The 288,358-nt window shown below is 37.6% G+C and overlaps 2 protein-coding genes across 4 annotated transcripts; both read left to right on the top strand.

Moving 5' to 3' along the window:
• Nucleotides 1–12,518: 12,518 nt before the first annotated feature.
• Nucleotides 12,519–235,871, top strand: LOC131033219 (uncharacterized). 3 transcript variants are annotated; one of them, XM_057964382.2, is made up of 8 exons: nt 12,524–12,893; nt 61,200–61,349; nt 99,803–99,982; nt 172,762–172,850; nt 172,972–173,036; nt 173,315–173,417; nt 235,192–235,302; nt 235,521–235,871. In XM_057964382.2, the coding sequence occupies exons 1-8, from the start codon at nt 12,749–12,751 to the stop codon at nt 235,650–235,652; spliced, it is 975 nt and encodes a 324-aa protein (XP_057820365.2). In that variant the 5' UTR covers nt 12,524–12,748; the 3' UTR covers nt 235,653–235,871. The 3 variants fall into 3 exon arrangements, with proteins under 3 accessions (XP_057820367.2, XP_057820366.1, XP_057820365.2); XM_057964384.2 differs by lacking the exon at nt 61,200–61,349 and having other exon boundaries at nt 12,519–12,893; XM_057964383.2 differs by lacking the exons at nt 235,192–235,302; nt 235,521–235,871 and adding an exon at nt 173,808–173,952 and having other exon boundaries at nt 12,519–12,893.
• Nucleotides 124,200–126,490, top strand: LOC131033220 (uncharacterized). Its single transcript, XM_059209815.1, has 4 exons — nt 124,200–124,437; nt 124,538–124,686; nt 124,797–125,709; nt 125,823–126,490. The coding sequence occupies exons 3-4, from the start codon at nt 125,343–125,345 to the stop codon at nt 126,218–126,220; spliced, it is 765 nt and encodes a 254-aa protein (XP_059065798.1). The 5' UTR covers nt 124,200–124,437; nt 124,538–124,686; nt 124,797–125,342; the 3' UTR covers nt 126,221–126,490.
• Nucleotides 235,872–288,358: the final 52,487 nt, after the last annotated feature.

Here is a 288,358-nt window from a genome sequence, read left to right on the forward strand (position 1 = left end):
CCACGGTGGGAAGCCTACCCACAGTCAGATGATACTTCTGTAGAAAGTATGTGATACAATAAGGGGCTTGCACATGCAGGAAGGCACATTGCCTAAAGCGTACAACTGATTACAAAGGAGTCTCACTGACTAGAGAGAGGTTATAACCACCTCAAGATAATTGGGCAACAATCCAAAAGAATGAACTGCCAATGATAGCATCTACCATGCCTGATGACAATCTCTGTTAAGCTCAATACCGGAGGCCTTTGACCTCTTACATAAACCCAATTCGATCACCTATGATCAACCAAATCTCCTTCACATATGATATTTCATTCCACAACCACGATACCCGATCTACAATGAGATCTAACATCAATTTATACAAACCCTAAGGCCTAAACCAATTAGGTCGGCCACCTAAAAGATATTACAATAAGATCATTACATACATCCATATTACAATGATATGCCATGTTGTCTTTAGACCAAACCAACATTAACCAATCCATAAATCATCTCGGTAACATGTAGAGAACACGTTAACATGATACCGGTCCATAACCTAGAAAGGCACCAGTCTTAATCTGGGTCCACCACACCAAAGCGATGTCTCCAATCAGTCGAGGCACGATCAAGGATCACCTTCTAAATCTTGAATTCCATCTAGAAGCCGCACCAACACCACTTATGCATCCTGTCAAAGATTCTCAATAAAAGCTCTGCCAGTAAAACCTTAAACCCTTACTGGTAACACAAGTTCTTCTATCGGTAACCAAAACCTATCTACCGGTAGCCAACCATAACAACTAGTGTTGACATCAATGACAAAACATCAATGCAACACATAATCAATTCCTTCATATTGCCAACAACATGAAATAAGTGAAGATGACAAAGATCCTATCAAGAAGGGTGAAAACGTGAAAAATGAAACATAACAAACAAGGGATACTAAAAAAGCCAAAGTAAGGGGTGCAAAAATATAATAATTATAGATAAAGAAGAAAGGGTAAGCACAAGGTGTAAACATAAGGAAAACTAAGCTATATAAAATAATATAATATTAATCATGAGGGGGACAATGGGTTGATCCCGCAATGCAATGGTTAAGTTGCAAGTGTGTTGATACACTGTTCACGATTTGAATCCTTGTAGGTTTGTGATTGTTCTTGGAGGCTAATGGTGGTGTGCATTGGAGTTGTTATTCCCTGCTTTGGATAGAATGTTGCATCAAATGGAAAGGAGTGCTTGAGAACCCTAAAATCACCTGCCAAATCGTCAAAATTGGGCAAAGTTGATTATGAGGATTTTTTTTTGTGTTGGCACATATTTTTGTACAACTATACAAATTTTTATAGCGTATAGATTCATACCATAGTCACATCATCCTTTTCCACATATTTTGATGGGTAATAATACTTACATGAGTGTTAATGGAAGTGGTTCTATTGAAGTTGATGGTGACACGTTCAATAATGTTCTTTGTGTCCATGCATTATCTTCAAATCTTCTTTCCATCTATCGGATTACTCACAATTGGACAAGTAATATTTGCATTCATCCTTCATTTAGTGCTCATCAAAGATCTATATAGTAGATAGATTGTTGTAGTTTAGGGTTGATCATCCATCATGGTTGTATCAGTTCTCTCATTTTGCTTCCATTAAGCATGTAGTTCCATTGACTGGTCCTACCTCTCATGGATTGAGAATGGATCAAAAATCTGAGGAGAGTTTTGGTCAAGCTTGAACCTATGTGTGCTTCAGTCATCCACAGTGATTCCTAAGACTTGTTTTGATCCTCATCCACCTTATTCTTCTTCTTCAGAGATCAGTTCAATTCAGGAGGTTGTTTGTTCCCTTCCAGTTTTAACAAAGTGGGATGAGTACTTGTCAAATATTGTAGGAATGTTTAATACATCACACACTCTAGAAATTAGGGACATGATTGAGGATATTCCATTCCTCCTTGATGGCAATTTGAGCATTCTTGTCATCCCATCTTTAGTGCCTTCAGTGATTGTTCAATCGGTATCTTCACAATAGTTTGGATTTGCTTGAGTTGATATGGCACATCATAATTCAAATAGCTGGACAACTGAGTAGTCTTCCATGACACATATTTTGAGACTATTCCTTCCATCTCCTTTCATGTGGAGTTGTTTCAGCCTCTTCCACTTGATTTGTTTCTTCGTAAGGGGAGGAACTTGGTTTGTTGCTCTTGGATCTCCATCAACATTCATCCTTGAGCCTTCATCTTTAGCATTGGAGATTCTTCATTATAGGGGAGATGCATTGTCTCTTCTTTTCTCTTTTATGGGGGGATATTGATTATACTTCTATGATTGATTATGTACTTGGGGGGTCACTTGGAGTCTTTCAACTTAGTCACATGTAGTACCATTTTCATTGCATCTCTAGATTTTGGAGAGGGGTATTTTCTCCTGTGTTTTTTCTCTTTTTCTTTGTTTAGAGAGACCTCATTGGTGTGAGTTGCATTGCTTTGCATCGGTTTGTACGTGAGTACCTGATCAAGCCTTAGTCACTAAGACTCATTTATGCATGAATTTTGCACTCATCATTAACTCTTTAGCTTATCCCTAAGTTAATCTTAAGGGGAGGGGGTGTGGGAGTAATTAGGACAATTATCTAATTATTTATTACTTTTTCACTTAAGCTAAACTTGGATTCTTTTTATGATCTAGAGTTTTCTTTTATAGAATTAGTTCTACATGTAGTTAAGCTTAATTTAGCTCCTACTTTACATTACTTTAATTATCCTAATTTTAGCATTAGGGTTTTCACATAAGGTTTCATTCATCCTTTATAAGGATTCATTCATTCATTGTAATTGTATCTCCAATATTATTTTGTGCAATAATATAGAATTCTCTAGTTGTCATATAGCATACAATCTTTGTTTGATCTCTTTTGTGTGATAGGTGTTTTGCTTGCAGATGAATCTCGGTTCATATGGTTGATCATCAACTTCTACAAGAAGTGCCAAGGAAAATAGAAACAAAGGAAAGAAAAATAGGACATGAAAAAAATATTCATGACCACTTGTGTTAATATACACCATGAAAGATGGGTTTGTATTATCCATGTGTTGGTGTGAAACAAGTGTTTTACCTAGCTAGTTCATCACCTGGGTTCTATTCAGACTTGTTACATAATTTTCTTAAGGTGCACATATGATAGTTACCACTTCATGTCTCAAGTCATAATATTAAGGAACATGCCATAATATTATCCAATCTTATGTCTCATCTTGGCTTATATAACCAAGAGATTCCCTTTGTAATTATTGGTATAATTATTTATTCATCTTGGATATAATTACACTTTACTTAAGTCTACTTAGGTACATGCATAACATTGTAGTTTGCATATGAGACACCTAGGGAGATGTGCTACATTGGGAGTGTGTATGTAGGAGAATTTCCACCTTTTATGGTGTGATCTTGTTATTACTATATCATATCCACTTATTGTGGAGTGATAATTCCACCTTCGGTGGGTGATCCACCTCATGTGGAATATTTTACTATTTCTCCTACCTACCCCTACCTACCCTTACATCTCATTGAGCCATGTGTCATCATTGTGTGTTCTCTTGTCTCTTAGCCTTGCCTTTATAAGCAGGCTCATATACATTATATGTAATGATTCTGATGATCCAGTTGATCTCTTTTGCATCTTGATAGGAATATAGTTTATTCTTGTCATATTTTATCTCTCTTGTCATTGTGCTATCTTATGGTCTCTTTGATCTTGGTTACTTCAAGCATAATCTCACATGGTATTAGAGTGGTTGGAGTGCCTTTGTATAGCCTAGAAGAGATTTTAAAGGAGGTCAAGAGGCAGATCTGAGGAGCAGTATCTTTTGGAGGCATCCTAGACCAGATCCGACCTCACCATTGAGTTTGGGTGACTGTTTCCATGAATTTTGACTATAAATTTGTCTATATTGGGTGAAAGTCAATTTCAGAGCTTGGAGAAATTTTTTGCCCAATTAGGGCGGTATGGTACGGATTTAAAAAAAAAATTCTATTTTTTGCGAAAAATATGTATTTTTGAATTATTATTATTTTCGCAATTTTTTTTATTATCATTGTAAAATTTGTTAAATCAAAAAATCAAAAAATATATATAAATTATGGGGGGGTACGTTGACCCCACCCCCCATATCGATCCTGCCTGTTTCAGGACTGTACCGCCATCCCCATCGGGCCTCGTGCTTTCCCGTGTTGGCCACCGGTTATGTGCTTTCCTATGCCGACCTCCGCCACTACTTCATGACAACCTCTGACCACTCCTCCTCGCCGAGTTCCTCAACCTTCGACCGTGTATTGTTTCATTGTTTATTGTCGGCTCGACGCTAATTGTCGCCGACTGCATCCTGATGACCCCCCGAGTTCCTCTAACGTTTGTCTTCTGGTCACCGTAGACTCGCTGGTTCCTTGTATCTCCTGACAATCGTGCTCCCTGCAGCTTCTTGCTCATGACCCAAGCACACCACCGCTGACCGAATCCTCCCACCAATGTTTTGTTCTTCACAGAAGCAACTTCTGTTGGAATTTCCTCCCACTGGCCTCTGTCGGCTTCTCCAGCTCCCCCAATAGCCAAGGTGCCAAGCAGGTCACCATGCAACAACTTGTCATAAGACACATGGAGCCTAGTCACCTAGCCACTCAGCATACATAGTCAACAGTATTTTATGCCATGATAGAGACACGTAAGCGACTGTACATTGCCACATATCTGCCCACATCAACATTTTGTACGGAATGTAAAGTACGAAACCTATTATAGCACGACACGTGTCAAGTCTATACTCTACGAACATCATGTGCAAGAGGGTGTGAATTTTTCTTTTAAGGGAAGATGACCATCAAATTTCAATTTTAAAAGAAATTTAGCAGGCCCCTCTCATTGAGCTTTTTGATTTTGTAGTTCAACTTCAAAAGGCCATATCTTGCTCATTTTTGCTCCCTTTTGGGTGAATTTTTTTTTGAAATGGGATAAATTTTCATGTACTTTCACGTGGTGGTGTTATTTTCTAATTTGGGTGAACATATTTTTTAGAAAATTCAGTTTCTGGTGACTATACATGTCCAATCCATGTTTCTGCAACTCCCGGGACTCCATTTGGGCTCATACGAACTCCTTTTCAAGTGTCATTTTTTTTGAAAGTGCATATTTTTTTTGTCTACTCTCACAATATGCTATCATTTTGTAGTGATTTTGAGTGGAAATTGTACTTTCAAGATATGGTCTTTTTTGGCCAATTTGGCACTTGTATTGCATAGATCTATCTTGTTGGTCTTTTGCATTGTAGTTCTAAGCCTATTGGGGTAGTTGTGAAATAAAATCAGAAGTCCACTTTGTCTTTGTTTGCAAGTGGCCTATTGTACACGCACTACATATAAAGTGCCAAAATGATCATTTTTTTTGGGGGGGGGTACTTCGATTGAGTGAATTTTGGGGGGCGTCTCTTGTGCTCTTGTTCTCTTATTTTATTTCCTTTTGCTGCTATGGGTTCTTCTAAGTTTCCTCTCTTAACTCCTCATAATTATGCTACTTGGAAAATTGACGCATGGAGTAAACTTATGGAAAAAGGACTAACTCATTACATTGATATAACTATTATTGCTCCTATTGATCCTAAGGCTGATCCCAATGGTCACTTGGATTGGATCACTAAGAACATCATGGCAATTGGTACCTTAAGAATCTCATCTTTCATATTGAAAAATATACCTTAATTAAGGATGCTTGGCAAAAGTTTCAAGACTTGTATGGTCAAGTTGATGAGATTAGGGGATATCAAATTGATAGTGATCTTACCAAATTAGATCCCAAGAACTTTGATACTATACAAGATTATGTCACTAAGGCAAAAGAGTTGAGGGCACAACTCAAGGATTGTGGCATTGATAAGAAGGATACTCAATTGATCTTCAATTTGATGGGCAAGCTGCCACAAGAATATGCAGCATTTGTTTCTTGTTTCCAAACCCATAGGATGACAATGAGTTCAAGCTACACAATACCTACATTTGATGCTTTCACTGAAATATTGATGATGGAACAAACTAAGTTGATAAGCATGGGCATTCTTAAGGCTTCTAAGTCTCAAGCATTAGTGGCAAACTGAGGGAACAAAGGAAATCAAGGAAAGGACAACTCAAACAAGGAGAAAGGCAAACCAAAGCCTAAGGACAAAGCACCACCTTCTCCACAACAAGGGGACTCATCCTCTTCCAAGAAGGATAATTCACCAAAGAAGGAGAGACCTACTTGTGCCTATTGTAAAAAGGTTGGTCATGAGGAGCATCATTGCCATTCTAAGAAGATTGATGAGCTCATACATATCCTTAAAAAGCACAACATTGATTTGCCTAATGCCTACAAAAAGGAGGATTCATCACCTTCTACTTCCTCACAATCAAAAGGGAAAAGGCAAGCATTCATGACCTCTACAAGTGGGAAGACGCGCTCTTTTGGGACAAGAAAAGGAAAAGCTCTTTGTGCTTCTACAAGTCATGATTCATGGAGATGGCTTCTAGATTCAAGGGTTTCTCATCATATGACATCTTCACAGTCTATGTTTTCTACATTTGAGCCTTGCACCATGCCACAAATTTTGATGGGAAATCATACATACATGGATGTGATTGGGAAAGGATCTATTGCCATTGGGGATAACTCCTTCAATGATGTGTTGTGTGTACCCCATTTGACAAACAATCTTCTTTCCATCTATCAAATCACACATGGGGCAACAAAGAAAATTGTAGAGTTCACACCTGAGTCGGTTTTCATTAGAAACTTGGAGACTAGAGCTATCATTGTGACTGGGGTGGTGGATCATGCATCTTGGTTATACTCCTTTTCAGATTTTGTTCCTAGTGATGAGTATGATTCTTCACATGATGATTCTATATATGATGATCACACTTCTTGTGATGATTTAGATTTTGAGGATAACTTTGGGTACTTGAACTTGGGGATTCTCAACTTGAACTTGGGGATTCTCACATGTGACCCCGTTCTTGAGCCTTGCATTTCATCTCCTCCTATTGATATCACATCACCTATTGCACCTGATAATGCGGATAGTGCGACAGTTTTGCCTTCTTGTGATTCAGTGTGAACAAGATATATCTTGTCTTCCAACTTCAGTTCATTGGGATGACTACTTGACAGACATTGCAGGTTTGTTTGTGGAGTCCTACACTACAAATTTGGGAGACATCATTGATGATATTCATCTTCTCTTTGATGAAGATTATTGCGAGGGCACACTCTGACCGTCTTGTTCATTCTCTACATGATCATTCTTTCGAGGTTGACATGATCGTGGATTCTTATGCACAATAGTTGGAGGAGGTCTCTTTATCCTTAGAGGAGACATGTGATTCTTTGGGACTTGTTCCACATTCTTCTCCACTAGATCTTGGAGTACCTTTTTCAACAACGTGGAGCAGTTCACCACCTTTGGAGGGGGTATCTTTTAGCATCGACATGGGGACACTTGATCAATTTTTAGAGACTTCCTACATCATGAGCTTTTTTCCTACATCTTCCCTTCATGATTGGGGAGACTTCATGCATACACCATTGGTTTTGTTCCTTCCTAAGGGGAGGAACATTGTTTGCCATTCGTGGAGCAGTTTCTTCATTCATCTTTGAGCTTCTACCATTGGTGCATATTCTACATTGAGGGGGGGCTACCTAGATTCTCTTCTTCTCTCATAAGGGGGGGGGGGATTTTTCCTCACATGGGGTTTGGTCCTTCATGTACTTCTATGAGAGTTCTCTTGTATGTTTTCATCTCTCTTTTTGGGGAGGGTTTTTTCCCATTGGGTTTTTCTCTCTTTCCTTGCTTTATGAGATATTGCATTGCATTACATTTGCATTTGTACATGGGTACCTAACATGGCCTTGTAGCCGGGACCCATCTTGCATTGCTTAGTTGCATTGTAGACTTAAGTGCATTCCCCTACGTTGCACTTAAGGGGGGCTGTTGGTGTAATTATTTATTCATCTTGGATATAATTAGACTTTACTTAAGTTTACTTAGGTACATGCATAACATTGTAGTTTTCATATGAAACACCTAGGGAGATGTGCTACATCGGGAGTGTGTATGTAGGAGAATTTCTACTTTTTATGGTGTGATCTTGTTATTACTATATCATAGCCACTTATTGTGGAGTGATAATTCCACCTTTGGTGGGTATTCCACCTCATGCGGAATATTTTACTATTTCTCCTACCTACCCCTACCTACCCTTACATCTCATTGAGCCACATGTCATCACTGTGTGTTCTCTTGTCTCTTAGACTTGCCTTTATAAGTAGGCACATCTACATTGTATGTAATGATTCTGATGATCCGGTTGATCTGTTTTACATCTTGATAGGAATAAAATTTATTCTTGTCATGTTTTATCTCTCTTGTCATTGTGCTATCTTATGGTCTCTTTGATTGTGGTTGCTTCAAGCATAATCTCATAGTAATCTCAATTTTATGTAATATATCATTTGCAACCATTGATATAATATAATTATTCTCTCATCTTTGATCTCTCTTTTTCTTTCATAGAAGTTCCTATATCTTGGGTGGATACAATATTCAACCAAATTTTGTATGACATAAAGCATTCTATAACAACTTTTATATGGTATCAAAAGCTTGTGGGATTGTTTCTTGTTGGTTTTAATTGAGAGATCTAGGTTGCAATTCTTAGTGGATCCTGAAAAATTGAGTATGCTCTCTTGCATTAAGTGATTATCTAGAGAATAAAACATTGATAGAAATTCTAGGTTTGGGGGTTCCTCTTTGTGGTATTTTATTAAAGGTTCATTTTGGTGCTCATTGGTGTAAATTTGTGCTCATTGTTGAGTTCAGGATGTCCAAGAAAGTCAAAATTTTCCTTTTATTTTTTCCAAATCAGATGTGTGATGCTATACCTATGAGGGTTCAAATTTGTAAGGTGGTTGCTAGATCTAGAAGGTAGCTATGATTTTGGACCATTTTGGGCCAAAAGAGACCCTTCCATTGCATCTAAAAAGCCTAAGTACTATTAGATTGACTATCAATTTGTCAAAATCAAACACTTTTGCTTAAAACCATTAGAATTTTTCTCTCTCCTTAGTTGTACAAATCATAGGGAATATTTTGTAAAATCTTGGAAAGATTTAGTTGGTGTCATGATTGTACTAGTTTGCATAGGTCTGGTACAATTTTATTTAATCCTATTTTAAAAAATTAAAAAAATAATAATAAATTTACAAATACATTGCCTACACAAACTTGCATAGGCAATTACTCACACAACATACATGGACCCAAGAGCATGCCAAATAGAACCTCTTTGTAGGCCCAACATGACCACTACAATCCTACCAACATGGTAGTAAACTATGCATCATATTCCTATAAGATTTTGGCACCAAGATTCCACCAAGAATATTTTGCAGCATCTACCAAGATTCTATCACGCCTAAAGTATTTTGTGGTATGTCAATATTTTAGCACCTTAGAGAATACTCTATTGAATATTCTATCAAGGGAATATGTCATTAACAAAGAAGAATATTCTATTAGCTAGAGGTCGTTGATGTTAGCAAGTAAACCCCCAATTTGGCCAACCCCTCACTGGTGCAATTTTTGAATTTATATTCCAACTTTGAACGCTCATAACTTAGTTATTTGACCTTCCATTTTTTTGAGCAATTTTTTTTGATTTAGGGTAGAATTTCATGCTCTTCATAATAGTACAATCAATTTTTAATATCGGTGCTTGATTTTTTCAAAAATAACAAATTCTTAGAAGTGTTTATGAACCATTTTTAGTTTGAGAACTTTCGAGGCTCCTTCTTGCTCTTATAGTAACATTTTTTTAAAGTGCATGTTTTTTCTTGTGCTTTATAGTGGTATGATCATATTGTCTCATTGTACATAAAAATTATGGTTTGAGTTTGAATTTTGTATCCACTAAGATCAAGTCCACTTCACAATTTTTTGACAATTGGCACTTATAATCACATTGAACATAAAATTCTAGATCATAAATTATTGCTGGGGAGATTCTTGATTGAGTAATTTGGGGAGGGGGGCTAATCTATGGTAGTCAATTACTTTCTTTTCCTTGTTGTGCTCATGTAATGGGAAAATATCAAATTGAACTCCTAACTCCATATAATTATGCTTCATGAAAAAATACAATATGGAATTATCACATTGGAAAGGGTTATCTTTGCTATCTAAAAGAAAACATTTCTTAACCTATTTATCCTAAAGAAAAGACGAGATGCGAGATCAATCACAAGAAAACACTTGGATACATTTATTCATTAGTATCTTTAAATTTACAATTTCATATTGAATCATGCAAAGCACCTAAGGAGGCCCGGGATACTTTAAAAAAATTATGTGATAAAATTGATAAGATTAGGAGATATTAGATCGATAATGATTTGATGAGTCTTGATCCAAAAGGTTGTAACCACATCTAAGACTACATATCCAAGATCAAACAATTAAAAATAGAACTAAAAATATTGCAATATTGTTAAGGAGGATTTACAATTGATTCTTAATATATTATCTAAGCTAAGTATTGAGTATTAGGATCAATATGGATTGATCTAGAATGATATATTAAAGCACCAATAACATGGGGTTATCATGAATTACATGAGAAGTGTCATCATCGTTAAACATAAACAACATAATGTGAGGGGAAAGACAAATACATTTATTATCTATGCAATTATATTGGAATTCATTCTTAAATATATAATGAAAAGAAGGAGAAATGGTAGAATATTGCAAAAGGATATCTAGAGGTGATCTATCAATTATAATAGTATCCATTATAAGTTATAAGGAATGGTTGCTAGATGGAAAGATATGTAAATCATGAGACAAACACATTGTAGGCCATCTATATTTGAAGCATCGCATATAATTTATCTTCTAAACAATAATACAAAATAAAACAAGCATTAACTAGCATACACACTGTGAAACATGTAAATTTGAAATGAAATAAACATTGAAATAACATCATATACATCCAAGTGAGATGAACCCCTTAAGAGTTTGTGTAGAGCTAGACATCATCAACCAAATCAAAGTCAAGGTTTTATATATTATATATGGATGATAAGGATCTTAAACCTTTTAGGGGGAGACATAAAAGTGAATAAGATCATAGACATCCAACCATTTCCCAATATATCATTAAATGTATCATCATAAGAGTGTTATGAGTTTGGAGCAAGGCTATCATGATGGATTATGCACAAATAATGAAAAAAATAGATTTAAAAAATACAAAATGGAAGAATGTAAGCATTTAGGACAAAGCACTAAGTATGTCTATAAAGTCATGGTTCACCAAAATGTAGGGAAATAAATCACATTGCATGATTCATTTAGGGGATAATCTAATTGATAAATTCATTTGAGTACAATAATAGCTAAATTAATTGAAATTTGAGTTTGATAAATGCATTTATGAGAATTGCGAGATATAAAAAGGGCTTAATTCCATGTTAATTTTTTTTAGTCAATGATGAATGTTTTGATGTATGTTGTTTTCAATGACTGAAATTAAAATTTTGTAATTGGAACCACACTTCTTATCTACTAAAATAGCCTTGTATTGCTGCTGTAGAATAAGGCTATGCCCATCATTTAGTCCTTGTCACACTAATATATCCTTTGCTACTTGTTTGCCTTTGATTATGCCTGTGCTAGAGAACACCTTGGGGCTTTGTTATGTTTAAAGGGAAGGTCTATAACTTCCTTGTTAATATGTCAAACTCCTTTTTGGTGTACAATGATTATATACATGCCAAATACAAAATGCAGGTGTTTATGACGTCATTGTGATGATGTAATGTTAACGTAAGAGTGTGGATTATATTTGGCGATGACTCCTTTCTATATAGCTTTTAGATGAGTACTAAGACTATGCTTAGATATAAGATCCTAAATGTTGATTTAGAGGTGTTTTGACATGCAAGCCAACAAGAAATAATCAAATTTTAGAAAGATCAATCCTAAGCACAAGAAATTTGAAATTTAAATTAGAGAAATAGAACATAGTATAGATTAGTTTGAGGGACATATTCACTCTTCTAATTTAATTTAGAATAATTAGAAGGCTACAAAGATGATCAATCTAGATCATTAAAAGTTAAAACAAATAATTACACAATAAATTTAAAATTAAAATTAACTTTTTTTTAATAAAACGAAACTTAATAAACAATTCAATAACACTTAAAATAATTTTCTTGTATGAAATAAAATAAATTAAATAGTAAGTTAATAAATTTTTTTTACAAATAAAATGAAAATTTGAAAAGGTAGGTTATGCACGTTTACCTCATGTTGTTACAGACTTTAAAGATGAATGGATGAGAATCATTCTAATTTCCTAAACATGAGATTACCAACTGAAAACGGAACCATGAAACATAAATAAGACATGTTTTAAATTTCAAAGCCAAGAGTGGGGTTTGATTAGCGTTGATCAACTTTCTGTGTTTGGATTAACAAAGATCAACACAATTATACAAATGGAGGACGAAAGAGATGAAATTCAACCTTAGTCGAAACAAAACTATAGCTATCAACGTCACTTGCCGAGAAACTCGCAGATAAAATTTCAAGTGTCGCTCCTCCTTCCAGCCATTCTTGGACACTTGAACACAACAAGAGTAGAGTTTGTAGTAGAATGGAGAAAGCTACGGCGCTGCTCGGCTCTTTATTTGGCAGAGGAGTAGCCGAGCAAGATGCTGCCAAAGTGAAGGAATTATTTGTGTATCCCATTAAGGGTTGCCGAGGGATTTCTGTGCCTTTCGCCTGCGTTTCCCCCACCGGTAACAAAATCATCTTATTTCAAAATGATATTTTTGTCACCCTTGTAATAAGTCTTTCATTTACTGTATCTTGACAGAGTGTAATGCTTATGGGAAAGAAAAAATGTTTATGTTAGTTAAAATTACATATAGTGATCCATGATCAGGATGAGGAAACACTGATATGTAGATTATGAAGTATGAAACAGTCTTTTACAGAAGCTTCAGACTGAATTCTTATGGACTGTGAATGCCGTCTTGTTTATAATAACTTAATAATTAGCGTACACATGTAGCCAACTTGTCAGAGCGCAATCTGATAAATTTTAGTAGCCTCTGTCTGCTGAAGTTACTCCTGTTTGGCAAAGAATCTACCCTTGATTGCCCGGTCTTCACAATGTTAGTCTTACTTTTCTGCCGGCATAATTAATAGCATAGCGTTGCTTAATTTTTTTTTGAGCTCAGAGTCAAGTCAGGTGCCGATTTGGGGTAAGAGGCCCGATGTGGAAGCGACAAGGAGGATTTTTTCTGTTTACGACATTAAATTGTTTGAGTTTCGTCCCTTGAATTCGATCTCATAGCCAAGCTCTGCAGAAACGTATCCCATCATTAGGTTTTAATTGCGTTCTTTTTTCTTTTATGCTGTTAAAGTATTCCTGTAGAACTTCTCAGGCAATTCGCGTGGTCAAGCCATGCACGAATTTTAGGTTTGAGGCCTTTGTCAAAAAGCACAAAGGAGATTTCTTTCCATTTACCTTATAATTCTCTACCCTTGATGTTGACCTCGCGAGAAACTTCTGGAGATAAGTGCCTCATGGTAAGTTTTTAGTCCTTTTCTTTTTCCTACTACGCTTGTTAAAGTCTTCCTGTTAAGCTTCACAGACAATTCTTATGGTCAAGCTAAGCACCGATCCGGAGTATGAGGCCTGTGTAAAAAGACGTAAAGTAGGTTTCTTTCAGTTTACCACATACATTTTTTGAATTTTCCTCCCTTGGATTTTGACCTCATGAGCAAGTTCTGGAGAAAAGTAACCCATGATAAGGATTTAATCCTTTTCTTTTTCCTAGTATGCTGTTAAAGTCTTCCTGTTGAGCTTCAAAGGCGACTGAGTATGGGAGATTTTATTCCTCTTTGTAAGTGTCACCTAAGGTACTTTAGAAAGCTTAATTTAATCTACTTGGCTGCAGTTATTACTTTAATATAGTTTAATCTGTAACATTGGAATATGCCCATTGATCCAAGGTGACATGAATTGAGGTATTAAATATAGAGACTTTTTCTATAAAATATCATTTTACTTGTAAATGTAAATCCACATCCAAAGACAAAACAGCAGTCCTTGGTGACACGCTTATAATTTGATGTTATTGAAGCTTCTTTTCAGCAAGGTTTTTAACTAGATCATCTTATGTTATGTGCTTAGAGCGGTTGATGATATTTCAGCTCATATCTTCAACAATTAACTTTTTTGTGAAGAGACCACTGGACCAGAGTCATGAATGATGAATCATTTTTACCCTTTCCACTTTCACCGTCTTTCACAACACCCCTTGTGGAAACAAAAAATATTTTGGGAAGTGTTCAATTTCGACCATCAAACATTATATTTTAGCAGTCAGCCCTTCTCTCTCCACATGGCACGTTGTTGTTCAACCAATGAATCTATATCTGCTACCTTCTCATTCAATTGGATTTGAATCTTGGGTGAGTCAACGCCAAGGAGTTAGCCATTGCTGGCCAATAGGTGACATAAACATGGAAATAAAAACTCTACCGGTAATTGACTTAAATAATAACCTATGTTGCTAGTTCGTGCCTTTTACGTCCTAGATTTGGGTTTGTTTCAAACCCAGTTTGGATTCCAAGTCAATCTGGGTGGAGGTTTTGTTAGGGCACATTTTTTTCTACATGGTTTTTTCCCAGCTAAACCCGGTGAACTTGAGATGAATTTTCTAGAAACTAAATAAATCCAAGTCAAATATGTAAAAAACACAAATTGGAAGTACGTTGAAATGATACAATAGGTTCAAAGTGGTGGGGGATGCGTTTTTCGCAGTGGGTGTGGTGTTGAATATACAAGCTTATATTGTTATGTGAAAGCCCATTAATGTGCCATCCTTGGAATGGGTATCCAAGCTTGCCTCAGAAAGAATGGTGTACTTGTGCCATAGGCTCAAGTGATAGAATATATTAGAGAAGAACAAGAGCAAGTATATGAAGTAATAGGTCATAGATCGAATCATCCTTTGGCAAAGAAATCTTATTAAGTAATGAAACCTCCTCTTCATCTAATCTTGAAGTTATGGTAGAGAGCCACTTGTTTTTGGCCACTCCTCAAGAACAACCCCTTACACATAAGAGACCAAAGGGACCATTGGAAATGGGACTTCAAACTGCGTCTTGAGAGATTGTTGATCAACACATTGCTATGTGCATCAATGCAAATAGATTATTATTATCTTACAATGTTAGATGCTCACCATACTCACCATATTGGAAAGAAATGGTAGAAAAATTAATGAGGCTACAACAAGGTACAAGGGCTCAAGTTATTAGTGTTGGAATTCGATAGCTAGAATTGGATTATATGTGGCAATTAAAATATAAACACATATTGTAATCATGAGCAAATTACTTGTAATGTTTTGGGCTGGGCCCAAATTGAAAAATAACATAACTTGTAATCATACTAAAGCAGATGAAACATGCTTATTAATAGAGGCCCCAAATTGGACGCTAAAGGCAGATTATAAAATATAATTTGAATATGTATTAGCTGACTTGAGCAAATTATGAGGATGAATCTTGTATATAAACAAGATTCATCCTAGGCATCATACACAATCATCAAGCGGATTCATCTTCAGCGAATATTTGCTCTGCCATTCAGCAATCTTCTTCTAGCGAATTTGTCATTCTTATCTGATTTTGTGGCTGGACAAATCAGTCTACCTGAGCGAACTCCAGTCAGATCCGAACTTGGTCATCTTTGTGCGAGTTGTGTTGCTGGACGAATTAGAGCAGCGAACTCTCTTTCATTGTAGCGCCAAATCTCTACAAGATCAATCAGCAATAAGTCTGCACTTCTATGATTTGAATTGGACAAAGTTCTGCACTAACTGGATGTTTGAATCAGATAAGTAATCTGATCTGAACTATACTTGTAATTTGCTCATGAATTAAAGATTTGATCTGGATCCTTGATGCTGGGTTTTTCCTCCAAGAGGGAGGTTTTCCTAGGGTATTTTGGTGTCTCTTGTGCTGTGTGTGTATGCTTTTCTTTTAATTTCTGAGTTTCTGAGTTTACATAATTCTGATCACTAAAGTTAAGATTGTTGGCAAATGCACACTCCAATGAGAAATTGTAGGTGATTGAAGGTATTGTCATTGATGGCAACCTTACAATCCTATGGCACTGGCAGACACCGGCACAGGCATAGACACCGGCAGTGGCAAAGATTGATTACCGGCATCTTGGCCGACAGGATTTTATTTATTGTATTTTGTAATTAATTGTAATATCTTTTTGAAAGCCTACAAGGCATATTGTAATAAGGCTCATATATAAGTATGAGATCTTAGAGAACATTTGGATATAGGATATATGATGGATAATATGTGCGAATACTAAGGCAGAGTTTGGAATAAGGTTTTGGAAGTTGCAGAGCTTAAACCGGTACTGGATCTGGCATAGCAGATGCCCTTTTGTAGCAGTACATGACATTGGAATTTTATAATCCATTTTTGTAAGTCAGTGAGACTTCTCTTTTTGTATTTAAGCAGTGAGCTTTAGGCAGTTGGCCTTCCTGCATGTGCAAGCCCCTATTGTAACAGTAATATTCTCTTATTGGCCAGTTAGCGAATATTGTGGGTCACAAATCCCACCGAGGTTTTTCCCACACCGGGTTTCCTCGTTAAAAATATTGTGTTATGGTGTGTCTTTCATGTTGTGGTTGTTGTTGTTATTTACTGCATTAATTTTGGTTTACCGGTACACAGTTTTGGAATGCTTTTCATTTAATAAGCTAAGAAAATCCATTAACCGACAAGATACTGATTCATCCCCCCCTCTCAGTATCTTTGGGAATCCTAACAAAGATGATATCCGAGCTTGGTTCGTAAATAGTTGTGATCAGATTTGTCAATCTTTTATTATCTTTCAGTCTAACCCACTGTTCAAAGTTTAGACTACATGGCTTCTTCTCTTAGGGCTGAAGACAGGTTGGAAGGTTCTGCGAATTACACATCTTGGAAGGTTCGTATGATGATGGCATTAAATGATCTTGCTGAGTATGTCAGCAAGGATGCTAAAGAACCTACCAATGAAAAGGAAAAAGAAGAATGGCTCAAGAAGGACTTTCAGGCTCGAAGGTTGATCATTGATTCCGTCAAAGATCATATTGTGTCATCTATCTCCAAGATGAAGTCCGCTAGAGAGATGTTCAACACATTGGAGAAGATGTATGAAGTCAACAACACTAGCCGCATTCTTGCCTTGAGGAATCAACTCACTCACATCCGATTGGAGAAAGGGGAATCTATCACCTCCTACTTAATGAGGATGATTGATCTTAAGGATCAACTTTCAGCAATTGGGAAGGAAGTTGAAGACAACGATCTTATTTTGACAGCCCTCAATGGTCTTCCTCCAACTTGGGAACCATTCATTCAAGGAATCAGTGCGAGGATTGAGCTTCCCAAGTTTGAAAGATTGAGGGGAGATTGCATCCAAGAAGAATCTCGACTGGTTGCTAAGGGAGCAATTAGGAGCTCTCATGGAGGAGATCATCACATGTTTGCAACTCAATGAGTCAAGAAGAAAGGTGGAAATTGGAAGAAGGGCAACTTCAAGAGGAATAGAGATTTCAGACCTTCTGCAAGTCATGATTCAAGGAAGAAGCCAAGAGATCTCTCACGCATTTGCTGCTTCAGATGTGACAAATTTGGTCACTATGCGAAGGAATGTCAAAATCAACTCAGCAAGGAGAAGCGAATCTCAATGAAGTTGCAAAACAGAAGAACAATGAAGACTTCCTCTTCATCTTTGCCTTGTCAAGGAATGTGCCGACTGACTACAACACATGGCTGATCGACAGCGGCACATCTAGACACATCACAGGCTACCGAGAGCATCTTTCAGACTTGATAGAGAAAGGATCCAATCTTCATGTGGTAATTGGTGATGATGCTCGATATTCGGTAAGGGGTTTCAGTACTACTTCCTTAAAACTTAGATTCTGGTATCTCTCTACATCTCAGTGATATTCTATTTGTGCCTAGAATTAAAAGGAATCTTATCTCCATTTCTGCACTAGAAGATAAGGGTTATCAAGTAGCATTTTTTGAGGGTAGAGTACTTGCATGGCCTAATAAATCTAGTTTTAAATCTGCTTGTGTCATTGGTAATAGATATGATAGCTTATACAAAATTTCAGCTAAACCTGTTCAAGCTCTCATTCATGAGGCTCCTGAGATCAGCGAACTATGGCATAGGAGGCTTGGTCATTTACAATTCCAAGCACTTCCCTCACTTGAGAAGATGGTCAAAGGTATGCCTAAACTTAGTCAATTTCATGATGATACTTGCAAAGGATGTGCTTTAGGTAAGAACACTAAAAGTCCATTTTATAAAAGTGAAAATAGAGCTAAAGAAAATTAGCACTTGTTCATTTTGATTTATGTGGACCTATGTCTGTTGCTACACCTAGTGGATGCCTATACTATGTTATATTCATAGATGATTTCTCTAGAAAGACTTGGATTTACTTTTTGAAAACTAAAGAATCTGATGAAGTATTAAGTAGGTTCAAAGGATTTAAGGCTTTAGTTGAAAATCTATTTGGAAAAAGAATTGAAGTGTTAAGATCTGATAATGGAGGTGAATACACCTCAAGTAGCTTTCATGACTTTTGTGTAGAGACAGGAATTAAGAGGGAGTTCTGTGTCCCCTACAATCCTCAACAAAATGGGGTGGCTGAAAGAAAGAATAGATCCATTGTTGAAGCAGCTAAAGCAATGATTCATGATCAGGATCTACAAACCTTCTTATGGGCCGAGGCATCTAAGACTGTAGCATATATTCAGAATAGATGCCCTCATCGTGTGTTGAAGAACATGACTCCTGAAGAAGCCTTCACTGGAGACAAACCTGATATCAACCTCCTAAGGATCTTCAGAAGCCCTGTCTATGTTCATATACCAAAGGAGAAGAGAACTAAGCTAGAGCCATCTGGGAAGAAGGGCATCCTTGTTGGATACAATGAATCCTCCAAAGCATTCCGAGTCTACATCCCAAGACAAAGGTACATTGAGGTAAGTAGAGATGTAACTTTTGAAGAAAATATTGCCCTTAAGAAATCTAAAGGTTCCTTGGTTGACGATGATAAAGAACTTAATGGAAATCAAGATATGGGTGTTGATACTAACCCTGAGATTCAGAGGGAGTCTATTGAGCCCTCTGAATATATTGAGCCTTGTGATCCTTCTGAGCCTCTAGATCCAACTGATGGACCCAGAGACATTGCAGTTAGTAAGAAGAGACCACTTTGGGTTAGGAACACCATCCAAGAAGCCAAAAAGTTTGCTACTCCCCAAGGAACATTCAGAGAAAGTAAGAGACCTCAGAAGCTCTCCAACTATGTTGAAATGATGTGCAACATTATTGAGACCGAACCATCAAATGTAGAAGAAGCCATGACCAGCAAGCGTGGAATTTGGCCATGGACGAAGAATATCAATCCATCATCAAGAATGATGTCTGGGATATTGTGCCTAGATCTAAAGGTAAGTCTATTGTATCCTCTAAATGGTTGTTTAAATTTAAACATACTGCTGATGGAAGTATTGAGAAATATAAAGCTAGATTTGTAGCTCGTGGTTTCTCTCAAAAGGAAGACACAAATTGCTAGATATACTTCTATTAGAACTATTATAGCTATTGCTGCAGCTAAGGGTTGGAAGTTACATCAAATGGATGTAAAGACTGTTTTCCTTAATGGTGTCATTGAGGAAGAAGTCTATATTGAGCAACCAGAAGGATATGAGATTCATAATAGAGAATCTCATGTATGCAGATTGAAGAAAGCTCTTTACAGCCTCAAGTAGGCTCATCGAGCTTGGTATGAAAGAATTGATAAGTATTTGGTTAGTCTAGGATTTTGTAAGGATGATGTTGATTCTAATCTTTACTTTAAATTATTTGATGGTAAAATGCTAATTCTAGTTTTGTATGTGGATGACTTATTTCTAACCGGTGAAGATAGTCTCATCATTAGATGTAAGAAAGAATTAGCTACAGAATTTGAAATGAAGGATCTAGGCCTAATGCATTACTTTCTAGGTTTAGAAGTATGGCAAAGATCTAATGAAATCATCCTTAGTCAAGGAAAATATACTATTGATATATTGAAAAGGTTTGGAATGATGGACTGCAAACCTATGTCTACTCCTATGGAAACTAATTTGAAGAAATTAAGTTTATCTGCAGCTAACTCTGATTTTGCAGATCCATCGGAGTACAGACAGCTGATTGGATGCTTAATGTATCTAGTTAACACTAGACCGGATATTTGTTATGCAGGGAGTGCCCTCAGCCAGTTCATGAACAAACCGAAGCATGTTCATCTTGTTGCAGCCAAGCATATTTTGAGATATTTGCGAGACACAGTTGGCTACGGCTTGAAGTATCCAATCAACACTATCATCACCTTGGAAGGCTACTCTGATTCTGATTGGGCAAGAAGTGTAACCGATAGGAAGAGCACTTCAGGAATTTGTTTCAGTCTGGAATTCGCTGTTATCTCCTGGGCCAGCAGGAAACAGTCCTTAGTTGCATTAAGTATTGCAGAAGCTGAGTACATTGCGTCAAGTGTGGTGTCAAGAGAAGCAGTGTGGCTTCACAAGCTTCTTGCCGGGTTGTTCAGACAACTTTGGGAATCCATCGTCATTCATTGTGACAATCAGAGTTGTATTAAGATGTCTGCTAATCCCGTGTTTCATGACAGGTCAAAACATGTGGAAACTCATTATCACTATATTTGTGATATGGTACAGAGAGGTTCCATTCAGCTGAAATATGTCAGCACTGATGAGCAGAGTGCAGATGTTCTCACCAAGCCTCTAGCTCGTGTGAAGTTTGAATACTTCAAAGAGAGACTTGGAGTTGTTGAGAACACAACTTTGGCTGAAAGGGAGTCTCAGTCCCAGTGATGCACTAAGTTGCATCTTCCACCCTCTGCGGGAAATGCAAGGTGGAGTCACCCTCTGCGGGCAATGCAAGGTGACATTGGATCCTTCTCAGGGAGAAGGTTGAGGTGAAAGACCACCTCCACCCTTCGCGGGCAATGCAAGGTGGATCCATCCTCTGCAGGCAATGCAAGATGGATGTAATGAAAAAGATCCATGATGTGTTAATGTGTCTTGCTATAATCCTCCCTAGCTAAGAGGGAGTGTTGGAATTCGATAGCTAGAATCGGATTATATGTGGCAATTAAAATATAAACACATATTGTAATCATGAGCAAATTACTTGTAATTATTGGGCTGGGCCCAAATTGAAAAATAACATAACTTGTAATCATACTAAAGCACATGAAACATGCTTATTAATAGAGGCCCCAAATTGGGCGCTAAAGGCAGATTATAAAATATAATTTGAATATGTATTATCTGACTTGAGCAAATTATGAGGATGAATCTTGTATATAAACAAGATTCATCCTAGGCATCATACACAATCATCAAGCGAATTCATCTTCAGCGAATATTTGCTTTGCCATTCAGCAATCTTCTTCTAGCGAATTTGTCATTCTTATCTGATTTTGTGGCTGGACAAATGAGTCTACCTGAGTGAACTCCAATCAGATCCGAACTTGGTCATCTTTGTGCAAGTTGTGTTGCTGGACGAATTAGAGCAGTGAACTCTCCTTCATTGTAGCGCCAAATCTCTACAAGATCAATCAGCAATAAGTCTGCACTTTTATGATTTGAATTGGACAAAGTTCTGCACTAACTGGATGTTTGAATCAGATAAGTAATCTGATCTGAACTATACTTGTAATTTGCTAATGAATTAAAGATTTGATTTGGATCCTTGATGCTGGGTTTTTCCTCCAAGAGGGAGGTTTTCCTAGGGTATTTTGGTGTCTCTTGTGCTGTGTGTGTATGTTTTTCATTTAATTTCTGAGTTTACTTAATTCTGATCACTAAAGTTAACAATTAGAAGGTGCATAGTATCTTACTGGAAAAGGAGGTGAAACATGTAGAAGATTTATTGAAGCCCATTAACAATTCATAGGTTGAGAATCGAGATAGAGGTGTCCATTGTTTTCAATAGATAGAAGGATGGCAAAAATTGCCCCTTGATCAATGTAATTCCAATGCCCCTAATGGGTAATGTTTTCCAAAGTTATGGATTGTTAGGGGAAGGTGAAAGATGCCCAGTTTATTGCACATATCCTCATAGTAGCCATTGAGGAAGTGTGGCGTTGTAAAATTTTCAAGTCATAATGAACTGCAGAACATTGTAGAGAGTTTGTTTTGCTGGTTGAAGCATGTTATTCACATCTTTTGGACACCCTGTGATGTTCACTCCCTAAACCTTATGCTACAAAGATTGGCACCAAAAAATATTGGATCAAATAGGTGTATGTTGTGGCTGAAGATATCTAATGTTCATTACCAACCATCACATGTCATAGGGTATATTAAAAACATTCACGAAAAATGGAGCTGCTAAGTGAAACGATGTAAAATTTTATGCTTCACTTTACTAATTTAATTTTTAAATTTAAGTATGTTTTCTTCTTTGCCTTTAGTGTTTTTAATTTTTTAATTTTTGAATAGGTTGTTGAGACCCATTTCACCTCCAACATAGTCATCTTGAAAGGACTTGTTATGGTTTAGGAGGCAATTCGTAACATTGTCTTTAGGTGTTACATCCCTCTTTCCTGACTTTGGAATTATGCTTATTATGTTATTATGATTGGATAATTGTGATGAACCATTGCTGGTTCAACTCTTCAACCTGCTGCAATTTGTAGATTTTCTTTGTAATTTTAATTATTAAGATGGTCTTTCAGAAATAGACAGAAGTTGTAGAAGGGGGTTTCTTTAATTTGCAACACATATTGAAATAATACATGAAATTAATCAACTGAAACAATAAACTGGATAATTTAGAAGCATACCCGTAGGTCCTTAGCCAATTTATTGAATTAAAAGAATTCAATCAGCAACTTACAAAGTTCTGTTTTTATTTTGAAACAATTCAGATCTGCTCTTATTTAATACTAAGACACCCAAACAGTGGAAGATGGCGCCAATAAATGAGCAAGCCGTGTGTTTGGGAAAAGAAGCTTCCAAACCACAAAAAAATTAACAACAAAACAGTAAATAGGAAACCTACAACAAATCTGCCTTGTAAGAAGCCAAATCTGCCCCAATTTAATTCAATATGACTTCTGAATGAAACCAACCAAGCTGCAACAATTCGATTGATCTTTCACAATCTCAAAGCTACTGAATTCTGAAGAATGCATGCTCTCTAAAACAGGTTCAAACCCTAGCCGCCATAGCCAAGTGCTTAGAAGAAATGTCAAATGCTCAATATCAATGAATGAGGTTCAATTTCCTCTTGGCTGCCTAAATACCCAAAAAGTACGATTTTTGGCAATTAGGTTTTTAAAAATCATAACTTGCTTTTAGGGTTCCCAACTTAACCCTAAAAGCAACGCCCAACTTAGGAGATATTAAATTCACTTAAATAAATTTAAGTGATGCACTTTGTGGTTTTATTTTAATATTTCATTAAAACATTAATTGCTTGTGGGAATCACTTAAAAATTCATATCTCCCTCATTATTACTCAGAAACTGGGGCCACAGTTCGCCATGCCAATGAAAATAGGACCATGTCTATTTTTAGCAGTTTTTCCCTAAAAAACAGGAAATCCTCATATAATGTCAGAAATTGATGAAACGAAGACCAGAACTGAACTGAACACTAAACTAGAACAAATCGATAGACCACTCCTCAAGATACTGCATCACTGACCCCCCTTATCCATACCCTGTTAGCCTACAAGGGTCTAAAAATAGGTTAACTCCTCAAACCACTGTCCCTGACTAGGATGGGGACATCACAATAATCAAGGTTTAATAAATTTATTTTCTCATATGGATGAAAACTCTTAATGAGTAGGAATTGATTGAAGAATTAATTTTGATAATTGATATTTCATCTTTAAAAGTTATTATTGGTTAAGATCTGACTAATTGATTTCCTTTCATGCAACTAAGTGGATACAGGATGCACACTAGCCTCAGGAGGGAGGGAGAGTATCATCAAGGAGAGGGTTGTAAATATTAGAAATGAGCATTGCCAATGAGACTTGGGTCCGGTTAATCGGACGTACATTCTGAGCACCTCGACCTTGGTAGAGTAAGGTCTATATTGCCTATTGATGTTGACCTTGAGTCTGTTTGTCACCCTTGTACCATCAGGTTGCCGGATACCCTTAGTCTGAGTTTATCCTCTTGATATATATATACACACACGTATGATGTGTGTATCATGCTTAGTATCGCACTATTGCCTTACACTATGTTTTAAGACCACTGACCTTGGTCATGGTGGCCACCTTTTGTATGGCAAAAGCTTTCTTGTAATTGATGGACATTATGATTGAAGAAGTCGATGCTCGCTCATCGAGCTAGCCCATCAATAACAAGTTCTATGTTTATTTATTTGGCATTCGAATATGATTTGGGGGTTGTTGTCACATTGTTCTTTTGTGATATGGTTATTGTGCTCTGCTAAAATTTGTAAGCTCTCTATATCGAGGCTGTTGGGAATTTCAAAGGTTTTGGGAGCGGATCACTGTGTTGTTGCTGTGGACATAGTTTGCTTGGAAAGTTTTCTGTTTGTGTGGGATCGAGCTGATTGTCTTGAGCTCGTAGGAAGTCTCGTAGCATTCTCCTCTTTGTCATTTCTCAGGCAAGGAGACGTTACTCTGCCTCTGTTAATTTTGAACTGAAGCTTTCTTTTCATCATTTAATGAATGAATCATTTGAAATGGTAGCTTGCATGATAAGGCCTAAATAGGAAAGAATTGATTAGTTTGTTACTTCTGATTTGCATTATGTTTTGAGAGCCACTGCATAGTGATTGAATCGCAAAGTGCTTAACGATCATACTAATTGATAAATAAATCTGCCAGCTCCAAACGAGCCATGATTTAGTCTGTCTTTTGATGATTAAGCTGAGGGTGAACTGTAGAACCCGATTGTTCTATCTATTATTAAGTAATTTGAATTTTGCATATGTTTCTACTTACTGTGTTGCATTATTTCATTTGAATAATTTTGGACTGTGACAGTTCCTATTCTTGGATTATGCTGTTCTGAATGTCAATATGTATATGGTCCAGCCAACCGTAAACTTGGTCAAATCTATTTTCTACCTTTGTTTGGTTTGGTAGTAAGCCAAACTTAGATCAGCATTTAATACCCTTGAGCAGCTGTATAATTTGATAGATAATCATACCTAGCATGTTATCGACAACACCCTCCCTTAAAGAGTATAGGATAGTCTCTCCATATTTGGAGTTAATCAATACCCTTTTGGTTTAATTCTTCTGAAGGCCAGTTGGACCCTTGAGTTAGTTGCAAGTATGCAACCGTTTCTAAGTAAGCTAGGCAAGGGTGGTGAACATGGACAACACTCATCGTGCTAATTATGGAAACCTTGGCCAAGGTGGCACAACAGTTTGGATGCGTCCGTCAGTTCATAAGAGTCAGATGAATTGCTAGCCAGAGTGTCATACAAGTTAGGAGGTACTGTTGACGTGTCTGAAATCGCATTGCTGCAAACTCCATACGGCCAACGCAGAATAGAATAGCCGACTGATTATCCTACTCTCTCTTGAGATAAGGAAGTCTCTAATGCTGTTTCCTAAGTTTGATCAAAGGAGACTACCTCAAGGTTTCTTTTGTCAGGTCTTGACTGCGGGATCTCTCAGTGGCTTTATGTGTTTATGCTGGAAACACAAGGGGACTTACGATGTGCAACAAGCTAGTCTGCTGTGATTCTCGAATTACGTAATAAAGAGCAAAAGGAAAGGGTTAGGAGATCTAAAACTAACAACACGGGTATGCGGGTAGACGGATTCCACATAACCAATTCCTGCTTGGCCAGAATGGCTCACAACCTTGCAGGAACGGTGCAATCTTCAAAGGAACTTGGAAGATTTTCAGATTGGAGACGCACGGCTAAGCACCCAATTCTGGCGCAGCTCGGACGGACACCTGCAATTGAACTAAGCACAATCGAAGGCTCAGGTTAACCACACAAAAGGATACACAATCAGTATATCCTCAGTGGTATGAGCCCGAATCTATCAAATACCTGCATACCCAAAATAGAAAGATCTATCTAAAATGCTGAAGGAAACCATGCAAACAGGATGAAAACAAGACAATAAACACCAAATCAATGTTTATATATTGATCTCATCTGCCTATTACAACAATTTCTGTAGCATCTCTATGCTACTGCTAAGATCTAACCTATTCTAACTCTAAAATCTAACTATCTAGCAATTTCCAACCCTTTTTCTAACAATCTCTCAATCTCTAACAATCTCTAACAATCTAACCCTTTACAGAAGAAAGGCCTCTGCCTTTTATAGATATTACAATTTTGAATCAGAGGCCAGGATGGACTGCATCCAAGGGCCCTGATCTGTCTTCCAGAAGCTGGCAGCCTTGACCCATGCCTAATTAATTCTCAGTTATCCAACCAGCAACTATCTCAACTACCTGCCACTATTTGGCTTTAATTCAGGTCTATCCAATCTTCTTGGTGGTTGGGAATAGTTATCCACAAAAATATCTTGCACGGGACCCATAGGCAGTTTGCAATAAAGTAGTTTCAGCTTTAAGACTGAATTTTTTGGATTTAAATCCAACTGTGCCTTCTGAGAATGCATAAACTTGCAGCATTCAGAGTGTTCTTTGGTTTGTGGTCCTGGTGGTGGACTTCATCTTTGTTCAGCGGCACGGTTCCCAATGTTTGGTTGCTCTTGCGCTCCTGCATCTTTTCTTTTCCAATCTTCAGCACCTGGCCTTGAATTGCGATCCTTCTTTGATTTGCATTTTCAGGTCTTTCTCCTGGTTCTTCGATGACGTCTTGCGATCAACCAACTTCATTTCATTAAATTAATTTGAAAAAATTAAATAATTTAATTTTAACAAACATTAAATTTAGTTACGACGTCTGGCTTGAGAAGCTCTTTGCGGGATGTATCTTGAAAATGCTTCTCTTTCTCTTCGATTGTGAAATCTGATCCTTGGTTTTTTATTTCTGCGTATTTTACCTTTGGAGTCTTGGATGTTTTAAATGGGTTTATGGCGCGATTCTGGAGGTTTGGAGAACTTCTGCAAATTTTAAAACTCTAACTCTCATGCTTTTCTGGTAAATTTCGGAGAACGGAGGGCACCTTTTGAAATTTGCAAAAAATTTCGGACCCTTTGGCGTTATTGCAAAATTGGAGCATTTGAACTTTTGAATTTTCAAAACCTTTCACTTTTGGCTCATGGGTCCGAAGTCTGAGGACTTAAGGCAAATTTCGGACCTTGCCATCCTTTTGCAAATTTCGGAGCTTACATATATTTCGCAAATCGCGATTTTCAAACATTTCGCCCCTAGGGTCCGAAAATGGGACTTCACGTTTTTGGTGAACTCTCATTTTCGGAGCTAAACCACCTTTTGCAAAATAAGTGAACTTCGGACCTAAACATGTTTACAAAATTGGAGTTTGAAGGCGTTTTACAAATTTCTGAGCTTTAAAATTTCGGGGCTGGGGTCCGAAAATGGGTGTCCAAGGCAAACTTCGGATCTGGAGGAGCTTTGTAGGATTTCGCACCTTTATACCTTTTTTTTCGATTTCGCCCCATGGTCCGAAAATGGACACTTAAACGATTTTCGGGGCTTGAAGCGCTTTTGGTAAATTTCGGATCTAAAATGCGTTTTTTTTTTTTTTTTTTTGTGTTTCCTAAACTCGACGCACTTTCTATTTACCTCCGAGGGTCCGAAAATGAGGGCGCTTAAGTGGTTTTCGGACCTTGTAACATATTTCGCAAAATCGCGTTTTCACTTTTCGAACCTAAAAACGCGTTTGGAAATTTAGAAGAAACTTCGAATTTCGGCCCTAGGGTCCGAAATTGGTGCTTTAAGTGAAATTCGGACATGAAGGCACGTTTGCAACATTTCACTTTTTCGGACCTCCTGCCAGTTTTATCAACTTTTTCACTTTTTGGCCCAGGGTCCAAAATTGGACAACTTAAGTGATTTTCGGACCTCTGGGGCATTTTCGCAACTTTTGAACTTTTTCACATTTTGGCCCCAGGGTCCGAAATTGGGCATTTTGGGCGATTTTAAACGTTTCCTCAAGAAGTGCGAGCTTGGGCACTTGGGCAAGTTTGCCCAGATTTCCATATGTCTTTCTCCTTTCTTATACTTTAAGTTATATTCCATATATACTTTCAGGATGTTTGAGAGTGGTTTCGGCCCTCCAAGAGTTATATTGCAAATTCTAGTTTTTGGAGGTTTCCTCAGTTTTCAGAGTTAGCCAAATTTCAGGATCAAGGAATTCCAGACTTAGCCAAATTTCAGGATCAGGACAAAAAGGCACAAACTGGGGGGTCCCTGTCCAAGACGGGGATGGGTGTGCGATTCGCACAACAGGTACCTATAGTGTATGATCGGTTCGTAAGTGCAGATTCTAAACACCAGGCTCAGAGGCTCATTGGCATTTGTTCTATCTTTTATCTGCTTCCCTCGTGAAGGGTCGGGCTCTTCTAGTAGGAAGCAGCATGGTGGACTTAGGTTTGTGGTTGGGCGGAAAAGCCCTCGATGATGCTCTCCCTCTCCCTTATGTAATGTGAAAAGCTTCCGTCTTTGGAAAGATTAAACTTTGTAAACTCTCTCTCTCTCTCTCTTTACTTTATGTTATGAAATTGAAAGATATTTTTTATTGTTTCCTTTCTACTGAAATGGTAGTTAATTACAGTTATGTTAGTTTTAACAGTTTCAAATTCAGCTAAACATGTAATCTATGAATTTATTTTATTACTTTATTTTTTTTAAATTTTAGAAATTTTGGCTGTTACATATTGTATCAGAGCTACCAGGTTCGACACTGAACCTTGGGCTCTCCACTTGAACTTAGATAGAAATTGAACCCTAGCCGTTGTGTTTCACAGGATGTGGATCCGTTGAACACCTCGAAAAAAAGCCTGACATGTTGTGTGTACCCATCTCTAGAAAATTTGGTTAAAGCATGACTACACTTGTTGCTCTACCCCCTTCGATACGGAGACCATGGTTGAGGCACTTAAGCGGCTTCGCAAAGAAAGTCGAGAATGGACAGTCGCTAGTAAGGCGACAGTCAAGGTAGCCATTGTGAAGAAATTCAGAATATAAACTAAACCCGTGTTAGAGAAACCCATGAGAAAGAGGAAATCTAGACTGAATCTGTGAAATGTTGAGTACCTACCCTTGGCTACAGACTTGTCCCTTTCTTTGAGTATAGTGATCAAGAAGAACCTATCATAGGAAGTGATAGCGACTCCTGAATGAGAGTCGAAGAAATTTTGTAATTAATGAATGTAATTCATTTGAATTGAGGAATAAAGTTAAATTTTTGGATTGCATTCTATTTGATATTAAAATACACTCTTGTTATGATTAGATTAAAGGAAAACAAAAATGAATCTAATATGCAAAACATAATTCTTAGTCAGGAGAATAGTTAGGTAATGGACCATTCTAGAAACAATAGAGGAGATTTCAAAGACACTAACATGGCCATGATGGGGCAACTTTTGGAAGCCATGAACAAAACCCATTCTAGATTAGATGACCTCCAATAGAAGTTCAAGAGTTAGCGAGAATATAAGGATGATGAATCCGAAACTGAGTCTAGGGTTAATGCTAATAGACAAGATCAATCTAGGACAACTCGTCAACATGAGGAAGAGTAGTCAGAGACTTTAGATTTCAATACCAAGAAGTATCAGTTAGTAGTTGATTTGTCCAATGACATGAAGAAGATCAAACCCCCAAAGTTTGAAGGATTTGCATCAAGGCACGCCGCTAAGGCTTGTCTTACTGAGACGGAAAAAATTTCGAAATTCAAAATTACTTTGACAACTCCAAATGGCCTGGGGTGCTTATCAACTTTCAAGAGAGGCCGCCACCTGGTGAGAAAGTAAGAAGGTGGAGATGGGACTTAAGATAACAAAAATTTCTTGGGAATAGTTTGTGGGAGTTTTTAGACAAAGATGGCTTCCATAAATTCTCTATGACCAAAATCTACAAGATTTTCAAGACCTCAAGCAAGGGGAAATTTTAGTCAATGAATATTGGGAAAATTTTACTAGGGTGATCAAGTACATGTCCCTTGTACATCAAGGGGATAATTACCGAGTCAGGAAGTTCGTCATGGGACTCAACCACAGGATAGGAGGCATAGATGTACTTGCACCCCGAACCATGGGCGAGGCATATGAGAAGGCGGTGAGGCAGGAGAAAAGGGATGATACCTTTTGTGATAAGAACCATAAAAAGTTCAACTAGAATCAATCCACTCCACATTTTAAGAAGAGTTTCAAAGGGAACAAACTTGATCATAAGAGGGTTAGAAAAGGGTTCAATAATAACAACTAGAATGAAGGTGATTATAGCAACAAGGGTTTTGAAAAACGACGACCCCTTGGTGAGTGCTTTACTTGTGGAGGAGACCACTATGCTAATCAGTGCACTACGAATGGCCAAGGTGGCCAATAGCAACGAAACCCATTGTCGCTCCAACATACAACATTTCAGTAGAGGATCCACACAATGGTAGATAACAAGAAAGCGGAGTACCTAGTTATACCAGTTTAAGTGTCAGGTAAGCTCTACGATAACTCCATCACAGTGTTGATAGATACTGATGGTACAAAATATTTTATTTCACTTAAACTTCTTAGTAGATTCCCAAAGAGAACTAGTTTCATGGCTAATACCTGGACTATAGAGTATGCCAACCAGATGAGAGCTTGGGTAGAGCAATGTCTGTTCGAAGCTAGGGTTGAGCTACCAAAGTTCGTAACTGAATTAAACTTTTATGTGGCTCCCTTAGGGTCTTATGACATAATATTAGGAAAGAACTGGCTGAGAGAACATAAGGCGGTTGTGGACTATTTCACCAAGAAGGTAGAATGCAATGATGATATAGGAAACCAGGTATGCATCCAAGGAATCTAGCACGAAATCAGAGTACGAAAAATATCCACCATGCAAATGAAATGATGCAAAAGAAAAGGTTGTCGGATGTTTGTTGTTAAGATGGAAGAAGTTCAGGAGCATGGGAAGACTATATACCAAGATGATATGGAATATGAGACAACTAGTTATAGTGGTAAAAGGACAATAGAAGATGACAAGAAAAAAGAGACCTTTGCAAAAAAATATCCTTACCTGCAGGATTTTTAGGATGTTTTTCCTAAGGAGTTGCCCAGACTACCCCCAAGAGAGTGTTTGACTTCTCAATCGAACTAGTGCCAGGAGTTGAACTAGTATCTAAAATTCTCTATCAGAAGACGATAGTGGAGCTAACAGAGTTAAAAGCACAATTACAAGAACTCATTGAGAATGGATTAATTCGACTAAGTGTATCACCATGGGGAGCCCCTGTGATTTTTGCTAAGAAGAAAGATGGGACACTGCGGCTATGCATAGATTATCAGATGCTCAATAAGCTTACCTTTAGGAATAAGTACCTACTACCTAGAATAGATGACTTGTTTGATCAGATGAGAGGTGTCGCAGTGTTCTCCAAGATAGATTTACGGTCAGGTTATCATCAGTTGTGTTTGAAGGAGGAAGATATTTATAAGACGACATTAAGAACAAGATACGGTCACTTTGAATTCATAGTAGTACCCTTCAAACTCACCAATGCTCTTGTAGTATTCATGAATTTAATGAACAATGTGTTTAAAGATTGTTTGGACAAGTTTGTGTTAGTATTCCTAGATGATATTCTAATCTACTAAAGGATTGAGGAGGAACACCTTCAACACTCGCGAATAGTTCTTTAACGTCTATGTGAGCATAAATTGTATGGAAAGTTATCTAACTGCACCTTCTTCTAAAAGGAGGTACAATACTTAGGACATATAATATTTGTAGAAGGAATAGCTATGGACCCAACAAAGATAAAAGCTATCGTGGAATGGTCAGTACCTAAAAATGTACAAGAAGTGAGGAGCTTCATGGGATTAGCGGGGTATTACAGGATGTTTGTGATGTATTTTTCCAGAATATCTCATCTCATCACCTTCCTCCAATGGAAGGGAAAGAGATTCAAATGGACAAAAAAGTGTTAAAAGGTGTTTGAATATCATAAGGAGAAACTGACTACTGCACCTATTTTGAAGGTACTAGATCTTGAAGGCAAATTTGTGGTAATTATAGACACATCGAGTGAGGGTTAGGATGGGTCCTCATGCAGAATGATCAAGTGATTGTACCGCACTATCTGGACTTAGCAACGATAGTGTGCGCTCTACAAATGTGGTGACATTACCTTATGGTAAAGCCCTTCAAACTTCAGATTGACCATCAGGGTCTAAAGTATATATATACTCAACCTAACTTGAACGCTCGACAAAGAAGATAGGTGGAGTTAATCTCAGACTGACTTTGAAATTAGCTATATCAAAGGGAAGAAAATAGGGTAGCTAACGCATTAAGTTGTCAGAAGCATTTGTCATTAATTCGTTGGAGACATTTGTTAGCTATGGCAACCGTGAATACGGATCTCAAAATTTAGGTACTGCAGAACTTGGAAAGTGATGAATTATACAATCAAGTACGAGGGGCCTTACGAAGTGATTCCCAAGACCCCCGATATGAAGGATATAGCATGGAACTAGATGGCTTATTAAGGTATCAAGGAAGGATGTACATACCTGACCTATTGGAATTAATGAAACTGATATGTAAGGAGGTACATACAACACCATACTCAGGACATCCCAGTATGACAAAGATGTTAGCAGATGTTAAACCCTTATATTTTTGGAAGGGAATGAAGGACACAACAAGATTTTTAGCGGGTTGCTTTGAGTGTCAAAATTAAAAATGGAACATTAGTATCCAACATGACTACTGCAACCCCATGCCATACAAGATTGGAAGTGGCAAATTATTAGTATGGATTTCGTGCAAGGTTTACCCATGACTAGAAACAGGCATAATGCGATTCTTGTGGTAGTTGACAAGCTTACCAAAGTAGCACATTTCATACTTGGGAATCTGACTGATGGAGCACATATTATTTCTTGAAAATTTATTCAAGAAATCTTTCGACTACATGGAGTACCTGAGAAAATTATCTCAGACAAAGATGCTAAAATGACGTCTAGATTTTGGCAAACGTTGTTTGCAGCATTGGGAACACAACTAAATATCAACTCAGCATATCATCCAGAAACAAACAGTCAAATAGAGAGAGTAAATCAAGTTTTGGAAGACCACTTAAGGATGTATTGCATGGAATAGCAATATAAATGGGAAGAGTACCTTCCTCTAGTAGAATTTGCTTATAACAATTCATATCAATCTGCCATAAAGATGACACCTTTTGAAGCATTGTATGGAAGGAAATGCAAAACCCCCATTAGTTATGTTATTTTTGGTTGCCTTCGAAGGCATTTTATGGATTTATGTATTTAGATATATATATTCATACCGACACACGTACGTAGATAACGTACACGTATGGATATGAATATATCTTTTTTGGTGTTGATGTGTGTATCATGCGAAGTATCGCATTATTGCCTTGCACTATGTTTTAAGACCATCGACCTTGGTCGTGGTGGCCACCTTTTGCGTGTTGAAAGCTTTCTTGTAACTGATGGATGTTATGATTGAAGAAGTCAATGCTCATTCACCGAGCTAGCATATCAATAGCAAGTTCTATGTTTATTCATTTGGGATTCGAATATGATTTGGGGGTTGTTGTTGCATTGTTCTTTTGTGATATGTTTATTGTGCTCTGCTAAAATTTGTAAGCTCTCTTTATTGAGGTTGTTGAGAATTTCGAAGGTTTTGGGGGCGAATCACTGTGTTATTGCTGTGGACGTAGTTTGCTTTGAAAGTTTGTTGTTTGTGTGGGATCGAGCCGACTGTCTTGAGCTCGTAGGAAGTCCCGTATCATTCTCTTCTCTGCCATTTCTTAGGCAAGGAGACGTTACTCTGCCTCAGCTGATTTTGAATTGAAGCTTTCTTTTTATCATTTAACAAATGAATCATTTGAAATGGTAGCTTGCATTATAAGGCATAAATAGGAAATAATTGATTAGTTTGTTACTTATGATCTGCATTATGTTTTGAGAGCCATTGCATAGTGATTGAATCGTAGAGTGCTTAATAATCATACTAATTGATAGTATGATTGATAAGTAAATCTGCCAGCTCCAAACGAGCCATGATTTAGTCGATTCACTCTGCCTTTTAATGATTAAGATGAGGGTGAGCTGTAGAACCTGTCATGCCCCCATTCAAGACCTAGGGTTAATAAGAGTCAATATATGATTGAATAAGTTTTAATTAAAGATTTAAACTTATTATTAAAAGAACAAGCATGATATCAAGGAACCATTGAAACTATTACTATTCCATCATCCATATTCTTAAGATCAGACATGATAGAATTACATATAAAAGTTAAAAATATCAAGTATGAAATAGAAATCAAGTGATTTGATAAGCTTGTTGTCCTCATTTTTGTTTTCAAAAATGATGGAGCATTACATAAAATTTTTGTCAAAAAATGAAAATTTTACTCTATGGCACTCTTCCCGAGGCTGAATTTCGCCTTATCTTTGGACTGGACTAATCCTCAGTCCATACTCGAACCACGTTTTAAATTTCATCGCAATCTGAGTTCGTTTGCTATGTTTTTCCTTCAATTTTGGGTTTTTTCTCTCTAAGGTGGGAAATTTTCCTTAAGTTGCAAGTTTTATGTTTTCCTTTGTTTTAGTGTTTGTAGGGAAATTTTTAGTTAATTACAAGTGCACTTTATGAAAAATAGAACTTGTAACTTATTTTTTATTTCCTCCTTGTTGCTTTTTGGCTTTTTAGTCATTGTAGGAACTTTTTGGACATTTTACAAGTGAACTTTAAATTATAAAGTTTAAATAAAACTTGTAATTCTTTTAAAAAGTTCCACTTAAGTGATTTTAAGTTATGGTAGGGGTTTTTTCTCCTCCATTACAAGTTTTATAAAGTCACTTTAAGTTGTAATAGGGATTTTATTTCCCTAATACAAGTTTTATTTTTAAGTTATTTTTGTGACTTGTAAAAGGAATTTTATTTTCCCTTTGCTTGTCTTTTGTTGAGTTGTTTAAAACTTGTAAAGGGAGTTTATTTCCCTTTTACATGTATTTTAAACTTGTAGTTTGCTCTCACAAACCCGATTGCAAGTGAGATGAAAATAGTTGATCTTCCCCTTTGGTTGGAAAATCTTAACCATCTTTTGGTGAAATTCCAAGTTTCTAAGTTGGAAAATGCTCATCCTTTCGAAATCGGGTTTTTAAAACTTGATTACAAGTTGAAAGTTCTTCCCATTTTCATAAAGATGATCTTCCCAAAATCTTTTCATTTTCACTCATATTCATTGCCATCATCCGTACATACCATTCCTGCCATTTCCTACATGTCAAATCTCATTTTTCACCCGCTACTTCATTTTCCTTTTTACAAGTATACTTGCATTCGGGTTTTAAAAGTCCGATTGCACATTTGTTCTTCCCCACTTGTAAAACGTTCATCCAAAACCCGAAATTGGTCTAAAATGCACTCAAAAAACACTTAAAAATGAGTTTTAAAGGTCCAAATACAAGTGCAAACTTGTAGTTACCCAGTACACATATGAAGTTGCATGTTTGTTCTCCATGTAAGTTAATGCTCTTGTTTTTCCCACACATGTAATGCAGATTCCAAAACCCGAAATTCACTTGTGAGCCCATTTTTGCATCAGTTTATTCCTTCCCTTGTTAGTTCGGTTTGCACACACGATCTACCAAATCAATGGATTAAGGCATGGGCCTTATTTTGCAAGAAGATTTCAAGATTGGAGGATGATACAAAGAAGAGATACAACAACAATTCATGGTTGAAAGCATATAATGCTTTCAAGATAGAGATGGTCATGACATGAAAAGAGGAAGGCAACCCTTTCCCTCCTGAAATCCAGTACTACCCCAAGCAAGAAGATAAGGTTGAAGTTCATTGGCCAAGGACACAAAGATCATTAAGGATGCAAGTTCTTGTTCTGGATCAAGATGTCTTCATTGATCCAGAATATTTCAAGTTCTAGCATCCTGAAGTAGCATGAAAATTATCACAGACAAAGGATGAAGCAGTTAGAGTCGTGTCTTTGGACACGAATAGTTTTAATTATGCATTTGTAATTTTGTTTTGACAAGTTACATGTAAAAAAAATAACTTTGTAATTGCAAGTTAACTCATCACTTGCACTTTTGTAATTACATGTAAAGCAACTACAAGTTGAGTTCAATTATGATTGTAGTTGGAATAAGTCATGGTGGTTGAGAGAATTTCTTAAGTTAGTTAGGATCCTCCCACCTTTTTCTCAAGGCTCCTCTCCTATAAATACTTGAGGGGATCTATTGTAATGAATATCTTTTGGCAACACAACAAACTTCTGCCAGTTTGTATGTGAAATCTAAGACTTTGAGCTTAGATGTAAATTATATTGCTTTCAATAAAAGAGGCAAGTTGTGTTGAGACTTTGTGCCAATTCAAGTTGTTATGTGACGACATTTTCTGGAGTTGATTGTGAGTTTTGTTCTATTGTGAAAGAGGGATTTAAATCCAATTTTGTAGACTTTGAGCTGCTAATTGTATTTCGAATTATATGTTTGGTTTTCAGATTTGGTCTTGTAGACTTTTAGCTGCTTATCATATCTGAAACTAGTGTGGAAAGATAAAGTGAGAAGATAGCTTGTAGACTTTGTGCTGCTTCTATTTTTAAGACTTGTGCATGTAAGGTTAAGTGCATCATGTAGTTAGACTTTGAGCTGCTACATATTGTGCTTAGTTAGTAGAAAATCATCTAAAAAGGTTGATAGAAGAATAGATAGTTGAAGACTCTGAGCTTTCATTTTGTTTTCCCGTCCCAAGGAAGTGACGGAGGTCTTTGCGCCTTCATGGAAACTTTGCTTCCCTTTATGTTCCAGAAATCCTACAAAAAAGTCTCATTTCTGTATTTGTTTTTGATTACAGGAAAAACAGGTTTTAAAGGGATCCCGAAACCCTTTACAAAATATCCTTAAGAGATAAAAGCATTACGCAACAAGAAAAGACAAACTGCCAAAAAACCAACACGGTCATGGGCATAAATCAACAAAAAAGCCCAACAAAACCAGCCAAGTCCAACTAAAACATAAACGAGAAAAGAAAAGAGTATAGTTTTTCTTGAAAGAAGAAGAAAGACTGCTGTCCCATCCATATTAGGTTAGTTTAGTTTGTAGATAGGGGGATCCTTCCCTAAATTAGGAGAGTATCATACTCACACACTGTGGTTGAAACCACAATTCTGCAAATTCTCCAGGTGTACAAAATTTTCAACCAACAAAGCTATACCTCATCCTCATAATCAAGGAATACATACTCTAAGAACATTACAACTAAACAAAAGATAACAAAGAACGTGTTCGGAGGTCATATCTTTATCATCAACAATAAGAAGCCAATAATACATTATCAATCGATCCACTGAGGCAGGTATATAAAGAAAGAGGATAAGTTCGAAGGTAAGTATTGATCCCATAAACGGATGGAGTTATTGAAGGTATCGATTAATAGAGATCTGCATACCCTCCATAAACAATCAAATTATCATACTGAATCGATAATCTATGTCAATGATAATATGATAAAAGGCGCATTACTAATATCAATCAAGGGAATCGATTTAGTAAGAAGACTAAGCGATTAGCATACTAATGGAATGGTGTGATTGGTATACAATAGTTAGCATTTGTTATTAATGTAGTTTGTAATCATTCTAAAGAAGTGCGATAATGAAGGGAGTTGTCTCATCATTACCAAAGGGTGCGATCCTTTCAGTTTGAAGATATATAAGCAAGATCTTTCCCCACTCTATTGGGGGATCATGGGATGATTTCTCATTTTTATTTATATCCTTGTTAGAACGCTCAGTGGAACCATACAAATTAGATCATCATATCATCAGGGATCATTTAGAACGGCACCCTCAGCGATAAAAGTTAATACACAACGATCAACAGTCCATTAGCAGACTTAGCAGCCAGTCATTCAGTAGAGATAATCGATCAGATCCTCATTGATGGATTGAGACTTGTTGTAAGAAATATCTAGAACAATTGGAGTAACTGTGTTAGTGGCAAATTCTAGGATGGATCAAAAGGGGACATAGAAACTCAGCTGTGCTATAAGGGATTGGAAAGATAATCATGTTGAAGATCATCCTTGCACAAAGTGACATCATAGATAATCTTATCATTGTTGCATTGCACTAAATGTAGATATAGGGATCAGAATCATCTTGCATATATCTAATTTTTTGAATCAATGGCAACAACGATATTGATATTAATATGATATAAAGAACAATCAGCTAAGGAATGGAGTCATAGGCAATTATTCTCACTTTAATCATTATCATATAAATTTTGTTTGAGACTTTAAGGAAAGAAATCACTTGCAATTGGTTATTGGAAGTTAATTGTCCCCATTCTTTAATACCTAACGAACGGGGACATTACAGAACCCGATTGTTCTATCTATTATTAAGTAATTCAAATTTTGCATACGTTTCTACTTGCTGTGCTGCATAATTTCATTTGAATAATTTTGGACTGTGACAGTCCATGTTCTTGGATTATGCTGTTCTGAATGTCAATATGTATATGGTCTAGCCAATTGTAAACTTGGTCAAATCTGGTTTGTACCTTTGTTTCGTTTGGTAGTAAGCCAAACTTAGATCAGTGTTTAATACCCTTGAGTAGCTGTATAATTTGATAGATAATCATACCTAGCATGTTATTGACAACACCCTTGCTTAAGGAGTATAGGATAGTCTCTCCATATTCAGACTTAATTAATACCCTTTTGGTTTAAGTCTTTTGAAGGTCAGTTGGACCCTTGATTTAGTTGCAATTACACAACTGTTTCTAAGTAACCCAAGTAAGGGTGGTGAACATGGACAACAATCATTGTGCTAATTATGGAAACCTTGGCCAAGGTGGCGCAATAGTTTGCATGGGTTTTCCAGTTCATAAGAGTCAGATGTACTGCTAGCCAGAGTGTCATACAAGTTAGGAGGTACCTACAATGTATGACTAGTTAGTAAGTGCAGATTCTAAACACCAAGCTAAGAGGCTCATTGGCATTTGTTCTATCTTTGATTTGCTTCCATCGTGAAGGGTCGGGCCCTTCTAGTAGGAAGCGGCACGGGGGATTTAGGTCCATGGTTGGGCGGAAAAGCCCTTGATGATGCTCTCCCTCTCCCTTATGTAATGTGAAAAGCTTCTGTCTTCGGAAAGATTAAACTCAGTAAACTCTCTATCTCTGTCATGATCCCACATTTTTGTAATAAACATTTCCATTTTTCAATATTATTGTAACTTAATTAATAATGACTCCTTATTTCTTAATATATCTATTGATCATATTTTTAATTAAATAATGTTAAATATTAAATGAGCTTTATCCTAAAATATTAACACATAATATAATATAACAATCATACAAAACAAAATAAATTATCATATTAATATAACATTATATTCATCATATAATAATAATTAAACAAAACATAAACTACGATATTAAAATCGCCCAAGAAATACTTTATAAAGTGTTATGAAAATAACCTCCTAAAGCACCATACAATATTAACACTATCGCACATAATCTAAAAATCATTATATTAACAAGTTGTGATTAAAACTTATGTTAAGAAAGGGACGCAGCATGGAAAACAGCGGCATCGATTAACAGGGGCGTCCACGAGGGTAGCGACTGGAAGAGGGAGCCGTCACCACCGCTCACCACCAGCAGACACGTCCCGTGGAGGTATCCACTCCAAACGCCTCCCCCCGCGGGTATAAGGATGCGAGCCGAAAGGGAGGAAGGGGGGAAGGAGACGGACAAGGATTTAGCGCGGGATAACAGCGAAAGAACCAGGTAAGAGCCATGACCCGTTAAATGTTCATTTTGCAATAGAAGTTAATAAATAAAGGAAACTCAGGCAGAATAGATAGGCAATTAAATACTAAATAAATGAATGAATACATATGGACATTAAATTAGGCATTTGCATATATAGATATAGTCAGATTTCAACTATATATAAATTGAGGAAAAAAAATACAATAGGAGTTACTATAGTTACATAATTTTAATATATATATATATATATATGGTTGTGCAAGTGTGAATAAATTCTCATGAATAAACAAGTTAATAAATAAGTTAATAAATAAATTGATTAATAAACTACAACTCCTGATTAAGGAATAAACAACATTATGCAATTAAGGACTTTTAGGTATGATATGCGTTACTACCAAAATTATGAATAAAGCAATTGCATATCCAAACCTAGTGGGGTAGATGAGGAATTAGGCAACAGGGATAGCAGGAACTAGGCCTCTGCCAGGTAGGCCACCCACTGCAGTTGACAAAAGGGCTTCTGATAGTAGGGCCAAGGGGGAGTGTTCCGCCCTTGGGCCTGATAAGCGCTACGGGCATCCTAAGGTAGCTTATCCTTTTTATCCCACTAGGAATTAAATATGGAATTGACTTATTGATAACAAATGAACTCAAATGAAATTTTGACTAAATTACACCCTAGATGAATTAATCAAACATTAAAATTCATTGTTTACGTGTTTTCTTAGATTTGCGAAGTTGGGACATTACAATTGGTATCAGAGCCTGATTCTGCCATCCTGTTAAGGGTTGTTAATGCAAACTTATCAAAGGAGAACCAGAGGAAGTAGTAACCACATGGGTGAACCATTGGAAAATGAACTTAGAACATTCATGGAAAATAATGATAGAAAAACTCAAGCTCTAATAGAGCAAAATGAAAAAACAAGTCAGGCTTTGCTTCAAGCCTTACAAGATATGAATACCACCATGAACACTCTTAGAAATCATCCCAATGGCAGAGAAGAAAACTCTAATCATTCTGAAAACACTCATAACACATCTTCCAGCTCCAGGATACAAAAACCCAATTTCCTACCTAGAGAGGGAAATAATAGAGAAGAAACAAATAACTCCTCCTTGAATAACACAGAAGAAATGGCCGTAGCCTATGCTGGATTAGGACCAGAAGTAAGAGAGGTTGTATCTTTTAGGGAGTTTTGTGAAGCAAAGAAAAATGAGGCCCCTAGGAGAAAACCATTTAGCAGGGATCTAAAACACAAAGTGAATAAACTATCAATACCTAACTTTGATGGCTCCGGAAAAATATCAGCTCAAGCATGGATACAAAATCTAAATACATATTTAAATCTCAGCCCCATGACGGAAGACGATGCAGTCCAATTTGCCATTTTACACCTAGAAGGTTTAGCCCATGAGTGGTGGTATCATGGCACCCTCACACAAGGTCATGACGGTATAACAACATATGACGAGTTCACTCAGAAACTCATTAAGAGATTTGAGAGGAAACACCCACAAAAAGATTTCAAAGAATTAACTCTCTTAAGACAAAGGGGAACAGTGGAAGAATACATCACTGAATTTCAAAAAATTTCTGTAAGGGTCTCAAGAGTGGATGAAGACAGGCTCACCTATCTTTTTGTGGAGGGACTCAAAGACTCCATTAAAGGATTGATGAGAGCATTAAAACCCCCTACCCTAGACGATGCCATAGATAAAGCTTTGGGCCTAGAAGACACTTCAACTTGGGAGAAACCCTCCAAAACATTCACTAAAAATACACATACTAAAGAATGGCCTAGGAAGGGAAACACCTTTAAAGAAAGGGAAGAGCTTAAGAGAAAGAACGTATGTTACCATTGCCATGAGAAATGGGAATATGGTCACAGTTGCAAAGAGGGTAATGAAAGAGATGTGCTTAAGAAAAAAAATCTATGCTTTAAGTGCAAAGAAAAGTGGCAACCGGGTCACATATGTGGGAGGAAGAGCCAAGCCCACAACTTGGAAGCCTTATCTAGTGATGAAGAAGAAGAACTCAATGAACCCCCAAGCAAAAGAGAAAAAATTACCGAAGAGGTGCAAGTATCATTAGCAGCAATTTCCGTAGCCTCAAAACACCATCCCTTTAGAATCAAAAGTGCGATCAAAGGGCAAAGAGTAATTGCACTACTGGATAGCGGGGCTACCCACAACTTTATTGATAAAAGCTTAGTTAAGAGATTGAAGTTGACAACACAAGAATTTAAGGGTTTCCAAGTAGCCCTTGCCGATGGATCCACTTCCTCATGTAACCAAAAAATCCTTCAATTGAGCATAACATTAGGGAAATACCCTACCAAAGAAGATTTCTATGTGGTCGAGTTAGGGGATTCAGATGTAATCCTAGGAATTCCTTGGATACATTCCTTGGGAAGATTCTATCTCGATCACCCCAAATTGGAACTATGTTTCACTCAAAATGGACAGGAAGTGTTAATCAAAGGGTTGCATGATGGCACAACCAGAATGGTAACCTCCAAAAGAATGGAAAGGATTTTTAGACGTAGTCAAGGGGAGTGGGCTGCCCAATGCATGATACTAGACCAAAATTCAAACCAAGGGGAAGCCATTCATGTTGATATTAAACCCATTATTAGAAAACATAAAAGGGTGTTTGAAGACATCCCAAAAGGACTGCCACCCAAGAGAGGGTTTGAACACACTATTGAACTTGAAGAAGGTGCCAAACCAGTGATCTCCACCCCTTATCGCCACCCAAGGGGCTATAAGGAAGAAATTGAGAAAGCTATCAAAGAGCTTCTAGAAATGGGGCACATTCAACCTAGCTCCAGTCCTTTCGCCTCCTCCGTTGTACTGGTAAAAAAGAAGGATGGGACCATGCGGATGTGCATTGATTATAGAGCACTCAATAAGAAGACTATAAAAAACCGATACCCCATCCCTAGGGTGGACGAACTTATAGATGAATTACATGGAGCAGTATACTTTTCAAAAATAGATTTGAGATCGGGATACCATCAGATAAGATTGAGGAAGGAAGATGTTCCCAAAACAGCTTTCCGATGCCACTATGGTCACTTTGAGTTTTTGGTCCTTCCATTTGGCCTTACAAATGCCCCTGCCACCTTCCAGTCATGCATGAACCACATCTTCAGGGGACAGTTAAGGAAGTTCCTGTTAGTATTTTTTGATGACATATTGATTTACAGCAAAACTTGGGAAGCACACTTAAGACATATAGATGAAATATTGGGCCTACTTGAACAACATTCTCTTTTTGCCAAAATGTCAAAATGTGAGTTTGGGATGGAAGAAATTTTGTATCTTGGTCATAAGATCAGTGCCCATGGAGTTAAGGTGGATGAAAAAAAAATTGAAGCCATCAAAAATTGGCCAAAACCCCGAACCCTCACTCATCTCAGAGGTTTCCTAGGTTTATGCAGCTACTATAGAAGATTTGTTAAAGGATTTTCGAAGCTAACTTCTCCCTTAACAAATTTAACTAAGAAAGGAGCATTCTTATGGTCAGATGAAGCCCAATCCGCATTTGAAAAACTTAAAGAACTAATGAGTTCTTGCCCCGTCTTAGCAATTCCGGATTTTTCAGCACCTTTTGAGCTTTATTGTGATGCCTCAGGAGAAGGCATCGGAGCTGTCTTAATGCAAAAGAAACATCCCATAGCCTTTGAAAGCAGGAAACTTCGAGACACAGAAAGAGCCTATTCAGTTTATGATAAAGAAATGCTAGCTATTATGCATGCATTAGAGAAGTTCAGACAATACCTGATCTGTGGGAAGTTTATAGTTAAAACTGATCATAACAGCTTGAAGTTCTTTCTCAATCAAAAAGATTTGAATGATAGACAACAGAAATGGGTGAGTAAACTTCAGGCATATAATTTCGACATAGAATATATGAAAGGGAAATATAATGTTGTGGCAGATGCCCTCTCAAGGAAACCCTACTTGGGGTCTTTATCAGTCCTATCTATAGATTGGAAGGCAGCTCTAAGTACCGATTATGCCAAAGACAAATTCTCTAGCAGCATTCTAGAGGGGAAAGAAACATATGAGAATTACCAGGTAATTGATGACCTCATCCTCTACAAAAACAGAATCTATGTTCCATCAGGGTCAAATATGAAAGAAGACATTATAAGGACTTATCATGACCTTCCTTTAGCAGGACATCAAGGGTATTATAAGACCTACAAACAGATCAGAGAAAGATTTTCATGGAAGGGGCTGAAGGAAGATGTACTGAGGTACACCCAAGAATGCATGGTGTGTCAAAGAAATAAAGAAGAACACACTTTTCCTTCAGGATTACTCCAACCACTACCCATCCCAAATCAGAAGTGGGAGAGTATATCAATGGACTTCATAACAGGACTCCCAAAGGTACAGAATAAAGATTGCATTTTTGTAGTAGTAGACAGATTAACGAAGTATGCACATTTTATGGCCATTCCTTAAAGTTTCGGAGCCTCACATGTAGCCGACATCTTCTTTAAGGAAATCTTTAAGTTACATGGTTTACCCAAGAATATTGTAAGTGACAGAGATAGACGATTTCTTAGCATATTTTGGCAAGAACTATTCAAACTAGCAGGGACAGAGCTAACACCAAGCACCAGTTATCATCCACAGACCGATGGGCAAACGGAAATCGTAAACAAATGGATAGAAGGTTATCTAAGGAATTATGTTTCAGGTCAGCAGAATGCTTGGGTAAAATGGCTGCATCTTGGAGAGTATTGTTACAACACAACCCATCATATGTCAATTCGAATGAGTCCCTTTAAAGCCCTCTATGGGTATGAAGCAACATCATTTGGGGATCTCATCCGATCAGAAAGTCATGTACCAGGTGCAAAAGATTTCCTCCAACAGAACACAGATATCATGAATGCCCTTAGAGATAATCTTCACCAAGCACAGCACCAACAAAAACTTTATGTGGACAAAAAAAAGGATTGAAAGATCTTTTGAAGTAGGAGACTTGGTATTTTTGAGACTCCAACCTTATAAACAGTCATCCATTAAAATCAGTGGAGCTGAGAAATTGAAACCACGATTCTATGGTCCTTATAAAATTTTGAGAAGGATAGGTGAAGTGGCCTATGAATTGGAGCTACCTGATCACAGCAAAATACACAATGTATTTCATGTATCCCGACTAAAAAAGGTTTTGGGTTTACACATTTCCCCTTGTACCGAGCTACCCCCAATTGATAATGAAGGGAAGTTGATTTTAGAACCTGAGCTCATCCTTGATAAACGAGAAAGAGAATTAAGAAGGAGAACCATAACAGAATACTTAGTCAAATGGAAGAACCTTCCTAGGGAAGATGCCACATGGGAGGGAGATGAGACCATTAATCATCTTAACCCCAGATTGCTTGAGGACAAGCAATTTTGAGTGGGGAGGACTGTCATGATCCCACATTTTTGTAATAAAACATTTCCATTTTTCAATATTATTGTAACTTAATTAATAATGACTCCTTATTTCTTAATATATCTATTGATCATATTTTTAATTAAATAATGTTAAATATTAAATGAGCTTTATCCTAAAATATTAACACATAATATAATATAACAATCATACAAAACAAAATAAATTATCATATTAATATAACATTATATTCATCATATAATAATAATTAAACAAAACATAAACTACGATATTAAAATCGCCCAAGAAATACTTTATAAAGTGTTATGAAAATAACCTCCTAAAGCACCATACGATATTAACACTATCGCACATAATCTAAAAATCATTATATTAACAAGTTGTGATTAAAACTTATGTTAAGAAAGGGACGCAGCATGGAAAACAGCGGCATCGATTAACAGGGGCGTCCATGAGGGTAGCGACTGGAAGAGGGAGCCGTCACCACCGCTCACCACCAGCAGACACGTCCCGTGGAGGTATCCACTCCAAACGCCTCCCCCCGTGGGTATAAGGATGCGAGCCGAAAGGGAGGAAGGGGGGAAGGAGACGGACAAGGATTTAGCGCGGGATAACAGCGAAAGAACCAGGTAAGAGCCATGACCCGTTAAATGTTCATTTTGCAGTAGAAGTTAATAAATAAAGGAAACTCAGGCAGAATAGATAGGCAATTAAATACTAAATAAATGAATGAATACATATGGACATTAAATTAGGCATTTGCATATATAGATATAGTCAGATTTCAACTATATATAAATTGAGGAAAAAAAATACAATAGGAGTTACTATAGTTACATAATTTTAATATATATATATATATATATATATATATATATATATATATATATATATATATATATATATATATATATATATATATATATATATATATGGTTGTGCAAGTGTGAATAAATTCTCATGAATAAACAAGTTAATAAATAAGTTAATAAATAAATTGATTAATAAACTACAACTCCTGATTAAGGAATAAACAACATTATGCAATTAAGGACTAATAGGTATGATATGCGTTACTACCAAAATTATGAATAAAGCAATTGCATATCCAAACCTAGTGGGGTAGATGAGGAATTAGGCAATAGGGATAGCAGGAACTAGGCCTCTGCCAGGTAGGCCACCCACTGCAGTTGACAAAAGGGCTTCTGACAGTAGGGCCAAGGGGGAGTGTTCCGCCCTTGGGCCTGATAAGCGCTACGGGCATCCTAAGGTAGCTTATCCTTTTTATCCCACTAGGAATTAAATATGGAATTGACTTATTGATAACAAATGAACTCAAATGAAATTTTGACTAAATTACACCCTAGATGAATTAATCAAACATTAAAATTCATTGTTTACGTGTTTTCTTAGATTTGCGAAGTTGGGACATTACACTCTCTCTCTCTCTCTCTCTACTTTATGTTATGAAATTGAAAGATGTTAGTTATTTTTTCCTTTCTGCTGAAATGGTAGTTAATCACAGTTATGTTAGTTTTAATGGTTTCAAATTCAGCTAAACATGTAATCTATGAATTTATTTTATTAGATTTAGGAAAATTTAATTTTTTTTTCCATTTTAGAAATGTTGGCTGTAACATCAGGAAACTTTGGTCCATATGGAGTCAATCCAACATAGAGGGGACATCCAATATTAAGTGAATGATTTGAAATGACACTTGGTGGGATCATGTGGAATATTTGTTTAGTTTTACTGATCCCATTTTGAGTAGAATCTGTTATGTTCACATGGATAATCTTTGTTTGGGAGAGATACATGATGGCATTGACTCAATGATTGAGGAAGTGAAAACCATCATAAATGAAAAAGAGGAAGATCTTGAAGACACTTACTTCATACATATGAACAAAATTATTGTTGAGAGATGGAACAAATTGACCACCCTACTACATCTTTCCTTTTCATCGAGTCCACAAATATTGTAGAGTCAAGACCTTGCCAAGCTGATGAGGATTTCACTATATGAAGGTTTTGAAGTCAATAAAGTATACAACATAGGGTTTTGTATACTCTTCATTGATCTTGTTTCGGAGTATGCCATCATAAGTGATTTTATTGATTTTGTACACCTCAATGGTCAACGTATTTTTGCTTTTCGTGACAATTTTAAGGACGCTCATAGTTGGTGGTACTTGCATGGGCAAGCATACTAACACTGGCAATCTCTATCAATCAAATTTTTATCCCTAGTAAGTTTTTTAATTTTTTAATATTTTCAAGTTTGAAGTTTTGTTTATAATTTAGAATTCATAGTTCATTATTGAAAGCAAAGTAACTTGATTATTGTTTTTGCCAACTAGAATCCATCTTTCCTCCCTTCCCTTGTGTTCAATTGGCCTTTAGAAAACCATGGAGTAGTGGCGGGTTCCATCAAGCCTCGATCCAATTGGTGGGCCTCAGTAATGACTTTGTCTACATCTCTCCCAAGCATCAAAATGGATGCCTCTCATCATTGAATTGGACGTGCCAAAGTTTAATCATGACCAGGTGGACTACTTGAAGGTAGCAATTTGAACAATGATGGTCACTACTAGAGTCTCCATGTGGCATATCTGGATATTGACTAGATCATTTAGTGTAGCATTCCTATGCCTCAATTGTTCATAGGCCTTCCCTCATATTTGGCCTAATTTAAAAGTATAATGAAATTTGATAAAGTAAAGTGCACTCTTCGATGTAATCAATGCTATCTTTAGGTGACTACACTATAGTTGCTTTGGAATGGGATTTTCTATGACTAATACAAGATCTTGATTTGCATTAGTGACAAGGATTGTTTACTCTATTATTGTAACTTAAATTCTCTAACTTCGCCTAAATAGTATACTGGTTCATCTCCATCTATGTGAAATTGAATAACATACTCCATCCATTTAGTAAATAGCAATTGATTACAATGAAGACAGACAAATGAATTAGTTTATGTTCATTCCAAACAAATAAATTAGTTTACGTGCATTCCAACTTGCACCTCCTTTCATACAAACAAAACGACTACAAGGGTAGAAAAAGATTTGGGGTATAGAACTAGAGCATATTGACTTGGATGTTTCCAATTCCCAACATGCTACATTTGCGGAGGAGCTAGATAGGGAGTATTCTTTTAGTGCAATTTCTAGAGACACTACTTGTGGTTCTTCTAATCTACCTGCATCATCAAATGTCAATGATGTTGATATTGTTGTCCTCATTTTTGTTTCCAAAAATGAAGGACCACTACGGTGAAATTTTTATGAAAAAATGAAAATTTTTACTCTATGGCACGCTTCCCGAGGCAAAATTTATGGGTTCGTTTGCTATGCCTTTCCTTAAATTTCGGGTTTTAAAACCCAGACTGCAGGTGGAGAATTTTCTTCAAATTGCAAGTTTTAATGATATTCATTGTTTTGGTCTTTATAGGGGAATTTTTGACCAATTACATGTGCACTTTTATTTTAAATATGTCACTTGTAATTTATTTTAAGTTTCCCCTTTGATGTTTTTATCTTTTTATTGTTTTTTGGTCATTTTTAGTTAAAATAGGGATTTTTTGGCTCAACTGCAAGTAAACTGGCAGTTTGGTCAAAAAACCCCTACTTTAATGGTTTTTACATGTAATAGGGATTTTAAATCCCCATTACATATGTGCAAGTGTTTCTAACTTGTTGTAGGGATTTTATTTCTCTTTTACAAGTATTTTAAACTTGTAGTTTGCTCCAAAAAACCCGATTTTGCCTTGCAAGTGCATTTTTGGCAATTTTTTTTAAACTTGTCATTTGTCCAAAAAATCCCGATTTTGGCTTGGTAAGTGAAAAAGTGAATTTTTAAACTTGCCATTTGTCTTAAAAAACCCGATTTTGGCATGTAAGTGAAAAAGTGAATTTTTAAACTTACCATTTGTCTTAAAAAACCCGATTTTGGCATGTAAGTGGAAAAAGTGAAAATAAAACTTGTTATTTTCTCTCTAAAACCCGATTTGCTTCATTTTGGGCAATTCGAACTTGTCATGTGTCTTCTAAAACCTGATTTGCATGGAAAATGGATTTGTTGAAGATGTCAAAGCGATTTTTTGGGGAGATTTGTTGGAGATGCAAGGCGTTTAGGATTCTATCCTATTCTCATGCTTTCACAAACACATTTTTCGCCATTTAGAATTTATTGTTGCTGGTTTTTGGTGCCAAATCAGCAAAACGTGGTTCTTCTAATCCACTTTTTGGGTGTTTTTAATCCACTCTCCTAAATCGTTTTGCCTTTTTCTACCTAGGCGTGGAGGGTGAGAGGATTTTCGCACCATTTAATGATGCCGTTGGAGTTTATAATGGTGGCCACGTGATTCCCTTTGGCAACGTTTTCAACCTTTGGCAACATTTTCAAACATTTGGCATCATTGCTTCTTCTTCTACCTTAGGCGTTTTGCTCTAATAAACTTGGATGCACACTCTCATTGGCATTTTGGTCCTCCAAGTTTGAGATTGCTGCTATATTTATCAGTTTGGGGCATTTTTACAAAAAACGTGATAAGGGTTTGACATTCCGGATTGCTCCTTTTCACCGGTTTTGCTTCTTCATTTCAAGAATTCTTGCATTATTGGAGAAGCATTTTGCATTTTTAAGAAAGGTATGTTCTCTTTCCTTTGTTCCCTTCATTTTATTATTTTCTTGTTTTCTTTATTTTTCGTTATTAGTTGCATTTTTGGCATGTGATGTTCTTCCCCTATAAATTGGTTTTTGTGAAAGAAATCTTCCCCTTAATATGCAATTGTTGAATTGCATTGTTCTTCCCAAAATTCCCTCCTAACTTGTATTCGGGATTTTTAATCTCGATTACAAGTTCGCTCGAAATTCTTGTTCTTCCCCTACGGTTAAGGAATTTAATCATTTTTGGTTAAAATTCCAAGCTTGAAAAGTGTGAAATACCCCTCCCTTGCAAATTGAGGTTTTAAAAACTGGATTACATGTTGAAGAGTTCTTCCCATTTTCATGAAAATGACTTTCCTGGATATTCCCATTTCTATCCATTCATGTTCCCCATATCCGTACTTCCCATTTCCATCATTTCCCGCAAGTCAAAATCTCATTTTTCGTCCATTTCTCCATTTTCGAATTTACAAGTGTACTTGTATTCGGGTTTTAAAACCCCGATTGCATGTATGTCCTTTCCAACTTGTATACTTGCGAAAATTCTCCCAAGATCCGAAATTGGTCAAAGTCAAGATTTTCCCATTTCTACATATCTCCCTTCTTCCTCTCACAAAACTGTGAAATTCAGAAATCAAAGTTTTACCCATTTGAAGAAGGAAGAATGATATTTGCAGCTGACTATGATGTTGCCTTAACTCTTTTAAGTCTTCATCACAGCAAACAAGGTTCACAATCAATGTCAGATTTGCCGGCATCTCCAACTCCAAAGAAAATGAAATACAAATATGACAAATACCAGAATGAGGTTGCACCTTCCCAGGTTTCTTCTCCTTTGGATCACATCAGGGACACGGAAATAGGGCATGTTGATATGGCAGAATTCATCAACAGGGTAGAAGATCCACAGGATAACAACTTGCAGCGGCTATTGGACAGCCATATCCATCATGCATCTTCCTTCCCAGTGGCTGCCCTAGAACCTGAGTTCGTTCTTGCATGCGCCCATCATTTTGGCAAAGAGTCAAGAGTCATTAAAAATGATGATGGTGAAGCTATAATTCGTCTTGATGCGGATACAATCGAGAAGGTCTTCAAAATACCTCCTGCACCTGTTTATATGGAAATCACCAAAGAAAGTGCAGCAGAGTATTATGTGAAAAGGGAAAAAGATTGCAAGCGACACATCAATAGGTGGATCCAAGAGCCACGTCCTTCCTTCTCAAGATGGGCAAAGTTGTACCGTTGTGATTTCAAGTGGGAGATAGGAGACACCATCACTCTTCTCAGCAGGATGATGGGCCTTGAGCACTCCAATGTCTTTGAGCCATGGATGTATCAATTCATTATGTTCATACGGCAGTCGCATCACATTTCATGGGGTGAAATCATCAGCAATGCCTTGTGCGAACAATTTGCAGCAGTTCCTACCACTATGACCTTCTTCATCAATTCTTATTTGGTATATTTAGCAACGTCACTTAGACACTTTCCAGGTCTTTCTACTAAGGGTGATCGCTCGCTTATACCAGTTTGGGAATATTATGACCAGTTGCCATTGAAACCTAGCAGATTGCATTTCAGAAGAGTCCAAGATGCATTCTTCGGATATTTCATGTGTCAGTTTGACGTGGATCTCAGAAACAAAAGAGTATTAGATGAGGCATGGGTCAAGGTGTCTGAGTATGGGTGTTTGTTCCTGCAATTTCCCACCTTCACCTATATGAGGATTGGATGCTATGATGGTCAGCCATACATGCTTCCAAGATACCCAACCGATAAGATAATTCTTATGGAGTTGGGAAGACAGATCATGGCTGTTCATACTTTTCAGTCTGCTAGACACAAGGTTGGAATGGAGATCTCTAGCACAAACCCATTGAAAATTGGTCGATACTCCCTTGTCACATCTGTGAAGGCTAAGGCCATGGAGGCTGGATTGCAGGAAATCAAGCTTAAGAGGTTCAAACCTAGAGCTGATTTTGATTATAGAGTGTAGCGTCGTAAATTGTACGCACTTGCTAGGGTGGTACAATTTCACACCTAGTTTAGCACCCGCCTTGGCGCATTTTGCATTTGCATTGCATTTCCCCTTTAGCACTTAATTAATTAAATTAATTAGGTCTAAGGTCCTATTTTATCATCTCCCATATCATAAAGTTGGGCCCTTTTCATTAAAGTGTGCCCCTTTCATTTTATTCCTCCAATACATCATTTAATCAAAAACCCTAATAAGGTCCTATTTTGAACTTGGGGGCTTGATTTCGGGGGTCAAAACATCTCGAAATCACCTGTAACTTCGGGATTCTCTCTAAAATCATCATATCCGATGGCCCTGAAAATTTGGTGAAAAGTTGTCGGGACCATGGCGCCCGGAGTGCAACATGGTCCCGGACATTTTTCCTGAAATTTTAGGAGCGCAATCTAATCATAAAATAAAGCTTAACCCCAAGAAATTGGCGGGAGATTCAATCTCTAGGTCGGCCAAAAGACGAAATTACGACCTAGGGTTTCCTACTTAAGAGCTCTCTTTCTTCATTTGAAAGGAGCCAGAATTTTGGTTTTCAGGGGACCTTCTATGCAGCGAAAGAGCAGATCTTTGAAGACTTCAACAACAATCAACATCCATCCATCAAGCATTCATCAATTTCATTCATTCATTTAGGGCTTGGAAGACATTGAAGAATAATAGGAGATTACCGACTGAAGATTGGCTTGTACCCCTCCCTTGAGGGTTGGGTATGATTTCATGTTGTTTTCATGTCTTTGCATAAGCTTCAATATATCATTTATTCATGCTTTAGATCACTTTGCATCTTGATTTAGAGCATTTACATTATCATTTACAAGCAATTAGGGTTTACTTTCTAGGTTGCTCTAGTTTGCTTTCTTGCAGTTTAGGACCTTGCACACACACTAGGTCTGCACACACAATACATTTTACAATACAACTTGGCTATTCGTGGAGGTGGAAATCACCGAAGCGGGGGTTTGACTAAGGCAAAACCCTATATAGCCGCCCAAAACACCTTTTTAGATATAAGTGCAGGTTTCGGAATTCGGACGACGCCGCAAGTTGCAGATCCGGAAGAAGCAGACGGAAACAGACCTTCCCACCAAATTTCAGAGAAAAAGACTAGGACAGGGGCGTGGGGCGCCCTGGTCTTGCTAGGATAGGGGCGCTGGGCGCCCTGGTCCCTGGGACAGGGGCGTTGGGCGCCCTGGTCCTCCTGACAGACAACATTTTCAGCATTTTTGACAGCTTTTTCCAAAGTGCAAAATTGCAGTTTCCGGAGCAGTTTCAGGGGCAGAATCAGGACAGTGGCGCCCGCGCCCCCGTCTCGAACATTTTCAGTCAGATTTCAACTCCGGGTACACATTTGCATTCTTGTCTTATCCTTGTATTTACAGCTTTCCATTATTTAAGTTCAATTCTGCAAATCTTGTTATTAGTTCATACTTGCACTTTGGGGTTTTGGGTTGAACTTGCATCATTTCATCTTTCAATTACAACAAAGGAATAGAAATCCTAATAGGTAGCCCGTGGCTCTCTCTTCCACAAAAAAGAAGTAGCCAATTGTGTGATACCTCTAGGCTCTTTCGTATTCCACAAATGTGTGCTTGAAAGTGAGATTAGGGCATGTTTGCTTAAGTGTCACTTTTTTTTCCCACACATAGAGGTATGAAGGAGAAGATTAAGAAATCCTTTGTGCATGTTCATCGCATTGAAGACATCTGGGTAGATCTCTGCACGGAAGCCGAAGTTCTTAAGATGGATTATTGCAGGCTCACTGTTGAGCAAATTGTTGACTTGAACTTGGCGGATATCCCACAAGGGATGATCGATGACGGGCATATACTTGATCCTGAATACACTTCACGAAGGGTTGAGGAAGCTCCACTTCCTTTGATCCAATGGTCACACAAGGAGTGCGTCTCCATCCTTGACAGATTTCAGCCTATCTTGGCCAACACTAACTCATGGCTGAAAAGTAATGCTGTTAGACTTATCAAAATCAAGGTTGGTAAAGAAGATGATTCTACAGGGCCTCTTGGACGGAAGTCTGAGATTCAGATTGATAACAAGGAGGGTGCTTCATCTTCAGGCACAAGGATCAAGTTACAAGTTAGTCGTGCAGTAGTGCTTCCTCCTGAGGAGATGACTACTCGTGGGAAGGAGAAATCATGGTTCCATGTTTGGGTGATCGATCTGGATAATCCAGAAGAGGGGCAGCAATCTGACGATGCGCCTAAGTCCAGTTTTAGACTCGCCTCACGAGGTCATTCCTCCAGTTTCCATTGAGATGCCTCTTTCTCCTCCTGATTTGCTCGTAGATGAGTCTCCTCAGAATGCAGTTCCCATTTCAGCATACGAGCCTTCTCCTGATCGACAACAAGAAAGTGTGTTGAAAGTTCTTGAAGATAATCCCACTTGCATTCAGTTATCAGAAATTGATACTTCCACTTCTGGTTTTGAAGAATTCATGAGGCAATCTTCATGTCCATTGGTAACTGAGCAAACCGTGGTCGCCATTCAAATAGATATTCCTCCCAGGGTGACCACGATAATTCAAACAGAAACTGCTTCTCCTTTGCCTACGACTTCTACTGAAAGTGAGTTGATGACTTTGCCTCCATGGCTTAGTTCTTTCACCCCGAAAAGGAAGAAGCAAGAGATCTCACCTGATGCCTTTGACTACCAACAACTCAAACAGTCCAGATCCAAAGTTGCTAAGAAGGCAAAGACTATCTCTAGGGTAACTGTTGATAGCAACAAGATGAAAGTAGCTGAAATTGTGGAACCTATTGCAGATAAACCACTTGATGAAATGTCAGCTGCTGATTATAAGGTTACAAGGGTAGAATTGGGCAGACAAACACATGAGGTCATTAAACATGATGCTCAGTTTTCTGTTGCTTCACTAGTGCAAAGGTGTGACGATCTTCTTGCAAAGAAAGACAAGCTAGAAGAAGAAAACCGACAGCTCATGGCAGCCATTCATAAAATCACAAAACCTGCTGCTGAAGGGAGTAACTCCATAGGTTCTTCTGGTTCCCAAGAATCGATTCGTGGAGTGGAAAGGGCTGCTCAGAAAGTACAAGCACTGGATTCCTGGGTTGATCAGCTTCATGATCAATGTGTACAAGTGGTAAAAGGCGTTTTTCAAATAATGTCTAAGTTGGAAACCATTGAGGAGAAACTGGATCAGACTTCTAACACTTTCAAAAAGAATCTGGAAAGTGTTGAGAAAAGTCTGGCAATTTGGCATACCATGCCCCAACAACAGCTGAGTATTTTGCAGGAGCACGCCATCATCTCTTCCAGGGTCATGTACTTGGAATTTGAAGAACTCATGGAAAACAAGACCCTTGTTCTTAAATCCCTCATTGAGGAGATCAGTGATGCAAGGAGATTCCGGGATGAAGTCTATCGAGGTATTGTCTCACATTGTGAAAGGGCCTCTTTCAATATAGTAAGTCAGGATGGAGAGCTGATTCCAGAAGAAGAGGTTCTTGCTGATTTACAGATGAGGATTCATAATGAATGGAGGAGCGAACAATTCTCGGCAGCTTCAATTCAAGCATTGATGAAACACCAAGCCTTTTTGCATGAGATCCAGTCTATCCTGGATAAAGACAATTCCACGCTCTTCCGCTGTCACGACACTATTGTAAAGAGTATGGTTGTTGCCAAGAACACCTATGAACAAAATCCTGAGGAACTACAAGCGAGCATCCGGAAATTTCAAGGATTCGTGTCTTCACAAAATGCAACTTAAGTGTTTTTCAACACTTAGTTGAATTTTCCCTCTTTTGTAATCTTTAGTTGTAATTTTGTTTTGACAAGTTACATGTAAAAGTATTTTTTGTACAATGCAAGTTACACATTACTTGCACTATTGTAATTACATGTAAGGCAACTACAAGTTGTGTCCGATTAGGACTGTAGTTGGAATAAGTCTTAGTTAGTTAATGAAGTCTCAGTTATTTATTGAATGAGTCTTGGAGGTTGAGAGAATCTCTCAAGTTAGTTAGGATCCTCCCACCTTTTTCTCAAGGCTCCTCTTCTATAAATACTTGAGAGGTCCATTGTAAATATATCTTTTGGAAAGCAAGCAAAAACTCTGCCAAATTTACAGCAAGAAGTCTTTGAGCTTATGTATGTGAATTGAAGGTTTTGAAGAATAAGAAAGAAGGATTACTCAAGTTTTGAGTCGTTGAGCTACATGTTTGAGTTTGAATCTTTTTATTTTTTCTATGCAAAGTGTTTCTAAAGGAGCTTAGTCCAATCTGATTTGAAGTCTTTGAGCTGCAAGTAGAGAAGATTAATTAAAATAGGAAAATCTCTAGAAGGAGCAGCAAGTCTTTGAGCTTGCATCCATTCTTGAGAAAAATTATTGTTTGATAAGAAATAGCAGCAAGTCTTTGAGCTTGCATTAGTTCTTGTCTTTGTGTTGAAAGAATAGATTATTCCAGTCTTTGAGCTGTTATCTTTTATTCGTTGTAAATTTTAGTATAGCAAAGGGTAGATAGGACTTCACATATTCAAGTCTTTGAGCTTGATATTGCTGTCCCGTCCCGAAGGAAGTGACGAAAGTCTTTGCGCTTTCAGGAAACTTCATTTCCTTTCTCTCATTTCACTTGAAAGTAGTTACTGCTGTTCATTTTCAATCGCTATCCTTTTCTGTGAAGAGAAAAGGATATTGTCTTTCTTGAAGAAAGAAGGAAGACTGCTGTCCCATCCTGTTTTTATTTCAGTTTTAGTTAGATAGGGGGAGCCTTCCCTTAATTAGGAGAGTTTTTACTCGTGTGCTGTGGTTGAAACCACAATTTTGTATATTTCCCCCAAGTGTACAAAATTTTCAACCAACAGATATCTCTTTGTAGATCCATGACACTGATTGCTGATTAGTGATTATACTATTTTAATATTAAACAATGAATATCTATTAGACATTCAAGTTTGACTAATTGACATTAAAGTAGTGTTTTCAATTATGGTGGGTTGGTTTTGTTTATTATATGATGCCCTGGTATTTTGAAGTTAATTCCTCTTTTTAGGTTGCATAATGTACATATATATGTATCTGATTTTCATATGTTTTTTTGTACGGATGAACCCAAAATGGACCCAATAACAACTTTTCTTTTATTTTGAACTCCCATACTAAACCCAAACCCGAATCCAAATTGGCAACTTAGATGATAATAAAAAATAAAGCAAATAAATAAGTGCTCACCTAGTCATGTTGAAATGTACATTGGAAAATTTCCAAAGACTTCCAAATTCTCTCTTTTCTGTCTTGTGTTTGACGTTGTTTCAAAAGGTACTTTTGAGTGATGGTTGAAAAATGAAATAAAATAGGGCCCTATATATGATCCCCCAACTAATCTCTTATTACGGATTCCAAGAACAATGATAGAAGACATAGTCATTGATGGGTGTGGAAGAGGAGAGACTGATGTCTCCATCTCTATCTTCTATCTTCTAGTATGCTCTTTTTCTCAAAGGTGTAGAAGAACAATCATCTCCCTTATAACCTTAGCTTTAGTAGGTTTGCATGGATAATCACCATGGTCTATAAACACCTTTTGGGTCAAAATGAAGCCCTTTATCTCATCATCTCATCATTAGGGGCTTTGAACCTTGACCCACAAACAATAATGGCATCTATTATATTTTGTCAATAAGGAGACCTAAAACAAATGAAATAAGAAAAATAAGTATTATTAAAGCTAGAGTTTAAAATTTAAATTCTACAAATAAAAACCCCTAGGTTCAAAAATTCAAGAGACAAAGAAATCAAATAACACACTTTAAACATAAAAATAATCAATTACCTGACAATATGAAATGGAATGTTACAATAAAACGAAAAGTCTCCAATTGCACTACTTGCCACATCATTTTATCTTTATTTCAATCCATATTCTCAAGTGATGGTTGAGAACTTGGAAAAGTGTTTGGTATAATATATTAATCTAATTTAGATCCACGAACTCTAGGCCCAACACTAGCACAATCATTGCCACTCAAAGATCTAAAGAATGGAAGAATCAAAGAGTAAGAGTCTTTAAGAATGGCTGTGATCTCTTATCTTTGTCTCAGTTTTAGTTTTTTTATTGCTTAAAAGGACTCTATTTGGATTTGTATTTCATGTACAACTTTTGGAGGTGCACTTGGACACGCTTTAGCATCTTGGCATGGTATTTATGTAAGGTGATATTTCAACTAGTTAGTGCTTTCCTCTAGCATTTTTGTTTTGCAACGTGCGTGGATTATCTCTCCTTTCTTTGTCCTAGGGATGACATGTTTTCAACAAGGGTCCCTTTTAACTGGGGTCAACATTGAAAATTTTTACAAATATAAAGTATGTTGCAATAAAAAATATAAAATAAATTAACATTTACAATTCCTAGATAAATTAAGATAAAAATATTAGAAAAAGTAAAAATAGTTAGGGTTTGCAGCCATAGAATATAATTTCTTCAGAAAACTAGCTATGTTTCTGATAAAGAATAAATAATGATAGCTAGGGTTTCTTCTTTGTTCTATGAATCTTTTAAAGAAGAATAAAACAAATGCAGAAGACAAATGAAATTAAAAAAACAAAACAAAATATATAAAATAGAAAATTGTCTCTTCAAACTGGCTTGAGATTGATGGTGAATTGCTCCAAACTAACGATGGACTCTCCTAAATGCTTGGCAGGATCCTCTCAACATGCTCAGGACTGGTACAAACCTTCCCAAATGACATTCAATCAATATTTCTTGCTCAACTTCTGTGCTGGTTTCTCCTTCTCTAGAATGTAATTTTGGGTCCAATATTTTTTAATCTTCTTCTTGTGCTTGCAAATAGAACGAGTGTGTTTTTTGGCATGTAAAAGTTAATTTTGAGTCATTAGCTTCAATATATTTTATTGGTTATGTTTTTAACTTTTTTTTGATAATTTTGTTAGATAGACTTCCTATTGAGACTTGCCGGGTCCGGCAGGTTTGTTAGATTGGGTGAGTTGGTTCATATTCATTGGTTACCCAAGTATGAGTCCCTAGGACCTGTTTTGCTCCACTTTCTTTGATACTTGCCAAGTCTTGGCAATTTGGGTCGAGTCTTGTAACATCGATTTAATTGCATTGAGCCAATCCAATTCAATTTTTATGACTGTACTTGAGTATATTTTTTTTTGCTATGCTTGGAAATGCATAATTTGTTGTTTGAAACTTGATGAATACTTTAAAGAAGTTTCAAAAGAGACATTGGTAATCAATTCTAATCACTTGAGTGGCTTTGTTTATGATAGAGTCTCAACATATATTGATCCTCATAAGTAACATTTTGTGATAGTAACCCATATGTAGTAGTGGAGTAAATCAAGAGCTAAGTAATGATAACGAGTTTGCTTCATAAAATAGGTTTTTTATCAAGAGTTTGTTTTGTGTTTTCCTTGGATATGAATACCACTGATAGTTAACATCTCTAGCATAGACACTTGGAAAGAAGCTATTGTTTAAATACTTGAGGATGCCTACAATAAGATGAGGTTTTGTGAATGCCATTTTTTTGGTGTCTTTAGAGTTTGAGGTTTGAACAATAGAGCACATAAAAAACCTAATCTATACGTGTACAGTCCAATATTAATAAAAAATCTTAGAGAGAAACCTAATCAACATAATCTATATATGTGAACGATGCAACACCCCTTTCTTAAACTTCGTTGCTTTTGCAGCAACTTTCTTCCACGAGAAAAGTATTGTTGTTCTAAAAAGAATATTGGCAATTGGCTACTTATATATTGCTGGAGTTTTGTACTAATTTAAAGCTTGTTTGTGAGTTCAATTAATCTACTATACTCACGTAGTGAATTTTGATGATTTACATGTTTTTATTACTTTGGTCATTGGTACCTAGAAAATAAATGCACATGAATTGATTTTGGCTGGCAAGCAATTTCGTATCAATTTACAAAAAAGGAAATTGGATATCACAGCCTTTTTGAATGATTAACTCCTGAACATTTTTCATTATCATGAAATATATTTGGACTAGTTTTTACATTTTTGTATATATATATATATTGCTATGGAATTTTCTTTCATGTTGCAAGAGTAAACTTACTATTAGTTGCAGTAGCACCAAATGCACATTTTTTTGATAAACTATATTTCAACCCCTTGTTTTATGTTTGAATTACACATTAAATGCTAGGGTTTCTATTCTTTTATGCATCTTCTAGTGAAATCCATGTTTCTTATGCTGTTGCTACTCAATGTGATATATCCTCTTGGCCTAGCACCACAGAAAACTCACATGTCTACTGCCACTACTATTTCTTGTACTATCAATAATAATTAGAATTGTAGGGGCTATTTTTATATATATATTTATATTGCTATGGAAATATTTTCATTCATGTTGCAAGAGTAAACTTACTATTAGTTGCAGTAGCACCAAATGCACATTTTTTTGATAAATTATATTTCAATCCCTTGTTTTATGTTTGAATTACACATTAAATGCTAGGGTTTCTATTCTTTTATGCATCTTCTAGTGAAATCCATGTTTCTTATGCTGTTGCTACTCAATGTGATATATCCTCTTGGCCTAGCACTACAGAAAACTCACATGTCTACTACCACTACTATTTGTTGTACTATCAATAATAATTAGAATTGTAGGGGCTATGTGGTTCAGTTTTGAACCAATAATATGTTAATACAATTAATGGAATGTACAACTACTTTCCTTGTTGAATGAGCATGTGAATCATGAAAATATATTATATGCATGTAATGAACTGTAAAACTAAATGCTGTACACGAAAAGATTTATTGATGAAAATGTTAACTTATTTACAACACAGAGGCTAATATAAACACGTGTATGCATATTATTCTTATTGTTTCTTTTGTTATGTGTAGGGTTTAGATGGGATAGACAATGGTTGATAGTAAATTCAAAGTGTCGAGCATACACCCAAAGAGTGGAACCAAAACTTGCATTAGTTCAAGTATCCTTACCAATGGAGGCTTTTACTGAGGATTTCAAACCAAAATCCGATACATTTATGAGTATATTCATTTTGTCCATGTCTACATTTAATATGCTTGATTTTATTTTCAGAGATATTGAACCCTAGTTGTGTTATTCTACTATAATGTTGCAAGATACTTATTCATGAGGACAGACTATGCTGGAAACATTTATATATGAATCAAATAATTTAGGTTGGCAGACTCATTGGCTTGTGATAACTATTGAATTTCTGTTATAGATATAAGATGCTTATCATAATTGGATTGTTTGATATCTCTAACTCTGAATGGATTAAATCTAGTTGTACCAATTAGAGTGGCAAAAGTGCCTCTTGAAACTCCTCTACTAATATGATCTTCTTGTTTAGCTTCTTCTTCATGATCACTCCTTTAACCAACCTCCTATCTTTCCTCTTGATTAATGGAGATAACCTCAATGTAATGAACCTTGCCTCTTCCTAGGCACCTATGACATGGTTCCCATGACTCTTTGCATGAAAAACATAATTTCTTTCTTTCCAGCTCATTCTTTGTTTCCTCATCCAAGGTTGCCTTCTTAAGCTATTCTTTCTGAGAAGGTTTTTTTTCTTTCTTCAATGGAAATGACTTCGGCTGAAATTTTGTAATATACACCCCTATTTTTTAAAAAAATTATTCAATTGAAGTTGATATGCATTGCAACTATCTTTCCACTTTTTGATCACCTAGTTCTCGATATGAGCAAGGAGAGAGCATATGGTGTTCAAAATTATATAATTGAACTGAAATGCTACAACTGAAAAGAAATTCACTAGGCAGAAAACCAACCAATAAAACTTATTCAGTGGAGTGCTTATGCAATACTAGAAATGTAAACAAGCTCTTCCACTTATTCAGTTGTGAGCCAAAAAAAACCTCCACTTATTATGTACGAAACAAGAGGGCAAATCTGTTGGTGTTGAAAATAAGCCACACCCGGACCGACGATGGACTGGTCCAAGAGGGGCCAGTAGCTCAGTGCTAGAGCACTCCAACAACGTATGGAAGGTCCTAGGTTTGAGTCCTAGCTGGTCCATGTCTCAACATGGTATCAGAGCCAGGTCCAGGCTAGGAGCTCCAAGCACATGAGAGGTGTGGCTTAAGGGGGGGTGTTGGTGTTGAAAATAAGCCACACCCGGACCGACGATGGACTGCTCCAAGAGGGGACAGTAGCTCAGTGGTAGAGCACTCCAGGAGCGTATGGAAGGTCCTAGGTTCGAGTCCTAGCTGGTCCATGTCTCAACAAACCCCACTTATGCAGTGGGAAAGAAAGAGGGCACTTCCACTTATTCAGTGGGAAAGCTTAATACAAAATAACTGCTTGTTCACTGGGGTCAACATCAACCAAATCACCCACTTATTCATTGGGTAAGTACAATAATCAAAGAACTTATGCCAAATACACTGGCAGTACTACCATCCAGTGTTACTCTTCAGTGGTATGACTGTTCGAAGTAAGAAAAGTTAGTTCAGAACTATGTAATGTCTCCTTTTCCGCTCTAGTTTGTTTTGGGGACTGTTGGCCAATTCCGAGACCCGTTGGTTAGTCAAAGGCAGAATTAGGGTTTTCCTATTTTCTAGGAGGATGTTTTGGCATTTTTGGTGGCTTGCATGTTGGAATTTCACAGTTCTGATTCTGGATACCTTCTGGGTTTTCAGAGAGCTTCGCGATGGTGTGACATGCAACTGAATCTGAGGATTTTTCCGAACTTACTATTTTTAGTAAGTGGGGGCGAAGACAACTTATTTTTCTGGGTTTTTTTGGGTTTTCAACGAGCCTTGCGATGGTGTGACATGCAAAAGAATCCGAAGACTCTTCCGGACTTACTATTTTTAGTAAGTTGTGATGGCTGCTCTGAATGTGGTTAAAATGCATTTGGACACACTTACTATTTTTAGCAGTATGCTATTTTTAGCAGGGTTTCAACAGGTCAGTTCAGATGGCTATTTCGGGCAGGTCAGTTTGAGCAGTTGGTCTTCCAGCATTTTTGGAGCTATTTTGGCAAGTCTGAGCTTATGTTGGATGACTTCATGGTTGAGGAAAAATATTTTATAAGTGAATTATTTTTAAGGCATGATGGACGCCTTAGAAAGAAGTTAATTTTATGAAATAATTCACTTTATTGCCTTGGACGCCATAACACACTTTATTGATATTTTTATGAAGTATATTTGCTTCCTTGAGGGGGTCGATTTGTTGGAAAATGTTGTTTAAAGTTGGATTATAACTTAAGGCAATATGGATGATTTATTAAAGGGAGTGCTTAAGTTATATTAAAGTCGTTTTCTCAATTATATGTTGGGCGTTCACATTATGTGTTATTTGCATTTTAATAAAGTGTCTTGTCTAGGCAAGATGGGATGACTTGATGAAAGGGATGAAATGAAATGCAAATTGAAGTGAATTTGAATGTCATTGTTTAGTCCCACATTGGAGGGAAAAGGAGGTTTGTTTTGGGAGAAGGTTATAAATGAGTGCGTTGGCCTTCATTTGAGACTATCTATTGCTTATCATAACGAAGTGGTGCTGAAATCATTTCAGACTTTGCTTCGAGGGATGCTTACCTCCTAGTCTCCTTCAGTTTCGAGCTTGAAAGATAGCCCCTAGCTGAATATTGTGACTGTTTCTCACTCAGAGGAGCATATTAAGCTTAAGGAAGATGAAGTTATTTGATGCTTGATTTTTGGAGTGTTGTTTTCAGTGCTGGAGTTTGCTGTTTGGTATGGAGCTGATCGTGAAAATCATTCATAAGTCTCTGGGAGTCCAGTCGCTGCTTCTAGGTATCTTTCCAATGTCTTCCTCCGTGTTAGGTGATTCATTTTGCTAAGTTGCATGGGTTTTGGAGTTGATTTGGATTTTCTAGAGAAGATCGCTCTACTTCCCATGTCGTACCATGCTGGAGTTGTCTAGAAATGCATGCATTAATGTTTTAGGCAAGTTTGCTGCTGTTTGTTGGTCTTAATCAAGTCGCCTCCTTCTTAGAAATCATTTGCAATCGGTCTCGAGTGTTTCTGTTGTGTTTTGGAGTTGTGTGCATTTTAGTGTGGTTAGAAGTTGTTGGTCTGTGTTATGCAGCTTGCTGGAAAAAGTATTTCAGATTATGAAATTTGGAGTGTGAGGATGTTTTTGGGGGTAGTTGGTCTTTAGTAGCTTGTGGAGGGCATTAAACATTATTTACAGTTTTGGACAACGATATCTTTGATCTGAAAATCTATGATATGTATTGTAAAGTTAATTAGCAAGGTTGCAGGGAAACATACCCTAGACCCCTGGAGACCCGAACCGGAGATTGGTACCCGTATCCTGTGTGGGAGACGTGGGTGGAGGCGTTTCCAGTTGCAGAAGACGTGGGTAGGAGTCGGCAGTGCGTCTCCTGACAAATCCGCCCAAAAAAAATTAAAAAATCCTAAAACGCGTGAAAAAATTTAAAAAACCCTTTAAAATGCGACGTCACGGGGCCAAAAAGTCAACAAAGTTACAAACCCTAAACGCGCAAAGTCATTTACAGCCGCGCGAACACAAATCGTAGTGCTTTGCAGCCGTGCGAAGTCATTCTGCCGCTGCGTGAAGTCAAACCGTAGTCATTTGGCAGCCGCCCGAACAGAAATTGCAGCCACCTGAAGTTGTTTTACCGCCGAAGACAAATCGCGCGAACGCCTTCACACAAAAATCGAAAACCAGGTTTTTAAATTTTCGTTTTTGTCTCATTTTTTAAACGCCCATAGTCATACCTCATTTTCGAGTCTCATTTTTTGATTTTGTCTCATTTTTATTTTTTAAATGCCGATAATTTGTTTTATAATTTAATAAATTTATAGGTTTATTAATTTTATAAATTTATAAAGTTATAATGTTTTTTTGTCTTTTAATAAAAACTGTGAATGTATTTTTTATTTCACAGTATAGAAACTGTGAATGTATCAAACATTCACAGTTTATAAAACTGTGAAATACATGAAAAGTTGAAAACAGAAAAATAATTCACACTCACAGGCATTAAAAAAAAATTAATATATTTCAGAATTTACAATTAATATTATCAATTTTTCATTGTTTATTGTTTCCTAATAGTATAAAATAAGACAATATAGTGTATACTTCTAATTTAATTTTTAAATTTTTTTAATATACTAATAGTCTAATACAGTATTACTATTAGTGTATTACTTAGTAGTATAATTTTTTTACCAGAAATTACTGTTAAATTAGTAAAAAAAAATCTAGTAAATTAAAAAATTATATATTATATAATAATTTCAGAATTTCTTGTAAATTTAAAATTACTAAAAAAATTATATACTCAACCCTGCAAATACACGTTTTGGGTAGAATAACAGGGGTACCAGGTAAATTAGGTAGTCAATCAACTATTTTTTTGTTTTTAACATTTTAATTCTTTATTTTTTATTCAGATTCATCATTCAAAATGTCAAGTGGAGGAAGACAAGGGTTGTACCCACTATGGAAGTATGTTGATTGTGTTCTGGGGCCGAAAGGATCAGGTGGAACAACCACTATCAAATGCAAACTTTGTAATTTGGGATGGAAAGGTACGTACACGAGGGTGAAGGCTCATTTCCTCCACTTGCCATGTAATGGTGTTGAATTTTGTACAAATGAGTGTGAAAGATATGATGCTGTGAGAGAATAAGAAAGGGCTGATGGGAAAGTTGTCATGCAAAGCTCTCATGCTTCAACAATAGGGGTAGCTACTACAACTTACAGTCATGATATAGAGTCAGAGGTGGATGTGACTTCCAGAGGTTTAGCAACTGAACCGGCTCCCAAAAGACCACACATTGTAGCGCAAACCCCATTGGAAGATTTTTTGATGTGCAAGGACAAGAAGCAGTTGATGCAGCCATTGGACGATTCTTTTATGCAAATGGAATATCATTCAATATGGCTCGCTCTCCATTCTATGAAGAGATGGTTCGTGCTATCAATAATGCACCAGCAGGCTATAAACCACCTGGGTATGAGAAGCTTCGCACTACTCTTGTTGATAAAGAAAAAAGTCAATTAGAGGAACAAACTGCACCATTGAAAAGAGTTTGGGCTTAAGAAGGATGTAGTATTGTGATGGATGGGTGGATAGATGCTAGGAATCGTCCACTACTTAATATCATGGTAACATGTAGCAAAGGGCCTTATTTTTTGAAGGCAATAGATTGTTCAGGGCAAGAAAAAAATATAGAATTTCTTCATAGCCAGCTATGTGACAGCATTGAGGAGGTGGGGGCATCACATGTAGTCCAAGTTGTTACTGATGCTGCCCCTGTTTGTAAAGCAGCAGGCATGTTGGTGCAAAAGAGGTACAGGCAGATATTTTGGACACCATGTTGTGTGCATTCATTAAATAATGCTCTCAAGGATATTGGCAAGTTCCAATGGATTTCAGATCTCATAGAGAAGGGCAGGAATATACAAATGTTCATATGTAACCATCACCACACACAAGCCATTTATCGTAAATTTGCCAAGGTGGAACTTCTCAAACCTGCAAACACACGATTTGCTTCTTACTTCATTCTTCTTGACCGCCTTTGTGAAGTCAAAGGAGCTTTGTGTTCCACGGTTGTTAGTGATGCATGGGCAGCTTGGAAATAATCTACATCAGATATTGCAGTTGAGGTGAGAGCTATGGTCCTTGATGAGCATTTTTGGGCTGATGTTAAGTTTGTTGTGGATTTTATTAAGCCCATATGTGAGGTGATCAAATTTGTAGATTCAGATAAGGAATGTTTGGGAGAGGTTTATGAAGCAATAGATTCCATGTGTGAAAGAGTAAAGAAGATAACTGATGCAAAAGATATTTCTCTATATCCTTTGATAGAAGAAAAGTTACATGGAAGGTGGAACAAACTTAACACACCTCTTCATTGTGCTGCCTATGCCCTTAATCCTAAATGGCATGATATAGAAGTGACCAAAAAGAGAGCTCCACATCAGGATAGAGAGGTAATGAAGGGCTTTTGAGCTGCAGTTAAAAAAATCTATGGCCGAGGTGAAGAAGCTTCAGTTATGAGGACTCAATGGAATAAGTTTTCATGTGGGCAAGGTGATTTTGCTTCTGTGGAAGCTATATAAGATATGAAAGTAAAGAAAGACCCTATAGAGTGGTGGTGGAATCATGGAAGTGAAGCCCCTGAATTGCAATCATTTGCAATACGATTGCTCTCACAAGTGGCTAGCTCTTCATCTTGTGAGAGAAATTGGAGCACTTATGGGTTCATTCATTCACTGAAGAGGAATCGATTAGGATCAAAGAAAGCAGAGAACCTGGTGTACATTCATAGCTCACTTCATCTTCTCTCTCGTGTAGATCTTGGATACAATGAGGGTCCTTCGGCAAAATGGGATCAAATTTCACCTGATGGAGAAGTTGCAGCCATTGTAGATGAAGTGGTTGAAGCAGATGGACTGGCTGATTTACCTCCTGTTATTCTACCATCAGAGGAACCTGAATTCGAGAGTGATGACTATTTGGAGAGCCTCATAGCTGATGACCTTGATATGGATGATCATGGCAAAGAAGAGTAGATTATAAATATAAAATTTCTGATTTTTGCTTTCAGTTTTTGGTTTGCGTATCAGCTTGTTGTTTATCAAGCTATCTTCAATATGTAATCAGTATCACTAATCAGTTTGAAACTATGACACAATGATTGTATGGCTTTTTGATCCTAAACTTCATAGTTAATAGTTAATACTTATTGTTATTTCTTGTTTTGAAAGTTCAATGTCATCATATTTTCTATAAATTATTAAATTATATTAAAAAAAAAAAATTTGGCATCTCCAAGTACCCATGTCTCCTATTTTGAAAAAATAGCTATACCAGTACCTGACGTCTCCAAGAACCCCCGTACCCATGCAACCTTGCTAATTAGTAGTACTAACTGTTAATTTTAAGCAATCAGATGTTAATCTTAAATAATCAGGTTATAACAAAACATTAACAACAATAAAAAACACAAAACAAGACACACCAATACCCTGAGAAAACCTCCCTCTTGGAGGTGAAAAACCTAGCCACAAAGTACAATGTGTATTATCTCAAGTGTAGGCAATTACAAGGCAAGTGTGCTTATCTCAGATTGTTGTTCAACCAGCAAGATAGCAGATTTGAATTCCTCTTTATATGATAATGGAGATGACAGCCCTTATCATCAACATCAAATTCGCTCAAGGCAAGTCTTCATTAGCTTCGCAAGATCTTGATAGCATCACCTAACAACCAGCCTTCACACAATGGATGAGGAGCAAGTTCGCACAAGAGAGAGAGAGAGAGAGAGAGAGAGAGAGAGAGAGAGAGAGAGAGAGCCAAATGTTGGAGAGCAGATTACATGTGTTGACAGCCTTAAGAATGATTCGCCTTGTATGTAAAATTGATTCATTATGCTATGCAAATGACTTGCTTATATACTTGACTTGTGGTGTCAAGTCTCAAGTCGGCCTGCCTTGTTAATTTAATAATAATATTATGTATATCGTCCAAATAGGTCTTGACCTATTAAGATGTTATTGCTTGATTGCCTTTACCACACGCTACATGAGTTTGGGCCCAACCCAATTAAATAATCACTCAAAATACATATTGGGCATACCCTATCTACAAGTTACATTCAATCTAGGACCACAAGTTACATCGCCCAATTAGGGTCAGACCAAATTACAAGTTACATTTATAGGGCTTGTCCTATCCACAAGTTACATTATATATAGGTCTTGCCCAAGCAAGACATAATTACAAGTTACATGTATTTCGGCCCAGACCTAAGTTCGATTTACATAATAGATAATACATGTGTATTTTAATTGTCATTGACAACATTAAAATACAATAGATAGGTATCCGAGCTAGCTACTATTTCAACACTAACAACTTTCTTATTTCTAGATTGTATCACATCCCCCACTGAATAAGTGGAAGAGGCTGGCTTTGCTGCCTATCTTATTTCATTATACTTTTTTCCTCCCGCCGAATAAGCGGTTGAGTGGATTGTTATTAAGTGTTTTAGTCCTCCCATTGCATAAGTTGTTGAGTTATCTATTTCCTTGTAATAGTTGTCCTCCCTTTGAAAAGTGGTTGAGTGATTCTCTTTTAGTTGTTCTTGCCCACTGGACAAGCAGAAGGGGCTGGTGAAGAAGTTGAGAAATACAACCTCAGAGATCCCAAGAACACCTGCAATCAAAATACCTGTCACAAGAGAAGAATGGAGGCAAAAACACAATAATGGCTCTGAAGAAAAAGAATATCATTCAGAGAGGGAATCAATGAAAAAGTACAATACAATCCTTATAAAAGGATATTAGCAACCCTAAAGAAACCCTAAATGGATAATGTGTACCTACAATATTATTAAAATGCCTAAGTTTAACTTAAGCGTAGAGTATAATAGACTAATAATTAAATAAATATTTATTAGCTAATACAAGATAACTCTAACAGCTGGCTTGCCGCCCCGACATTGTAATTTTAGTTGATTATTGGAGCTAATGATCCCCTATTCACCGTATGCTCTCACCTTCCCACATTGGGCTCTTGGTGATGAGAAAGTGGAAGGGTTATATTTCAGCAGTATTGAGTTTATATTCCTAACCTTAACGGGTGTTTGTGGAGTTTGAAAACTGATTTTTTTTTTTTAAAGTGAGGGGATATTTCAATCTGCATTTCTAAACACCATAAAGAAAGATAACTGCTGGTTTAAAGTGCTAATCACAACAAATCTGTTGTAGCACTCCATTAAGCATCAGTAATCAATGGATTTCAAGTATATAATGAGAAGGAACCTCAGATAGATAAGGAACTGATGAAGGTCTGATACACTTATTCCCTTGCTGATAAACTGTTATTGCAGGTCTGTACCATTGCTGCTAGTGCTTATGAAACATTGAAATTGAGTAAAGCACACATCCAAAACTGCATATCAGAAAGAATACTCCAAACACCTGATCACAGACCCAAACAACACTGCTAAAGAAAAATAACAATCTGATATGGGAATATTAGTCATCTACATGTCTGAAAACAGTGATAAATGTTGATGACAGTGATAAATGCTGATGGTACGCAAAGGTCGGCAGCAACAAATTGCATATAACTCAGCAAATGCCCATATTTCCACCATGGAATAATTTGAAATCGACAAACAATTGTGACAAACAATTTGGTTGCAGCCAATAATATTTTCCAGACTGTGATATGAATTGTATGTTCCAGTCTTGATATTAAGTCGACAAATTAAAAAGGACATTCAACTTGAAGATTTAATGATCTAACTGTAAATGAATACTTATTTCAATATTTCAAATGTACAGAACAGACCACAATGCACGTGATCAACATTCCTAACCTCATAAGCTGCCCAAGCACTGATAGTTTATCAATTTTGACACCCACCATGGACAGTAAGAAGTAGCATCTGCTCCTTCAAGATTATTGATTCCTCCAACACCTTCCAAGACTTGTTTAGATCTGTAATTGGTTTTCGAGAACTGCTGAAGCTAATTTTATCTTCCTCCAAGGTCTGCAAACTTTGCTAAGTGCTGCTGTAGGTATTTTCTGTTCACAAGCTTCAGTGACCAACTACAGAAATATAATGATGCATAGTCCCAGCCATGATGTAAGAGCCAAGTATTGATACAGATTATCCTCAGAAGATCCATGCCAAGTATCACCAGAGGCTCACGTCAAGTATGTCCTTTTTCTAGAACTTAATGCCAAGGAAATAGAGTATTCAAAGAGCTCCTCTCAGACAATCTCCAGCGCCAAAGGAAGGATGAATAAACCTCCACACCAAAAAGTACAAACTCATGCCAAGAAAAGATGCACCAGTCTTGTCCAATGGAGCTCCCACCAAAGGAAAGGGAAGCTCATGTCTATGAAGAAGAAACTGACTCCAAAGAAAGAAGCTTGCACCTTCGACAAAGGTTCACAACTTGGAAAAGAAACTCCTGCTAGGTTGAAAGAAATTTGCACTAGGGAAATAGACTTCGGCCTGCAGAAATAAGGAGGAATAGCATGCCCGACAAGCACATAAACACCAACTCATCTTGCCTTCAAATCGCATGCAGCTACATAGAAAACACCAAAAATGGCATCGCTTTCTCAGCTAAAACAAACTTTATCTCTAATGGTCTTCTGCGATTTGTTCTGTATTTTTCCCAGAGAATCACTCTCCAATTCAGCTCTTTTACAAGAAATAAAAACTCATGATACCTTCAATCTCCACTCTGCCACATGCCAAATTAAACTTCAACACAAGAGATTGCACCAATGAAATAAACGGCCAGGAAGTATTACTTTGATTATTTCAATATGATTCCATTCAGGACTTCACATTTGTGCCCACCTCAAGCCACGATGGTTAATAAATTTCACTCTTAATATTTTCGGCCAGTATTAAGAAGATGAATACATTAAACCCTTACGACTTTTCAGAATTATTTCTACTTATGTTTTCATAGGTTGAAAAGGCTCAAAATGAAGGCACACATTATGTAGGTTTAAACCATTAGTGATCTCTACTTGATGGCAATAACTTAGCAAATTCCTACTCAAGAAAGAAATGGTGGTACGCATTTAGGAGGGTGCAACTGCTCAGTTTTGCTGTGTAAAACTTGGTTAAGACTCAAGAAGATTATAACCATCTAGGGACAACAAAGTAAACACAAAAGTGGTGCACATTTCCACTAGCTTTGTCATCTGTCCTTTCCTCCCAACATGCTAAAACATGGCAAATGTGAGTAATCTTCATCTAATTTCATAAAATACACCATGGCACACTTTAGGAATTGTAAAAGGTACCTGCATGTTTAAGTGTAATGCCCCACTAAGGAGCCCCTGAGGAAACAAGCCAAGAAAACTTTGAATATATATTTTTTGAAACATTCCAGATAAACTTAACTACCTCAATGCCAAAGATATGACACAACATGTCACACTTGCATGACAACTGTACACAAGTGTCGCAAGGGAGAACACAACACACAAGAACATCTACACAAGATCACACCATTGCACAAGCAAGGTGTCCACAGTGGAAGACTAATAACAAAACCACACACCACTATGAAATGACAAAAAGGAGAGAGAGAAGATGACTCTCCTACGATGATCAACATATACCACGATCACATCCTCTCACAAAAGACACTAGGATGGGATGAGGGAATCATCAACCTCCAATTCAGATCTGAACAAGTTGTCCAACTTGAGCCCAAACACTCTTGGTACATGCAAGAGTCAACTAGCTCAACTAACACCATACGACATCCTATCACAACTCAGCAATGCACAAGAAGAAGATTGAAGTCCCTAGATGTGGACCAACCATAGGGGAAGGCTTAGGACACCTTAAGGATGATCAACAAGGGGTTTCAACCCTTACAAGACAACACAAGACTTTACAAGTCTTCTCTTGGCAAACTAGGATTCCTCCTAGGTCCCAGGGTGTGATGATCGACTTCTTATAGGGATAATCACGTAAATTGATGCCATTGACACCACTACAACTCAAAGACAACACACTTGGACTACCTTATAGGTTCTCTTGACTCTACAAGCCCTAACGAGCAACTCTAGTGGCTAAGAAATGCCCATCTGGGGCCCTGAAAAGTCCGCCTTCAACCATCACTGGACTATGGTGCCCACAAAGGGCTAGGGCACTCAGACAATACACATGTGCACCGCTGATAGGACACATGTGCACTAGAAGGAATCTTGACAAGTGTTTATTACTATCTCTAATAAATTAAGTATATGAAATAATAATACAAATGATAATGCTTATTAGACACGATAGTAAAATATATCTTTATTCGCACATGAACTTATTATAGAGAAGAAGACCAAAGGTGGTCGGCCAAGGAATACAATAGATCCGACTATACCATACTACCTTCCTTGGCGGTGCACAACATATTTAAAGGATTTGATGGTTGCGAGAAGAACGCAGGTGTCAACCAACTGACACATTAACTACTCAAGAGTGACAACCCACTTAATACAAACAATTAATACATTGGCAGATAACAAATATTATAAAACATAACAATAGGCATTTTATGCCAACTACATCATCCCCCCCAAAAGAAAAAGTCGTCTTCCAGACAATAAGTATAGATCAAGAAATATTTGGAAAGACTAATGCCAAGAGTGTAGGAAATGACTTGTACTGGACAAACCCAACTTGTAGCGTACCTGCCAAATCAAATGGGGGTTTGGGGCAACACCCCCAATGGGGTCAACGGGTAGCACCCCTTGTAGGGGTCTAGGGGTAGTGCACATCAATTTTCTGATTTTTTGAGACGCCAAAAACATTGTTGATGAAGCCAAAAATTAGAGATTTCACTCTTACCATCTGCTTGTTTTGTCCTTCCTTCACATATGGCATGACCATGTATGACTCCCCTCACTTCATGTATGGCTTTAGGTACGACATGAACACGTGTGGCTCCCCTCACTTCACGTACGACCTGATACACATCATGTACAGTTTGATATAAATCACATACAATTTGAAACCTTAGTTACAGGCTTGACTGCCTTGATTTGTTTTCCACGTATGGCTTAGTGTTTCCGTACAGTGTCTCTGAATTTGAGTATGGCTCCTCCACACCATACGGCTTGTACTCTACTCTGTACGGGCATAACTTCTCCACTGTCAACTTCGTGTACGACATCAACCTGTACGACCTCTTCTTTTGTTTGTATGACGAGTGTAAATATGTTCCCGTGTTTACGTATGGTCTTTCATGTCCATACGACGTGTAATTGTTCTCTACAACAAGGTTTGGCAACAATCTTTGTCTTCTCATAATCTAATTTCTATTCTAATTGCTATTCTATTCTCTCCTATTACTAACTATTAGCTATTCTCCTTGCTATTAGCTAACTATTCTCCAACTATTAACTATTAACCTTTACAAATGAGAGACTCTGAGCTTTTATAGAGAGCTCAATACAATTCAATGGCTTAGATCCATTTGAAATCAATGGCCGAGATTTTACAATGAAAACCCTAATTAGGGTTTGTTACAACAAACTTAGCTCGGCCAATGAAATAATTACATTCAGAAATTGTGGACCAATAGATATCAAGGGTAGGTGCCTCGGAGTTTGTGCCATCATTGGTGAGTCAGGGACATTGCATCTAGACATGCTGATGTGGAACCCCTCTAATGGGTGAGTGGTGACTGGGATGCCACCTCAACTCGCACTTTGTAGGTTTGACAGATCATCATGAAGGAATATCTCTTGATACTCAACATTATTCAGCCTCAACGATGATGATGATGATCTTCTAACTTTGATTAACTCTTCTGAAACTGTCTTCTCGAATGCCTTGATCATGGAAGTGCAAGGTATAGATCTTAGTTTTGAAGTATTGATGATGCCTTGGAACGACCTCTTGATGTCACTATTGCCTTTCTCCTTCGGAGTTTCAAACTCCTTCTCTTGTGACTCCCTTCGTGTTGTTGATGTTGTAGATCATGTCTTTGTGTAAGTGAATGCCTTGTGTGATCTCCTTATTTCTTTCTTCATTTCCTGCAAAACAAACAGACGAGTATCAAATATACTTGATATTTAGATTTAATTAAAGCAAATAAAGAGAATTTGCCCTCATAAAGGGACACTTGAAGTTGCTTTTTTGCTTGCGAAGAGGAGCTCTTGAAGTGTATCCCATCCTTGATGTTCATTAAGTTTCCCTCGCCTTATTCTTCTTCATTTTCTTGAACTTCGCTCATATCTTTCAAATTGTGAAGTTTGCTCATGTAGGTCAAATCTTGAAGTTTACTCTTGCATGTTGAGCTTGTGAAGTTCATGAAGTTGAGATTTGCTTTTTTGGGCTTGAGCATGTAGATCACTCTAAGTGGCGTGCACTTGAAGCTTGTTTCAATCACCTCCCTTGCTTGTCTTTCTCAATTCATGAAGTTTACTTGTATGAAATTCGCTCCAAACCTTGAACTTATCGCTCCAGAGTGGCAACTCATGAAGTTGCAAAAAATTCGCTCCAAAACAGCAACTCATGAAGTTGTAAATTTCAATCTAAGGGGTATGCACATGAAGTCTTATTTCCATTGCCTTGGCTGCTACGCTTGCTGGTCTTTCCCAAACATGAAATCCGCTCCAAACTCTTCAAACCTGAAGTTCGCTTGTGATTATCAACTCATGAAGTTCAGTCTTGCATGAAATTCACTCCTCCTTGATTCATGAAGTTCGCTCCCAACGTTGAGGTCATGAAGTATCTTCATGTGGGAATTTCGCTCCAAACTTCTTGAACCTGAAGTTCGCTCCTAATCACTCAAACCTGAAGTTCGCTCCAAAACAGCAACTCATGAAGTTGTAAACTTCCCTCCTAACCATCAACTCATGAAGTTCAAGCTCGCTCCAAAGTAGCAATTCATGAAGCTCGCTCCAAAGTAGCAATTCATGAAGTTCGCTTCACTTTGCCAAGTCATGAAGTATACTTGCAATTTGCAACTCATGAAGTTCATGTTGTCTAATTTGCTTCATCCCTTTATTCCTAACTTTGCTCATGAAGACTTGACGATGTAAATCGGCCCAATCATGAATTTCGCTCCTAAATTCCAATTTATGAAGTTCAACTTCGCTCCAATACATGAAATCATGAAGTTCAAGTTCGCTCCTCTACATGAAGTCATGAAGTTCAAGTTCGCTCCTCTTCATGAAGTCATGAAGTTCGCTCCTAAAGGCAAAGTCACGAAGTTGTGAATTTCGCTCCTAACCATCAACTCATGAATTAGGAATTTCGCTCCAATATGTCTTAGTATGAAGTAGAAATTTCGCTTGAAGCTTGCAACTCATGAAGTAGGGAATTTCGTTCCTAAAGGTAAACTCATGAAGTTCACTTCAAACTACAAAGTCATGAAGTCCGCTCCAAAACTCAAACTCATGAAGTAGGCACTTCGCTCCAAAACTCAAACTCATGAAGTAGGCACTTTTCTCCAAAACTCAAACTCATGAAGTTTGCTTCAAAAGCCTCAAACCTGAAGTTCACATTTTGCTCCAAAATACTAACTCATGAAGTTCAAGTTCGCTCCAAGGGGTGAAATCATGAAGTTCGCTTCAAATGTGGAATTCCTGAAGTTCGCTTGGAATCTTAAAGTCATGAAATTGACATCCATCTATGTAGTCTCGAGCATGAAGTTTGTTTCAATCACCTTGCAACTCCATGGAATCATGAAATTCGCTCCAAATCTGTCAAACCTGAATTTGGCTCCAAAACAGCAACTCATGAAGTAGGAGATTCGCTCCAAAACACAAAGTCATGAAGTTCGCTCCAAATCTTAAGGTCATTAAGTTCGCTTGGAATTGCTAAGTCATGAAATTGACATCCATCTATGTAGTCTCGAGCATGGAGTTTGTTTCAATCACCTTGCAACTCCATGGAATCATGAAATTCGCTCCAAATCTGTCAAACCTGAATTTCGCTCCAAAACAGCAACTCATGAAGTAGGAGATTTGCTCCAAAACACAAAGTCATTTGTTTCAATCACCTTGCAACTCCATGGAATCATGAAATTCGCTCCAAATCTGTCAAACCTGAGATTCGCTCCAAAACAGCAACTCATGAAGTAGGAGATTCGCTCCAAAACACAAAGTCATGAAGTTCGCTCCAAATCTTAAGGTCATGAAGTTCGCTCGGAACTGCTAAGTCATGAAGTATACTTTCAAGTTGAATCCATTCAAGGTGAAATGTCATTCATAATCCTTCTCTCTACTCCAACTTCGCTCATGTGGACTTGCTCATATGTGTTCATTGATGAAATTCGCTCTAAAAGCTTAAGTCCTGAAGTTTGCTCCAAAGTTGCAACTCATGAAGTTTGCCTCATGACATGAAGTTCATCTCTGTGTGAAACTTGCTCCATTTCCTTGATTCATGAAGTTGATATGAGGTTCACTCCAAAATTCTAGCCCATGAAGCTGATTCTTGATTTCTCCAACATGAAGTGAGTGCTCACAGATTTCTCAATTCTTCCATCTTCATCATGAAGAAGTTCGCTCCAGATCCTTCAAACATGAGTTTCGCTCTGATTTGTTAGTTCACGAAGCTTGCTTCAAGGTAGCAATTCATGAAGTTGACTTGCTTCATTGAGCTTGTGAAGTCCACTTAGGATTGTTCCCTTGAAGGTAAATGTTATCACTTCACCTCTTCAAATCCACTTATGAAGGCTTGAGTAGGAAGTTCGCCCCAAATCTCTCCAACATGAAGCTCACTCCAAAGTTGCAACTGCTGAAGTTTGACATGAATTTTAGTTACTTACATAAGCGGCATTCGTGAAGTGAAATTTGCTCCCCAAGAGAAGCATTTGAAGAGACCCTTAAATAACAAATCTTCCTCACTCATGATTGAACTCATTATATCTAGACTTTGCAAACCTACCTACTTCACACTTATGTAAAATTATCCACCTGACTCCTAGCCATTTAAGCGTTTATACCTCTCTAATGCAAAGGCTAATAGCTAAGACTCGACACTACCTAGAAAGCAGGAAAAAAGTGGGGGTCCCCATTTGCAATGGGGCGATGTGTGAATACCTCACAAGACCACCGTTTCTCATTTTGCAAGTATTATGACTTACAATCGGGTATCAAGGACCTGATTGCAAGATGATCTTTCATACAAACTTATGCTGATTTGCAGTTGGGTTCTTGAGACCCGATTGAAAGCATTCACTTACCATATTATCACTTGTTCAATTGCAATCGGGTCTCTAAGACCCAACTGCAAGTTCAATGTCATACTTCCCTAGCTTGCAAGATGTATTTTGGATCTCGAGCTTCTAGTTGCAAATTCATCCTTCCCATTCAATGGCAATTACATGCTTGCGTTTGGATCTCCAAGACTCGATTGCAAGTGAAAGTTTTAGCTCTTTTCCATGACTTTGCACTTTCCCGCTTGCACATTCAGAGTTCATTCCACTTGCAGTCTTACCCACAAGATCCGAAATTCCACCCTTGTCATTGTCAAAGCCTAATCCATAATGTGTTGCTCAAGCTTGTCCATTCATTTTTCCTTTCTTAACGATAAATATCATGATAGGTCTAAGGTTGAGCATTGTTTTTCCAAGCTTTAGTATCATGGCTTCTGCAATAGCTTTTGTAGATATCTTAACTCTTTGGAGTTTCCTTGCAGTGTTGCAGATTCTTGTTCGATGACAGAAGAACCGACTTCTCCTACCAACAAAAGGATGGTATACAAGTATGATAAGTATCAAAATGAGATTGCTCCTTCTCAAGTGAGCTCTTCGGTGGATGAGATTAAGGATACGGAGATTAGACATGTTGACATGTCTAAGTTTCTTGAAAGGGCAGAGGGATCACCAAGCCATGGCATGCAGTTACTCCTGAATAGTCACATCCATCTGGTTTCCACCTTCCCAGTGGCTGCCTTGGAGCCAGTTTTTGTTCTTGTCTGTGCTGCTCATTTTGACAGAGGATCCAAAACGATCAAGGATGATGACAACAATACCATTATCAGGTTGGATGCAAAAACTATTGATTAGATCTTCAAGGTTCTTGCTGCCTCGGTATGTGCAAATAGCTCAATGAAGAGTTCTCTAGATCAAAGAAGCATTAGTCGGCAAAAAATCGCATCTGATCGCGAATTGGCTTAGGGCACGATTTTTTCCCCCAAAAAATCGTGGAAAAATCGGTCAACGATTTTCCATGATTTTATTGGGTTTAAATCACGTTTAAATCATGCGAATAATCGTCCCAAAAAATTGCAAAAAACTAGTAACCCTAGAAACAATGGGAAAACACTAAAAAGACTGTCAAACAGTGAAAAAACCCTTGAATGTGCATTTACTAGTGTTGTGCGACGTCTTCACTGCATTGTCTTTCTTCTCTAGTGTAATCATGTGCCATCTATGTTATTATCCGTGTATATTGGTAACAGATTACTTGAATACGGATTTTCAGGGGTCATTTTGCTTGCGACTTCTCTCGTCCCATTTCCCCAACTCTCATTAAGGTTAAGCAGCAAATCAACGCAAGAGAATCCAGCTCTACTCCCGCTAAATAAGGATCAGGGAGGGGAGAAAGTGACATTAGATCGATCTAGATTGAATCAGTAGTAAACCATGCTCAAATATAAAATTAGACTATAAATATATGTTTTAATTATTGATTTTTTAATATTTTTTAGAAGTTAAGATAATAATAATTTTAATTTTAACTTAAAAAAACTAGATCTTATTAAAAAATTAATTAGATATATTTTAATTAATAATTAAGAATATATTTATTTTATTATTGATTTTTAAAATATTTTTTAGAAGTTCAAATAATAATTTTAATTTTAATTTTTTAAAATTAAATCTTAGTTTAAAATTAATTAAATATATTTTAATTAATTATAATCATAATATTATATTTTTATAATTATTGATTTTTTAATATTTTTTAGAAATTTAGATAATAATAATTTTAATTATAAAAAATTAGATCTTATTCAAAAATTAATTAGATATATTTTAATTAATAATTAACTGGTTGAAGGGACCCACGCTCTCTCAAGCCATCAAAGACAGCTATCTGTTCATCGACCCGTTATTATTGATTTTTTAAAAGTTCAAATAATAATTTTAATTTTAATTTTAAAAATAAATAAATCTTAGTTTAAAATTAAATCATAATATTAATTTAATAAAAAATTGCAAATTAATTTTTTATAGAGTTGTAGATTGAAGGTCTAGTGAAGGATCATCATTTCATGTCTAGCTATTCAAATATTCACTCCCATTTCATTTAGAATCACACAAAAAAATCAGTTTGATGTTGAATAGAATTTATTTGATTCTTAATCTCAAAATGCATTGGAGATTTTCTTTAGCCATTTTGAGATTCTAATGGATGCCAACTTGGATCCACTTATTATTTAATCATATTAATTATGTTTTGTACAATGTAATATAACCCGCATGAATATGAACATGAATAATCTATTTTCAACAATTTATGGGTTAAACTCTTTATTTAATTCTCTCTATATTTCTATGCTATGGAAATGCTCTTAAATTTTTTAAAAAAAGAGTAGTTCTGTACCTTTTCTACAACTTTTTATGTATTTTGAAATCCGATTTTTCCCCTTTTTTTGCTGATTTTTTCAAAAAATCTTACACTTTTGATTTGCCGATTTATTCCCCAAACGATTTTTGCTACTATGCTCTAGATCATTACAACCAGAAGAGGTCAGATTGCATAAGACACATCAACTCAGAATGGCTCAAGACTCCCTGGACTTGTTTCTCAAGAAGGCCCAAATTATGTTGGTTTGATTTCATTGAGGAAGTCAGCGATATGATCATACTTCTAAGCAAAATAATGGGGATGAAACAGTCCAATGTATTTGAGATCTAGATGTACAAATACATTGTAGTCACGAGGAAAGGGCAATCTCATACATTCCAGGGTGAAGTCATCAGTGATAACCTGTGTGAGCAGCTGTCACAAGTTTCAACCACTCTTACCTTCTACATGAATTCCTACCTTGTGTACATAGCAGCGTCACTTTGACAATTTCCTGATCTTTCTACCAAAGGTGACAAATCGCTAGTACCAATATGGAAATACTATGAGCAACTCACTTCGATACCCAATAGGATTCATTACAGGATTGTGTAGGATGCTTTCTTTGGCCATTTCATGTGTTTATTTGATAAAACACTTAAGTACAACAGAGTGTCCAAGGCACTACGAGTCCAAAGACGAGTCGGAACTCTAGTTTAACATGGCCATATCATGGCCATAACATGGGAAATCATACTTTAATTCAGTACGATAGGTTAAGACTAATATATATGACAATGTGACATCTCATAACCATCTCTAGGGTACGCTCAAACCTATGTAGCCAAGTGAAGTTGATACCCGATGCCTACAACCACTCAACACACATCAAAGGTACTTGTGCATATATATATATAAATAGCCGAACCACATATAATTTCCCTAAATTGGGTCAAATATAATATATATTAATCTATTCCATTTAATTGATTCAAAACACATTATCATTTAATTTTAACATCAACATTAATATCTCAACATAATAAATCATCATCACATTATTATTTCATCTCAATGTGCATATCAATGCTAGAATCACATTAAATCCACATTCAACAAACATCTCGAACATTCCTAAATTAAGCATGATTAACATTAAGCATAATATCATTTCACGAGCATCACATGAAATATCATCACCCAAAAGCACATCAAGTCCACACAAGAAACCCAACACAATACTACACATGCACACATCTTAATGCAATCACAAAAATGATCGACAGTCCGAATACATCATGAGTCATAAAGAGCACCATACAAGCATTGAAACAAAACATAGAAATAGCATTCAAGAGCAAAACACACCTGCAATCCATGCATCTCTAGGCACAAAGCCAAAATGTCACCGAGATAAGCACATCTCAAAACTGCAAACGGGTGAGGCATCACAGTAAGAATAGCTTGAACAACAATATAAGGCTCTTGTTTAAAGCTTGTTTCAGTTAGATTTGCATGAGTTTCAATATCTTCAAAACAATGAAAGCTAGTAATTTTAGTCGTTTGGAGTAGTGACACCTTGTTTTGGCATGATGGTAGCTTAATTGATTTCATCATTTCCCTATTTGTAGGTGAAATATTCCGCTTAATTTTTTTTTGATTTTCTCAATAAGATTACAAAGCAAACACAATAACCTGTTAAGGTTAGAGAAATAAGCCACAACAACCGAAAGGGGAACCCTTCCACCTTTTGTTCACCGAGAGCCCAATTTGGGAGGGTGAGAGCATACGGTGTTCTGGGGATCGTTAGCACCATAAACTGAACTGAAATTACAATGCACGGGCGGCAAGCCAGCCCCTTCTGCTTATCCAGTAGGATAGAAACTAAACTTCTTGGTAGTGAACCAGCCAAGGGAATCAACAAAGATTTTCAACACAATCACTCTACCACATATTTCAGCAGGAGGACAATTCATAGAACCTATCACTCCATCGCATATTTCAGCGGGAGGACAATATCACTCAACCACTTACTCAGTGGGAGGACAAAAGCTACAAACTGAATTACAAACAAGAAGGCGACTAAGCCATCCTCTTCCACTTGCATAGTGGGAATTACAAAAGAAGAAGCAATAAGAATTATTGTTTAGTACTATTGAAACAATCTTACAAATAGAGATATAAGCATAGATAAGAAGTTAAGTGCAGATCTCAAACTATCCAAAATCACACAACATAAACACTACTTGCTGTTCTGAAACTGAAAATCAATGACACGCAAAACCAGCCACACTAGGCAACACCAAAAAACTCACAACTCACTCAATTTTACACCAAATCACATCAAATCTGAAACAAATGAAAGAAATGACATAGGCGATCAATCCCCAAACCTCAAACCAGTAATGTGGAAGCTTCAAGAGTGTTGCACGCAACCCGAGGCACCTCCCAAATGGTACGGCCTGCTGTAGATTTCGATTTGCAGCTAAAAATCAGAATCACCACATCCCCTTTTGCAAATTGGTGAGTTATATCGCCCAGGGAGTATGGTTGGATAGAGCCAATACCCAAAATGTAATGATCAACAGGCAAGGAGATATGAATGAAATAATGCTTCAGCCACCACGTCCAACAACACCAAAAAATTACAGCAGCAAATAAAACTCTCCAAATCCATACAAAACGCAATCCACAAGAAACAACCAAGCAATCCAACAAAATCGAACCATAGCTAGGAGTGATTTCTCACACTCAAAACTGCAAAGGATACTCTAGGAGGTTTTGACCCTCGAAGAAGTCTGGAGTCATTTTGACAGCATAACAATGTAAATTCTCTGGATGATCAAATGAGAGGCCAAGCACCTGTATTTATAGATTTCCCAGTCTGAAATTCAAATCCAAATTACTGCCAAATTCACCCCCTTCAATTTACATTTCATTTCCCCAAGGTGGACCCAAGTATGGCGTCCCACTCATAAGTCAAAATTACGCCTAGAGGGAAAAGATCATGATTTTTTAGCATGTAAATACACTTTGTAAAATAAAATAACGTCTCCACATTCACTCTTTGGCGTCCCCCTTCAGAACACAAATATTTTGCCCAACAGACTTAGGAAAACAACATTATGCACAATTCTCAATAAAATTAATCAGTAATAAAATAACTAAATATTAAACCTTAAGATAAGGAAATAATATTTAATTGAATAACTTATAACTCCAATACTGATTATCATCAAAATCAAGGATGAAGCTGAGCAATGAAAACCTCTGAACTGAATTGGATCAGGACCTTGTCCAAGACTGCCAAAAATAGCAACGCTCAGACTGCTACTTACTAAAAATATTAAGTCATGAAATACTGCTCCGAAAGCATGATCTTCGCACCCAGAGAAAGAGCTTGGAAAGCTTGGTAAAACTGTACCATCCAGTCAGCCAAACCCTAACTTACTAAAAATAGTAAGTATGCGAACCTCAGCTGAATGCAATGCATGTATCATCACTGTGAAGCTCTATGAAAACCCAGAAAAACTTCACAATCAGAAACTCCAGAATCCAACTTCTTCCCACTCAAAATCCTCCCGGAAGATGGAAATCCTAATTCTGCCAAAAATAGCCTACAGGTCTCCTGAATAGGCTATTCTCCACCAAGAATGATCACTAGCTGGAAGGGGACATTACAGTAGGTGTATAGCAGTAATGAAATAGTCTAAATGACAGAGTTTTTGTCCATGCAATATCATATCGTTTGATCTAAAAATCAAGGGTTGGATTGAGTTTCAAGTGTGCAACATTGAAGGGTTTTCAAAATTAAAGAGTTTCAAATTTATGAAGAGTTTTGCTACGGATTTTCGTTGGGGTTTTGTTGATCTTAAACTATATTCTAAAATTGATCCAGCCACTTGGTGTTTTAGATATTTTGATGCAGATTTGTGGAAAAATCTATGGTTTCAGCAGAATCCTTGAATGGATTGCAGATATTTGGAGTAGGGTCTCAATATTCCTCAAAAAATCCAAAGGTTCACTAGTTCCAATGCAAAAATTGCTTCAAACTCCCAAAAGGTCACACATGCAAATTGCTATTTGTAATCATAGCTTGTAGACTCATCAAGTACTTGTCAAAGCTCGCCAAACTCGCAAGTCTTTGAGTTGGCCAAGCCGAGTCGACTAGATTCTCAAGCTGAGTTTGGTTAGGTACTCGGACGATTCTCGCTCCAAGACTCACAAGTCTTAGGCTCGTTGGCGCTTGAACATAACAGATATAGCGATTGAAATTTGAAATTTTGAGAGTTTGAGGGTCATATTACATGTGTAATGTTCGAATTATGAAAAATTTATAATCAAAGTAGATTTTTATGTTCTCTAAATGCATTGATTTCTTTTTTTGTGTGTGTAATTATGAGGTGTTTTTTTGCCGAGTCCATGCTGAATCTCAAGTCAGAGTCAAATTTTTGGGCTTTGAGTCAAGTCTGAGTTTGAGTTTTCAAACTATGTTTTTAATAGTGACCTTATTTGGTAGTGATTGTTTCTAGTGTTTGTAGGGTTCAAACCCTAATTTTTACACAACTTAAATAATTACACATTTTCCACATAAATAAGGTAACTAAGTGATTTAACTCCAATATCTACAAAATGCCATAATTACAATTTCAAAGGTTTAAATGCTTATTCCCGGTAATATCACATATATCTGATCTACATTGTTACAATATTGGCTCTCAACTTATGTAAACATCAATAATATAACTATGAAGTACAAGTACAATAATGATAAAAGATCATAATCGATGTCCTTGGTTGCCACTCACCCACATGGTCTTTTGCAAAGCTGTAGGACGGGAACATGGCTTAGGTGCTTTTCCACCCAACCACGAAGCTACACTTTCCCAAAGTTCTTCTTGCTTCAAGGAACAACTGACCCTTGCACGAAATGCCTAGCTACTTGGAAACAATGGTAGGATGGAAGCCCCATGCTGCAACTTGATATATCTACATGCATATCTAAATCATGATCATGGAATGCCCTACTATCAGGATATGGCAGAGAAACATATCAACAAATTTTGGTAGGCTAATTCCATCTATTTCAATGATTACATGGATTTGGCCAAAGCACTTAAAAGTATCCGTTTTTTCCTGAAAAGAGGATCAACCTTCTCTATTTACCCATATTCGACGCCCTTTAAATCATAGCTCAATCACACAAAGAGAATTTAAACTACTTTTAAATGTAGGCAATCAGTCAAACATGCATGTGCCCAAATAAAATAAAATTCTTTCTCTATTCATGCATATGATAAATATCATGAATCTAATGCTTTTCTTTTCCTAATATGATATTATGCAAGATTAAACATAAAAACATACTATTATTCATGCATCAAGGGATCTACATGAATCATGTGCATATTGAACATCAAAAATGAATATTCATAAGTCATTCTATTTCAAATACAATTATATCTAAATTCTTGTATCAATAATCATGCGAATTTTATAACAAAAATAATAGAGAATTCAGCCATAAACAAGATTATGCAAATATTTATTTTAGAAGGTATATCACATGTATGTATATATTAATATACATATCTGATTGTATATACATATATATGTGTATGCATTCTTAAGCTATTTTTAATTATATCATGAATATGTCAACATCATGGATAGAATGAAAATACACATGCACACAAATGCTAAGGAAAACCAGACTCGTTTATCAGTTTTGCAATCTTTTAAATTTCTTACTTTATTTCAAAGATATCTCCTAAGTGCATCTTATAAAAAATGGGCTATCATGATTACCACAATGTACAGACTGTTTCGACAAACTCCTTAAAAGCGTGTGGCCTCATGGAGTCTTAATACTAGAGTTCATCGAATATGGTTAAATAAAATTAACTAAAAACTTTAGAAAACTCCCTGCAACTTGAGAATAAATGTAAAGTCGACTTCCTCAATCCTGCCACTATGTATTAATTAACATCTATAGTTTTGCTTGACTTGCATGCAAGATACGAAAGCATCGACAAGGCATATGAACTGTTTGATAGCATGTCTCTAGGAAAATAGGCCACATAAAATGTGATGATTATAGGTTATGATGCATGGAATGGGTTTGGTGAAAGGGATTAAGACTTATTTCAAGCGAATGCAAAGATTGAATCGACTTCCTTCATAGTTTTGTGACATTGTAATTGCTCTTGAACTTTATAAGCCAAGATGCAGAGAAATTATTGCGGTGCATAAATTGTTTGACAAAATGCCTCAAAGAATTGTAGGCTCATGAGATGGTATTGCAAAGAATAATGGCTAGAATCCTCAATAGGTAGTCATGCCAAAAGGTAAAGCCTGCACAAAGGAAAGATGAAGGTTTCTATTAGTAACACTCAATATATTTTGATGAGTTGGCATGCATACATGCAATATATGATTCCAAGAATAGTTAAGTCAGACCAAGATTTGGGTGATAAGAGAATCAAGAAGATAGTCATGTTAATGAAAAGGTGTAAAAGGACCCTCAATTGATTCATTATAGTTTCTAATCCCATGTTATGATAATGTATGATTTACATTTTATATAATACCAGATACTATCTTATTGCATGTGAACATTATAACTGATGAAAGAGGCAAAATTTCCTACCAGGTGAAGTGATTTCCACCTTTGGAACAAGCTACCCCTCACAGATATGAGAGAAAGTTAACAAAATATGGTGAGGCTATGATTTGCTCATGGAGAGCATGGCCACCACCCTGCTTAGGGTTCTTGCCTCTACTTTTGTAATGTCCCCTTTTCCGCTCTAGTTTTTTTTGTGGTTTGTTGGCCAATTCTGAGACCCGTTGATCAGTCAGAGGTAGAATTAGGGTTTCCTATTTTATAGGAGGATGTTTTGGCATTTTTGGTGGCCTGCATGTTGGAGTTTGTCAGTTTGGGTTCTAGATTCCTTTTGGGTTTTCGGAAAGCTTCGCAATGATGGTACATGCATAGCAAGCTGTGGAGTCTGGCAAACTTACTATTTTTAGTAAGTGGAGGCGAGAGCAGCTTATTTCTTTGGGTTTTCAGAGAGCTTCGCGATGGTGTAACATGCAAATGAATTTGACTACTTTTTCGGACTTACTATTTTTAGTAAGTTGTGACAATTGGTCAAAATGTGGTAAAAATCACTTTGGAAACACTCACTATTTTTAGAAGTGTGCTATTTATAGTAAGTACTATTTCTGGTAGGTTGCTGTGGTCCAGTTTAGAAGCTATGACATGCAGTACAGTTTTCAGGATTCCAACCTCAAGATTTTTTTGAGCAGTATTCAGTATATGACAATTAAAGTATTTTTTTAATATTTTATTATTTTCCCCTTGGCCTAGGCGTAAATGGTGTATGACATAAAGGGGGTCGATTTGATATTTAATTTATTAACTTATAGCCTAAGTCTGGATGCCCTTGGAGGTGTTTTTCATTAAAAGGGATTATGACTTTATAATATATTTGATATTTGCTTAAGGGAGAAATACATTGTTGCTAAATCAAATATTTAAAAGTCATTTCCCTAAGTTTATGTTGAGCGCTCACTTATTATATTATTGACAATTTTAATAAAGTGACTCATCTATGCACTTGGGCGATTTGGGAAGGAGATGGAATGAAATGAAATGAAAGGCAAATTAAAAGTAATTTGAATGTCAGTGTTAATCCCATATTGGAGGGAAAGGAAGTTCGATTTGGAGAGAAGATTATAAATAAAGGCCTTGGGCTCTCATTTTGGGTATCCATGAATATTTGCAACGAAGTGTTGCCGGAATTTCGATTGATTGCTTTGGGGAATGCTTACCTCCTAGCTGAGTCTTAGCTTCTCGCTTGAAAGATAGCAACTAGTTGAGACTGTGAGACTATTCTTTCCTCAGAAGAATAGACAGAGTTCATTGAGGAGATTATGTTTGATGTGTTTTTGATTTTGGTGTGGAGTGTTTGAGTTGTAGGTTGCTGGTTTTTTCAATGTGGCTGTAGGTGTGATTTATTCATAAGTCTCTGTGTGGATCTCTGTTGTTTCTAGGTACTCGCTCTTGATCTTTCTCAAGTCTAGGCGACATCTATTGCTGGTTTGCTGGGTTATTCTCTCTGATTTGGATTTAACTGAGCAAGTCGAACTTCATGCCCTAGCCGCACTATGCTGGAGAGTGCCTTGGGTTGTGTGTTAATTGTTTTCTCAGTGTTTGTTGCTGTTTCTCAGCTCTATCTGGGTCACCTCATGTCTAGGGATCATTTGATTGTGTTTTGAACTTATTTGGTTGGGTTATGAGTGAGTTAGGAGTGAATTTGTGGAGTTTAGTGTTGCTAGTCTGAGTTTTCCAGCTTGCTGTTCATGTATATCAGATTTTAGAACTTGGATTAATTTTTGGGAGTGTGAGTTCTTTGGTATTGTGGGAAAGGAACTGATTATCATTTGCAGCTGTTAGACTTGTTATCAGCACTTGATGTGCCATTTATATTTACCTTTGTAATGCTGATTAGTAGTACTAACAGCAAGTTATATTGTGAATTGCTCTTAATTTCCCACCAAATATGTGGAAGAGGTTGGCTTGTCGCCTATCTTATTTATTGTACTGCTGTCCTCCCGCTGAATAAGTGGTTGAGTAGATTGTTGTTATATTTCAGTCCTCCCACTGAATAAGTGGTAGAGTGATTTGTTTCCAGAATTGTAATGATTGTCCTCCCGCTGAAAAGTGGTTGAGTGATTCTTCTTAGTTGTTCTTACCCGTTGCACAAGTGGAAGGGGTTGACTTGCTGCACTGCATTGTATTTCAGTTGATTATTGGAGCTAACGATCCCTTATTCACCATATGCTCTCACCTTCCTACATTGGGCTCTTGGTGATCAGAAAGTGGAAGGGTTCTCTTTCAGCAGTATTGAGTTTATATTTCCTAACCTTAATGAGTGTTTGAAAACTGAAAAATTTGCAAAAAAAAGGTAAGGGGATATTTCAACTTCCAACCGTGGAGAAAATAATCGCTCTCCTCTTCTATCTTGGGGACATGTTGATGTTAAAAATCGAATAGATTGAGAAGAATATATTTGATTTCATGCCCAAACTGCCATATTGAAACTGCTTGAGCTTAGAAAATGTTGTTCTCAAAAAATTTCAAGTAGAAGTCTCATTTAGCAATTCAACCTCTTCATGGTACTGAGAAAGGAATGCGAATGACAATCTGAAAACCACAGTTCTGATTTTCTACTCAAAATTGAAGAAATCGGCCTCCATAATTTAGTTGCCTCCCAAAATCAGGAGGCGACTCCATTATTTGAGTTGCCACTCCATCATAATGTCCCTCATAATATCATGTTCAGAAAAGCATTGCCATATGGCATGTCTATTGCACAGAGTGTCTCCAATGAAACCAACGGTTTATGTTATAAGAATATAAGTTGCAGAAGGAAAAGAGAATCGAATTAATGTTAGGTGTTACAACTTTCACGCTTGATATAGAAATTGATAATTGCATTCAGTTTTAACCTCAATTCATAGTAATCGGTTTGATATGTGTTAAGTTATTGCATTCCAACTTATCATTAGTGATGCAGTCAGTTGCTAATGGTTTTTTTTAATGTATGAGATTTGGTTTGAAACCAATCAGCCTCCAATATTCATATAAGGTTCTATTCAAAAGAACTTATAATAGTTTGATAAAATAATTACAATATAAACATTGGCTTTATAATAAATGTATCTATGTATGTATATATAGATACATATGTACAATTACTTTTTATTTCTATAAGAAAAGATGATATACATTTGAAATCAAAACAATTTTTTTTTTATGCATATAGGTTCGAGTACATTTATGTAGAACAAGGTATGCAGTTTTGTTTTTCCTATCAACCATTTGAAGTAGCATGATGAAAACGATATTCATAGACATCATTAAGTCATTCAAAATGCAAACATTAAGTCACTCAAAATGCAGATCTAAATGAGACTGTGGTGTGTGAAATGAGTTTTCCATCACGACCATTCTTTACTGAGTGGCTAAATCACTTCTTCTCAAACATGTTCCCGCCTTCAACTTATACCTGCACTCAGTCACACGTCAATAGGTTAGCCCTCATAACCATAGCCAAAGCACATACATGATATGGAATCATAATAATATCACAAGTTAATCAACATATTTTCATTTGCATTTTCAGAAATAACACTAATTTTAACATATTTATCCATAATCAAATAATCATGAAATAATTAACTAATAATATAATCCAGTTCATTACATTATTAAAGCAAGTAAAAAGGTTGGATGTGATAGTGTTCTATTCTAGGTTGATGGATGAGGGCCTCTTATTAAGCCACTCGATGGCTATAAGTTGTTTTAGAATAGGTTTTCTTTAAAGTTCCTTTCTTTCTACTTTTTTCAGCTTGTGGATTGGTTTGCTTTATAGCGATTATTTTTGACACATTTGATTATTATTCTTAAGCTCCTAAAGGTATTTTATTGCAACCTATAAATGAGGCCTTGAGCACCATACATTCTCAATTATAGTTGATGCTACACTTATGCCATTTAAATATCATTCTTTTGTTCTCTGTGTCTATTTTACCATGTAATTTCACAAATTAAATCATAAGTAGATATGCTTATTCAATCTTTGTATTAAGATATTTGTGTCTCTAGTTTGTAGCTTTGTATTCTATATAGCCTTTTGATTCTTGGAATAGATTGATATTTCTCAATGTCTTGTTTGTAGTGTATTGGTGGTCTATATTTTAGCTTACAGGAAGTTGTGCTTGTTCATGTTTAAAGAGTTTCTTTCCATTCAATATTTGAAAATGTCATCTACAAGCTTTGATTATTAATAGTCCCACACATGCATCTATGGAAAAAATATAGGCTCTTGGTGATTTCTATGTATGCAAACCCCTCCAACGAAATCTTGTCCAATGTGTGTATGTGTATATTTAGTTTAGGATTAGTTATAGATTTAGTTAGATCTTAAAAAGCTTCCCTTCATAATTCAAAGTACAATTTACCATTCACATTGTTTTGTTTTGTGTTGTTTCATACATAGACAAATTAAAATGCTTACATAGCCCATCACAACTAAAAAATAAAATCACTATTTGTAAAAAGACAAAGGTTTTCCCTTTTTTTTCTTTTACATGTCACAAGTATGGAAGCAGATAATACACAAGAGTTGCAATACATTTAGCATTATAATTCATTTTATTTAATATTTTTATTATTTATGGAATTAAAAAAATAAAATAGCAATAGGATTTTCCTCACTTTGGATTATATGATGCAAAACATCTCATTTGGCATTGTTGAATTTAATATTTATAGAAATAAAAAACTAGCTATTTAGTTTGAACCTTGAAGTAGAAAATGAAAATGGGAAGATAAAAAGTCCAGCTTTTTAGTTTAAGCTACAGTAGAAACTTGAAAAGGGGAATTGAGAAATGGAAGATTCCTCTTTCTCTTCATCTTCCTCTTCCTCTTTTGGTGATTCAAATAGAGTATGGGCTAGCTAGGGCATTTACAAGTCTTTAAATATTTTGGGTTTAGGGTTGGGACTTTTTTATGTTTTAAATTTTAACTGTAGGGGTCTTTTTGTCTTTGGACATTACGGGACATCCTTCCATCTTTGGTTTTGGATTTTTGGATGCCCCTCAATCATTGTGGGGACGTAATGATGTCCTTGGACATTACCCCCTAGAGGAGAACATCCCTAGGTTTGTCCTTGCATGGGCAAAGCCATTTGGAGGCCGGGCCCTTGTTGGGGTTTGGACAGTGGGGATGGTAGGGGAATGTTTTGTCTTTTTTCTGTGCCTGCCACCTTCAGACTGTCTCCACTCTAGGGAATGGGCTAAAAATCCTTGGGATGCATCCCTAGGGAACATTGGTATATACATACTTCCATGAGTACGTACATTGTTCTCATATGAGATTTTAACATCAAGTGAACTTTTAATATTCCATGATCTACTTTTGCAAGATTCTGGTGTTGTCTAAATAAAGTATACTTTGGACTAACACAGTTTATTCTTTCCTTGATATATACCTACCTTAAACTATAATTTCCTTCAATGTTAGGCTAGTGATATTGACATTTTGTTGTTTGGCTATGTCTTCTTCTAGGTTGAAAATTCATTTCTTAGTGGTCTATCATCATAAATACATTTATATGTAATTTTTGTGGAAGGTTTCTCTATGTATATGAGTTTTGAAACAACTTCCAGCTGCTATCTTAGAGTCCTGCTCTTTAGGGTATAAAGCATTTAGATAGATTGCCATTTGAATTGATCAAATGAAAATCCATCAATAGCCAACTGGGGGTAAATGGTTTTGGGGTTGATTATGTCTTTTAAAATAGCTGTTTCTTGTGCATTTCCCTGTTTTTGGAGAGTTTGGGGGCTCATGTATCCATTTCCAAGACCACCTTCCAATTTTTGTGCAACTTATTTGTCTAACAAGGAATTTTTTCAATTAGTACATAGAAGTATTGTCACATGGGTGACCACCTTGTTAGAGGTGTTGAAACTTAGTATCTTCGGTAAGATAAATGATTGAATGAGAGACTTCATTTATCTCTCATTCAATCATCTACCTTATCGATATAACTACAATATAATTATAGACCTCATGATTAAAAAAATGAACTTGTTATAATCATCCTATATGCATAATCGATAATATTACTCATGCTGTGATTAGACCAGACTTATAACTATCATAGTTATCATATGATAGCATCGATTGATGCTATCATATGATAACTATAATAGTTATCATCCTAATCGCATGTTAATACCGATCATTTATCTGATGATTATATTTGACTTATCCCGATCATTTATCGGATGACTATATTACTTGACGTGCCCCGATTATTAATGGTTGTCGGTATAAACATGTTAATATGGTAAATGATGTGACCGATATTTATCGGTATAACACACAATAAAGGATAAATGACGTGACCAATAGTTATCGGTATAACACATGTTAATGTGGTAATATTAACTGAAGCGGTGCCTATGCACCGATCAAGACATGTCTTGATCGGGCATGTCAAAAGGCATGACCGGTCAAGGCATGCCTTGATCGATGAGCATAGACTATAAGTGTATGTCAATGAAGTGCTGTAGAAGCATCGAAATAATTAATGTTATCTTCAGCAACCTATGACATAAGAAACAGAAAATATCAGTAAAGAATATTAATAATATATATAACTTCAGACTTGAACATAAATTTGAATATCATTTGCATGGTATCAAAGCCACGCTGATCGAACCTGAGGCATTCAAATTTGAGAAGTTCAAACCGAAGATATAAACATCATATTTCCCATGGCTAATGCTATCAGATTTGAGGACAGACTTGAAGGAGGCGACAATTTCACAGCATGGAAGTTCAGAATTAAAATGATTCTAAAATAAAACAAGGTTGAATCATTTGTTAAAATTGAATCTAAAGAATCAGAGGATGAACTTGACAAATCAACATGGATCGAGGGAAATGAAAAGGCTATGAAGATCACAGTCGATGGAGTAAGAAATCACATCTTGTCAATAATAACAAAGCATGAAACTGCCTATCATATGTTCAAAGCACTCGAAAGTGCATTTGAGATAAATAATGCAAGTAGAACCCTGGCTCTAAAAAGGAAAATAAATCATGTAAGTATGAACAAAGGGGACTCAATCAATGCATACTTTATGCGGATATCAGCCCTAAGGGATGAATTGGCAACGCTTGGATATGAGATCCAGAGCAAAGAGCTAATGCTCATTGCTCTAGATGGGTTGCCTAGTACATGGGAGACATTCGTCCAAGGCATCAGTTCAAGAGCTAAATATCCGAAATTTGATAGGCTAAGAGCAGATTGTCTTCAAGAGGAGTCAAGGCTAAATAAGAAGGGGATCAAACAAAAGAACATAGATGAAGATCTCCATGTTTTAAATACCAACTCCAACAAGAAAAACAAGAAGAAACATTTCAAGAAGAGAAAGAACCGACATGAGAAAAAGTCATCTAAAAGAGACAACTCTCACATTCAGTGCTTTAGGTGTGATCAATATGGACACTATGCAACAAGATGTCCAGAGAGAATCAAACAAGAAGCTACATTTGCAAAAATTAAAATGGAAGAATATGACTCCGAGAAGCATGTATTCTACTTTGCTCTCTCCAGTCAAGTATCTAATAAATCTAACACCTGGATCATTGACAGTGGGTCTTCAAGACACATCACTGGGTATAGAGAATTATTGGATTCCATGGTAGAAGAAACCGATGAGGAAGTAACCATTGGTGATGACTCTGCACATGCAGTGAAAGGTGTCGGTACCTGCACCATTAAGCTGAAGACATGCATGTCTCTTCAACTCATTGGAGTCCTATTCGTTCCTGGCATCAAGAGGAACTTAATCTCCATATCTGCACTTGAAGATGATGGGTACAGAATAACATTCATGAATGGTAAAGTTCTAGTATGGCCACAAAACTCTTCCATCAAGAAGGCTACAACCCTAGGACATAGAAAAGGCTATTTATACGAGGTATGTACTGAATCTAACCTAGCCCTACTTCACAAGATTACAGATTCAAATGAAATTTGGCATAGAAGATTAGGTCATTTAAACTTTCGTGCTTTATGTTCAATGGAAAAATTAGTAATTGGTTTGCCTAAGTTAAAACAATACCATTCTGGTACATGTAAGGGGTGTGCCCTAGGAAAAAATACTAAGAGTTCCTTTCAGAATAGTTCTAGAAAAACAAGCAATGTTTTAGAGTTAGTTCACTCTGACCTATGTGGGCCAATGTCTGTACCATCATTAGGGGGGTTCCTTTACTATGTAATATTCATTGATGACATCTCTAGGAAGACTTGGATCTATTTTCTTAAACGTAAAGAATCGGAAGAAATTCTCAAGAGGTTTAAGGAATTCAAATCTCTCTCTGAAAACTCTTCCGAAAGGAAAATAAAAACCTTAAGGACTAATAATGGGAGGGAATACACCTCAGACATTTTTAGAGAATTTTGTAGAGATGCTGGGATTAAGAGCGAGTTCATTGTTCCCTACAACCCCCAACAAAATGGGGTTGCTGAGAGAAAAAATAGAAACATTGTAAAGGCAGCCAAAGCCATGCTTTTTGACCAAAACTTAGAAAGTCATCTTTGGGCAGAAGCCTCCAACACTGCTGTATACATACAAAATAGATGCCCTCACTCCCATATTGAAGATAAAACTCCTGAAGAAGTTTCCACAGGTATAAAACCTGATATCACTCACTTTAGGATATTCGGATGCCTTGTTTATATTCATATACCTAACGAGAAAAGAACAAAACTAGAACCTTCTGAAAGAAAAAGAATCTTTGTTGGGTATAGTGAAACTTCTAAAGCTTATAGGGTATTTGTACTTGGACATAGTAATATTGAACTTAGTAGAGATGTAATATTTGAAGAAGACACAGCCTTCAAAAGGGCTAGATACTCTATTGAGTCAAAAACTTATGCTCCATCTTCAAACCTAGAAAAGGATCTTGTTCTTGAGGTTCAGAGGGAGTATTCAGAAGAGAGTGAGAATGAAGTTCAGATTCCACACCAGGAAAACCCTAAGAAAAGACCACTATGGGTTCACAAAACAGTGGAAGATGCAAGGAACTTCGTAGCCCCTTCAGGGACCTTTAGAGAAAGTAAGAGGCCCCAAAGATTCACTAGCTATGTAGCCTTAATGAATGATCTCTCCAAATCAGAACCTTCTAATGTATTAGAAGCACTTAAACTTCAAGTATGGAAAGATGCCATGTCAGAGGAATATCAATCCATCTTAAACAATGATGTTTGGGAAATTGTTCCTAGACCAAAAAGAAAATCTGTTGTTTCATCCAAGTGGCTATTCAAAATCAAACATGCTGCAGATGGTAGCATAGAGAAACATAAAGCCAAATTTGTAGCCAGAGGGTTCTCACAGAAAGAGGGAATAGACTATGATGAGACTTTCGCTCCAATTGCCAGATACACCTCAGTCAGAGCAATACTAGCCATTGTAGCAGCCAAAGGATGGAAAGTCCATTAGATGGATGTAAAGATTGCTTTCCTGAATGGGAAAATTGAGGAGGAAGTCCTACTTAGAGCAGCCAGAAGGGTTTAGATCCACAATGCAGAATCACATGTGTGCAGATTAAAGAAAGCCCTATATGGACTGAAACAAGCCCCCAGGGCCTGGTATGAAAGAATTGACAGCTACCTCATGGGGTTGGGATTCTCAAAGAATGATGCAGATCCAAATCTATACTTCAAACGAATCAAATGTGATATGTTGATATTGATCTTGTATGTTGATGATGTTTTGATTACAGGAGAAGATCACCTTATTGATCAATGTAAGAAAGACCTTGAGAAGGAGTTTGATATGAAGGATTTAAGCCTTCTACATTACTTCCTTGGATTGGAAGTTTGGCAAAACTCTAACAATATTGTGCTTAATCAAGGGAAGTACACCTTAGACATATTGAAGAGATTTGGCATGATGAACTACAAACCGATGACTTTTCCCATGGAAACTAATCTTCACAAACTGAAGGAGGCAACAACAGATTCCCCATTGGTAGATCCTACGCTCTACAGAGAGATGATTGGATCATTAATGTATCTAGTCAATACTAGACCTGCTATCTATTATCCAGTAAATGCCTTGAGTCAATTCATGTGTGAACCTAAGGAGATTCATTCTATGGCAGTAAAACATATAGTGAGATACCTTCAAGGCACTCTCAACTATGGACTCAAGTATGAGAATATTGATTTGAATCTTCACGGGTTCACTGATTCAGATTTGGCTGGAAGTGTGACTGATAGGAAAAACACCTCAGGGTGTTGCTTCAGCTTGGGTTCAGCCATGATATCTTGGATTAGCAAGAAACAGTCTTCAGTAGCTCAGATCTCTACAAAGGCGGAATATATCGCAACTTCCATGGCTGCACGAGAAGCTGTATGGCTATGGAAGTTACTTGTGGGATTATTCGGAGAACCAATGAAGCCTACTATAATTCATTGTGACAATCAGAGTTGTATAAAACTCTCTGTGAACCCTGTATTTCATGATAGATCCAAACACATTGAGATCCCTTATCACTATGTGAGAGATATGGTGGATAGGAATGTGATTCAGTTATAGTATATCAGTACAGGAGACCAGACAGTAGACATACTGACCAAACCTCTAGCCAGAGTAAAAGTTGAACAATTCAAAAAAGGTCTTGGTATGATTGAGTTATAATCATTTTTTGTAATCTATACTAATATATGAGATGTTTAACGTGTAAAACTTCTTTTGTCGTGTTATGACTTTATGGGCTCCACCCCCTGTGTACAATTCTAAAAGGTGACGATCTTTTAGACTATGAACACTTGTATTAAACATTATGAGGTGACGATCTTGTAATGTTGATATCATGCTGACTTGATATCACTCTGACTCATGGATGTGCCATGATATGTTATGGTAGACATTATGTGACATAATGTCAATGGACATGCCATAACCTGGATATAAGGGAATTCAACATTCTCAAGTATTTTATATCCAAGGTATCGCGTGTTATGTGATACTGATATCACGTGTTATGTGATATCTTTATCACGAGATGATGTGATATATTCTTGTGTCACTCATTACGTGATGCATCATGTCAGGAGCGTATGTGATATGATCCTTTGTATTATGTAGTCGTGTAATACATTTTATTATGAGAAATATGATGCTTATTTTCATAGGTCTCTAGTTATCTTCCCTAGCTAAGAGGGAGTGTTGAAACTTAGTAGCTTTGGTAAGATAAATGATTGAATGAGAGACTTCATTTATCTCTCATTCAATCATCTACCTTATCGATATAACTACAAATAATTATAGACCTCATGATTAAATAAATGAACTTGTTTTAATCATCCTATATGCATAATCGATAATATTACTCATGTTGTGATCAGACCAGACTTATAACTATCATAGCTATCATATGATAGCATCGATTGATGCTATCATTTGATAACTATAATAGTTATCATCCTAATCGCATGTTAATACCGATCATTTATCTGATGATTATATTTGACTTATCCCGATCATTTATCAAATGACTATATTACTTGATGTGCCCCGATTATTAATGGTTATCGGTATAAACATGTTAATATGGTAAATGACGTGACCGATAGTTATCGGTATAACACACGATAAAGGATAAATGATGTGACTGATAGTTATCGGTATAACACATGTTAATGTGGTAATATTAACTGAAGCGGTGCCTATGCACCGATCAAGACATGTCTTGATAGGGCATGTTAGAAGACATGACCGATCAAGGCATGCCTTGATCGGTGAGCATAGACTATAAGTATATGTCAATGAAGTGCTGTAGAAGCATCAAAATAATTAATGTTATCTTCAGCAACCTGTGACATAAGAAACAGAAAATATCAGTAAAGAATATTAATAATATATATAACTTCAGACTTGAACATAAATTTGAATATCATTTACAAGAGGGACTTTTGGCTTCTTTGCAAGTACATTAAAATGGACTCTATTGATACCTAATCAAGAGACCATCTCTTGGTTAAAGTTCACAATTTTCATTGTTGATGACTTTGTGGACCTTATGGGAAATTCCTTGGGATGTTAATGCTAATCATCTTCAAACAAATTTGCTTAAGTATGAGGTAAAATGATAGATGAAAGCTGTACTTATTCATGCATTTAGTACAATTTACAATGATCTCAAACCTGAGGAAGTTTTCTGAAACTATGATGTATGGGGACATTATTGTTTCCCTCCAAGTAGAGTGTATTAGAACAAAAATTTTCAAACCAAAAATAATTTTTTTATTCAAATAAACTTAGGTACTCAATGAAGTCCCTTCTTAAAGTGAAACAGGAACAAAATCATGTTTGGTACTCCATCAGTGGTGGTAGAGAGTTTGAAGTGCATGTCCTATCATAATTCTATGGATTCAAACCATTGCCAAACCTGATTACATGGGTGTTCATATCATATCATTGCTGGAGGGTAATTATAGAGGCCACAACACTGAATTATTTTTAGAAATGGTTCTGTAGGTCCAAATACCATGCCAGTTTTTGATAGGTGACAATCTTAAAGAGATTACAGTTTCTTACAGTTTTTCAGATATTGAAGTCTTTTACGAGAAAGATGCATATTATAAATTTGTATTGCTTTCAATCATATATTTCTTTATGCCACTAAATTGGATTTTAATGTTAGGAATGCCAATACAGACTTCAATGTCTCATTTGTGATATTGGTATTGATGATTCTTGTTGATTAGTAATGTGCTAGGTATGAATTTATATCATCAAAAATGGTTTTCTTATGTTTACTTTGTTTGGCAGCTGTTAAGGCACCAGACATGTATCCTTTACAGATTCCTCTTTTCCAGGATACATTTCAAAGGATAGATAATATTTCAGTGTGGGAATGGTGTGGCTCAGCATTTGATCAGGGGGAAAATGCAGCCAATTGGTTTTCAACGTACCTCGGAAAGCCGAGTCGCTTAGTACGTTTTGATACAGGTAAGTTCAACATCTCTCAGACTTACCAATTAAACATCTTCAATCCAGAGCCATACTATTGGCAAAATGAATTTAAAGATAGGATAATTTGGGTTACACTGGAATTACTGCCAGGAACCTTGTACTGATTTTTAAAGCTAGAAGTCATTATGATTATTTCAAAGCCACATATATGGTGGAGTTTGTTGTAGATTATTATCAATGTTATCATATAAATCACTGAAGTGTAGCTTGGAGTGTTAGATGGTTTGGTCACTTTGGTTTTATAAGGTTGGCCACGAATCACGTCTTAAGTACGTGGAAATGCATGTGGTTGTTGACATTTCTTTGTGACTAATTTATTGAATAACCATGAAATTTAATCTTATATGCCAACAACGATGATGGTTGGGTGGGTTGAAAGATAAAAAGATAAGATTTAATGCCACAAAGCATTCAAACCCCAACACAATGATATGCAGTTAAAAGTTAAAATAGTGAGGTACTGCAGTATACTTATTCTTACTAAGCATGAAAAACACTCCTTAAAAAAATTCTATTGCATATTTTCAGATTGGGAACACTTTACTGAATTTTGTTAAGTTGATAAATCACATGTTATCATACCTACCTAACTATGACAAACATTATATTACAAATAGCGAAACATCTATTTGAGTCATCTTAATCTACATCACCTTGGTACAAATTCAGGTATGGAATTGGATGATTTTTTAGGATAACATGTTCAATACCTCTGTACATAAGAAAATGAAAACTATGATAAATATTAACAAAACTAAACACAATATAACTATAGGTTAAAACAAACACAAAATAACAGAACCCTACTAATAATTCTTTTACTTTTTGCTTTATTATTGTTTCTATTTTTGTTTTTTTATGTTGATGTAATAACCTCATTCGATCACTAGAACAAATCGATCAAAGGCTGATTAATTCATTAATAATGTTGTTAAGAATGAGACCTGATTAAGGGAAGGGGAATAATTAACCAAGTTGTTTGCAAGGGACATGACTGATTGTGAGACACAACTTCTCACATCATGTCCATTCGGTAAATACAAAAGGGAAATTGTGCCTCTCCAAGCAAGCATGGACGATTTTATTCTAATATGAAACTCAAACTATGTGCTCAGATAGAGTGGCAGATCTGTAAGGGCAGGGACGCATAAATGCAAGAATGACTATTATCAGAAACAACACCTTTAATCTATAAATCGCATGAGTACAACACTTTGTGAACAGGAACAGTGATCCAGGACAGCGAGACCAATCAATTCTATTGACATATATTCCAAGCCGATCCAATTGTAAGCAAACATACACTTGTAGGATTACAAAGAACATATGCAGAAGAGGCAATCAAGTTATGATCCAAACACAGTCATATTAAAGATCTACTTTTCCATATACTTCTGAAGATCCTCTGCTGTGTATATCTTCTACCATCTATCCAGTCTGGGATAGAAGCATTTGGAGTGAACCGTAGATCGATAATTATTATAAGTTTGAATATATGGATGATTATATAAGTAGTTGACATTATTGTTAATTGGTAGAATTGACTAATGACAACTGTGTGTTCATCTATATGAAGACTTTTAATTAGATTAATCCAATCATAATATATCAGAATATTGAGCTAATTGAGATAAGATTAGCATATTCATATACCTTCAAGGTATTATAGAAACTGGTCTCCATTAAATACACCAATCACTAGTTTATAGAATTCCTAACAATCTTTGAAACTACAACTTGGCAAACTAACCTGTTGGGGAGAATCTAACATTTCAGTCAATTTCCTAAGGTCATATAAGACCTTATCCTAGTGGTGGATATCATATTAGTTATTGTTCTTCTACACATTAAGGGTATTATGTTGATACTATCATTATCTAAGATTGCTCACTAACAAGTATTGGTCAATCTAACTAGAGATATACCTAAGGAACTGCAGAACTTGTATGCTTCATTCTCTTTATTTATACTATTCCAATCAAATCCACAAAGCTATAATAACAATAGACTCATTTGTGCAAACAAGTTGACAACATAACCTATCCAATAATAGGCCAAAATCTTGAGAGGACACAAGAGACATTAGAGTGGTATCATAGCTGGTGATCTTGCCAGCATGTTGGGAAGACTTCAAAATTGATTTCAAATCAATTGTGGTAGTGTAGAAGATGAAGACAATTGAGGAACCGGTGTTGGGATTGAAACGTACTATCCAAAGGAGTGATAGGAATTTAGCCAAATGGGGTGAGTTAAGTGCCGAGCTAAAAAGAAGAGCGAAGGTAAATGAAAAAGGATCTTCTAGTGCAAGAAATCATGATAGTAGGAAGAACAATTCATGCACAGGAGAAGAACTCAAAGTTACAGAAGGGCTGATTGGAAAAGAGAAACTGATGGATAACCCAATCACCTATCCAAACATCACAAATAAAGATGGTTCTAATAATGAGCCTACAATTGCTCATAATCTCATGCCATCATTTCAGAAAATTCAAGAAGAGGAAATGGTCTTCAATATTTTTAAAACTAAGGAAACAACTAAACCTTGATATGCTCCTATTACAAATGAAAATAGTGCTTTGAACCAAGAGGACTATGAGACAAAACCTCAAGGATCATGCGTTGAGGATGACGTAGAAGGGACTGAATCTAGTGATGATAAATCAGATTCCTTGAAGCTACTTTGAGGTAAGGATGTTGATCATAATTCTTCTTCAGCTTTTGAAGAGTGCATGGCATCCACTAATAAGTCAATGGTTATGGACGAGAGGAGTAGTATTTCAAATAACAGTGAATCAGAAGATGGATTGTGTGACATCTCTAATCACTTTGAGGGAAAGAAACAAAGAACTGTGACATTGAAAGATGGGAAAAGACAGTTATGGGTTGCAAAAGATAGAATAAAAGGAAAAGAGTCAACAAAAACACAAAATTCAGAAGATGATAAAGACAAGCAGATGAGGAAAATCTTTGAGGATGCAATGGCAAGCAAAGAACCAGGGAAACTAATGGATAGTGTTTTAGATGTGGAGAGGACTCTATGACTGTGTGAATGGTGGAATGAGAAAGCTAAACATGCCAAGATGATACCTTCTCAAGCAAGAAAGAACTTGAAGAAAATCTAGCAAAGGCATGGACACTTAGATAAACAAGAGATGAGTTTCCAAACGAAGAATTGTGATTTAAATATTGCATCAAGAATTCTGCACACCCATCTACCTAGTCAAAATTCTCAACACCTAACGTCGAAGGCCTTGAAGGTTCATACACCAAATGAAGAGATTGTGAAGAGATTAGCAGCTGGAAGTCGTGAGGCCGTAGATCTATACAAGCAAAGAGAAGCTTGATTGATATATGCTCAACAAGAATTACGATATGCAGAAAAATAGAATAAAGTATCTAAACACCCCAAGGAGCAAGAAGACAAAGGAAGGAATGAGATTAAGGATTTGGACAACATAGATGTGACCTATGACTTGAACCATTGTCTGCGAAAATCAGATAATGAAAGTTTTGAAATAGATGGGTCTAAGTTAGGAACTAAGGATAACTTTTAGATTTTCGACAACTCTTTGTTTGAAGTTGAAGCTAATGCAACTTATGACAACCCACTCTTTGAGTTGAGAAAAGAAGTTCTTCATGAATGCTGTGACGAGATTGAACAGAATCATAGACCTTGGGACCCAAGAATTTCTAGGATGGATATATTAAATAACATGGAATTGCTCCATAGTTTGAAAGACTTTAACAAATTTTGTGAGTTCCGTGGCATTGGCATAAAGTGGGGAATATGTGTTGGAGCATTGTACAAGCTTATTTGGGACCTGGGGATTGACATAATGATTCAATATTTCTTGTGGGCAAGTAATTCCAAGGGGGGGAGACTGTAATAACCCCATTTGATCACTAGAACAAATCGATCAAAGGTTGATTAATTCATTAATAATGTTGTTAAGAACGAGACCCGATCAAGGGAAGGGGCATAATTAACCAAGTTGTTTGCAAGGGACATGACTGATTGTGAGATACAACTTCTCACATCATGTCCATTCGGTAGATACAAAAGGGAAATTGTGGCTCTCCAAGCTAGCATGGATGATTTTATTCTAATATGAAACTCCAACTATGTGTTCAGATAGAGTGGCAGATCTGTAAGAGCAGGGACACATGAATGCAAGAATGATTATTAGCAAAACAACACTTTTAATTGATAAATCGCATGATTACAACATTTTGTAAATAAGAACAGCAATCCAGGACAGCGAGACCAATCAATTCTGTTGATAGATATTCCATGCAGATTTAATTGTAAGCAAACATACACTTACAGGATTATAAAGAACATATGCAGAAGAGGCCATCAGGTTATGATCCAAATGCAGTCATATTGAAGATCTACTATTCCATATACTTCTGAAGATCCCCTGCTGTGTATACCTTCTACCAGTTATCCAGCCTGGGATAGAGGCATTCAGAGTGAACCGAAGATCAATAATTATTTTAAGTTCAAAAATATGGAGGATTATACAAGTCGTTGACATTATTGTTAATTGGTAGAATTGACTAATTAAAACTGGGTGTTCATCTATATGAAGACTTCTATAGATTAATCCAATCACAATATATCAGAATATTGTGCTAATTGAGATCAGAGTAACATATTCATATACCTTCAAGGTATTGTAGAAATTGGTCTCCAGTAAATACAAACAATTACTAGTTTATACAATTCCTAACAGTCTTTGAAACTACAACTTGGCAAACTAACCTATTTGGGAGAATCTAACATTTTAGTCAATCTCCTAAGGTCACATAAGACCTTATCCTAGTGGTGGATATCATATCAGTTATTGTACTTCTACACATTAAGGGTATTTGGTTGATACTATCATTATCTAAAATTTCTCATTAACAAGTATTGGTCAATCTAACTTGAGATATACCTAAGGGATTGTGGAACTTATATGCTTCATTCTCTTAATTATACTATTCCAATCAAATCCACAAAGCTATAATCACAAGAGACCCATTTGTGCAAACGAGTTGACAACATAAGCTATCCAATAATAGGCATAAATCTTGAGGGGATCCATAAGGGACATTACAGTTGAAGAGTCTGTCTGCTGGATACGGTCCACTTACATCATTAGAGACAACATGTCTTGCTTAGACTGAAAATGGGAATGGCATTCCAAAATGTTCTTCGGTTAGGAGCCAATCTACAATTTACTTGGGATGTATTAATACTAGGACCAAAAATAGAGTCTAGAACCATTCTGGTATTGGTATGGGGAGGAGGATTCCTTCATCCTTTTCTTCCATTTTGTACTAGGAATGGCTCTAGATGCTATGAATGAACAATTCAAATATACTCTTAAAGGGTGCAAACCATTCCATTTGTATATTAATTCAAGCATCAATAAGCATTTCAATTATTTGTTTCATTATTCATTTCAAAATGTTGAAAATTGATGTAAAGACTCTTACCAAGTACTATGACAAATTTTTATCCTTTTCACAAAGTTTATTGAGCTGGTATTTTATCAAACAGTTTACATGCCTATGAATATGAAGGGATTTGTAAGAAGCACCCCTGTTATAACCATATTTTTGCAATTTCTTTCAAGATCATTTAACAGGCATTATGTCAAACAGTTTGCTTGCATGCTAATTATATGATTCCGGTTTGCAAATATGTTAGTAGTTGGTTGCTGGTTTGAGTTTAGTGGTATTAGCATAAATAGAAGTGAATTGATAACTTGACTAAGATTCATGACTAAGAGCAGATAGAACATCATAAGTCTCAGTCAGAGAATTGCATCAACAGATATTTATGTTCATCATTGAGTCTACTACTGAAAAAAAGTTGCTAAATCAAACCTTTATACAAAAATTTAATGCTCAAAAAATTATTTGCTAACCTCATTCATACTGCTGGAAAAAAATCAGAAAATTAATTAAAATGTCATCTTTTTGCTGACCTCAGCAGGTATGGTTCCCCTCTAGTGCTGATAGCTAAATTCGCAAACTAAAATTTGATGGGTTGGAATCAATGTGCTATGAACAACCAGGGTTGAGTTAGTGCACTGCCCCAAGAAAACAACTCCGAAAATTCTCTAGTCACTAGGTGCTTATTGCTGGTTTAATCCCTTCAAACTGAAATATTATCTACAATCACTGGGTCTCATAGTTTGACCTGGCTTTTGTGCTCATCTTTTATGTGAAAATCCCGCAAGCTCAAGTGAGTGGTGGCCTCCAAAAACCCAAACAAAAATCTCAACACTTTAACCTGTTGTTTATAGGCACCAAAGACTGCGCTGGAGTCTTCAAAGATTTCTTAAGCCTTCTATGAATTTTTTTAACTCTTTACTGCAATTTGGAATAGCCACGTCACCTTCCTTTGACCCAACACTTGTTATGGATCCTTAGTTAATTGTTATGACTTCCTTTATAATGTTGCGCCAATATTGACCGTCCTTGCAAGCATTGGATGGTCTTCTTTTGGACATAGTGTATCCCCTCCCTTGTTTCTTGAGCCTTCAACACAAATTGACCCACTCTTCAACATGTACATGAGCTAGAGAGGGCGTTGCAGCTAGGATTTTAGCCTTAATTAAAATATCTTAAATTCTTTTCTGTCACAGCACACACTTCACATAAATAATTTTCTACTCTTCACCTGCACACATGACACTGTAAATTATTTCTGCTTTGTTTTCCACTTGCATCAACAACATAATAATTTATCAATGACTTGAAAACCTTAATCAAACTGTACTTGCAAACCTAACAAAACTATGCAATTGATAATCCTTCAACTCCAAAATGTTCCAACAATCCTTATGTTCACCTGCAAAATCCTTTTCACACACCAGCTGCAACTTTGAATGAGCCACACTGCATTAACGAGGGAGGATTTTTCACCGCCATGGCTAATCTTCTTCAAGAGGTTTTTTGTCCTTAAGAAGGGTGAGATGAACCAGGTTCAATCGCCAAACCATAAGGGTTTCATTAGAGAGAAATCAAATAGTTTGCATAATCCCAAACGAGCTCTCCAAACTTCCTTTTATGATATTTCTGGGAACTTTCTAGAAGACTTAATTTTAAAATCACTTTTTAATTAAAACGCTCCCTTTTGGCTCCAAACGAACTTTTTATTAAAATAATGACAATTTTAATATGTAAGGTCCTGTTTTATCTGTCCATGATTTAATTTTTTTTCATCCTGCTTCCAACGAGCAATAGCACTAAGGTGCTTTTTAAATAATTTAAATAATATTAAGAAAACTTAGTAAAATAATTAAATTTAAGCCATTAATATACTTGATTTGCGGAAGCTGTCCGAAAACATCGAAATCAAAATCTAATTACACTAAGGTAATGTTGATGCTGAATAATGAGAATCAAGCCCAACTAATTGACTTACTATAAATAGATGCTCTCTCAAGAATCTTGGAGAGCACACCAGAAGTTGAAAATCATCTCAAAAAGTGTCATATGAGTTCTTTAGACCATGTGTGCTCACTAGTAACATCAAATAACCTCTCTGATAAGGTTGACACACACCTAGATGGTCAGTGCCCACTTGAATGCAAGAGAACCCAAAAATAGGTTCATTACAGTCCTCCCTTCTCAAAGATTGCTTGTCCTCAAGCAATGCCAACTCAGCCCTAAAATCACGAAACTAATCCAAACTGATACTAAATATGATCCTAGGATCCATTGTGCCAAATCTACTCTCTCCTCTCTTGTAACCCAATAATGTGTCCATCTTCAAAACTTGGTCTGAAATCCCTGCGAGGGCAGAAAATTATACCATGAAAGATGCCAAAGCATCATAGTAAGGTCCACAACTGCAATCCCTCTGCCCAACACGATCCTAGGCAATAGTAAAACTAATCTCATCAACCCAAAAACATAATCCTCAACATATCTTCTTGTGGTGTCCTAGAAGTGATGCAAGTCAGTCCCTAACCAGTGGCTGGTATAGAGGATAACAACACCATCAATCCTGAAATTAGCTATCCTGGAAATGCCTCTACTATCATAAGTTGATAACACCACATTGACCCTTAATCTTCAGGTGTCAAAAGGATGATGCCGAGCACACCAACCAATTATAATCATCAAAGTATTGTCTGAATATATATATATATATATATATATATATATATATATATATATATATATATATATATATATATATATATATATATATATATATACTAGCATAATGGAATGGCTGCAATAACCATCACTCACCAAGGTGGAAGCAAAAAATAACTGAATTATATTTGGAAAAACTCCCATAAGTGGCTGCCATAAAGTCTACAAGGGCTCAAAATCTATATCCTCATCAAATAATGTTGCCATGATTAGTGCAGAAATGCAAGGGTCACATCTATCAATATGAAATACCTTTGAAAACATAGGAGATGTGAGTATAAAAATGGCTGGAAAGATTTCTATGATCAAATCACCTCTATCAAATAACCCTAACCACAAAATACTCCACTGTTGGTCTGGAATTGCATACCAATTCACCCGTGTGCAAAGAACTGAAGTTCCATGTAGGCTGATTGGAAAGAGGACAGCGATACCAACTATGAAAATTTGTCCACAACTCTAATTTTGAGTCAACACCCCATAGCTGAAATCTTCACCTAGGTCCCAAATCCTTTGATTATCTCCAATCACAACACTGAAACTGGAGAGTGGCTCCATCATCCAACTGAAAGAGTGGGTTATCAAATGACATATCAGCACTCATCTCAAACAATGGGTTATCAGAAAAAAGAAGAGTCATCCCCAAACTCAAACCAATCCTCCTGGTGATCCAAACTTTTCTTTCCTAAATTTTTGGAACAATGGACCAAATCATAAACCTCTTGAATGCAATCAAGTTCTTCAATTACCTGCTTGATCTCCTTGGCCCTTTCTTTGTTCTTTTGCTCCTTGAATTGTTTTGCCTCATAAAGTTGTTCTTCTGCTTCAAGAAGTGCCGTTTGGGACATTCTTTGAAGCAAGCTTCGTGGAATTAAGCTCAATGGTGAGCTTACTAACCTCTCCCATTGTCCCCCTGGACAGAGATAATGCCTCATCTGCAATTTTGGTGGCCAGATCTCTATCATGAATTATATGCAAAAGGGATGATTTCATTTCTTCCATTGTGCACTTAAATCATTTGCAAATCAGCAAGGGGAATAATTTGCTCATACTGATTTCTTGGCGTCTTGTGGATGCAATTTTCAAGAGGAATTTTTGTGTCATCCAACCCAGATAACGTGTGCACTTCATTTTCAGCATATACCAATAATTGATTCTTCTATCTTCCCTCATAAATATCAAGATTATGCAAGTTAAATGAACTTCTGTTATAATGCATGCAAAAATCAGAATCTTATCCATAGCTTTCAGTTCTATCTCCATGGCTGTCCCAAATCTCTTGTGCCTCTCCATTACCATCTTGATGGAAATGCTCAACATTAGGATGTAGATCCAAATCAACAAGGTCGCTAAGACTTTGGCCAAAATCAGATTCATGCAATCATTATTCTGATTTGTTTTCAAAATCAAATCTCACAAAATCTGCTTCCTCAATGTCATCCTCTTTGCATATTTAGGTGCCAAAAGGAAATTCATCCCACATAGGTTCTTCATCATATTTAGGTGCCAACACAGTTGGGTTCAAAGGACTTAGGGCTGGTTTCTTTGTTCAAAGAAAATATGTTCATTGTGCTCCTCGTGAGTGGTTGTCTCTTTGAATAAATCACTCTCCAAGTCACAAAGATTGAAACTATCATGGTCACTTCTTTCCATTGGCTTTGTTGGATATCCAAGCAACATCCATCTAGACTAACATCATAGGAATGTGATAAGAGATCATCATCATTGGCTGATTCAGAGACCTCAACATATTTTCCTTCAACATGCTTTCCCTCTGAGGGTTCATTAGTGATCTCAATTGTCGCAAAATTTGTACTTGTATCATCTAGAAGGTCCATAGTCTCTGAAGCAGCACGAGATAATTTGGAACTTGTAATCAAGGTTGCTGTTTTGTATTGTTCCACATAGACCATCTTATTAGCAGTAGTTACATGCATGTCTAAGAGGTCATATTGAGGCTCTGTTACACATTCCTTGTGTGTCAAGGCACCTTCTTCACCCAAATGTTCTTCTATGAATTCCCTTCATCCGCCTGCTCCTCCTTGACCAAGAAAGGTTTTAGCTTCTTCTCACATTGATCAATTACCTTTTCAACTAAGTCTTTTTCAATTTGTAATGTCCCTAGTAGGAACTATAGATGTGTTTTTTAGGATACCTTGAACACAGAAAAAAATAGTAAGTATTCTATCCTCTCTTGAACAAAGAAACCTCTTATGCTATATGATGTGATCAAATGAGATGACTCCAAGGTTTACAATGCGAACAATCGACTTTATTGTAGTATCCCCATAATTTTTTCAATTTATTTCCAGTTACAATCACAACAAGAACCCGTTAAGGTTAGGAAATCAAGATACAATAATGCTGAAATCGTAACCCTTCCACTTTCTGATCACCAAGTGCCCAATATGGGAAGGTGAAAGTATATGGTGTTGAGGGGATCGTTAGATTCAAATAATTGGAAATAATACAATGCTTGGGCGGCAAGCCAACCCCTTCCACTTTTCAGTGGGATATGGAGAATATTAAAAATCACTTGGCGGTAAACTAGCCAAGGAGAACAATGACAAAACCAAGCACAAATCACTTTACCGCAATATTTCAGTGGGAGGACTATTACAAACATAATATCACTCTACCGCTTATGCAACGGGAGGACATAATTACCAAATATCAAATGTAGGCGGCAAGCCAGCATCTTCCACTTTTCAGCGGGGTATGCTTTACAATCCAGAAGTGGCTGTTAATACTACTAACTAGCCTTACAAATAAGAGATGTAATGCGTAGGAAGGAGAGATTATGTTGTCTAATACTATTGAATATATTCAAACTTATCACAATAGACAAACTCAAACCCACCCACAAAGAAATAACACACCAATAACCACTAAACTGAAATTACAATCTGCTGTCTGCATATCACGCAGAAATCAGCCACTACCAAATTCACTAATATGCTCATAACTCACCCAAAACAACTCCGAATGACACGAAAACAAAAGCAAATGAAAACTAAAACTGAAGCGATGCAACAAGAACTCCAAACCTGCACTATGAACACCACAAACAGATGGCACACAACCCAAGGCAGCCCAGGAATGGTACGACCAGCAGCAGAATTACGATTTGCAACCAAAACTCAGCAAGCACACCAAAAGAAACGCCAAGGTAGATGAATCATCGCCCTCCAGATATGCTTCCAACGAGCTATTACCCAGAATAATTGATTGCACAGGTAGGGAGATACGGTCGAATCTTCGCTTCAGCCACACCAAAAACCAGCAACACTGAAATCCACACCACAATGAAAATCACACCACATTGGAAATTTGAAAATGCACACTAAAATCGAACCACACATTCAGAAGATCCAACCACAGCTAGGAGTCATGTCTCACACTCAAAGTCTGTCAAGAGCCCTAGGAGTTATTCACCCTCAAAGATTTTCTGGAGTCAATCCGACAGCATAACGGTGTAAATTGTCTGAGATATCAAAATGAGAGCCCAAGTCACTTATTTATAACTTTTTGCCAACCAAATTCAAATTGAAATGCACTCCAAATACGCCCAAACCAAATGCCATTCCATTTCATCCACATTTGGCATTGCATTTCATTTCTTTTCCTCGCACAAGTTTGCCCAATTCACATTCACCCAAAATCGCCCTTTTTAATAAATATAAGTGTCATAAAATAAAGTGTAAAGTGGGCGCCCAACTATGACTTCCAAATAAAAAATATTACTAAGGCAATATACTTAGAAAATTGCCCCATTTGCCTTGAGTTATAATTTAATTATTAACACCATGACGGCCCCCTTGAAGTCATATGCAAATTTTGCCCAAATAGACTTAGGATAAAATTAATATTTTCTCCCTTCCTAAGTTGTGCATCCATAAAATGATCAAATATTTTTTTTTAGTCACCCAGGGTATCCCCGCGACATAGCCCAGCGACACTGGTTTCCCATTATGGGGCGAGTTGAGGCGAGACTAGTCCCTGGAGATGAGCTAAGCAGCCCGTTAGCCAAGCCCATCGGTTGAATCCAAGCCTCAGAGTCGAACCCGAGACCTATGGGGAGAAAACCCATGGTCCAAGCCAACTCTGCTACCTATCCGGGCGTAAAATAATCAAATATTAATACCTCATACCTAACGTATTAATATATTAAAAATACCTTCTCCTCAAATACTGATTACTGTCAAATTGAGTCAGAGACTAAAGTGCTGGAAGTCACCAAAACTAAACTGAGTTGGGGCTTTGAACTGAACTGCTAAAAATAGTCATTTGAGTGAATACAAGATCCTGCCAAAATAATACTGCCAGAAATAGCCATTGAGTTGAGCTACAAAATCCTTGCCAAGACAAAAAATGCTGGAAGGCTCAAACTGACTTGCTGGAAATAGCCATCTGAACAGGCCTACTGACATCCTGCTAAAAATAAAATTACTAAAAATAGTAAGTATTTCCAAAGTGATTTTAACCACATTCTAAGCAGCTGTTGCACTTACTAAAAATTGCAAGTCTGGAAAAAGTCACCCGATGCAGATGCATGTCGAACCATACTGAAGCTCTCTGAAAACCCAGAAGAAATATAGAATCCAAACTGTCAAACTCCCACATATACCCCCTGAAAACACCAAAGAATCCTCCTAGAAAATAGGAAACCCTAATTTCCGCTCCCGACTAGCCTACGAGCCTTCGAACTAGGCTAACGGCCAACAGAACTAATCACTACAGAGAAGGGGACTTTACATTTATGCTCAAGATAAACAAAGTGAATATGATGTGATATTGTTGGAATCACAAGGGGACTTATATTTATAAACACTGCTGGAATGTGGAATCTTACTAAACTCGCTTGGACAATGACAATAAAGGATGATGCTTTAATAGATGGATTCCATAATCAAGCCTTGCTTTGCCATGCAAAAACAACTACAATAAAGGATGATGCTTTAATAGACGGATTCCATAATCAAGCCTTGCTTTGCCATGCAAAAACAACTACACAAAACTGATGCAATCTCCAAGGGATAATGAAGGGTTTTCATACTATGAATATTCATTCAAACACCCAATACTGGTGCAGTTCAAGTAAATATCTACAATTGAGCCAATGCTTAACAAAGTTCAGGCTAACTTTGCACCATAGCTTACAATCAGCAAACCACAGAAGGGTATGAACAGGAATTCCATCACATCATCATTACACTTCTCCATTATAATCAATGAACTTTATCTAAACTTGAGAAGTAACAAGAAACCATGTAACAAGTAACTTGATCTTGACTTTCACAATGTCTTCACTAGACTTGAATATCTTGCCTATGCTTGATGTACTTGATTGCGAACACCACCCTGTATTGGCTTTGAATCTTGGATTTCCTATTTGCAAAATTTTCCTTATATCATTGCTATGCCTTGAATACCTTGGTGTTTGTAATTCGATCCCCTTGTGGTGTTGTATAATACTTTGAAGTCCTTGCCTTGATCTTGATTTGCCTTGGAATTGATGTCTTTGACATTCATCCTTAGCATTGTTGAGGCTTCCTTTATCATGATGTTGCTTACTCCACCCACTTGGTTGAGGCATTCCCTCGCAATGAAGTTCTAATGTTCATTTTCTATAGCTTAGAAGACTTGATGCTGTGATAGTCTCCATCGTGACTCATGTACTCTTATGAAGTCTTCCCTCTTCACATGAATCTCCCTCTCTTACTTCCATCCTGTAGGGTCTGATTTCTTTGAAGTCCTTCCTTCAATTCGCACCCTACTAAGCCTTGAATATGCCGGCCCCCTCCTTGACCTCAAAACCTGCAAAGAAAGCAAACACATCATGAATGAAAGGATAACACAAATAAGAATACATCAAGATTAATGAAAATCAATTTATCCATCAGTCTGATTTACTCGTATTGACCTCTGATTTACATCATTTCTTGTCTGGAATTCGTACCCCTTTTCCTGCTATAAATCCAATTTCTGCTCTCTAATTGCAGGTCTGATCTTCTCATTGGGCCTTGAATTGATTGATGGTTGAAATGAAAGTCTAGATCCTCATTTTATATCCTCTTTCACAACCTTGAATCCACACTTCCCCTTAGCTGACTTGCACATTAAATTAATTAGATACAGATTGAAGTCGGCTGCCTTAGATTTCAATTTTGTCATTTAAAATTTTGAATTTCCCCTTTTAGGGAAGGCCGACTTAGGGCTTTTCTTTATTGAGTGGGTTTAAGTAGGTCTAATGCACAATGCCAAGCGCATTTGCTGATTACATATGCTCGAAAACAAGTCGGCTAGGGTTTACTTGAAAGGTTGCATTCACACGTTTGAAAGATTATTTGATTGCTTTTTCCTCTCACCCTAGGTTGGCTGGTTTGCTTCTTTGCTCTTGAAGGCATATAAATACAAGGTTGATCAACCCCCGACCAACTCAATTCAAACCTCAAAACCTTGTTTTGCTCTGCTCTGATTATTATGCCTGGTCTTCAAATAAGGATTAGGTCTGATTTAGGTTTTATGTCTTAGCTCCAGGATTCTAAGTCTGATTTTTATGTCCTTAGGTCTGAGTTTCGTACCCTTGGGCCTGATTTAGGTTTGCTTCAATCCCTGCAGGTCCGATCTTTATGTTTTTAGGACTGATTGTAGGTCTGATCTTTTTGTTTTTAGGACTGATTGCAGGTCTGATTATCTCCATTCTGCAGGATGCATTTCATACATACCTTTGCACAAGAGTGGGAAGAGTGCATATTAGAAGTTGACTTGCATAATGTAGTGCATGTGGAGTGGGTTTGGCAAGCACACATGCACAAAGGAAGAGCGGGATTCAGTGGTTATTGTGCACAAATGTAAGGCGCTAGAGCGGGTTTAAGACCCTTGTCTACACAAGCAATGATGAGCAGGATTCAAGGATTAAGCTGTAAAAATCTTTGAAATGGAGCTCACTTGAAAGGGTCTTTTGCACAATAAGATGAATGTTGGGTGCGTTTGAGGCATCAAGGTGCACAAAAATTGAACGTAATACATCCCCCACTCTCCGTCCTTGAGTACATTTAGAGGGTACATCTGCATAACATGAGCACTAATGAGGGGTGACCTTACAAAAATCCAACCTTAGGAGCGCATTTTAGGAGTTGAAAAATCCATGCCTTGGGGAAGTTTTAACCCTCATCACTGTTTTCCCCTCAAGACTGATCTTCATTAAACTAGCTCCTTCCTTGGGCGCATGTGAAGGATGCTCTTGCATAGCACATTTGCTAAGTGCATTTGCATAAGTCGATATCACACCATGTTGAGTTCATCCATTCATCATCCCCCTTGGATGCAAATCAACCCCAGGCTTGCATAGCGGGTTTGGAAGGGTTAAATGCACAACTTTATACATGCTCAAGGGGGGTTAAGCTCTACATAGCCAAAGCTTATCCACTTCTTCTCATGGGTGGGATTTAGGAGGGTCATCTACACAATATGAATAGGGATATGCACCAATAATGAGGAGCGAGCTTGAATCATGCAAAACATGTGGAGAACATTCTAAGGGCAACCCTACTCAATGCCTTGACCGTATCTAGAAGGTATACTTGCACAACAATGATGAGCACATTTTGAGCGTAGCCCTGCTTAATACAAGTTTGCCTAGGGTGGGATTGAGACCTGTTGTGACGTTTTCACACATCGCCCCATTGCAAATGGGGACCCATGTTTTTTTTGCTCATTTTGTTCGTTTTCGCTTTGCTTTTTCTAGGGTTTTGTTAGTTTGTTAGTTGTCTGGATTTAGGGTCAAGCCTTCGGGTTCTAATTACCGTCTTTTCGGACCAAAATCCAGTCGGTTTTGGGAGCTTTTTGAATTTCCTTTTCTAGAATGCAAATTTTGAATGCAATGAATTCGCCAGAATGGTCTAATTTTCAATTGGAATGTTGACGCAGAGTCTAAATTTGTCTAAGTGTTGATGATGAAACATGAATTTTGTCCAATTGAGTAATTTTGACCAAATTTTGACTTTTTTGATTTTTGATCCTAGGCATCTCTAATGATTTGTTTTCGCTTTGTGAAGTGTTAAAATGTGTAAAATCATGTTATTTTGGCCTGTAGGAGCAAAATCGCTCCTGTCCCTCAGTGAAGGACAGGAGCTCAATCTCAAATATCTCATCATTCTTGCAGAGTCCAGACAAATTTTACGTTTGAAGTGATGGAGAACGGCGAGATCTTTCCATTGAATATAAATTGAAGATTTTCATGAGCACAGAAATGCCTCCAGGAGGAAAATCGCTCCTGTCCCTCAGTGAAGGACCGGAGCTACAATTCAAATTTCGTCTTGTCCTTGCAAGATTTTGAAAGTTTAATGATTTGAGGACGTCCGAAGGAAGATACTTTGCCAAATGAATATAATTTGATATGCAAAAACGAAGGAGAATGACCTATATTGACCAAATCGCTCCTGTCCCTCTCCAAGGGACCAGGGCGAGGTACCTTGTAGCTCTCGTCCCTCTCCCAGGGACCAGAGCGATTTCCTTCATTATGCAAAATCCAGACAAAGGTCAAGGCAAGTTTACGTTCAAAAACAAGGAAAAACATGAGATAAATGCGTTGAATATAAATTGAAGATTTTTGGGACGTCCATAACAGTGCTAATTGCCTAAATCGCTCCTGTCCCTCAGTAAAGGACCGGAGCTACAAATCCAATTTTGCTTTGTCCTTGCAGGATTTTAAACGTCTTGACGATGTGAAAAGGTCCAGAGAGGTGCATTTTATCAAATGAATATAACTTGAAGCGTCGCCCAGGGGATCACATAGGATAGCAAGTCCGGCCTGAGTGAGGTCCTGATCCTGAAATTTGGCTAAGTCTGGAATGCCCTGATCCTGAATTTGACTAAGTCTGGAAACTGAAAAAACCTCCAAAAACTAGATTTTGCAATATAACTCCTGGAGGTCTGAAACCACTCTCAAACATCCTGAAAGTATATATGGAATATAACTTAAAGTATAAGAAAGAAGAAACATAGAAGGAAATGTCACTTATACTTTAATGTTATATTCCATTAAAATTGTCCTGATTGAGAGTGCGAAAAGTCAAATTTCGCTCATGTCCTTCTCCAAGGGTCCACAGCGAAAAAGCGCTCCTGTCCCTCTCCAAGGGACCAAGGCGAATCGCTCGTGTCCCTCACCAAGGGACCAGAGCGAAAATGATTAGTTGAGCCATTCCTGACCTTGTTCGGACGAATCGAGACATCAAAGGCATGGTGAAGGACGAAATGAGCATGATAGAACATCCAGACTTGATCAAAAACAACGAAATGATGAAGTTTTTGCCTAGAGGGTCAAATTCGCTCCTGTCCCTCACTGAAGGACCAGAGCGAAATTCTTCATAAGGTACGATCTGGGCAAAGATCAAGCAAATTTTATGTTCGAAGGCAAGAAAGGAGGTCAATCGAACCCGTTGAAGACAAATTGAAGATTATCAAACGTCAACAAAGGACCAAAATGCTTAAGTTCGCTCCTGTCCCTCAGGAAGGGACCAGAGCGATTTTTGTTGTAGATGATTTTCTCGCCAAATTTCAACCGATCTCAAGGCATGAATGAATGAAAGAAGGCATTGCGAATCCGTTGGATATAATTTTCGAAGGTGATGAAGTGAAATGAGGCCCACAAGAGCAAAATCGCTCCTGTCCCTCTTCAAGGGACCAGGGCGATATCACATCTAAGGGACATTTATTTGCAAGACAAGTCACTCAAGTTTGAAAATCCTAGCGAAAATGCCAATTCCAACGTGAGGTTAAAGGCTTTGAACGTCAAAGTGCAAAAATCAAGACCAAGTGATGGATCGCTCCTGTCCCTTAGTCAGGGACCAGGGCGATGAGGTACATATTTTCCATGTTTTTTAAAATTTTGGCGCTCAAACGCATTTTTGAATTTATTTAAATGCTAGGAAAATCGATATTTAATTAATGGCATTTAAATTTAGCGCTTGGTATTAATTGATTATTTTTGCCTTGTAAGAAAATCGAATTTATTAATTAAAAATGAAGGCATTTAATAATTGATTATTAATTCATTAAAAAATTAAATGGAGCGCTTGGTATTTATTTGTTTTATGGAGGTCGGCCCTTGTTATTCATTTAAAAATCATTTAAATTGCTTTATTTTTACAAAGTCGGCCTAAATGGTGGTGAGAGGTGTGAGCGCTATAAAGGGAGGGGTAGTTTATTTCATTTTCACATCATCATTTATCATCTCTCATATGCGACTTGGAGAAGGCAAAGGAGGAACGAATTTCATTTCAAGCTAGAAGGCGCTAGTAACTTCCAAGGTGGTGCGAATTTAGAGTTTCCATTTGTGCGAACTTGTCAAATCCATTGGAGATCACGTTAAAGACTTGAAGGGTGGTGAAGTTGATAATTTGAAGAGGAGATCATGTTGAAGACTATTTAATGTCAATTTTGCCTAGGCGATTTTGTCCTTTTTGCATTCTAGAGTTAGCTCTCTAGTGAGGTATGGCGATATGGATTTATTGTTTTGATTTTGATTGTTAATCGTCATAGCTTAGATTTTGAAATTTTGAAATTTTGTTTTTCCTTAGCTCAAGAGTCTTTTTTAGGAAATGATTAATAAAGGACTTATCATTAAGTTTCCTAAAATTTGCTCTCTAATTTATGTTATGTATTGCAAAATCATGTTACTAATTTTGAAATGTTGTGTAGGCATCAAATGGAGGTCTCATCAAGGAAAATCAAGTCGGATCCAGGACGGTCTTCGCCAGGACGATCAAGCCAGGACATGGACGACCTTCTTTGGACTAACATCATCAAGGGCAATCCAACGTTCCAAGGCGAGGTACATCATCTTCCTGCACATCAAGGACAAAAGGAGTTAGAACAAGAGTTAATTAAAGATAGCCTCTCAACGACATCAAATTGAATATCTAGCAAGCTTCAAGTGTCAGATGAGGTGGCATCCCAGTCATCACTCCTCCAGTCAGTGAAGTCCACCTCAGCATGTCCAGATTCAATGTACTTAACTCATGGAAGGTGGCACAAACTTCGATGTACCTACCCCGGCTATCCATTGGTCGATTTTTCTAGAAGGAACATGTGTCCAAGCAATACAATTTTATCATTGGTCAAGCATTAAATGTTATGTAATGGTTGTAACAAACCCTAATTAGGGTTTTCATTGTAAAATCTTGGCCATTGATCTTGAATTGATCTAAGCCATCAAATTGTATTGTGGGCACTATATAAGCCAAGGCATTTCATTTTGTAAAGGGGAATATTAGAGAGAATTAGAGAGAGTTGTAAATAGTAGTTAGTAGTTAGAAAGTAGAATAGGAGGACAAGGCAAGAAATTGTTGCCATTGATTGTAAACAAACTCCATTTTCATTGAAGTAATGGTGAAATATGTCGTTTTTCTTGCAATTTGCATGGTTTCTTGTTGAAGTCTTCAATCTTAGATGGTAGATAATTAGATGAATGGAGGAAGTGTGATTGATTAATGGTAGAATTCGTACATCCATACTACTAGCAGTTTGTTGATTGCAGACTTGCCTTGCGTAGTCAACTGGGATCATTCAGCCTAAGCTCAATTTCAAATTGTCGCCTCTTCATTGATATGCATCAACTTGGATGGTATCTATGCCTGCGGTGATGATTTGAACATCATAAAGCTTCCCTAGAAGATTGCACTAGTCTTGTGTAGATGTTCCATTGATGTCAAAACAAGATCTAGTTAGAGTTTCATCAAAAATCAAGTCATTGCTCCTACATTCTTAGTATTAGGATTAGATCCTCTCTTCGCCCTTATCCTTTTTTCATTCTTTTTTCCAAATCTAAGTTAGTAAGAGCCTGTGTCCAGCAAAGTAGATCGGAAATTCAATCACCAAATGTAAGTCCCCTTGTGATTCCAGCAAATCACATCATACCACGAAGAGCTTATCCACATGTAGAGACCCTACCAAAAGGAACCTTGGAGTCATCCTAACTGATCCTTCATGCGAATCTTCAGCAGTTAGAGGCTTTATTCAAGAGAGGATAAGATACCCTTAGGTATTTTATTCTGTGTATGATGGTGTACAAAATACACCTCAACAAGACCCTACAAGGTAGAGCGCATCTTGAGGGTGCGTTTGCACAAGTTTGTACAAGTCAAGAAGGGTTAGTCTTTGACTTAGACAGATTTTCATTCTCCTCCATCCCCTTCATGGGTGGAAATCTAGCCCTCAACTATACTAATCTAGACATGAAATCAGCCCCTTGACACTGATTCACAACTTACCCCCCTAAATCTTGCATAAATGTATATGTGCCGGGAGGGTTTTGAATTTTACTTAGACAAATTTTCACGATTACACCCCCTTGGTGCTACACAATATGATATTGCAACTCAAGGCTCTAAGGTTGTGTGTTTGTAGTTCCTAACGGAACCATAAGCAAGCTTACCACTAGATGCTCTTCAACTTACTCCTAATGACCTCTTGCACTCAAACAACATTGACAACTTTGACACCCTTTGACAACACATGACAACATTACCAACTTTGCAATATGACCTCAACTCTGTCATTCACACAACCAATCTCTTCTCAAGAGCAGAGATTAACATCTAGGAGACCGCCAAGCTCGAAGACGACCTAACTAAGACACTTAAGCAAAAAGTGGGGCTCCCCATTTGCAATGGGGTGATGTTTGAAAATGTCATAATAGGAACCTTTGAAATATAGTCACTAAAATTGAATTAAATTAGCAATGTGCTGATAAGTAGGCAATCTTAGATGAATAGTAAGAAATAGATAAAGATTGCTGTAACTCTATATAACTAAAATTCTGAAATGAAGTCTTCTTTGCATGTATAATGAATACGATATTTATCTTAATACAACTCTGATTGCTGTTCCTGATTTATTGTCCTTATAAAAATGCATCAAATTTTGTATAAATCTGCCTACATAAGATAGATTTAGAGACCTTGAAATTTGAATGCTTTTCCTGATTGATATTTAGAGGCCTTGAAATTTGAATACTTAACCTGAGTTATGTATTTGAAACATATTTGTAGTTGGCATAAAATGCCTATGGTTATATTTGATAATATTTGTCATCCAGCAATGTATTAAGTGAGTTGTCACTCTCGGGTAGTTAGGTGTCGGTTGGTTGACGGTTGTGTACCTCTTGGCATCCATCGGGTCCTTTTAAATATGTTGTGTACCGCCAAGTAAAGTAGTATGGTATAGTCGGGTCTATGGTAATCCTTGGCCGACCTTCTTTGGTCTCCTCTATAATAGTTGCATGTGTGAATAAAGATATATTTTACTGCCGTGTCTGGTATACATTGTCATGTACGTTATTATTTCCTGTATTTAATTTACCAGTTGTAGCGGTAAACATTTTGGCGCCGTTACCTTAAAAGAAATCGGGTTAGCCTTGAGTGATTCATGTCCGTAGACCCCAATAAAGGTGAGAAGAGGCCACACGGTGGTCAAGACCAAGCAATTAGGTGATCCGCCAACACTCGGGCAGAGGGAGCACAAAGATGAGTCAGAGTTTGGAGGTACTCGGAGTGTTGGGACACTGGAGATGGGCGTGCAGAGGACGCGTGCGTGGCCGAGAGTGCCAGGAAAGCATCAGAACATAGCGGTTGGAACAGTCCACCCAGGTTTGGTACACCTGGAAGTACTAGAGTGTTGGGGATGCTAAAGGTGGACGTGTAGAGGATGCCTCGATGGCCGAGAGTGTAGGAAAAGCACCAGAACGTAGTGGTCGAAACAATCCACTCAAGTCTGACACACAAGGCGAATACACACTGTACCTTTCGAGTGAAAATAATGGTGAACACCCAGGAGAAGTAGAAACTGCCAAAGCTCTGTTGTCCTCACTTTTGTTTTAAAAAAGGGACCATTACATGAAATTTTTGTGAAAAAATGAAAATTTTACTCTATGGCATGCTTCTCGAGGTAGAATTTCGACTAATCCTTGGACTGGCTTAATCCTCAGTCCATCCTCAAACTGCGTTTCGAATTTCATCGCATTTTGGATTTGTTTGCTATGTCTTTCCTTCAATTTCGGGTTTTTTCTCCTTGACTGCAGGTGGGAAATTTCTCTTGAATTGCAAGTTTTAATGATTTCCATTGTTTTGGCCTTTGTAGGGAAATTTTTGACTAATTACAAGTGCACTTTATTGAAAAATAAAAACTTGTAATTTGCTTTTTATTTCCCCCCTTGATGCTTTTTGGCTTTTTCAGTTAAAATAGGGATTCTTTGGTTAAGTTACAAGTAAACTTGTAATTCTCTTCTAAAACCCCTACTTTAATGGTTTTTGCATGTAATAGGGTTTTTAAACCCCTATTACATATGTGCAAGTCATTAAAACTTGTTGTAGGGATTTTATTTTCCCTTTACAAGTTAAATGTAACTTGCACATTTTGCCTAGAATTGAAATAAAGTGACATTTAAAACTTGTTATATTGCCCAAAAAACCCAATTTTCTCTCTAAAGTAGAGAAACGGGACTTGCCCAGACTCACCCAGACTCGGCGAGTCCAAGTACGAGTCAGGCTTGGCGAGTCCCAGGGGCTCGGACTCGGACTCGTCTGAGTCTGGCAAGTATAATCGCCAGACTCGCCGAGTTGGCGAGTTTGGCCCAAACTCGGCAAACTCGGCGAGTCCCGAGCCCCAAACTCGGCCGGTGTGGGCCAACTAAAAAACACAAAAAAAAAATATATTGCAAAGTTTTTTGAAGTCCGTTTTTTTATGTTAATTATCTTCTATCCCTAAAAGTGACTTTCATTTCATTCACTTGCAAAAGGAGGAGTAAAGTGAGTTGGGAAGAAAAACAAGGGTGCATAGAAAAAAAACCAGCAAGGAGGAAGCTCAAGTTTTCTTCAATTTGTCACATTGGAGTTGCATTGTGTTTCGATTTGGTGCATCAAGAGTTGGATAGGAAGACTTTGCAGCTCGTTTCAAGCTTGTTGTAAGAGGTACGGTTGTTTTTTTGAAGATTAGTTTGTTTCTTGTATACAAAAATTCCATTTTGTATCCATTTATTTTGAAAGTTTTACATCTTCTTTAAAAATATTTTGTATGTGTGTATGTAGCATGTAGTATGTAGTTGTAGTGTTGTACTATGTAGGGTTTGTAAATTTCTTTTTTTTTAAAGTAAACCTTACTTTAGTTTTTTTGAATGTATGTAATATGTATTAATTTTATTTTGTATTTGTAATGTTTTATTGCAGCAAACTTCACTTTATTATTTCAATTTGCCTCAACTTCAAGTTTCACAAAACTATCCTAAAATGTCTACTTCAACTTCTAGACCCCCCATTAGAAAGGACCTTGCTTGGAAATATCATGAGGATTTTCCAGGGCAGGGAAAGGGGCAAACAAAATGTATGTTTTGCAAAACAATATTCCATGGAGGTATAAATAGGCTGAAATACCATATTGTTGGTGTATGTGGACATGATGCCGAACCATGCCTAAAAGCAGTCTCTGAGGCCGTACGTGATTGTTATGTAATGGTTGAGGAGATTGAAAGGAAAAAGAAACAAAAGGAGGATCGAGCGGCCATTGGGAGAGAGACAGTTTTAGGAAGAGGGACACAGTTAGGTTGTGTTGGAGGCCCTTCTTCCTTACCTCCATATCGTCCCACTCAGTTTGCTACTGCTGGTGCTTCTGTTTTTGCTTCTACTTCTATAAGTGGCAGTGCTACCGCCACTTCTCATGCTCCTACCACTAGTAGTTGTAGTGGGAATGTTACCATTGGACCTAGGATTCGTAAATCTAGGTTGGATTCCTTCTTTGTGCCTCGCACTACTCCTGGGTCCCAACCGTCGCTTGAGGGCATGGGTTGGAACAAGGAGGTCCATGATGCTGCTAAAATGGCAGTTGGCAGGTTTTGGAGCTACAACTGTATTCCATTCTTTGTAGCCAAGTGAATGTTTTACTAACTTTTATGCTTGATAACTTTGATTGTTTTAATTTTTATACTTATCTCATTGAATTTTTATACTTAACTTATCTCATTGAGTTTGTTTGCGACAGGTCTCCCTATTGGTGACAAATGGTTGATGCCATTACCATATGCAGGGTGGGGTTCAAAGCCCCTAGTGAGAGTGCTTTGAGGGGACCCATTTTGTCTCAAATGGTGGATGATGTGAAAAAGGATTTAGATGAACAACGCCAGATATGGAGCACTAAAGGTTGCACCATCATGACTGATGGTTGGACGGATAGGAAAAATAGAACTCTCCTTAATTTTCTTGTTTCTTCCGCAGGTGATTAATTAATTTTAGTTTCATATAGTCTTTAATTTTTTATTTTTTATCTAATGGTTTATTGAATGATCATTGACCTAGCTTTATTTTTTTATTTAAGGGGGCATCGTTTTCATCAAGTCCATTGATGCCTCCGCCCATTGCAAGAATGCCACCTACCTATGTGAGCAGATAGAGGAGGTGATTGAAGATGTGGGTGAGGAGAACGTGGTACAGGTGGTGACCGACAATGCAACAAATTATGTTGCTGTGGGTAAACTTTTGATTACAAACTATTTTTGTTTGCAAATTAATTACTATCTTGTAGTTTGTACTTCCATTAATTACAATTTACAATGCAACAAATTATGTTGCTGCAGGTAGACTATTGATGGAGAGGTACCCATCTATAGTTTGGACTCCATGTGCTGCTCATTGCATTGACCTCATGTTGGAGGATATTGGAAAAATCCCATGGGTCAAGAGATGTGTAGAAAGGGCAAGAAATGTTTGCAAATTTGTATATAATCATTCATGGGTGTTGGCTCTTATGAGACAATACATAGAGCAGAAGGAGTTAGCTTGTCCAGGAATCACAAGATTTGCCACAAACTTCCTCACATTGCAGTCCATGCTAAGGTCTAAGTCTGCCTTGAGACGTATGATTGTTGGAGAGGAGTGGTCTTCCTCATCCTATGCTACCACCCCTCCAGGGATAGATATGGCAGAGTGCATTTTTGATGAGCAAGGCTTTTGGGTCCCTTGTGATGAGATAGTTAAGGTAATTTTTTTATAAATTCTACAATTTAACTTCATGTTTTATAACTTATTATATGTATTCTCTTATTTGCTCATTTTTCTAAATTACACAATATTTTCAATTTTGCAATTTGTTAAGTCCTTGGTGGTTTTGTTGCGAGTTGCGGATGGAAATAAGCCCGCAATGGGCTATATATATGAGGGCATGGATAGGGCGAAGGAGGCCATCAGATTCGTCTATGGAGCAGATGAGAGCAAGTATGGTCCCATTTGGGAGATCATTGATAGGAGATGGCATCATCAGCTTCATAGGCCCATCCATGCGGCATTTTTTGAATCCGGCATTCCGTTTTATCCCTTCTTTCAAGGCTGATGTGGAGGTCCTTAATGTGCTATATGCAATCATGGAGAAGATGGGACCTGCTGGTACTTCTCAGATAGACCTTTTTCGAGAGCTACAGATGTTCTCAGATGCACAAGGGGAGACCTTCTCTCGTCCCGTCGCCAAAGACGGTAGGACAACTATGATGCCAGGTAAAAATAAATTGGTAGGCTTAATTTTAGTTTTATTCAATACTATATTGTAACTTGTTAAATGAGTTCATGAGTGAGACTGATTTTATTTATTTTTCTCATTTCAAACTCAGATCATTGGTGGAACTTTTTTGGCCCAGAGACACCAAATATTCAGAAGTTGGCCATTCGCATCTTGAGCCAACCATGCAGCGCATCAGGTTGTGAGTGCAATTGGAGTATGTTTGAGCACATACACTCCAAGAGGCGCAATAGATTATCTGTGGAGAAGATGAATGATCTGGTCTTTGTTCACTACAACCTCCACCTGAGAATGAGAAAGAATGCAATAGTTGACATGTCTCCTATCATTCTAGATGAGGTTGATCTTGAAGCAGAGTGGGCCAATGAGAATCAGACAGCTCATGGGACTCCTACAGCTGTATTTAGTGGTGATGACATTGATTGGATCGACCAGGTAGATATAGAGGCTGAGGCTGTAGCCATGGCAGAGGAGGAGCAGAGAGCATGAGCAGAGACAGGAAATACTGAGACTTAGAGTGACACAGTTGTTCCTGATGTTGGTGAGCATGACACAGCCGTTCCTGATGTTGGTGAGCATGGCATGGTGTCACGAGGAGCGACTATGGCTGCTGAATCATCTAGGACCTACTTTAAACGCCTTCGCAGGGGGCCAGGGCGAGAGGGTGCACGACCCTCTGAGCCATAGGCTTGTACACTTGTAGTTGTATTTAGTATTTAGTATCTACCTTTGGTATTTGTATGGAATATTTGATGATGATTATATGATGACATGGATTTTTTATTCCATGAGTTTTGTAATATTGTATACATTTGACAATATTTATATATCTATGTTTGTTATTTTCTTCAGCTACAATTTGCGTTTATGCTTATGTGATTGATGTATACTTGTGTATGTAATCAAATGAGCCGAGTTTAATGATGTTTTTGTGTCTTTAAGATGTATTCAATAAAGGGTGTCTGAAACAAGTTTTAAATCTTTAAAATCTTTAAATTTCTTGAGTTTTTCACTTTCTCGAGTCCAACCGAGTCTGGAGCCGAGTTTGACGCCGAGTCCGAGTCCCGTTTCTTTGCTCTAAAGTGCATTTTGGTGAATTTTAAACTTGTAATTTCATTTTAAAAACCCGATTTTGCTTTATTGATGAAAAAGTGCAATTTAAAACTTGCTATTTCATCCAAAAAACCCGATTTTCTCCAATACATGCAAAATTGAACTTGTTCATCTTTTTCAAAAACCCGACCAGCAAGAAAAATGGATTTGTTGAAGATTTCAAAGCAATTTTTGTTGAGATTTGTTGGAGATGGAAGGCGTTTAGGATTCTTCCCCTATTCTCATGCATTTGCCCACACATATCACATCATTCTAGGGTTTTGGATTGCTGGTTTCTTGGTGTCAAATATGCAAACACGTTTTTCCCAAAACCACGTTTTTCTCTCCTAAGTCGCCACGAATGTCCAACCTCCTAAGTCGTTTTTACTTGTTGAGGTAAGGCGTTGAAGTTTAAAGTAGATTCGCCCCCTTCTTGGGCCTTTTTACTTGCATTTGGTGCCACGACTTGTTGCAAATAACGTTTTTTCTAAACGTGGCTAGGGTTTGGGATTGTGGTTTGTCTCTATTTAAGAGATATTCTTCTTTCTTCCAAAGATTGATCATCTTTTGGAGAGGCATTTTCAGATTGAAACAAGGCATGATTTCTTTTCTTTTCTTGTTTCATTTTCTTGTTTTCTTATTTTCCTTTCTAGTTGTAAATTTGTGAATATGTTGTTCTTGCCTCAAAAATCGGTTTTGTAAGAGAGATTTTCCCCCTTCGTAAGCAATTTTTGAATTGCATTGATCTTCCCCATTTTTCCTCTTTACTTGTATTCAGGATTTAAAATCCCTATTACAAGTTGGATGAAAATCTTTGTTCTTCCCTTACGGTTAAAAGAATTTAACCATTTTTGGTTAAAATTCCAAGTTGCAAAAATGAGAAATACCCATCCTTTCAAAATCAGGTTTTAAGAACTGGATTACATGTTGAAAGTTCTTCCCATTTTCATGAAAATGACATTCCTAAATCTTCCCATTTTTATCCATTCATGTCACCCATATCCGTACTTTCCATTTTCGTCATTTTCCGCAAGTCTAATCTTCATTTTCCACCCATTTCTCCATTTGCAAATTTACAAGTGTACTTGCATTCGGGTTTTAAAAATCCGATTGCATGTATGCTCTTTCCAATTTGTATACTTGCAAAAATTTCCCCAAGATCCGAAATTGGTCAAAGTCAAGATTTCCCCATTCCCTTTTATTTCTCATTTTTCTCTCACAAAGTCGTGAAGTGCAAGAGTTGGAGTTCTTCTCATTTGAAGAAGGAAAAATGTTAGTTGCAGCTGAATATGATGTTGCCTTAACACTTTTAAGTCTTCATCATAGTATTCCAGGTTGTCCTTCAAGGTTAGATTTGCCGTCATCTCCAATTCCAAAAAAGATGAAGTATAAATATGACAAGTACCAAAATGAGGTTTCACCTTCTCAAGTCTCTTCTCCTTTGGATCGCAGAAGAGATACAGAGATAGGGCATGTGGACATGTCGGAATTTGTCAAGAGGGTAGAGGATCTGCAAGATAGCAATATGCAGCGGTTGTTGGACAGCCATATCCATCACGCATCTTCTTTCCCAGTGGCTGCCCTAGAACCTGAATTTGTTCTCGCTTGCGCCCATCACTTTGGCAAGGAGACAAGAACCATTAAAAATGATGATGGTGAAGCAATAATCCGCCTTGACGCAGACACAATTGAGAAAGTCTTCAGAATACCTCCTGCACAAGTTTACATGGAAATCTCCAAAGATAGTGCAGCTGAGTACTATGTGAAAAGTGAGAAGGACTGCAAACGTCATATCAACAGGTGGATCCATGAGCCACGAGCTGCCTTCTCAAGGTGGGCCAACTTGTACCGTTGTGACTTCAAGTGGGAGATTGGGGACATCATAACTCTCCTCAGTAGGATAATGGGCCTTGAACATTCTAATGTTTTTGAGCCATGGATGTACTAGTTTATCATGTTCATAAGACAGTCTCATCACATTTCATGGGGAGAAGTCATCAGTGATGCCTTGTGTGAACAACTTGCAGCAGTCCCTTCTACCATGACTTTCTACGTGGACTCATATTTGGTGGATTTGGCAGCATCACTCAGACATTTCCATGGTCTTTCTACCAAGGGTGATCACTCGCTTACATCGGTGTGGGAATATTATGATCAGCTACCTTTGAGACCCAACAGATTGCATTTCAGAAGGATTCAAGATGCATTCTTTGGTTATTTTATGTGCCAGTTTGACAAGAATCTAAAGAACAAATGGGTATCCGATGAGGCATGGAAAATAGTGAATGAGTATGGATGCCTGTTTCTTCAATTCCCGACCTTTACTTATATGAGAGTCGGATGCTATAGTGGGTAGCCATACATGCTTCCTAGATACCCAACTGATAAGATCATTCTTATGAAGTTGGGAAGACAAATCATGGCTGTCCACACTCATCAGTTTGTCAGACATAAGGTTGGAATGGGGATCTCTACAACAAACCCATTGAAAATTGGCCAGTATTCTCTTGTCACATCCATTAAAGCCAAGGCCATGGAGACCGAGATGCAAGAAATTAAGCTCAAAAGGTTTAAGTCCAGAGCTGATTTTGATTACCGGGGTATGAAGCAGAAGATCAAAAAATCCTTCGTGCACGTGCATCGTATTGAGGATATCTGGGTAGATCTCCGTACAAAGGTCAAAATTCTGAAGATGGATTACTGTAGGCTCACTGTTGAGCAAGTTGTTGATTTGAACTTAGTGGATATTCCACAAGGGATGATTGATGATGGGCATGTACTTGATCCTGAATACATTTCACGAAGGGTTGAGGAAGCTCCACTTCCTTTAATCCAATGGTCACACAAGGAGTGCACATCCATCCTTGAGAGATTTCAGCCTATCTTGGCTAACACCAACACTTGGCTGAAAAGTAATGGTGTTAGACTCATTAAAATCAAGGTTTGAAAGGAAGATGATTCTACTAGGCCTCTTGGACATAAGTCTGAGATTCAGGTTGATAACAAGGAAGGGGCATCATCTTCTGGCACTAGGATCAAATTGCGAGTTAGTCGGGCAGTAGTGCTTCCTCCTGAGGAGGCGACAGTTTGTGGGAAGGAAAAGTCACGTTTCCATGTTCAGGTGATTGATCTTGATAATCCAGAAGAAGGGCAGCAATCTGATGATGCTCCTAAGTCTCCAGCTTCGGATTCGCCTCATGAGATCCCTTCCTTAGTTTCCATTGAGATGCCCCTTTCTCCTCCTGACTTAATGGTGGAGGAGTCTCCTCAGAATGCCATTCCTATTTCAGCATACGAGCCGCCTCTTGATCATCCACAAGAGAGTGTGCTGGAAGTTCCTGAGGATACCCCTGCTTGTATCCAACTGTCAGAGATTGATACCTCCACTTCTGGCTTTGAAGAATTTATGAGGCACTCAAACTGTGGTTGCCATCCAAACAGATACTCCTCCCAGGATGACCAGGATTATTCAAACAAAAATTGCTTCTCCTTTGCTTACAGCTGCTACTGAAGGAGAATTGATGGCTTTACCTCCATGGCTTAGTTCTTTTACTCCAAAAAGGAAAAAACAAGAAATCTCACCTGATGCCTTTGATTATCAGCAACTTAAACAGTCTAGACCCAAGGTTGCTAAAAATGCCAAGACTATCTCCAGAGTAACTGTTGACAACAACAAGATGAAGGTAGCTGAAATTGTTGAACCCATTGCAGATAAGCCATTTGAAGAGATGTCAGTTGTTGATTACAAAGTTATAAGGATAGAATTGGGTAAGCAAACGCATGAGGTGATTAAACATGATGCTCAGTCTTATGTAGCTTCACTGGTACAGCAGTGTGATGAACTTCTAGCAAAGAAAGACAAGCTAGAAGAGGAAAACCGACAACTTGTGGCAATTGTTCATAAAATTACAAAACCTGCTGCTGAAGGGAGTAATCCCACAAGTTCTTCCGGTTCCCAAGAGTCAATTCGTGGAGTTGAAAGGGCTGCTCAGAAGGTACAAGCATTGGATTCCTGGGTTGATTAGCTTCATGATCTATGTGCACAAGTGATGAAAGACATTTTTCAGATGATGTCTAAGTTGGAAACCGTTGAAGAGAAACCGGATCAGACTTCCGATACTTTCAAAAAGAATCTGGAAAGTGTTGAAGATAGTTTGACAATCTGGCGTACCATGCCCCAACAACAGTTGAGTGTTGTATAGGAGCATGCCATCATCTCTTCCAGGGTCATGTACTTGGAATTTGAAGAGCTTTTGGAAAATAAGGTCCTTGTTCTTAAATCCCTCATTGAGGAGATTGGTAATGTAATGAGATTACAGGGTGAAGTTTTCGAAGATATTGTCTCTCATTGTGAAAAGGCCTCTTGCAACATAATAAGTTAGGATGGAGAGCTAATACCAGAAGAAGAAGTTCTTGCAGATTTGCAGATAAGGATTTATAATGAATGGAGGAGCGATCAATTCTCAGTTGCTTCAATTCAAATATTGATGAAACACCAAATCTTTTTGCATGAAATTCACTCCATCTTGGAGAAGGACAACTCTACGCTCCTCTGATGCCATGATACCATTGTGAAGACCATGGTTGTTGCCAAGAACACCCATGAACCGGATCCTGATGAACTGCAAATGATCATCCAGAAGTTTGAAGAATTCATGTCTTCACGTGCTGCAGCTTAAGTGTTTTTCAACACTTAGTTGTATTTTTCCAGATTTGTAATCTGTTAGTTGTAATATTTCTTTTGACAAGTTACATGTAAAAGCCTTTTTGTAAAATGCAAGATAAGTCATTACTTGCACTTTTCTAATTACATGTAAGGCAACTACAAGTTGTGTTCAGTTAGGACTATAGTTGGAATAAGTCTTAGTTAGTTATTGAATAAATCTTGGTGGTTGAGAGAATTTCTCAAGTTAGTTGGGATCCTCCCACCTTTTTCTCATGACTCCTCTCCTATAAATACTTGAAGGGTCTATTGTAATTTTTATCTTTTGGAAAGCAAGCAAAAACTCTACCAAATTTACAGCAAAGAAGTCTTTGAGCTTTCATATGTAAATTCAAGAATTGAAAGGAATAGAAGGAAATTGCTCAAGCTTTAAGTCTTTGTGCTACATACTTGAGTTTGTGTTCTATATTATCTTTCTTGCAAGTGTTTCTTAAAGAGCTTAATCACATTTGATTTGCAGTCTTTGTGCTGCCATTATTTGAGGTTAATATAGATTAAAATAAATATTCTGTTGAGAGAAGCTATAAGTCTTTGTGCTTTCACTTGTTCTTAAGAGAATTTAGGAGCAGATTTTGTGAGAAATAGCTGTGAGTCTTTGAGCTTATACTACTTCCCATTGTTTTATGTAGAAAAGCATAAGATATTGCAGTCTTTGAGCTGTTATAATTTGTTTTTGATAGCATTAATATAGAAAAGGGTAGATAGGACTTCACATAATCAAGTCTTTGAGCTTGATATTGCTATCCCGTCCCGAAGGATGTGACGGAAGTCTTTGAGCTTTCAGGAAACTTCATTTCCTTTCTCTCATTTCATTTGGAAAGTTGTTACTGCTGTTTTATATCAAATCGCTATCATTTTTCTGTGAAGAGAAAAGGATATTGTCTTTCTTCAAAGAATAAGAAATATTGCTGTCCCATCCTATTTTATTTTCAAAGCTGTAGTTAGATAGGGGGATCCTTCCTTTAATTAGGAGAGTTTTATTTACACGCTGTGGTTGAAACCACAATTTTGTATATTTCCCCAAGTGTACAAAATTTTCAACCAATAAGCTCAGGGGGGATGGATCAAAGGACCCTGTATGACATTGCAAAACATGTATAACCATTTGGGAGGCAAATGGCCAAGACGACTAGGATTATTGGTTGAAGGCGTTTCGGGCCACCCATCCGGCCTTCGGGGGATGGCAATTGATTGGTATACCGAACTTGACGCTCAGTACAAAACAAGATGGAATAATTTGAAGAGGGCCTTTGAGGAGGAATTCAAACTCCTGAGGGATGATAATGAGATCGTGGCCGAAATCTATAATACCAAGCAAGGGAAAAATGAGAGTGTACACGGTTACAACTGTAGGCTCAAAGAACTGTTGAACAATATGGAGAACCAGCTAGCTGACGGGTTGAAGAAGAGGTGGTTCACGGAGGGATTGATACCTTCACTGCACAAGAAGATGAATGTAGTGCCTCCGTCCTCGTACGTCGATACTTACAATCGGGCGATGGACATCAAGAGTGAAAACAAAACCTCCTCTTGAGAGAAAAGGAAGACCGATGATGATGAGAGCACCGAAGGTAGCAGTGACGAAGAATCCAAAACCGTACAAGCCCTTCGACGAGATATGTTGAGAATGATGAAGGAATTGAAGGCAGAAAAAGGAACCAGCAAAGAAGGTAATGAACTATGGTGTACTGAGTGCAAAAGGGAGGGGCACACAAAATGTAATTGTCCTAGAAATATGTTTTGTGAGATTTGCGAAGTGCTGGGGCATTCAATCAACGAGTGCCTATACAATTTGAAGACGACAAGTACACAAGTGTTTTCCCCGTAGGGTGTCAGGTTAAGACATTGCATGAATGACAGAAGTACACAGAATATATGGAACTCACAAATGTTCTATTGATTCAGAATAAGGCAGTACATACAATGATTGCAATATGTTCCATTACAATAGCATGTCCAAAGATTGGGACCGATACAATATAAAGGAGTCTGGTCAGTTATCCGGTGTCAACTGCCGACAACCGACGGGTTAACTGTTGATGCTAACACAATTTACCTTAATGCTTAATTACCCGACAACATCATCCCCCCAAAAAAGAAATGTCGTCTCCGGACGACAGACAACCAAAGTGGGAATGATGTACAAGCAAAACTGAAACCCAAAACAACAAATCACTCGGGAGGGCAAGAGGGCGTCCTTGAAGAAGGAGGCGCCGATGGTGGTGTAGTGGTGGATGCCAATCGCCCATGCAGCTCGTACACTTGCTCTGTCCTCCTCTTCAGATCCCGTTCTGCCACCATCTGCCTCTCCATTGTAGTCTTAACCATATAGGCTGCCTCCAACACCTCCTTATCCTTCTTGTCCACGTTCTCCAGTGCACTGACCAATCGAGTCTCTAACCGAGCTCTGGATGCCCTTTCCTCTTCCAGCTGCATAACCAAGGGAGACTTATCTGCTACCAGAATGTCCATCACTGTCTGAGTCTGTGCCATGGTAGCCTCAACTTCCCGAAACCTGGCAGTCAGCTCCTCCCGAGCCGTCATTGCTGCTACTTGCAAGGCCTCAGCTGTGGATGCCATGTGCTGTGTCCTCCGGAGCTCAAGATAGCCTTCGCGGAAGGCCTGCTCCACCTCTCTCAACAAGGACTGCATCCGGGTCTCGCCAACCCCCTCAGTGAGGCGCCAAGCCTCCAGCATCCCCAGGTTCTTCGTCTCAGGCCACCCGACAGACTCAAAACACCTCCCAAACTCTTCTCTGCATCCGGTACGGGCAAAGGTCAACAACCTCTCCATCCCCTCGACCATGACGACGTCCTCCTGGAGCCTCGCAGATGTCACAAGCCGTTGTGCTCCTAGAGTCATCTCGGCAATGAACTGCTCAAACTCTTCGGCACCCTGCTGCACTCCCACAGGCACCCCCTCCTCTCTGTAAGGACTGGTTACTACCTTTGCCGGGGGTGAAGCAACCCTCTGAAGTGCCCTACTACTGGGAGAACTCCTCTCGAGATTAATGATATCCAGGGAATGCACCTCCCTGCCTGGAGATAGAATGGCCTCCCCTACAGGTGCCACGGGTGTGAGCTGGTAACGACTCAACCAGGCACTGAGGTCATCCTGGAGAGCGCTTGCTTCCATCATTACCTCCTGCATATAACCTGGCACACCCGACACATCCTGCTCCATGGAAGCCCCTGCATTCGCCAAGATACCTGGCCCATCCTGCTGAACTGAGGCCACCCCAGAGTCGATTCCTGCTGTGGTCTCGACCCTTGGTGGTGTCATAGCTATCGTCACCCGAGGCTGCCCAAAGCTAGGTACTGGCACCGTGGTGACTACGCTGACTGTCCCGAATGACCGTGGCACCGCCAATTGACAAGTCTCCGGTAAGCGTGCTAGTGTAAACTAGACCTGAGCATGGTGCGATGCTAGAACAACTGGTGTGGACCCTTCCGTGCCTGCCGATTCCACTACCTCCTCTTCAGGCAACTGGTCACCCCCTCTACCTACCAACCGAAAACTCCCTCCGCTTACCTGGGAGGTGTCGGTGGATTCCTCCCTGCCCCTATCAGCATCCTCCTCTGCGTCAGACTCTTCTGTGTCAGACTCCGTTTCTGACATGGCGGGCTTCTTCCTTTTAGTGCCCAGATGTGCCTCCGCGCCATGTGCCAGGACATCCAAGTGCGACCAGTAGAATATAGGCAGCTGGTCCGGTGCAACACAACCTTGTGGCTCCAATGGCCGAGTCTGGGGTGATCTGCGTACGGACTGTATCGAGAAATAACCCAATGGCATGATGTGGCATGTAAAATTTCTTGTACTGTAGAGTCATGAACTCGTCCATCCTATCTGCTAGCAGTGATGCCCAATCATACACCACCCGATTGTGCAACCCATTCATCAACACTATTTTTGCAATAGCTATGTCAGACGCGTGGCTGGCATCTATAAGGTGACTCTTTACTACAGACAATAGGCATCACCATACTTCCTTAGCCAAAATTTTTTTCTTGACCCCCCTACTCCTACCTGCACTTTTGAGGCTATCTTTTTCTCCCTACGTGAGGTTATCCCGCAACATCAACTGTAGCAAGGTGGCACAGTTTTCTGGAGTGATTTTCTGTAAAGTATCGATTTTTTTCCCTTTCAACCCCAGTATGCCAAACACCCTGCTGAACTCGCTTGCCGTGAAAGAAATAGTTATCCGTTGGTGCTGATAGTCAAATAAAGACTGGTGGCGGTGTCTATCATAGCTGCCAATCATGGCATGCAAAACCACCTCAAAATCTTTTATGCAGAAAATTGGCATTTGGACAACCCGATGTACCTGTGCCTGGCGAAGATTTTTCTTTATTGGGTCATCGTGAGGTGTCTTCGCCCACCAATTCCTACAGTCTATTCCATTAAGACCCTCAAACACAATATTGTCCGCTGTTACCTCTTCCTTGTCCTTTGTCGACTGGGTTTTTGGACGGCGCTTCTTGCTTTTCTGAGTGCTGCTCATCCCGAGGCTGCCTGCAATAAGCACACCAGATGGCAAAACTTGCTCGCTTGTGTCTGCACTTGATTCTGAAGTTCTTTGTCCTCCTTGTAACTTGTCTTCTAACGGCTGTAACCGTTTTCTCCAATTCGCCTTATTTATGTTTGTGTCCATTGATTCCGGATTAATTCTCTTAATCTGCTTTTATAGAGTTTTTTAACCTTCTTGCACATGCCATGCCCTTCCTTCCAAATGCTAGCGTACGGCTGTGGCGTGTGGTGTACGACTCTCCTTCCGCGATTCCTTTCTTCCTTACGGTCTATAGTTTATTTTTTTGTTTTCTTGTCTATTTGGGGGTTGCGGGGTATATACCTCACCGCATGGTGGGCATGCGGCTCCACCACGGTGGACGCACGGGCCCCACCGCACGGTACCGTACGATGGACTTTTTTTTTTATAATTTTTTTTTCGAGCTGTATGGTCACCTGTTGTACAACCATATGATTTTTTTTAATTTTATTTTATAAATTTTTTTTCTTTTTTTTTCGGGTCGTACAGTCACCTATCGTACGGTTTTTTATTTTATGTTAATGATTATTTCTTCGGGAGGGTTCGGGATCGGTTGCCTGTCTCTGTTCGTGGTACTGTTTTACTTTCGACCCATTGACGACGTCTGACATCTCCTTCCCATCGAGCGTCCACAACTTAATCGCCTCGTTGGCATTGACCTCGCGTACCTTGAAGGGGCCTAGCCATCGTACTTTAAATTTTCCCGGTTTGATTTCGTTCCTCTCATTGAATTTCAACACTAATTGCCCCGGAGTAAACTTCATTCGCCTAAGATGCTTGTCGTGCCAGACCTTCCGTCTTTGCTGGATTGCCTCTGTGGCCCATTGTGCCATTATTCTTTTTTTGGTCTAGCTTGCTCAAGGCATACAACTGCTCTCAGAGACTCTCCATGTCGCCTAGTCTGTTGTCAATGGTGATACGAAGACTCGGCACCGTGAATTCCACTGGCACCATCGCTTCCTGCCCGAACATTAACCAGAAGGGGGTCTGTCCTGTGGTGACCTTATACGTCGTCCGGTATGCCCACAGTACCGACGGTAAGCGTTCCTCCCAATCTTCCTTCTCCACTCTGTAAGACTTGTAAATCACAGAGATGATTATTTTGTTTGTTGCCTCGGCTTGCCCGTTCGCCCGAGGATAGTAGGGGCTTGATCAGGAGTGGAATATCTTGAACTCCGTCGTGAGCAACCGGATTATATGATTGGGAAAATGTCCTCCCCGGTCACTCGTCAATTGGATTGGAGTCCCGTACCATGTAATGATTTGCTCGTAGATAAACCTTGTCGTACTGACGACCGAATTGTTTGGCAGAGCCCGTGCCTCGACCCACTTGGTCAAGTATTCTATGGCCACCATGACGTATCTGCACCGTCGGGCTTGACTTGCCTTCAAAGGTCCGATGAAATCTAGCCCCCATCGTTCAAATAGTTCCTGGGCATTCGACGGGTTGAGGGGCATAAAATCCCTCTTCAGCAGCCTCCCCGCCCGTTGGCACGTGTCACAACTCGTCACCCACTCCTGGGTGTCATTGTGCAGTGTCGGCCACCATAGCTCTGCCAATAGAACTTTCCTGGCCGTGGTGTTGAGCCCCATGTGCCCTCCTGCCGGGCCTTCATGTGCTTCCCGTAAAACACCTTGAATTTCTTCCTCCAAGACACATCGCCGTAGGACCTGGTCAGGTCCCATTTTATACAAAAGGCCATTAATGAGTTGAAACGTCTTACTCCTTAGTACGAGCTTCCTTCGCTCCCCTGGTGGCATCTCTCTAGGGAATTGTGATGTCGACGGATATTCCCTGATGCTTGTGTACCAGGTAGGAAGAACGCCAATGCGGAATAAGTGGGTGTCCGGGAAGTCTTCATTTACCCCTTCCGCCGGTTCCCCTGACTTGATTCTAGATAGCTAGTCGGCTATCACATGGCTTTTCCCATGTCGTACAATAATGTTGAATGTAAACTCTTGCAGCAACAACAACCATCGGCTGATTCGCCCCTGAATGATTGGCTTATTCACCAGGTACATTAACGCCTGGTGGTCCACATAGAATGTCAATGGCGTAGCCAGTAAGTAATGTCTAAACTTTTGGACGGAGTACACCATCCCCAGGGCTTCCCTCTCTGTCGTACTATAGTTTTTTTCGCCTTTGACAGGAGTTTGCTCGCGAAGTATACCGGGTGATCTAGCCTGTGATCACCAACCTGTGCCAGTGTGGCCCCTATGGCAAAATTTGATGCGTCGACGTGTACATGGAATTCTTTGTCCCAATTCGGATATGTCAGGATTGGCACACCTACCAACCGTGACTTCAATTCTTGGAAGGCTTCTTCCTGAGCCGTCCCCCATGCATGCCGTTCACCTCTCCTCGTCAGCTTGTCCAGAGGGCAGAATACGTGAGTAAATTTTTTGATAAACCGCCTGTAATACCCTATGTGTCCTAGGAAGGATTTGACTCCCATGACATCTCCCGGTGCCTCCATTTCCACTATCACCCGAATCTTGTCTGGGTCAGTCTTGAGTCCAGCCTTAAACACTGTGTCCTAACAGCTTCCCTTGAGGCACCATGAAGCTGCATTTTTTGGGATTGAGTGCTAGGCAGGCTCGCCTGCATCTCTCCATGCATTTGCCAAGTGTGGCCAGATGTGCATCTTGGTTACTATAGATGGACCAGTCGTCAAGGAACGCCTTGAAGTTCCCTACTGACATCTTGTCAAATATGTGAAGGATTATCCACTGGAATGTCGCTGGCGCGTTGCATAACCCGAACGACATTTGGTTATATGTGTACACGCCATCTTCCACTACGAAGGTCGTTTTTAATTTGTCCTCGTCGGCAATGGATATCTGGTTATACCCAGAAAATCCATCCATAAATGAATAAATTTCATGACCGGCTACTTTCTCCAAGATGCTATCTGTGAATGGTATTGGAAACGGGTCCTTTATGGTGACCGCGTTAAGGCATCTGAAATCTACGCAGATTCGGATCTGGTTTGCCTCCTTTTTAAGGGATATCACTATGGGCGACACCCACTCGCTGGTCTGCACTTTAAAAATAATCTCGGCTTCGAGCATACACTCGATTTCATCATTCACTCTCGCAACATAGTTTTTATTCATTCTGTACGGCCTCTTCCGTACAAGTACGACCCCAGGTACGAGTGAAATTTGGTGTACGCACAGTTCTGGTGGGACCCCTTTGAGGTCCTTGTACGTCCAGGCGAATACATCCTTGTATTCCATGAATATTTTAAACGCAGTGGCTTTCAGGACTGTATTCCAGTCGTCGCCAACCAGGATGTTCCTTGACTCTGCTTCCGTGTCGAGGTTTGTAGGTTTTACGGACTCTTCGTACCGGATTGGTTTCGTCATGTCAAACCTATGTGCTGGTGCCTCGTTGACAGGAGCATCCCCTTCCGTGTATTCCCCGTATGCTGGCGGAAATTCATTTTCGGCCGGCTCCTTGTCAACCTGCAACATGTTGCACCCATACAACAACTCGTAGTCTTCCATTTGCCAGTGGAAGAGCCCATTAAGGGAATCGGTCTCATCTTCCGAACATCCTTGGATTCCCAGGACGCCTTCCTCATCCGGTTCGCTTCCGTACTTTCCTTCGTCAACTCCACCCTCGCCGTTCGATTCCGATTCTGACGCGAGTTCTTCACTCACGAGTTGTGTTTTCAGGTCGATAATAAATTTTCGCTCGGCTTTCTCCATGGATAGCATGTTACGCTTCTAGTTGTGATTCGCTTTGGCCGCCACCAACCACCCTCTGCCAAGAATGGCGTCGTATCCTTTCTTCGTGAGCGGAATCACAACGAAGTTGAGGACAAATGGTTGTGTCCCAATGGTCGCTTGTTGCGCCATGAGCGTTCCAAGAGGTTTGATACCATGTTGATCCGCTCCCAGCAAATTGAAGGTTGACGGCCATAGTGTCGGCTTGCCAAGCTTCTTCCAAGTTTCTTCCGGAAGCACATTCACTCCTGACCCGCTGTCGACAATGGTGTTAGTCAAAATGGTGCCAAGTATTCCCATTTCTACCACCGTCAGGTGCCGACCACTGTATAGTGTCAGGACCAATGGGTCTGTTGGTGTTCCGCCAGGAACATCCGTATTCTAGGTCACCCGACTCTGTGGAGTTACTTGCACCGTACGTAGGAGTGTTGTACGTAATTGCGGCATCGTTTCTAGGAGGGCCTTCATCTTCACAAGTACTTCAATCTGCAGCATTTGATTCAGGATATTTTCCTCAGCCTCAGAGCGGGAAGTACTTGCCACTTCCTGAGTGTTCCCTTGTGCCAACATTTCCTTCGCCACTTCAGCCTTCGCCTCCAGGGCCCGCTGCTTCTCCATGCGAGGGTTCGGGTATGTGGCCTTCTTTGCCTGTGACCATGTGATTGCCAATACCCGTTCCTCCGTCCTGTCAATGTTGAGCAGGTTCACTCCAGACTTTGGGCAAGTTCCATCATCGTGGTCTCCAGGCCCACACCATTTGCATAGTTTTTGTGGAGTTTCTTTTGAGGTGCATTCCCTGGCAAAGTGGCCCCATTGATTGCGGGCTCGACACTGGATCAATGGTCGTCCCTTCACATCATATTGGATCCGACTCCTATTATTATTGTTATTATTGGTCTTCCCCCTCGCCGGTTGTTCCTGTATTCGCTAGATGATGCATTATTGTTGGCGGTTTGCAAAGTTCCGGAGGCCGGCTGCTCTTGCGTGAAGAGAACTTGTTGGATCCTGGTTTTCATATTGTAGGGACATTCCTTTGTCAAATGTCCGGCAATCTGGCAAATATCGCAGAAAGCCTTCTTGGGTCAGGACCCCTCGGTGTGTACGTCACTCCTACACTCTGTACACCACACATCGTTTTCTTCAGTCTTACTTGTACTCCCCTTCATGGCTTTGAATTCCTATAGCATTCGTTCCATATCCTTTTGAAGCACGTTCACCTTTTTACTCGATTCACCACCGCTGCTGCTTTCCTCGTCAGAGTCTTCGTCATCGTCGGATGAGGATTTATTACTTTTCTTCTTCTTTGACGTTTTGTGTTTGCTCTCAAGGTCCATCGCCCTATTATAGTTGCGTCATATGACGTCGGGGGTACAATTTTCATCTTCTTTCGTAGGGAGGATTTCAACCCTTCAATGAACCATCGTTTCTTCAATCAATCTGCGGGTTGGGTTTCCATTTTACCCAACAATTCTTTCAGCCTCCGGCTATATGCCCCTACTTTCTCCTTGGTACCTTGTTTGGTACTGTATATCTCGGCTACGATTTCATTGTCATCACGGAGAAACCGAAACTCCTTGAATTCCTTCTGTAGATTGGCCCATGTGGCCACTTTTTGCTTGTCAACATCGGAGTACCAATCTATGGCAACTCCGCGTAACGTGGCTGGGAATTGTTGTACCTAGTCATCCTGGTCCGTCACTCCATTGGCGGACCAAATAGTTTCACATGTACGGTAGTGTCGTACGGTGTCTTCCTTGCCGTCCCCTGTGAACTTTGGCAATTTCTGTTTACTTGCCATCTCATCGCTGGGTCTCGCTCCTCCGATGCCTTGTGTGCTTGTACCTGGTGATCCTCTGCCTCCGCCTCCTGCACTTGACCCTCCTCGTGGGTCCTCCGGAGAAGGTTGCTGACCCTGAACCAAACAAATTGCCTCCCGTACGGTACCCTTGTGCTCCCTCGACACCTTTGGCCGTACCGTCACATTCGGTCGTCTCCCTCCGGTTGGTTGTCTCCCTTCGATTGTCCTCCGAAATGGACAAGTTCTTTAGTAGGTCTCTGGTAGCGTCGATTAGGTTTAGATTTCGCCTTGTTTGTTCCACCAACTCTTCGCGACTTCTTATCCTACGGTGGTATTCTAGCGAACTGTAGAGTTCTCCTTCGGCACCCTCCGTGACTTCTTCTAGGTTCCCTTGGGGCAACCGTACGATAGTGTAGAGAGTGTAATTCTCTCCGTCTATCTCGGCCTCCGCAACCTCTGTGACACCTCTTGGGTTCCCTTCGAGCAACCCCTCGGCCGGTCGTTCGTCGGCAAGCTGCCTTAGCCTACGCCTTCGTTCTATCTGTTGTCTGAGATTCAACGCTCTTTGTGCCACTTCCCGTTCGTCACTTTGTATCTTTTTATTTGTCTTTATTTAGTATATTGGGCATAAATCACTTCCGTACACAGCAAGCACACACCATGTACACAAACAAAAAAAACTTGTATTACTTCATCCCTTGTACATAATGTATGTCACTGACATACTCATTACAATGGGTGTGTTCTTATTTATTCTCTCTGACCGTCAGAGTTCATGTATTGCGCTCATCTTCTTGGCGCTCCCTAAATTCCCGTAGAATTTGCTGCCGTCGGTTCTCTCGGTAGATGTCTTCCCTTCGGTTCTGGAGAGCCAAAAATCCTTGTGCCGAAAGGTTAGGCAGTTCGCTCATCAACCAATTCACAACGGGGCTTACTCCGAGCAAACTCCACATAGCATCTTCTGGGACATCTTCGGTAGTGGCTTCCCTCCTTACGTGTTTTTCGATTGCCACCTGTAGGATGTAGGAGAAATCCTTTGTGAGTGTCTTTTCCCCCTCGAACAATTCTTCGGGTTGTTTGTCAGGGTCACTCCTTCCTTCTGGTAATGGTTGTCCCATTATCCGTGTGCCATGTAGTATGTCCTTTTCCCCGTTGCTCCCAGGTTTTTACTTAGGCAACGGTGCCAAATGTTTTCTCCGTAGGGTGTTAGGTTAAGACATTGCATAAATGACAGAAGTACACAGAATATATGGAACTCACAAATGTTCTATTGTTTCATAATAAGGCAGTACATACAATGATTGCAATATGTTCCATTACAATAGCATGTCCAAAGACTGGAAACAGATACAATATAAAGGAGTTTGGTCAGTTACCCGGTGCCAACTGCTGACAACTGACGGGTTAAGTGCCGATGCTAACACAATTTACCTTAATGCTTAATTACCCGACAACAAGGAATTCAAACTATTGAGGGATGATAATGAGATCGTGGCTGAAATCTATAATACCAAGCAAGGGAAAAATGAGAGTGTACACACTTACAACCGTAGGCTCAAAGAACTGTTGAACAATATGGAGAACCAGCCAGCCGATGGGTTGAAGGAGAGGTGGTTCACGGAGGGATTGATACCTTCATTGCACAACATGATGAAAGTACTGCCTCCGTCCTCGTATGTCGATACTTACAATCGGGCGATGGACATCGAGAGTGAAAACAAAACCTCCTCCTGAGAGAAGAGGAAGACCGATGATGATGAGAGCACTGAAGGTAGGAGTGACGAAGAATCCAAAACCGTACGAGTCCTTCGACGAGATGTTGAGAATGATGAAAGAATTGAAGGCAGAAAAAGGAACCAGGAAAGAAGGTAATGAACTATGGTGTACTGAGTGCAAAAGGGAGGAGCAAACAAAACGTAATTGTCCTAGAAATATGTTTTGTGAGATTTGCGAAGTGCTGGGGCATTCAATCAACGAGTGCCTATACAATTTGAAGACGACAAGTATGCAAGTACTCTTCATACAGGTCGAGTCTAGCCCATCAAAACCTGAAAATGTATCAGCTAGCGGCAATGGAAATCAATGAGGGTGAAACCGAATACAGTATGACTCCAGAGGATGTCCTATCATATAGTGTCGACAATGCAGTGAATGGGGGCACTTTGCGAGAGACTACCATAACAAGAAAGACAACGTACAATTATTGTGCAAATTTTGTGGACCAGGGAACCATGAGGACACTGACTACCCAAAGCATAAAGGGGTAAATATGCTGGACGTCAAGGAGCCATACGAGGAGGTACTGGCAATTACAAGATTGCAGAGCAAAAAGACAGTGTACCTCGATCCCTGTACAAAGAAGGAAAGACTTCGAGAAGCAAAGGTTGATGTTGAATGGGCGATGGCGGAAGAACGAAGGGCCTCACATAATGCCGCTAGTACCCCCACTTCAGTCAGAGCCTGAAAAAACTATAATCAAACAGATGTTGGAGGGTTTTGTACCAGTACGGGTATCTGACCTTCTGCAGATAATGCCACAATTAAAAATGGCTCTCACAAATGTAGTCGGTGACAACACCATCGGCCAGGAACACCACCAGCTGACAACAAAAAGACCTGGCATGTTTGCCATGGAAACCATGCCAATAGCAGAATCACGTGGCACGTCTGCCACGGACCCCAAGCTACTCGCCGTGAGTATTGGTTGGAACCCAGCCGTAGTAGAAATGGAGATCATGGGACGGAAACTGACAAACATCATCATCGACGACGGCTCTTTAGTGAACGTATTATCGGAGGAGACATGGAGGGGTCTGGGCAAACCAATTCTCTGGCTACCAACATTCCACCTGGTAGGTGCCGACCAGCATGGTATCAAACCCTTGGGAACACTCATGGAACAAAAGGTTGTTGTCGACACCCAACATTTCTTCCTCGACTTCGTCATCATCCCATTGGAGAAGAAGGCCTACGACGCTCTCCTCGGGAGGGGTTGGCTGATCATAGCGAAGGCAAATCATAACTGGAAGAAAAATACACTCTCCATTGAGAGTGAAGGCCATAAGTATGTGATTGACTTAAGGAACCAGGCAGTGAGCGAGGAACTGGCATCATCCGATTCTGACTCAGATGACTCTCATGACGACAAGGCAAAGATGGAACCCAACAACGAAGGAGTACTAGAGTTGGAAGGATGCTTGGAGGATGAGACGAGCTCCCTCAATGAACTCTTTCACTAGCAAATGGAGGACTATGAGGTCTTCCACCCGGGCTATAACATGTTGGAAATTAGGGAGATCAAAGAGGTTGGTGAAGGTACGGAAGAAGTTCGTACAGTCGAGGGTGTGGTACGTGCGGAAACACCTACGGCCGAAGGTGTGGTATGTGAGGAAACACCTGCGGCTGAAGGTGTGGTACGAAAGGAAACACCTACGGTCGAAGGTGTTGCCGAAGGTGTGGTACGTGGAAAGACCCCTACGGATGACTGGGTAGTACAGGAGGAAATACCTACAGTCGAAGGCATGATGACACCTACGGCCGATGGCATGGTCACACCTACATTTGAAGGTATGGTAAGCAAAGCGACACCTACAGATGACAGGAGGAAACCCCTACGGTTGAAGGGGTGGTACAGGAGCCAGCCCGGTTCGACAAAACTACAGAGTGAATTAGTGGAGTCAAATCCGTATGGATAGGGCAGCCAAGAAGGTATGGGCCCGTACAAGCTCGTGGAAAAGGACAATGGGAAGAGGTCGTGCATATCCATACGGGGCCAGGGAAGCCATGGAGAAGGGATGGGACAAAAGCCGTACACCTCTGTACGGAAACATTTTGGCCTTAGAAAACGAAGACATCGAGGACATCCGTATGGGAAGGAAAGTTGAGCCGTACGAACCTGTACGGACATAAAACACTAGCCATTGTAGGTTACCGTATGGGAAACAGACAGAATCGCCATACAAATCCATACAAAATCATCAAGTGATTGTGGTGGAAATCTGTACGGAACAACAGAACGGATCCGTACAAGGGAAGCTGAGCACGTGTTGGAAAGAAGCACCATACGAATCTGTACGGAAACATATAGACAAGTTGTGTTCAAGGGGTTTAGACGAAATCCGTATGGACTTGGAAGGTGAGTTTGAAGCAATCCGTATAGAATTGGTTGCGGAAGGAAATCCGTATGGTGACAAATGGAGGCATTTGAATGGAACCGTACAGGCACATAGGTGTGTAGGTTGTACGTGTGATGTTTCAGACCACAATGTGTATCAAGCCGTACATGGTTAGGCCATACAGGAAGGACAAAAAAAGCAGGTGGTGGGAGTGAAATCTGGATTTTTTGGCTTCATCGACAATGTTTTTGGCATCTCAAAATATCACAAAAATCATGTGCGCCATGGAGTTTCATGTGGTTCTGAAGGTTGTAATTTGGTGTTTGCAGTAGGGGTGCTGCCCCTCGACACCGCCTTGTATTGCGATAGGGAGCGTGCCCAAGGTGCTGCCCCGGGACCCCACGAGGGGCGCTACCCCCAGACCCCACAAGGGGCGCTACCCCCAGACCCCCATTGGGGCGTTGCCCCCAAATCCCCATTTGATTTGGCAAGTACACTACAAGTTGGGGTTATCCAGTCCAAGTAACTGTCTGTCATTAGTCTTCCCGAATATTACTTGATGTTTGCTCGTCGTCTGGAAGACAACTTTTTCTTTTGGGGGGGATAATGTAGTTGGTGTAAAATGCCTATGGTTATATTCGATAATATTTGTCATCCGGCAATGTATTAAGCGAGTTGTCACTCTCGGGTAGTTAGGTGTTGGTTGGTTGACGGTTGTGTACCTCTTGGCAACTGTCGGGTCCTTTTAATATGTTGTGTACTGGCAAGTAAAGTAGTACGGTATAGTCGGGTCTATGGTAATCCTTGGCCGACTTTCTTTGGTCTCTTCTCTATAATAAAGATATATTTTACTGCCGTGTGGTATGCATTGTCCTGTACGTTATTCTTTCATGTATTTAATTTACAACTTTTCAAGCAAGCACATCCCTTTACTTATACATCTTCCTTGCTAAATCGCACCTCCTTGTGAATTGTTTTCTTAACAAAAACTACTTCTTAACAAGTCATATTAGATTGGCCAGCATATTGATGTGATTACATATTAATTATGTTTTCTATTAACTATTGTTTGCTGAATCAAAGCACTGTGTTATCTTTAAAGTCACTGCAGTATTGGGTAAGGGAGTCACTGCCACATACAATCATATACTTCTTTATTCTTTTATCACCGTGCATTATGTATGACCAATTGCTTTTCTATACTTTGTTCCTCGTAATACATAGGCTTTCCTAATGGTAGTTGCTGCACATGACATTAAATCACTGTATAACTGGAATACATATCGCTGCATCTAAGACATCAATGACAAACATCTTAATGGTAATTGCTGTCTTCTTTTCACTAATCAAACAATACTATCGTTGCCTCTTTATTAATGACACTGGCTTGTTAATGGTAGCTTCTTAAATCTGCACTTCATTATTCCTCATCGTGGCTGCTTATTAAACTTTTACTCTTCAGTAATAAAATCGGCCTGTCTGAACATTACAACTTCAATCGCTGCGACTTAATCACTGCATTTCTTCAATCTCTTATGGATCACTGCATATTGGAGACTACAATAATCGCTGTCCTTCATCTCTTAAACAGATCGCTGACTATTGTCTTTAATCGCATTCATTAGTTGTTGCATTATGTGTATTTCAATCTTTGTCTTTAGTCACTGCTGTTAACGAGGAAGTTGTCTAGGCATCAAGTCGACAAAATAAGGAACTCTCGTCGCTATTTTGTTTGTATTTAGAAATTCGACCACCTTATTGCTGTTTGTTCTTAACAGTTCACTGTCTCTTCTTTAACATACACTTGTTTGATGTATTTCTTAATGCATTGATCGGAATATACTTTGTTTTCAATCTTAATCACTGTCTTTTGCATTATAATTGTTGAACGGTGGTCAGCTAGGATAGAATAGTTTAAATCTTTAATTTAAATAATCGCCTACGTTTTCTTACATATCTCATTGCTTTTGTCTTTTATTCCATGACTGAGTTTTGTTGTCCTCATTTTTGAAAACAAAAATGAAGGACCATAACATGGAATTTTTGTGAAAAAATGAAAATTTTACTCTATGGCACGCTTCTTGAAGCAGAATTTCGACTAATCCTTGGACTGGCTTAATCTTTTGTCCATCCTCAAACCACGTTTCGAATTTCGTTGCATTCTGGATTCGTTTGCTATGTCTTTCCTTCAATTTCGGGTTTTTTCTCCCTGACTGTAGGTGGGAAATTTCTCTTGAATTGCAAGTTTTAATGATTTCCATTGTTTTGGTCTTTGTAGGGAAATTTTTGACTCATTACAAGTGCACTTTATTGAAAATAACAAAATGTAATTTGCTTTTTATTTCCCCTTTGATGCTATTTGGCTTTTAAAGTTAAAATAGGGATTTTTTTTGGATAAGTTACAAGTAAACTTGTAATTCTTTTCTAAAACCCCTACTTTAATGTCTTTTGCTTGTAATAGGGATTTTAAAGCTCTATTACATATGTGCAAATTATTAAAACTTGTTGTAGGGATTTTATTTTCCCTTTACAAGTAATTTGTAACTTGCACATCTCTCTCCAAAACCCGTTTTTGCCTAGAATTGAAATAAAGTGACATTTTAAACTTGCTATTTTGCCCAAACAACCCGATTTTCTCCATAAAGTGCAAATTGGAGAATCTTAAACTTGTAATTGCATTTTTAAAACCCGATTTTGCCTTGTTGATGGAGAAAGTGAAATTTTAAACTTGCAATTGGATTTTTAAAACCCGATTTTGCCTTGTTGAGAGAAAAGTAACATTTTAAACTTGTTGTTTGCTCTCAAAAACCCGATTTTCCTTATTGCATGCAATTTAAAACTTGTTCTTTTCTAAAAACCCGACCAACAATATTGGAGGATTTTGTTGAAGATTTCCAACGATTTTTGTGGAGAAATTCAAGGAGGAGGAAGGCGTTTTGGATTCCTTGCTATTTCCATGCATTTTCCAACTCTCTTCATGCCATTTGTAAGACATTATCGCTGGTTTTATGGGGTTTCAACAGCAAAAACGTTTTTTTTGCCAAAACCACGATTTTCTTTCCCAAGTTGCCACGTTTTCATCTCTCCTTTAGGCGTTTTTGCTTATTATGCTAAGGCGTTGGGGTTTGATGGAGGATCGATCACTTCTTGTGCCATTAAGTTTGCATTTGGTGCCAATTGCCCAAGGCATTTTGTTAAAACATGGCTAGGGTTTTGGAATGCGGTTAATTTCTTTTTAAGAGTTCTCCTTCCTTCTTTCAAAGATTGATCATCTTTTTGAAGAGGCATTTTCAGTTTGAAGCAAGGTTTGATTTCTTTTCTTTCTTTGTTTCATTTTTTTTGTTTTCTTGTCTTCTCATTTTTCCTTTTTGGTTGTAAATTTGTATATGATTATTTTGCCCCAAAAATTGGTTTTGTGAGAGAGATTTTCCCCTTGCAAGGCAATTTGTGGATTGCATTGTTCTTCCCCATTTTCCCTCTTTACTTGTATTCGGGATTTTAAATTCCGATTGCAAGTTGGATGAAAATAATTGCTCTTCCCTTATAGTTAAAATAATTTAACCATCTTTGGTTGAAATTCCAAGTGGCAAAGATGAAAAATACCCATTCTTTCAAAATCGGGTTTTTAGAACCGGATTACATGTTGAAAGTTCTTCCCATTTTCTTGAAGACGATCTTCCCAAAATCTTTTCATTTTCACTCATATTCATTTCCATCATCCGTACATACCATTTCATCCACTCATTTCACAACTTCATTCATTTATCCCATTTAAAGTCTACCTGCAGTCAGCCATCCAGAACCCGAAATTGGTCCAAAATGCACTCAAAAAACACTTGAAAATGAGTCTTAAAGGTCCAATTACAAGTGCAAACTTGTAGTTACCCATTACACATATGAAGTTGCATGTTTGTTCTCCACAATTGCAAGTTAATGCTCTTGTTTTTCCCACACATGTAATGCAACTTCCAAAACCCGAAATTCACTGGTGAGCCCATTTTTGCATCAATTTATCCCTTCCCTTGTCAGTTCGGTTTGCACACATGACCTACCAAATCAATGAATTAAGGCATGGGCCTTATTTTGCAAGAAGATTTCAAGAATGGAGGATGATACAAAGAAGAGATACAACAACAATTGATGGTTGAGAGCATAAAATGCTTTCAAGACAAAGATGGTCATGACATGAAAAGAGGAAGGCAACCCTTTCCCTTCTGAAAAGATAGTACTACCTCAAGTAAGAAGATAAGGATGCAAGTTCCCGTTCCGTTTCAAGATGTCTTTACCAATCCAGAATACTTCAAGTTCTAGCATCCTGAAGCGACATGAAGATCATCATAGACAAAGGATGATGCAGTTAGAGTTGTGTCTTTAGACACGTGGAATAGTTTTAGTTATGTATTTGTAATTTTGTTTTGACAAGTTACATGTAAAAAAAATAACTTTGTAATTGCAAGTTTACTCATTACTTGCACTTTTGTAATTACATGTAAAGCAACTTCAAGTTGTGTTCAATTAGAATTGTAGTTGGAATAAGTCATAGTTAGTTATTGAATAAGTCTTGGTGGTTGAGAGAATTTCTCAAGTTAGTTGGGATCCTCCCACCTTTTTCTCATGACTCATCTCCTATAAATACTTGAGGGGTCTATTGTAATCAGGATCTTTTGGAAAACAAGCAAAAACTTTGCCAAATTTACAGCAAAAAAGTCTTTGAGCTTTCATGTGTGAATTCAAGAATTGAAAGGAATAGAAGGAAATTGCTCAAGCTTTGAGTCTTTGTGCTACATACTTGAGTTTGTCTTCTATATTATCTTTCTTGCAAGTTTTTCTTCAAAGAACTTAATCGAATTTGATTTGCAGTCTTTGTGCTGCAAGTATTTGAGGTTAATATAAATTAGAATAAATATTGTTTTGAGAGGAGTTGTAAGTCTTTGTGCTTGCACTTATTCTTAAGAGAGTTTAGAAGCAGATTTTATGAGAAATAGCTGTGAGTCTTTGAGCTTATACTACTTTCCATTGTTTTAAGTAGAAAAGAATAATATATTCCAGTCTTTGAGTTGTTATAATTTGTTCTTGATAGCGTTAATATAGAAAAGGGTAGATAGGACTTCATATCAAGACTTTGAGCTTGATATTGCTGTCTCGTCCCGAAGCAAGTGACGAAAGTCTTTGAGCTTTCAGGAAACTTCATTTACTTTCTCTCATTTCATTTCAAAAGTTGTTACTGCTGTTTTATATCAAATTGCTATCACTTTTCTGTGAAGAAAAAAGGATATTGTCTTTCTTGAAAGAAGAAGAAAGATTGTTGTCCCATCCTATTTTATTTTTAAAGTTGTAGTTAGATAAGGGGTGCCTTCCCTTAATTAGGAGAGTTTTACTCACACTGTGGTTGAAACCACAATTTCGTATATTTCCCCAAGTGTACAAAATTTTCAACCAACAGTTTTTTGGCGACTTTGCTGGGGATACAAACGCATTCGAGAGCCTCACGCTTTCGTTTGAAGTCTACTGTCTTGCTGATTTTAAAAAAGGGAATAACTTTTCTTGGGTTTCCGTTGGAAATACCAATACGCATCCAAAAGCCTCATGCTTTTGTTTGAAGTATACCGGTATCCTATTTATTGTAATTGTTGTTCTTGTAATTTTTCAATCTTTCACCAAGGACATGTAAAATGGCTGCTGAAGGTCCTTAGGGGAATGCTTTTGATCCGTTGAATCTGACTCCGCCATTGCATGCTCTTCCTGATGGTTTGAAGAAGAACTTTCCCAAGTTCTTCGGAGATGGACAACAACACCTTGACGAACACATTGCTGCTTTCTACATTGCATGTGGTGTTCATGGTGTTGAACACGAAGATGTATCTGTAAGGCTATTTGTGGAGACTCTCCGAGGTATTGCAGCTAACTGGTTTTATAACCTTTCTGCCGGTTCGATTATATCTTGGGCAACACTTAAAGTCAAGTTTGAAGAGAGGTTCAAGCATGTAGAAGATGTGCATGCATTGTTAGCTCAGTTGGCTCAAATGAAAAGAGAGTCACATGAACCCATGCGGGAGTTTGTGGCTAAATTCAATAAGTTGTGTAACAAAATTCCAATTGATGCTCAGCCTACTGCTGCAAATTTGAAGTGCTTCTTCATCAATGCTCAAGTGCCAGAAGTATGTTTTTTTTTGAGAAGGGAAGTTTCGAGAGACCTTGCAGTAGCGCAAGCTTTGGCAATTGGTATTGAAGATGATCTTATCTTTCTTGGTAAGATAAAGATAGAATCAAATGGGTCCAAAGAAATCTCTTCATTGGGATCATGGGCTACCAAGAGAACAGATCCCATGCTGCAGAAGCTGGCTAATGAGTTGGTTGCCCTCAAAAAAGCAAATAGCTCAAGGTGTATTCTCTTCCCCTTATGAAGACATTCCAAGGAGGCCATACCCAAATATTGCTCCTAGTTATGTAGCTGAAAATCAAGATAAGCTTCCTTCATCACTAGAAGGGTTTTCTCTTGAAGCACCACCAACAAATGCAGCAGTGGAGGATTCTGAATTTGAACAAAGTGATCTTGCTGTCTCTTCCAAGATGATGAGGAAGTAGATGTAGCTGGCGACTCTCAAATATGGTTTATGTAGACTGTGCTAAATGAAAGAAAATATCGTTTATAGCAGATGTGAAGCCATTATCATTTTTAGTTTGTTCCTTATGCATCAAATCCTCATTAGTGGTTGCCTCATGACCCTCATGAATCCAAGTACCCATTTCATTTGTGATAGAAGAAACATATGAAGATTCATCTTCCTCCTTACGAACCATTTCCATGTCTCGTATTTCCTTTCATTCATATTTTGTATGTACAACGAAAGCAAGATTCTTAACTTGATTCTTTCTTCTTCCTTATTCAAGTTGTTTTGCCCCTGAGGGGTGTGTGTGCATTCAGTGCATAACAGTACAGGAATATAGAAAAGGTAGCAGTACACAAGGATGCAAATGAGAAGAACTCATATGTTTGTATTCATTGATTCCACAATACCAATACATTCAAAGCATAGCTTTCCTTCTGTCTATCACACCTCGAAATAGAAGCCCAAGTACATATATATAGGTGTCGGTACAGGTTTTCCGGTGCCAACTGCCAACAACCGTCATGTAACCACCGACCCTTAACACACGTAACATTCTAATTACACTATGACATAATTACCCGACATCATCCCCCCCCCAAAAGAAGGTCGTCTCCTGACGACGTACAAACAAAATGGGAAATGATACTAAGACAAAACATGAAAAATCAAAGCTGAGGGGGTACAGAGGGCGTCCCTGATGAAGAAGGGGCCGGTGGTGGTGGTGCTGCCAACTGCTCCCTCAGCTGGTGAACCTTTTGTGTCCGATGCTGGAGATCTTGCTCAGCTACCAACTCCCTCTCCCTGGATCTCTTCACCATAAAAACTGCTTCCATTAGCTCCTTCTACTTCCCATCCAACTCCTCTAAGGTAGATGTGAGACGGGTCTCAAGGTCTTCCCGTTCTGCCACCTCGTGTGCACGCCCCGCCGTCTCCTGGGCCAATTCCGTCTTGGCACGAGCCAACTCCTCTAGGCTGGTCGCCCGGGCCCTCTGCTGTGCTAACTCCATCTCCATCGTATGCAGTCGAGTGGCTAGCTCCTCCTGAGTTGTGATGGCCGCCACCCGCTCTGTCTCTGCTGTCGAGGCACCATGTTGGGTACGTCTGAGCTGGTAGTATCCGTCCCAGAAGGCTTGCTCTACCCGTTGTAGCAGGAAGTGTACCCTACTAACCCCAGCTGTCTCCTCACTCCTCTAATCCACCAACACTCGGGAGTCTCCACAGCAGGCCAACCCTTGGCCTCAAAACATCTCCCAAACTCCTTAGCACACCCTCTGGTGGCAAAGGCGAGGAAACCCTTAACGACAGGCTGCCCGAGAGCTTGAATAGAGGCTGCCAATCTCTGTGCACTGACCTCAACCTCAGCTGTCATCCTCTGCGCACTGGCTCCCATGTCTGCTAAAAATATCTCTATGCCCTCTGGCTGGCTCTCGGTAGTGGCCCACATCTATTGCTGCATCTCTGTCATCTCCTCCTCAAACCCAATGGTGTCGTGTAGGAAGTCCATCACCAACTCTTGTTGTCCCGCCTCCTGATGAGAACTACCCTCATCTAGGTCCACAATCTCAGGAAAAGGACGTGGCTGGGGTGAGGCAGGTGGGGGTCCCAGTTGTGGCATAGGAGGCATCTCATAGCGACCCAGTCACGCATCCATGGTGGCATCATCATCTTTGGTCACCGTGCCCTCTGTTGCCGTGACCTCCGCATGTACAGGTTCCCTCCGTACGATAGAACCAGTGCAAGGAGGCTCGCTGGAAACCAATGATACTGCTGGAACTCCCTCTACCGGAATTGCTGTGGCGACCCTAGAGGGTGTAGGCAATGGGGGTCGGGGTCTCAACTGCCCAAATCCTGGGATGGGTACGGCTGGTATGGCTCCCACCATCACCCCCGAAGCCGGGAGAGGTGTCAGTCCTTCATCCTGAGTCAATACTACTGGTGCATACACTAGTCGGTCTACTCCCGTAGGTCACACTCCACCCACCGGTAATCCACGGATTCCTCTCGTCACATGCCCAAAGATACTGCACGACCACTACTCTCCTCCATACTTAGGGTTTTCTCTACTTTCCATCTATCAAGGCAAAATGTGTCGTGACTCTGGCTGCTCCTAGAAGAAGTGTCCTCAGAATCTTCGTCTTCCTCTGCACTACTATCATCCTCTTCTTTCGCCTCTTCTTCTGCATCCTCGTCAACTCTCTCTGTCTCTTGCTCATGTTCTGACACTACTACATGTGGTGGTCTCCTTCGTTTCTTGTTGGAATGGGCTTCCCCGCTACCTGCGATGGTATCCAGGTGGGTCCAATAGAATATGGCTGGCATTGAAGAGTCCAATGTCTCCCGAGGTTTCTAGACATGCTTCTTCGGCGATACTTGTGTGCATACAACGTCGAGGAACAACCCTATGGCATGAAACGACATGTAAAAAGCCTTGTGTCTCAGGATCAAAAATTCATGAATTCTGTCAGACAAGACTGTAGCCTAGTTGTACACCGTCCCATTCCTCAATCCATTCATAAGTGCAATCATGGGTACCACTGTGTCCGATGCCCTACTGGCTTCGATAAGTCTGCTTTTCATAAGATCTAGCAAACACTACCATTCACTTGGCACAAGATATGATTTTTTTAATCCTCTCCCCTTTGGTGCCTTAATCGTTGCCCATTCTTGGTCTGAAAGATCACTTCGACACATCAGCTGTAGCAGTTGTTCCTTCCTTTCTGGCAACATCTTAGTGGCATTATTGTCCTCTTTCTTTCCCTCATCTGGTATGCCAAAGACCCTGGCAAAACCGTTGGGTGGAAATGAGATGGTCACAGTGCTCTGCTGGTAAGAGAATGTCGATGCCCTCGTCGCGTTGTCATATGTGGCCATCATCATTCGTAGACATGATTCGAAATCCCTGATCGCAAAGATGAGCATCTGAATTGACCAATGGACCCGTGCTTTCCTGAGAGATTCCTTAATCACATTACTATTTGGGGTCTCCAGCCACCAAGTTTTGCATACACTTCCACTGAATCCTTCAAATGTAACATTGTCAGGTGTGATTTTTACTGGCATTGGCTTCTTTTTGCCCTTTCCTGTATTTGCTGATCCTGCAATTTTCACTCTAGACTGGAATACTCGCTTGTCCTTGTCCCTGCCTGTTGTGCTTCCTTCTGCCATTTTCCTTGACTTAGATGGTTGGTCTAACTGCTGCAAATGTTTTCTCTAGTCCAACTTCCCTAGTCTTGGTTTTCCTAATTCCATCAATTTGTTTTAATTGCCAGGACCAACACTTACATATTTTCAATTATCGTTATTTCCGACCTTGTACGACAATTTATCTTTGTTGGTCTCTACCCTGTACTGCACATCGTACAACCTCCCACGCACTGTGTACGGTCTGCTTTCTTCATGAGCCGCTGGTGTACGGATTGTACCCTTCAAAATGTATGGATAATGCTCACAATCCTACCATACGGAATTTGTTTCCGGCAGCCGTACAAAATCTCCTGGCAATGTACGAATTTTGAGTGCTTGTACGAACTCCTCTCCTCTAGCTACCGTACGAATTTCTTGTGTTCCCCTTGACTGTACCAATTTCCCTGTCTGTGTGACCTACGTATTTCCTTCTCCACTTTGACCATACGACTTCTTCTGATCACCTGTGCATGTACGGATTTTACACTTGTCTACAGAATTGTTGTTCGCATGTACGAAATTCATCCCTGCACCACTGACGCGATGAAGGAATCGATAAACTGTGGCTTCATACGGTTTTCGTCGTACTCCTTCGTTCTCTTCGTCCGTACAGATTGTGATCCTGTCACCATACGGATCAACTTTCGCTGTCATTGTCGTTCGTACGGATTAACCTTTGGTCACTTCAACATGGCCGTACGAAATATATGCCTCGACTTGCCACCACCGTACGGTTTGTACGGATTTGTGATTGCACTCTTGTATGTATTTTATCCTTCTTTGCTTGGATGGGTTGATCGTACGGTTTTTGTCCTTTCATTAGTATGGTTGCAATACTTGACCTTACGGTGCGTTTTCTATCATATTTTTATTTTTTTAAAATATTTTTTATTTTTTAAATTTATTTTATTTATTTATTTTTAATATATATATATTTTATTTATTAATTAATTTATTTTTTTGGAGACAAAATAAAATGATTACCTTCTCGAATTGTCCCGCGCCTCCGAGTGAATTGGGTCATTCCGCTACTGCCTGCTGTGGTAGACTTTTAATTTCGACTTGTTTACCGTCTCCTTCATTGGTTGGTTGTCCAACGTGGACAACTTAATCGCTCCATTCTCAGCTACTTCGTGGATTTTATATGGCCCCAGCCATCTCACCTTGAACTTTCTAGGTTTGATCTCATTCCGCCCATTATAATTCAACACCCATTGACCTGGATGGAACTCCATGTGCCGGATGTGTTTATCATGCCAAAATTTCCGTAGCTGTTGAGCGGCTTCGGTGGCCCATTGGGCCATCATCCTTCGTTCGTCCAACTTGCCCAACGCGTAGAGTCGCTCCCGTAGGCTCTCCATATCTCCTAGCCGGTTGTCAATTGCGATCCTTAGACTCGGGACCATGAACTCTGCTGGCACAATGGCCTCTTGGCCGTACATTAACTGAAAAGGTGTCTGGCCTGTCGTGACTTTGTAGGTGGTCCTGTATGCCCATAGTACGGATGGCAACTTCTCTTCCCAATCTTCCTGTTCAACTCCGCAAGACTTATAGATCACATACACCAATATTTTATTAGTGGCCTCGGCCTGCCCGTTGGCCCTCGGGTAGTACGGGCTTGACAAGGAATGAAAAATCTTGAATTTCGTTGTGAGCAGCTTGACTACATGGTTAACAAAGTGCCCACCACGATCACTCGTCAGTTGGATTGGGATGTCATACCTTGTGATGATCTGTTCATAAATGAACTTGGCTGTAATCAAAGCTGAGTTATTCGGCAGTGCTCGTGCCTCAGCCCACTTGGTAAGGTATTTTGTCGCCACCACAATGTAACGACATCTCCGTGTTCTGCTGGCCTTCAAGGGTCCAGTGAAATCCAGACCCCAACGTTCAAACAATTGCATGGGATGGATTGAGGGGCATAATGTCCCGCTTCAATGGTTTTCCTGCCCTCTGGCAAGTATCACAACCCACCACCCATTCTTGTGCATCATTATACAGAGTGGGCCACCACAGTCCGATGTAATGTCCCTTTCTCCGTAGTGATTAGTTGTGTTGGCCGTTAGCCTAGTTCAGAGGCTCATAGGCTAGTCAGGAGCATAAATTAGGGTTTCCTATTTTCTAGGAGGATTCTTTGGTGTTTTCAGGGGGTATATGTGGGAGTTTGACAGTTTGGATTCTGGATTCCTTCTGGGTTTTTTAGAGAGCTTCAAGATGGTTTGACATGCATGTGCAACAGGTGACTTTTTCCAAACTTACTATTTTTAGTAAGTGCGGCGATTGCTCAGAATGTGGTTAAAATCACTTTTGAAACACTTACTATTTTTAGCAGTATGCTATTTTTAGTAGGATGTCAGCAGGCCTGTTCAGATGGCTATTTCCGGCAGGTCAGTTTGAGTAGTTGGTCTTCCAACATTTTTTGGTGCTATTCTTGGCAAGGATTCTGTAGCTCAGCTCAATGGCTATTTCTGGCAGTATTATTTTGGCAGGATCCTGTATTCACTCAGATGACTATTATTAGCTGTTCAGTTTAGAGCCCCAACCTCAGTTCAGTTTTAATGATTTCCAACACTTCAGTCTCCGGCTAAATTTGGCAATAATTAGTATTTGAGGAGAAGGTATTTTTAATATATTAATACCTTAGGCATGAGGTATTAATATTTGATTATTTTATGGATGGACGACTTAGGAAGGGAGAAAATATTAATTTTATCCTAAGTCTATTTGGGCGAAATTTGCATATGACTTCAAGGGGGTCGTCATGGTGTAATAATTAAATTATAGTTCAAGGCAAATGGGGCGGTTTTCTAAGTATATTGCCTTAGTAATATTTTTTATTTGGAAGTCATAGTTGGGCGCCCACTTTACACTTTATTTTATGACACTTATATTTATTAAAAGGGCGATTTTGGGTGAATGTGAATTGGGCGAACTTGTGCAAGGAAATGAAATGAAATGCAATGCTAAATGTGGATGAAATGGAATGGCATTTGGTTTGGGCATATTTGGAGTGCATTTGAATTTGAATTTGGTTGGCAAAAAGTTATAAATAAGTGACTTGGGCTCTCATTTTGGTATCTCAGACAATTTACACTGCTATGCTGTCAGATTAACTCTAGACAATCTTCGAGGGTGAATACCTCCTAGGGCTCTTGACAGACTTCGAGTGTGAGACATCACTCCTAGGTGTGATTGGATCTTCTGAATAAGTGGTTCGATTTTAGTGTGCATTTTCAGATTTTTAGTGTGGTGTGGATTTCACTGTTGCTGGTTTTTCGTGTGGCTGAAGCGAAGATTCGATCGTATCTTCCTGCTTGTGCAATCGGTTATTCTAGGTAATAGCTTGTTGGAAGCGTATCTGGAGGGCGATCATTCTTCTAACTTGGCGTTTCTTTTGGTGTTCTTTCTGATTTTTGGCAGCAAATTGAACTTTCCAGCTGGGCCGTACCATCTCTTAGCTACCTTGGGTTGCGTGTTGGCTGTTTGTGTTGTTCGCGGTGCAAGTTTGAGTCTCTGGTTGCATTGCCTTAGTCATAGCTTTCATTTGCTTCCGTTTTTGTGTCATTCGGAGTTGATTTAGAGAAGTTATGAGCATTTTGGGTGTCCGTAGCTTGCTGGTCTGCGTGTTTTCTGTGCGTGTCATTGATTTTCAGAATTTCATAGTTGTGTGCTAGAAGAGCTTTTTGGTTTGAGTAGTCTAAGTTGGTTTGGGAGTGATTATCTATTATTGTTGCAGCTGTTGGACTTGTTATCAGCACTTGATTCTTCATTCTATATAAGTGGAAGAGGTTGGCTATGTCGCCTATCTTTGGGATAGTAATATTTCATGTATTGATAATCCATAGTGTGCATTGTAAAGCTAGTTAGTACTACTAACAGATATATTTTGGATTATTGCTTGTAATCCCACTGCGTAAGTGGAAGAGGCTAGCTTAGCCACCTGTTTTGAATATTTTGTAATACTGTCCTCTCGCTGCATAAGCGGTTGAGTTGATTGTAATGTTTTGCTTCCGCTGACCAAGCGGTGGAGTTGATAATAAATTTCATTTCTAGTCCTCCCGTTGCATAAGCGGTAGAGTGATTGTTCTTCAGTTTCTTGTCTTATCCTTGGCTAGTTTACCGCCAAGTGATCTTCAATATTCTCCATATCCCACTGAAAAGTGGAAGGGGCTGGCTTGCCGCCCGAGCATTGTATTATTTCCAGTTATTTGAAGCTAACGATCCCCTCAACACCGTATGCTCTCACCTTCCCATATTGGGCACTTGGTGATCAGAAAGTGGAAGGGTTACAACTTCAACATTATTGTATCTTGATTTCCTAACCTTAATAGGTTCTTGTTGTGATTGTAACTGGAAACAAAATGAAAAAATTGTTGGGGATATTACATCCAGCCAACAATACTTTGTGTGCGGTGGTGTCTGGATCCATGTGGCCTCCTGCGGGCCCTTCGTGTGCTTCTTGGAGCACTCCTAGAATCTCTTCTTCCATCACACACCTTCTGAGGACTTGGTCGGGTCCCATTTTGTACATCAACCCATTAATTAGCTGGAATTCCTGAGTCTCAAGACCAACTTCCTTCTCTCACTCGGTAACATCTCAGCTGGGAACTGAGAGGTGGACAAGTATTCCCCAATGTTTGCATACCACAAAGGAAGTGCCGCAATTTGGAACAAATGTGCGTCAGGAAAGTCATCATTGACTCCCTGCGGCGGCTCTCCTGACTTAATCCCGGACAACTGATCAGCGATCACATGGCTCTTGCCTAGCCGTACAATTATTGTGAATGTGAACTCTTGAAGGAGCAGTAGCCACCTACTCATTCTGCCTTGGATAATGGGTTTATTAACTAGGTACATCAACGCCTGGTGATCCACATAGAAAGTGAAAGATGTTGCCAGCAAGTAGTGCCGAAATTTTTGTACGACAGAGACCATTCCGAGGGCTTCCCTCTCGGTGGTACTATAATTCTTCTCGGCATTCGACAACAAGCAACTGGTAAAATAGATGGGATGGTCCAACCCATGTCCCCCTTCCTGTGCTAGCGTAGCCCCAATGGCATAGTTCAAGGCATCCATGTGTACGTGGAATTCTCGATCCTAGTTTGGATAGGCTAGAATGGGTGCGACCACCAGTCTCCTCTTGAGTTCCTCAAATGCTTCCCCCTGTGTCGGTCCCCATATGTATGGTTCGCCCTTTCGTGTCAATTTGTTGAATGGGAATGAAAGTTGAGCAAAGTTCTTAATGAACTTCCTGTAGTATCCTATATGTCCCAAGAAGGACTTTACTCCCATTACATCAATGGCGACTCCATCTCCACAATTACCCGTACCTTATCCAGGTCAGTTTTTAATCCAGCTTTACAAACAATATGGCCCAGCAACTTTCCTTGCGGTACCATAAATCTGCATTTCTTTGGATTCAAGGCCAGCTTGGCCCTCCGACATCTCTCCATGCATTCCCACAGTGCCACCAAGTGAGTGTCTTCGCTACTAAAAATCGACCAGTCATCCAAAAAGGCCTTAAAATTTCCCACAGACATCTTATCGAAGATGTGAAGGACTATCCTCTGAAATGTTGCCGGAGCATTGCACAAACCGAACAACATTCGGTTATACACATAGAATCCGTCCTCCACCACAAAGGCGGTCTTCAACTTGTCCTCAGCTATCGAAATCTAATTGTATCCGGAAAAGCCATCCAGAAATGAGTACATTTCATGGCCAACCACCTCCTCCAGGATGCTGTCTGTGAAAGGTATAGGGAACGGATCTTTGATGGTGACTTCGTTGAGGCACCGGAAATCTACACATGTAGATGTGGTTGGCCTCCTTTAGCAGGATCACGATTGGCGAGACCCACTCACCTGTCTCTACTTGAAATATGATGTTGGCCTCCAACATCCGTTCGATTTTTTCGTTCACCTTGGCTGCATAGTTCTTATTTATTTGGTACGGCCTCTTCCGTACTGGCAGGGCTCTAGGGATCAATGGTATCTGATGGACACACAATTCAAGCGGGACTCCTTTTAGATCTTTGTAGGACCAAGTGAACACGTCCTTGTATTCCATGAAAATTTTGAATGCTGCAGCCTTTAGCACTGGGCTCCAATTGTCTCCTACCCAGATATTTCGAGGGGTGGCAGCATCTCCTATGTTCGTCTCCTTCATGGTGGGATCTTCGTACTGCATTGGTTTGTCCTTTGAAAAATTGTATGCCGGAACATCATTCACTCTGGCGTCTCCCTCCTTATACTCCTTGTATTCTGGCGAGAACTCATCTTTCTCGCTAGGCTCTTCTTCAATTTGCAGCATGTGGCACACAGGATGGAATACTTCATAATCTTCCATCTGCCAGTGGAATAGCCCATTCAACGAGCCTCCCTCATCCTCAGAGAAGCCCTCCTACAATACCTTCGTCGTTCGACTCCCTTTTATTCTCATCCACCCCAGAATCCCCATTGGAATCGGAATCTGAAGAAGATGCCATTTCTTCACTCACCAACTGTGTCCGGAGGTCGATGATGAATTTCCGACCCCCCTTCTCCATGGATAGCGTGTTCCGCTTCCAGTTGTGATTTACTTTGGCTTTAATCAGCCAACCTCTTCCCAGGATTGCGTCATAGCCTCTTTTCTTCAAGGGAATCACTACAAAGTCTAGAACGAAGGGCCGAGTGTCGATCGTCACCTTTTGAGCCATGAGTGCCTCGATGGGTTTGATATTGTGTTGGTCAGCACCCACCAGGTTGAAGGTTGACGACCATAGCGTTGGCTTGCCCAATTTCCGCCACGTCTCCTCGGGGAGTACATTCACCCCAGACCCTCCGTCTATGATGGTGTCCGTGAGGATTGTACCCAATATCCCCATTTCCACCACTGCCGGGTGTCTCCCGCTATTCATCGCCAACAACATGGGGTCAGCCAAGGGGCTGACCGACACCTCTGTGTGCAGTGTTGCTGTATGGATCGGTACTTCTACGACATTAGTGATGGCTTCTCTTAATCTTGGCATGGTGTTGAGGAGGTCCTTGAGTTTGACGGGTACCTTGGTCTGCAACACTTGTTGGAGGATGTTCTATTCGGATTCAACCGATGTACTTGTCGGGGTTTCTCGGGGCTCCTTCCTCATTTCCCGCTCAATATCAGCCTTGGCTGCCCGTACTCGTTCCTTCTTCGTACGGGGGTCAGGATAAGTAGCCTTCTTTGTTTGTGCTCTAGTGATGGCGAGCGTCTCCCTTTCATTGGATTTTTCAATGGTTAACAAATTTACTCCAGACTTTGGGCAACTCCCGTCATCGTGATCTCTTGGCCCGCACCACCGGCACACATGCTGAGCGGTGTCTCCCATGGGACAATCACGGGCATAGTGTCCCCATTCATTACAGGCTCGGCACTGGATCATCGGGCGGCCTTTTAAATCATACTGCACTCTGCGGGTGCTACTGTTGTTGTTCTTTCCTCCTCGTCTATTGTTCTTGTACCCGCCGGAAGATGCTGTGGTATTGGCCGATTGCTGTGGGTTAGCAGCTACCACTGTGGAAGGTTGCTCCTGGGTCAGAAGCACTTGGGCGCTTTTTTTTTTCATATTGTATGGGCACTCCTTGGTGGAGTGTCCCAGTACTTGACAAATGTGACAAAAATCTTTCTTCAGACACGTACCCTTAGTGTGGCCTTCCTCCTTTCAATCTGCACCCATAAGTCCTCTTCGTTCTTACTGCTGCTTCCCTTCATTGTTTTGAATTCTTTCATCATCCTATGCATGTCCTTTTGTAGAGCGTGAACTTTCTTGCTCGATTCCTCATCACTACTGCTATCAGAAGAACCATCGTCACCCGATGATTTATCTTTCTTCTTCGAGTTTTTGCCTTTTCTCTCGAGGTCCATGGCTCGATCATATGCGTCCTCGTACAAGGTAGGAGGGACAATCTTCATCTTCTTTTTGAGAGAGGATCTCAATCCTTCCACGAACCACCGCTTTTTCAATCCATTAGCAGGTTGATTATCCATCTTTCCGAGCAATTCTTTGAGTCTCCGATTGTATGCTCGTACTGTCTCGTTCTTCCCATGCTTTGTGCACAAGATTTTGGCGACGATTTCATTTTCGTCTCGAAGGAGTCTAAACTCCGTCTCGAAGGCTTTCTGCAATTCGTCCTAGGTACCTATCTTCATCTTGTCCATGTTGGAGTACCAGTCCACGGCTACCCCTCGTAGGGTGTCGAGAAACTGCACCACCCATTCAGCTTTGTTGGTCACTCCATTGATCGACCAGATTGTTTAACGTGTACGACAGTGCCGTACAGGATCCTCCTTCCCATCTCCAGTGAACTTAGGCAATTTTTGCTTGTTCGCCATTATGCTTCATGGCGGCAGTCCACTCTGCCCTCCAGAACTCGACCCTTCAAAAACTGGCCCTCCAGAATTTGGTCCTCTAGATATTGACCCTCTAGGAATTGGTCCTCTGGAAATTGCTGTGTTAGGTCCCACCAGATTACTCTGGCTACTAGGACTTGATGAGCTCAAAACGAACATATTGCTTCGACTATCGTGCCCTTGTGTCCTCTCTACACCTTCAGCTGCACTGGTATCTCCTACCTCTCTATTCTAGGTCTTGATCTCCTTTTTCCTCCTGGTCTCATCACCTCTAAATGGTGTGTACGACTCTATCGTACTCTCGTCGCCAATCTCCTCCAACATGAGGGAAAGGTCCACCAACTGCTTCCTAGGGGTTTCTATCAATACAAAAACTTGGCCCTCGCCAGTGGAACCATCATTGCCATTCCCTCCACTTCCTTCCTCGACAATTTTCTTCAGCCGTCGCCGACGTTCGGCTTGTTTTTCCAATCTTAGTGCCTTCGCTACTGCTTCGTGCCCGTCTTCCTCTTGTCCCTTCGGTACACGATTTTGATCTTTGTTCAACGTCACAGGCATCAATTCCTTCGTTCTGTAGGGTTGAAGGTTCGTCGACGGCTTTTGTCACGTTCCTTGTCCTCCCATCGACTCCTCTCTTCGAACTGATGTATGATTTGTTGCCGACGGTTCTCATGGTAGGTTTCCTCTCGACGAGTTTGTAGAGCAAGAAATGCTTGTGCCAACAAGCTAGGCAAGTTGTTCATCAACCGGTTTACCGCCTAACTTACGCCAAGGGCACTGCACACGACACTCTCAGGGATGTCCTCGGCCATGGCCTCCCTCCATACGTAAGTTTCGATTGATGCCTGTAGGATGCAGGTGAAATCCCTTGTCAGTGCTCTCTCTCCTTCAAACAACTCCTTTGGTTCTTCCTTGGGATTACTACTTGTCCCCTCGTTCACTGGTTGTCCCATTATCGTCGTGCCATGTAGTATGTTTCCGTCATTCCAGGTTTAATTCGGCAACGATGCCAGATGTTTTGCCCCTGAGGGGTGTGTGTGCATTTAGTGCATAATAGTACAGGAATATAGAAAAGGTAGCAGTACACAAGGATGCAAATGAGAAGAACTCATATGTCTGTATTCATTGATTCCACAATACCAATACATTCAAAGCATAGCTTTCCTTCCATCTATCACACCTCGAAATAGAAGCCCAAGTACATATATATAGGTGTCGGTACAGGTTGTTCAGTGTCAGCGACCGACAACCGTCACGTAACCACCCCCCTTAACACACGTAACATTCTAATTACACTATGACATAATTACGCGACAACACAAGTGAGGTTTGAGTTTGTCCTGACATTGTTTGAACACTTCATGGAATAATGTATAGGCGGATGAAGAGAGATTCCATTCTCGTTTCCATGTTGTCCATAGCATAGATGTGATGGTTTGGGAAATAATATCATTATCATTGATAGTTAGAATCAGAATATCTTTCATGGCTGCAAAAATATCTTTGTCATGTGTATCCTTGATCATGGTGAAGAAATGATGGAACATGTCATGGACTAGATCTTGCAACCCCAAGTCCACATGAAGGATACTTGTCCTGATTTCCAAAAATCTCCTTAATATGGTTACCCTTCTTGAATAATATGTACTTCTAGTGTCACCAAGATCTTTGAAACTATCTACAATCAGGTGTACTACCTCTTTCATCGTATCATCATCATAGGGGGTTGAAGGTACCAAGATTCTCATTATCTCACTTAAACAAGAGGTTACCAACAACTTGATTTCCTCATCATGATGCCTCGGTCATTTGTCTTCTTTCAAGGTGGTTATTGTAGGAGTTAAAGCTAGATCTAAAACTTAATAGGATGACTCCTTAGTGTGAATCAAACATTCTTCCACCCTTTTAGGTGTATCCATGACCTCATCCTTTGACTGTAATTCCTTACTAAGTTTGTTACTTGCTTCATAGAGTGATCTCGACAATCGTTTAATATCCTCTATTGCCATGACTAATCAACTTTTTTGACCTTTACCCAAAGGCTGGCAGGCTCACTAGCTCTGATATCACTTGTATTGTCCCTAGTAGGAACCTTCGAAATATAGTTACTAAAATTGAATAAAATTAGCAATGTGTTGATAAGTAGGCAATCTTAGATTAATAGTAAGAAATAGATAAAGATTGCTATAACTCTATAGAACTGAAATTCTGAAATAAAGTCTGCTTTGCACGTATAATGAATATGATATTGATCTTAATACCACTCTGATTGCTGTTCCTGATTTATTGTCCTTATAACCATGGATCAAATTGTGTATAAATATGCCTATATAAGATAGATTTATAGGCCTTGAAACTTGAATGCTTTTCCTGATTGATATCCTTAGAATCATGTGGTTCTGTTATGAAGCCTTTCCTGATTTATGTATTTGAAACATATGCTTCCATGTTATAAAATTCTGCTCTACTAGAGCGATCCTCAATGGGAAATAATAATCAAATATGTTTTCATATCCTCCATTCTCTTTTTCCAATTGAGTCTTCATGATGATTTTATATCTTCCATATACCTTTTGAGACATCTCCCATCACCACGTAGTTACAACTTTTCAAGCAGGCACGTCCCTCACTTATACCTCTTCCTTGGTAAAGCGCACCTCCTTGTGAATTGTTTTCTTAACAAAAAAATTTCTTAACAAGTCTTATTAGATTGGTTAGCATATTGATATGATTACGTATTAATTATGTTTGCTATTAACTATTGTTTGCTGAACCCTAAGCACTGTGTTATCTTTAAAGTCGCTGCAGTATTGGGTAAGGGAGTCATTGCCACATACAATAATATATTTCTCTATTCTTCTATCACTGTGCATTATGTATGACCAATCGCTGTTCTATACTTTGTTCCTCATAATACATAGGCTTTCTTAATGGTAGTCGCTGCACATGACATTAAATCACTGTATAACTGGAATACATATTGCTGCATCTAAGACATCAATGACAAACATCTTAATGGTAATTGCTGTCTTTTTTTCACTAATCAAACAATACTATCTTTGTCTCCTTATTAATGACACTGCCTTGTTAATGACAGCTTCTTAAATCTGCACTTCATTGTTCGTCATCGTGGCTGCTTATTAAACTTTTACTCTCCACTAATAAAATCGGCATGTCTGAACGTTACAACTTCAGTCACTGCATTTCTTTAATCTCTTATGGATCACTGCATGTTGGAGACTACAATAAATTTCTGTCCTTCATCTCTTAAACAGGTCATTGACTATTATCCTTAATCACATTCTTTAGTTGTTGCATTATGTGTATTTCAATCTTTGTCTTTAGTCACTGCTATTAATGAGGAAGTTGACCAGGCATGAAGTCGACAATATAAAGAACTCTAGTCACTGTTTTGTTCATATCAAAAAAGGCGACCACCTTTATTTCTAAAAATGTTGCAAGGTTGTTGTTAGGACAAATTGCTAAGGATTTAGGGTTTTGAAATGGTAAGCACGAAAGAGGTGAAAATTTGATTCTTAGACAAGGAAAATTCGTTGTCAAGATAGCATTTTCTAACCTTGACAGGAGGAAAATAATGAGAAAATCTTGTAAAAAGTCTTTGAACAAAATGGTGCAAGGAAATTCTTTGTGAGGAGTGCAATTTAAAATTAAGTTGTGGATTTACAAGTTAAAATTGATTTTCTTAGCAAAATCGCCAATTTTCACTTAGGAGAGCCTTCACCAAGGTTTTGTCCTTAAAACATGTTCAAGACATCAAAATTTCCAGCTAAAACATGAAGAAGCGATCTTAATTCCAGCTCAAATATGAAAATGCGACCTGATTTCCAGCTTTAACACGGAAGTCCAACCTAATTTCCAGCTCAATCATGGGAATGCGCTCAGCCTTCCAGCTCAAATGTGGATCAGTGCTCAAAATGTTTTCATCTGAATCAAGGATTTCCTCCCTTAGTCCATAATACCTCCCTAGAATGCAGCCAGCCTGATTCATCAGTCCCTATCATCTCTTGAATTTCGCTTTAATCAGCCCTAAAGCATTTCAAAATCTACTCTGACCTAAAAGAAATTAGAGCAGAACAGACTTAATTGAGTTTGATGTGAAGGATGAATTGAGGTGGAAGCTATGCATTTATTTATGTGTTAAATTAATGGATCTCTTGCCAGCCGACTTACACAAGATTGGGAAAATTTAAGTTTTAAAGAGACAATAATAATGGACATCATGCCTGGCCAACTTGGAGGTTGTGAGGAAATGTGAATTGTAAAGGAAAAGTGAAATAAAGAGCTTGATGCCAGCCAACTTGGGGAATTGCATGAGGATATACAAATTTCTTAAAGGGAAAAGAGATAAATTTCAGGAAGGCAACCTGTGAGACCCCTAGCCGACCTCCTTCATTCAAGACATGTGATCCATATATAAAGTGATTCCAAATTCCTTCCCATCTATTCAAAGGTGAATTCAATTAAGGTGAAGTGCAAATTTGAGGAGTAGGTGTAATATCCCTTGCCAATTCTGATATAAATTTCTGATTTCTATTTCTGATTTCTAGACCCTTTAAAATTTTCGTCAAACACTTGGCATATGACTGATACAAAACTTCAGACTTACTTAAACAGTACTAACTTGAATTGGCAATGATGTTATTGCTTTCAAAAGCTTCTAAAACATCAAGATAATTTTCTAGTATATGCAATAGTTTTCTGTGTTTTTCTGATGCATATACATGGATTAAATGCAAGAAATGAACATCAGACTGGTATTTTAACAAACAATTGGCATGCAACCCAATGATTGAAGTAACAACATATGGACTGAATGCAACCTTATTCCTCCTTATTATTGAAAGCAATAGACTGATTACAAAATGCCTAAGTGATGGCCAAGACTCTTGGCTTACAATGAAGTATGACTCAGAATTTCTGAGTACCAAAGGCAGCCCATGAATTTATGCATACATAATTAAAATCTCAATGAAAACAATGCCAGAAGAACCTGGAATGAAGCGCCTAGGTGTGTGAATGAAGAAGCAAGCAATATCACGCCACTTTGAGCTCTCCTCTTGCCAAATCGAACATTTCTCCAAAATCGCCCCTGTTCTGATATGAAGGCTAATAACAAATAAATTTCACCTCCACACCTCCTTTCAGGCATCTAACATCATAAATGATCTCCTCCCAAGTGGGTGCTCCAATCTAGATATGAATCGATGCACCAAAATGAAGTTATAAGCAAAATCGTGGGACTGATAAGTCTGGTCGAACTTTTGTTTCAGACCTGACAAGTGACTGAAACCTCCTTCAAAATAATCTCCAATATGCTCCTAAGGAGACGCCTAACCCTTCTTAATATGCAGATGCAAACTTGGATGTCAATTCACCAATGAGCTGTAGTCTTCTCCAAAAATCGTCCACCATGAATGCTGATACCAAAACTCAATAATCGCAGATATGAAATCTGAAAAATTACTAAGATAAGAACTCAGTGAATGATACTTGCAATCAACTCCAAATTGAAGACACAGGATGTCAAAATGCCTCCAATTCAAACCCAAGCAAAATCGGCCCTTGGCCACCAATGAAGCTCAATTAGAAAGACTGAAATGTCTTCCTCTTAGCTGCAACCCTTCGGAGAAATCTTTCACCACCTCAATTATGCTATCAATGGGAGTTTTCGTTCCCAAAGACAAATAGATATGCAGAAACCCTTGGCTCCACAAAACTCAAGCGATACAAATATCAATTCCTGGCTGCTTAGAAGCTTAACTAGATCTCCTTTTATACTTTTTTAGTCCATCTCCAAAAGCTTCTAGAAATAATATTAAAATAATTCACTTAAGTGACTTTATGATATAATATTTATTTAAGTCACTTAATTAATTAATTAAATATAAAGTCACTTTTTAATTTTTATTTATTTGATAACTTTATAAACAATTAACTTAATACTTTTAATTAAAATAATTAATTAATCTATCCATAGGAAATATCATTAATTGGGACAACTTAATTAATTAAATTAATTAAATTATTCTGCCACCAAAATGGGGACATTACAGTAGGGTGCGAATCCAAGACAACAAGTTCAGATTCAAGGGTCATTTTGTCATATCAATTCAAAGTGTAAAATCAGAAAGAGGAATGCGAATTTCAAGAGAGAAATGCAAGTTCACAAGTGCAAGTTCAAGGAAAGAATTGTAAATTCAGGGAGGAAGGATTTTATGAATTATTAGCTTATTTCACAAATTTCTCATTGAATTCTGATTTTATGCAAATATTAACTTTCTTAAATATCATTTTCATTCACAGGTATGACTTTGTCTCTCTTTTCAGGTTTGGGTGATTGAATGAATGATGAAAAAGAACATTACAAGGCAAAGGAAGACAAGTTCAAGAATTTCAAGATGAGGACTCAACAAGGAAAAATATAAGACAACCGTGGATTTTCCTTTGGAAATCCAAGATCAAGGGCTAGTGCATTCGAGATATTTGAAGGAAGATGATTGCAAGGTCAAGGTCAAGATGCACATTCATAAGGTGATTGCAACATTCTCCGCAATTCAAGAGTTACACCAAGGAAAGACGAATTTGTGTTTTGATGAAGATGAACGCGGGATAGGGACAACACAAGGAGAATTCCCTCACATGAGAAAAAACTGTAAAGCATCGCAAGGAATTCCAAACATCATGAAGAATGTCCAAAGAGGGAAGTAATTCAAGATTTCGGAGTTGAAAGTGGAAATGCATCTCAAGAAGATGGAAAAGTGAAATGTGATCAAGAAAAGATAGTTTCAGAAGAATTAAGCAAAGCTAGAAACTTGATCACCAAGATGATATGATTTGGTAATATGAATCATCACATCAGACAATTGGAAATGTTGAGTATCAAGAGATGTTGCCTGAGACACAAAGACGTCTTTGTGATGATCTACAAAGAGTAAGCTGAGTTGGCGCCTAATCACATTCAACCAATCAAATAATTCCAAATCAAGGTGTCCAAGTTCAATGTACTTGACTCATCTTACGAGGAGGATAACTACCTATGTGGAAGGCACTAAGTTCCATATACCTAACCTCATTCCTCATTGGTCCACATTCAAGGAAGGACATGTTTCCTAAGCAATGCAATTTTCTCATTGGTCGAAAAGGAGTTAGTTGTAACTAACCCTAATTAGGGTTTCATCATGTAATCTTGGCCATTGATCTTAAATCAATCCTGGTCCTTGAATTGTAATTTGGATGTCTATATAAGGCATTGACTTCTCATTTGTAAAGGTTAATAGACAATAGTTAGAAGTGGATCATTAGGAGTTAGAAGTAGTAGTAAGAGTTGAAATTGTTGCCAAGGCTTGATGGAATAAACATTCTACTTTCATTGACATCAAGCAATTAACGAAATGTCTTTCAGATTCAGAGCAGAAGTATATCCTCCATCAGTAGATTTGTAGCAGACCTTTCAATGATATTTATAGCAAACTTTTGGAAGTGTTTTATAGCCTATTTGGAGCAGACCTAAGAGTAGATTTAAGGCAGATCATCAAGGTGATTTAAGGCACAATAGTAGGAGACCTTTAAAGCAGATTTAAGGCAGATCTTCAAGGTGATTTAAGGCATATTTTTATCAGACCTTCAAGGTGATTGAGTACAGATTTAAGGCAGACCTTGAAGGTGATTTAAGGAAGATTCATAGAAGAACTTGAAAGGAGTTTTATAACAGATTTTTGGAGGTGATTTGCAGCAGATTTGGAACAGATCTAAGAGCAGATTTGGAGCAGACTTAAGAGCAGTCTTATAGCAGATTTTTGGAGGTAATCTGTAGCAGATTTGGACCAGACCTAAGAGAATATTTGGAGCTGACTTAAGAGCAGATTTATAGCAGATTTTTTTAAGTATACTTTCATGCTTTCAAGAAGCAATGTTAAGAAGACAAAAATTGTTTTGTGTTAGAGGTCAGTGCCTCTTCTAAAGAAGAGATTGGTGTCTCTTGCTGGGTTGGTGCTCAGTAGTGGGGATTGGTGTCTCCTGTGGGTTGGTGCCTACAAATATAAGTGGGGATTGGTGTCTCCAGTACGTTGTTGCCTAAAAGATAAGCAAGGATTAGTGTCTTCAGTAGGTTGGTGCTTACAAAGTTTGTAAGAGAATTTTATATAAGCAATATTTTGATGTGGTTTTCTCCCGTAAGGGTTTCCATGTAAATCTTGTGTTCTTGTGTTACTAATTGCAGATCTTGTGTGATTGATATTGTTATGGTTGAAAAAGTAAAATATTATCTTATACTGATTTATCTCCCCCCCTCCTCTCAATTGAAGTGTGTGCTCGCCATTGGTTTCAGTCTCACTTCTTGTGAGACTTGTTTTCTTCGCTTCTTTGATATTTCTGTAAGGGTTCGGGCTCATTCTATGTCTATCTTAATCAAAAACAATTATAAGATTTTGCTAAAATTTTAAAATATGCTACTTCTACAGTGAATAGTACAATTACAAATTATTGCTTTATCTCACAAGATTATGATTTTCTTAAATATTGTTCCTTTAATTTTTATTTAGTTTTCACAGTTTGTCTTCTTAATTATCAGGGTTGGTTTGGTATGGGTTAAGAACCCTTTTCATGGATATGTTGTCTTTTCTAGAATTTATTGAGAAAAAAGATGAAAGAAATGGTATTAAATTTCTGAGGATAAAGTGTGCATCTATCAAATATTCATTTCATTAACTGTTATACAGCACATGGATTTTCCTTCTAACTCTTACAAACATATATGTATGCATCTTTGGGTCAAATATGTGACTCCATGAATTTGAAAATAAGGGTCATAATTTTAAATTTCCTTTGCTGTTAATTTCTACAGAGTCAGAGGTTAGGCCAATAGATGAAAATTATGCTCGTGGTTATAAAACCATGTTTTCTGATGAGTATCCATTTCTTATGATTTCTCAGGTAAGGGTAGTGCCAAGGCACTCTTTTGTTTCAAGTAAAATCTCATTGTACTTCGTTGTATCACCAAGGTGTACTCATGTAAATAAATCAAACTAAATCACATCAAATTGTATAAATGCAGAGCTCATTAGATACTTTGAACAAGCACCTGACAGAATCTCTTCCCATCAACCGCTTCAGGCCCAAGTAAGATCTTTGTACCAGAATTATTGATTGCACCATTCGTGTCCATGCTTTCTTTCTTATAACCTTTTTTCATTGCATTAAAGTCTGATCATTGTTTAGTTTTGCAGCTGTGAATAATGTAAGGGAAGAATTTTGTTATGTGTTTGGATGCATATGAATTTGTTTATTTGTATCCTTTATGGTCCTCTGAAGTCAGCTGCTTGTGCATAACAAGGGGTAAGATAAATCAAGAATAGAAGCTTAGTTGTGCTTGGCCTCATATGCTTTGAATTTTGCAGCATATTCGTAGAGGGTTGTGAACCATTTGCTGAAGATCTGTGGCAGACCTTGAGAATAAATGGGCTGACATTTCATGGCGTCAAGCTTTGTGCTCGCTGCAAGGTCTGAAAGATTTTGTCCCTTTTATTTGATTTACAAAGCATCTGAAATATTTAAAGAGAGTTATTATAATTTATTCACTTGAAAAATATCGTACATAATTTAAGTAGGCAAGTAAAAGGAGCAATTCATGAGTCACTTTATAAGTGAGTATATGAAATATTCCTTTCCATTCATCTCAAGCATTTAGAAATGAGGCTTTAAAGATTCACAAAGTGCAATCACATGGATTCATTCTTGGCAAATGTTCACAATGGAGTTGATTAACATAGTAATACTCTTTAGAAGAGACATTTCTCAAACTATTGTTGGAATTTAGTTCAAAATATCTGATTTTGGGAGGCCATGCTCAAAGAAGTTGATCTTAATTATTGTATTAATTGCACTCTACAGTCACCCAAACAGGAGAATATTTTCATAACAGAGACAGCAACTGTATATAATGCATGGCACAATCAAGATAGAAAAACTAATGGTTATATTTGTGGGCAACTTGAAAATGAGGATCATAATGGAAGATAAATATTTAATATCTAAAGTCATGTTGATCAATATAATATAACTTTCAAGAATACTGCACATAAAATATGGTTTGGCATTCTTTTCAGAGATCCTTCCGAAGAGGCTGGTTGTCCTTATCATAAGCCAAATGAGTGTCTTGGCCATAGAACTGATGATATTTTAAATATATTGGTCTATTATTTTGGGATAATAAACCTACTTGTATGTGAAATAAATTGATATGCATATGTCATGTATATCAATTAACCACATACTCATTTAATATTTGTTGACCTCAGCTCTACCAGAAGGCTAGCAACTCATGGCAGATGGTTCAACTAATTTTTGCTTTAATCTCCAACTTTGTATGATAATGATCAATAATAGATCAGTAGCTTAATATTAATTTACATAAGTTAAAAGTACACTATAGAATGTTGGTGTAATGTCCCCTTATATGATTCTTTAGGATTTGGGACTAATATCTTATATTTCAATTGCAAGTCTTCTCTCTATTAAACTTATGTTCAAAATGAATTGGGAGAGTGGCAAATGTAATGTCAATTATCTTGATAGTTAGATTGTTCAACAGTCATTGTACGAAAATGGTGATTTCAATGTCTTATCAGAATATCGAATCTAATATATATATATATATATATATATATATATATATAGTGGAAAGTATTTGCAATAAACACTAAGATATTAGAGATATCTGAGATTCTGAATATGCTGATATATATTGTGATGTCCCCTTATGTATATTCTCAGGAAATAAGGGAATTATTAACTAATATATCAATTGCAAGAGACCTCTCTCCAAAAAGACTCTAATAAATCCTTTATAATACTTAGATTGATAATAATTGATACCACTGAATATAATTATAAACGATTATCCAATCGATACCACTTATACTATGGCAATCTTGATCACTATATGATATATTACTTGTCAGTGAATAACTTTGCTAATCATAATCACTATATGCTATTCAAGAATGATGGGATGCAATGAATATCTTGGATAATCTGATCTGCAATAAGGTAGAGAAATCGTTGCTATCTCTGATATGGATTGTGTGGATTATGCAACTACGATCTCTTGATCAACTCTGATCTACACTTCTGCTATTCCTGATATAACAATATGAATCATGCAGTAAGTCACCTTCCAACTGCTGGTAGCTGTTTCTGATATATTGTAATGAACCTTGCTGTACCTGCCCTGCTGCCTTCTCAGGCTGTACCTGCCTTGCCTTTCTGAGATTAAGGTCAGATTCGTGACTCCAAAGGTTTGATTTGGGCAACTGCCCTGCAACATTATAGACATTGCAATATAGATATATCAGCAATAACAGTAAAGTAGTTACATAACTATTACATGAAAACAGGCCCATTCAGGACGTTGGGGACGCTCCAGGATGGCTGGCTACCCATCCAAACCCATCCCATCTCTTAGGGCTCATAGGGTTACCTGAGGATGGGACCAGCGCACCTCCGGCTGGGACCCCATATTCCAAATGTGCTGACAAACAGAAAACAGTAGGAAGATAACAAATGTCTACAGGGACACAAATTAATGATTCCAGAAAATGTGTTACTTGGTCATTATTTATTCATCCTGTTAATTGGATAGTTGGTCAATGACATCTGGTTTAATTTCAGAATACATGACTGTTATCATTCTTTCCTTAATTTGTAAGTATTGCTTGTGAATTATTTTTTTATCTTTTCTGTCGATTCTTAGAGTACCTCTTTACGACTTATACCTGAACCCGACATTGTGGGTTGTATTATTTGACAGGGAAGATATCTATCGCATGTTATAGGTTTGATTAATTTATGTGGCAAGAATGCTCATTTATTGATCCAAATTTGTGATTGATTAGCAATTATTCTATTCAATTACTATGATTATGTTTATTCCCATTGATGTAGAGATGAGTTACAAAAAACCAGATTGAATTGAATTTGCATATTTAAACACATTTAATGAACGATAACACATGGATGCTCTGCGATACCTAGACGGACTGGCCTGGGAATGCACCAGACTGCCGACAATGGGGAGGGGGTGCTCTATAAGACTAGGCACTGGTTCTTCATCGCTGGGAAGAACCAACGACTCTCCCTCCACATCGTGCTAGCCTGATACATTCACAGGCTATCCCATGGGTGGTTTAAGCATTGCAATGAAACTAAATTACTATTATGGCGGAGTAACATAGTTACCTATTTGCGGATTCTCCTTGCTATTTTCCCCTTGTCACCTCCTTCCCTTGTGCTTCGCTTGGTGTGCGTGGTTTATACCTTCTAAAACCACGCGACCCCCCCCCCTTGGAAGCATGGCGTCTTTCCCAGAGATGACTTGGAGATGATCGCATCCTTTCCTTAATGATATTAGTTAAGGTATAAACATATTTTAATCAGTTAATATAATTTTATTAATTTGGATATTTGGAAAATATACATATATGTACGAATCTCATACACTTATTCTATGATTTTGTCATCTATACGGGGATATGACAATCCTCCCCCCTTACATTGTTGATGATTTATAGCTTCGGTCAGAGTAATCTCATAAATCATATGTATAAATAATGTTGATTATATCATTAGTATGATTAATGATTTGTTGATATGAATATATACATATTAATATATGTAATAATAATAAGTGTTATTATATATTATTATATATGAATATTTATATATACATAATTTATGATTGAAATATTAAATCATTAATCATGCTATTGATAAATTATTGAGATTAAATTCATGTTAAATCGATAAGTAATATCGATCACATTGTTTATACCAAATTGAATATGAGCATCGTATCTAGATGATCATAAGTATCGATTATATTGATCAAATGGAATGATCAATATAGATCGATTCTTCGCATTAAATAATTCAATATCATTCATCGTTGTGTATATCAACTATAGTAAATCTCCTTACCAAAACGATTATGTGAATCGTTACCGGCGAATAACAATAATAACTAACGATTATGAGAATCGTTAATTGTTATTAAACGATAACAAACGATTATGAGAATCCTTGTCTTGCAAATCGGTTAATTGTATCGGTATGATTGAGAGGCATCTCAATGAAGAGACATGTCTCCACATACGTGGAGGCATGTCTATTCATCGACATGTCTCCACGTATGTAGAGGCATGTCTATTCATTGACATGCCTATACCATGAGATATATATTATGATGGAGATCGATTCTAATAGGCAAGTACAAAAATCGAAAGTGCAAGCCATTAGACATCGATCTCCTTCATTTGCAGACCTGCAAATACTTTATGAATTAAGTTGTGTTCTCTTCATATAAGCAACAACCTGCACATAGAGTTCATTGTCATATAGTTTAGTTGTGAACCAAGTATTAGAAATAAATTAAAACTACTCACATATCTAATCTGATCCAAACTTTAACATGGTATCAGATCTAGTTTGAAGAAAAGATTCGATCAGATTTGTAAAAGGGAAACAACCAATCTCCATTAAAGGTTCTAGATTTCTATATTCGACAAAATGGTGGATGGAGTTAGACCTCAGGACCGACTTGAAGGAGCTGCAAATTTTGTATCATGGAAGTTTAGAATGATGCTTGCATTAAAGGAACATTAATTGAACACTCTTGTGGAAAAGGCCTTACCTATGCCTGATGAAGAACACGAAAAACTCCTATGGACAAGAAATAATAATAAAGCTATGAAACTATTGGTGGATGGAGTAAAAGATCATGTTGTCCCTATTATCTCAAAATTAGATACTGTTTATCTAATGTTTCTTAACACTAGAGAAAATGTTTGAGATAAATAACACTAGCAGGGTTCTTGCTCTAAAATAGCAACTCCACCACATCAAGATGAACCAAAGTGAAACTATCACTTCATATTTCATGAGGATAACGGAGCTGAGAAACCAACTATCTACAATTGGTCACACATTTGATAGCAAGGAGTTGACTATGCTGGCACTCATTTGACTTCCTACTTCTTGGGAATCGTTTATTCAAGGAATTAGTGCTCGATCCAAACTCCCTAAATTTGATCGGTTGAAGATTGATTGTATACAAGAAGAATCCAGATTGATCACTAGAGGGATTGTAATTAACTCCCATAATGAAGAGATGCAAGCCCTAAACTCTCAGTCTCACAAAAGAGGAAAGAGGAAAACTCCAAGAAGAGGAGTGGCAAGGACTCAACTAGGAAGCAATCATTCAAAAGGAAGAGGGACCTATCTAAAGTACAATGCTTTAGATGTGATAAATATGGTCACATTGTTGTAAAGTGTCATGACAGACCTAAGCCTCAAGCCTCGATTGCCGAAGTCAGTGAGGTCAACACAGACTCTGAAAGACTTGTATTCTACTCAGCCCTATCCAGTCAAGTATCAACTAGCCTTAACAACTGGGTAATAGGCAGTGGGGCATCTCGGCATATAACAAGATTCAAAGAGCACTTAGACACTATGATAGAAAAAGTCTGATGAGGAAGTCACAATTGGGGATGATTCAAACTACCCAGTGAATGGGATTGGACCTGTACCATTCAACTAAAATCAAGCATCTCCCTTCAATTAACAGGTGTACTATTTGTGCCAGGTATCAAGTGCAACCTGATTTCCATATCAGCTCTTGAAGACAAAGGATATAGAATCACCTTCATGGATGGAAAAGTCTTAGCCTGGCCTAAGAACTCAAATATCAAGTAGGCACATACCATGGGTTCCTGTACAAACTTTGCACCTCTCCTTCTCAAGCACTTATTCATGAATCTTCTAACACTTGTGAATTATGGCATCTTCATTTTCATGCTTTACCCTCTATAGAGAAAATGGTGATAGGGATACCTAAGCTGACTCAAGAACCTGAAGGAATCTGCAAAGGGTGTGCCTTAGGGAAGAATACTAAGGGCACATTTCATAATAGTGAAAGTAAATCCAAAAATGAATTAGAAATTGCTCATTTTGATTTATGTGGACCTATGTGAGTACCCTCCTTAGGAGGATTTTTGTATTATGTTATTTTTGTAGATGATTATTCTAGGAAGACATGGATATATTTTCTAAAGTGTAAAGAGTCTGATGAAGTCCTTAAAAGGTTTAAGGAATTCAAGGCTTTAGTAGAAAATATATCAAGTAAAAGTATAAAGACCCTTAGATCAGATAATGGGGGGGAATACATCTCCGAAAACTAAAAACTTTTTGTAATGTTGGGATTAAGAGGGAGTTCACTTTTCCTTATAACCCTCAACAAAATGGGGTAGCAGAAAGGAAAAACAAAACTATAGTACAAGCATCCAAAGCCATGATGCATGACCAAAACCTTCATACCTCATTCTGGGCTGAAGCCTCTAGTGCTGTTGTGTATATCCAAAACAGATGTTCACATTCCTTTCTTGATAACAAAACTCCTGAAGAAGCATTCACAGTAATCAAAGCCGACATAGGTCACTTAAGAATTTTTGGTTGTCTTGTTTACATTCACATCCCTAAGGAGAAAAGATCTAAATTAGAACCCTTTGGGAAAAAGGGAATCTTTGTTGGGTATAGTGAAACTTCTAAAGCATATAGGGTCTATATTCCAGGTCAAAAACAAATTAAACTAAGCAAGGATGTAATATTTGAAGAGGATGTTGCATTCAAAAGATCTAAGGATGTTAATGAAACGGATGATGAATCTCCTCAATACAGTGAAAAAGATCACTCCTCTGAGATTCAGAGTGAGACTCTCGAATCAATTGAAAACAACAATCATATTGAACCTATGGACTATATGGATGAACCTAGAGACACTAATGTCATTAAGAAAAGACCAGTATAGGCCAGGAAGATGATTGAGGAGGCTGAAAATTATGCAGCTCCAAAAGGAACTTTTAGGGAGGGTAAAAGACCTAACAGATTCTCCAGCTATATTGCACTAATGAGTGAAATTATAAATTATGAAACTTCTACCATTGAGGAAGCATTCCAACATCAAGCTTGGAAAGAAGCCATGACAGAAGAGTATAAGTCCATCCTCAAGAATGATGTCTGGGACATTGTGCCTAGGCCTAAGGACAAATCAATAGTGTCTTCTAAGTGGCTTTTCAAAATCAAACATGTTGCAGATGGAATCATTGAAAAATACAAAGCAAGGTTTGTCGCCAAAGGTTTCTCCCAGAAAGAGGGAACTGATTACGAAGAGACATTTGCTCCTGTTGCTCGATACACTTCTGTCAGAGCTGTGATTGCTATTGCTTCATCAAAGGGATGGAAAATCCATCAAATGGATGTAAAAACTGCATTCCTAAATGGTGTAATAGAGGAGGAAGTCTACTTGGAACAACCTAAAGGATTTGCAGTACATGGACAACATTCTCATGTCTGCAAATTGAAGAAAGCCTTATATGGGCTCAAACAGGCTCCTCGGGCTTGGTATGAAATGATAGATCACTATCTATCAGGACTTGGCTTCTCAAAGATGATGCAGATCCGAATCTTTACTTCAAAGTAATAAATGGAGATATGTTAATCCCTATCTTTTATGTTGATGACTTGTTAATCATAGGTGAAGAGCATCTCATCATCAAATGTAAACAAGACCTTGCATCTGAATTTGACATGAAGGACTTGGGGCTTCTACACTATTTTCTCGGCTTAGAAGTATGGTAGCAGACTGATTGGATTATCCTAAATCAAGGGAAATACACTATTGACATTCTAAAAAGGGTTGGACTGATGGATTGTAAGCCTATGTCGACTCCCATGTTGACAAACTTACATAAGTTAAGAGAGGCAACTACAAGTTCTGAATCAACAGATTCCACCGTCTACCGATAGATGATTGGATCATTGATGTATTTGGTGAATACTAGACCAGATATGTGTTATGTTGTGAATGCACTCAGTCAGTTCATGTGTGAACCGAAGCAGTTACATATAGTTGCAGCAAAACACATCTTAAGATATCTTCGTGGAACAATTGGATATGGCTTAAAGTATAAAGATGTAGATCTAAACTTGTATGGATATACAGACTTAGATTGGGCTAGAAGTGTAGTGGATCGTAAAAGCACATCAGGGTGTTGCTTCAGTTTAGGATTAGCTATGATATCCTAGTTTAGTAGAAAGCAATCTTTAGTCGCTCAGAGTTCCACATAAGCATAGTACATTGTGGCATCTATGGGAGCATGAGAAGCAGTATGGTTGAGAAAACTCCTTGTAGGATTGTTTGGACAATCCTTAGATCCTACCATCATCCACTGTGACAACCAGAGCAATATAAAGCTTTCAGTAAATCCAGTATTTCATGACAGATCTAAACATATTGAAATACCTTATCACTATGTTAGAGACATGGTGGAGAAAAAAGGTAATTCAGTTGAGGTATATTAGTACTGAAGATCAAACAACATACATTCTCACCAAGCCTCTTGCCAAAACAAAGGTAGAACACTTCAGAGGTAAGCTTGGTATGATTGAAATGTAAATTCTGAGTTTGAGTCTGAACATTATTATTGTACTATATATTCTAAAGATGTTTAATATAAAATCCTGTTGTCATTACATGACTTTATGGGTACCTGTGTGTATCATTAAGAAGTGACGACTTCTGAATGATGAACACTTGTTTTTCTAGTAGTTATTAAAAGGTGACGACTTTACAATAACTTTATAGTCTATCATGATAGATATCATATGGTTGATATATGTGAACATGTCATGATAGTTCATATCTCTTAAAACAATTTCAACTATATATCATAAGGTTGATATCAATAGGTTGGATTGTTGAGATATGTCATGGTGGATATTAAGTGTTTAATATTTGTGGGTATAACACAATCTTCTATATCCCTATGGTAGGCATCATATGGTTGATGCTAGTGCACATACTATAATGGATATGATGAGTTTTGGTGAGTATCATAAGTGTTGATATTTGTAGACCATTGCTCTTCTACGAGTACCTTGTGATCCTCCTCCCTAGCTAAGAGGGAGTGGTGATGATTTATAGCTTCGGTCGAAGTAATCTCATAAACCATATGTCTAAGAAATGCTGATTATATCATCAGTATGATTAATGATTTGTTGATATGAATACATATACAATATATGCAATAATAATAAGTGTTCTTATTATTATTATATATATGAATATTTATATATACATAATTTATGATTGAAATATCAAATCATTAATCATGCCGTTGATAAATTATTGAGATTAAATTCATGTTAAATCGATAAGTATATCGATCACATTGTTTATACCAAATTGAATATGAGCACCGTATCTATATGATCATAAGTATCCATTATATTGATCAAATGGAATGATCAATATGGATCGATTCTTCACATTAAATAATTCGATATCACTCATCGTTGTGTATATCGACTATAGTAAATCTCCTTACCAAAACGATTATGTGAATCGTTACCTGCAGATAACAATAATAAGCAACGATTATGAGAATCATTAACTGTTGTTAAACGATAACAAACGATTATGAGAATCGTTGTCTTGCAAATCAGCTAATTGTATCAGTATGATTGAGAGGCATCTCAATGAAGAGACATGTCTCCACGTACGTGGAGGCATGTCTATTCATCGACATGTCTCCATGTACGTAGAGGCATGTCTATTCATTGACATGCCTATACCGTGAGATATATATTATGATGGAGTTCGATTCTAATAGGCAAGTACAAAATTCGAAAGTGCAAGCCATTAGACATCGATCTCCTTCATTTGTAGACCTGCAAATACTTTATGAATTAAGTTGTGTTCTCTTCATATAAGCAACAACCTGCACATAGAGTTCATTTTCATATAGTTTAGTTGTGAACCAAGTATTAGAAATAAATTAAAACTTCTCACATATCTAATCTGATCCAAACTTTAACATACATTGCTTGTTCTCAAGCGATGTGGAGGTTTGGGTGGTTGAAGATCTTTTCACCCTCGCAAGTTGCATCCTCCTCCTACAACCCTTTTCATTAGATTAGGTATTCTACAATGCTCATATCTTTATTCTCCTTTCTCTTACATCTAAAAGGGCTTCTGGTTTCAGTGTCAAGTTTCCCTCATCATCTAGCGAAGGTAACTCCTTGCATGGGGATATCTGCTGTCCTAATGCTTTTTTTAACCAAGACACATGGAATTCATTGTGGATGCGGCTGTCCGGGGGACGCTCTAGTTCTTATGCTACCTCCCCTACCTTCCTTGAGATTGGGTAGGGTCCGTAGAACCGTGCTTCAGCGTCTTTGCCCCACTATATTTCAACGAAGATTGCTTGTAAGGTTGCAACTGTAGGAAGACTAAGTCTCCTACCTCAAATCATCTTTTAGTGCGATTACGAGTAGCGTATATCTTTTGCTGATTTTGGGCTTGATGTATGTGATCTTTTAGAGTCCTTCAGATGTCGATGCTTTCCTGAATAAAATCCGTTGCTCGTGGCACTTGACTTTCTAGAGTATTTAGTGATCCAAAAGAGGTGGGTTCATAACCATAAAGTGCTTTGAATGGGATCATTTGGACTGACATATGATGTGTGGTATTATAGCAGTATTCCCCTAAATGTAACCATTTGGTCCAAGCATTCTGCTGCCCAGTGACATAGTTTCTTAGATATCCTTCAATCCATTTGTTGACGATTTCAGTTTGTCCATCGGTTTGGGGATGATAGCTAGTACTTGGGGTGAGACTAGTCTGTAATGTCCACTTCCTTGTAATGACGCTTTCAGTGGTCCATTGGCCTACTCCGGAGACCAGTAGGCTATGTGGAAAGGAGAATTAGGGTTTCCATATTCTATGAAGATCTGACCAAGCTTATCAGGGGTGGAATGTTTGGCTGTCTAGATGGTGCAGTGTTACTAAGCTCACCAAGCTCTTTCTCTAGTTGCGAAGATCACGATTGTTGGAGCATTATTTCATGACATACTATTTTTAGTAAGTGGCAATTTGGGCATTCTATTTTTGGCAGTCCTAGATTTGGTCCTGATCCAACACAGTTCAGTGATCGTCGTTGCTTAGCCTCATCCGGATTTTGTTGATAATCAGTACTGGAATTATGAGCGATTTAATTAAATATTATGCCCTTATCCTAAGGTTTATTATTTAATTATTTTATTACTGATTGATATTATGGGGAATTGTGCAAAATATGATATTTTTCCCAAGTCATGCCTGGGCGAATTATTTGATGGTTGAAAGGAGACTTTATGTTATACTTCAAAGTTATATTATGCCAAAATCATGGTCCTCTCTCCTAGGGGTGATTTTAGACTTGGGAAGTGGACGCCATACTTGGGTCCACCACATGAAATGAAATGCAGTTTGAAAGAAGTGAATTTGGAGGCAATTTCATTTGAATTCCAGAGTTGAAAAGCTATATATACAGGTGTTTGGCTCCTCATTGCTTTATCCAGAGAAAATATATCGTTATGTTGTCAGAATGAGTCCAGACTTCTTCGAGGGTGAACACGTCCTAGATCATTCTTTCCTGTTTCGAGTGTGAGACATCACTCCTAGCTGTGGTTCGAAATTGTGAACTATTAGGTGATATTTGGGTGTGTTTGTGAAGAGTTGTGTGCTGCTGCGTTTTTTGGTGTTGCTGGAAGTGTAATTTGTTCGTAGGTATCCGCGTGTTGGGTGCATCGTTCTGGGTGAAGGCTCATTGGAAGCATATCGGAGAGACAATAGTGCTCCTACATTGGCGTGGCATTTGGGGGACTCCAATTTATGGTTGCAAATCGAAATAATCAGCCAAAAAGCCATTTCCATATTTGCATTGGGTTGCGTGGATCACTTTTTCTGCTCTCAGGTTGTTGTTTCAAGGTATTGAACTGATTGCCTATGTTATATTATTCATTTGCATTTGGTTTGGCATGATTTCATTCAGTTTTGAGAAAGTTATGAGCATTTTAGTGGATTTGGGTGTGACTGGTTTTGTGTTTTATTGTCTCTGATTTCAGAACGACGAGTAGTGATTTTGTTGTGAGAATTTGATATTGAATACTTGAGAATGTACTTAACTCTATCTTCTCTCGCATCTCTATCTTTGTAAGATTGTTTCAGTAGTACTAATCAATCATTCTAGTTGCATTATATGGTATTTCCAATCGAACAAGTGGAAAAGGATGGCTTAGCCGCCTTCATGTTTTGTAATTCAGCTTTGTCCTCCCACTGAGTAAGTGGTTGAGTGATATTGTCCTCCCGCTGAAATATGCGGTTGAGTGATAGTTTTTATGTAACAGTCCTCTCGCTGCATAAGCGGTAGAGTGATTTGGTTCTGGTAATGCTCTTGTTACCTTGGTTGGTTTACTGCCAAGTTCTTGGTCTTCATCCTGCTGAAAAGTGGAAGGGGTTGGCTTCCCGCCCAGTATTGTACTTGCATTGTAATTTCCTGCAGATCAGTGAGCTAACGAACCCCTTATAACCATATGCTCTCACCTTCACACATTGGGCTCTTGGTGATAAAAAAGTGAAAGGGTTACTTTCAGCAGTATTGAGATTATATTTCCTAACTTTAACGAGTGCAATGTAGTATTTGTTCTGTTCATAAACCGAAAAAAATTAGTGGGAATATTACAATGGTATCAGAGATGGTCTTCCTGCCATCCTGTGAAGTCAGAGTAAACAGAGTTGTCCATGAGTGATAGAGACGTCCGTTACTACAATAGAGAACAAAGACGACAACAGTATCATATTCCTATAGTGACTTTTGAAGAGTCTTTTTCAGAAGTCTTGAGAAATAGAGATAAGGAAATTGTTTCAGTGGACTTAGCAGATTCAATGGGGGAAAGACTATTTGGACAGAATGAAACAGCTATGGGTGTAGAGAAAATAGAGAAGAAATTTGACACTATGATGGACATGATGTGGCAGATGATAGCCACCTTTAGGCAGAGTGCTGGAGGAGGGTATAATCAAGATCCAAATCAGAATACGAGTGGTAATAATGCCAACCATTCCAACAACTCCGGTGGTAATGGAAATGGCAGCAACAATGGCAGCAATAGTAATGGAATGCTTGGATCGGTGACTAGGCCATTGCAACCCGTTTTCCTTCCAAGGGAAACACCGCCTCTTGAAGTTGAAGTCCTTGTAGCTGAGTAGATTCGGGCCAGTTTTGTGGAGTATGCAACATTTCTCCAAGAGATTCGAAATGTTATGTCTCTTGACCAATACATGAATCAAAACAATAGAAGGGAAGTAAGATATGATAATCGTTACTCCACTCCAAGAGATTATCAACAAGCTCTTGGGAAGGTTACTCTAGCACACTTCGATGGAAGTAGTATGAGCACAACTAGAGCTTGGGTGCAGAAGATGGACAATTACTTGTCCTTGAGATCTATGCCTGAAGAAGAGGCCATGAAGTTCCCCACCTTGCACTTAGATGGAGCTGCTCACGAATGGTGGTACGATGGGTTGATCACCCTTGGTCATAACTTGATCCATACCTATGCTGAATTCACCAACAAGTTGATAGAAAGATTTGATACCAAGGATCCAGAGGTGAAGTTTAGAGAGACAGCTTCATAACTGAATTTCGAAGTCTTTCAATTATGGCTAGTAGTATCTCGGAGAAAAGATTGGTGGTCCTATTCACTGAAGGACTCGAAGAACCATTGAAAGGTTGGGTAAAATCCTTTGACCCGCCCACCTTGGCTGATGCAATCAAGAAGGCTCGAAGCATGGAGTTTGTTGCCCGTAAGTCAAGATTTCAATCGAAGCCTTTCCCACTCCGTAAAGACAATTTTTTTTTTTCTAATCAGCCTCAAAAGTTCCCTCCCCGAATGGATGATGAGCTCCGTCAAGAACTTCGGAGGAAGAATTTGTGTTATTCATGCAAGGAACCTTGGGTTCCAGGTCATACATGCCATGGAAAGGGTAATGCTCGACAAATGGAAGCATATTCAACAAATGGATCATATTCTGAAAATTCAGAACAACTACTTGATTCAGATGGAAGTGAGTATGAAGAGGCTCAAGAAGGGCGTGCAATGATCAAAATGATAAGGGTATAGTTGCCCAACTCTCTAGCTTCCACAAGAATGAATCATTCAGAGTTCGAGGAGTATTGGGAGAGCATCGGCTTGTTGCTCTAATTGATACCAGAGCAATTCACAACTTCATCTATGCTAGGATTGTCGCTAAGAGAGGACTTATCATTAATGATGTTGAAGACTTCAAGGTCATGGTGGCTGATGGACCAACCATTTGTTGTAAACGGATGGTGTCAAACATGTCAATGAAGCTTGGTAATTATGAAGTCAAGGATGACTTCTATATTGTCAATATCAGAGGGAGTGATGATGTGGTCCTTGGCATTCAGTGGCTGCGATCTCTTGGAGAGATCACTCTTAACTTGCAAACCATAAAGTTAAAGTTCATGACTGAAGGAAAGGAGGTGGTTTTGCGAGGGATGTCTAATGGAGGCATGTGGATTGTATCCTTGGAGAGGATGGAGAGGTTGATCTGTCATAACCAAGTCGAGTGGGCAGCAGAATGTTTGATAATACCATCAAACCCATTAGAAGACAATGGCAGCTACACTATTGATATTCAAGCTCTAATCATAGACGAGCAAGGTTTTTGGAAATCCGCCACTTAGAAGACCTTTTGAGTGTATGGCCATGCCATCCAACTCATTTGAAGAAAAGAGAAGCTATCCTGAAGACATTCAGGCTTTGATTTCAAAGAGGAGAAAGGTGTTTGAGACTCCAGCCCCAGGTAGGCCGCTTGAGCGTGGTACTGAACACATCATTGAGTTGGAAGAAGGTACTAAGCCTATCATGACTACTCCTTACTGTTACCCAAAGAAGCAGAAGGATGAGATTGATAAAGCCATTAAGGAGATTCTAGACATAGGTTACATTAGGCCAAGCAAGAGCCCTTTTTCTTTGGCTGTTGTATTTGTGAAAAAGAAGGATGGGACCATGCGTATGTGCGTGGATTACCGAGCCCTAAATTAGAAAACCATCAAGAATCGGTACCCAATTCCGAGGATTGATGAGCTCATTGATGAGCTGCATGGTGTTGTGTACTTCTCCAAGATACATTTCAAATTGGGCTACCATCAAATCAGAATGAGGGCTTTTGATGTTGAGAAAACTGCTTTCAGATGCCACTTTGGGCATTTTGAATTTCTAGTCATGCCTTTTGGTTTGACTAATGCTCCAACCACATTCCAGTTCTGCATGAACAGGATCTTTCAGAAGCAATTGAGGAAGTTTGTGCTCATATTCTTTGATGACATCCTCATCTTTAGCAAGTCTTAGAAGGAACACTTACAACACTCAGATGAAATTCTTAGCATTCTAGAGTCTGAATCATTGTTTGCCAAAGAATCTAAGTGTGAGTTTGGAATGAAGGAGTTTCTCTACTTGGGGCACATCATGAATGCAGAGGGTGTTAAGGTGGATCCAGAAAAGATTATAGCTATCTTTGATTGGCCACCACTTGAGAAGATAAATCATTTGAAAGGATTCTTGGGTCTATGTGGTTTTTCCAGAAGGTTTGTGAAGGGTTATTCTCAGTTGGCTGCCCCCCTCACAGATCTCACTAAGAAAGGAGCCTTTGAGTGGTCTGCAAAGGCACAAACATTGTTTGATCAGTTTAAGGAGATCATGAGCTCATGCTCAGTTTTGGCCTTACCAGATTTCACCAAGCCTTTTGAACTGCAATGTGATGCATTAGGAGAAGGTGTTGGTGCAGTTATCATGCAAGACAAGCATCCTATTGTCTTTGAAAGTAGAAAGTTGAGAAGACTTGAAAGGCTATATTCAATTTATGACAAGGAGATGCTTGCCATAATGCATGCCCTTGCGAAATTCAGGCAGTATCTGGTGGGAAGTAGGTTCGTTGTTAAGACTGATCATAACAGTCTTAAGCATTTCATCCAATAGAAAGATTTGAATGAAAGACAATAGAAGTGGGTTAGTAAGCTTCAGGCTTATGACTTCGACATTGAGTATGTCAAAGGGAAGAACAACATAGTGGCAGATGCACTTTCATGGAGACCCCATCTAAGCTCTATTTGTGAGCTCACTGCTGATTGGAGGGACTTATTGCTTGCTGATTATGCCAAAAAACAACTTGCAACCAGCATTGTTGAAGGCACTTTTCATGGTGAAAAGTATAGTTTGGTTGATGGATTGATTTTGTATAAGGGAAGGATCTTTCTTCTACCTGAATCTAAGTTGAAAGAGAAGGTATTGCAGACTTTTCATGACATTCCTCTTGCTGGTCACCAAGGTTTTTTAAAGATTTACAAGCAGATCCGAGAGAGATTCTCTTGGAAAGGGTTGAAGATAGATGTCTTTTAGTACATTAGGGAAAGCCATACTTGTCAAAAGAACAAAGATGAACACACAACACCCACTGGTTTATTGCAACCATTGCCAATTCCCAGTAAAAAATGGGAAAGTGTCTCTATGGATTTCATCACTGGGTTGCCGAAGGCTAGTGGGAAGGATTGTATCTATTTGGTGGTGGATAGATTAACAAAATTTTCTCTTTTTTTTGCCATCACCAGCTCATGTTGCTAATTTGTTCTTCCGTGAGGTGTTTAGGCTACATGGGATGCCTAAAAATATTATGAGTGATAGGGACAACAAGCTCCTAAACTCCTTTTGGCAAGATATTTTTAGATTGTGTGGTACTGTGCTCACCCTAAGCACGAGTTACCATCCCCAAACAGATGGACAAACAGAGATAGTAAATAAGTGGTTGGAAGGTTACTAGAGGAACTACGTTCCAAAGTAGCAGAAGACATGGGTGAGATGGCTACATCTTGGTGAATACTGCTATAATTCCACTTATCACATGTCCATCAGGATGTCACCTTTCATGGCACTATACGGTTATGAGGCCCCTAGTTTTGTTGATTTGGTGTTTGGAGATAGCAGAGCACCTCAGACTAGGGTGTAATATCCCACTAATTTTTTTTTTTTTTTTTTTTCAGGCCAATAGCAATTCATCCACAACAATTGACCCGTTAAGGTTAGAGTAATAAGCAAAACAATTGAAAGGGAACCCTTCCACCTTTTGTTCACCGAGAGCCCAGACTGGGAGGGTGAGAGCATACGGTGTCCCGGGGATCGTCAACATCAATAAACAAACTGAAAATTACAATTGCATGGGCGGCAAGCCATCCCCTTCTGCTTATCCAGTAGGATAGAAACTAAACTTCTTGGCGGTGAACCGACCAAGAGAAAGATTACAAGAAATAGAAGTTCAATCACTCTACCGTGTATTTCAGCGGGAGGACATTACATTAACAATCACTCTACCACATATTTCAGCGGGAGGACCAAAAACATTGAACTTATCACTCGACCACTTATTCAGCGGTAGGACATTACATTAAACCATCACTCTACCGCATATTTCAGTGGGAGGACTATTTATCAAAGAAAACTGAATTACAAAACTGAGAAGGCGGCAAGCCAGCCTCTTCCACTTATGCAGTGGGAATTACAAATAAAAGCAGATAGAATGGGATGCTGAGTACTACTAAAACAACCTTACAATATGGAGATGAGATGAGAAGATTAACTGCAGATTTCTACACAATACTGTAATTTTCTGTTACATTGCTCTGCAGGCTGAAAGTACAGTTTCAGCAGCCCATGAAAACATGAAAATACTCATAACTCACTTAATTTTTACCCGAATTGATTCAAATCAAGCCCAATCCCACTGTACATCCAATACAATGACAACCAATCACAGCCACACCCCAAACAACCCTTTTTTTATTTTGCATGCATCCCAATGCAACCAAAAAAACCCATGCCTAGACTAGGAATTTCGATTTTTCATAATTAAATCAATACTCAAACAAACGTGCTAAAAACTTACAAACTTATTTGCCAGTGCTGGGAAGGAAGATAGGAATAATACCCATAATTGTCAGACGCTCCAGCAGAGAGATGTGAGCAAAAATGTGTTTCAGCCACAGGCAAAACTAGCAAGTCCAGAATCGTTGCAACACCAAGATGTCTATGGCAAAGCTCTGAAAACGATAGAAGAATACAAGGCACAACTAGCTACTGTATTTCAAGTATGAAACCGGGTAGCACTAGGGAGACGCACTCCGAAGCCTCAAGTTCTGTCGCCAATCCGGCAGCATAACCTTACAGATTTTCAAGATGATGCAAATGGGAACCCAAGCCTCATATTTATAACTTCATTCTTCAAATTCAAATGACATCCCTCCAAATTCCACGCTTGCATTTGAATTTCATTCCACTTTCATGTGGACCCAAGTGTAGCGCCCAACTTCCTAAGTCAAAAGTCACGCCCAAGAAAGGGGAGGACCCACGTTAAACACTTAGGCACATGTTAGCGATGCAAAGTGAAATAATATCCCTTTTAAAAATATTTCACATCCCATAAAACAACTGAATTTCGCTCAAACTTAGGATTAAACAGGCATTAATCCCAAATTTAATAAACCAGTAGCCAATAAATAGATTAATTAAATATCAACCTTAGGAAAGGAAATAATATTTAATTATGTTGCAAATGTCTCCCGTACTGATTATTATCACCTCCAAGATGAAACTGAGCCTAGACGACCACAGACCGCTGCAGAATTCAGACCCCTGTCTATTGCCAAAAATAGAAATGTGCCACCTAGCCACTTACTAAAAATAGTAAGTCAAGAATTAATGCTCAGAAAAATATGATCATCGCGTCCAGAGGCAAAGCAAGGAGTGCTCAGTTGGACAATGGCACCAGAATGGTCATCCCCTGACTTACTACAAATAGTAAGTCCTTGTTTCATCGATGCTAGACCTTGATTACTCATTCCACCTAGCCTACGGGTCTCAGGAATAGGCTAATGGACCCCTGAAAGAACATCACTGAGAAGGGGACATTACATAGGGATATGGTTCAACAGTGTCAGGATATTCTGAAGGCATTGAAGGACAACCTCCAGATTGCATAAAATCGACATAAGTTGTATGCTGATCAACAACATACTGAGTGCTCAATTGAGGTTGATGATATGGTTTACCTGAGACTCCAGCCCTTCAAACAATCTACTCTCAAGAAGAGTGGAGCGGAAAAGCTCAAGCCACGTTTTTTTATGGACCCTTCAGGGTCATCAGGGGAGTGGGAGTTGTGGCTTATGAGTTGGAGCTACCAGCGAGTAGTTGAGTACATAATGTCTTCCATGTGTCACGCCTAAAAAAGGCGCTTGGGCACAATGTGATAGTCTCTTCTGATTTGCCTCCTTTGGATGAAGAGGGAGAATTGGTGCTAGTTATTGAGGCCATCTTTGATGTCAGAGAACGATTGTTGAGGAGGAGGACCATCAAAGAGTATTTAGTTAAGTGGAAAGACTTATCGGTGGAGGATGCTACATGGGAGAATGAGGAATATTTACAACATCCTCGCTTGCGATTGCTTGTGCACAAGCAATTTTGGGAAGAGCGGATTGTAATGTCCCCTTCCTTGTAATGATGCATTCAGTGGTCCATTGGCCTATTCCGGAGACCCGTAGGCTATGTGGAAAGGAGAATTAGGGTTTCCATATTCTATGGAGTTTTGACCAAGCTTATCAGAGGTGGAATGTGAACTTACTATTTTTAGTAAGTTAGGGTTTGTCTATTTAGATGGTGCAGTGTTACTAAGCTCGCCAAGCTCTTTCTCTAGTTGCGAAGATCACGATTGTCGGAGCATTATTTCATGACTTACTATTTTTAGTAAGTGGCAATTTGGGCATTCTATTTTTGGCAGTCCTAGATTTGGTCTTGATCCAACACAATTCAGTGATCCTCATTGCTCAGCCTCATCCAGATTTTGTTGATAATCAATACTGGAATTATAAGCGATTTAATTAAATATTATTCCCTTATCCTAAGGTTTATTATTTAATTATTTTATTACTGATTGATGTTATGGGGAATTGTGCAAAATAGGATATTTTTCCTAAGTCATGCCTGGGCGAATTATTTGATGATTGAAAGGAGACTTTATTTTATACTTCAAAGTTATATCATGCCAAAATCGTGGTCCTCTCTCCTAGGCACGATTTTTGACTTGGGAAGTGGATACCATACTTGGGTCCACCACATGAAATGAAATGCAGTTTGAAAGAAGTGAATTTGGAGGCAATTTCATTTGAATTCCAGACTTGAAAAGCTATATATATACAGGTGTTTGGCTCCTCATTGCTTTATCCAGAGAAAATATATCGTTCTGCTATCGGAATGACTTTAGACTTCTTCGAGGGTGAACACGTCCTAGATCTTTCTTCCCAGTTTCGAGTGCAAGACATCAATCCTAGCTGTGGTTCGAATTTGTAAACTATTTGGTGATATTTGGGTGTGTTTGTGAAGAGTTGTGTGCTATTGCGCTTTTTGTTGTTGCTGGTGTGTGTTGGCTGGAAGTATAATTTGTTCGTAGCTATCTGCGTGTTGCGTGCATCGTTTTGGGTGAAGGCTCATTGGAAGCATATCAAAGAGACAACAGTTCTCCTACATTGGCGTGGCATTTGGGGGACTCCAATTTATAGTTCCAAATCGAAATATTCAGCCAAAAAGCCATTTCCATATTTGCATTGGGGTGCATGCATCAATTTTTCTACTCTCAGGTTGTTGTTTCAAGGTATTGAACTGATTGCCTATGTTATACTATTCATTTGCATTTGGTTTGGCATGATTTCATTCAGTTTTGAGAAAGTTACGAGCATTTTAGTGGATTTGGGTGTGGCTGGTTCTGCGTTTTATTGTCTCTTGATTTCAAAACAGCGAGTAGTGATTTTGTTGTGAGAATTTGATATTGAATACTTGAGAATGTACTTAACTCTATCTTCTCTTGCATCTTTATCTTTGTAAGATTGTTTTAGTAGTACTAATCAATCATTCTAGTTGCATTATATGGTATTTCCCATTGAACAAATGGAAAAGGATGGCTTAGCCACCTTCATGTTTTGTAATTCAGCTTTGTCCTCCCACTGAGTAAGTGGTTGAGTGATATTGTCCTCCCGCTGAAATATGTGGTTGAGTGATAGTTTTTATGTAACAGTCCTCCCGCTGCATAAGCGGTAGAATGATTTGGTTTTTGGTTATGCTCTTGGTACCTTGGCTGGTTTACTGTCAAGTTCTTGGTTTTCATACCGCTGAAAAGTGGAAGGGGCTGGCTTGCCGCCCAGTATTGTACTTGCATTGTAATTTCCTGCAGATCAGTGAGCTAACGAACCCCTTATCACCGTATGCTCTCACCTTCACACATTGGGCTCTTGGTGATAAAAAAGTGAAAGGGTTACTTTCAGTAGTATTGAGATTATATTTCCTAACTTTAACGAGTGCAATGTAGTATTTTTTGTGTTCATAAACCAAAAAAAATTAGTGGAAATATTACAATGGTATCAGAGATGGTCTTCCTGCCATCCTGTGAAGTCAGAGTAAACAGAGTTGTCCATGAGTGATAGAGACGTCTGTAACTACAACAAAGAACAAAGACGACAACAATATCATATTCCTATAGTGCCTTTTGAAGAGTCTTTTTCAGAAGTCTTGAGAAATAGAGATAAGGAAATTGATTCAGTGGACTTAGCAGATTCAATGGGGGAAAGACTATTTGGACAGAATGAAACAGCTATGGGTGTAGAGAAAATAGAGAAGAAATTTGACACTATGATGGACATGATGTGGCAGATGATAGCCACCTTTAGGCAGAGTGCTGGAGGAGGGTATAATCAAGATCCAAATCAGAATGAGTGGTAATAATGCCAGTACTTCCAACAACTCCGGTGGTAATGGAAATAGCAGCAACAATGGCAACAATAGTAATGGAATACCTGTTGGATCGGTGACTAGGCCATTGCAACCCATTTTCCTTCCAAGGGAAACACCGCCTCCTGAAGTTGAAGTCCCTGTAGCTGAGTAGATTCGGGCCAGTTTTGTGGAGTATGCAAAATTTCTCCAAGAGATTCAAAATGCTATGTCTCTTGACAAATACATGAATCAAAAGAAGAGAAGGGAAGGAACATATGATAATCGTTACTCCACTCCAAGAGATTATCAACAAGCTCTTGGGAAGGTTACTCTAGCACACTTCGATGGAAGCAGTATGAGCACAGCTAGAGCTTGGGTGCAGAAGTTGGACAATTACTTGTCCTTGAGACCTATGCCCGAAGAAGAGGCCATCAAGTTTGCCACCTTGCACTTAGATGGAGCTGCTCACGAATGGTGGTACCATGGGTTGATCACCCTTGGTCATAACTTGATCCATACCTATGCTGAATTCACCAACAAGTTGATAGAAATATTCGATACCAAGGATCCAGAGGTGAAGTTTAGAGAGCTTGCACAACTTAAACAACGGGGTTCTTTGGACACCTTCATAACTGAATTTCAAAGTCTTTCAGTTATGGTTAGTAGTATCTCGGAGAAAAGATTGGTGGTCCTATTCACTGAAGGACTCGAAGAACCATTGAAAGGTTGGGTAAAATCCTTTGACCCGCCCACCTTGGCTGATGCAATCACGAAGGCTCGAAGCATGGAGTTGGCTGCCCTTGAGTCAAGATTTCAGTCAAAGCCTTTCCCACTCCGTAAAGACAATTTTTTTTTTTGTAATCAGCCTAAGAAGTTCCCTCCCCGAATGGATGATGAGCTCCATCAAGAACTTCGGTGGAAGAATTAGTGTTATTCATGCAAGGAACCTTGGGTTCCTGGTCATAGATGTCATGGAAAGGGTAATGCTCGACAAATGGAAGCATATTCAACAAATGGATCATATTCTGAAAATTCAGAACAACAGCTTGATTCAGAGGGAAGTGAGTATGAAGAGGCTCTAGAAGGGCCTGAAAGTGATCAAGATGATAAGGGTATAGCTGCCCAACTCTCTAGCTTCCACAAGAATGAATCATTCAAAGTTCGAGGAGCATTGGGAGAGCATCGACTTGTTGCTTTAATTGATACCAGAGCAACTCAAAACTTCATTGATGCTTAGGATTGTCGCCAAGAGAGGACTTATCACTGATGATGTTGAAGACTTCAAGGTCATGGTGGTTCATGGATCAACCATTTGTTGTAAACGAATGGTGTCAAATATGTCAATGAAGCTTTTGTAATTATGAAGTCAAGGATGACTTCTATGTTGTCAATATCGGAGGGACTGATGATGTGGTCCTTGGCATTCAGTTGCTGCGATCTCTTGGAGAGATCACTCTTAACTTGCAAACCATGGAGTTAAAGTTCATGACTGAAGGAAAGAATGTGGTTTTGCGAGGGATGTCTAATGGAAGCTCGCGAATTGTATCCTTGAAGAGGATGGAGAGGCTGGTCTATCATAACCAAGTGAAGTGGGCAGCAAAATGTTTGATAATACCATCAAACCCATTAGAAGACAAGGACAACTACACTACTGATATTCAAGCTCTAATCACAGACAAGAGCAAGGTCTTTTGAAATGCACCACTTAGAAGACCTCCTGAGTGTATGGTCATGCCATCCAATTCATTTGAAGAAAAGAGAAGCTATCTTAAAGACATTCAGGCTTTGATTTGAAAGAGGAGCAAGGTGTTTGAGACTCCACGCCTGGGTAGGCCGCCTGAGCGTGGTACCAAACACATCATTGAGTTGGAAGAAGGTACTAAGCCTATCATGACTGCTCCTTACCGTTACCCAAAGAAGTAGAAGGAGGAGATTGAGAAAGTCATTAAGGAGCTTCTAGACAGGGGTTACATTAGGCCAAGCAAGAGCCCTTTTTCTTCGGCTGTTGTATTGTTGAAAAAGAAGGATGTGACCATGCGCATGTGCGTGGATTACCGAGCCCTAAATCAGAAAACCATCAAGAATCGGTACCCCATTCCAAGGATTGATGAGCTCATTGATGAGCTACATGGTGTCGTGTACTTCTCCAATATAGATCTCAGATCGGGCTACCATCAAATCAAAATGAGGGCTTTTGATGTTGATAAGACTGCTTTGATGCCACTTTGGGCTTTTCAAATTTCTAGTCATGCCTTTTGGTTTGACTAATGCTCCAGGCACATTTTAGTCCTGCATGAACAAGATCTTTCAGAAGCCATTAAGCAAGTTTGTGCTCATATTCTTTGATGACATCCTCATCTTTAGGAAGTGTTGGAAGGAGCACTTACAACACTTAGATGAAATTCTTAGCATTCTGGAGTCTAAATCATTGTTGGCCAAAGAATCTTACTGTGAGTTTGGAATGATGGAGTTGCTCTACTTGGGGCACATCATCAGTGCAGAGGGTGTAATGCTTTTCCGTTTCTGTCATCTTACGACTTTTGAAGGCTATGGGGTGTTTGTTTTGCATACGGACAACTCCAATCCATTCTCTCGAGGCATCACATTTTAGTTTAAAAGGAAGGGAAAAATCAAGGATAGCTGGGACAGGGCTTGAGCTCATAGCTTCCTTTAGACTTTCGAAAGCTCTTTGGACTGCCTCTCTCAAAGTGAAGGCTCTTTTCTTAGTTAGATCGGTGAGAGGGGCTTCCACCTTGGAGAACCCCCATACAAACCTCCTATAGTAACAACATAACCTCAAGAACCCCCTTAATTCTGTGAGGGACTTAGGTCTAGGCCATTCTTTGATAGTGGCTATCTTCTCCTCATCCACGCTAACTCCTTCTATATTAATCTTATGCCCTAGATATATGATTTCCTCCATTCCAAACTCACATTTGGAAGCCTTCGCATAAAGTGTTTCTTGCTCTGGGATCTTCAATTTTTCCTCAATATGTTTGAGGTGCTCCTCCCAAGTCGTATTGTAGATCAAAATGTCGTAAAAAAAAACTAGTAAAAATTGTCTTAGTTGCTTGCAGAAAGTATGATTCATACATGACTGAAATTGTGTTGGTGCATTGATTAGACCGAAAGGTAGAACCAAAAATTCAAAGTGTCCATAGTGACACTAGAAAGTTGTTTTGGGGATGTCCTTCTCATCCTGATTTGATGATATCCTGATCGAAGGTCGATCTTGGAGAAATATCTGGCTTTGTGTAGTTCATCTATCAACTCATCTATTCTTGGGATTAGGTACCTATTTTTGATGGTTTTCTTATTCAGTTCTCTATAATGAATGCACATCATTAGAGTGCCATCTTTCTTTTTAACAAGTACCACCGATGATGCGAAAGGGCTGGAGCTAGGTTGGATGTGTCCCATAGCCAGTAGTTCCTTAATGGTTTTCTCAATTTCTTCCTTATATTTGTGAGGGTGGCGATAAGGGGTGGTGATGACTGGTTTTGCCCCATCCTCCAACTCTATAGCGTGTTCAAACTCCTGTTTGGGAGGCAAACCTTGGGGGATTTCTCCAAATACCCTTTTATACTTCTCCATGATGGGCTGGATGTCCACATGAATGGATTTCTCATGAGCATTGCTCTTATCTAGTATCATGCATTGGGCCATCCATTCTCCTCGATTTTTTCTGAAAATTTGCTGCATTCTTTTACATGAGACCACCTTTGGACTGCCATTGGGTAAGCCCTTGAGAGTAACTTCCTTCTCTTCATCCTGGAATCAAATTGTTTGGTTTGAGAGATCGAAAGTGAAACATCCACGTGAATAAATCCATGGAGTCCCTAATATGATATCCGTTCCAATAGTACCATGTAGAGATCTTCTTTTACCAGATAGCTACCTATTGTGAACTCCAACTTAGGTACCAACTTAGTGCATTGTACCCTTGCTCCTGTGGCTGTTGCTGCTTCGAACCCCTTGAAAGTTTGTGTGGGTAATTTATGCTACTTGACTACTCTTTCATCGATGAAGTTATGGGAGGCACCACTATCCACAAGTGTGACTACCTTTTTCCCTTTAAGCGAGCTCTTGATTCTGAACAGGTTGTGTTTAGCAGCATGGGTGATCGTGGCAACTATGGCTTTTTCTTCTTCCCCAAATCTCATTTTTTTGTTGCATGGCTCTTCCTCATCCCAATATGGTGGGGCTTCTATCTTGTGAGCCTGACTTTGGCATTTATGACTTGTCCCTTCACATGGTTTGAGGCATGTAAAACACAGTCCCTTTTTCTTAAGATCCTCCAATTGTGAGCACATATGACCCTTCTCTCTCTTTCCCTTGCAATAGGTACAAGACTTTACAATGCCTTCTTGGCCGTGTTTGTTGTCCTTGGGTGGAGTTTTGGAGGAGTTGCCAAAGGATTTGGTCTTATGCTTGGGTGAGCTTTCTTCAAATTTCATAGCTTTTTGTATAGCCTCATCTAATGTTTGGGGTTCATGTGCACTTATTGTGCTTTTGATTGATCCCACCAACCCTTCTATGAATAGGTAAGTAAGCCTTTCTGGTGTTATACCCGATACCATCACTGCTAATTTCTGGAATTCTGTGGCATAATTTTCAATAGTCCGCTATTGCTTTAGTTGGGTGAGCTCTCGAAAGTACCACTCGAGGTCCTTTTGGTCAAATCCTTTTATAAGATTTTGGGTGAACTCATCATATGTGTTTATAAGCTGATGTCCTTGGGTGATGAGGCCACAGTGCCACCACTCATGGGAAACTCCGGAAAGATGAAGTATAGCAAATTTAATGGCATTGGATTGAGTCATGGGGCTGAGGGATAGATAGGTATCCATTTTTTGGACCCATGACCTAGTCGATACTTTTCCCTCACCATCAAAGTTAGCGATGGTCACCTTACTAAGTTTGTTTTGAAGTTCTTTGTGGGCTAGAGAATATCTTTGATTTTGACCAAGTGTCTTTAGTTTGGCATCACAATAGTCTTTGAAGGTTACAAGATCTTGTAGTTCGGGATCCAACCTATGGTAGGCTGCAAGAATCTTATCTACATCTTCCATGGGTCTGTCATGGTTATCATCTCTTATTGGCACCTCCTTGGATAGGAATGAAGGGCGAGTGGGCCTTGAGCTGGTGTCGTCTTTTGACGGGGTGGGGTGGTGGGTTTCAGAATGATTGGATTGAGCTTCTTTGGCATTATGGTTACTTATGTTTTGGAGGGCTTGAAGGACAAGTTGGTTGTTCCTCTCATTCTGTTCAATGAAGGCCTGCATGGTTCTTTCAGTTTGCTCCCTTAGTGCTTAAGCAGTTTGCTCCATGAAGGCCCTAAATTCATTACTAGCCCGTTCACTCATGTTATTCGCTCCTTTTTTCTTTTCTCTTTCTAAGGCCCTAAGGGTTCTTTGGCTCTTTTGCATCAACTATTTCCACAAGGTGGCAGGAAGGAGGCTCTGATACCACTGCAATGAACCTTGTTGTACCTGCCTTGCCTTCCTGAGATTAAGATCAGATTCGTGATTCCAAAGGTTTGATTTGGGCAATAAGTCAGATGTAGGGTTCCTTGCAACATTATAGATATTGCAATATAGATATATCAACAATAATAGTAAATTAGTTACATAATTGTTACATGAAAACATAACACTTCAGGATGTTGGGGACACTCGAGGATGGCTGGCTACCAGAGGATGGGACCAACACACCCTCGGCTGGGACCCCATATTCCAAATGTGTTGACAAACATAAAACAATAGGAAGATAACAAATGTCTATAGGGACAAAAATTAATGATTCCAAAAAATGTGTTACTTGGTCATTATTTATTCATCTTGTTAATTGGATAGTTGGTTAATGACATCTAGTTTAATTTCAGAATACATGACTGTTATCATTATTTTCTTAATTTGTAAGTATTGCTTGTGAATTATTTTTTTTATCTTTTCTGTCGATTCTTAGAGTACCTCTTTACGACTTATACCTGAAACCGACATTGCGGGTTGTATTATTTGATAGGGAAGATATCCTTTGGCATGTTATAGGTTTGATTAATTTATGTGGCAAGAATATTCATTTGTTGATCCAAATTTGTGATTGATTAGCAATTAATCTATTCAATTACTTTGATTATGTTTATTCCCATTGATGCAGAGATGAGTTATAGAAAATCAGATTGAATTTAATTTGCATATTTAAACACATTTAATGAACAATAACACATGGATGCTTTGCAATACTCGGACGGACTGGCCTGGGAATGCACCGGACTCTCGATGATGGGGAGGGGGTGCTCTATACGACTAGGCATTGGTTCTTCATCGCTGGGAAGAACCGGTGACTCTCCCTCCACATCGTGCTAGCCTGATACATTCACAGGCTATCCCGTGGGTGGTTTAAGCATTACAATGAAACTAAATTACTATTTTGGTGGAGTAACATAGTTACTTGTTTGCAGATTCTCCTTGCTATTTTCCCCTTGTCACCTCCTTCCCTTGTGCTTCCCTTGCTGTGCATGGTTTATACCTTCTAAAACCACGCGACCCCCCCTTGGAAGCATGACGTCTTTCCCAGAGATGACTTGGAGATGATCGCATCCTTTCCTTAATGATATTAGTTAAGGTATAAACACATTTTAATCTGTTAATATAATTTTATTAATTTGAATATTTGGAAAATATACATATATGTATGAATCTCATACAGTTATACTTCTATGATTCTGCTGTCTATACGGGAATATGACATATATCGATATAAGATATGCTACAAGTCTTCTCAATGTTGCTTATAGCTGTCTCTGATGTGGCAATAAGAAATATGCTATAGTCTGCTTTCTATCACTTATAGCGATGATATATCTTTGTTATCCTCATTTTTGTTTAAAAAAATGAAGGACCATTACATGAAATTTTTATCAAAAAATAAAAAATTTACTCTACGACACGCTTCTTGAGGCAGAATTTTGCTTCGCCCTTGGACGGGTTTAATCCTCAATCCATCCTCGAACCACGTTTCAAATTTCATCGCATTCTGGGTTCGTTTGCTTTGTCTTTCCTTCAATTTTGGGTTTTTTCTCTGTGACTGCAGGTGGAAAATTTTCCTTAAATTGCAAAGTTTTAATGATTTTCTTTGTTTTATTCTTTGTAGGGAAATTTTTAACTAATTACAAGTGCACTTTATGGAAAAAGAACTTGTAACTTACTTTTTATTTTCCCCTTGATGCTTTTTGGATTTTTAAGTCATAATAGGGATATTTTGGATAAGTTACAAGTTAATTTTAAATTGCATACTTAAAAAATCACTTGTAATTCTTTTGTAAAATCCCTATTTTAGTGTTTTTGCTTGTAATGGGGATTTTATTCTCCTATTACATGTGTTAAGTTATTAAAACTTGTTGAAGGGATTTAATTTTCCCTTTACAAGTTATTATAACTTGTATATCTCTCTCAAAAACACGATTTTGCTTAGATTGAAAATAAAGTGACATTTTAAACTTGCATTTGAGTCTTAAAAATCTGATTTGTTCCATAAAGAGAAAATGAAAGCATTTTAAACTTGCTATTGTGTCTCAAAAACTCGATTTTGCCTTGTTGAAAGAAAAGTGAAATATTAAACTTGTAATATGAAAATAAAAACCTGATTTTCACTATTACATGTAAAATGAAACTTGTCATTCACTCCCAAAAACCTGACCAGCTAAAGAAGGCAATTTTGTTGGAGGTTTGTCCCCCACAACCACAACCTTACTTTCAACAAATTCATTATCCTGCAAATTAGAACAATCATGAATACCATTTTCAGCAATACAAACATCTCTAGCAACTTTAATTTTGTTAGTGATAGGATTGTAAACTCTTTATGTTTTACAATGTTCATCATAACCAACAAATATATAAGGAGAAGATTTAGAATCTAATTTATGCCTCTTTTGTTTAGGTTTATGAACATGAGCAATGGAACCAAAAATCCTTAAGTGCTTTAAATTGGGTGTTCTACCAGACCAAGCTTCTTCAAGAGTTATATCCTTTAAGGCTTTGGTAGGTGTTCTATTAATAAGATAAGTAGCACAAGCCATAGCTTCAACCCAAAATTTATAATGCATATTCTTAGCATGCAATAAACATCTAGCCATTTCAACAATGGTTCTATGCTTCCTTTCCGCTACACCATTTTGTTGAGGTGTATAGGGAATAGTAAGCTCATGTTTAATACCAAAAGATTTCAAATAACCATTAAATGCATTATTAACATATTCCTTACCACTATCAATTCTAAGGGTTTTAATGTTAAAACCAGATTGTCTTTCAACAAACATATGAAATTTTGTAAAAACATCAAGAACTTGATCCTTGCTATGAAAGAAATAGATCCAAGTTCTCTTAGAAAAATCATCAACAAATGTAAGTGCATACCTTTATCCTTGGATGGAGGTATTCTCCTGTAGTGTCATAAAATTGCGACCCTTGCAATTTTTGACCACATTAGGGTCTCCACATTGGCGAATTGAATCCCCAAGCCTGATCGGAGACCCGAGACTTGCTCATCCCTGAAAACTGCACTTGCCCTTGTCCTCCTAGGAAAAGGGCTTGGCGCCTCTATCCCTGCCTTATTTTAGGGCCCCTTCATACAAACAGTGCATTGAACTTTGCAATTAAAGTGGAAAACTTCCTTGTGTCGACCTATGATGAAAAATCAGTCCAATTAACCCTAATTGACGAATATATATGTCGCATTTTCCCTCTCATTTGCATAAGTTGGATAGAGTGAAAAAAGTTCAATTGATGACACATTCAAGCATTTGAACATTCAAGAGCATTCAAACATTCTTTTCAAGCATTGAGCATTCTCAAGTCTCCCTTCAAGGCTACGTGTTGCATTCAAATCAAGGATTCAACCATTGAGGAGGAGATCTCTTTCATCATTCAATTCCATACAAACAAATCTATCTGCATTCTTATTGCATCTTCCCTTGAGGTGATTTACATTTCAGTCTTTCATTTACATGTACTTGCAAGTACTTTCTTTCATCATTTGGTTAATTCCAAAACTGGGGTTTGACCTGAAGGCAAACCCCCAATCCCAACCCCTTTTCATCTCTTTTCTGTGGACTCCATTTGCAGAGGCGGAAAAACCCTTTTCGTTTCTCAGATTTTTCGAAGGATCATGTGCACTTTCAACATGGTCCTTGCGACTTTTTCTCAAATTCACAAGGCAGCTTCGTCTCGACATATTATAGCAAGATCCAGGTGCACAACTTCATCCCATGCTTCTATTTCAAGTTATAATCATTTCTTTGCTACTTTTACACTTAGTCTCAAAACACATAATTCAATCATTTTCCATTCTAAAAGAGGGGTTAGCTTGTCATTTTCACACCATTATCAATTCATTTAGTATTCAATCTCTTTCCTAAGATATTGGATCTAGTGAATTTCCCCCCCTCTTTTAAATGTGATGTGAGTGAAGTGTTTGAAGGGAAATCCACAGTGAAACTTTCATCTCTCCTTGGAGGAAAGAAAAACTTTCCTCTTGGTCTCCCCATCATTCACTTTTCCCCACACCACATTTGGTGAACCCGACGTCTTGCATACTTTCCTTTGAAAATCATTGCATATTTTTCATTTACAAGTTTAATTTTTCTGCAAACTTAGTGGTTAATTCATTCAAAACCCTAGTTTTTAAAATTGAAATTGAACTTGTATTTTGTAAAAATTGCTTGCTATTGCTTTAGATTTGAAAATTGCTTTGTTTGTCAAATTCAATTTCTTCATTGTCTTGTTCAATTTGCAAATCAAATTCACAAAATTAAGAGTTTAATTGTCAAAACCCTAATTTTTAAAAATCATCTTAAAATTGTGCAAAAATTGAATTTCCATTTAATTTTCAGATTTGTGACTGTCTTCAAACTTATCCTCTTTCCTAAAATTCAAATTTTCAATTTCCCTCCTTTTTCAAAATTCAAAATTTCAAAAATTAAGTGGTTACGTCCTAAAACCTTAATTTTCAAATTTAATTGGATTTTGTACAAATTTAATTGGATTTTGTACGAATTTCAATCAATGTTAGTTTTCTAAACATTTTTCAAGGTGTCCCTATCTATTATGCTTGACCTTTTTCAAATTTGCAATTCAAATCCTCTTTTTTTCTCAAAACCTTAATAGGGTCCTATTTTCACATTCAAACCTTAATTTCGCCTATCTAGAGATCATAAAATCCAACAATTTTTGGGGGTTAGCTTTAAAATCATCGTAACTTTCATCCCTGAAAATTTCCGAAAATGTTGGGAGGACCGTGTGTACTTTCAAGATGGTCCTCGGTTTTTTTCCCGAAATTTTGGGAGATTGTTATGATTGTATTTAATAGCTTAAATCCAAAAAATTGGTTGATTTTGTCGATTTTTTATCCCTCTAAAATCAAAATTACCTTCAAAATTCAACATCTCAAATTTCAAGAATTTTTTAAAAGTTAAGTGGTTAATTATAATCTGCCTTGATTTTAAAAATTCTAAATTTTAAAATTAAGTGGTATCCCATTGGCCCTAATTTTAAAATTCCAATTTTCTTTTGGAAGTTGTGTCAATTTCCCCTTTTGACAAAGTTCAAATTGTCTAATAACTATTTTCCCAAATTTTGCAATATTCAATTTTTGTATACTTTGTTCTTATAATTCAAAGTTCAAATTCAAAATTTTAAATTTTCCTTCTAGTGCTTGAGTTTTACCACTATTAGTCCTACCTATACTATCCCCATTAGAAGAAGCATTAGAATTAAGGTTTCCCAAGGTTTAATTACCAAGGAGATATGTGAGAGTGTTGAGGCACTGGAAGCGGTTCGCTATTGCATATTGTGTTTCAGTGGTAAATTCTTTCTTTCTTTCTCTCTTTCTTCGACAGTGAGCCTTTTTTTGGGTAGTGAACCCACCAACAATGAGCATTCTGGCAGTGAGCCACTCTTTGTAAAAATCACCTTAACCGGTGTTTTATATTAAGAATTAACATTCTCTGTGGTTTTTTCCTTCTTGAGTTTTTCACGTCATATCTCGTGTTCATTATGTGATCTATTATGTGTTTATGTTTTCATGCTATATTTGTCTTAGTTAATTTTGTTGGTTGGTCTAGATGAGAAAATAATAAAAGAGATTTGATTTAAGTTATCAATTGATTCACCCCCCCTCTTAGTTGTTCGGATATTCAACAATTGGTATCAGAGTTTTGGTTCCTTGGAGAACAACTTAACCACTTGAGGTAGATCCTGATCCAATGGCACATGAATTGACTATTCATATCTTTGAAGGATCCAATTATAGTTTCTGGAAAGTGAAGATTAGAGGCTACCTAATATCTTTGGGGTACAACACTTGGAAAACAGTGGAAACTAAATATGTTCAACCAACAAATGGTCTTACCACTCCTGATGAGATTCAAGCTTATGAAGAGAATGAAAGGGCAATGTATGCTATCTTTAGTGCTTTATCAAAGACTGAATTGACAAAGGTTATTTCATTGAATACTACTTATGAGGTTTGGGAAAAGTTGAGAGATATTTATGAAGGAAACGAAAAAGTTAAATTATCAAAGAAGCTAACAGCTAAGCACAGATATGAGAATTTGAAAATGGAAGGAGAGGACATAACAAGCTATTTTTAGAAGGTTGATAGAGTGGTAAATTAAATCAAAGAACTTGACAACACATTGACAAACAAAGATATAATTGAGAAGATCTTGATTTCTCTACCAGAAAGGTACAATGACAAGATCTCGGCTATTGAAGAAACCTATGATCCGAAGAAGTTCACTAGAGAGCAACTTTATGGTATTCTATCAACATTTGAGATAAGGAAGTTTGGAAAAGACAAAGCTAAGTCCGAGTCTATCTTAAAGCCTCTGAGGAAGATCCGAAAGATGAAAGCTGAAATGAGATGTAAGCAAACTTCGTAAGCAAGGTGAAGAAAGACACTAGCAAATACAAAGGTATGTTACCCCTTAAATGCTTTAGATGTGGAAAGATTGGTCATATTTCTACTAGGTGTCTGTAAAGAGGTTCAAGACAAAAATCTAGAGATTCTAAATGAAAGTTTAACAAGAGAGCCTATTATGTCAAAGATGATGTTAGTATTTCAGATGATGAATTAGATTATGAAGATGGTGATTGTTTTTGGTAGAAAGAGATGTACCTAAGATCGATATTCTGAATACTGTTGCTATTGTTTTACATGTTATAAGAGATAGAAATGAATGTTTGATTGATAGTGGATGTTCAAATCATGTCCCTATCTATCCAATTGATGAATCCTATGATAAAGAAGACACTTTGACTAGAGTTTCCATAGATCAACTTTCAAAATTGGACAATCAATTTGATAACTTTCAACAATGGATGTCCCAAGAGTACCTTAATAGTGAAACTCTTTCATTAATTGAAGGCCTTAAACACATGATTCAAACTGATAAGAATGTAATTGATATATTGTGTGGCATTTCTCATATTGTTGATTCTAATGTCATGCCTATAAAGAGTTGTGCCGAAACCCTAGGTTATTCACAACCTTCAACACAAATCAATTCTTCTATTCCTTTGACTAGTGTTCCTACTTTTACCTCAAACATCATGGCCACTTAACTCAAAATCTCATTCCTACAACAATTAGTCATGGGGGAAATCCCTCTTCTTCATTTAATCATCCATCTTTACCAATGTCTTCAATAAGCATTCCTATTATCCCTCAACTAATCAATGTGACACAAGGGGGCAATTCATTCAATAATTTTATTCCTCCTTTTGAGTGTCTCACATCCTACTCAATCATCACCTATGCCTACTTATCATAATGTCCCACCACCTTATTCAATGCCTTCTTTCAATAACATCACACCACCTTCTCAATCAACCATGTCTAACATCAATTCTTCTATTGAAGTGACCATTAACAATCTTGCTCAAACTATGTCTTCCTTACAACAACAAATTGCTTCCATGAGTCAATCCAAGTTTAGTGTGCCCACATTTGATGTTGCGATCCCACTTTCTCTTGATATATTTAAAGTCGTCCCACCTATATATGTTGAGGTCCCTCAATTGGAACTCTATAATGGAAAAGGTGATCCTCTAAAGCATGTCAAAACATTTCAAACCTTGTGTACTGACTTTGCTTATGATCAAAGATTGCTTGCAAAACTGTTTACAAGAACACTAAGAAATAAGGCTTTACAATGGTATTGCTCTTTGCCTTCCTATTCTATCACTTATTTTCAACAATTAGGAAATGCTTTTATTCAACAATTTCAAAACAACATTGGTCCTAAAATCACTTTGACTGATTTAATGCATTGTAAACAAGGTGTTAAAGAAAAATTGATTGATTTCATTGGTAGATATAAGCATTCGTGTGCTCAAATTTCTTTTCCTATACCTGATAATGATATTCAAAGAATTTTCATTTCTAATTTGCAAAAAGATATTAGGGAATAGCTGATTTTGTTTGAGTTTACTTCCTTTCCGTAGTTGTGCACAACACTCCACAATTATCAATTGGTTGTGAGTCAAATGGAGCAATCTACTCCTATGGCTCCGAGTGATAAGGGGGAGAGTGTTCAACAACCGTTTGCGAACTTCAAACCAACAAGAGACTTCATTAAGTTCAATGATACAATCAACAACAACAATGTGAATGCTACAACATGTGTGCCTCCTATTTCTAATTTTTTCAAAAGAGAAAGACAATTTACTCCTTTGAATGAATTTTTACATGGTATTATGTCTCAGTTGTTACAAAGAAATGTTATCAAACTTCCTCCTATAAAACCAGTTGATTCGTCTAAGCTAGCATCCCCTTATTTTATTAACAATTCCTTTTGTCAATTTCATCGTTAGCCTGGACATGATACTGATAAATGTTTTGCAATGAAAAGTAAGATTCAAGATTTGATTGACAATAATACTATATTTGTGGCATGTGTGAATGATAAGGCAAACAAATCAGTAACTCCTCCCAATCAAAATCTTAAGATTTTTACTGATTCTTTGCCTTCTCATACCTCTAACGTGATTGAGACTGAACATGCCTCTTTCTTTCCTTCTAATCTTACTACCATAGCTCTGAATTTAGTTAATATGGTAGAGAAACAAGAGACATCTAAGGATCCTTGTATTACATTTGACCTTAGTGAGACCATTAAAGCACCTAATGGCCCTTTATACATAGTTGTGAAGGTTAAGGACATACTTTGTCGTAGTGCTCTTGTTGATCCCTCTTGCATGGTTAATGTCATCACCGAGGAGTATCTTTTCACTTTATGATTGCATAAACCAATTTATGATGACACTAATGTGGTTGTGAAGTTATTTGATAGATTCTCTTGTCCTACCATTGGTTCTATCACCCTTCCTGTTGAAGTTCACACTAAATCTATGGATGTCAACTTTGTTATCATTCTCTCTTCTGAGCAATTCCGTGTGAAGTTGGGCTACCCCTGGCTATCTTCCATGAAGGCTATTGCTTCTCTCATTCATAAGTGTTTGAAATTTCCCCACAATAGAGAAATCATAATTGTTAACCATAGCTTATTTCGACCATCTGAAAGAATCCTAGGTGTTCCTATTGATTTCTTTTGGCCTAAGCAATTTCAATATCTTCCACAAAGGGGCGACACTCTTTTCCAATCTTATCAAAAATAGAAGAAAGATATGATTTTATCCTTAAGTCAACCTAGATCCCCAACAATTGACATTCCTATCATTCTTGAAGATGAAGTTCTTCCCCTAACGAATAGGACTAATCTTCCTCCTAAGGAAGATCCTCAACCTATTCCTATGGATGTAACTATGTCTTCTCCTAAGAAGACCAACAATATTCCTTCTAAGGTTAGACCTGTACCTCCTCCTCATGATGGACCTGATCTCCTTCCTACACCTAATATTTCTCCTTTATATGGTGTGGTTCCACCTCCTTCCTCTTATAGAGAGAAGAGGCCTGCCTCTCCTCTTGTCCAACCTAAAAGACCTCAACCTAAACCTTCAACTATCAAAGAGGAGACTATTCATCTTTCAACAAATGTTCCTCCTTCTCAGCCTTCCGCTAAGACTCGACGAAATCGTTGTGTGAGAGACCGCCGGCGAAGATGTTGTGCTCGAGCTCATGAAGTTGTTCCTCAAAACATTCAATCTCTCAAGACTCCAACAGTTGATATGATTCCCTTTTCTCCTAAGCAAGATGTTGAACCTAAATCTCCAAATCGTAAGTTGCCAAAAACATGTGATGATTTTACTTCTATTCATGTGAGATCTGCTCTTTCTATAAATCTAGATGAAGAAATAGGTGAAAATGTTATTCATGATGGCAATACAACTCCTGATTCTTCTGATAGTGACTATGAATATGTTGATGTTGACAAGAATTTATTAGTTGAATTTTCAAAAGTCCTAATTGTAGCTCCTAGAATCGAACAAAGTGACTTACCACATGAGCATAGTCCTTGTTTGGATCTTGTGATAGCTACATCTGTTGTGCTCGATGTCGCTCCTCTGGCGTGTTGCCCGCCTTCCCGAAATAGTGATCAACAAGATTGGGAGGTGGATGTCATGCTAGATTAGCAATATTAGCACTGTAGATCTTCTCCCTCTCTCCTCTCTTGCTATTTTGTGACTATTCTTCTATGTATCCCTGTTCTACTTTTCCCTTAATGTCTACTCGAGGACGATGCAAAGCATTGAGATCTCTTTTGATCTCTTTCATGTTGACTCAAAAAACATCCTCTATTCGCTTTCTTCTAAGGTAGTGTCCTTTCTTTGGGGAATGACGATTATTATATGTACACATACATATATGATATACATGAGTTATCATACAACATATTGACCCTGAGGAAATCGAAACTATCTCATGTTTTGTGTTCATTATCCTTGGGTTTATTCCTCGACGGGGGGCTAAATCCTTGCAATAACGTGCTCCCTCTCTCTCTCTTAGGTGTATCTTACCTTAAAGCAATCGCTCCCAATAAGGCGTGTGCGACCGCTTTAACGTGGGGGCATACACTCCACTCATATTTTCCTTCTCGATACTTAAAGTTACTTAGTGAATTGGGCTTTTGTTTGTAATTTTTTTGTATCCTTGCTTTTCCTGACTCATAGTGAGGGGAACCTTGCTACTTGCAGTCATGGTTTTCCCTTCTCGATCTTCCCTTTTACTTTGTCAATCGAAGTCGTAAGATCCTAAGTCCACTGGGGGCTTGGTGCATCTTGCCTCCTTGACGTGGTAGAAGTCTTTCAATCTTGTTTCCTTGTACTTTACCGTCAGTATTGGCGTACGCATATACTCTCGCTAAAGTGGGGGCTTAATGTAGTTTCATAAAATTGTGACCCTTGCAATTTACGATCACATTAGGGTCTTCACATTGGCGAATTGAATCCCCAAGCCTTATCGGAGACCCGAGACTCGAGACTTTCTCATCCCTAAAAACTGCACCTTTTTCTGCCCTCTGCATGGCCTGAACCTACTTCATATCCCGAGTTAAGGGCAGGACACGGGCGTGGCATCCCTGTCCCTGCCCTATTTCAGGGCCCCTTCATTCAAACAATGCATTGAACTTTGCAATTAAAGCGGGAAAACTTCCCCTGTGTCGGCCTATGACAAAAACCAGTCCAATTAACCCTAATTGACGAATATATATGTCGCATTTGCCCTCCCATTTGCATAAGTTGGATAGAGTGAAAAAGGTTCAATTGATGACACATTCAAGTGTCTGAGCATTCAAGAGAATTCAAGCATTCTTTTTTCTTAAGTCTCCCTTCAAGGCTAGGTGTTGCATTCAAGTCAACGATTCAACCATTGAGGAGATATCTTTCATCATTAAATTCCATACAAACAAAACTATCTACATTCCTAATGCATCCTCCCTTGAGGTGATTTACATTTCAGTCTTTCATTTACATTTACTTGCAAGTACTTTCTTTCATCATTTGGTTAATTCCAAAACTGGGGTTTGACATGAAGGCAAACCCCCAATCCCAACCCCCTTTCCTCTCTTTTCTGTGTGTAGGTTGCAGGTGCGCAACTGTTTTTGCAGATTTGGACTCCATTTGCAGAGGCGGAAAAACCCCTTTCATTTCACGGATTTTTCGGAGGACTGTGTGCACTTTCAACATGGTCTCTGCTACTTTTTCTCAAATTCACAAGGTAGCTTCGTCTCGACATATTATAACCAAATTCAAGTGCCTAACTTCATCCCACACTTCTATTTCAAGTTATAATTAGTTCTTTGCTACTTTTACACTTAGTCTCAAAACACATAATTCAATCACGTTTTTCATTCTAAAAGAGGGGTTAGCTTGTAATTTTCACATCATTATCAATTCATTTAGTATTCAATCTTTTTCCTAAGAGATTGGATCTAGTGAATTTCCCCCCCTCTTTTAAATGTGATGTGGGTGAAGTGTTTGAAGGGAAATCTGCAGTGAAAGTTTCATCTTTCCTTAGAGGGAAGAAAAAGTTTCCTCTTGATCTCCCCATCATTCACTTTTCCCCACACCACATCTCCATGGGTCCCAAAAGGTCAGTATGAACGAGGGGCAATTTATGATTTGCCCTCCATAATCGACCATGAAGAAAGGGCTCCCTATGCATCTTACAACTCATGCAACCTGTGCATACAATCTTAGAAGGAACAATGCTAGGCAATCCATCTATCGTATTTCCTTTTTGCATCAAGGCAATATTATTAGAATTTATGTGGCCAAGTCTTTCATGTCAAACATTAAAATCAATTGTAGTAAGCAAAGAATACTTTGAACGAACAAACTCATAAAATTTGAATAAGTTATCATTGTCCATTTTAGCATTAGCAATAACTTGGTTATGCTTTGAATCAATGATATAACACAAATCCTTATAGAATTCAATCTTATAATCTTGACAAAGCTTAGCAACAGAAAGAAAATTTGATTCTAATTGAGGAACATAAAGGACATCATGTAATTTACCATTAGGAACATTGACATCACCAATAGCTTCTACTTTACAAGTATAATTGTTAGCAAGTTGAACAGGAATATTTGAAGTATCATGATGCATAGAATAAAAAATTTATTTATGAAAAGTAACATGTTGTGATGCACCAAAATCAATAATCCATTCAAGAGGCTTCAAAACATTGTAACTACAAGTAAATGCATGATGAGATGGATTACCATTATTATTACCTTTCTTATAATGAGGTTTATGTTGTTGATTATTTGAATTATTTTGGTTCATGGACTTTTTACCATTTTGCTTCTTAAAACAATTATTAGTCACATGACCATCCTTACCACAATACGTACAATGGGGCCTCTTAGAATAATTATTCTTTCGATTTTTTTTATTATTGGTAAGGGTCAAAGTCGTTAAAGTGTACATACCCTACCCCTTTGTTGGGTTTGAACTTATGACCTCTCTTTCAGGAGCACAAGTTCTCCACCACTAGGCCAACTTAGGCTATACATTATTCTTTCGATTATTATGAGAATTGTTATTATAGAATTTAGAATGATATTTATTATTAGAATAATGATTATTATGATTATTATTATTGGATTTAAAATGATTATCATGATTTTGATTTTTAGACATAAAAGCATGTTCACTATTTTTAAGAGTACCAAACTTAATTAATTTAGCTTCCTCTTGATGTAATAAATTACGAAAAATATCATAAGTTAATTGAGTAGCTAAACTAGGAATAGCAAGCTGAGCATGAATATTAGTAATAAATTGTTGAAATTGACGAGGAAGACATTTTTTTAAGAATAAGATGAATTAAACGTATATCAATTAGTTTAACTCTTAAACTAGTTAATTGACTATTAATAGAATCAAACTTTAATAATAATTCATCCATGGATTTAAAATCCGTATACCTGACGTCTTCGAGTTGATCTTGAAGCTAAATTTTTTGGGATTCATTTGAGCTATAATAAGTTGTTTTAAAAATTTTCCATGCTTCATATGCTTTTGTACAATGTCCAATAAGAACATACAATTTATGAACCATCGAAATACCAATTAAACCAAGTGCTTCCTCATTTTGAGCCTTCCATCTATCTTGGCTGGCTTGAGGAGCAGTTGTAGCGGGCTCTGAACTTTTATTAGTTGCAACATCCAAAAGATGCTTGAAACGAAAAATAAAGGAAATATGCGTTTTCCATGAATGATAATTAGTGTTATTTAATTTAATTTTCAGAATTAAAATAGACATATTTAAAAATAAGCTTGAACAAATAATGGTTAGTATTTACAAAAAAATTACCCCTTTTCTATTAAAAGACGAAAAATAAATAACCTCCTTGATTAAAAATTGAATCAAATTTCAATTTTTTTGAAAAATAAAAATATTTATCAAAAAATATTATTTTCCACTTTTTAATAACAAATTTAAGTTTAAAAACTTAAATTTTAATTAAACAAACTTTATATTAATTTTAAAAAAAAATCTTTATTAATAATAAAATAAAACAATATATATATAAACTTTAAAAAAATAAATCTATATATTTAAACACACTATTTAAAAAGGATGCATAAACTTTTTAAAACTTTAAAACTTTTTAAACTCTTAATATAAACTTTTTTTTTATATATATTAAAATCTTTATAAAATCTTTTAACTTTTTAACTTTATAAGATTTATACACGAAAGATTCTTGAAATAAACTAAATGAAATTTACTTTTAAAATATATGTGAATGAAATTTAAATTTTTAAAGTGGCATGAAATGTAAGGAATAATAATTGCTAAGAAAATGGAAAAGTGCACAGGTAGATATGATAATGAGCAAAGGCAATATGAGTAGTGCAGAGGCATTTCAAGGACTGAGAGGAGTAGGTGCGCAACAAATTATAATAGAGCAAAGGCGCAAGACGTGAGGGGCAGGTGGAGACACCAGCTAAAAAAATGTTACAGGCAAAGAATCCACACAGGCTATATTATAATATGATGCAGAAGTAATAGTAAATAATAATAAGATAGCAAAGGCGTTGCAGGAAAAGTGATAAAACAGGCAGAGAAAGATGCATAAAGTGTGAATGCAGGAGCACAAAACAACAGATACAAAACATGATATAGCAGAACTATCGATCAGGGAGATGACTTGTGCTAACAATGAGCAGACAAAGGAAAACAATCGAATGAACTAGTAGAAAGAAGAGGATAATGTTTAGATTTAAACTGAAATAAGTTTTATAGAGATTTAAACAAAATTATTGTAAACAGATTTAAACAGAAAGATGTAAGATTTAACAAAAGATTGAAACAATATTGAAAAACAAAATGATTAAAGTAGAGAGAAACTAAAATAGTTTTTTTTGTATCTGCAAATAGAATTAGTTAGAAAATATATAAACCAATAATAATCTAAAAGCGAAATAAAATGTTAGAACCTGCAAACAAACAAAGAATGTCTTGGCGGCAAGCCTTCCAAAGCTTTTAAAAAAATCTTTTTAAATTAGAATCAAAATGGATTAGGCCTACATGCAAACTTGTTAACAAGTTTGAAAAAAATAAAATAAACTGAAACCAAAAGTTGCACAAAACAGATTAGAGAATAAGCTTCTACTCTTCTCTCAAAGAGTGCCTCCAAGAAAGGTGAGCTCCAAAAAAAATGGCAACCTTCATCAACTTCAACTTAAACAAGTATTAGCAACCTGCTCTGATACCATGAAAGGATATACAAAAGAAAGAAAATAAAAAATAAATCCAAGTAAGTATGTTGATTGAAGTAATGTTACCAAAGTAGAGAGCAACTTGAAAGCAATCACCCAAAACTTGAAGAGGAGACACAAGAGCTTTTGAAAAGGGAAAATCAAATAAAAACCCCTAATGTATTATGAATGAAGGCAAATTCTAAAGAGAGAGAGAGAGAGAGCTCATTACAATGATATCCAAAGTGAAAAATGAGAGGAGAAGCATATCTTAAATAGAGATGAGAAGAGGAGATACAAAGTAACTTCAAAATCTATGAATGCCACCATTCATAATATATGTGTGTGATGCAGGAGTATCCCGGGTTTATAGCAATCTTGCATCAACCAAATTTTTATTTTTGTTTTGCTTTCTGTGTGTCCTGGTTTTGGTTCACCGGATCTTGTGGAGTTGGATTCTACTTGAAGACTTGATCATCTTTCTTGCTTTCCGGCAAGATATCACTACTGGTTTCCATGACAGTTTCCTATTACCGGTTGTCTGGACCTATTTTGGTGATCTACTGGAACCCCTTCCGAAGCTTGCAGAGCCTTAGGTGTTGATTCTGATGTTCCTTGGCATGTGTTCAACCTTTTCCCATGATCTACGTTTCATCATTTGGATTTTCTGGAGGAAATTCTTGGTGGAGGCCGACCTTGTTTATTTTGCACGTTAGGTCTTGTTATTTGGGTTTTGATCTCTTTTGGGCCGACTGGATCCTTTGTATCGATCTATATATATATATATATATATATATATATATATATATAAAATTGTAATTGTGCATTAGAATGTAATCAATCAGAGAATCAAGTAGCTAGACTGTGCGTAGAAGATAGATCTCAAGATTCAAGGTCCTGGTTGTGACCTATTCTTTATATTCTACCAGGGCAGTGAGCTTGTATGTTGTAACCCGATTGTTATCGGTTATAATCAATTTTCATGCAATAAAACAATTTGTTCTGTATTGCCTCCATCATATATGTGTGTCTCCATTGTGTTTACTCTTGCCGACCGGTCTGGATTGATCTCTTTGAGGTACCTCCTCACCGGTGACTGCTTCAAGTGGTATCGGAGCGATGTTTTGTTTCGGAGGTTGCGTGTCCTGAATTTGTTGGTGGGTGGTGGATTAGGGATCCGACCTGTAGTTGCAGAGGACTAGCCTTAACGATGGCGCGAAGAGGAGCTAGGAATGGTGGAGCGCGTGGGAATACAGACCTTGTTGCGATGGAGATGTTGCGAGGTATAGTAGCCTGGTTGGAAGTCATGGAGACAGCCTAGAGAAGAGTCGACATATTGAAGATGTAAGTGAAGATGAAGGAGAAGAAGCCTCGACAGAACAAGCAAACCTACCAGCGGTTGATCCAAATGAGGAAAGGTTTTTGAGGGTTCTGAGTAGGACGAATACTAAACCTCATTTTACCCCACCAGATTATGATGGGAAGTTAGATTCAGATGAATTGATGGATTGGATCTCAAAGATGGAGAATTTTTTTGATTTTAAAAACATTGCAAAAGAGAGGAAGGTGAAATATGCATGTACTTGCTTGAAAGGTCATGCATCTCTTTGGTTGGAGCATTTGCAAGTTGATAGATAGAGAAGAGGTAAAGAGAAGATTAAGACATGGGATCGAATGAGTACTAAGTTGAAGTCAAAGTTTGTGCCAACGAATTATCAACTGGATCTGTTCTAGAAGTTGCAGAAATTGAGACTGAAGGAATCTAGTGCGAAGGAGTACACTGAAGCATTTTACAAGTTGAATATCAGATCCGGACATGTTGATGATGAAGTTGAACAAGTTGCAAGATATTTGAATGGAGTGCGGATGTCTATACAAGATGAACTCAGTTTGATCAAATTGGAGAGTGTTGAAGAGGCTTACCAGTATGCCCTAAAGGCAGATGAGAAGTTAAACAAAAGATGTGAGAAGAGGCAGAGAGACAGAGGTGGAAGGTTTACAAGAGAAAGATTTCAAGGAGGAAGAGGAACCAGTACAGATCAGAGCAAGGACAAGGAAGTGAACAAAGAAGGTAATTCATACCAAAAGGGTGATAGAAATTTCTACCGGAGGATAGAACCTGAGGGTTACTAGAATGAGAATTTTGGAAGACAAGACAAGAGGACATTCAGAGGAACCTTCTTTAAGTGTGGAGGAGAAGGACATCGTGCATTCAAGTGTAAGAAGATAGAAACTACCGGAAGAGCAGCAGTGGTGGAAGAAAACCCCACTGGATCAGACAATAAACCAAAATCTATGGAGAACTATTGGTGATGAGGCGAGATTTGTGTCATAGCGAAGGAGATGAAGAGCCCTTGCAGAGGAAGAATCTATTCAAGACCAGATGTAAGGTATCTGGCAAGTGTTGTAAAGTTGTTATTGATAGTAGTAGTTCAGATAATCTTGTTTAAGAAGAAATGGTGAATAAGTTGAAATTGGAGAGATTGAAACACCCTAAGCCTTATCAGATAGCATGGATTCAGGATGAACATAAGTTGTTAGTAAATGAACAATGTTTGGTGAAATTGAAAATTGGGAATTATCATGATGAAGTCCTCTGTGATATGCCTATGGATATTTGTCATCTTTTGATGGGTAGACCTTGACAGTTCGATAGATAGGCAGTACATGATGGGAGGAAAAATAAATACACTATTGTGGCCAATGAGATGAAGTAAACCTTGTTACCTTTGGAGGAACCTTTGAAAAATGAAGTCTGTACGAATGCTAGAATTTGTTTGGTAGATCGAAGGAAATTCCTAGATGGATTGAGACATGAGAATGTTTGTTTTGCCTTATGTAATGCCCCATCAGGAACCCCAAAGGAATACCACAAAACTAGGCAACAAATGGGTGAAATAATTTTAAAAAAAAAATATAAAACACATTAAGTGCATTAATTACTACATTGCACAAAATAACACAAGCAAAAGACTTACACCAGAATTTCTAAAGGGTTACCAACAAAGATTAAAACTAAAAGTTAAATTACACAATTACGATTAATCCAATTAATCCAACATTACTCAATTAACATAACTAATCATATTCAATAACAGATTACACCAATAAAAGATTGAAAGAGTAACAATATAATTTCCTTTAAAATAAAGCATTTATACATATCATAATGAAAGCTGATAAATAACATCCAACTCTTAGGATTACATTGACCATAAAATACATGGCTTCCAATATACATTTAAAGTTAACGTCTCGATCAATTTCAAGGTTATATAAATTTATTGATACAATTGACCACATAGGCCTCATAAAAATAATCTCCAACATGAGCTAGAGCATGAATCACGAACCACAAGATCACCTGCGAAGCCAATCCTCGCATGAAGGTATGAACAAAATAGCCAATGGGAAGTGGCACTACCACCCGACCATGTGATCCTAAAATGGAATCACCCCACCGTGCTAGGAGATAGCAGAGGACCCTCAAGCAAGTAGAAACAAGAAAAGGACGCCAGTACAAAATGACTTCACAATACTCCATGTGACTTGAATTCACAATACGCTAGTGACCTTAAAGAGAGGGTGTCATCGCATGGCTTAAGATGGTTACCCTAAGTAGGTCTCCATAGGTCTCGACCCCCATCCTAGGTTATCCTGGTAACCTTTCCCGAACCCCTGGCTCTATCTAAGTCTCATGCAGACCCTACCAACCCTTCGTGAAGACAAGCTGATAGGTTTGTCATTCCAGGCCTTCCCACTACATCTTGAGCCTATACAGGGACTCAACCATGTGCGGGGTACAATATCTTAATTAATATTACAACCACCCACCCCCTAATCAATTATTAGGTTATCACTTATTAACTGACTTTCGAGGGGTTATCTTGCCAACCACTTTAGGTGCGGCCCCGACTCAAAAACCACTCTCTCATAGGACACTAACAAACATGGTCACTCTACGAGGATCCTATTGCGAAACAAAAAGCCATAACACCATTATCCAAATACAAGTGGCCAAAACAAAGACATACTAACCCTTGGCTAACCATAAGGATCAAGCACTACATGGTTACGACAACGAGGTCATACTACATTACTTGGTCAAGGAATACCAAAATACGTCACAATAGGACGACTGACATAAACGAGGGATAACAACCAATTAAACCCCCTTGCAAGAAAAGCTAAATTCACTAAGACCCAACACAGTTAATCTTTTAAAAGAACAACAACATATATAAACTTGCAATTTTCATCAATCAAATTAAACAAATCATCATCATGTAAAACTACGAGAAAATCAAGTCATCATTGCACTGATAGGGCTAGGAATCTAACTAATTAGAATAATCCATTAAACTCGTTTAAATTGCAATAGTAAAAATCATAACGAAAATAATGGACAAGTATTCCCAATTAAAAAAACTCATTTATTCTCAAACAATAAACCCACTTTATTACATTATTAATATATATATATATATATATATATATATATATATATATATATATATATATATATTATAATCGATTAATAATTAATAAATCACCAATTTAAATTACAACACTCAAAAGACTGGAAATATTACTTAATACAAAAATACGTATTAATAATATTAATTTAACTAATTTTTTTTTTTCATTTAAAAAAAAAATACTTAATACCAAAAAGTATTAAAATACTATTTTATACTTTAATTTAAAATTTATTTATAATAAAAAAAATTAAAAATTAAAATAAAAATAAAAATATATATAAAATAAATTTAATGTGGTGGTGGGGTACATGGCCCACTGTTGGTAGTTCCCTGCTATCACAACCATGTGATAGCAGCGCTACACTACCATCACATACTTGTGGTAGCAGGGCAACAAAGCCTGCTACCAAAAGTATGTGTTAGCAGCTTCATGATGCTATCACATGCTTGTGGTAGCAACATCACTGCTCGGGTAGCATGGCCAAGTTGAGCCTGGCTCCCCGCCACGCGACCCATAACAATAAAAAAAAATTATTTAAAACTTTCTTTAATACATTTTTTTTTATAAAATTTTTCCAATTCAAACTTATTAATCAACCCAGAAAAATATTACTGGTAAAAATACAAAAAAACCCATAATCTCTATGACAAAATAGAGAGTAGAAAAACTCAGATTTATTAAAAAATTTCTTCCATAAAGCCAAATTATGGCTGCAAACCAAAGAGATTGACAAATCCCAATTGAAATTTTGGGCAAAAATAAGAATGGCAAAGAACAAGAAAGGGGAAATTTAACTCAAATTCTTCATTCCTCTAAATTTTAAAACACCTAGGAAGAAATTTCATTGGAAACATAAAGAGGGTAAATCTGGAAAAATTTTGACAGCATAACTCCCTCCAAATTTTACAAATCAAAACTAAAACACAATCAGAAAATCAATTCCATCCATAAGACATAAATAGAGGAATTGATTTCAAGCTAAATTAAAAGCATGAAGTAACCAAAGGAGATTGGAGAAGCATTCTAAATCAATAATAAACTGAAATTTCTTTAAATCTCATAGCAACTACTCCAAATCAATCTACAACCATTTTACAAATATTTCAAATAACACACATGAAAAAGAGGAAGAAATTTAAATTTTTTTTATGAAAATAAAAGCAGAGGCTATCCAACCTGTGAAGCTATCCAAGAAGCAATTTGTGGAAGAGCTTCAACCCTGCAACTAAATTCTCAAACCCAGTTCCTTCGTCCAAAACAATTTTCAATTTTTGCCTTCCAAAAATGAATCCCCCTCTTTTCGTGAATTCACATACATATATTCAAAAATATTTCAACCTAAACTTTTAGGTTGAAAATTTTTTCCCCACCCAATCAGAATAAAATTAATAAACAAATAAGGAAATTTGATTTACTTTATTCTCATGAATTAATCTTTTTCTTTCAACAATTAAATACCAAAAGTCAAAAAGAAAGGTAGAGAGGAAAAGCCTTTATTATTTATTTTTCTTGTACCCTTTTCTAAGAGATTTTAACTCAACATGACATTTTGAAATTTAAATAGATAGGAATATATTTACTTATTTATCCAATATATTAATACGATTTAACACAATATATTAAGTCATTTTTAACATTCAATTCTAGCAACTTTATCTATTTAATTTGAATCAATTACTCAAGGCATATTAAACAACTAATTACGCCAACACAAAAATGGCATCATTCACTCAATTTAACAACCATTTAAATAATCGAAAGCACGCAAAACGAGGAATGATCAAAAGATGACTCGCAAAGCGAAAATACTAAAAAACTATGACTCGCATATCGGTCAGACGAGAAAGACGACCGACTGACAACACTCACATGAGTGTGACTGTGGGTCAAGTTAGGGTCGAACCACTATCTTCTCCACTCCCATCGAACAAATAAGGTATGCTCAGTCCTGTGAAGCCAGGTGGAATCAATATCCCGTACCTACCCGATATTTGTACTTGTGATGTCCTGCATCAATGAACCACACATGCATATATACAAATATATAATCAAACATGACACGCACACCGATGAAGGAGAATCGTGATGTTCCCTGTCTCATCAGAGTGAGTGAAGGAAAATCATCCTCGCATCCCATACACTTGCAAACACGCAACATAAAAACAACACATCGCATATGTAAGGTAAAAGTGTCAGTCCATGACAATAATCCATAAAAGTAGCATTAATCATAAGTATTGAAATACTGCAAGAAAGCATATATCACATATTCAGTAAAAGCATGAAATAACATCGCATAAAGTCTGAATCAATATACAATAATGTATCCACGAAATAGTCAACTGAAGTCAAACATAAGTCCAAAAAGAGTCTGATCGAGGAGGGGTACCACACCTTAACTCCTAAGAAGATTGAGAAATCGGAATCGGAAGTAGAACACCCAAAAGAGATAAAATATTTGCTAACAGATTATGAGGACATCATTTCAGATAATGTACCTGATGGATTGCCACCTGTGAGAAGTATTAGTCATTACATGTACTTGGTTCCCAGAGCTAGTTTGCCTAACAAAGCTACACACCGGTTGACACTGACAGAGAATGAAGAATTGAATAAACAAGTTCAGAAGTTGTTGAATAAGGGTTTGATCAAGGAGAGTCTGAGCCCTTGTGCAATACCAACAGTATTAGCACCTAAGAAGAATGGAGAATGGAGAATGTGTATTGATTCCAAAGCAATAAACAAGATCACAGTGAAATATCAGTTTCCTTTGTCTAGGATGGATGACATAATGGATTGTTTGAGTGGAACAAAATACTTTACAAAGAAAGATTTGAAGAGTGGATATCATCAGGTCAAGATTAGAGAAGGTGATGAGTGGAAGACAACATTTAAGACAAATGAAGGACTATATGAATGGTTGGTGATGCCTTTTGGATTGACTAATGCACCAAATACTTTCATGAGGCTAATGAATGGGGTATTGAAGAAATTCTTGGGTAAGTTTGTTATTGTGTATTTGGATGACATTTTGATTTTCAGTAAGATAAAAGAGGAGCATTTGTTGTAGTTAAGACAAGTTTTGCAGAGGTTGAGAGAAGAGAATTTGTTGATCAATATCAAGAAGTGTACTTTCATGAAGGATGAATTAGTCTATTTGGGATTTGTGATATCTGAGGATGGTTTGAAGATGGACCTTGAGAAAGTGAAAGCAATTGTAGAATGACCTACATCGGAAAACATTGGAGAGGTAAGATCATTTCATGGATTGGCTATTTTTTACCAGAAGTTTATCAAAAAATTAGTTCAGTTTGTAACCCTATGACTGAGACCATGAGAGGAGATCGGAAGGAATTCAAGTGGACCACTGGAGCAAACAAAAGTTTTGACCCGTTGAAGCAAAAAGTGACTGAGCAGCCTGTGTTAGCTTTATTGGATTTCAATAAAGTATTTCAAGTGGATTGTGATGCGAGGGGAACAACAATAGGAGTAGTCTTGAGTCTAGAAGGGAGAGTAGTAGCTTATTTCAGTGAGAAATTGAATGATGCCCAGAGGAGATATTCAGTGTATGATCAGGAGCTCTATGCCATAGTTCAAGCCTCGAAGAAGTGGAGACATTACTTGTTGCCTAAGGAGTTTGTGTTGTTTACATATCATCAAGCTTTGGAGTATTTGAATAGTCGGAGTAGTTGAATCAGAGACATATGAGATGGGTAGAATTCTTGGAGAGTTACACCTTTGTGTTGAAGCATAGAAGTGGGAAATCTAACATGGTTGTTGATGCATTGAGTAGGAGAAGGAATTTGTTGACAGAGATGAGAGTGCCAGTATTAGGATTTGAAGATTTGAAGACCTTGTATGATGATGACCTAGATTTTGTAGAACCTTGGAAAGCATGTAGAGAACCGGTTATGGTAGATAGAAGCAAGTGGTTGGATTACTTCATTCAGGATGGGATGTTATTCAGAGGAGTTCAGTTGTGCATACCTAAGAGTTCTATGAGGAAGAATTTGAGAAAAGAGAAACACGGTGGAGGTTTAGCTAGATATTTTGGCATTGACAAAACAGTAGCATTGGTGAGTGAGCAGTACTTTTGGCCCTAGATTCATGAGGATGTTAAGAGATATGTGTAGAGTTGTAGATTTTGTCAAGTTGCAAAGGGTAGTAGTCAGAATGTGGGATTCTATAAACCTTTGACAGTACCAATAAGACCTTGGGAGGATATAAGCATGGATTTTGTACTTGGATTGCCTAAGACATCGAGAGGGAATGATTCTATATTTGTGGTAGTGGATAGATTCTCGAAGATAGCTCATTTCATACCTCGTAAGAAGGCATCAGATGCATTGCATGTAGCAGACCTATTTTTCAAAGAAGTGGTGAGATTGCATGGATTACCTAAGAGCATAATTTCAGATAGAGATACTAAGTGTGTTGACTATTTTTGGAGAACAGTTTGGAAGAAGATGAAGACATATTTGAAGTTCAGTTCTACTTTTCATCCATAGATTGATGGGCAAACAGAAGTTGTTAGTTGGAGTTTGGGAAACTTGTTGAGATGTTTAGTGGGAGATAAAATCGGAAGTTGGGATTTGATCCTTGCACAAGTAGAGTTTGCCTACAACAATTTAGTGAATAGAAGTACCAGAAGGACACTTTTTGAGATTGTTACCGAAGTGCATCCTAAAGGTATATTAGAATTGAGAGACATTAGCAGTGAAGACCAGAGAAGTTCAAAAGCTGAAAACTTTACAGATCACATGCAACATTGCATATTCAAGTTAAGCAACATTTGGAAGACATGAACAACAAATACAAAGAGAAGGCATATGAGAAGAGGAGACATAAGGATTTTAAAGTTGGCGATGAAGTGATGGTATATCTAAGAAAAAAGAGATTCTCTATTGGAACTTATAACAAGTTGTAGATGAAGAAGTTTGGACCTTGTAGAATATTGAGGAATTTCAATTCTGGAAATGCATATGAAGTGGAGTTACCAGATAGTCTAAGTATTTCACCAGTGTTTAACATTGTAGATCTTCATGGGTACCATGAACCAGAATTCAATGAGAAAAGTGTTGCAGACTTGGAGAAACAGTTACCTTGGAAGGAACCAGATCAGATTGAAGAGATTTTGGACAGTAGGATTGGGTGTAGTACCTAGAGCAGACAGTATAAGGAATATCTTGTGAAGTGAAAGGATAGACCAGTTGAAGATTCATCTTGGATTTCTCAGGAAGAGGTAGACCGCCTTGGTTTCCTTCTAACCCTGGCAAAGTGAGAGGCTCACTTTTTCAATAACCTCAAATGTCTGATGCAGGTACATCCCTAGTTCATAGCAATCTTGCGTCAACCAAAAATATTTTTCTGTTTTTCTTTATGTTTCTAGTTTCAGTTTTCCTTTCCGTGTGTCCCGGGTTTGGCTCACCGGATCTTGTGGAGTTGGATTCTACTTGAAGACTTGATCATCTTTCTTGCTTCCAGACCGCATCGCATTTGGATCATTTTTCTGCAAGATATCACTACCGGTTTCCATGACAGTTTCTTGTTACTGATTGTGTGGACCTATTTTGGTGATCTACCGAGCCCCCTTCTGAAGCTTGCGGAGCCTTAGGTGTTGATTTCGATGTTCCTTGGCATGTGGCCGACCTTTTCCCGCGATCTACATTTCATCCTTTGGATTTTCCAGAGGAATCTCTTGGTGTGGGCTGACCTTGTTTATTTTGCACGTTAGGTCTTGTTCTTCGGTTTTTGATCCCTTTTGGGCTAACTGGATCCTTTGTATCGATATATATATTTGTAATTACGCATTAGAATGTAATCAATCAGAGAATCAAGTAGCTAGATTGTGCGTAGAAGATAGATCTCAAGATTCAAGGTCTCGGTTGTGACCTGTTCTGTATATTTTACCAGGCCGGTGAGACGGTATTTTGTAACCCGGTTGTTATTGATTGGTTGTAATCAATTTTCATGCAATAAAACAATCTAATTTGCATTGCATCCATCATAGTTGTGTGTTTCCCTTGTGTTTACTCTTGCTTACCGATCCGAATTGATCTCTTTGAGGTCCCTCCTCACCGGTGACTGCTTCAGTGTGCAATGTGTCAACATCTTCTTAAGGAGGATAAACTAATATTCCTTAATAAAGGAAAATAAAAGAAATGACTTGTCCTCACACATGTAGTATAGGACAATTTACATGTAGGGATTCCAAAGGAATATCCCAAACTAAATACAAATAAACCTAAGCCAAGTAAAGATTAAATATTCTAATAGGCTCCTTTCCTTCTTCCATGCATCATCTGATAATATGCTCATTGTATCCATCCCTCTCCATGACAAACAAATCATTTGCCTTCACTGCCATCTTTAGGCACAACCCAAGGGTGGCGTCATACTCCTCCAAATCAATTTCTTCCTCTAAGTCTTCTTCTCTGGCCTCTAACTTGGCAATTTGTTCTTCCTTTTGCTTCCTCTTTGTTTCCTCATCTATGTCATATGCTACATAGCCTCCATGTTACCATTTGTATTGTTCCTTCCACTTCTAATAACCATTTATCCATACCCACAGTGCAGGTGTGCTAAATAAGACATTGGTGAGGTGTCCACCTGCTTTCATGTTAGCCTCTCTTCTGGTGCCATTGTTGGTTTAGCCTACTCGAGGTCTAGCATGTATGGTTCTTCAATTATCATAGGGCTTTCTTCAAGCTCTTCATTCCTTCCCATTGTTCAGTCGCTGCAAGTAGCATACCCTAACATGTTTATAGCCATGGTATGTCTCTCCCTTTCTTTGTAAATTTTAAGCTTTGAGCCATTTACTGGATCTCGAATGGGGTTGTTATTGAGAGTTGAAAGTTCATTTGCACTGTTTTGGCCAACTTCTCTAACTTTATACAGTCCCAACCAATAAACTCAGTTTTTCTCGATCCGGAGTTCGTTACGACCATTGTACTTCAACACTAAGTGTCCAGGTTGAAAGTTCATCTGCCAGAGGTGTTTGTCATGCCAAAACTTTCGTCTATATTGAGCTACCTCCTTTTCCCATTGTGCCATCATACGTCGCTTGTCCAACTTCGTGAGGTTTAAGAGACATTCCCTCAAGCTCTCTTGGTTCTGTAGACAGTTTTCCCCAACAATCCGTAGACTAGGTATGGTGTACTCCATTGGCACTGTCGCCTCCTTCCCATACTTGAGTTGGAAAGGGGTATGTCTTGTCGTCACTTTGTACGTGGTGTTGTACGCCCACCTTACTGTCGGAAGTCTCTCTTCCCAGTCCGTTTGTTCCACTCTATAGGATTTGTATATGATTGAAACCATAACCTTGTTTGTGGACTTCACCTGCTTGTTGGCTCGGGGTAGTACAAGGTAGAAAGGTTGTGAAATATTTTGAACTCAGTCGTCATTGCTTGAATGACATGGTTAACAAAATGTACGCCATGGTCAATCGTGATTTGGATGGGGATGCCGAACCATGTCACAATCTTCTCATAAAGAAACCTTGTTGTGCTGATGGCAGTATTATTCGGAAGTGCCTTGGCCTCCTCACATTTTGTAAGGTACTCCGTTGCCACTATGATGTCCTAACATCGATGCATGCTACTCACCTTCAATGGCTTGACGAAGTCGAGACCCCATCTCTAAAACAGTTCCTACAGTTGTGAAGGGAACATGGGCATGAAATCCCTCTTTAGTGGCTTACTTGCCCTCCAGCACGTATCACATCCCAGTACCCACTCTTGGGCATTTGAGTGTAGAGTTGGCCACCACACCTTGCCAGTAGCTCTTTCCATACAGTGACATCCGGTCCCATGTGGCCCCTGGCTAACCCTTCATGTGACTCCTTCAACACTCCCAAAATCTCTTCTTGCATTACACATCTTCACAGGACTTGGTCCGACCCCATCTTGTACAACAGTTTGTTGATGAATTGGAACGTCTTACTCTTTAGGGCTAGCTTTCTTCGTTCACTTAGTGGCATGTCCCTTGGGAATGTGGAGGTGTACAAGTACTCTCCAATGTTATCATACCAAGGTTGCAATGTAGCAATCTGGAATAGTGGGGTATTGGGGAAATCTTCATTCACCCCCTCTGGAGGGCTCTCTGGACTTAATTCTTGACAGCTAATCCATGGTGACGTGACTCTTCCCAAGACGTACAATGATGGTGAAGGTGAACTCCTCCAACAGGAGCAACCACCTACTCACCCTTCCTGGGATAATTGGTTTATTGACAAGATACATCCGAGCTTGATGATCCATGTAGAATGTAAATGGTGTTGTCAGGAAGTAGTGTTGGAACTTTTGTATGGAGTACGCCATCCCTAATTCCTCCCTCTCAGTCGTACTATAGTTCGTTTTTTCCTTTGATAGTAATTGACTGGCAAAAAACACCGGATGGTCTAATCCTTGTACGCCCACCTATGCCAATGTGGTTCTGATGGCACAGTTGGAGGCATCCACGTGCACATGGAACTCCCTGTTCCAATCTGGGTACACCAATATCAGTGCGCTTAACAACCTTGACTTCAGTTGTTCAAATGCCTTCGTCTATTCATCTCCCCAAGCGAACAATTGACCTTTCCGTGTTAGCATATCCACTGGGTATGAGATTTGCGCGAAGTTCTTTATGAACCTTCGGAAGTAGTCCACGTGCTCGAGGAATGATTTTACTCTTGTTATGTCTCCTGGGGCTTCCATTCGGATGATGACCCCTACCTTGTCGCAATCTGTCTTCAGTCCCTCCTTTCACACAATGTGGTCGAGTAGAATGTAAATGGTGTCGCTAGGAGGTAGTGTCAAAATTTTTGTACGGAGTATGCCATCTTTAATGCCTTCCTCTCGGTCGTACTATAGTTCGTTTCTTCCTTTGAGAGTAGTCGGTTGGCGAAAAACACCGGATGGTCTAATCCTTGTATACCCACCTATACCAACGTGGCCTTGATGGCATAGTTGGGAGTCATCCACGTGCATATGGAACTCCTTGTTCCAATCTAGGTATGCCAGTATTGGTGCGCTTACCAACCTTGACTTTAGTTCTTCAAATGCCTTCATCTATTCATCTCCCCAAGCAACGGTTCACCTTTTCGTGTCAGCATATCCACTGGGTATGAGATTTGCGTGAAGTTCTTTATGAACCTTCGGTAGTAGCCCACGTGCTCGGGGAATGATTTTACTCTTGTTACGTCTCTTGGGGCTTCCATTCGGATGATGACCCCTACCTTGTCGCGATCTATCTTCAGCCCCTTCTTTCACACAATGTGGCCAAGTAGTTTCCCTTGTGGCACCATAAATCGACATTTCTTGGGATTAAGAGCCAAGCACAGTCTTCGACACCTTTCCATGCACTCTTGGAGTGCAATGACGTGGTTGTCCTGCCCACTATATATTGACCAATCATCAAGGAATGCCTTAAAATTCCCTATTCGACAATGCACAGGTCGAATGGCATCTTGTTGTATGCGTACACCTTGTCCTCCACCACAAAGGTGGTCTTTAATTTATCTTCCTCCGCGATGTTGATCTGGTTATATCCTAAAAACCCATCCATGATTGAATACATCTCATGACCTACCACTTTCTCTAGTATGCTATCGATAAACGAAATTGGAAAGGAGTCTTTGATTGTGACTGCATTGAGACACCTAAAGTCCACACATATCCAAATCTGATTTGCTTCCTTTTTAAGGGATATAACAATTGGTGAGACCCACTCACTCGTCTCTACTTTGAAATTGATACTTGCTTCCAACATTTTCTCAATCTCCTCGTGCACCTTGGTAGCCTAGTTCTTGTTGATTCTGTACAGTCTCTTTCGTATAGGTTGTGCATCCGGTACAAGAGGGATCCTATGTCCGCAGAACTTCGGAGGTATCCCTTTTAGATCATATATAAATCAAAGTTTGAGTTTAATAGATATCATGGACCAAAATCGAGTGCAACCTCTGAATAAGTAATAAATAAATATTTAGAGCCTAGATGACTAAACAAATATATTTTTTATATGTACTACAATAATTGAATAGAAAATAAAAATATATTTTTATTTGTATTGTATTTTTTTAAATATAGATAAAACTAATATCAATAAAATATTATTTTAAATAAATAATTGTAAAAAAATGTAATATATGAACAACCTCTACCTCATATAAATAACATAATCTATATAAAAATATAATTATAAAATTATAAAATTAAATTAAAAGATTTCTATGCAGATTTTTAAATAAATAAATTTATAAAAGATTTCTATATAATTTACACTACATAAAATAAACATATCACTTGTTATAGATCTATATATGAATATTATACAAACAATAAGTGATATCTAGAATATACATAGTTAAGTAAAGTAATTATATTCATAATTTATTATTCAAACAATACGTAAAATGTAGAATATAGATCGTTATTGATAGTTGATATGTAGTCAAGCAATATTCTAGAATATTATCAAACAAGCTGTATAGAAATATATGAACAGACCTAGGCTTCTACTACCGTTGTTGTGCCCTAGGTTCCCGTCCCGCATAGAAAAACCTATTTGTCGCTGTCAAAAATGATTGAATGATTGCAAGCAATTTTTGGCGTCCTAGGTTTTGAAAAAAATCATTTCCTTTATTGATGAGTTTCCAAATGATTGTTGGTGATTTTTGGCAATTTTTAAACTCAAATCACTGCGAGTTTCTCTAAAAAATCAACCATCATATGTCACAAGAATATTTAGATAATTCTTGATATGTGAGTTCTCGAAGATAAGTTAAATAATAGCTATGTTTCACTTTAGTAAAAATTTTAATTTTGTATTGTTTTGATTTTGACATAAGTTGTTGAGATTACAAAGGAATATCCCAAACTAAATACAAATAAACCTAAGCCAAGCAAAGATTAAATATTCTAACATGCTCCTTTCCTTCTTCCATGCATCGTCTGATAATATGCTTATTGTATCAATCCCTCTCCGTGACAAACAAATCATTTGCCTTCAATACCATCTTTAGGCACAGCACAAGAGTGGTGTCATACTCCTCCAAATCAATTTCTTCCTCTAAGTCTTCTTCTCTGGCCTCTAACTTGGCAGTTTGTTCTTCCTTCTGCTTCCTCTCTGGTTCCTCATCTATGTCATGCTACATAGCCTCCATGTTGCCCTTTGTATTGTTCCTTCCACTTCCAGTAACCATTTATCCATACCCATAGTGCAGGTGTGCTAAATAAGGCATTGGTGAGGTGTCCACCTGCTTTCATGTCAACTTCTCTTCTGGTGCCATCATTGGTTTAGCCTACTCGAGGTCTAGCATGTATAGTTCTTCAATTATCATAGGGCTTTCTTCAAGCTCTTCATTCCTTCCCATTGTTCAGTTGCTGCAAGTAGCATACCCTTTCTCTGTAAATTTTAAGTTGTGAGCCATTTACTGGATCTCGAATGGGGTTGTTGTCGAGAGTTGAAAATTTGTTTGCACTGTTCTAGCCAACTTCTCTAACTTTATACAATCCCAACCAAAAAACTCTGAACTTCTTGATCCGGAGTTCGTTACGACCATTGTACTTCAACACTAAGTGTCCAGGTTGAAAGTTCATCCGCCAGAGGTGTTTGTCATGCCAAAACTTTCGTCTACGTTGAGCTACCTCCTTTTCCCATTGTGCCATCATACGTCGCTTGTCCAACTTCGTGAGGTTTAAGAGACATTCCCTCAAGCTCTCCTCGTTCCGTAGACAGTTTCCCTAGCAATCCGTAGACTAGGTACAGTGTACTTTGTTGGCACCGCCGCCTCCTTCCCATACTTGAATTGGAAAGGGATATGTCTTGTCATCACTTTGTACATGGTGCAGTACGTCCACAATACTGCCGGAAGTCTCTCTTCCCAATCCTTTTGTTCCACTCTACAGGATTTGTATATGATTGAAACCATAACCTTGTTTGTGGACTTCACCTGTTTGTTGGCTCGAGGTAGTACAAGGTAGAAAGGTTGTGAAATATTATAAAATAAAATTAAAAGATTTCTATGCAGATTTTTAAATAAAATAATTTATAAAAGATTTCTATATAATTTACACTAAAAAAAAATAAACATATCACTTGTTATAGATCTATATATGAATATTAAACAAACAATAAGTGATATCTAGAATATACATAGTTTAAGTAAAGTAAAGTAAGTATATTCATAATTTATTATTCAAACAATAAGTAAAATGTAGACTATAGATCGTTATTGATAGTTGATATGTAGTCAAGCAATATTCTAGAATATTATCAAACAAGCTGTATAGAAATATATGAACAGACCTGGGCTTCTACTCCCGTTGTTGTGCCCTAGGTTCCCGTCCCGCATAGAGAAACCTCTTTGTCGCTGTCAAAAATGATGGAATGATTGCAAGCAATTTCTGGCGTGCCCTAGGTTTTGAAAAAAATCATTTCCTTTATTGATGAGTTTCCAAATGATTGTTGGTGATTTTTGGCAATTTTTAAACTCAAATCACTGCGAGTTTCTCTTAAAAAATTGACCACGAGTTTTATGGTGAGTGACTCGCGTGGAGTTGAGGGGCATTATTCACACATTTTGTGGACACTTTGTGTTGTCCACTCCCACAACCTAATTTTGCAAAAAAAAATTGGCAACAAAGTTGAATCAATCAAATAGGTGTATATTGATGCCAAAGACCATATGTCACAAGAATATTTAGGCAATTCTTGAAATTCGAGCTGTTGAAGATAAGTTAAATAATAATTGTGTTTCACTTTAGTAAAAATTTTAATTTTATTTTATTTTAATTTTGTATTGTTTTGATTTTGAAATAGGTTGTTGAGATTTGTTTTGCCAACTCAATTGTGTTGAGACAATGTGAAGGTATTGAGGCACTATCTAACATGGTAACCGTCTCTAATTGGACCATGTGGAGGCAAACTAGCACTGCAAGGGCAACAAACATTAAGAAAATGATCCTAGATGACATTTGATGGGATCATTTTGAGTATCTCTTCAGTTTCACTGTGTGATATATTGAGCATGATCCGTTATTCTGACATGGATAGGCCTTTTTTGGGGAGGTGTATGATGACATTGACTCAATTATTGATAAGATAAAAGTCATCATAAATGCAAAAAAGCAAGATTCAAAAGAAAAATCTTCAAAAAACTACAACAAATCATGGTAGACAAATGGAACAAAATGACCACTTTGTTGCATCTTCTTGCCTTTGCATTGAGTCTCAAATATTATAGTTCTTTGATCCTTATAGGTGGCTGTGGCACAAGAGTTTCCCCATTGAGAGATCCTAAAGTTGATCAAGGGTACAAGGCAGCACTTGGCAAGCTCTTTCGTAATCGTGGGATATGGGATGCAATTAACTGTTGGAACCCAAATAATTATTTGATATTGCCATCCTAGTGGATCAACTACCTCCAAAGTCCCCCAACCCTAACTCATTAGCCTACAGGAACCCAAGTGAATAGGCTAATGGTCCACCCTACTAAATAGGTCAGGAAGGGGACACTACATTCTTCTGATTTGCCACAACATATGGAGGAAGATGGTATTTTTTATGACCCATATTATATTTGATCAATGATGGCTGATTGTTGACACTTAACATTATTATTTTTGAACTAAAATTTTAATATATATCATGACAGTTGAGTTTTGACTACTAATATGGTGGTGTATTTTGCTATGTTATTTGACTATTAGTATAGTGGTGTATTTTGAACTTAATTAATCCTGCAAATATGTATATATATTTTATTTTTATATGTTTTTGAATGGACGAAACCAAAACGAACCGAACCCCCAAAAATATTTTGGCTGAACCCATGAACCCGAAACCAAACCAGTAACTTAACAAAAACACAACCTAAGTAGGCTTAAATATGCTAGCATAAATGGGGACCTAATATTTAAGTAGCTAATTACCTTCTACTCTAACAAGAAGAACAAGAAGATGATGGGTGTTGGGTGTACATTAGAAGGCTGAAGAACCACAAGAATTATCACTACCAGGGGCATTAAAATTATGTTGGCTATCTTGTTCTTAAAAAATAAGAAAGGTACGCGTAGTATTCAAGTCAAGTATCTTTGGCTCTACATCCCACAACTTCACTGCCTCTTCCTTGTAGTTTGTTTGTATGTGCAAAAGAAGTTACAATTAGTCATCAACTTACTTTAGTCTGTATAGAGGCAATCACAAATGGGATTTCACCCAACTATACAAGCTTGTATATCTCACAGCAAACCTACTGCAAACCCAAACATACATCCCACCATCTAGAATATGCTCCATCATGTCAACATATTTTCGTGTGTACATTTGGGTTTATTTTGTAGCACATTTGGATCAAAGAACTATAACTCATTACAAATATCATTCCTATGATAATAAATTTGGAAAATAACACATTCCAAAAAAAAAAGACTGACTTATTTATATTTGAAAGAATAAAAAACAAAACAAGAAAGTTTGTTCATAGAATTTTTATTTTAAAAAAAAAAAGACAAATCATCAGCAATCCAAGAATCTTCATCTATAATCTCCTTGGCAGAAAATGGGCAACATAGAATATAAAAAATTCAAACTTCTGGTTATTGACTTTGGCACGTGGATCTGTACAGAACAATTTCAAGCCTTCCAGTGTACAAGATAAGTATCACTAATAAGAAAGCCTGTTTGTTTGGCTCTAAATTCCAAGCAAAAGCTTCTTTCAGTCTTTTGGAATGAACCTTGATAAATTGTTGGCAACATTCCAAAGGGTAAATGGGAATTAATTCTGTAATCCCTCCATTTGCTTACCTCCTAATAAATTCTGACCAAGGCTGCTTCATGATTAAAGGAAAAATCCAAATTAGTAGCAACCAATAGTACATTGTAAAACTTGAAGGCAGCCCTACCTAACCTGGAGATTTATCTATCGTCATTCTCCAAAAAGTGGTTCTTTCTAAAGGTTGCCAACTATCAAGCTCTTTAATTTCTATGAAGAATTGGATAGTAGGAATAGCAAGGTGAAATTATTTTCTGGTCAAGGCTCTAGCTTCAATTTTGAAAAGGAAAATTTAGCTAATGCAAGTGTACAATTTCGTAGGATAAACATGCAATAATTTGACAGTGACTTAAGAAGTCTTTCAAATCGTCAGGTATCAGACCTTGCTTTTGCATATTTCTATTAGAAGCCAAGAGGAAAAATATCTTTTGGTAAGAATTAAAATATGAATGCTCCTTGTCATCACTAGTGAATCGCACCTGCAGTGCATATAGATTAAATGCCATGAAAATGAAACTATATGAAATCCTATCATTTCGAATGACTGATTCTATATCTCACCAAAATTAAGAACCTAATAGGTGTTTCCTTGTTGCTCAGGTGCCTACTTTGAATCAAGAAACAGGAATTGCAGAAAAAGAACCCACTGAAACCTTATCGAAATTTCGATCAGGAGAAATCTTGTTTTCAGGGAAGAAAGCTAGAGGAAAGGTGATTATGTGAAATCTCATGCGTATTATTAATAAACAATGGACATGTATAGAAAGTTTGAGTGCATTTTTAAATTTGTTTGGTCAGAACATATCTGATCAAAACTGTTAAATACCAAAGCTCAGGAGATTGTTTGTTATAAATTGATGTTTAAGTTGCCTAAAACAAGTTTATTTTCTCATTTGATGATAATGTTAATAACTCTCGTGTGTGTGCAGGTTTTCTTTGGACAGAATCTGATCTGTGAGGAATCACTGAATCCTAAAGCTTGTTTAGGAAAAGTAATAAGAGTGGGTGATATGGTGCATGTTGTCAAGAAAATTAACTCTTCTGCTGAAGCAGCTACATGAATATAGTCATACTTCATAGCTGGTAGTATTTTGGGTGACTATATATTTAAATAAAATGGTGCAAGGAGGTAAATAGAATTCAGACGTTCAAGGGGTTAAACTTAATTGGTTAACTATAGGGACATCTGAAGTGTAATTCTAAGTTGTGACTCTTTGTCTTCTATAATTAGCTTTTAATGTGGATATGGTTTCTAAATAAAGTGGGTTTCTAAGTGGTAAGTCTTGATCTTCTATTAGTGATTTCCAATGTGTTTGCTCGTAAAGAGCTTGTATTGGTCTCATGTTGATGCTCATATGAGATATTTGTAAATGATATATAATATATATATAAAAAAGGAATTCAGATACATAAAACTTTCATCCTTACATTTTTATAATTATTATAATTATCTTTTTTTCAATTTAAAAACAGTGGGCTAAGCTAAAGGATTCCTTCAAAACCTCAGGTGAAAAGATTGCAATTTTCTTCTGATTAGGTTAGCTCTAGTATATTGTGCCTATTTCTCGAGTACCCTGTTTTGTTATATCTAGTTCTAAATGGATTGCTTGTAATTGATTGTCAATATAGTAATGTTTCCAGTCGCTATTAACTAAGTGTGACACCCTTCTTTCGGCTACATTCTAGTTTATAGTATTTTATTGTGATGAAGTGACTATATGCTGACTCATGGCCTATTAGTGTTTATGTGATGACTTATAGACTAGTAGTGTTTTTGTGTTGACTGATGGACCATTAGTGTTTATATGTTGAGATATGGACCATTTGACATGCATAGTTTCTGTGACATGTGTACTAATTTGAGATACAATTTTATCATGATATGTTCTAATGTGTTTCAATCATTTCTCTTATGATGACTAGTTGGACTTGACGATATTAAATAATCAGAATATATGTGATTTTATGCATATTATTATGTTTTATGCACATGTTTCATACATATATATCTCTCATGATATATGGACACCTCCTTCTGAGTGTGCAGGTAAATGCCAATGGGCATTTGGGGTCAAGGTGTAACCCTAATCGTGTTTATCCCAGTGAAGCTGGTTCTAACCTATATGGAAAGGCTAGGACCTATTTGTGATCTGTCGTGAATGTATTTTTCCTTGTAAATGAGGTGTGACTTGTATGTTGGATGTGTGCTACCTGTGTTCATATGTACGTCCTTTCAGGTGCATTTTATGGTACAAATCACCCCTTGGTAATAAAAAAAGACCCCTAGGTCATATGGCTGGGTGTTGGGGGTGTTTTGAGGGGGGTTTTATTTGATTTTTATGACTTTTGGCTTAATTTATTTTGAATTTTTATTCACCTACAGAGTTGAGGTGGTTGGGATGGACATGATTTCATCCCAACCTCCCCTCTCCCAAGAGGTGGCAAAGAATAAAATCATATTCTTGGGGTAAGTAAGAAGACACTTGTTGGGTTTAAAAGGATGGATGTAGCTAGGTGGAGGATTAGAGAAGTGGAGAAGTGGCACCATCTTTGTCTCTCCCATCCTTGAGATGGATGGGAGGAGGAGGTGACTCCCATGAGAGTTCCTCTCCCCTACTCTATTTAGGGAGTGAGGAAGAAGGGGAGGGGACTTTCTGGATCTCAAAATTTTGGGGAAGAAAAGAATAGAGGAGTGAAGAAAGGAAGGTGAAAGAGGAGCTTGGAGAGAATAAGAGTTTCTTTATCCTCCCTTTATAGCTTAAATATTGTTACACTAGTACTATTTTTCTATATAAATTCCTAATTATCTAAAGGACCCGAATAACCCATGGGTAATGATACATGTACTTCATGTTATGATGAGGGACATGGAATGATTAAGGATGATGGAGTTTGAGACATATTTTAGTAGATATAAGAATAGAGACTTTGAAATGGAAGATTTTTCTTCTTTTTGTGGAATCTAAGTTGGCAAGGCTCTCTTATCTCCAATTTTTCTTTCCTAGAATAAAATATTACCAATGTTGACTAAAGGCTAGACTCTAGTGTGTTTTCTTTATGTAGGGAGTAATATGAGGAATACCAATGTTAGTCAATTATGACATTCAAATAATTAATATTTTATAGTAGAAATTCCCAATCATCTTCTATGAATAACTTTGATCAACCCCTTCTAAGAACGGTTGACCTTATAGCTACTAGTTGATGTTATATCAAGGATGTTCTTAGGGGAGGAGGTGGCAATAATTATGTTAGGAGGTAAAGAGGTAGGTACTCAATGTAAATGTGATTTTATTCCCTTATGGACCAATTTGATTATTTCATGGCCATTTTTAGTCGTTATACCCTTGTAATCTCATTGCTAAAGTAACATGGTGTTCCATAGTTAGTATTTTTTTTTTTTAAATGGATCTCTTAGTCCTTAATTAAAGTTAGAAATTATGTAACCATAGATTATCCTAGATAGGACATAAGCATGCCTAAGGTGATGAAAATGTTACAACTAATTTTAATTATTGTCTTCTTGGCTTTCTATATGTTATGAGAGATTTTAGCAGAACATAATAGGAAATGAGCTAAGGAAACAAAAATCAACAACCTACCCTTAGTCATAGTTAAAATAAGTCACTGGCTTCAAAATTGTGGCTATTAGATAGGGAGACCCATGCAATGGCTATTAAGAAAATAAAATCTGAAAAGATAGCAACTAAACAAGGATAGAAATCAACTCTCTAAGAATCTAGATCAGCGCATAAAATGAAGAAGTCACATCCTTATTAGATAAGAGACATCATATAGAGGATTCTCATCGTAATGAACATTGTAGTGAGGCCTTTTAAGATTGAACAAATGTTGATATATGGATATTGCTTCGCATCTTCCCTCAACACATGTTAAAATAGACACTCTATTATATATATATATATAATTACTTGAAAGTGCATCATTGTTATATTATGACTCTTTCTATGTAGCTTACTAGAGTCATTTTCCTAGTTCTTATAAGAAAGCTATATAAGTTAAGTGATTACCTCTTCCTAAAATTTATTGTTACTTCCAAAAGAGGAATTTTATGTGTATGTGATACATAGGCTACAAAACTGAAAAAAACATGAAACTTAGGCAAATGTTTTAATCTTATTAAGATGTAGCATGAATTCAAGATGATTTTGGCACATTAAGTATTTGAAATTAATCTCACTTAAAAAAAAAAATTATTGGATGACTCTTAGTGTAGAATTGATTATACTTTTAGCATAGCAACAAACAACTCTTAATGGGTGCTTTGACTTCATTATTGTTGTAATTAATGTGATTGTATATTAAATTCTATGCAATTTTAATTATGTATTAAGGTTGTTATATTTTGGTCTCGACATCATGCTTAATCTTGAGAACTAAATGGCCATTTAAATTAAAAATTGACTTTAAATTATATAGTTATGATTGGATCTACTAATTTCATTTCTTTTAAGTGAGCATCTTGATTTAGCTATAAAGAAATTTTACGAGTAATTTCATGAAAAGAAGATGATTGGATTTAGATATCTTGGGTCACAACTAGTAGACAAGTGGTTATCTTGTTCGAGAATACATCCTAGACTACGGCCTTAAGGTCAAGTCTCCAACTCTCTTCTTCCCCTTTTGGTGTTTGGATTGAGCTACAATGTGATTCTTTGTATGCAATTTTATAGGGAATTTTGAATGATCTAATTTCTTAATTCATTGTGTATTGCTTTCTTTTATTCATGCAACATTCTATTTGGACTAGTGGTGAAAATTTCAAGTATTTTGGGCTATTTGTCCCATTTATTTTTATGGTCGTTTGCCTCAAGGGCTCATCTAATTGAACTGATTGAATTTATTTTTGTTTATGCAATTTATTATGAAATTCATTTAAATTATTATGTTTTAGATTGCATTTTTTCAGAGGCCTTTTCCTTTATTATCACTACTAGTACACGTGGAATTTATTTGTATTCATAAATGTGAACTTGATGGGGGAAAGAGGGTGATTGGATATTTCTTTAAGGTAATGTAGTTTTTAGGCATGTTAAGAGAGGAATATCATTCTTTTCCTTTCTCTTGTGTCTTAAGGGTCTACCCATTTTGGTTTTGGGGCTAGGGAAGTGTGGTGGCAACTCATAAGAAAACGGGTCTTGTCTAATACCAAAAGAACTAGTATGTTGGTTGTTTGACTACAAGTCAACTTAAATATTAGTCATGTACCTTCATTAGTCATAGAGTCATTATTTGTGTGTGAACAATAAAATCATTTAATTAGGTTTCTTTTCTTTAGTATCATTTTATGAAATGGAACCATCTCTATGTTTATAGTCAAGGCATATGTAAGATGAATTAAGTGTATGATAGCTAAGTGTCATTAAGGTAAAGTGTTGTGATGATTGAGAGAAATGCATGCTTGTAGACTTAATGTATAAGGATAGCTCTTAGTCAAGAAACTCAAAATATGGTTGTTAAAATGAATGGTATCTAATAATAAATGTTGAATTAATCATATAGTGATGATGGTTCCACTATATAGTAGGAGGAATACCAAGATTTATCTTATGTTGAATTGATTGGATCATAAAATCATTATGCGTTATGGAACTCCCTAATCAAATGACATATATGCTTCACCTTTCAGGGACTTCTATGAGGAAATCCATTCATAGTGGGGGAGGAAATGAGACCCCTTCTTTGATTGCATTCTAGTTTATATATTTTATTGTGATGGAGTGCCTATGTGTTGACTTATGGACCATTAGTGTTTATGTGATGACTTATGGGCCAGTAGTGTTTTTGTGTTGACTTATGGACCATCAGTCTTTATATGTTGAGATATGGACCATTTGACATGCCTAGTTCTTGTGACATGTGTATTGATTTGAGATACAATTTTATCATGACATGTTCTAATGTGTTCCAACCATTTCTCTTATGGTGACTAGTTGGACTTGATGATATTAAATAATTAGAAAATATGTGATGTTATGCATTTTATTATGTTTTATGCACATTCTTCATATATATATATATTGTTAGACTTGTGAGAATAATATTGTCATTGATGTCAAACTAGTCATCTTGTTCTATACCGGACAATGTATGCAGGCCCAGCTATCAGTCCAGACATCATGGATGTTATGGATATGTATGTGTAGTCCAAGTGTTACGGTTTTTGGTAAGAAGTTATTATGCAGCATGGACAACTTTGGATGATGACCTTTTGAGGTCCCATTGAGTTCCCATTGACCCTGATATCCTAGTGTTAGGAATTATGGTTGATCCTGGTATTAGTTATGTGTCCCAATGTTTGTAGTTTTGGTATCTATCAGAAGTATCACTTCGAGTTTTGTGATTGCGGTTTTCTTGGTACGTGTGGAGTCTACATCTTAGATATATTGAGCTTAATCTTATGGCGATAGGTCCGTTCTCTTGGGTCTGGATGACCCTTGCCCTTTTCTGGTAATCATGGTATATGCTTTGGTAATCAGAAGTATGTAAAGGAATTATGTAGAAGTATTGCAGAGGCCGACATGAGCTTATTGATAATGTGTTGGGCTTGGTAGATACACTATTTTATATTGCTACCCTCCATTATATATATATGTTCATGAGTGATGAAAAAGATAAGCGAATTGATTAAGAGTGTGTGTGTGTGTGATGTGCAGAAGATAGCTGGTAGCGAAAGAAGCAATGTATGTGAGAGTTGCAGACAATGAAGACAATCAGTAGTGTAGTAGTCCTTTACCGGACCTACTGTGGAATAGTAGTGCAAAGATCTCTATCTGGATCTTCTGTAAAGTATGAGATTTGTAATATGAGCTTAACATGGAACCAATTTCATGCATTTGGAGATGCAAACCTTCTCAGTTCAACCCTTTCAATTACAGTGAGCATTCCTGTAGTTAGCCGTTTCTTTTTGTATCTACAATGAACAGTCCGACAGTAAGCCATTTTTGTAATATGGCAGTGAGCCACCCCTTTTGTAAACAAAACTATAACTAGTGATATTTTCTTGAAAGTTAACACTCTCTGTAGTTTTTCCCATTTTGGGTTTTCCATGTACAAATTCCGGTGTTCATCTTGTGTTTGTGTTCTTGTTTATTCTACACTAATTGTTTTAATTCAGTCAAGTCTGTTTGATATTTTGAGGATAGCTTCAATTGGTTAAAAAAGGGTTTATTGTTTTAATTAAGTGGGAATATTAATTCATCCCCCCTTTGAGTATTTTGGTGCTTTCAACCTGATCAACAATTGGTATTAGAGCTTTGGTCCCTTGCTTGGAAAGCCTAACCACTTGAGGGAGATCCGTGTTGGTTGAGTCATGGAACCTATATACTTGGATGAAGAATTGAAGACACCCCTTGAAGATTTTGAGAGTGTTGAATCAGAGAACGAGGAATTGAAGGAGAATGTGAAGATTGCAAATAAATGTGTATAGAAGCTAAGAGAGGAAATCCGGAAATTCAAGTTGAGACATAAGGAGGTTAACAATCAATTGAATCAAGAGAATGAGACCATCAAAGAACTAATGCAAAAGATAGAGGAAAAGGATAAGACAAAGCAGTTCTTGAAAAAGATAATAAAGCTAAAATATGAAGAATGTGAAAAGCTTGGGCAAGAAGTGAAGAATCTGAACGCAGAGAACAAGATCCTTAATACCAACAAGCTTCTGGAAGATTTGATCAGCATGCAGTAAGTTAAGTTAGACAAAACCGGACTTGGTTACCAAACTGGTGTGTGCCTAGATCAAAATAACAAAGTCAAACTTGATTCAAATAAGTTAGAAGATGCGAAGAAATCCCAGAATAAAAAATCAAATGCAAGAAGACCATCGATCCAAAAACTCAATGCACAAAGATACTCATCTTTTAATGACTATCGTTTTAAATGCAATAAATTTGGACACAAGGTAGTGAATTGTAGAAGCATTCAATGTTATAGTTGCAAGATGTTTGGACATAAGGCAAGCCTTTGTAGGAATCATGTTGTGAATCAAAATTATAACCCGGTTGTTGCAAACAAGAAGAGTTATAACTTTCAAGAACATTGTTATAATTGCAATATATATGGACACAAGGCCAATCAATGGAGATACAAATCTCATCTAGTAAGATTTGAGAAAAAAAATTGCTAGTTGTTTCAAGTGCAATCTGCCCGAACATTATGCTAACCAATGCAGGATAGGAAATGAGGAAAAATCTGTTGAAAAGAGTGCAATGAAGAATGATGAATCAAAGAAGAAGAAAAACTTGGTCTAGAGAAAGAAGAATGAGAACAAAGGAAGTAAGCATGAAGTATTGAAATCTAGTGCAAGCACCTTTCCTCCGGAAATTAATCTTAGAGCCTCCCCCTCTAAATGGATCATGTCACTAATCCGACATGATAGTGCTTGAGTGGTATCCAGTAATCAGAGGAAGCGTGATGACATCATCAAAATGATAGTTCTTGGTAGAAAAACCCTAATGAAGCATCTTTAGTAAGATAAGTATCAGTTCTTGAGTTCATTTCTTTCATATCAGTTATATATTCTTGAGATCATTGCGAATAGTAGAGAAATAGTAAAGTGAGCAGTGAAGAGTAATCATGGAAGGAAAAATGATCGTCGGTGGATCTAGTAGGGACGAGTTTTAGATTGTGGACAAAGTGCTCTTGGATGAGTTTAGTCTAGAGAAGATCAGAGTCATTGAAGCAGGTTTAAAGGAATTAATTGTAGAGGGTCAAAGAGTCAGAAGGCAAAGGTCTGCATCTGTGGACCGAATTCCCTTGGTTCGACAATGCAAAGGTAATCAGATTAATTCTTAGCCATGTCTTAGATAACTTCATCATGTTGGATAAACCTTATCCAATTACAAAGGAAATCATTTCTAAGATCACTGGCTTGTGCGTCAATAGAGAATTTCAAGTAAAGAAATCAATTTTGAAGAGGGAAGTGGAAGCCCTAACCAACATTAAGGGTGATCAATGAGCTCTAATCATCAATATGATCATCAACCCTGTAGTGAGGTATGTTGTCTATGGCATCTCTTACAAAGTCTATTTCAGAAATAGGGAAGGATCCACCTCGGCAATTGCAGTGTATATGGCATATATGTTTGCGATGGAGAATAGATCGTTTGACTTGTGTGAATTATTGGGAGAATTGTTGCTAGAAAATATCAAGATGACAAAAGAGAAGAATTATGCTTTTTGGTATGGGTCATTTCTTGTGAGTTTAGTCACGTACTATTTAGAATCCCTTCCGGAAAAAGATAATGTTATTTGGGAATCTAGTGTGCCAATTGCAAGACAATTTTTAAGATATCTGAATAGTTTGAATAACAGAGAGGATATTTACAATAATTATTTAAAATCATTTGTGGATATGTGGAGAGTTCGCCCAGTTTTTGTTTCTTTCTCTTCTAGTTATGGAGAATCATCTTCCAGAAAAGGAGATAGTCTATTCCTGTTGGTGGTTTAGAGTCAAAGAAAAGAAAGATAGAAGATGTGATAATTGATGATCTGATATCCCCTGCTGCCAGAGGAGTTTAGATAGTGAATGAGCAGGAAGTTGGAGACTTAGATGATGAGTCTAATCTGTTAAAGTTGGTTGTCAGTGCAGATGGAATTCTAAAGATTGGTGTGAAATGGCTGACCTCGGTTGAGTCAGAAAAAATTGAGAGTATTTTGATGAAGCACCTGATCTGAAACAATATTAATCCAAAAGATGTCAGTAATCTGCTTCTGGAATCATTGATTGAGATCCTACAAGAAATAATGTCTGAGTAGACAACTGGAAAAAAAGGCTTAGATATGCAAAGTATGTTGAATGAATGTGCTATTGCTCAAAATAATTTGTCAAATTGCATAGAGGAATAGAGAGATTGTATCCACAGTGCTAGCAGAATCTATAGATATTGTATCTCTTGGCCAGTAGCAGGTGTGAAGCACAAAGGTAGAATTGATGTTAGTGAAACCGAACTAACAAGTCTAGGTAAGTCTTTTGATTTTATGAATGATAAATATGGTGAGAAAAGGAAAAGAGTTAATTCTCTTTGCATTGAGCTTCTTCTATTGCAAAGGAAGAAAGAAGAATTTGTGAGCATGTTTTGGAAAGTTGAGATTGTTGAAGCTAAGCTAGAACACTTTCAGTTTTTCTTGAGAATGCGGTAGAGTATGAGCAGAATCCAAATGCTCTAAATTTCTTTTCAAATTCTATTGATTTGTTGTTTGAGTGCAGAAGCCTTCTAGTGAGCATCAAATTGGCTATACATTCTTGGGAAGTCCTTCTTATGGAACTGAAGGAAAAGTACAAGCTTATATTTCTGAAGAAGAGCAAGTGAAAGTTTATTTGTGTAAGACTCACATTTTTGTTTGTATATATCTGTTCTTTTTTTTTCATCAATGACATCCCTTTTCCTTGATATCAAAAAGGGGGAGAAAGGAAAAAGGAATATGAGTTCAAGGATTATGGTTTTTAGGAATTGCATGAGTAAGGGTGAGTTGGCCCAGTCATGTTTTGAATATGTGTTGCCATCAATGACAAAGGGGGAGATTGTTAAACTTGTGCGAATAATGTTGTCATTGATGTCAAACCAGTCATCTGGTTTTGTACCGGACAGTGTATGCAGACCTAGATATTAGTCTAGACATCATGGATATTATAGATGTTATGCAAAGTGTTATGGATATGTATGTGTAGTTCACGTGTTGCGATTTTGGTTGGAATTTATTATGCAGCATGGACAGATTTGGATGATGACCTTTTGAGGTCCCATCGAGTTCCCATTGACCTCAGTATCCTGGTGTTAGGAATTCCAGTTGATCCTAGTATTAGTTATGTGTCTTGGTGTTTGCAGTTTTGGTATATATCAGAAGTATCTCTTCAAGTTTTGTGATTGTGGTTTCCTTGGTACATGGAGTCTACATCTTGGAGATATTGAGCTTAATCTTATGGAAATAGGTTCGTTCTCTTGGGTTCGGATGACCCTTTCCCTTTACCAGTAATTAGGGTATATGCTTTGGTAATCGATAGTATGTAAAGGAATTGTGTAGAAGTATTGTGGAGGCCGACATGAGCTTATTGATAACGTGTTTGGTTTGATTGACACACTATTTATATTGCTACCCTCCGGTATATATATATATATATATATATATATATATATATATATATATATATATATATATATATATATATATATATATATATATATATATATATATATATTCATGAGTGATGAAGAAGACAAGTGAATTGATCAAGAGTGAGTGTGTGTGATCTACTGAATATAGCTGGCAGTGAAAGAAGCAGTGTATGTGAGAGTTGTAAACAGTGAAGGCAATCAGTAGTGCAGTAGTCCTTTACCTGACCTGCTGCGGAATAGTAGTGCAAAGATCTCTAACCAAATCTTCTGTAAAGTCTGAGATTTGTAATATTAAATTAACTAGGAACTGATTTCGTGCATTTGGAGATGCAAACCTTCTCAATTCAACCCTTTCAATTGTAGTGAGCATTCCGACATTTAGTCATTTCTTCACTCTCCATGGTTTTTCACATTTTATGTTTTCCACATATAAATTCCGGTGTTTGGTTGTGTTCTTCTTGTTTATTTTGCATTCATTGTTTTAATTCAGTCAAGTCTATTTGATATTTTGAGGATAGCTTCAATTGCTAAAGAAAAAAGGTTTATTGTTTTGATTAAGTGTGAATATTGATTCACCCCCCTCTCAGTATTCCAGTGCTTTCAACCTGATCAACATATATATCTATGTATATATATGTGTGTGTGTGTGTATAAATATATATGTGTATATATATGTATATGTATATATATACATGTATATATGTGTATATATATATGTATGCATACATATGTATATATATACATATATATATATATATATCATGATGTATATATATACATGTACACACACATATATATGTATATACATGTACATTATATATGTATATATATATGTGTGTGTATATGTATATGTATATGTATAGGTATATATATATAATATGTATATGTATATATGTGTATATGTATATACACACACACACACAAACACACACACACATGTATATACATATGTGTGTGTGTACATGTATATATATATGTATGCATATGCATACATGTATATATACATTTACACACACACATATATGTATGTACATATACATATATATACATACATACATATACATCATGATATATATATATATATATATATATATATATATATATATATATATATATATATATATATCAATCATGATGTATTGAGACCTTCTGAACACTGTTCAAGTAAATGCCAATGAGCATTTGGGGACAAGAAACAACCCTAATCATGTTTAGCTCGATGAAGCTAGTTCTAACCTATATGGAAAGGTTAGGGCCTATTTGTGATGTGTCATGAATGCATTTTTCCTTGTAAATGTGAGGTGTGACTTGTATGTTGGATGTGTGCTACCTATGTTCATATGTGTGTCCTTTTAGATGTGTTCCTATGGTACAAATCACCTCTTGGTATTACAAAAAGACCCCTAGGCTATAAGACTAGGGGTTGGGGGTGTTTTGACGGGGTTTTTATTTGATTTGTATGACTTTGACTTAATTTATTTTGTATTTTTATTCACCTATGAGATTGAGGTGGTTGGGATGGACAAGACCCCATCCCAACCTCCTCTCTCTCCCAAAAGGTGGCAAATAATCAAATCATATTCTTGGGGCAAGTAAGAAGACACTTGTTGGGTTTAAGACCATGGATGTAGCTAGGTGGAGGATTGGAGAAGTGGAGAGGTGGCATCTCCATCTCTCCCATTCTTGAGATGGATGGGAGGAGGAGGTGACCCCATTAGAGTTCCTCTCTTCCACTCTATTCAGGGAGTGGGAAGGAAGGAGAGGGGACTTTTTGGATATCAAAATTTTGCAGAAGAAAAGAATAGAGGAGTGGAGAAAGGAAGGTGGAAGAGGATCTTGGAGAGTATAGGCTTGTCCAATTAGAAGAGATTTCCAAGTAGGTGATTTCTACTCTTGATAAAATTGGTGTTATATTTCTTTATTGTAATATGATCGTAAACATATTATTGTTTAATGGGGTTGTGGAAAAGGGTCAAAATTATTCCCTTTAAAGGTGACTTATTGTTACACATGTTGAACACAGAGTACCACTGAGAGGGGGGTGAATCAGTGGTTCCTAAATTTTGACTTTCAAAGCAACCTCAGAATACCAATTAACCACTTAAGCAGTTAAAAAATCAAACCAGTAAAGCAGGAAGGAAAGCCAAAGAGATCAATCACACAAATGCAACTCACAACACCAGATGTACGAGGAAAACCCACTGTGGGAAAAACCTCGGTGATAAAAGTTGTTGGAGACTACTGCTCCAATCCAGCCTCATAGGTAAAACACTGAATTACAAATTTTAGGGTACCAACCCAAGGAGCACCAACCCCTTACTTTAGCGAACCAACCCAAAGAGTACCAACCCTTGCACCAAGCTCTAACTTGGCGATGCATATTGAAATATAATTTGAATACAATTAATGCTTCTTGTTGCAAATGAATTCTGGAACTCTCGATTAAATATCCTACTCTCGGTTGACAATCTTTTCTCCTTTGTTGAATCTCACACTACCGGTTGTGAGATTACTTTCTCTGATCCTCGGCCTTTGTTATCTGTCTCTCTCTCTCTCTCTCACACACACACACACTATCTCAACACACCGTGTCATGCTTGGATGTTGCCTTCTCTGCCACACCTTGTTGGTTTATCTTAACTATGAAACTACAGTTATACCAGTACTCAATCACTGCCAGTAGAACCCTCTCACCAGTATGCTTGATCACTTACTCTCCAACTCTCTTAGAATAATTTCTAAGGCTAGCAATTCTTCTCTTTCACTTAATCTCTCTTTTCTCTTCCTCTTCTCTGCAACATCAACTTTCTTTGTCTCGAGCTCTCCTCTTTATCCCATGGTTTCCCGCCAAAAAGCAATTCAAAATCTGAGCAGTTAGGGTTTTCTTTTCCTGACACAATCTACATGAGATCCAATCCAGTCTGTCATGGATCGATCCCCTGTACTCAAGGGATGCATCTATTCACATTTCCCATTACCCAATGCATACTTGCTAAAGATAGGAATCACATACAGGATTTCCTACCTTGAATTTTGTCGACTCATAAAACCCTTCAGCTATTTCCTTTTCGAGGTCTTCTTGCAATCGGATTTCCTTTACATTGATATAGGTACCAACTACTCCCTGATCTTCCTTTGTCATCCTTTCTTCCTCGAGCCACATTTGTTAGTTGCAATCCTATGATTTGTGGTTGTTTCATTTATGTCGACTATTAGTTTCACCAACCGTGTCAATGGTGGCTTTATCAACCTCTGCATATTTTCCACCTCGGCTCCACATGGCATCACTATGGTCAATCACTCTTCTCACTGACACATAGTTGTTTCAAACTTGAACATTCAACAAACTCATACAGGTAAGTCCTTCTTCTTCTGCTAACCGAGAGTGCAAACTATACCGGTAACACATCTTCTCCTTCGATGGTTTGTGATAAGTTTAACATTCTACCTCTTCAACATAAATAGGCAGCCAACCTTCAGACCGGTTTATGCCTTACCGGTAAGCCTTCATTCTGTCTGCTCACTCTCATGTAATATCCATCATGCCAGTTGACATCAATGACAACTTAATGTCAAAATGCCAACAATCTCCCCCTTTGGCATTGATGTCAACTTCTCGCAAGACACTTTATACCGGTACATTTCTCCCCCTTTGACAGAATGACAAAGGGTACTATGCACTCCCCCTTTGATCCATACCAAGCTCCCCCTTTAACCACTATCAACTCCCCCTAAACCACATGAAGACTTCCTAGACAGATGACACAACTCCCAACTTGTGTCAGAGGTACTCAAAAGTTCTTGCTGGTAATGGTTTGGTGAAAATGTCTGCTACTTGTTCTCCAGTAGCGACATAATCCATCCTTACTTCTTTTCCTTCAACCTTCTCTTTGAGAAAGTGATACTTGATAGCAATGTGTTTTTTTTTAGAATGCATGATTGGATTCTTTTCTATGTTGATTGCACTCAAATTGTCACACCGAATGAGAATAGGTTCTGTGATGTCCACCTATATGTCTTTGAGAGTTTGCTTCATCGAAAGCACCTGAGAGCAACACATAGCAGCAACAATGTATTTATCTTCAATTGTAGATAGAGAGACTGAGTCTTGCTTCTTGCTATGCCATGAGACCAACCGGTCACCTAGAAAGAATGCACCACCACTTGTGTTTTTTCGGTCATCAATGCAACCTGCCCAATCAACATCAATGTATGATTCCAAGATAAAATCTCTTTGTTTAGGATACCACAAACCATAGTTGAGCATCCCTTGTAGGTACCTAAAGATTTTGCTAACAACATTCATATGTGACTGTTTTGGTGCAACTTGAAATCTGGCCACCATGCATATTACCTAAACTATATCCGGTCTTGAAGCAGTTAGCTACAATAGACTTCCTATCATGGATCTATATAGAGTCTGATCCACCATCAATGATTCATCATTCTTTCTCAATTTACTGCTGGTCACCATGGGGGTACTTACCGGTTTACAATCTTCTATTTGGAATTTCTTCAACATCTCCTTTGCATACTTGATTTGTGAGATAAAGATTCCTTTATCTTGCTGCAATATCTGCAAACCAAGGAAGTAAGTCAATTCACCAAGCATTGACATCTCAAATTCTGACTACATCTGAACAACAAATTCTTTGCAGAGGGTGTCCTTGTTGCCTCCAAAGATAATGTCATCTACATACACAACCACAATGATCATGTGGTTCCCATTGTTCTTTATGTACAAATTGCTATCAGCACTTCCCTTTTTGAGTCCCTGCTCCTTTAGATACTGATCTAATCTTGAGTACCATTCTCTAGGAGCTTGCTTTAGACCATACAAGCCTTCTTCAACTAGCACACATGTCTCATCATCATGTAACGAAAAACCTTCCGGCTGCTCCATGTACACTTCTTCGTCCAAATTTCTATTTAGGAAGGCAGATTTTACATCCATTTAGTATACTTTATAACCCTTGTAGGCAGAGTAGGCTAGAAACATTCTAATTGCTTCTAATCTAGCTACCGGTGCAAATGTTTCTTCAAAGTAAATCCCCTCTACTTGAGAGTATCCTTTGCACACTAGTCTATCTTTATGCCTAACAATCTTACCTTCTTCATTCATCTTGTTCCGGTAGACCCATTTAGTGCCAATGATGTTCTTGTCTTCTGGTCTAGGGACTAATTCCCACGTCTTGCTCTTCTCAATCTATTGCAGTTCTTCTTCCATGGTATCCATCCATTCTTGTCTTTTGCTGGCCTCATTGAATGTTTTGGGTTCAACTTCATTCATGAGGCAGAGGTTGACTTATTCATCATTCTGAGCAAGTCTTCTTTTAGTCTGCACACCATCACTCTTATTTCCCAGAATTTTCTCTTCCGGGTGATTCAGTTGTACATACCGGTTGGGGGCCTTCTTGGATGCTTCCTCTGGTTCAATGTTTGACTGAGCTTCATCATCTTCATCACCAAAGTTATCATACTAGTTGATCTGTGGTTGACATCCTTTGTGCATATCCTCATCAACGTTTACATGCACACTCTCAATGACTCTTCTTAGTCTTTTGTTGTAGCATTTGTAGGCCTTGTTGTTAGATGAGTAACCAAGGAAGATTCATTCATCACTCCTAGAGTCAAAAATTCCTAGACCATCCATATCTTTCTTGATAGAGCACTTTCTTCCAAATACTTTAAATTATTTGACCAAAGGATTCCGGTCATACCACAACTCATAAGGTGTCATTTTGTTGTTTGTTCTTAATTGAACCCGGTTCAAAGTATATGCCGTAGTATGAACAACTTCCTTCCAATATGTGTCCAACAGTTTGGCTTCATTTAACATGGTTCAAGCCATCTCCTTGACTGTCATGTTCTTCCTTTCTACCACACCATTTTGCTGTGGTGTCCTAGGAGCTGAGTATTGCCTTCTAATTCCATGCTTTTCACAATAATCTTCAAACTCATTTGAAGTAAACTCTCCACCCCGGTTTGATCTTAGGCATTTTAATTTGTACCCACTTTCTTTCTCCACCATCTTCCTAAAGATCTTGAATCTTTCAAATGCTTGTGATTTATCTTGCAGGAAGGTTACCCATGTCATTCTTGAGTAATCATCAATGAAGAGCATAAAATATCTCTCACCTACAAGTGCTCTTGTCCTAGTTGGACCACATAGATCTATATGCACAATTTCAAGTGGTCTTGAGGTGTTGTGCTCTTTTGTCTTGAAGCTTACTTTAGTTTTCTTACCCTTCACACATTCATCACAAAATGTGCTTACTGGTTTGATGATGGGTGGAATATTTCTCACACACCCCTTTCTACTTACTGCAGCTAGGTTATCAAAGTTTATGTGACCTAATCTTCGGTGCCACAACCAACTTTCATCTACTTGTCCTAACATACGTTGGGACTCATAGCACTCCTTTAGATTGTAAACATTTCCATTTTTTCTCTTTCCTTCTGCCACAACTTGACCGGTGTTGTCTTTCTTTATCTGGAAACCAGTTGAGTCAAAGGTGAATTCGTAACCTTTGTCACACATCTGACTCATACTCAAAAGATTGTACTTGGGGACTTCCACATAATATACATCATGTGCCTTCAACTTTCCATCAATACTTAGAGTGCCTTTTCCCTTTATTTTGATGGAAGAGTTGTCTCCAAACCTTATTGAACCACCATTCCAGTCTTCAAGTTTGATGAATTTCCTTTTGTCACCAGTCATGTGGTTTGAGCAACCACTATCTACAACCCATAGATTTTTTCTTTCAACATGTAAGGCAGTCTGTACTATGAGACTTGATTCTGCCTTTTTCTTTTATTTCTCAATCCATACCGGGCTGGTTTCCTTCTTCTTGTCAGTTGCTATATTGTGCACAGATTCAGTTACTGGTTCTTGATCAGGATTTGTCTTCTTCTACTTGATCTTCTAGTTTTTACACAACTTTTGTATGTATCCAAACTCTTGGGAGTTATAGAATTTTACATCTTCATATAAGGGAACATCCTTAAAATTGTTTTGGGAAACCGGTTTATTCTTACTACATTCAAAACTCTTATGACCATATCCATTGCACTGATAGCAGACCACATTCATATCATAGAGTGAATTAAATGGATTTCTACTTTCATAACTCATAGGGGGCTTATTGATTAATGTACAGTGAGCCATTCTATGCCTAAATTTGTTACACTAGTAATAGTAACCATGAAAGTTTGAAACATACCGGTTAGGTAGCCTTGGTCCTGAATGGGACTGCCTCATCGAGGGTCTTCTCTTCATGTTGTTGGATCTGGTCATAAGAGTTGATACAAGAAGTGTGGCTTCTGGTTCATTGTTGTATACTGATTTGAGAGGCGATTTCCAACAACATTTGCATATGTCTTTTTACCGGTATCCTTTTCTACACTGAATGTCTTTTTTTCTTCACCTTCAAAAGAAGAGGTGAACTTTATCTCTTTTCTAGATTTATCTTTGTGGGTTGAAATTTGACCCACTTCAAAACCTAAACCACTAGTGTCTTTGGATTGCTTCTGTTTTCTTACCATCTTATCTAAGGCCTCGGTGTTGCCTTCATATTTTCTCCTTATTTTTATTTCTTCCTTACTTTCTTAAAGCTCCTTTCTGAGCTTCACTATTTCTGCTTCCAACTCTTAATGCTCCTTTTCCTTCTTTGTCAGATCAGAGGATGTAGCTTCACATATCCTCTTAGTTTCTTCCAACTACAATTTCAAGTTAGCTATAACTTGATCGAACTCATCCATGGATTACTTCAAGAGATCTTGTTCATTTACTGTAGCAAACTTGACCTTTTTGACTTCTCTTCTTGTTTAGGTCAATTCCTCAAGAGAACTGATAAGCTCACCCTCCAAGTCCACTTCAGCCTCAATGTCCTCCTCTTCCTCATCTTCATCAACTGGTTCACCAAGTGCCATGAAGAGATTAACTTTTCTGTCATTCTCATGGTAATCATCCTCTGATGCATTTTCTTTATTTGTTGTATCATCCTCAATAGTATATAGATTGTTCTGATTTTGGTAGCCTCTCCTTCCTTGCCGGTAGTTGTTTCTTTCTCTATCTTTGCCGACAGATTTTCTGAACTCTCTTGATTCATCTCCATTGGTTTCCTTGTGAGGACAATTAGTAGCAAAGTGTCCGACCTTCCCACAGTTGAAACATTTAAGTGATAGCTTTCCTTTATACCACTTGGATCCTCTTTTGAGCTTCCTGACAAATTTTGTTACTTCTACATCAGTCTTCACTGGATTCTTTATAAGTAGCTACTTCTTTCCCCTTTTTGGTGACATTGAATGCTACTTCTTTCCTTGAGGAAGTATCACCAATTGTTCTCATCGCATAGGTTGTCAGTGAACCCAATAACTCATACATTGTAAAAGTATTCAGATCCTTGGCTTCTTCTATGGCAGACACCTTAGTGTCATACTTGGGTGTGAGAGATCTAAGTACCTTCTTAACAAGAATATCATCTGCAATCTCTTCTCCAAGTCCTCTGATAGTGTTCACAGTTTCATCAAATTTGTGAAGATAGTCTGCAATCTTTTCATCATCTTTCATTTTGATGCTTTCGAGTTGGCCCCTTAGTGCTTGCAGTTTGGCTTCTTTGACTTTTGCATCTCCTTCAAACAACCTCTGCAATTTATCCCAAGTCTCCTTTGCTGAAACACAGTGCATGACTTTGACAAATTCATTATTAGACAAACCACTCAAGATAGCATGTTTGGCCTTTCCATTATTCTCATACTCCTTTTTGGCATCTAGATCAGTGGGAGGAGCATTAGGAATAACATACCCATTCTTGATAGACATCCACATATCAAAACCCAGAGAGGAAATATAGGTCTTCATTCTTCTACTCTAGAAGGCATAGTTGGATCCGTCACACATGGGGGATTTTGAGGAAGAAAACTTATTTCTTGCCATTGTGTTCAAAGTCTAGAATCTACCCAAGGTTTAAAGATGACCAAGAACCTAGGCTCTGATACCAATTATTGATCATAGAGTACCACTGAGAGGGGGGTGAATCAGTGGCTCCTGAATTTTGACTTTCAAAGCAACTTCAGAATACCAGTTAACCACTTAAGCACTTAAACAATTAAACCGGTAAAGTAGGAAGGAAAGACAAAGAGATCAATCACACAAATGCAATTCACAACACCAGATGTATGAGGAAAACCCACTGTGGGAAAAACCTCGGTGAGAAAAGCTGTTGGAGACTACTGCTCCAATCTAGCCTCACAGGTAAAACATTGAAATACAAATTTTAGGGCACCAACCCTTGCACCAAGCATTAACTTGGTGATGTATATTGACATACAATTTGAATATAGTTAAGGCTTCTTGTTGTAAATGAATTCTGTAACTCTTGATTAAATATCCTACTATCAGTTGACTGCCTTTTCTCCTCTGCTGAATCTCACACTACCGGTTGTGAGATTACTTTCTCTAACTCTCAGTCTCTGTTATCTCTCTCTCTCTCAACACACCGTGTCATGCTTGGATGATGCCTACTCTGCCACACCTTGCCAATTTAGCTTAACTGTGAAACTACAGTTATACTGGTACTCAATCACTGCCAGTAGAACCCTCTCATTGGTATGCTTGCTCACTTACTCTCCAACTCTCTTAGAATAATTTCTAAGGCTAGCAATTCTTCTTTTTCACTTAATCTCTCTTTTCTCTTCCTCTTATATGCAACATCAACTTTCTCTGTCTCGACCTCTCCTCTTTATCCCGTGGTTTCCCGCCAAAAAGCAATTCAAAATCTGAGCGGTTAGGGTTTCCTTTTCCCAACACAATCTACATGAGATCTGATCCAGTCTATCATGGATCGATCCCCTGTACTCAAGGGATGCATCTATTCATGTTTCCCATTACCCAATGCATACATTCTTAAGATAGAAATCACGTACAGGATTTCCTGCCTTGAATTTTGTCGACTCATAAAACCCTTCAGTTGTTTCCTTTTCAAGGTCTTCTTGCAATCAGATTTCCTTTACATTGATCCAGGCGCCAACTACTCCCTGATCTTCCTCTATCATCCTTTCTTCCTCGAGCCGCATTAGTTAGTTGCAATCCCATGATTTGTGGTTGTTTCATTTATGTCGACTAACAGTTTCACCAATGGTGTCGATGGTGGCTTTATCAACCTCTGCATATTTGCCACCTCGGCTCCAAATGGCATCGCTATGGTCAATCACTCTACTCACCGACACACAGTCAGTTCAAACTTGAACATTCAATAAACTCATACTAGTACATGCCTTTACCGGTAAGGCCTTCTTCTTCTGCTAATCGATAGTGCACACTATACCGTTAACACATCTTCTCCTCTGGTGGTTTGTGATAACTTTAACATTCTACCTCTTCAACATAAATAGGCAACCAACCTTCAGACCGGTTTAGGCCTTACCGGTAAACCTTCATTTTGTCTGCTCACTCTCATGTGAAATATCCATCATGTTGGTTGACATCAATCACAACTTAATGCCAAAATGCCAACAACACAACATTAAATGTTTATCTCTTACCATTATGGTTTATGTATTCCCATTGAAATATTATCTTAATTGTGTTTGAATTTGAGAAAAAAAATGGGGTTTATGTTATTGTTGTGTTATGCCCACTTGGGTAAAAAATGGGCATGACACTAAGTGTTTCAAGTGTTTGGGTTATTCGATTGTTTTTATATGTTCTTGTTATGAAATTAGGTGGTTCTTTTGTAAATTTAAATGTTTTTATAATTTCTTTCCATTGTTTATGATTTATAAGTATAAAAATTATTTAATTTTTTCTTCCAAGAAACATTAATCTTTATCAATATTTGGTCAAAGATTTTTGTTTTCCAATACTCTATATATGAATTGTTGCTTCTTTCATTTATCTTGTTTATTCTTCATGATTTAGTAGGAAGTGACCTCATGTCAAGCTTATAAATATAAGAAGATTTATTGATGCAGGAGAATCCTTGGATCTTTGCAATCTTGCATCACCCAAAAACATTTACATTCCTGTTTTTTTTCTATTTTGTTTTATGTTCAGTTCGGCTTTGTAGTTTCAACATTTCATTCTATGTTTTACAGTATTTGTTCACTGGATCTTGTGGAGTTGGATTTTGTTTGTGGACTCACTCATCTACCTTATCTTAAGTTCGTGGGATGTTGTGATATTTTTCCGGCAAGTTATCACTTTCAGAATGTGAGAAAATTTCTAACTTAGAGCACCGGAATTGCTTGGACCTACATGTTAATGAAGAATTTTGCGGATCATTTTCGTGGCTTGTGAAGCCTCATTTCATAGCCTCCAACATTCCTTGGCTTATGACTGACCTTTCCCTAGGTCCGCACCTCATTCTATGTATTTTCTGGAGGAATTCTTTTGGTGGAGGCCGACCTAGTTGTTCTACACATTACACCTTCTTCATCAACAATTGTTTTTCATCTTGGGCTGACGTGGATCATCCTAGAGCTATGAATATCATATAAATCAATGTAACAAAGAATTTAGAGGGATATAGAAGATTAATCAGAAGATTAGGAAATCTGGAGTTGTCTCGCATTCTTGCTTGAGCTCAGATATTGTATATTGAGCATGTTTGTAATTAGGCCTGTGTGCTAAAACTGCAAGCACACATGTAGCCAGCCGATTTGTATTTGAATTTCTTGATATAATTAAAGTCTAATTCTGCATCGCCTCCATCACACTGTGTTGCTTCTATTGTGTTTCTCTTGCTGCATGCTCTAGACTGTTCTCTTTGAGGATTCTCCCCTATCGTGGCTGGACCATTTATAATAAGGATGTGATTTATTTTCATATGCTTTCTCTTTAGCATATGTTTTTTAGTTTATTTTCTTTTAAATTTGTTGGAATTATGTTTACTCTTTATTTCTTATTTTTCATTGTACATTTATAGTCCTTGAGGATTAATAATAAAACTTTAGTATCAATTTAAAATATCAATATTACATATACTATATAACCAAATACTAAGATTGAATTTTGAAGTACAATTTTCATTGATATGTATTATGGGGTTTACTTGAAATAAATAATTTATGTTTTTTATGTGCAAATGTTACTAACCAATTCTGAGCGCTCATAAACTTATTTTACGTTTCATATTGTTATATTCAACCATTCTTATTAAAATCACTTATTCAAAATAATCTTCTTGACATATTCAGCAAATATGCCAAAACTCTAGGTTTATCTATCAAATAATTTATATGTGAAGAATGTATAGTTTTCTTAGCTCATTTAATGTCTTTAAGGTTTTCTAATCTTAGAAAAAATGAGATGACCCTTATTCACTGTGTTCATTGCTATATATGATAAATTAAATATATGAATTAATAATAAAGATGACAATGCATATCGGATACAAGAGCAAAATATATATTTATTTACTCATGAAATTATTATAGAAGACCAAAGATTATCAACTAGAGATCTAAGTTGACCTGACTAGATCATACTACATTCCATGATGAAACATAATATATTTAAAGGACTTGATGGATGCCAAGAGAAACATAACTGCCAACCAATCAATGCTTATAACTACCCAAGAATGAAAAACAACTTAATACAATTAATTACTCAGTCATATGACCAATATTATTGAAACATAATAATAGACATTATACGTTGACTACATCATACCCTCCAAAAGAAAAAGTCATCTTCCAGATGACAAGTAAACCTCAAGTAATATTTGGGAAGACTAATGAAAATACTAAAAACAATGATTTGTATGTGAACTTGGAAGTGTACTTTGGAAACTTGAACTTGTGTTCTTGGAAAATGAAATGTGAGTCAAGTGGCAATACCCCTCGTAGGGTCAAGGGGCTACACCCCTTGCATGAGTTTGGGGGTAGTGTCCCCAACAAGGTTGAGAAGCAACATCCCTGGTGCACTCCCTGTCATGATATTGGGTGGGGTTGAGGGGCAGATCCCACACCAACAAGTGAAAATTAACATCTTTAGAACCATAGAAATTCATGGTGTTCATCTTTTTAATGATTTTTAAGATGCCAAAATGGTCCAGGAGCACCTAGTTGAGTTCATGCCACCATGAGGCCATTTTGTAAATAATTTTTTTAGATGGTGTTTTAATTAGGTAAAAGGTCTAATAGACCAAGTTAAACTTGTTTGAGTCTAATTTAGGTCTTACAAGGTCATTTTTGGTTCATATGTCAAATATTGTAAAACTTGTCATGTTGTCATGCAATTTTGCAAATTTTGTCATCTAGTGGAAGTTGAATGGTTGGAATTCAAATGGTACTTGAAAAAATATTGGGTTATGCTTAAAAATGGTTAAATACGACCTCGAAATTCGAGCCTAAAAAATGGGGGACTTGTATTTGAAGAATTTACAATCAAAGTACCACAATTTGACTAGAATTTGAAATGGTTTTTTGTTGTTATAGACTATTGTACGACCCTGTATAGTAAGATAATGATCTAAAATTGGTTGGTTTGGGTAGAGGAGTGAGTATAATTTCTATTAAATCTAGTCTCACTAAATTCCACTAATATTTTAGTATTTTATAGTCATTTTTCTAAAAATTGTCTTGAAACCTTAGGTAAGCGGGTTTGAGCACAAAGAATGTTGTAGCTCCCATTCCACTCGGTGGAATTTGATGAAACTTGGTGAAATAGATATTTGGAAAAAACAATTGGTTTCCAAAATGTTTCAAGAGTAGGGGAGTGAGATTGGTGTAATTTTGGTGATGCCCTAGATTGGAAACTACTTGTTTTTGGTATGAGAAGATAGCCAAGGTTTGGGTTTTGATTAAAATCCATTGGAAAATTGTGGGAGTTGGTTTGGGAAGAATAGGAAGACCATTTGTGACATTTTTGAGCCATCTGTATGAATTTTTGGGGCTTGGAGTGTGAAAACCTTGTTGTGACCGAGTGAAGCAAGCCTAATTAGGCTTATTTGGAACTAGGACGATCTAATTTTGAAGTATACTTTACAAAGGAACCTTGATCAATTTTGAGATATGATAAATAAGGGCCAAATGGGTGTTTGAATCAAGTTTTATTTCTTGGATATCAGTTTTTTCTTGAATGTTATGGCCAAAATACATGATTTGCCGCTCTTTTTAGGCCTACTTGTTGATTACCAATCAATTAATGATGCCTTTATTCCAAAGTAACCCTATCCAAAAAATTTATATGTTTAGGATGGGCCAAAAGGGTACTCCAATAGGTGAACATATTTTCAAGGTTTGGCAATCCATGTACGATATGCTTTGAAACCCTATTTTGAAGGGCTATTAGGAAGGCTAGGCCTAAGAAGTGAAAATTCACCGTTAAGGAGTTTGAAACTTGAATTAGATGTTTTAAAACCTTAAAATCTGTGTAATATGGTATCAATTATGTCATAACCACCCCCTCTCTACATCAAATCGGTATCAAAGCATAGGTTTTGATCATTTGAAGGGAAGAGGTTGAAGTTTTAAGATGGAAAAGTTGGAATTTGAAAGGACAAGATGCCTCCTAAAAGTAGTGCAGTCATTGTTAGGGAACTAAGATTGATTAAGGAGTCTCATGAAGATGTTTTAGCCAGACTTGTAGCATTAGAAACAAACCAAAGAAGAGGTAAGTTCACTTAAGAGGAGAGTGACCGAGAGGAAGAGGAAGAGGGTGAGAATGAAAACTCTCAAAGAGGATCCCATGAGAAAGAGTTGGACCCTGAAGAGATGAGGATGGTTAAGATGTTGAAGGATATCAAGGGAGATTCTTCTAAGGTGAAGATGGAATTTCCCATGTATGGTGGGAAAATGGATAGTGAAGAGGTGTTATATTGGATTGATGCACTAGACAACTATTTTGAATACAAGGAGGTAGTTGATGAACAAACGTGAAATTTGTTAAAACAAAGTTGAAAGGACCTGCCTTAAACTGGTGGAATTATATGCAAGGAGAGAGAGTGAATAAGGGAAAAACAAAAATCAATTCATGGGATAGGATGGTGTCTAAAGTTAAGGGACAATTTATGCTCGGTGACTATGCAATTTAGACCTTTAGAAAGCTTCAAAATCTCAAACAAAAAGAGATGGATGTCATGGCTTATACTAAGGAGTTTCATAAGTTAACTATTAGGATAGGTCATGTTGAAGATGAAGTGGAGAAGGTAGAAAGGTACATAAATTGGTCAAGTTTCAATATACAAGATGAGTTGAATATGGTTCTTCCAAGAACGGTTGAAGAATTCTTCGAATTGATAGTTAGGATAGAGGAGAAGTTAAAGAGAAGGCAAGACAAAGAAAATAGGGGGGGAGGAAACACTAATAGAGGAAGAGGTTCATTTTCTAGTCCAAGACAGTCATATGAAGGTCAAGAAGATACAAGCAAAGTTCAAGAACAAGGGGTAGATCAAAGAGGTGGATTTAGAGGAGGTAGATCAGGCTTTAGAGGTAGATTTGGTGGACAAGGAAGAGGCTCAAATACATTCTCAAGAAGGTGCTATCAATGTAATAAATTTGGACACCAAACATGTAAATGTAATGAAGGACAAACTTCTACTTGACATGGAGGAGAAAGAGGAAATTAATTGGCGCAAGAAGAGGACAATGAGAGTGTCAACTCTCCATCACAACATGCTCCACTCCAAAAGTTGGTGAATCACTCATGGTAAGAAGAACTCTCATCAAAGAACTGGTAGAGAAGGATCCATCACAAAGGAAGACTCTCTTCAAAACAACTTGTAAGTTCTTGGATAAGGTTTGTAAAGTTGTAATTGATTCCAAAAGCACAAATAATATGGTTTTAGTTGAGATAGTTGATAAACTTAAGTTGCCTAGAATACCACATGATACTCCTTACAAAGTTTCTTGGTTGAATGAGGGTCAATATATTTTGGTAAATGAACAAAGTTGGGTGGAATTTAACATAGGGGGGTATAAGGACAACATTTTATATGATGTATTATCCATGGATGTATTCCATTTGCTGCTAGGGAGGCCTTGGCAATTTGATAGGCATGTTATGTATGATGGAAGAAGAAATACTTATGAGATAGATAAAGATGGAGTTTCCTACACTTTGACACCATTGAAGGAGGATAATAAAGAACAAACTATGGGAGATGTGATGATGATAGGTAGGAAGGAGTTCATAAAGGTAGAAGAAGAGAAGCACATAAATCTTGTAGCCACTCCTAAACCTAGGAATATTATGACACCAGATATTAAGAATGATTTGATTGTGGAGATCCAACATTGTCTTAAGAGGTATGTGGCTATGGGGATAGGAGGAGTGTTGCATTCATTGATTTCAAAAGGATATGTTGGTCATTCTATTTATTTTAGTTCAGAGGTTAGTATGGATGATCAAGCATTAGTCATAGGGGTATAACATCAGATGGAAGAGGTGGGAAGGAAAGGTGAAGAGATCAAAGATAAGTTGCAAGGGAAAGTGAGCAAGTTCAAGCATACACCAAAGGTAAAGAAGGAGATTAATTTCAAGGATGGAGGAGGTATGGTAGTAGATAATGATGATGGTTCCATAGCATTCTTAGATGTAGCATAGGTTAAATATCTTCCATCAAGTAGCCCTCTGTAGTTAAAGCACAACCAATGAGCCAAAGTATTCAAGAAGATAAGAGAGTGCATATTTCCAGTACTTAGCCCATTGGAAGGGTCTACCAGATGAAAATGTCATTTGAAAGATAGAGAATGATGAGATCAAGCATTATTCTATTGTTGCAACATTTCCCCCAAGGGGACTTGAGTCAAATTTGCTTGGCGAGTATGGTGCAGGAGCACCTAGTTGAGTTCATGCCTCCATGTGGCCATTTTGTAAATCTTTTTTTTAGATGGTGTTTTAATCATGTAACAAGGTCTAATAGACCATGTTGAACTTGTTTGAGTCTAGTTTAGTTCTTAGAAGGTCATTTTTGGATCATATGTCAAATAATGTAAAAGTTGTCATGTTGTCATGCAATTTTGCAAATTTTGTCATCTATTGGAAGTTGACAGGTGGAATTTAAATGGTAGTAAAAAACTGATGGATTATGCTTGTAAATGGTTAAATCTGACCTAGGAAGTCAAACCCAAGATTTGGGGACTTGTATTTGAAGAATTTAAAATCAAAGTACCACAGTTTGACTGGAATTTGAAATGTTTTTTGTTGTTGCAGACTATTGTACAACCTTGTATGGTAAGATAATAATCTAAAATTCACTGGTCTGGATTGAGGAGTGCATCTAATTTCTGTTAAATCTAGTCTCACTAAATTTCATTAAGATTTGAGCATTTTATAGCCATTTTTCTAAAAATTGTCTTGAAACCCTAGGTAAGAGGGTTTGAGCACAATAAATATTGTAACTCCCATTCCACCTATTGGAATTTGATGAAAATTGGTGAAATAGATATTTAGAATTTTTTTGGGGTTTCTAAAAATTTGTAGGAGTAGGGGAGTGAGTTAGGTGCAATTTTGGTGATGCCCTAGGCTAGAAACTACTTGTTTTCAGTATGAGAAGATATCCAAGAGTTGGGTTTTGATTAAAATCCATTGGAAAAGTGTGGGAGTTGGTTTGGGAAGAATAGGAAGACCATTTGGGACATGTCTGAGCCATTGGTAGGAAGGTTTGGGTCTTGGAGTGTGAAAACATTGTTGTAACCAAGTGAAGCAAGCCTAATTAGGCCTATTTGGAACTAGGACAATCCAATTTTGAAGCATACTTTCCAAAGGAACCCTAATCCATTGTGAGATATGTTAAATACGAGAAAAATGGGTGTTTGGATCAAGTTTTATTTCTTGGAGATTAGTTTTGGTTTGAAAGTTATGGCCAAAATACACAATTTGCTACTCTTTTTAGGTCTGGTTGCTAATTACTAGTCAATTAATGAGGCCTTTGTTCCAAAGTAACCCTATCCAAACTTCTGATATATTGAATAGGGGCCAAAAGGGTACTCCAAAAGGTGACCAGATTGTCAAGGTTGGGAAATCCATGGAAGATATGCTTGGAAAACTTGTTTTGAAGGGCTATAAGGAAGACTAGGCCTAGGAAGTGAAAATTCACCATTAAGTTGTTTGAAACTTGCATTAGATGTTTGAAAAAATTCAAAGTTGTGTAATATGGTATAATGATTTCATAACTACCCCTACTCTATAACACAAAAGCAATGTTGATGAAGTCAAAAAATAGTGATTTTTGAGTGTTTAACTAATGTATGCAACATATTAAAGTCTGACGTGTCATGAAGATGCCACTTTGTCATACTATTAAATAAAGATGTGTTGAACACTTCTAGATGCTGATAGGGGGAGTGAATAAGTATATATTAATACTTTTAACCAATTTAGCCATTTAATTAACATTCATTCCAATTACCATGTGTGTAGAAGTGAAAAATTGAAAAATAAAAGAGCAGTCACACATAAACATGAAAAATTTTACATTGAAACCCCAAGAGGGAAAAACCACAATGAAAATTATCTCACTATATGAAAATATGTTATAAATTTTTATGTCCAAGGCCAAGGAAGCTCAGTGTTCCTGATTTTGACTTGGAAGACTAAGGTACACAACCTTAGGGCAAGATACAATGGACTTGAAAACATTGAAGATCACTTCTTTAGGGTAAGATACAATATATCTTAATACAATGAATCAATATAGTTGAACTACAAAAAAATGCATCCTCTGAAATGTTGATTACAATTCCTTGTTATTACACATATGAAAATGACTTCATTACAACTCAATTGCACTTGCAAACCTTCGCACTCAAAAGATACACCATACACATATTCATATCCCACATCTGCTACTTGTATATTTCTCCAAATGGATTTCATCTTTATATACCATTTGCAACCACAAAAGCACCAATTAGGTCATCCTAATTAGATGTAATATGCAAGATACAAATAGTCAACCCAAAAATAATCTCCAAGGCAATGTGAAAGAAAGACTGAAACATTAAAGGATGACACCATGTCGGCACACCTTCCTATCTATCCTAGAACAACTCCTACAACTCCGCATGGACCAAAACCACACAGGTTGGCTCCAATGGATAGAACCGTTAAAGTATACCAACCAAACTTACTCAAAATGTGATGTAGAGCACCAAGACTCTTACAAATGCACTACATAGTATCACATGACATTAACATAGCTAAATCATTGAGTTGCACCACCAAAACCACTAAAGGTGAAGGAATGCAACAGATTCCTACAAATTGTCACACCGTCTCTATAAAAGTTGATACTCAAACCATCACAACTTCAATTGTAGATCAAATGAGAAAACAAAAATTGATATATATAAAGTATTTACTAGCATCATACTATAACCACAAGTAAAGATAAAGTAACGGGCCACAATGTGGACCATAAAACTATACTCAGTCAAACAGACTTCTCCAAGACATTCACCTTTAGTCAACTTCAACTGTGGACCATAGAATACATCTCCAAAGTTCCCAAAAAAACATAAGACAACTGGGTATAGTATGTAAAGAAACTACAATCAATATCCACACATCCACATGAACTCATAATCAATCCATTGATATTGTATTACTATCCTCTAATAATGCATTACTCTAGAACACAACTGCTCAACCTTTAGGATCAAAGTATCATCAATGAAAATAGTTTTGACATTAATGACAATATAAACTCATATTGGCAACAATCCACCCCTTTGTCATTGATCGCAACACTTGTGCCAACTCCAAACTATTATCATATTACTCCATAATGAATGTTCTCCCCCTTTGACATCAAGGACAAAGAGCATCTCCATAACACAAAGTCAATGAATATATAAAACTCTCCTTAGGATATGAACAAAATTGAAATCCAAAACTATAGTTCATTAACCTTGTACTTATCCACATGTGTATATGTATAGGAACAAAAATTGTCTTACCAAAAAAAGTTGAGGATTCTACATAACTGGGGGCATAATGCCCTTGTGAACAAACTTGAGATGAGACCAAGTGGTCTTCCAATCATTCTTTGTAGAGGTTAAAATATTGTGATGGCATTCCATCTTCAAAAGAAGATCCTCTACCTTACTGTAGCTACCTGAAACTTTCATTGACTGATCCAGCTATTAAGAGTCTGCAACAAGTGTCACCATGGCTATAAATTGTAAATCTAAAATGTCTTCCATATCACTAAATTGTGCCTTAATATTTTCCTTTTGATCAAGTAGTAGTTTTAACTACATATACAAATTATCTATCTATTGTATGCCATTACCATTTACATCCTTCTTCAAATATATAGTACAAGACAACTATACAATCTATTCTTCCAAAGTGTCTAGCTAACCTTGCATATATTTGGTGGATACAGGCTACTAATGTCAAAACTAATATGCCACCACTACATCCTTTACAGTCTTGTCAAATATTTGTATTCCTTCTTATAATTGGCTATTTGCAAAAGTTTCTCATGAAGAAACTTCACTATATCATTTACCAACTATGTGCTCTACATTTTTGATTTGATGTACTTATTGCACATAGAGTGGTGAAGTATATGACCCAAATGTAACATGTGTAGGTGGAACAACCGGTTAAGGTCCATATGACCTTGTGTCCTAGGTACCCAAAGTACCTCAAAGGTAACGACCGGTTCAAACTATAACTACAAACTCAAATTTTTTGATGCAAAGTCTCTAGATGGACCGAAATATTCTCCACTAGACATAGTACTCCTTTTTTCCTTTGTCTTCTTCTCTTGTTCCTTCTCTTTCCCGATATCCTTCTACTCTTCTTGTGTATTCTCTAGAATCTCTTTTGCAATTGTTTCAACATTCTTATCAATCTCCATGTGATCACCAAGAACAATTTTTGAATCTTCGTCACCATATAATTGTTCATTAGTTCTTTTCTCTAGATCAATTGTACTCCTGCCAACACCAAGTGTACTCCCTTCTAGACTAAATTCTATCTTTTTCTTCTATGGGGGAGAAGATAAAGTATTCTTTATCTCTTCTGCAGTCTCATCTGCTACATCCTTAGTATGCTTGACTATTCTTTAATAGTCATCTGAATCACCTCCCATTATGACATTTACTCTTTCTTTTGCTCTAAACCTTGTATTGGGAGCCTACACAATCTTGGCTACATCTTATTTGAACAAACGATTTCACACCATATCTAAATCTCTTGTCCTCACATTGGATTCCTTCATTAGTGCATACTTCCTTATTTTTCTTGAGGCTTCCAAGAATTCCATAGGTAACTTATCTACAATATCATACACATTCTTATCAAAAGTAATTAGATATTGGATAATAGCATTTTCTATATTCTCATTTTCTATTGGAGAGGCATTCTTATATAATTCTATAGACACTACCAAGGACTCATGTAGACAAATAAAATTTACTAGAATATCAAAGTCAAGCAGTTGGCAATCAACCAAAAGGGAATCAATCTTCTTCTTCTTCTTCTTTCCCTTTTCATTATTTGGTCCTTTCTTCTTTACTTCTTTCCTCTTCTTTACAAGGGTCTCTTTTGAAGAGAACAAGGTTCTCTTTCTCTTTCATCAGTGTTGTTATCATCAATCTTGTCAACATTAGGATCTAAACCAACTTTCTCTCTTGTTTCTTTTTGTTTTTGTCTATATCATTTCTATTCACTTGATACTGCTCTCATTGGGGTTCTAGAGTAGCCAATATTTACCAATGGAGAGGTAGACACTGGCCTAGTTCTCTTTTGTTCTTTCTTTCCAAAGGCTTCTTTTACAGTGGGAATATTTATCTTTTTGTACAAGTTCTCCATCCACTTTGCATGTCTAGTCTCAACCTTCTTTTGAATCATCTTGTTCAATAATTCAACTGAAGTCTAAAATCTTTGAGCACTTTGATCCATTGGCAACTGCAATAGGGTCTCTATATTATTCTCTACACACTTCTCTGCTATCTCATAGGGAAACTTAGGTTAGCAAGCAGTCCTTGTCTCTACTGCTTCGATGTAACAATGGTCCTTATTGACCAAAAAGGTGATATCATTTCTATACTTCTAGACCAAACTGATAGGAACCGTCTCTCTTTCTAGCATATTGTCTTGGAAATTATTAAACCAACCAGAGTATGCAATAGTATATGTATTTGTATCATTATTAAAACTCCTAATATAATGTTTTATTTGCACCACTACTAGAGTGAACTTATTCAATACTTTACTCTTATCAGTCGGGAGCTCATTGATGAACATAAATGCCAAACATATAATTAGGAACCCATACCTAAACGAATACTTGTTTTTCTTTGTCCTGTCTAGATTATCTAGAAGATATTGTCTCAAAAGTTCACATAAATTAAAATTTTCTTCTTCAATCACCATTTGATAAGTAAACTATATAGCAGTGGTAGTGTTGGAACCCTCATAGTTTTGATAGTAAATTTTGTAAGCCAAACCCTTGGTAACATAGAAGACACCCATATTAGTGATGTCTTCAATAGTCATGGCCTTTCCATCAGATTTTGCACTAGTAAGATTGGACATAGTATTATTATTTACCAACTTCAAAATAGGAAGTGTATTAGCTATGCACAACCTTGTTAAGGCCCTAATTGGCATCCTTCACGATCTTGTGTGGGTGTTATAGAAACATAAGTACATGTCCATGAATTTGGCTCAAGATGATCCAAATACATGCATGCTCATAGTTGAAGTTAGGGAACTCCTTCCAATTACCCAACCCTAACTCTAGAATATGTATGTATTGATGTTTGAATTTCCTTAGATCATCCTCTACCAATTGCTTCCACAAATCATTAAAATTTAAATGAATTACCTTTGTTAAGGGTGTATGGATATAAGCTCTAACATATTTTGTGTATACTACATCTAGCGGTACCTTTGACAAAGCTCCTTCCTTATTTCTCTCTATTGGCACAAAAGAATAGGGTTTAAATTGCAGTCATGGTTTCAAAGACATGTCAACAACAATCGATGTAGCCATCTTGATCAAATAGACTAACTTGAAAACAAAAAATTTGCATAATACCTTAAAACACACTATCTCTAGGGTTAGCACTTGAAATCTCTTTCACACACAATAGCACACGAATTCTCAAGATCACAAGTGATCAAATGAATTCAAAATCACAATTTATGTGTTCACTCCACCAACATAGATTTTTACCTTAAATTCATTTGACAATTACACGTACAAAAAGATGATACTTTGTTACACCAATGATCACTAATACCTCCACTGATCACTGTAAACATCCAAGGACTGGAATGTTCTGGAAATACCTTCTGAACATTTATCATGCTGAAACCAATCCAACATCCACACAATAAGAGGGTCCTTAAGATCTTCAAAAGAGTTATCCCCCTTAGATAATGCATATTATCTAATTTCTAGAGAAAGCATCTGCACCACCAGTAGGTATAGATCTATCCACTATCTTGCCATCTACATTCTCATTATATTTATTCACCCATGTCTTCTGCATATTTTTCCTTATATCATTAATGCCAAACTTCTTTTTGGAGAAGATATCTTCTCATTCTTTCCTCTAGAGAACCTAGCAATATGTCCTGATTTTTTACAATTATAACAAGTATGGCCTTACTGTAGATCATTTCTATTTCTTTTGAAATTAGATCTACACACAACATTCTTGTGACCATATTTGTTGCATGTATAACAATATCCATTAAAAGACTGAACATTTCTACCATAGTTTGTATTTGCAATACATCATTCTACTTTTACATTCATTTTATTTATGTGCAAACTTATTGCAAGCATAGCATTGACCATTAAATGGTTGAGATTTGATTTGTTTTCTACATTCATTAGATTCACGTTCAAATTTATTGTGTGTAAAACATTTACCATTGAAAGATGTAGAGTACCTAGCTTGAGCAAGATGAGGTTTCGTGAAGTTTTTCTTGTTTCAGATTTGAGTGAAATCCTTTCGATCTTCATTTGTCTTTTTAGATTCATCCTTGACCTTTTCCTTTCCTTTGTCATCTTTGTTGGGTTTTTAAGAACATTCTCCTTTGTCAAATCCAAGTCTGCCCTTGTCTTTAGATGGTTTATGAGCACTTAGCATCTCATTAAGCATATCACTATCATCTTTGAGCTTCAGGTTCTTATCAATTTCTTCCTTTGCCTCCTTGAACTTTTTCCTCAATATAACCACATCTTCTTCAAGCTTGGTACATTCTTCATATTTTTTGTGTAGCTTTGTTTCAAGATAATCTATGGTCTTTTTCACATCATCAATTGGCCTTTTCAAATAGACAACATTTTCTTATGATTTCTTGGACCTCAACTTCATCAACATTCCATTCATGTTGTTCGATAGCATCCAAATATTTAGATTCAAACATTGTGCTCAAATCTCGGATCTACCTCAGCTCTTAGACCATTTCTTTAGGAACCTTTCTCTAATACCAATTGTTGAACACTTCTATATGCTAAGAGGGTTGGGGGGGAGGGGGGGTGTTGAATCAACATATATTAATGCTTAACCATTTTAACCATTTAATTACCATTCATTAGAATTACCATATGTGTAGAAGTAAAGAACTTAACAACAAAAGAGAAATCACACATGAACACCAATATTTTATGTGGAAAACCCAATGAGGGAAAAATGATGCTAAGAACTATCCCACTATATAAAATTAGGTTACAAAGTTTTAGGCTCAAGGCCAAGGAAGCTCATTGCTCTTGATTTTGACTTGCAAGACTAAGGTGCACAACCTTAGGGTAAGATACGATAGACTTGGAAACACTGAAGAACACTTCTTTTGGGAAAAGATACAATAAATTTGAATACAATAAATCGATATAGTTAAACTATAGAAAAATGCATCCTCTTAAATGTTGATTACAGTTCACTATTATTACATATCTGAAACTGACTTCAACACTGCTCAAATGTAGTTCCGATCCTTCGCACTCATAATATATACCATACAAAAATTCACATTTCTCGTCTACTACCTGTATCTTCCTCCAAATGGATTTCATCTTTATATACCATTCACAACCAAAGAAACATCAATCAGGTTGGCCCAATTAGATGTAACATGTAGGATACAAACAATTGGCCCAAAAATAATCTCCAAGGAAATGTAGGAGGAAGAATGAAACATGTGAAAGATCACACCATTTTGGCACACCTTCCTATCCATCCCAAAACAATTTCACATTCAATTGCACAAACCAAAATTGCATAGGTTGGCTGCAAATGATAAAATTATTAAAGCACACCAAGAAAAATTAATTAGAACATTATGCAAACCACCAAGACTCTTGCAGATGCACACCATAGAATCTCTTGACTCTAACATAGATAAATCATTGAGTCACACCAAAACTATTGAAGGCAGAGGAGTTCAACACATTGCCGCAACCCGTCACACTGCCACTATACAAGTCGATACTCAAACCATCACAACTTCAATTGTAGATCAAATGAGAACATAAAAAATTGAGATATATCAAGAATTTTCATCCACCAACATTATAATACAACCACAAATAATGATAAAGAAATTCACAACAATGCAGACCATAGAACTATACTCAGTCTGACAAACATTTCATCAAGACAGTCACCTTTAGAAAACTTCAACTGTGAACCATAGAATACATCTCCAAAGTTTCAATAAATTGGTGATAAAAATGAATATACTATCTAAAGCAACTACAATCAATTTCCACACATCCACATGAACTCATAACCAATCCTCTAATATTATACTACTATCCTCTGATATTGCATTACTCTGAAACACAACTTCCCAACCTTCTAGATCAAAGATCATCAATGACAACAAGTCTCATCAATGACAACAAGTCTGACATCAATGGCAACAAAAACTCATATTTGTAATAGTCTCCCCCTTTTTCATTTATGGAAACACTTTTTCCAACTCCAAACTATTATTACATTACTCCACAATGAATTCTCTCCCCCTTTGACATCAAGGAAAAAGGGCATCTCCATAACACAAACTCAATGACTGTATAGAACTCCCCCTAAGGGTATACCCAAAATTTAAAACTAAAACTATAGTTAATCAACCTTATACTTATCCATATGTGTATGTACAAGAAAAAAAATTGTCTTATCAAAAAAGTTAAGGATTGTAAATAGCTAGGGGCATAATGCCCCTATGAACAAACTTGAGATGAGTCCAAGTAGTCTTCCAAATATTCTCAACATAGGTCAAAATGTTGTGTTGACATTCCATCTTCAAAAGAAGATCCTTTGCCTCACGGCAACTACTCAAAAAATTCATTGAATGATCCAAATTTTGAGAGTTTGAAAGAAGTTTCACCATGGTGGTGAGCTGCAAATCTACAATATCTCTCATATGACCAAATTGTGCCTTAATCTTTTCCTTCTGGTTAGTTAGCAATTTTAACTTCATATACAAATTCTCTATCTAAAGTCTACCATCACCATGTACATCCTTCTTTAAATCTAAAGTACAAGACAACTATGCACTTTGTGCTTCCAAAGCATCTATTTGACCCTAGATATCTTTGGTGGATACAAACCATTGATGATAAAACTAATATGTCTCTACTACATCCTTTACACTCTTGTTAAAAATTCTTATTCTTTCCTACATCTAGCTATGTACAATTGCATAGTTATTCACTAATTCTTTTAATCTATTTTCTTCTATTCTATTTTTGTCATCTTTCAAAATTGTTGCTTCCAAGTTAGAAGGATAATCCTTCAAGCCATTAAGTATCACATGCAGTTGCTCATTACTCAAAGTCTCATCCAACATAACTTTTGAAAGTTTCTCATGGAGAAACTTCATTATATCATCAATAAACTATGTTCTCTACATATGTGATTTGATGTACTTTGTGTGCATAGAGTGGTGAAGTATATTACAAAAATGTAACATGTGCAAGGGGGGCAACTGGTTAAGGTCCATCTGACCTTGTTTCCTAGGCATCCTAAGTACCTCAAAGGTAATGACCAATTCAAATTGTAACTATAACTTCAATAATTCTAATGTAGAGTCTCCAAAGGGACCCAAAGATTCTCTACCAAACATAGTAAACATTTCTTCTCCTTTTCTTGCTCTTTATTTGTATCCTTTTTCTCTTCTTCTTGTGTATTCACTAGAATTTCATCTACAAATGTTTCAACATTATTATCAATCTCCATGTGATAACTTGGACAATTTTTTGGATCTTTGTCACCACCTAATTGTTCATCAATTCTCTTCTTTGAATCAATTGTACTACTGCCAACACCAAGTGTACTCCCTTGTGGACTAGTTTTTGTGATTTTCTCCTTTATAGAAGAAGACAAAGAATTCTTTAGCTCTTCTATAAAGTTATCTATGACATCCTTGGTCTACTTGACTATCCTTTGATAGTAATCTAGATCACCCCCATTATGATATTTACTCTTTCTTTTATTCTAAACCTTTTATTGAGAGCTTGCACACTCTTGGCTCTATCTTCCTTGGACAAAGTACTGCACATCATATCTAAAGCTCTTGTCCTTACATTGGATTATTTCATTAGTGCATCCTTTTTTTCTTTTTGTTAAGGCTTCCAAAAATTCCATAGGTAACTTATCCACAATATCATACACATTCTTATCTAGAGTAGTCAAACACCAGATAATAGATTTTTCTATGTTCTCTTTATCTGTCAGAGGGGTATCCTTATATAATTTTGTAGACACCTCCAAGGACTCATGCTGACAAATAAAACTTATTAGACTATCAAATTCAAGTGGTTTATCTTAAATGAGAGGGGAATTAGTCTTCTTCTTCTTTCTCTTTGTCTTCTCTAGTTCTTTTTTCTTTACTTCCTTCTTGTTCTTTGTAGGGGTCTCTGCCAGAATGTCTAAGGTTCTCTTTGTTTGACTAAGATGCACAATGTCCTCTTTTTCTTCATCGTCCTCTTTGTTAATTGTTTTTCTTGTGAGCCTCTTTCTAATCACAAACTTTTCTTTCTGCACTTCCTCATCACTGTTGCTACTGTCAAATTTCTCAACATCAGGCACTAAACCAACTTTCTCTCTTGTTGCCTTTTTTCTTGGTCTCTACCCTTTCTTTTCACTTGATAATGCCCTCATTGGGAATCCATAGGAACTCATCCTTATTTGAAGAGACGTTAAAACAAACCTATTTATCCTCTATGCTTGATTTCCAAGGTCTTCTTCTATAGTGGGAAAATTTATCTTTTTGTTTAAGTTTTCCATCTACTTTTCTTGTTTGGTCTCAACCTTCTTCTGGATCATCTTGTACAATAATTGAGCTGCAATCCCAAATATTTCAGCACTTTGATCCATTGGAAACTGCAATAGGGTTGTTATATTCTTCTCCACATACCCCTCTGATATCTCATAGGGCAACTCAGGTAGCCAAGCTGTCCTCGTCTCTACCGCCTCAATGTAATAATGGTTCTTACTCACTAGAAAGGTGATCTCATTTCTATACTTTTAGACTAAAATCATAAAAACCTTCTATATTTATTGCATCTTGTCTTGGAAATTCTTAAATTGCCTAGAGTATGCATTATTATATGCTACTATATCATTATTAAAATTTCTAATATGATGTTTTATTTGCACTGCTACTAGAGTGAACTTATTCCATACTTTACACTTATCATTGGAGAACTCATTCATGAACATAAATGCCAAGCATATGATTAGGGACTTGAACCCGAATGAATGCTTTCTTTTCTTTTTCCTATCTAGATTATCCATAAGTTGTTGTCTCAGAAGTTCATATAGATCAACCTTCTCTCCTTCAACCAACATCTGATACTTAAGCATAGAGTATAGTGGTAATGACAATGGAACCCTCACAGTTCTAATAGTAAATTTGTTAAGTCAAACACTTTGTAACATACCAGACACTTGGATCAATGATGTCCTTAATATTCATGTCCCTTCCATCAAATTTTGCACCAGTAAGCTTAGACGTAGTATCATTCTTTACCAACTTCAAAATAGGAAGTGTACTAGAGATGCATAACCCTGTTAAGGCCCCAATGGCATCCTTCATGATCTTGTGTGGGTGTTCTAGAAACATAAGATCTCCATAAATTCAAATCAATATAATTTGAATCCATGCATTCTCACAATTGAAGTCAGGGAAATCCTTCCAAATATTCAACCCTAACTTTGGAATATCATTGTATTGCTGGTTGAAATTCATTAGGTCATTTTCCACTAGCTACTTCCACAAATCATTAAAATTTCCATGACTCATCTCCATTAAGGGCACATGGATATAAGCCCTAACATGTTTTGTGTATACTACATTTATCGATACCTTCTGCAAAGCTCCTTCCTTATCTATCTTTGTTGCCGCAGAAGGATAGAGTTTGAATTGTAGTAGTGGCTTCAAAGACATGTCAACAACAATTGGTGTAGCCATTTTAATAAAAAAAACTAAACTAAAAATACAAACAATGTAAAATACCTTGAAACACATTGTCACTAGGGTTAGCACCAAAAATCTCTTGCACACAAAATAGCACTCAAATGATCACAAGTGATTAAATGAATTCAAAATAACAATTTATTTGTTAACTCCACCAACTTAGGTTTTTTCCTTAAATTCAATTGACCTTTACATATAAAATGTTGAAACTGTGTTATTCCAATGATCACATATACCTCTACAAATCACTGAAAATATTTGGGTTCTGGTCAGAATGTTCTAAAAATACCTTCTTAACATTTTCCATGTCGAAACCAATCTACCATCCACACAATAAGGGGGTCCTTAAGATATTCAAAGAGTTCCCCCCCTCACATAATGCATATTATCTAGCTTCCAAAGGAGGCATCTACACCCCCAGTAGGTACATCTCCATCCACTATCTTTCCATATACATTCTCATCAAATTTCTTCACCGATGTATTTTGCATATTTTTATTTATGTCATTAATGTCAACCTTCTATTACGGAGTAGAGGTCTTCTAATTCTTTCCTCTAAAGAACCTAGAAATGTGTCTTGATTTTATGTAGTAATAACAAGTAGGACCTTGTCACATAACACTTTTATTCCTTCTAAAATTAGGTTTGCACTCAAGAATCTTGTTCCCATATTTGTTGCATGCATAACAATATCCTTATAAATACTGAATATTTTTACCATAGTTTGTATTTGCATATTCATACATCATTCTAATTTTTCATTCATTTTCTTTATGCACAAACTTATTACAAGCATAGATTTAACCATTAAATGGTTGAGATATAATGTGTCCTCTACATTCACTATCTCTATGGCCAAATTTATTGCATGTAAAATATTTACCATTAAAATATGGAGAGTACCTGGTTTGAGCAAGATGAGGGTTCCTAAAGTTTTTCTTGTTCTAGACTTGAGTGAAACCCTTTTGATCTTCATTTGTCTTTTTATATTCATCCTTTACCTTTTCCTTTTATTTCTCATCTTTGTTGGGTATTTTATAACATTCTCCTTTGTCAAATCCAAGTCCGCCTTTGTAATTAGATGGTCTCTGAGCACTTAGCATCTCATTAAGTATATCATTGTCACCTTTGAGCTCCAAGTTCTTATCAATTTGTTCCTTTGCCTCATTTAACTCTTTCCTCAACATGAACACTTCTTCTTCAAGCTTGGTACATTCTGTAGATTTATTATGTAGCTTTCTTTGAAGATTACCAATGGTCATTTTCCCTTCATCAATTTGTCTTTTTAGATAAACAACATGTTCTTTTTCTTACTTGGACCTTTTTTTGATAAACCTCCAGATTAGACAGAGCAACTCTTGATTCTCCTTCAACATCTACTACTACATCAATATCGCATTCATGTTGTTCCATAGCATCCAAATCTTCTAATTCAAACATTATGTTCAAATCTTGAATTTGCCTCAATTGTTAGACTATTTCTTCAGGAACCTTTCTTTGATGCCAATTCTTGAACACTTTCAGATGCTGTGAGGGGCGGGATGAATTAACATATATTAATACTTAATTGATTTAACCTTTTAGTTACCATTCCAATTACCATACGTACAAAAGTAAAGAATTTAAAAACAAAGGAGAAATCACACATGAACACCAAGATTTTACATTGAAAACCCAATAAGAGAATAAACCACGGTGAGAACTATCCTACTATATAAAAATAGGTTACAAAGTTTTAGGATCAAGGCCAAGGAAGCTCACTGCTCCTAATTTTGACTTGCAAGACTAAGGTGCAAAACCTTAGGGAAATATGCAATGGACTTGCAAACAATAAAGATCACTTATTCAGGGCAGAATACAATAGATTTTGATGCAATGAATCAATATAGTTGAATTGCAGAAAAATACATCATGTGAAATGTTGATTATTGTTCATTGTTATTATACATATGAAATTGACTTCATTACTACTCAAATACACTTGAAAATGTTCACACTCACAAAATCACCATGCACAAATTCACATCTCACATCTACTACCTATATCTTCATCCAAATGGATACCATATTTATATACCATTCACAACCAAAGAAACATTGATGAGGTTGGCCTAATTAGATGTAACATGTAGGATACGAGTAGTTAGCCCAAAAACAATCTCCAAGGTGATGCAGAAGGAAGAATGAAACATGTGAAGGGTCACACAATGTTAACACACCTTCATATCCATCCTAAAACACCTCCTACAACTCTACATGCTACCACACATACCAAAATTACATAGGTCAGCTCTAAAGGATAGAACCGTTAAAGCACACCAACCAAACTTGCTCAAAACATGATGGAGACCACCAAGACTCTTGCAGATGACCAACATAACATCACCTGACACTAACATAGCTAGATTATTGAGCCACACCACCAAAAATATTTAAGGTGGATGATTGCAATGAATTCCTACAAATTGTCACACTATCACAATACGAGCTGATACACAAACCATCACAACTCAGATTATATATCAAATGAGAAAACGAAAACTAAGATATATTAAGAATTATCATCCACTAACATCATACTACAACCACAAGTAATGATAAATAATTTTTCCACAATGTGGACCATAAAACTATACTTAGTTTGCCAAATTGTTCACCAAGATAGTTACCTTTAACCAACTTCAACTGTGGACCACAAAATACATCTTCACAGTTTTGAAAAATTCACCAAACAATCAAATATACTATCTAAAGCAACTACAATCAATCTCAACACGTCTGAATGAATCCATAACAAATCCCTTGATATTGTATTACTATCCTCTAGTATTGCATTATTGTGGAACACAACTGCTCCACCTTCTGAAGAAAAGTTATCAATGGAAACAAGTTTGACATCAATGAGAACACAAACTCATATTTGCAACAAGATGTAGTCACGTTGGTGCAGGAGCACCCAAAGACACAAATGAAGCCTAAAGAGTCTAATATCACCCATAAGGTGAAAATGAAACGACCTTATCACATTGACATCATATGTATTAGGTTGATAGGTTTGTGACTCAATAAGACCCAATTGATGTAAGGCATTGTCATGGTTGCATTTTATAAGACACCATGGACAAATGACCATGTGGGTCAGTAGAAGTCTAGGCATGAGTCAGACAATAATTATTGGTCTTAGAAACATCATACCAATCCTTGGAATAGGCCAAATGCACCTTGGAGTCGCCAAATTTGAAAAGTGCAAGTTGACAACTTTTGTTGTCATTGCAAAATGTTGTAAAAAGGGGTAACTAATCCTCCAACGGTTCCAAAGTTTGAAAAGTGGTTAGAAACCATTAAGGAGGCTATATTAGGCCCACTTAGATTGATTCCAAGGTTTTTTTTTTTGAAGTGGTTGAAATTGGTGATGTTTTAGAGTTTTGGAGCAATACAATATACTTCGAGTTTCCTGAAATTCTGCATGTTTGATGTTCATTTTTGACTGGTATGGATTGGTGGATGCCTGAAACCAATTGGAGGATTTAGGGAATTATCTTACCTTTCATTTGAATAAATTTTGAGGTCTTGTAACAATTGGGTTGTAGAGATCCATCAAACCCTATCCAAACTGGTCACAAACCCTGCCAGTATCTAGGGTTTCACTGTAAAAATGCCCTTAATCTGAAATTTTCACTAGAGGACCAAATAACCTATGGGAGAATTTTAGAGGGGAAATTGTACCATAATATTTTTGTGTTGGTTTGTAGGGAGGTTCCAAGCCCAAAGAGATTGAATTGACCATAGGCGGGCATCTCTATGTGACTGCCTGAACTGAAGAAGTGAAAATCACTTGTAGTAGGAAAAGAAGATGGGATCAAGTCCTAAAACCTTGGATTTTGTGGTTTGACAAATTACCTCACCCTTCAGAAGAGTTGTTTTAGTCGGGGGACTAATACAAGGGGTACTTTCTTTGTAAATTAGGCCTAATTAGCTTAATTAGGCCTGGAAGGACAGTAAGGATATAAACCTTTAAAACTTGGGCTTAGGGTCTAAGATTTTGGGGAGTTATGTAACTTGATAGAGGGTATCTGAATCTGCCCTTATTTTGTCTTTTTCTTTGAAATTTTATTAAGTTGTGTGTGGAGAACTCAACTGATAGAGCTACTAGTCAACCGGTAGGGCTACTAGACAAATAGGACAGTTGTGAGACTAGTACCCCCTAACACATTTGACAACCAAATATTATGGATGTTTTGTGTTGGTTAGACCACCAATAGATAAAATCAAATAGGTTTCCATCCCATCGATATCAAAAGATTGTCTGCCATTCACACAAGGGTAGAGTGTTTTCATCCCATCAGTATTGAAAGATACTAATCCTTTATGGATCCGGTCACAAAAATTGTTGTGTGAGTTGAGAACTTGGTGGGTGTGTTGTTTGATACCTTGAACAAACAAAACAACTTGATTTGGACATAGTATTTGGGGGTGAGAGAAGATTATCGCCTAGTTTGTTGCCTGGCTCTGCATCATATTGGTATCAGAGTGCGAGTTGGATCACTTGGGGAAAGTGATTTTTGGTGTATGTCCACGAAAGGAAGTGAGGGAGAGGCTAGAAACATGCCATCAAGAAGTTGTTTGAGGAGATGTTTGAAAACAAAGTGATAGAGTTAGAGAAGGCTAAGGGCAAAGGAAAGGAGGGTGAATGTGACTCTGATGGAGAAGAACAAGGGGAGAAGAAGAAACCCCAAGGCAGGAAATTGAGTTACCTGCAAATTAGAGAGCATTTGTTGAGGTCCTAAAGTCCATTGGTAGAGAATCCTCATCAAGTAAAGATGACATCACTATATTTAGTGGGAAAATGAATGCAGAAGAAGTGATGGATTGGATTGAGGCATTGAACAAGCATTTTGAATGCAAGGAGACCCCTTCTAATAAGAAGGTTATCTTTGCTAAGTCCAAGAAGAAAGGAGCAATGCTCACTTGGTGTAATTACCTCCAAGGCGAGAGGGTGAAGGAAGGTAGAGGTATGATAACCTCATGGGATAGAATGTTGGAAAAAGTGAAGGTGCAATTCATCCCACTAGACTATGAAGTCCAAGTCTACAAGAAGTTACAAGGTTTGAGACAAAAATACCTTGATGTGAGTACATATATCAAGGAGTTCCATAGGTTGAGTCTAAGGACCAAACACCATGAGGAGGAACTAGAGAAAGTGGAAAGATATCTTAGTGGATTGAAATATAGTATCCAAGATGAGATCAACATACTAGCACCAGAGACAGTAAACAAGTGCTTTCAACTAGCACTAAGGGCAGTGGAGAAGCTAAGGAGAAAAAATGATCAGAATAACAGAGGTAGAGGGGGTAGGAACATTAGAGGAAGAGGCCATATAAATGGTAAAGGATAGATTCCTAGCCCACAAGAAGATGCTAATCAAGAAAGTCAACATGGAGATGGTAACACGAGAGGGGGCTTTAGAGGAAGAAGACCCAATAGTAGAGGTAGATTTGGTGGAAGAAGCTCAGAGCCTTTCAAATGCTGCAACTACAATCAAGTAGTTCATACCGCATCCAAGTGCCCTGAGAAGACCAGATCATTCTCCCAAGGAGAGAGGAGAACACATTTGGTTCAAGACACTAATCGTCAGAGTGTCAATTCACTTGATTCCTATGGACTTCTAGAGAGAGGAGAATCCTTGATGATGAGGAGAACATTGTTGAAGGTACCAAGCAATACTGAACCTCCACAAAGGAAGACACACTTCCGAACCACATGCAAAGAAGGAGGCAAGGTATGTAAGGTTATAATAGATTTAGGTTCAACTAAAAATTTAGTATCCTTAGAAATGGTAGAGAAACTAAAATTGAGAATAATTCCTCATCCATTTCCATATAAAGTTTCTTGTATTACTAAAGGAAAACAAACCTTGGTAGAGGAATCAATCATGGGTTGAATTTCAGATAGGAGCATACAAAGACAAAAATATGTTTGATATTGTTGAGATGGATGCCTGCCATCTTCTTTTTGGAAGGCCATGGCAATATGACCTCAAGGCCCATCATGATGGCCACAAGAACACCTACTCCATCACCAAAGATGAAAAGGTGATTGAACTGATACCCCTGCCTAATAACATCGAGAATCAAAAGGAGAAGGAGGCCAATATCATCATCATGGAAGGAAATGTGTTCCTCAAGGTAATCAAGGAAGAAGGAACACCTTGTTTTGAAATGATGTCAGTACCAAGGAAAGAAGAAGAACCCACTGCAGATGGCAAGGTAGAAAAGAATAGGGTGAGTCCTTGAGGAGGTGAAGGAAATGTTGAGAAAATACAAGGACATAGTTGCAGAAGAGTCGCCAAGGACCCCACCACCAATAAGAGAGATAAGCCATTGCATTGACTTCATTCCCGGTGCCACCTTACGAAACAAGCCAGCCTACAAAATGACTCCCCAACAAAATGAGGAAGTTGCAAGGAAGATCCAAGAGCTTCTTGATAAAGGTTTGATAGGGAAGAGCTTGATCCCTTGTGCAATCTTGGTTGTCTTAGCACCAAAGAAGGAGGGAACATAAAGATTATGCACTAATTCCCAGGCCATTAACAAGATAACCATCGGGTATAGATTCCCTATGCCTAGAATAGAAGATTTGCTTGATTGTTTAGGAGGTGCAAGTTATTATTCCAAGATTGATTTAAAAAGTGGTTATCACCAAATAAGGATTAGAGAAGGTGATGAGTGGAAAACTACTTTCAAAACAAATGAAGGATTGTATGAATGGAGGGTGATGCCATTTGGATTGTCAAATGCCCCTAGCACTTTCATGAGACTCATGAATGTGGTGTTGAAGGAGTTCATTGGTAATTTTGTCATAGTATATCTAGATGAAATCCTAGTGCTTAGAAAGACAAAGGAGGAGCACCTAAAACATTTGGATATGATCTTAAGAAGGTTGAATAAAGAGAAACTAATGATAAACATGGAAAAGTGTGTGTTTTTGCAGGAAAAACTGACTTACCTTGGGTTTGTGATTTCTAGAGGAAATCTAAAAATGGATGTTGATAAAGTGAATGTCATTCTCACTTGGCCAACTCCTAGAACAATTGGTGATGTAAGGAGTTTTCATGGCATTTCTACCTTTTATAGGAAGTTTATTAGGAATTTTAGCCAGATTTGTGCTCCCATGTTAGAGACCATCAGGGGTGGACAAAAGTGGAAAGTTTCATGGACCAAGGAGGCAGATGAAGCATTTGAAATGTTGAAGAAAAAGGTATCCCAACAACCGGTTCTTACCTTACCTGATTTTGACAAAATCTTTCAGATTGAATGTGATGCAAGTCATTTGGCAATAGGTGCAGTACTCAGCCAGGAAGGTAGACTAATTGCATTTTTTAGTGAAAAGTTGAATGATGCTAAAAAGAATTATTCTTCTTATGATTTGGAGATGTATACATTAGTTCAAGCACTAAATAATTGGAGGCACTATTTGCTTCCCAAAGAGTTTGTTATGTATACATATAATCAGACACTAAGCTTCCCAAATAGTCAGGAGAAATTGAGCCATAAACATATGAAGTGGGTTGAGTCCATTCAGGCCTACACCTTTACAATCAAACACAAGAAAGGTGTCTCAAACAAAGTTGCAGATGCTCTTAGTAGGAGGGCAGTAATAGTTTCAGAAATCCATTTGGAGAGTGTAGGAGTTGATTCCCTCAAGGGTATGTATGTTGCAGATGAAGATTTCAAAGACATCTACAAGGTATGCATTGAGTTTGGTAGCAGGTATCATTTAGAGTATTCTGATTATTTGATTCAAGATGGTCTTCTTTTCAAAGGATGACAGTTATGCATTCCTAAATGTTCAATGAGGAATAACATAACTAAGGAGAAGCATAGTGGTTGCCTGGGAGGACACTTTGGACTAGATAAAACTCTTAAGTTGGTGAGAAGATTTTATCACTGGCCTAAATTGTAGACAAATGTTAGAAAGTTTGTGGATTCATGTGTTGTGTGTCAAAAGGCCAAAGGGACAACAACAAATGCAAGACTATACCAGCCATTGCCCATTCCTTCAAGACCTTGGGAAAGTGCGAGCATGGACTTTGTGATGGGTTTTCCAAGAACTCAAAAAGGTTTTGATAGTGTTTTTGTGGTTGTTGATAGGTTTAGCAAGATGACACATTTCTTGCCATGCAAGAGCACAAGTGATGCTACATATGTTGCAAACCTTTTCTTTAATGAGGTTGGTAGAATACATGGTTTACCCTTGAACATTGTGTTAGACAGAGATGTGAAATTTGTAGGACATTTTTGGAGGAATTTATGGAGGAAGTTAGGCACAAACTTGTCTTTTAGTTCAGCTTATCATCCCCAAACAAATGGCCAAACAGAAGTGGTCAATAGGTCACTCAAAAACTTGTTAAGGTGCCTTACCAAGCCGCATGGTGAAAAGTGGGATTCCATCATCTCCCAAGAAGAATATTCCTACAATGACTCTATTAATAAGAGTATAGGAAGATGCCCTTTCCAAATTGTCTATGGGTTGAATCCAAGAGGTGTGCTGGAATTGAGAAACCTACCCTCAACTAAACATATCAGTTCTTGTGGAGAAGAATTTGCTGAAGGGACAAAGGAGATTCATGACCAAGTCAAGATGCAATTGTAGAGAAGTACAGATAAGTTCAAGGAGCAGGCTGATAGAAGAAAGAGAGATGTGCAGTTCCAAGTTGAAGACATGACATGGGCAAATCTAAAAAAGGAGAGATTGCCAAAAGGGAATCACACAAAGCTCATGATGAGGAAGGTTGGACCTTGTCAAATACTCAAGAAGTTTGGGAACATTGCATATAAAATCTAATTACCTTCAGATATAGGTATATCCCCAATCTTCAATGTTTCAGATCTGACACCATTCAAAGGTACATGGCAGGAAGATGGTACATTCTTGGTGGAAGATGATGCAAACATACTGAAAGACTTTCCAAGTCAAGGGCCACCCAAACTTGAGAGGATCTTGGACACCAAGATTGTGAAGAAAACTAGGAACAAGGTCTATAATCAATACCTTGTCAAGTGGCAAGGACTCCCTGAGGAAGATGCAGTATGGATGGATGAAGACCAGATGAAGAAACATGGGACTACATTGCAGGAAATCATCTCAAGTGGACTTGACATTCAACCACCCAAGGAGTATGGTGCAGGAGCACCCAAAGACACAAATAAATCCTAAATATTCTAATATCACCCATGAGTAATGACCTTGTCACATTGACATCATATGTAGTAGGTTGATAGGTTTGTGAGTCAATAAGACCCAATTGATGTAAGGCATTATCATGGTTGCATTTTATAAGTGACCATGGAAAAATGACCATGTGGGTTAGTAGCAGTCTAGGAATGAGTTAGGCAATAAATATTGGTCTTAGAAACATTAGACTAATCTCTGGAATAGGCCGAATGCACCTTGGAGTCGCCAAATTTGAAAAGTACAAGTTGACAACTTTTGTTGTCATTGCAAAATGTTGTAAAAAGGGGTAACTAATCTTCAATGATTCCAAAGTTTGAAAAGTGGTTGGAAAACATTAGGGAGGCTATATTAGGCCCACTTGGGTCAATTCCAAGGTTTTTATTGTTGAAGTGGTTGAAATTGGTGATGTTTTGGAGTTTTGGAGCAATACAATATACTTGGAGTTTCCTGAAATTCTGTGTGTTTGATGTTCATTTTTTATCGATACGGATTGGTGGAAACCTGAAACCAATTGGATGAGTTAGGGAAGTCTCTTACCTTTCATTTGAATCAAGTTTGAGGTCTTGTAACAATCAGGTTGTAGATATCCATCAAACCCTATTCGGACTGGTCACAAACCTTGTCAGCACCTAGGGTTTCACTGTAAAAATGCCCTTAATCTGAAATTTTCATTAGAGGACCAAAAAACCTATGGGAAAATGTTAGAGGGGATATTGTAGCATAATATTTTGGTGTTTTTTTGTAGGGAGGCTCCAATCCCGAAGAGATTGAATTGACCCTAGGCAGGCATCTCTATGTGACTGCCTGAATTAAAGAAGTGAAAATCACTTGGAGTAGACAAAGAAGATGGGATCAAGTCCCAAAACCTTGGATTTGGTGATTTGACACCTTACCCCACCTTGTAGAAGAGTTTGTTTAGTCGAGGGACTAATAGAAGGGGTACTTGCTTTGTAAATTAGGCCTGATTGGCTTAATTAGGTCTGAAAGGATAGTAAGGATATAGACCTTTCAAACTTGGGCTTATGGTCTAAGATTTTAGGGAATTGTGTAATTTGATAAAGGGTATCTGAATTTTCCCTTAGTTTTTCTTTTCCTTTGAAATTTTATTAAGTTGTGTGTGGAGAACTCAATCGATAGGGCTACTAGACAAATATGACATTTGTGAGACTAGCACCCCCTAACATATTTGACGGTCAGATCTTATGAATGTTTTGTGTTGGTTGGACCACGAATAGACAAAATACAATAGGTTTCCATCCCACTGGTACCAGAAGATTGTCTGTCATTCACACAAGGGTAGAGTGTTTTCATCCCACCGGTTTCAGAAGATACTAATCCTTTATGGATCCGATCACACAAATTGTTGTGTGAGTTGAGAACTTGGTAGGTGTGTTGGTTGACACCTTGAACAAACAAAACAACTTGATTTGGACATAGTAGTTGTGGGTGAGAGAAGGTTATCACCTAGTTTGTTGCCTGGCTCTTCTTCACAAGTGGTGAGGGAATTTTTCTTCTTCCAATGATGTTGTACGACAAACAAGAGGAGTCACATATTGGTAGTGAGTTGACATATGATATCAAGAGGAACTCTTACACGAAGTGACTTTGCCAAAATTTTAAGGTGTGTTGGAAAGTGTTGTATGTGCAACAAATAAGGTACTATACGATGTAGCAAGGAGATTGTCATACTATAAAGTAGATAGATTGTCGTAAGATATAGAAGGCACAATATCATATGGTGTAGCTAAGTGAGGTACATATGATGGTAAGTGTGTAGACTCTTTCCTAGTGTTTAATTATGTAAACAATATCATTGATCTTGTGCTAACCAATTAGAGAGCTTTTTTTAGGAAGGATCCCAAACTCAAATCATTAAAAAGCTCCAACATGAGAAAAATATAGAGTTTCAAATTCCCATTGCCCAACATATAATAATTCATGTCTAACATGACTTGAATTGATTAAGGATTATATTGTAAACCAATATAATGCAAGCACAAGGATCATAAAGGGGAAAAACATCAAGGTAGTGAATGACTAGTGAAAACATAAGTGGAATGCTCTGTTTTCCATGTATTGTCGAGCCTTATACTATAGTTTTAAGAACTTAAATAAGAATTGGGAATCTTAGGAAAATAAGTTAGATTCCAAACAAATAGTTGTGAATATACAATAGAACATGATCTTCTTGACTCTTCCTATCTTAGCAACTAATTCATGATTGATAGTCGAGATGGATTTTCAATGCTAGCATTCATTTTTAGCTTGAATAATGATAGAATAGTCCATGAATTACAACAAGGAGATCCTCACAAAATGAATAAAATCACCCATGACTATCTCTTTTATTTAAACTTCATCGACATCATTATTAACATGTTATATTACCCAAGTCTAACAAAGAAAGGAAATTGTTGGTGAAGAAAATAAGTTATTATGATGCGAATATGATCAAACCTATTTGCAGGGAGGTGCTGAAGGTGATCATGGAGTACGTCATGATGGACGGTCATTTTTCAAGGGTTTTTGGACACCATTTTGTCCTAATAAACCACTTCACACACCAGATTAGGATTTCCTTCCCCTTCTATCTCTTGTCCTCCCTGAATGTAAGTATTTCTGAGCATAAAGATAATCCCTCAATTAACCCAGTTATTCATGAGGGTTTACTTGTTTTAATTCATGAGCATTTTAAGGCCAAAGTTACGCTAAGACCAACTCCCCTCTCATTTCCATCTCGAAGGATGTGGAGTCGGATACCCATAGCTCCAAAGATGCTGATTGGTATACTGACATGGAGGATGATTCTTTTGTCCCTCTGGAGGATAAGAAATCTAAAGCTAAGTCTGCTAATCCCTCTCATGCTGGGAAGGGGAAAGGTAAAGATATGGGAATTGTACTTCCCTCTAGCCTTGTCACTAAATATGCTAGTAAGAAACCTAAGGGTCACCCTCTATCAAAAGGTCAAACTATTGGGTCTAAGGCCCCTTGCTGGACCATGCTAACCGAATTTCCCAGTCTCCCCTGCATTCTGTCAATTCCTACCCTTCCACGAATAGGGAGAATAGGTCTCGGTTTCCCCTTCATCCCAACCCCAATTCCCCCCATTTGATCCTAGACAAGGAATTCCCTAATGAAATTCTTGCTATTGCAAGAAATGGGGCGATGGATACCTTTCACATCACGAAATGGGATTTTCATGAGATAAAGAATCTCAACATTAAATAGAGAGCCATAAAAAACAAGGTGGAAATGTTGGAGAATGGCAAGTTTGGTTCACATGGAAGACAAAGCACTAAAGGCAATGATCTCTGAACGAAGGAAGAAAAACTTTTTGTTATTGAGTGCCTCACCAAAACTATCAAAGCACTAGATTCATTGAGAAAAGACTATGAGAACAAGGTGGCTGCCTTTGATAAGAAAATAAAAAATATGAGAGACTCTCTTCATTTGATTATGTCTCATAGTCATAGCATCATAAAGACCACTACTGGGAGCATGAACACCATGGTCATGAATATGGAAAAAGGTTATAAGGGTAGTTTGGTGGTGGACCTGGATCTTGAGAAGGAAAAAGACAAAGAAAAATCATTGGGCCTAGCAAGAGAACTCGAGAAAATTTGAAGAGGAAGGCGGAAAGACCCCTATAGGATCTTCAGGACTTCAAAAAGTTGCTCAAAACATGAGCCAACTAGAGGCAAAGGTCACTGAGAATTTTTAAAGACTTTGGCATAATCTACTTTGATCCCTGTTTGGTTTTCTGCAGTTTTTTTCTTTTACCCTTAAAGACTTTGGCATAATCTACTTTGATCCCTGTCTGAGTTTCTATGGGTTTTTTGCTGGTGGTGGGCTACCTAGTTCTTTGCTTTTCTCCTTTGGCAACTATTAGTTGTTTTGTTTTGTTATGATTTTCATGCTCTATCTTGGTCTTGACTAGTTGTAAAGGGTTTCAGGTCCCTTCAAAACCTGTTTTTACCGTTATAAAAGACAT

Source organism: Cryptomeria japonica, chromosome 8 (assembly GCF_030272615.1).
Source record: "Cryptomeria japonica chromosome 8, Sugi_1.0, whole genome shotgun sequence".
Classification (NCBI taxonomy): domain Eukaryota; kingdom Viridiplantae; phylum Streptophyta; class Pinopsida; order Cupressales; family Cupressaceae; genus Cryptomeria; species Cryptomeria japonica.

Coding starts and splice junctions, on each gene's coding strand:
- LOC131033220 (XM_059209815.1), top strand. CDS start 125,343: ATGGAAATAAGCCCGCAATGGGCTATATATATGAGGGCATGGATAGGG. Junction 125,710..125,822: donor TAGGACAACTATGATGCCAG/GTAAAAATAAAT, acceptor TTTCAAACTCAG/ATCATTGGTGGAACTTTTTT.
- LOC131033219 (XM_057964382.2), top strand. CDS start 12,749: ATGGAGAAAGCTACGGCGCTGCTCGGCTCTTTATTTGGCAGAGGAGTA. Junction 61,350..99,802: donor AAAATCCGATACATTTATGA/GTATATTCATTT, acceptor TTTGTTTGGCAG/CTGTTAAGGCACCAGACATG. Junction 172,851..172,971: donor CATTTCTTATGATTTCTCAG/GTAAGGGTAGTG, acceptor GTATAAATGCAG/AGCTCATTAGATACTTTGAA.